Source organism: Girardinichthys multiradiatus, chromosome 5 (genome assembly GCF_021462225.1).
Source record: "Girardinichthys multiradiatus isolate DD_20200921_A chromosome 5, DD_fGirMul_XY1, whole genome shotgun sequence".
NCBI classification, from domain to species: Eukaryota; Metazoa; Chordata; class Actinopteri; order Cyprinodontiformes; family Goodeidae; genus Girardinichthys; species Girardinichthys multiradiatus.
This window is the reverse complement of record NC_061798.1, coordinates 39,636,512-39,887,477: the sequence shown is the minus strand read 5'-3', so window position 1 is coordinate 39,887,477 and position 250,966 is coordinate 39,636,512. Positions and strand designations below refer to the sequence as shown.

Genomic DNA, 250,966 nt, shown 5'->3' with positions numbered 1-250,966 from the left:
TTCTGTTTATACAGCTAAAATATATATTAACATCCCTTAAACTTTTTCACATTTTGTGTCAATGCAACCTCAAAGTGAAAGAAATGTATACATAGATTTGTTGCAAATACCAAAAAATAAAAAGAGTGCATATGCATACAGTATTACAGGTGCAAATCTTTTCTAAATATTTTACCAGCTTTGCACATCAAGACACTGACATTTTTAATCATTCCTGTCTGCAAAATGGCTCCAGCAGTCAGATTGGATCCCCTTTATTTAGACAATCTCCCCACTGAGGAAAAGCATTCCCACAGCACCATGCTGCCACCACCATACTAGTTATTGAAATACGTTTTACTGTGTGTAATTTTATTTTTTGTAGAAATAAAGATGGTTTGGTAAAGAACATTAGTGAGCAAACAGCATCATGAAGCTTGAGGAACACATCAGACAGGTTGGGAATGAAGTTTATTTTAAACTTGGATAAATTAGAAAACAATATTGCAAGATTTGAACATTTCACAAAGCAATGTGTCATCCATTATCTAAGAGAGTATCGCACTTTTCACCATTTCACAAAATTGTATGTTCTTTATATTAGGTTACAGTACATTCAAAGGGTCAAGTAAATACAATAAAGGGAAAAAAACTATGGCGAGGGAGATAATGAGCCATTTGTTTGAACACATTCAAAGGAAAATGCATCAAAATATGAAGAAAAACTATCACAAAGGAATCAAAATAATAAATATTAATTATAAATATTATTTACAAACACTTTGATATTTATTGTTACCAAAAGTATTTATCTGTCTACTTTTATATGTACATGAACTTTGATGAGATCCTATTTGTAATCTATAAGGTCAAATTTGTTGATGGACCCACCGTTGCCAGCAATAGCAACTTTTTTAATATTCTATAAACTTCTTCGGATTACGAGTGTGTTCATTGCTACCAGAATTGCAGCCTCAGCTCCCAATTTGTCCCAAAGGTGCTCATGAAGGTTGAGGTCAGGACCCTGTGCAGGCCAGTCAAGTTTGTCCACATCAAACTTTACACACCTGCAGCCATGGAAGTGACTAACACTGGACATTTTTGATTTGGTGGAGTGACCCAATACCTTTGGCCATATGATGTATTCAGGTAATTTTCTCTTCAAGTTTTTACAACAAGTGTCCTTCAACTTATAATCGTTCACCAAAGTTACAATAGATAATTTATTTCTGGTATATCTTGTAAAAACTTGTATTTTCCTGATTTCCATAGCGTATGTGACACAATTAACCAAAGCCTACCAGTGATATTTGTAACTCGCCAACTTCTCTCACAGTCCATAAACGTCTTCACACCATAATTGACAGATTATTCAACCAAAGCGATCATAATCCCCACACTTGTTGGGCAAAAGGCCATCTCTCTGTAAAAGGGTATGGCACAACTGCAAACCTACTCAGACATGGCTGTCCATCTAAACTGACAGACCAGGAAAGAGCAATAATCACAGAAGCAGCCAAGAGGCTCATGGTAACAGGAGGAACTGCAGAGATCCACAGCTAAGGTCAGACAATTTGTTGACAGGTAACCATTAATTAAGATCTCTACAAAGGAAAAGGTGGTTGCGCAAAAATGTAATTCTTTAGCCTATATATGAAAAACACTGTGCTGGAAAACACTTTGCCTTGCCTTGAACACACCATCTCTACAGTCATACATGGTGGTGGCAGCATTATGCTGAGGCAACACTTTTTAATTTTCCAGTCAAAGTCCAGACCTAAATCCAATTGAGAATTTGTGGTTTCATATTGTTCATTTAATAAACTGAAGGAACTGAAAGTTTGAGTTACGGCTTGCTTCCAATAAAAACCCTTAAGATTCAATTTAAAAGTCTTATAAGTTGTTCAGACACAACTCTGGTTCATCCCTTGAGTTTAGGTGACTTTATGCCTAAACAGCTAACACGTCACAGTTAGTTGGTTTAAGAAAGGATTAAACATATCTCACTAAGATACTGGACTGAAACTTATTGAGGAAAAGTCCAAAGAAAAACTTTTAAAGACCTTCAGAAAGCCTGGAAGACTTGATTAAGACCACATTAAAGCCAGCAATCTTGGAATAAAAATATAAGAAATGAGTCATGAATGAAGATTTCCTTTTTTAATGTCTAGGGGATGTGGTGTGGTGTAGGTTATGCAGTTTTTTTTTATTGATAGGATATTGATAGATCTTTGACTCTGTGGATTTGATTCAAGATGTTGGTTTGATGAAATTGAGGAGGTCAGACCAATGGGCTGCTGTGGCCAATAAATCACATTGTGAGAAGTGTTTTCCACAGGGCACCTATCTGCCGTGTTTTCATCTCTCCTCCAAGGACGGTGGCTGATCTCTTTTAGCACTATTGTTGGTTGACAGATAAAACAGTTTGAACTCCTGAATCCCTCCATCATTCAGTACATAGAAAAAAGCATTTTTTTCAGTGCAACCATTCTGCTGGAGTGTTACTGTTTATACACAAAAGCCCTTGCTACAGGCAAAGAGAGATTTAAACGGCTTTAAATGATTCCAACAGGTTTTTTAAAGGCTCCTGTTTCCCGTTCAGTTAATAATTAAATAGTTCTACTTAAAAAAACATTTAATTTATAAGCATGTAATAAAGAAAAATAAAATATCAAAGCTGCAGCTCGAGTTTTAATGCAGGTAATTTCCATTTCTTTCCTTCACCTCCTCTTTAACTGCAATCTTTTCTCTTCCTGCTTCTTTTCCCTCTCTTATGCCTTCCTTTATTTTTATTTCATCAGCCCATCATCTCCGAGGCAAAAAACAATTAGTGCACCCCTGATACCTCATTAACTATAAATGAGCTGTTGGAGAGAGCCAGCAATTGCGCATGTCTTAGCTCCAGAGCTCAGCAGCATACACTGGATGCTCTAAAAACATACATGCCAGTTGTTAAAAAGCCGTAAAAAATCGGCATGTTTTAAACCAAATATATGCAAAGTCAATTCAAGGCATCGCTGAATCTTTAATGGAAATCCGTGTTGTAAAGGGCAGTCATTTCTTCTATCGTTCACCCTTCTGTTCAAGCAAAGAAAATCATGATAAATGGGACTGACTGAGAGGAGACGTCTCCACTACAGAAACTAGTCTCAGCAGGAATCCAGAAGAGCTTATAGGGCAGTAAAGGAGAAACACAACCTGTCACTGGTTTCTTTCATCTCTTATCCCTCTTCCTCATTTTAACTTCCTCACTGTACTCTCTACCTGCCAGCTCACACAGGAAACCATGTTTTATTTTTCTCTTAAGTGAGTTTTTCTTCCACTGCCTCCGTCAGTCTTCTCCTTCTCAAAAGGCCCAACAGAGAAGATGCAGCTGTTACGCTTTAGTTCAGATCTGAGCTTCTTTTGCTGGGGTTCCCCCTCAGAGTAAAAGCTGTAGTATACGGTATTCTCTAAGGAGTGTTGATGAAATCATTGATATGTTGTTACAGTTTGATCCAGTGCCAGAGCACTGCATAGTAAAAAAAAACAATGTTTTGTAGCATTTATCACAGCTTAACAGAGCTCAATAATCAGCATCCACACATTTTAAAAGACTCCTCTAATAGGATTTGAGATTTTTTAACGTAGTTTCCAAAGAATTATACCGGCATCATATCTGCAGTGGAAAGACCTGAAAATCATCAGTCACAGTGAGATTGGATCCAACACAGATTTCCATCATTTTAAGCAATTCAGATCTTGATCAATTTTAAACAGTTCATGCATGGGTGCTTTATAAATCTCTGAACACTTTTGTTATCAGACCTTTTAAACCTTATCACATTAAAACAACAAGCGTCTTTAATTTTTTTTTTTTTTTTTTTTGTGATAAACCAACTCAAGGCAGCACATACAGGGGTTGGACAATGAAACTGAAACACCTGTCATTTTAGTGTGGGAGGTTTCATGGCTAGATTGGACCAGTCTGGTAGCCAGTCTTCATTGATTGCACATTGCACCAGTAAGAGCAGAGTGTGAAGGTTCAATTAGCAGGGTAAGAGCACAGTTTTGCTCAAAATATTAAAATGCACACAACATTATGGGTGACATACCAGAGTTCAAAAGAGGACCAATTGTTGGTGCACGTCTTGCTGGCGCATCTGTGACCAAGACAGCAAGTCTTTGTGATGTATCAAGAGCCATGGTATCCAGGGTAATGTCAGCAAACCACCAAGAAGGACGAACCACATCCAACAGGATTAACTGTGGACGCAAGAGGAAGCTGTCTGAAAGGGATGTTCGGGTGCTAACCTGGATTGTATCCAAAAAACATAAAACCACGGCTGCCCAAATCACAGCAGAATTAAATGTGCACCTCAACTCTCCTGTTTCCACCAGAACTGTCAGTCGGGAGCTCCACAGGGTCAATATACACGGCCGGGCTGCTATAGCCAAACTTTTGGTCACTCATGCCAATGCCAAACGTCGGTTTCAATGGTGCAAGGAGCGCACATCTTGGGCTGTGGACAATGTGAAACATGTATTGTTCTCTGATGAGTCCACCTTTACTGTTTTCCCCACATCCGGGAGAGTTACGGTGTGGAGAAGCCCCAAAGAAGCGTACCACCCAGACTGTTGCATGCCTAGAGTGAAGCATGGGGGTGGATCAGTGATGGTTTGGGCTGCCATATCATGACATTCCCTTGGCCCAATACTTGTGCTAGATGGGCGCATCACTGCCAAGGACTACCGAACCATTCTTGAGGACCATGTGCATCCAATGGTTCAAACATTGTATCCTGAAGGCGGTGCTGTGTATCAGGATGACAATGCACCAATACACACAGCAAGACTGGTGAAAGATTGTTTTGATGAACATGAAAGTGAAGTTGAACATCTCCCATGGCCTGCACAGTCACCAGATCTAAATATTATTGAGCCACTTTGGGGTGTTTTGGAGGAGCGACGTAGTGACCTGGCCACTATCCTGCAAGAAGAATGGCTTAAAATCCCTCTGACCACTGTGCAGGACTTGTATATGTCATTCCCAAGACGAATTGATGCTGTATTGGCCGCAAAAGGAGGCCCTACACCATACTAATAAATTATTGTGGTCTAAAACCAGGTGTTTCAGTTTCATTGTCCAACCCCGGTACAAGTGAAGTGGAAAGAAAAGGATACTTGTTTTTTTGTTTTTTTACAAATTAAAATTTTAAAAGTGGATTCCAAAAGCGGAGAGGACACTTGTTGACTTATGTTTCTAACTGAGCTGTTGGTCTCTACAGCTCCTCCAGAGTTATCATGGGCCTCTAATTAATGCTGTCTTTGTAGTTTTTCTTGTTTATCTAACCTTTTTTGACTTGTATCTTTCGTAACCACACTTTATTTAATACGGTAATCCTATTTTTTCTCTTTTACCTCAGCCAATCATGAGCAACAACAGAAACTTAAAGCTTTAAGCTGCTAAGAAAAGTTGAGTTGGTTACCATCACCATATCAAGCCGGCATCTAGGACATCTTTCTTTCAACTTTTAATGATCAAACCTAATCAATTCAATTCAATTCAGTTTTATTTATATAGCGCCAATTCACAACACGTCTCAAGGCACTTCACAACAGTCAGCTACTTACATTCAAATTAATCCTAACCATTGAACAGTGTAGTCAGAGTTAGTTATTTATTCAAATTGGATAAAACGTTTTTCTGTCTAAGGAAACCCAGCAGATTGCATCCAGTCAGTGACTTGCAGCATTCACTCCTCCCGGATGAGCATGTAGAGACAGTGGACAGTCATTGGCGTTGACTCTGCAGCAATCCCTCATACTGAGCATACATTTAGCGACAGTGGAGAGGAAAAACTCCCTTTTAACAGGAAGAAACCTCCAACAGAACCAGGTTCAGTGTGAGCGGCCATCTGTCACGACCGACTGGGGGTTTGAGAGAACAGAGCAGAGCCACAAAGAGAACAAAGAAGCACTGATCCAGGAGTACTTTCTATGGGAAGGAAAAGTAAATGTTAATGGATGTAGCTCCTTTAGTCGTTTCATCTAGAAAGAAAGAACAGATAAATTCTGAGCCAGTTTTCTGGGTTAGAGTCTGAAAGAGAGCACATAGAGTTATCATGTATCAGAGATCTGATTGTGCCATACGTTGCCAACAGATCACTTTGCTCTCAGACCTCAAGCTTACTTGTGGTTTATAGAGTTTCTAGATGTAGAATGGGAGGCAGATCTTTTAGTTATCAGGCTTTTCTCCTGTGGAGCCAGCTCCCAGTTTTAGTCAGATAGGTAGACAACAGCTCTGATTAACCTGAGCTATCGCTGTAGCACTCTTCAGGAGTACATGCTGACCACCTTTCCTCACTTTGCGGCTTTCTCCTACTATTCTCCAATTATGCATTATCCGCAGTTATTGCTGCAATTAAAGTTAAGTCTTTTTTCTATAGAACCTCGGCTTCAGGAGGAGCAGTGTGGTTTTCGTCCCGGCCGTGGAACACTGGACCAGCTCTATACCCTCTACAGGGTACTCGAGGGTTCATGGGAGTTTGCCCAACCGGTTCACATGTGTTTTGTGGACCTGGAGAAAGCATTCAACTGTGTCCCTCGTGATGCCCTGTGGGGTTGCTCCAGGAGTATGGAATCGGGGGCCCTTTACTAGGGGCCATCCGGTCCCTGTACGAGCGGAGCAGGAGTTTGGTCCGCATAGCCGCCACTAAGCCGAACCTGTTCCCGGTGCATGTTGGACTCCGGCAGGGCTGCCCTTTTGTCACCGGCCCTGTTCATAACTTTTATGGACAGAATTTCTAGATGCAGCCAAGGGCCAGAGGGGGTCTGGTTTGGGGACCAGGGGATTTCGTCTCTTCTTTTTGCGGATGACATGGTCCTGCTGGCCCCCTCTAGCCAAGACCTACAGCATGCGCTGGGGAAGTTTGCCGCCGAGTGTGAAGCGGCTGGGATGAGGATCAGCTCCTCCAAGTCCAAGGCCATGATACTCGACCGGAATAGGGTGGCTTGTCCTCTTCAGGTTGGAGGGGAGTTCCTGCCTTAAGTGGAGGACTTCAAGTATCCCGGGGTCTTGTTCATGAGTGAGGGAATAATGGAGTGGGAAATCGACAGACGGATCGGTGCGGCTGCCGCAGTAATGGGGGCGCTGTGCCGGTCCGTTGTGGTGAAGAGAGAGCTGAGCCACTTATGGCCATGAACTTTGGGTCATGACCGAAAGAACGAGATCCCGGATACAAGCGGCTGAAATGAGCTTCCTCCGTAGGGTGGTCGGGCACTCCCTTAGAGATAGGGTGAGGAGCTCGGCCATCGGGAGGGGCTCGAAGTAGAGCCGCTGCTCCACCACATCGAGAGGAGCCAGTTGAGGTGGCTCAGGCATCCATACCGGATGCCTCCTGGACGCCTTCCTCGGGAGGTGTTCCAGGCATGTCCCACCTGGAGGAGCCCCAGGGGACGGCCCAGGACACGCTGGAGGGACTATGTCTCTCGGCTGGCCTGGGAACGCCTTAGGCTCCCCCCGGAGGAGCTGGAGGAGGTGTCTGGGGAGAGGGACGTTTTGGTGTCTCTGCTGAGTCTGCTGCCCCCGAGACCCGGTCCCGGATAAGCGGAAGACGACAAGTACGAGTACGAGTATGAGTACGAGTCTTTTTTCTATAGATAATAAAAAACATTCTGTCTTTTGTGTTTAGCCCTGTCTCTCTTAGACAAAGCAATTAAAGGAGCTTTTGCTTCAACTAATAACTATATGTATATTGTTTTCAGCCAATATTATATATATATAACTCTTTACTTTCTCTAACATAGAAAGTACACCTGGATCAGTGCTTCTTTGGTTTTTGTGTGTCTGCTCTCCCTTTTCAGACTACAGCAGAGGGCCGCTCAGACTGAGGCAGGATCTCCTGGAGCTTTTATACCTTGTAAAATAATTTTCCTTTGCAGGGTTGCCACATGCATGCTCAGTATTAGGGGTTGTTGCAAAGTTAAGGACTTGATGCAGTCCTTTGGCCACTGTAACCTCATGTTCAAGGTGAGGGATTGTTACAGTCAGTGACTCTGCAATTGGCTGGGCTTTCTTAAATAGCAAACTTTTTTTACTACTTGGTAAATTAAAGGTAAAGTTTATATATTACCAGAAAGTAAACATTCTAGAGCTATAGGATTAGAGTTGGTTTACATTTCTGAACCTTTATTGACCCAGTTTTACAGAGGAGTAATGTAGATTTCACACTTTTATTCACATTTCAGCTGTAATAGCTGTGTAGAAATGCAAGAAATGCAACAAGACCTATGAGGAATAAAAAGCTGTCAGATCATTTTAACAAACCATCAGTGTAGCTAAACTGATATGGCAGCAAAATGAAAAACAGTCAGCTATGCTGAGGCTGTTTGTCAGTGGAAAAATGGTGATCTTTAATCTCCGTCTTTATTGGATGTCGAAGCATATTTGGGGCAAAAAATTGAAGTCTGTTTGGTCTTATATGTTTAATTTTAGCTCAAAAGAGCTGCATATGCAGAGTATTGAAATATAAGAAGCACAACAGGGTTGTTAGAATCAAAAACGTGGTTTGTAGTACCTAGATAATACACTGTATAATTACTGATCTTTTTCCGTGTATTCATCTACACCAACATTCCTGTCTATCCTCTTGTTCTTGCTCAGTTTTCATCCACACAGAGATTGTTACTGAAGTTCTAACATATAGCATTTGAAGCGAGCACAATTTATATGACATCCAAAGTTCTTCACATTAAGCTTTGCGAGACAAATAAAACAAAGAAGAGGTAAAACAAATATACACAGCATAGTCATAGTGGCAAAGAAGAAGATGAGAAATATGTTTTTGTATAGAGAGAGAGAAGAGGAAAGGCAAAGCTAGAACTGATAGGACTAGATATAGACATTTTATTTCTGCCGCGTCTGACTTTTGAACAGGCGCGACGGGTAGCTATGTCGGCAAGATTCTGGGCCATGCCCCAAATTAGCTGGTGGCACTAATGCACCACATTGTTGTATGCCAACTTCCAGAAACCGTCAAAAAAAGAAGCTATGTGGGGTCCTTGAATGCGGGTAGCTAATGTCCCTTTTCCACTGGCTCGTTTTAGGTGGTGCGGCTCCACTCTACTTGGTTTCTGTCTACTCAGAATGGTACCACTTGTGTTTTCACTGACCCAATGACGGCTAGAGCTATGGCGGCGGACGTTCCATTGTAGTGTGCTGTGGCGCTATTAATGTTACTGCTAACAGCAGCTAAATTACTAGTTTGGGACCTCACAGTACAAGGGCTTGGTGGGTAAAAGAAGATGGCTTTGTCAAAAATACATGAAAATTGCACATTTGAAGGTGAATGAACAGAAGCATATGCTTTCCTTTTAACTCAGGGTGTGAGGACAGTCTGCCTTATATTTTCTGAATCAGTTGAACTTATAAAAAGGGGAAATTTAAAGAGACATTATGTAACCAAACATAGGAACTTCAACCAAGGCTTTCCGTCTGGGTTTGACAATAGGACAAGGAGAATAAATAAACTGACAGGACAATATGAGCGAGCTACACGGCTGATAACACAGTCTCTTGCAGCACAACAGCGAGCATACAAGTGTTCCCTGCGAGTACCGTGGATTTTAGGAAAACACAAAAAGCCTTTTACTGACTTGGAAATGATCAAAGAGTGCATGGAAGCTGTGGTAGAAACACTTTAAGAAGGACAACAACTAAAGGAAAATGTTGAGCAAATTGCCCTGCCTGCCACAGGCACAACAAGAAGAGCAGAACTGTTATACCAAGATGTACCGACCCAGCCTGACTGCCATTCAAAGTGCGTTTAATATTGGTACTTCAGTTGGATTGCACTTTTCTGCTCAGCAGATGATCTCATGGGCATATGAATAATTGATCAGTAGACAAAAAACAAAACTAGTGTTAATTAAATGACAAATAAAAAGAAAAAAAAATGTCAGTTGATTTAAAATGTTTGGACTCCAAAGTGTTTTTATAATGGATTTATTTATTTGATGATGGACGCTATTTTAGTTCGGGACCACTGGAGTAGAGGTAGTTAAAACCAAACAAAGGGCATACAGTGACTTGCATGATGGGTTGGTTAGTGTGGAAGGAGAAAAGGAAGTATATAGGTTGGTAATGCAGAGAGACAAAGATGGGAAGGATGTTCAGCAGGTTAGGGTGATTAAGGATTGAGATGGAAATGTACTGACAGGTGCAACAAGTGTGATAGGACGATGGAAGGAGTACTTTGAAGAGTTGATAAATTATTAACATTAGAGAGAACAAAGGGGAAGAAGAAGCAACCATTGTGGATCAGAAAGGGCAAAGAGTAGAAGAGCAATTGGTCCTGATATACATGTAAAGGTATGGAAGTGTCCAGGAGAGACAGCAGTAGAGTTTTTGACTAGGCTGTTCAGTGAGACCTTAGACAGTGAGACGATGCCATAGGAATGAAGGAGAAGTGTGCTGCTACCAATTTTTAAGAACAAGAGATGGGGAGAGTTGTGGCAACTACAGAGGAATACGGTTAATGAGTCATACAATAAGGAAATGGGGAAGATTAGTGGAAGCTAGACTGAGGTCAGAAGTGAGCATCTGTGAGCAACAGTATGGTGGAAAACGTACTACAGATGTAATATTTGCTTTAATGTAGTACAGAGAAAGTGAGAAGGAGCTGCAGTGTTTTTGTAGATCTAGAAAAAGCAGGGTGCAGAGAAAGGAGCTATGGTATTTTTTGAGGAAGTCTGGAGTAGTAGAAGAGTGGTGCAGGACATGTATGAGAGCTGCAAGACAGGGGTGAGGTGTGCTGTAGATGTGACAGAGAAGTTGAAGGGGGAAGTGGGACTGCATCAAGGATCTGCTCTGAGCCGAAAGTGATGCGACGTGGATCCAACCACATCTGTGCTGTTGTCTGCAGGGCCCCAGGCAGCACAGAGCGGGATAGGAAGAGACTGAACAAGCTGGCTAGGAGGACTAGCTCTGTCCTGGGCTGCTCACTTGACTGTGTGGATGTGGTGGATTTGAGGAGGATTCAATTCAATTCAGTTTATTTATTTATATAGCGCCAATTCACAACACATGTTGTCTCAAGGCACTTCACAAAGTCAGGTACATACATTCCAATTAATCCTAATCATTGAACAGTGCAGTCAGAGTTAGTTGTTTATTCAAATTGGATAAAAAGTTTTTCTATCGAAGGAAACCAAGCAGATTGCATCCAGTCAGTGACTTGCAGCATTCCCTCCTCCTGGATGAGCATGTAGAGACAGTGGACAGTCATTGGCGTTGACTTTGCAGCAATCCCTCATACTGAGCATGCATGTAGCGACAGTGGAGAGGAAGAACTCCCTTTTAACAGGAAGAAACCTCCAGCAAAACCAGGCTCAGTGTGAGCGGCACTCTGCCACGACCGACTGGGGGTTTGAGAGAACAGAGCAGAGACACAAAGAGAACAAAGAAGCACTGATCCAGGAGTCCTTTCTATGGGAAGGAAAAGTAAATGTTAATGGATGTAGCTCCTTTAGTCGTTTCATCTAGAAAGAAAGAACAGATAAACTCTGAGCCAGTTTTCAAGGTTAGAGTCTGAAAGAGAGCACATAGGATGTTATCTAAGCTCACATCCATCATGGATAAACCACGGCACCGTACTGTAGAGGAGTTGAGCAGCTCTTTCAGTGGCCGAGTGAGACACCCACAGTACAGGAAATAGTGCTACCGCAGGTCCTTCATCCCCACCACTGTCCGACTGTTCAAGTCTACCATATAATAACTAGCGCAACAATCTTTATATTGTATTTGTAAATACCTGCAATCCTTGTCACTTTAGCACAAATGACCTCTACTTTTTACTGTAATTTAGTCATTTATTTTATTTCATTTTATTAATTTATTACTACTTGTTTTTGCACATTTCCCTTGTTCTTCTTTGATTGCGCTTTTATCATAACTATCTGCACCCTACTTTACTAAGAGCTGGTGTAACAAGTTAATTTCTCCATTGTTAGATCAATAAAGTCTGTCTTATCTTCAATACTCCACAAAAGGCTGAGAAGTTTGTGGATTCTATTAAGGAATATGTTCTTTTGTTATTAAGAGCTCTTACTTATTAGTAAGAGCTGATTGTTATGTGGACTGTGGTTATTTTAAGGATGTTCTGCTTATTTTTTGCTTTTTTTTTTTTGGAGGCCATGGCGACAGGGTTATGTGGGTGGGTATGGATCGCTCTTGTTGACGTTACTTCTGAGATGTTGCATACTTATATGTTTGCTGCACCATATATCACTAATGACTTTATTTTTGTTTCTGTATCACACAAACTAAATGCTCATGGTATTATGGCAAAGCTTCATGTCATAATGTTAATGGCCTGAATGGCCACATTAAGCATACTGCTTGCTTAGAATTCTTACGAAGGCATTCAGTGAATATTGCTTTTATACAGGAATTCCATTTAGGAACTATAGATATTTAGCATTTTGCAAATAAATTTTACTACACGGCTACTTCTGCATCCATGAGCTCAAAAACCAGAGGCTCGCTATCAGTAATCTCCATTGAATATACTTGGATAGTATGGAAGTGAGGATTGTGGGGTTTTATACATTAAAACCTTTATCTCAGGTCACAAATTAGCTTTTATTTCTGTCTATACTCCATCTCAATTCGAACCTGATGTCCTCCCTTAAATAACGTCTATTATGGCACAACCACCTTACTTTTCATTTATTATAGGTACAGACATTAACGCTTGTGCCAGTTTGACATTGGACAAATCTGTGCAACATTTTACCCTTACAAAAGAATGTGCATCAAACGCAAGACCTTCTGTCGGCCTTCAGTTTGAGTGTGGTAGACCTATACCGCGTCTTTAACCCCACCTACAAACAGTACATTTTCTTTTTTTAATGCTTTTTACTTGTTAACATCTCCTACTTCATTTTATGAAATTCATATTGTAGTAACTTTATCTTGTCCGTTATCAGATCACAATATTGTTTCAGCTTATCTTATGCTTAGGGACACCTTACGAAAGCATCACGGTGGCAATTCAATTCATCACTTCTCAGAAATGAAGAGTTTTGTACTTTCCTTCGTAATTCTTTAAAAACTTTTATAGAAATGAACACAGGGTTGGTAGGGGATCCCAGGTTTTTGTGGGATGCGATTAAAGGAGAAGTCATAACTATTTCCTTTTTATCCCACCTTTGGACAGATAGACTCTGGAAAATAGGTGAATTGGAGGAAGCTTTTGCCCAACTTAAATCAGAATGACAGGATGCACAGACTCCCACACTGCTGGGCAAAATATCAGCAACTAGGACTGAGCAGAAGTCAATATTAAGACAGAGGGCTGGATTTTTCATGCACAGAACTAGAAGAAATTATTATTTCAATGGATATAGACCGAGTCATTTATTAGCGTTAAGACTGAAACAAAGTGAGAAATATTGTCGCATCATGGCCATCCAACCACTGCAGGGGCGTCTACAGGATTTTATCGGAGGGTACGTGTGGGTCAGGTGCAGTGGGTCACTGCACCTGACCCACACAAATACAACCTAAACCCTGATCCGAATCATGAGCGTGGCGTACTAAACCAGCAACAATGCACAACGCACCTGATGGGCAGGTCCTTATCCAAACAGCGCATCTGACCCACACTATGGCCAACGCACATGATGCACCACAGGCACACACAAATAAACATACATATATGCTTACATAGCCTATTTGTTACTAATTACATTAAATAATAAAAAAATGAAAACAAAGCCAGCCACATCAAACTGCCTTAGCAGCTCGTTGCTGTCGATGTTGATTTTGGGCTGAAGCTTCATCAGGGCCACACCAGTAAGCCAGGTGTCTGACATCATGTTATATAGATAGCTACGTTTTAAGCCGCCTCAGTGTGCTGAAGGTCCGCTCTGCTGATTCAGTGGGCACTGGCATAGTTATGAGAACCTTTACTATTTGGGAAGACGTTTCCACAAATAGGCTGTCTCTCTCCTGAGGAGAAATGAACGTCTGAAGCACGTAACTGGGCACTCTGGTGGGCTTATGTGGAAACGTGCTTAGTGACAATTTTTTTGGTATTACTCTAGTCACTCACTGGCTTTGTTCGGAGAATCATTTCACCAGATGAAAAAAGCATACAGGAAGCACAAAACAACCAATCCTGTGATATGCTATGCTTTACTGTAAGACATAAACTGATGTTCTTTGTTTTCATATCATCTGTGACGGGGCTTCCCAGTTTCTGGGAGTTATGAATTACTTTTGCAGGACAATACGTTTCACTGAATCCATGGCTGTTTTAAGTGATTATAGTATGGCAATAACCAGGTGATTAGTGGTTACCTGTGGCTGTGTGCTGCTGGTTGTGGCTGGGCTGGACTCCTATGGGGGGATTGTAGCTGCGGGGGTAAAAGCTGAGAAGCTAGCTTTATACGGGGTGGAGGAGGACTGAGATTCCCTAACTCAGGTGCTCTGTCTGTGACAGAGAAGTAGGTGAAGCGACAACATTGGCTTCGTTCTTCTCTTTTTTGCCAACGTTTTGACCAGATTTAACGCTTTACAATTCCACTTAGCTTCAGCACACAGTCACATTTAGCTTTTGGAAAAAGCATCACCCGCCAGATAAATAAAAGTAAACTCACCAATTGAATTGTAGTTATGACGCACGTGTGCCCACCCCCACAGACGCACACTGTTATACATACAGGACGTTTTGACACAAGACCATTTCTTATTTTATTTTGTTCACAATTTTGGTAATAATGAAGGAAAAAAAATCAATAAAAAGTATAATAATTATAATACTAGATTTTTTTAATCAAAGCAAAATCTCAAGGTACGCACAGTGCCTACAGCCAATACAGCTGCAGGTGCCACTGGTTAACTGAACCCTGTGAAATTAATGCGGCATTCAAAACTTTCTATTCTCTCTTTTATTCATCTGAAATAAGGCTAAATACAGACATTGGCAAACCTTTTTTTTCATGGTGTTAAGTTTCCTACTCGGACTACTCAAGACTGAGAAGAGCTTAGTGTTTCTATTACACTGAAAGAGTTGAAAAAAGCCTGTTGCCATGAAAAAAGGCAAAACCCCAGGTTGGGATGGTATTTCACCAAAGTTGTATCTATTCTTCTGGCACATACTAGGCCCACCACTATTGGATATGATGATGCTGCTGTTAGCATGGGCAATTTTAATCCAAGTACTAATGCTGCAATAATTACATTACTTCTTAAACTAAATAATTACCTGTCCCAATGCACTAATTACAAAGCCTTGTCTATTTTAAATGGGGATGTGAAACTCTATGCTAAAGTGCTTGCCACATGACTCTAAAGATATCTTTCTTGACTGATAAATAATGGTGGCAATTTGGCATCCTTAAATGTATTCTGTCTTCTTAGCTTATAACAATGTTTAATTTCCCTTTGGGATTAATGAAGTATTTTTGAATTTGAATTCTGGACATTATCCATGCAGCAAATGTGATTGATTTCCCCTGCTTAGTCTTATCTCTCGATGCTGAAAAAGGGTTTGATGGACTGGAGTGGGATGACCTTGGTCTACTCTAGAGAATTTAAGATTTGGCTCACAATTTGTCCGAATTATAAAAGTTCTGTATGCTAACATATCTGCAATGATGTATACTGGTAATATTTGCTCCTGTCTGTTTCCCATCCTAAGGGGTACTTGCCAGGGTTGTCCCCCTTTCCCATTACTATTTGCTATCTCTTTCTCGCCATTTGCCCAGAAACTTAGACAGCATCCTTCGATCCATATCTTATATCGTTATATACGGATTACATTTTACTTTATATTGGCAACGTAGGGTACTCTTTACCGCATTTACTATCCACTTTTGATCTGTTTGGCGCCATGTCCAGATATGAAATTAACTGGACTAAATCGTCATTGTTACTTTTACATTTAGCCATATCAGCCTCAAATAAATTTATATTCCTCAATGATTCCTCTTGCTCCGCCAAAGGGTTACTGAGAAAAACTATACTCTTTTATTTACATTCATATGGAATGGGAAGACGCCTCGTTTCAAACTAAGATCTCTTCAGCTAGATAAGACATTGGGTGGGTTAACTTTACCAAACATCAAGATGTACATTTGGTCTTTTGTACATTGACCTCTGTCTGTATGTTTTAGTTCTGAGGCCGCCGTTTCCTGGAAACCATTCGAAGGAAATCTCTCTTGACCATACAGGCCTCAGGACCTTGTGTACTCTAACATACCACCCAAATAGGCTAAATTACACCTAGGACCCATAATTTCTGATTTGCTCAGAACTTGCCATACAGTGTTGAATCACACAAAGGCTCACCTAAAATGACAGGAAACAATCTCCTATATTTAATATTTTTTATTTTCTTTTTAGGAAAAAAACCTTGTCTTTCCACAGTGGAGGGATAAGGATATCAGTGCTTAGAAAGACCTTTTTAATGATGATGGCTTGTGCGCTTTAAGTGACCTACAAGCAGAATACAACCTAGCAGGTTTTTCTTTTTCTTTTATCTGCAATTGAGATCGGCCAGAAGACATACGGTGTTCCTCTTCTAACCCATCCCCTGCATGATCTATTCGCCCCACTGGGCCAACCTTGAGGTACTACTTCTATTTTATATACATTTATTTCAGACCTACACAGGATGTATCTAACTGTGAGGACACGTCATGCTATGAACATCATCAGAAAAGCTAATTGTGACTTTTGCACACTTAATACTATTGGATAATTTGTACACATTTATTGGGATTGTCCTAAAGCGACTGCTTTCTGGAGACAAATCTAAACCACTCTGAGTGATATGCCTTAGGTCAATATCCCATTACCACCATCTTTACTCCTGCTAAATACAACTGCACCATAGGACTCTCCTCTCATCAAAGGTTTATGCTGTGGGCGAGTCTCACTACAGTTAGGAAAGTGTTGGCACTAAGATGGCAGCCACCACATATTTTGCCATGGCAACTATGGGCCAACTCTCTCCGGGCATGCATCCTAGCCCGGATGTATGCAGCCATGATTCATCATGCAACGATGAGAGCATGGGATACAACTTATTCTCTGGTAAAAGAAAAAGTGCAGCACAATGTTCTGTAAAAATATTATATTTTTACAAATATTGAAAATATTTAAAAATATTATATATATGATGGTAGCACTGAGGAACTGAGCAACTGAGCACTGAGGAAGAGAAAGGAAGCAGAGCTGCAGGTAGCAGAGATGAAGATGTTGAGGTCTTTTTTACTGATGAGGTTCTCCCACATTTGATGTATAATTTTATGAGCTGCAGCTTGCTGTTTTTCTTCCTCTCCTCCTCTTCACTAAACATGATGCCAGGCCTTCTCTTTATAAGCATGACAGATGGATTTTGCTCTTAAACTGCAACCTGAAAAAACCAAACTTTCTTTTGGCCTCTCAGCACCGCTTGGGGATGTGCGCATGCTTCTCCACGGCTTGGACACCTATTCCATCACGGGCCCATTAGCGATTGACAATTATAGTTTTGTTTATCATTACTGGTTAAAAGAAAAATAACTGACCAAAACTGTAATTTATTGTGACAACGATAAAAACAAATTTGTCCGATTGGGATTTTTTCCACTGCTGATTTCATTAGAGCGTCAGTAGGTGTCAATGTATGAAATAGGATTAAAAGAGATTATTGTGATGTTTATTGGTACAGTTGCACTACCTAATTTAACTGCTGTACCTAAGCAACCTATTTCTTCATCTGTGATGAAAATGCTTCCCTGGGCAGTTACCCAGGGTGTCATTGAGGGGTTGGAGTGTCAGAAGCATCAGCACCAGATATTTTTATCTTTCAGTTGACTTTTGTATTGCGTATTTCCATGTGCAGTCAATGGGGAATCAGTGAGCTCCTTTGTTAAAAAGGTACACCCTGTTTGCTGCTAACATTAAATGCAGCAGGTTATCTGACTGTGGATTTCCTGGATTTTGACTGGTTTTCAGGAGGCATGGTTATTTGGTGTCAATCAAACAAAAGAGAGTACTCCCCTAGCGACAGATGTATTGCCAAATATTTTTTGATGATTTATTTCCACTTTTATTGTTATTGCAATAAATTAAAAATAATGTAATTAAAATAAAATGATTATTTTGTTGTTGCTGCACCTGAGAACACCTCTAAAAGGCTTGCAAATACCATCTCCATTCTGGCATGCATTGTGGTTCAGTCTTGGTCTGGTGTGTCACTTTATTTGCTTTTGTGTGGAAAAAAATCTCAACATGTGTTTCTTTTGTTGTTTACTATCTGCTGAAAAAAGCCAAATCTGAAGAAAAAGAAATAATTCTCTAAAACAGATTATAGGTGTTCTTTGGTTTAAATGCTAATTTGACAGTGACTTTGTTGTTAAAAATTTTAACAATTGTTGCATTCAACCAACAAGTTTAATAAAAAAAAAATCATCCCAAACAATTCTTAAATTCTTAAATTCTAACATTTCTTATTTTTTGGAATATTTTAATGTTTTCTTCCAACCTATATTGTATTAGTAGACAAAGGTCTTTTTAAAAATGCAGTTGACATAACCGTAACAAGTTGCAATCTGATTTCTGTAGATCACAAACAAAAGAAGAATAACAAAGAAGAAAGTAAATTATAATGTGATTTGTTTTTCTTAATGTGTTCAACTAGTCTCATCTTAAAATGTCAAAACATCAGCGAGGAACAAAAGACCCTGTGATTACTTTGCTGTAAAAGCAAACCAATAGCCACTCTGGTTTTTTTCATAAAAAAATACACATTAGTTGCACAACTAAACAGTTTGATACTATAATGATGGATAAAGCTATGCACAGTCTCTTTTACTGCCCTTTTCAAGCTCTAAAGGATTTAAAATTAAAACTTAATGCAGTTTGAAAAAAAATAGATAGATAGATAGATAGATAGATAGATAGATAGATAGATAGATAGATAGATAGATAGATAGATAGATAGATAGATAGATAGATAGATAGATAGATAGATAGATAGATAGATAGATAGATAGATAGATAGATAGATAGATAGATAGATAGATAGATAGATAGATAGATAGATAGATAGATAGATAGATAGATAGATAGATAGATAGATAGATAGATAGATATAGAACAAAACTTCAGGTTTGTCCATGTTTTAGTACGACAGCCATGCATGGCAAGCAACACAATATTGCATTCACAATTATATCAAGCTGCAACATTTTGGAAGGGCCTTCTAATGAGGCAAACATTATTCTGGACCTCTAATGATGGATCTCTACGGAGCAGTTTCAGTAACAGATTTCTTTCTTTTCATTTCATTTTGGAGCCGTTTCGCTGCTTAATGTCTGGCAAGTGTAATTCTCAACAGCTGCTGCCTCTAATCCCCCTTTCTTCATACAAGAAGATGGTATAATATTGCTGTTTAGTGGACAGGCAGAAATGCACAGGCAAGCAGGTCTCTGGGTAGATTCCAATTTGGCTTCCAAAGCAGCAGAGTGACAGTTCATTTAATTACATCACTTTAACCTGCACTGCCTTGATATTTCCTCTAAGCTGCCTTTAATCTGGAGGTGAGCAGGCACATGTAAAAAAAGACAGATTTGTATTTATAAAGTGACCGTGACACCATTTTTAAAACCTTACTTAGTTTGAAGAAGGTGAAACGACATGTCTTTTCAGCTTGTTTGTGATTTGTTGGCATTTTATAACTATAGTGACTTGTTAAGTCATCACAGAAAGACCACTTATTTAATGGTGCCTGTGGGCAAATTCCAAATCTATGTTCCTGACAGTATTACACCCGTTATTCTAATGTTCTTTCTATGTAAATATCTCAAGCAAAGTGCTGTTGTTTCAACTTTTCCCAGCCCTTTTCATACTGAAAAAATCAAATCCCACCACTTTGGAAGAAAAAGCTGGTGGTATTGTTTTTCTCAGTAAGGTGCTGTGCCTTTCACGGAGTCATAAATGTTCTATTTTGGTCTCTTACAACCAGACCACCTTTTCCCACATGTTTGCTTTGTCCTCTGCATGGCATGAGGCAAACTGCAAACAAGTCTTCTTTTCAACACTTTCTACTTCCCACTTTTCCATAAAGGCCAGATTGGTGGAGTGCACAAATAATAGATGTTCTTTCAGCAGTCTTGGTAGGAACGTCACCAGTTTGGGGTACAAGATCAGTCATGTAATGCTTGGTTCAAACGGCAAGAATTTAAGATTGTTGGCTGGTTTTTAAAACCTGAAAGACCCCACACATGTCGATAAAAAATCGTAGATATAACAGGTTTGGTCCTATAGTGCGTAGTGTATAGCATCACATACCACACGCGAACAGATTTCACTCACAAACATTCAGATGTCAGACGGGAAATCCCGCAAACCCTCTCGAGATCAAACATGAGTTCAGTGTAATAACCTTCAGTGTTTCTCTCACCTCGCTTTTTGATTGGCTGCATGTCACATTCAGCAGACTGTGTGCTCGTTTGTCCCTGGGGAACACCCCATGCGGTAGGATATCGGGCCAACACAATCCAACAAGGGGTCCTGACGTCCTTCTGAGCAGACTAGATCACTCTTAACACACCACACACAGCAAGAATATCTCATAAAATTATCTTAAGAGCCATCACAATAACGGGTCGGAAGGTGATGATCTTGTCAAAAAACGGCATAAGAATCCTGCCATGTGAACCAGGCATTAGGTTCACAGGTCAAGGTGTTGAAGAACATATTTTGAAGCATGCTTGAATCAGAAAATGGCTGAAAATGCATCTTGCTCTCCTTGCATTTCAAGGTTCCTGTAGCAGTTAGCTTTACTGCAATGCTGACACTGACTGGTGCTTAAAACAATACCACTGAGTGGGGATCCATTATCAACGTTCTGTTTTTTTCTGTCCTCTTTTCTGTGCTCCTGTACAGGGGTGCTAAAGCTAAGCATAGTTAGCATCTCCAATAGAAATATTAATATTCTTTGGAGCTTGTGCAAAGTCGCTACGTCTCTCAGCTGTGATAAGGGGCTGCAGCCACAACATCCCACCACTTGGTGTGGAGGAGGCACTAAGTTTCACGTTCCTGAAGTAGAACAACGTTTTATGTATACAGGTTTTTGCTTGTAACCTGAGTTGCAGTATGAGCCAAAAAATCTGCATGAAAACATTGTCATCAGTAGGAGCAAGATGTGAGTGTTTTGATGGTTAGCGGTGTATGTGTTGAACTACTGCTTATTACCATTTTATTTATTTTCGCTTAAATATATACTTTGCTGCTGCTTGTGTAAAGTTGCAATATCTAGCACCCACCACAACGGGCACTACAACCAACATATCCCACGTTTGAATGATTAATGGTCCTTTTGTGAAACTGCAACCCTGGCCTCGCTTGCTGTGTTTTAGACTGATATTTAGACTGGAAATGTTGCTGCTCAGACTGGATGATTGGCCTCGCCAGATATTTAAAAAGAAGCAGTTTAATTCCCATTGTCAAAGATGAGGTAACCAGTGTAACAGCGAACATAATAACTCATAATTTATGTTGTGTGCCTCTCAGCCAGCCTCGACCTTTCCACAGGGTTCTCTCACTTAGTCGGTACATTATTAATGCTGCTTTGACTGTGTGTGAAGCTGTGTGCTTCTTTTTTTGCAGTAAAATAAAAAAAGTGAGGCCCTCCTATTAGCCAGTTGATTTTCATGTACATTATCACAGTGGTTGAGAATGTTCCTACTTATTATTCTTATCATCGTGCTTTATTGAGTTGCCTTTTTCTACATTAATTTGTGATCTTTGAGAGGGAGAGAGAAAGACAGTGAGTCTAATTCCCATTTTTTAAAAGAAGGTTATTTCACAAAGACAAACCCCTCAGGGCCCCGAGAGAAATCAAAACTCTGAAAATGAGCAAAGACTGGTCTCTCCATCCTCTTTTATCTTCCCTAGGCCTGTTGTCTTAATATGCTGTTTCCTTTTCCTTTCTGTTTTTTTATTCTTCTTCTCTTTCTGTCTTCATATATCTGCTACCCTCCAACCCTTCTGGAGGATACACTGTAAATGCCATGTGTGAATGAAGGATGGGTTTATTATATGTGCCTGGGGAGTCCTCTCTTTGCTTGGCAATAAGGCATTAGAGGCAATACGTGCACACACACACACATATATATATATATATATAGTTTTTTTTTACATCTGTAAATATTTTGGTCACTGCAGCTTGTTCTGAGCTCAGAGATCTCGGCACACTGTGTCAGAATGCTTTGATAAGACCACATCTGGTAAGGGTAACCTTCAACTACATTGCCTGAGAAAGTAGAGTACTAGTTCTTCTTCTACTGCGAGTGGATGTAATACCAGTAGTTGTTTGGCTGCCCTTTTTTAATTGCCCCACAGGACTACAATCTTTCATTCTGCCACTTTGAAGTGGTTTTTAATAAGCTGCCGCTATGTCCATGACAGCATTTTGTGTCTCTCTGTAAATATCAAATGAGTTTAAGAGTTTGCAAAAAAAATCTTTTAGAAAAAAGTTTTAAATAGAAATATTTTTAAAATCTTTTTCTCTCCCCAGCGGTTTGTTAACATCTGCCAAAAAACATTGATGCTTGCAAACCGAGCACTTCTGTCTGTGTGAATTTGAGTCTGAGAATGAGATCTGAGATGCCTCAAAGGAAGGAAAATGAGGATGGGGGAGACAGATGATGTAACAATGAAGACATAGCTACCTTAGATCCCTTAGGTTAAAATCACACAGGACAGATGAAAGATGGGAGTTAAGCGAAAACACACTGACAGGACACATTCTCTTCACACATTCAGACCCTAGCCAGCAGCAGCAGAACAGAGTTAGGATAAAGACAACTAAACATTACTCAATTTGTGACTTTCAGTCACTTAGTGAATTGTAAATGTTTCCCCAAATCTGATCAGGTTTAATGCAGAAAAACCATTGCTAGCCACTTTGTTACACACTTTCTCACACCTACTTTTAGCACAACACAAATGAACAGAAACAAATTAAATGTGCACATTTAAAATGTGTTTAGTCAAACATATGTATGTTAAAAACACTTTTTTCACATTTATATCAGGATTGTGAAAATATTTATTCCTGCGATATGACAAATGAGTGAGTGTGAGATGTAAAAACCTACAGGGTTTACACTACATGTAATTGATCGTGGCGCACTGCCACGGCAAAATAAAAGCCACGACACCTTCAGAATAAAGTTTCTTTTTAAATACACACACACATATATATATATATATATATATATATATATATATATATATATATATAGATATATATAGATATATATATATAGATATAGATATATATATATCTATATATATATGTTATGTTATTTTTTTCTAATATATATTATGTTAATTTTTATTTACGCACTTATACTAACCATAATCAGAGAGTTTGAAATTTAAATATCATGAAACCTTAAAATTTACTTTATTTTGAAAAACCATTGGGATTTTTTTTATTAGCATCCACCAAAATTGTGTTTTTTGTTTTCTTGCTTCTTTGTTTATTTTTTAGAAATAATTCAAGACGTGATGACATTTTATCGGAACACTAAAGGATGATGTGGGCATAGACAAACCAAGTAGTCTGTCATGTTTCCTGATGCCAAATGAGCACCTCTCCATTTTCAGTGCCACTCCCAGTTTTACCCCATAGATGCACCCCAAATCCATCTTGCATTGATAAACACACTGTGAGGATACCTGGAGATACAGCTAGTTACATCTAGTTATCCTCAACAGGAACTTTAGGTAGGGAGTGATGAAAGGGTGAGTTAACACAGAACCATATTGGCAGGAAAAAGCGGTGATGTGGTTCTGTGCTCTAGGCTTCCATGGCTACTGGCTGTGTTATCTAGTAGTGTTAACAAATGCTTCATTCAGTCAGCTGTTTCTGGTCTGTCTCCTTCTGACTATCTTAATCTATCTAAGTGAGTCTTCTGTTATTTTAATATCCATATCAAATTTTTGTTATTTTCTTAAAACCAGTGCACTAGCTCTTTAACTAGTTTTAAAATCTTTTTTTAAGGCCAAAAACACACAACATTGGAAATAGGTGCATAGTGGTCAAATAAAGCCATTAACTTCACATGATTAGATCAGGGATTTTAATGTTATTTTATAATGGAACAATACTCCCACTAATGGTTATGCATTACCAACGTGACTAATGTCAAAACTTGCATTGCATTGCCTTTGATGGAGTACTCATCATTCAAGCTGGTTATGCACCTTCTGGTTAATCAAAAATCATGCTTACACAATGGTCACTGCATGAGAGATTTACGTCAGCATAGAAAACTAGTTGTTCATAATGACACTTTGAAATTAGCTAAAGTCACTGTAGTCTCTCCTAAACACTGGCTGTCACTTCTAAAACTACTACACTGCTGTGCGTTCTTCAGTGCTGTGTTCGATTTGCTTAGAAGTCTTAATCCGGATTTTGGGATTAATGAAACTTTATACTTGAATTCCAGATTTTATATATTCTCAATTGGAATATCAAAAACACACACTGAATTTAAAATCCTGACTGGAAACGTTGGAGCTCATCAAGCATTACCGAGTTTAATATCCAAAATAGCTGCTGCTTGCATATAAAATGTAGAGAAGGTGGCCAATATAAACTATTTATTAGCACTTTTGACAGTTTGTATGTCTGTAAGCCAGTGGGGCACATAGTGGTGTAAAATACATATTTGTGAACAGTCAATAAACAGGTACAAAGCAACAAAATTTTAACTGGGCACTGCTGATTTTTACATGGTGAACTTGAAGTGAGAGCACCTTACTCTGGCATCATTTAACTGTGCTCTTAATATTTCATGGAAGCACAAGAACATTTTACCTCAGCGCTCAGTGCCTGTTTGTGTGTGTAGGCATGAGTTCATCTACATGAGAGCACAGCAGAGAGAGAAAGTTTAGCTGTTGCACACATACATTTTTACATCTTTGTGAGCACTCATTATATTGCCTATGTCTCTACCCTTACTTTAAACTTTACTGTAATGCCTTTGTAATGCCATTAAAACTAATAGCTTCAACTGGTTTACTATATTCATTAGTGACTTTCAACAATGCTGTTTTAGTGCTATAATGAGCTCAGAAACCTGACAAAAACTCTTCAAACAGATCATCACTGTGTAAATGCTCACACACTTGCTTAGCAACTATTTACTTAAGAATTTTAGGTAAGAAAGGAAGATCAGACATAAACTACCAGTTAAAAGTTTTTTTCTCACTTAACTCTAAACATTTTTATATTTTAAAGCCTTCAAATTCCCACCCTTTACTCTGATTACTGCTTTGCTCTCTTACCATTCTCTCCATGAGTTTCATTAAGGTGGTCACCTAAAATGGTTTTTCAAAGAGTCTTGAAATAACTTTCCAGTTCATTGAGAAACATCCAAAGGTTAATCTTTCAGTCATCACAGCAAAGGACGGCTACTTTAAGAAATCTAAAATATAAAACAAGTTCCTTGTCAATATTTAATTTACTACATAATTCCATACTATATATTTATTTGCAGTTTTGATGCCTTCAGTAAGAATCTACATACAATGTAAATAGTCATAAACATAAAGAAACCCATTAAATGAGAAAGTGTGTCTAAAACCTTTGACTGCGAGTGTAGGTCTGTAATTTTTTTAAAGTAATCTTGATCAAGAGAAGGTTCTGTAAGTAAAGGTTTAATTACAGCTACCTTAAAAGGCTGTGGTACAGATCTGTTTACTAAGGATAGATTAATCATATCTAAAATGGGGATGGTAATCAAAAGAAACAATTCCTTCAATAAATTTTGTTGGAATTGGGTCTAACATACAAGGTATATATGATACTAATATTTTTGATAACCTAGAAAGCTCAACTACATCAAAGCAGTTAATACGTAGATTAGGTTCTACAGATACCTCGAATGCTGTCTCATTTACTGAGAATAAAGTAATCATGTTCAGGAGGATGCCAATGATTCATTTGTAATAGAATAAATTGTATTTGTAAAGAATCCCATAAAGTCATTACTGCTGACAACAGCTGGAATGAATGGCCAAGCAGAGGTATGACTGCATAAGTTTGGCAACTGTACTAAAAAGAAACTTAGGATTATTCTAATTTTCCTCTACTGATGATGAAAAATATGCTGTTCTAGCATATCTAGACTATTTTTCCAGATTAAGTGGGACTCCTTTTGATGTCTAGAGTGCCATTTTCTCTACAATTTCCTAGCATTGTGCTTTCAAGTTTCCAGCTTTGAATTAAATCAAGGACCCAGCTCTTATAAATGATAACCTTTTTGTTCAGGGTGGCTACATTGTCTAATACCACATGCAATGAGGAAATGACACTATGACCAAAAACATAAATTTTTGAAAGAGTAGAAATTAAATTGTTGGCAAATGAGCATCTCATTTGTTGTTGTTAAAATTTGTTACAACATTATCTGATAAAGATCTACCATAATTCAATTTCTCTTAGGGTCACAGTACTCGGTTAGATTACACTCATAGGTTATTAAAAAATGGCCAGACAGGACGGGGTAATGAAAAAATACTGTTATTTGTTCACACAGCACAAGGTCCAGAGTATGAAGACAAAAGTCAGTAGGTCTGTGGATGTTTTGAGCAATTCCAGTTGAGTTGAATTGAAAGTAGCATTAAAGGCAACATTTAGGCTAACACTTTCAGTGTAAACATGAATGTTAAAACCCCCCACTATAATAACCTTATCAGTATTTAACACTAAATCAGATTATAAATCTGAGAATTGATCTAAAAAGTGTAATGCGTGGTTGAAGATACAAAACAACAGACAGAAGTGGTTATAGTGGTTTGTAAGTTGGATGAGAAAAATGAAGGCTTAGATATTCAAAACAATTGTAGCTATCAGTTAGCCCGGGATTAATCAATAAATCTAACTGAAAGATGGTTGCTACTTCTCCTTGCCAAATATTTTGAGAAATTCAAAAGTTTAAATAATTAGAAGTAGGTGACTCATCTATACTTAACATAGTCCTCTTTCTGCTGCCAGGTTTCTGTGAGACAAGATACATCAATCTGAAATCAAGTCATTAACTAACAATGTCTTTAAAATGAGATATCATATGTTCAATGAACCACATTCAAACCAGATTTTCAGGATTTGCTTCCTTTTAGATTAGTTTTTAATCACTTTGATTTTGGCCATGGGCAGGACACTGTCTCAATGGGGTAATAGGTTATCAGAAATAATAAATTTAGTCAGACTCATTGAAAGAAGAGCTGCTCTGTCCAAAGTGTAATGGATCCCCTTTGTCCGGATCAGACCAGGTTTTCCCAAAATGTTCACCAATTATCAATCTAGCCCACATCGTTTTCAGGACACCACCTAGACAGCCAGTGGTTGAATCATTTAACGTCATCACTGGTCTGAACAGGCAGAAAATTGCAAAGTCTGACATTGTTTTGAAAAACGTATACACCAAAGCAATACTAATATTGGTGGCCTCCGATTGCCGTAAGCGGGTGTCATTACTGGCAACATAAATAACAGTCTTACTGTATTCACACTTATCCTTAGTCAGCAATTTCAAATAGGATTTGATGTCAAACATTTACTATGGTCACTGGTGTCTCTAATGCCATGTTTCTGACTATGAAACTCCCATTTATCAGGGTTGGCTACTCAGTGGGTGTGTCGCTGAGCAGGAAAAATTGGTTAGCAATGTGGACAAGTTGGTGGTGACCCATGGACTAGGACCTAGGACTATCCTTCCTACCGTCACCCAGTAAACCTGATGTTGCAGGAATTGCCTGAACTATATGTGATTAGAAGCTCAGTGTGTGGGGTGTATGTTTCGTGTGTGTGTATGTAAGATGTTGACATCATTCCTCCGGACAGAGGTGGTGCTGTGCGCTGCCGTAGCTTAGAATTAAGAGTGAAGGAGTGAGGTCGGTGTTCTTGTATGTGTGGGTGGTAGAGACGGCGACCGGAGCAGCGGTATATGAGTCTGTAAGCCCTGTGTTTCACGTGCAGCAAAGTCATAAAAAATAAAAAAAAACCTGAATCTCGTCAACAACTCAGTGTTTTGATGTTGTTCCTTCATGTTCCACTCTGCAACGTATGAGTGAAGGAGTTAACCCTGAGGAAACTCTGAACTTTGGCCCTGGAGGAAGCGTCTCCCAGTGTCACCAGACTACGATCAGGGGATGGAAACAGGAATCGTTTCATGAATCTACCCTTGTTTGCTCCACGGAGGCTAATAGGCTTCAGGTTTCTGCTTGTTTTTTCAACAGCTCAGAGCTGAACCTCCAATTTTAACACCCTCACCTCCACAGCTACAAGAAAACTACATTTATTACATGTACCTTTAACACTTAAGAAGGCAGAGGAGTAACTAAACATTTGAAACACAGACCAAGAGAGAGGAGGAGACAGAGATGGAGAAACAATAGGAGAGACAAAATGGGTAGCCATAGTAGTGCTGAAGCTAATGCTAATTTAGCGACCCCTTTACTAGGCAAGAAAAAACCCTATGAAACACAAAGCGTTCCCAAACAAATGTGCAGCAACAAAAAATATGTTTTAATGTGCTTAAGTGTTAAAATAACTCACGAATGTCACAGTAGAGAGAATTTCGAACCAGTTCTAGGTAGCAATGAACTAGTGTAATACAGATTTAGAACATGTTTCTCTTGTTTTAACAAGGGGAGAGACACATGTTAAACACATTAATTTCAAAGAATTACAGTAAAAAAAATTATGCAATAAAATAATGAATGCACTAATTGAACTGGGAAATGTTAGCACATGTGCGATCTGAACAAATGTTTAAATAAGTAATTATCGAATATGTATATAAAATGCAGAATGACCTGCGAGCCACATCGTGCTCCCCCTTTCTTGTGTGTTTGATCGGTGGCAGAGAGCAAGCAAAGAGAGCAGAGGAAAGCACCAATTAAAGATGCGTTAGGTTCAACAATGGTAGATAACACAAATATAAATAATGTGGAAAAATGTTTTTGGGAGTAAACCTTAAAGATTATTATTATTATTATTATTATTATTATTATTATTATAGAAGACCAACAATTAATATCTTAAGCCAGAGAATATATTTGGTAAAATGAGACAGCCTGATGAGAGGAAAGGAAAAAAGAGCAAAAACATGTGATCACAGCCTGTCAGTGTTTCTTTGCCAGCAAGCTATGAAATTATTTTCTTTTTTTAACTGTATTTCAGCCTTTTGATTATTCTATGCAGCAGCATTCAAACTTGGGGATGAAGCATGTTAAGAAATCAATATTACATGTAGAGGATGTTAAGTCACATTTCCACCAAACTGCAGTGACCTATGAATGTGCTAAGTTACATGGCTTACATGCAGAACAGTAACACTAATTTTACTCTTTGTAATTTCTTTAACCACTTGAGGCTTTTTTAAATGTGCCAGCCTGTAGACATAAGGAGGAGAACAAAAAATCCAGAAATGAAACGGTTTTTAAATATTTAGCAGTCTTTCCTTGAAATGAAGATTAAAATATAACCAGAATCAAGCACTGTCGGATGTAGGAGGGCAGAGCAGAATCACCATTGTCCCAACACAGTTGTGCAGTGGAAGCTACATAAAAATTGTAAGCGTTTTCCATTGATAGGTTAAACACTTTTGAATAAAGAACCAAATTTAAGTAAAATACAGAAATATAAAATGTTTTTTCCAACATAGTTGATGGATTTAGAAGAATAACTGTAAAGCAGTTAATTTTACTTGTATTAAGACATTTTCAATGTAACTGCATCCGGATCTCTATGGTGGGATGAAGCACAGCATTAAAGCAAAGCCACAATAGTCCACTTTCCACTAAATTAAGACAGAATGATGACATCACAGTAGGAATCACAAAACCTAATCAAAAATGGCAAAGTATTGTGTAAAAAAATCTATATAAGTAAACCACTCCAGGTAGTATTCATTAGTTTGTTTTACTGTTTGGCTGATTAGGTTCTAATGTGTAAACTATAGCAGTAAAATATATTTACAGTACAGTGTATGTAAGTTCTTTATTCTGAAAGTTTAAAATGTTACAGCGAAGACAAGTCATTGCTTCCTGCTCATAGTCTTTATGTTGAAATATAGCTCTGGTATTCAACCTCAGTGTTTATACTAAACTTAAAAATGTGAAAGGCGTTGTCCTCATAATGTGTAGTCCCCAGATGATCCAGGGTTGTCCCTTCAGGTTATGTCCTCAGTCCTCACCTGCATTACACCTGACTGAAAATAGATCTTCATACCCAGTAGAAACATCATGCTGTGTAAAATCTGAAGAATATGAGTTAAGAACTGACCTTCATCTCTTTAACATTGGATGTAACGTGGGAATCGACCAGCTATTGGTTAAAAAATACCTGGTAGGTTCATATGATTGTTTCAAAACGTTTCATTAGTTTTATCATTTCTGGCTGGTGTCGTATTACTGATGTTGCTCAGAGCAATGCACTTACCTGCTTTGTGCAGAGTAAAAGGTTTTTATGAATTAACTGGTTGGTGTAACAATGTTGAAATGGTTCTGTGTGCATAGACTCCACTGATGTTTAAACTGCTGACAGTTTATCCTGCAAACACTTCAAGCCTTTTTTCAGGCACCAAACATCTTGGAATTGCCAAACAAGTTGATTACATCAGCAACACCGTTTGCAATTCCAAGACAGTTTACTGGAACTTAAAAAGAAAATGTGTCTAATTTTCTTAAATCTGTCAAAATCGTTTTTAATGATGCATTTTCTTGGCATATTTAAAGGTCAGGTTTAGACAACATTTGACACATATTGAGCAGATGTGCTTACTGCTTCATTAGGCGGAATCGCTTGAGCTGTTCAACTGCTTGTGTCAAATTAAAATTCAGCAAAGTAAGCATCCTTTGGACTCACTGATCTCTACTGCAAGGATTCAATAGACGTAATGTTATTAATGTTTTTTTCTGTCTTTGGAGAACAAATGTGTCTTGGGTTTCTCTGCAATCATGTCATATCATAAGTTTTTAAAAAACAAAAACAAATGTTGGCCCGAACATATTCTTCCTCTGATAAACGTTTGGTTTGATTTTAAGAATACAGTTGTGCTCTTAGGTTTGAATACCCTAGCAGAACTTGAGATTCTTTTATCATTTTTAGAGAATATGAATCATAATAAATTTTTTTAGTCATGGTTGGTAAAGCATAATACCATTATGATCTAAACAGAGCTTATACATAGTGTAATAAGAGATGGCTACACTAAACTACTAACCATGTCTGGATTACATAAACAAACCAGACTTAAGAAACCCAAACCAATGTACAAGACAAAAAAAAGTCACTATGCCATTGTAGTTACGGATAATACATTAGGACTTGAGGACTCAGTTTGGGCTTAAAGAAAATTTTTTAAGCCAAATCCATGTGCTCAGAGAAAAAAGGCAAGATATGAATACCTCACTGTGCTTATAGTTGGAGCTGTATGCTTAGAGCCAAATATGGGAAACTGAGTGTGCTGTCTGACACGTTTTTGAAAAAGGGTTGTTTTCATGGTTCTTTGGGGATTCTTCTACATTTAGCTTAAGATTCCTCCAAATTGATGTAAAGATCTGTAATTTCTATGGGCCTAGTTGAAGTAAAATCCTCCTTTGTTCACCTAAGTCTGTGTCAACAGAGTGTCTTTGCTAGAGCATTCTCACATGGGCAGTTTGAAGGTGACCAAACCCCAATACCCAACACCATGGTTATATATATATATCTATATATATATATATGCATATATCTATATATATATATATATATATATCCATCTATCTATCTATCTATCTATCTATCTATCTATCTATCTATCTATCTATCTATCTATCTATCTATCTATCTATCTATCTATCTATCTATCTATCTATCTATCTATCTATCTATCTATCTATCTATCTATCTATCTATCTATCTATCTATCTATCTATCTATCTATCTATCTATCTATCTATCTATCTATCTATCTATCTATCTATCTATCTATCTATCTATCTATCTATCTATCTATCTATCTATCTATCTATCTATCTATCTATCTATCTATCTATCTATCTATCTATCTATCTATCTATCTATCTATCTATCTATCTATCTATCTATCTATCTATCTATCTATCTATCTATCTATCTATCTATCTATCTATCTATCTATCTATCTATCTATCTATCTATATATATATATATATATACAGGGGTTGGACACTGAAACTGAAACACCTGTCATTTCAGTGTTGGAGGTTTCATGGCTAGATTGGACCAGCCTGGTAGCCAGTCTTCATTGATTGCACATTGCACCAGTAAGAGCAGAGTGTGAAGGTTCAATTAGCAGGGTAAGAGCACAGTTTTGCTCAAAATATTGAAATGCACACAACATTATGGGTGACATACCAGAGTTCAAAAGAGGACAAATTGTTGGTGCACGTCTTGCTGGCGCATCTGTGAACAAGACAGCAAGTCTTTGTGATGTATCAAGAGCCATGGTATCCAGGGTAATGTCAGCATACCACCAAGAAGGATGAACCACATCCAACAGGATTAACTGAGGACGCAAGAGGAAGCTGTCTGAAAGGGATGTTCAGGTGCTAACCCGGATTGCATCCAAAAAACATAAAACCACGGCTGCCCAAATCATGGCAGAATTAAATGTGCACCTCAACTCTCCTGTTTCCACCAGAACTGTCCGTCGGGAGCTCCACAGGGTCAATATACATGGCCGGGCTACTATAGCCAAACCTTTGGTCACTCATGCCAATGCCAAACGTCGGTTTCAATGGTGCAAGGAGCGCAAATCTTGGGCTGTGGACAATGTGAAACATGTATTGCTCTCTGATGAGTCCACCTTTACTGTTTTCCCCATATCCGGGAGAGTTACGGTGTGGAGAAGCCCCAAAGAAGCGTACCACCCAGACTGTTGCATGCCCAGAGTGAAGCATGGGAGTGGATCAGTAATGGTTTGGGGTTCCATATCATGGCATTCACTTGGCCCAATACTTGTGCTAGATGGGCGCGTCACTGCCAAGGACTACTGAACCATTCTTGAGGACCATGTGCATCCAATGGTTCAAACATTGTATCCTGAAGGCGGTGCCGTGTATCAGGATGACATTCACCAATACACACAGCAAGACTGGTGAAAGATTGGTTTTAGATACACTTTCTCACTTAATGGGTCTCTTTATTTTCATTACAATTTACATTGTAGATTCTCACCAAAGGCAACAAAAGGATGAATGAACACACATGGAATTATGTAGTAAACAAAAACATTTTTATATTTTAGATTATTACAAAATAGCCACCCTTTGCTTTGATTACTGCTTTGCTGTCATGAGCTTCATGAGGTGGTCACCTGAAATAGCTCTCCAAAGAGTCTTGAAAGAACAGACGTTCATTGAGGGACGGCCAAACGTTAATATTTCAGTCATCACAGCAAAGGGCGGCTGCTTTAAGGAATCTAAAATATAAAACATATTCAAAGTTCTTTTTAAAATTTTTTGTTTGCTACATAACTGCATATGTGTTCATTCATTGTTTTGAGGCCTTTTCGTTGTCCGATGAGCTAACCCCTCCCTCCTACTTCCCTATGTCTAAAGGGATTGCTCAATCCAGCTCTCCATCCAACGGGTTCGGACTTCCCTAAACCTGAAAGATCTTACCAAGCAGGTTTACTGAAAGTTCTGTTTAAGCTGGTGTCGGGAAATGACTCGCCTAGCCTGTGACAGCCTTCATACAAGAGTCTCGCCCTTCTTCAACTGGAGGTCTGGATGACTGAGTAGCCTATCGTAGTCATCCACACTTTCAACAGTCACTTTTGTTCACGGCTGCTCATTCCCAAATTTTACAACTGGCTCTTGGTATATGGGCTAGGTTAATTTTAGTGGCTCGGCACGAGCTCCAAGGGCGCTGTTTTAACAAACGTGGCTAAGGCAACTTATAAAAACCTCCTAAAATATCTTAGAACCAAGCAACAAGACTTTTTTACCACCAATGAAAAACCAAAAATACGGTGACTCAAATAATTGAATGTCCACGATTTAACTAGACTTTTATATGCTTTCTTTAATTAGTAACGCTTTTGCAGGGGTCAGTAACAGCTTAAATTCGGCAACACAAAATAATTTCAATAATAGAATGAATCAATCAACTCAACCTGTCTTTCCCTGATGCTGAAACTGGTGAGTTTAGAGAGGCTTTGAAGACGGAGGCTCATCCATGCACCTGATGGAGAAGATTCTTCTGGTAACAATGAGTGGTTTCTTGAAGGGAATACGACTCAATCTTCAGGTTTCTTCCTTTAAGTGGCAGGCACTGATGCTCCAGGCTTCGATGGTTAAACAGGATCTTTGTTGTTATATGTCTCCAAAGACAGTAGTTTCCAGAGGCTGAAGAGTTGAAGGAAACCCAGAGACATAAACGAGGTTGATTCAGGACTTCCAGAAGCCTGAAACCAACTAGTTCCTCTATTCTTGCCCATTTTATAGAGCATTTCCACCAAACTCTGTGTGCCCATTGGCCAGTGGTTGTTGCCATGGCAGTCCCATTGGTCACCCATGACATAAGGTGATTTTCTGGAATTTCCCGAGTCATGTCCATATCAGACATGCCATCATCACCTCAGTCCTGAGCTGTCTGCTTGTTATGATTCCGGCACGTCTGCTCTACCCTGTCTCCCTGGCTGCAATCAGCAGATTAGATGCACCTGGTGGCTGCTGCAGTGTAGTGCAATCTGTGGAATGCCAAGCACCTGTGTCTTCCCTGATATATACTGACTCTGACAAGCAGACTGTGCCAGATTTTTGAAAGCCATTGTGTGACTAGATATCTAGCGTTCCTTCCTGTCTGATCATTGTTCTTGACCTTGCCTTGCCTTTTGAATTTATGCCTCTGCCTGCTCCCTGTCGGACAATTTGGATTTTGGTTGTCGACCTTGTTTCCTGCATCTGGTTTATGCCTCTGCCTGCCCCTTGCTTGACACCTCTTGTTCCGACCGTTGACCCTGTTTCTGTCCTTGGATTATTGAGCAAGCCTAGCCCTCGGATTATTCAGCCTGGACTCACTTCTTACCTGTGCTGTGGAGATCACCGCCTGCAGCCCACTGAGGTTTCCTCTCTGGGTTTCAAGTTCCACTCAAGACAAAAGCAGTGATTCCTGGAAGCTGTGAGGAGTGTTACCTGTGTGACGTTTTCCTGTGGCTGAATAAACCTTTTAAACTTTCAGTACTGTGTCTGGCTGAATCTTGGGTCCGCCTTTTTGTGATTCATAGCAGAAAAATCTGGCCAAAAATGGACCCATCGCCAGCACAACAGTGGCGCACCCACGTTGATGAGGCCCTTTCCTGGTTGCGTTCCGGCTTGGAGGAAATAATTTCCACATTACGTTCTGGCAATCTTGTCTCCGAGCCGCCACCATCACAAAAGGAGCAACACCTATCTCCGCCTGAGATGTTCTGGGGAGACCCAGACCAATGTCGAGCTTTCCTAACTCAGTGTGAAATTCATTTTGAGCTTCAGCCCTCATCCTTTCCCACTGAACGTTCTAAGGTGGCTTTTGTTATATCTCTGCTGGCAGGAAGGGCGAAGCAGTGGGGGACTGCTGAATGGCAGAACAGGTCTGCATCTTGTACCTTCTATGAAACTTTTTCCAAGGAACTCATTTGAGTTTTTAACCCTGTTTTTCCTAGTTGTGAGGCCGCAAGAGGATTATTGTCCCTCAAACAGGGTGATCAGTCTGTCTCGTCTTATATAATTGACTTTCATTTGTTGGCCGCAGATAGCCGTTGGAATGAGGCAGCACAGATGGATGCATTTACGCAAGGACTAAACGCAGACATCAAGGATGAGTTAGCGACCCGTGATTACCCCTCTTCCCTGAAACAACTCGAGGACCTGGCTGCTCGCATTGCCATTCGGCTAGCAGAAAGTGGGAGGGGGAAGTGACATGAGGAGGGTCGTTCCTCATTAACTCAGGGTCCTGGACTCTGGCATGAGAGAAGGAGTCGGTCACCTCTCACTGAGGAAAATGAGGATTGTGCAGAACCAAGATTACCCCTGAAGAGAAGGATCGTCGGAGAAGATTCAAGCTCTGTTTTTATTGTGGAGAGAAGGGACATTTAGCACTCAGTTGTCCATTAAAAAGGACAGGCTCAGCAGAGGAAGGGAGTTTTCTACTGAGCCGAAGTCAGCTAACAGCCTCCTCCTTCTTGTTTCCTGCTCATTTTCTAACCTCTTCCATGTCTCTCCAGGGGGCCGTGTTTATTGATTCAGGAGCAGACACTGAATTCATGGATGAAGCATTCACCATGAAGAACGACATAAAGCTCATTCCGTCAGGTGACACACGTAAAGTGCTAGCATTGGATGGTCACAGCATGAACAATTCACACCTCAGGACGGAGGAGATTACCTTAACAGTTGGAGGTAATCATCAAGAGAATGTAACCTTCATGATCATAAATTCACCTGAACTTCCTGTTGTCCTAGGGGCCTCCTGGTTGCAGAAACACAACCCTCACATTGACTGGAAAAGAAAAGAAGTTCTGGGTTGGTCTGAGTCATGTTCCGCTGACTGCCTTTTGTCTGCTGCTACAGAGGTCATTGTGGAGAATGAGGTTGAGGAGACCTATCCGGATTTATCCAAGGTACCTCAAGAATACCATGATCTAAAGGAAGTATTTAATAAGATTAAGGCCAAGAACGCTCTGGCTCATGCTGTTCATTCGGCTCGTCATGACTGTGATCTGCTCAGAGAGTAGTATGAGGAAGAGCAGGAGGCCAAAGCTGAGCTGCAGTGTGCTATGTCCAAGGCTAACAGCGAGGTGGCTCAGTGGAGAACCATGTATGAAACTGATGCCATTCAGCGCACGGAGGAGCTCGAGGAGGCCAAGAAAAAGCTTGCCCAGCGTATTCAGGATGCGGAAGAGTCCATCGAGGCCGTGAATGTGAAATGTGCCTCTCTGGAGAAGACCAAACAGAGGCTACAGGGTGAAGTGGAGGTCTTGATGATTGATGTGGAGAGAGCTAATGCTCTGGCTGCAAACCTGGACAAGAAGCAGAGGAACTTTGACAAGGTTCTTGCAGAGTGGAAGCAGAAGTATGAAGAGAGTCAGGTCAAGCTGGAAGGAGCTCTGAAGGAGGTGCGTGCTTTGAACACAGAGATGTTCAAAATGAAAAACTCCTATGAAGAAGCTCTGGGCTACCTGGAGACCCTGAAGAGGGAGAACAAGAACCTGCAACAGGAAATAAGTGATTTGACTGAGCATATTAGTGAAACAGGAAAGACAATTCATGAACTGGAGAAGGGTAAGAAAACTGCAGAGAATGAGGTCAGGAGCAGGAATGATGCCCTAAGGTGCCAAAGAATATGGAGAAAGGCCAGGAGGTCGATGATCAGAATGTCACTGATTCAGTCAAGAACGGCCAACCGGAGATGGACCCCTGCCCCTAAGTACCAGGTGGGGCAGAAAGTTTGGCTCTTCGCCAAGGACCTACCATTAAGAGTAGAATCCCGGAAGTTGGCACCCCGATTTGTTAGACCTTTCCCAATTTCCAAGATCTTCAACCCTGTCGCTGTACGGCTGGGATTACCCAACTCTATGAGGATTCACCCCACGTTCCATGTTTCTCAAGTCAAGCCCTTTGTGGAGCCCCGACTTTAGTGAGAATCTATGTACAATGTAAATAGTCATAAACATAAAGAAAACCATTAATGAGAAAGGCGTTCTAAAACCTTTGACTGGTAGTGTATACATAGGTTAATATATTTATATATATACACAGGTATATTAAAGGATCACCTGGAACATCAGTGACCACAAGTGATTTGATAATCATTAAATAAATTATTTAGCATTGTTGGGACCACAGCCATGGGTACAACATGAAGGGCCAGTAAGACCTTTTCTGGAACTTTCAAAATAAATCGCATTAACCTACATCCAGCACAGCCAGAAACGGCGTAACGGCAGACTTCCCGTGACGTCCCTGTCCGAATAAAAACCCCGCTTTTGCAACAAACTGACCTCTTCCACGCAGGACCCCAGAGGAACTGGATGGAGGGACGCAGCACGCTAATGTCTCTTTGCTGGCATACAGACATAACTCTTCAAACTGGATCCAAGAGTGTCATACAATCATGCGATCATATGCACTAAGTTAAGTAGGAATTAATTGCTGTTTGTGTATCAGGTATTCATTCATGAACGGGGGTAATTAAGGTACAAGCGTTGCTTGACTTTTCTCTCTGAAGTCTACAGAAGCAAACTGTGTTCCAGAGAGTTCCCAGCAGAGAACCTGTCTCTACAACGCCGAGTGGAGCAGTTTTCCCGGTCTGAAGGATGGACAACGGGACTGCATCACCGTGGCTACAGCAGTAACGTGCAGTTTGGCCAGCTGACAGAACGAGCCGCCCCACCCCACAGCTACGGAGGTTAGCTGCAGCTAACCCTTTGTTCACTGTGGAAGCTTTCTTCAACTTCGTCGCCCGGGACAAATTTTCCTCAGCACGGTTCACATAAGAGATTGTGTTTTGGGCAGAGAGAAGTAGTTTAGAATGAAATAATCTAAACTATTTTAGTTTTATGGCATCTGGTTTTGTTTATGTTGAAAACTCACCCATCTTAGTGGTAGCAGATTATCTGCTCAGCACATGTGCTCAGTTTATGTGTTCTGTGTTTGTGTTTTTTTAAAGTTGAGACAAACTTTATTTAAAGGGTGATTTTAAACACAGATCGGCCATAACATGCCGACCACGCTTATGCATTTTAACCCTTTTATTAATGGTATTTTAAAGGTATGTGTTTGATGTGGATGGTAAGCTATAAGCTTCTTTTGTTAGCTCACTAGTAACTGCTCACTAGTAACCGTTAACAGCTAAGAACACGTGCTTGCCTACTAAAGATCATTTACCCAAAAAGGTTGTTAGTTTTCAATCTAGTAAAATAATATTTCCCTAAATATTATTTACTAAACTTGATAAATAAGTAACACAATTAGGCCCATTTCTCAAAGATTTGGTTCTTATTCAAAATAATATTTCTTTAAATATTATTTTAATAAAGAAAGGCAGCTAATTAAACACCATTGAGAATTAGTCATCCACAAGGTTGGTTTTGTTCAGCAAATCATTCTTTAAAATATTATTTTATTAAAATTATTTTTTATCTGATCTTGCATTGTGAATGGTTGTCCAAAGGTATGCTGGTTATTGCCTAAGTTGGTTCCAAGATTAACTTAACTTCAATTCCTGATTCTTCAAGATAATCCTTGGTTCTCAAACATAAATAACATTGCATGGTGATGTTGCATCACTCTTTCGGTCATGGTTTTCAACCATGTTTGATCAACTTGTTTATATTGTACATAGCCCATTAGTCTTTGTTATTCTTTAATTCTGCTTGGTAGTTTTGTTGGATTGTTTTTGCATAGCAAAGAGTTTGTTGATTGAAATATTTTTGACTTTGAGTTGACTTATTTTTGTTAATAAATTCTTGTATTTTAAGAAATTGTGTGAATTCATTCCATGTGTGTGCAGAGTTGTGCTGTTCAATAATGTCAGAGCTTGGCTCATCCCTTTCAATTTTGTCCTCATACCACCGCCTTATTGGGCTGGTATTCACAGGACAACCCTTAACAGACCTAAATATTATTTAATAAAATATTTAAATATTAATATTAAATATTAAATAATATATTCATATTAATAATCACAACAGCATTTCTGAGGTTTAGTGTCCACCCTTAAAGGGGTGAATGAACTGTCTGATTTGATAAAGGACCTGTTATCACAAAACGTTTTCTAGTGAAAACAGAAACGTTTAGTTGCACTTCTACTGTTTGTCTACACGACAACAGCGCATTTCTCTGAAATGGCAAAATTTGAGAACGGGTTCCAGAATGTGGGGGGTTGAAAATACCCTGGTCTCCTTTGTCTTTCTTACGGGAAGCTCTGGCTCATGCGCAGCATGACTGACATCAGTAGAAATTAACGTGCATGCACACAACATAACAGCTTCTGACCAGTTTTAAACCCACAGAAGGCGACAATTTGACCAATAACAATGGCAGATTCCAAAATACTTACTTGTGCTCCTGGCTCTTTTGAATCTAATGACGATTCTCCAAGAAAGTGGAGGACGTGTTTGTGTATTTTGTTGAGTTTCAAAGAACATACCGCCAACTAGTGGCATGGCAGGGGGATTGCACCATTTTCACATCTCTAATGGTGCGGTGTGAAAGGACATTGCAATTAAAATGTTGTCCTATAGATGTGTTAACAGAAATGTAAAAAATGCCAATTTTCAATGGATCGTTCAATGGATCATAGTGTAAACAGGGCCTAAGTAAAGTTGTTATCGAGTCACTGCTGCAACATTTCACTCAAATTTCCCCTGATTCTGAGCGGAGGTAGAATTTTTCAACAGCAAAAATGTCTAGCTGGTTGTTGTGGTGATCAAATTGAGTTTGTTGAAGTGTTACATGAAGCGTACATCGAATTACTGAAAGGAAAGGCTAATACATAACAGTGTGACAGAGGTATTATTTAGGAGTTAGCAACAATGGCACCAATGCATTATAGTCAGTTTTGGCAATGCAGCACTCACCCTTTGGTACTATCAATGTACAATATGATACATTTTCTTTGGCCCTAACATATAATATGGCTGCCTTCCTCCTACACAGTTCAGAAAAATGCTGTAATGAACTGTTTATTTGCATTTCTGTCAGGTTGCATCGATTTAATTTCCCAACAGAAACAGAAGTGTGCAACACCAGTTGAAGGGTTATCCACTAAACCAGTTTCAGTCCTTAACAAGTGCTTGTGCTTATCACCAATGTTTACACTGTCGAAGCACTGAAATTTGTAACATAGTTCTATCTCTGCACCAAGTCTTAGCTGGGCCAGAGGAAATAACTGCTCTCATCTCGAGCTTGAGATGAGCAGAAAAACTAAAACCACAGCTTCAGCATTAATAAAAAAACAGATTAGCTCTGGGATAACATGAGCTCACTGTTTCTCATCTTTTCACCATTTGATTTATTATTGCCTAGAATTACACAAAGCTGTTGCTGTAGTCACAAATTTCCATTGAATTTTTAACACCATGTTTGGATCTCAGTGGGTAAATATTGTTAGGTCTTTTAATATCACCAACTGGTGTTTATAAATCCTTCTTGAAACAGTGTGTATGTCTCCTATTTGCAATACTGTGTATAAAAATGGATAAGAGATGCTGGTCAGGAACCTTCTCTATGCATTGTGATCCTCCACAGAAATTCAGAATACAACAAGAGGGTGATCACACCTATATTAAAGACAAACGTTATAACTCTAAGGTGGCTATCTATCTGGGGAAAAAAACAAACCAGCTCTTCAATATTTTTTAATACAACAAGTTAGGAAGTGTCCATAGCAGCAGCCCTAAACAGCTGAACCTGTTTTGGGGAGCATTCCTATAAGTAAGCATGTTGCTACATTATTTGAAACCAAACAATTTTGAAAAATAAATCGGTAGAAAGTACTTGCAACGTAGTACTCTAACCATACTTCGTCTTGGTCTCTAGACTGTTTTTGAGACTATAATATTATGTTCTTGTTCTAGGACATGCTGGATTGACCACTGCTGTGACATCTGTTTCTATTACTGCAATTTAGACAAAATCTCTTGCCTGCAGTTAAATGCAATCAAGCAGGATTTTTATTTTTTTTTAAATATGCTTCAATTTCTAATCCTTGAAGCCATGAGGATAATAAGATGAGACGGATGCGAAAAAAAAGTATCCATCATTTTCCAGTCCAACTATACAAATGGTTTTCTGTCTGTACAACGTGAAGAAAGAAAGAATGTCTAGTGAGTTAGGTACTCTGCAATCCTTTCCTAGTGAGCCGCCACAGGCACAATTTCTTTAAATGTTTGCAGAAACAAAATCAGTTTTCAAGACTGTTATTATAACTGCGATAGTGTGGATATAGTAATGAAAAAGTCTCGAAAACTGATGCTGTCTTCGTCTTGGACTTGTTCTCGCCTCCCTCAAAGTCTTGGTCTTGTGTGGTCTTGGTCTCGACTTGGTCTCAGATTAACAAATTTTACTGGTTTTACGACTTACAGGTGGGACATGGATAAGTTGAATGCAAGTAGTTAAGATTCATGCCCAACTATGAGGAGACATTTCCAGAAAAGAGTTCCCTCCTCTGAGGTATTTCAGTAAAGCTGTGGTTCCAAAAGTTGGGAAACAGGACCAAACCTGAGGCCACAAATCTAAAAGGTCTTAAGATTGCAATCAGAGATCAAACTAGATATAAAACATGTTAATACCTAAACCATATTTATGCGATAAATGTTACAACAGTACTTGTATATTGGCTGTTGATGCAGACTGGACTGTCCTTGTAGCCCTCTTTATTAGTAATCCTGGTATTATCTATCAATAGTTGGGGTCACGAGTCACTTCCCCATTTATATGGTGGGTTGGAAGCTATAATTCTGGGGATTCAAAGCTGTGAAGCAAGCAACTTAAGAGTATTTGTTTAAAGATGAAATTCATGCAAAATTTTGAACTGATGCCATCTTTGTTTGAGTTGCGATTAATTATTTTGTTTATTCATTTGTGTATTTTCTGTAATTTTTCTGATTTAATTCCACCAAATATTGTTCCACCAAATATTGTTCCTAACAAAATCACCAACTATTGGCCCAATGACAACCCCAATGACTAAGTTTCTAGGAACACTGTTTGACACAGAGACGAGTATTTCTTAGGCCTTCTTGGGAACCGGAAAGTTGTGAGAGCATGTTATTCAAGAAAGGCAAAACAAGGCAAAAGCAAGGCTGCACAATGACCCAAGTTTATCTTCACCCAACACAGAAAGCAGGATAGTACAGGAGCTCACTCTTGGAGAACTGCTGCAAAGAGGGGCCTCTTGGGATCACCATTTATTTCTAAGTTTATTGTGAACAACCTTACCAGCGGTACTAACAATTGTTAAGGGCACTGTACATATAAATCTGGGAAGCATCCTGTTGTTTAGCAAACTGTTGTTCCAAAAGCTGGAACTAGGGTTGAAAGATTACTAGTGAAAGTTTTAAGCTAAGCACAACAATATGTTTCTATTGTGTTGTATTTCACAAAAAACAAAATGATACAACTTTATTAAATGAAACAAAAGCTATCCATGCTTAGAGTACTTCCTGTGATGTGGAAAGGCAACCATGGAAACATTCACTTTAAGTAAGTAATGTGCAATGAATGTTCTGGACGTGGGTGAAACATGAGATTTCTCTAGAAAAGGAGTTGGTTTAAGGAAGGCTATTTTATTTGTGCTCTTTTTCATTTTTGAACAAGAAAATAAAGAAAGCTTCTGAGAGATCTTATGGCAGGACGTGTTCTTCCCCTTCACGTTCTCTCTTGCTTTCTCACTCCTGAGTTATACACTAGAAGAATATAACACAAGCTTCGGCAGAGGTTCACCGCTGTCGTGTCTGTCACTTGTTGATAATACCTCAGTTCATATCCATTTCCCAGGCATTGTTTGTTTTAAATAAACAGTTTGTGTTCCTTGATGTTCAAAGAATAGCAGCACTGGTTGTGGTCGCTGTTGTCTGGTCACTTTAGCCACCTCCTCCTCATTGGTGTCTTCGTCCAAGCTCGGCTAGTCTCTGACGCATGACATATCCAGGCTATTACTGTTCATAAACAGAATAAAAGAAAAACTTAAAACAAAAACAACAGATAAGTACTTCGCTACATTTATATAACTGGTGCGCAAAGAATGCTCAAGTAAGGCTGAAGACTCAAGCGACTAAAAAAGTCCAGTTTATTTATTTATTTTTTTACTATTTTAAAAGCAGTATTAAAGTTAAAAACATTAAAACAAAACCAAATGTTTTAAGGCTGCTTGTAATTACTTAGTTAAAGCCACAATCTTGGGCATGTAAGATCCAACTGCAGCTTAACAGTTTTCTCATGAGTAAGGGTCAGACTGAAACACAGAGGAACCATGTCATTGCTGCTCCGGTTTAAAAACAAAAAAAATCTTCTTTTTACACACATGTATCATGTGCTTGTCCAGTGCTACAAACAGTGGGGATTTAACTAACCCATGATTATGGCTTTAACCAGTAAGTATTACTTGAGCATTCTGGACTCGTTACAGCAGAGAACATTTTTTTTACACTGTTTCTAAACAATAAACATTGTCGTTATTCAAGGCTACAGTCAATTTGCACCTTAAACCAGAAAGCATTATAAAAAAGGTCCACTGTTTTTTTTCTACGAATTATAATTAGTCATGTGAATACAGGCTTGTTTATTTTTAAATCTGTTCAACTGAAATGATCTTGACTCCATTCCTGGTTTAATGTGTTCCACACTGGACTTTGCTCTACCATCATAAAAGATTATTTCTCTACATCTCATAAATTTGTAATGTTTGCCTTTAAAATTTAAAAGCATAATTGGGGTATTTTTTTTAATGTGAACTTTGCTGGGTTGTACTCAGCAGTAAGCATCGTATCCACAGTTAATAAGCTCTTCTGCCAAAGTATTAAGTCATTCCTTCAAATCATTGATTTGAAGTCCTCCAATCACTTTTGTGGTGCATAACACCAAGAATGGGTCCCTCTCAGAAGCTCAGTGATACTGTGATACGATGCCACCTATGCAATAACTGTATTTGTGAAGTTTTCTCACTACCTAACAGTCCAAGTTCAAGAGAAAGTGGTATTATAGCAAAAATGCAGCTGGGAACAACAGGAAGTCACAGAGAGGTAGGGAACGCGAGACAGAGTGCCAGCACACACAGAAATTTGCAACTGTTAGAGCAAAGAGAGAGAACTTGATGGAATGGAGTAGCCGCAGTCAAACCTTACGTTATCAAGTGTTATGCAGAGCATTGGCTACAGTGGAGTAAAAAAAACTGCACATCTGAAGTCTAGAGCAGTGGAAACCAGTTCTAGGGAAAGGTAAATTCATGTCAGGCAATCTGATAGTCTTTGGAGGTTGCCACAAAAGCAGGAGCTTTTTTCAGGAGAGAAAGGAATGTTTGTTCTGAGACTTTGATGCTTCCAGCCATGTGGGAACATTTTGGGGATTGCCTTTTTCAGTTCAAACATGAGCAACTTGACTGGCATTCAGAGCCCTGACCTCAACCTCATTGAACTCCGTTTGGGTTAAAAAGAACGGAGACCTTGTCCAACATCAGTGCCTGACCTCACAAATGTTCTTCTGAAAGAATGGTCAAATATTCCTAAATGGAATCCATAACATTGTGGGGGAACTCTATTTAAGTGGCAACAGAAGAAGACTCTAGGGGAAATACATTCTTAATTTTAAACTAACTACACAACTAGGTTTTCTAACTGTTGCTTTAGGTTGTTTTTAAAGTTTATGTATCATTTTAAAATATATTCCTTTTGTAGTTATATTCAGACGTTCATATGTCTGAGATAAGAATCTACCTTGCTACCTTTTCTATTTGGCAAGACAAATTTACCTCAGTAGGAAGTTAACAAAAGAAGATGCCCACTCCCAACAGGGATTGCCCCATTGTTTCACCTTTAGAAGATTCCGAGTGCTTTCTATTGCAAGGTAAGATACTAGCTGCTGATTACAACTCCACACATCCCCACTTCCAAAAACTCTGAACTATCTCTTTTAATCCTTTAGATATTTTAGATACAGTAATCATCACCTCTTCTTACCACATCTCATCAAATTTTAACATAACGCTTTCACAAAAAAACATGGCTGTTACTTTAATAAAAATTGCTCGAGAGATCATTTTGTGGCACGAATTACATGCAATTAATTTTGTACAATGGCAATAATTCCCTATTTGTTTCCAATTCTGAACCACCAGTAGCAATCTGAGGGACGTTTGAAAACGGAAACCATAAAATTTTTGCTTGTAGGCTTTAATCCAGCTCTGAACAGAAATAGCGTCTCAAAGAATACATTCATCCGGTTGTTTCTATGAGCATGAACGTGTGTGCTGATGTAGAAACTGTAAGCGTGAGGCTGGGTCTATAACTGTGTACTGGTTAGGGGAGTGTAAGAGTCAATTATCTACCACAGTACTTTGGTCATACAAAGGATTTGAGGATAGAGGGGATTCAGCGAGCCAATGGAGATGGATCATTTTGTGCAAATTGTTGTTCAGTCTAGCAATGTTGTGATGCAGAAGAGGTCTGTATTTAGCAGTATTTGAAAAAAGTTCAACTACCTGTTATTTCTCAAGTTTGGCACAATGGCACCACAGTGGAACCAGAAGAGTCCGAAATAAAAAAGAAAGAGCTAAAAACTTTGGATTATTAAAATGAAAGGTTCATAAAACACAGTGGAGCTACAGTGTATCAGGAAGGAAGCTAAGGGTTTTAGGTCTTTTAATAATGGTCGTTTTATGATTTCGAACAGTGCAGTTTTGCTTCCCCTGTGGGGATTGAAGACATTCATTAGAAGATTAAAAATCTTTGTTCGATTTCAAAATCAAAAACGTACCAGTGTAGGTGAACAGACAGGTAATTAAGTCGGGACTCTGATTTCTGAAAGGTCTGAAGGATTTCAAAGCCATTTTGTAGAAACAAAACAGTCACATTTGTTGCAAATATAGAACTTTTCATTCTTCTGTGCAGCGTTCTCTCTTTAGGATGATGAAGAGCACATGTAGTAGAAGTTCACCAACAGAAAAGGCTAGCTTGTTTTTTGTTGTTTTTTTTGGCTCAGAGGACAGAGCACATTCCTCTTGGTAGAAAAGGAGGACACAAATTTCTCTTCTGTTGTGTTTGTTTCTGTTCTTGAGCACTTCTCGGCTTAGAGGTTCAAAACAGTCAAAAAACACAGTCACACAACATAGCCATGCCATATCCAAATCATAAAATATTGATGCTGAGGATCGTAAGAATAATAAGAATACCAATAATGATACCAATAAGAATAATGAATAATAATAACAACATATTATATATATATTTTTTCTTTTTTTTAAAATCCTCTATATAAAAACAGTGGTGAGAAGAAGTTAATACACAGTAGGGCTCTACTACCCCATCGGTTGATTTGGCACATTATACGCACTCTCACGTAAGAGCTACCTACTCAATCTCAGCACAGGTAAATATTACTGCTGATTGGTCACCCATCCAGAACCATTTGATTTGATGTTTTAAATCTCCCAAATTGTGGCTGAAATACAATTGTGGTGACGGGTTCGCTAATAATTTGGGGGCTTTAATGGTTTATTTGAAACATACATTTTTCCAGGGTGGATTAATAATAAAACTTATCTGTGCAATGATTTTTTAGAACAAGAGTTGGGTCTACATGTCAGAAGTTATGGTGAATTTTCTGTCTTCCACCAGTCTCATATTGTACATACAGTCATATTCAATCAGTTAGAATAAGCATTCCAGTAAAGCTTGTTTATCAAATTAAAAGTACGATTGAAAATAACAACCTTTTAGCAGGTATTAAACATACTTTTTATTAGGCCCACATTTCTGTATTACAAATGTTTTACTGGCCTGATGTAATATTCTAATCTTAAATGATGTGTTTTCTTTAGCTGTAAGTGGAAAATTATTATAACTAACAGAAATAAAGGCTTGAATATTTCTTTTTGGTTTTTGGAAAATCAGTGTGTGCAATAATAATATCTCAAGGGAAGATTAGAAAAGCAGTAATCATTTGGTAATGTCTTCCGAGAATCATACATTCACATTTAGCATGTCAATAAGATATCAAGCCTGTTTGATGGAGTCTGAAACACATCGCAGGATGCTAAAGGTTACAGAGAGTCCTGGACACAGTTAAAAAATAGACAAGTGAGGTCACTGGATTTATCGCAAGTGATATTGTCATTGCAATTTTCACAGCTAACATTACTAATGCATGATTTCTTATATTGCATGACCCTAAGCCCTACCAGATCTTCAAAGAAGTGTGGTCAAACATCCAATCAGAATAATGCCTGAAGCTGGTTGCTTAAAACAGTTAGGTAATTGACGCTTTATGGTTAAGTTTGACTCTGAATGTCTTAGAGAAAATCCACAATAAATGTCAAGTTACTTGCTGTATATTTATTCCACCCTGAAAAAGAACAGACCAAATAAATATTGAATAGCCTAAGATTAATGTGACATGTATGCCCTTGATGAGTGTATGAAAACCTCTAAATGGAACTGTACATTCATCATAAATGCCTGCTTTTCTGGTTGTATCGCCGGGCATGATGCAGCTTTAACTTCCCCATGAGATTAATAAGTATGGCTCTGCTAGTGAAGTTTGAGTCTTCTGTGAGAGAGTTTGGGAGGATCCAAAGCATCACTAGGCTGTTCAAGATGGGTTTTCCAACAACTTTTAAGGTTTTTCTATTCTTAACGTTAATCCTACTTTTCTTCATTCAAAAGTTACAAATAGCTACATAAGTCTGAGCTATTATTTCCATTACATTACAAAAAGTATCTCAGTGTCAATAATTTATTCATATTTCTGTTCATGATTATATGTATTTTAGTTTGGTCCTCATCAGTTTTAGGAGGAAAAGGCTTAGTTTGTGTAAAATATGTTTGTGTTGTGTCTGCGTGTGTAAAGTATGTGCTAAGTAAATTTGTGTAGATGCCATAAGTTGTTTGTGTATATTTACAGGTCTTTGATGAAAACGTCCACATATTTGTATCAGTATATTATGGATGCAGGGTGTTTTTCTAAGTTTAAGGTGTTTGGCAACTTCACATATGGGATCAAGCTTTCTGCTGGGCAGACACGCCCTTCCAGTAGTCCAGTATGTCATGAAGATCTTCATCCTTGGCAAACTGAACCTTCCGCCTCAGAGCGTGCCCGGCCGCCACGTATCCTTCGTCCTCTAAGGACGCCTGCCGATGCCTCTTACGGTGCATTTTGAACCTCTCCCACAGCCCTAGGGTCGGGGTGCATAGGAGCCCTTCCTCCTCCTCATCTTCCTCAGGACTTGAGCAGTAGCTGAGGTTGTGATATTGGGGTGAGAGCGGGTAATGCTGCGACAGCTGGGAGTAGGTTAACTCACGCTGCTTAGCCTGCCTGCTGAGAGTGATGGGATCCAACACAGAAGGCTTGCGACCTCCTGGGTGGTGGTGGAGCTCCTGCAAAATCTGCGGATGGTGCTGAAGGTCCTGGAGATGCTGTTGGGATCCCGGGTAGGAGTGGCGGTGTTCATTGTACTGACGAATTCTCTGCGCCTCAGCCCGTAAGATAGCCGCAGCTGGGTTGATGGTGCGGGTGGCTTCTCCTCCTCCTCCTCCTCCTCCTCCTCTTTCTCCAGGTGAGGCTCTTTCAATGTAGCGGGACTCTGATGAGTGGTACCCTCCCTCTGAGAGGAAGGAGCGAGGGCTCCTGGCAGACCCAGGAGAGGAGGAGGTGCTTGGCCGTTTGGTGGTCGGAGGAGCTTCCATGCTGTGGTGTCGTTGCAAAGAGGGGTGGTAACTCCTTGACCGCTCTTCTCTTCCTCCTCTTCCTCCCTTGTAGATGGGGGAAAGGAACTCGCCTCCTCTCTCTCCTTGCTCAGACAAAAGCACCAACTGTGGCTCTTCTGTAGAAACAGCTCCTCCACCTGCAGTTGGAGACTTTATTCCCTGCTGAAAGGATGTAGACTCAGATTTGAGAGCATCTATGCAGTTGTTAATTATCTGGTTAACTTTGTCAACTTCTTTAGCAATGGTAGAGATCTCAGCTACTGAGCCCTGAGGATTTGCTTGTGGTGACATCTCTCTTTCTCTTTCTCGTTCTCTTTCTCTTTCTCTTTCTCTTTCTCGCTCCCTTTCCTTTTCAATGCCAGAGCCTCTGACCTCCATGTAGTTCAGCTTAGCAGACTTGTGTCCTGGAGTTTCTATCACCTCCTGAAGCTTGTACGGATCAATCTCACCTCCCTGGGGCAGGTAGGGCATTCTGGACAAGCTTTCCCCCGCGGCGAGCTTTTGTGAGACAGATCCTCCGCTCCCCCCCTCTATATCCCCTTCCCCACTATACTTCAGCTCTATCAAAGTCCTCTGGATTCTACTCATCTTTCTCTCCTTCTCCTCCATGATCCTCTTTTTCCTCAGGCAGTGCACAACAAGGCCGAGGAAGAGCAGCATACCAAACAGACAACCCAAAATAGTCATGATGTAATGTGTGGCGGATGACTGATTGCGTATTGTCTCAACTCTGGCACTTCGACCGGTAGAGATGGTCAAACAGGTGTGGTTGAACCGCAAGGAGTTTCTTATAGAAGCCACACAGTATGTGTAGTCTGTGTTAGGTTTCAAGTTCTTTAGCTCAATGTCCTCACTGTGTTTGTTCAGATTTTGGATGTCAGTAAAGAAGCTGTTGTTATACAGCATCAGGATGTACATTTTCTTAAACGGATGGGGAATCTGAACCGTTATCACCGCACTTGAATGTTGCACTTGTTTCATTGTTATGATCGGGTTGGAATCTGTGAAAATGGGGCCGATGCTTATCACATCATCGGGAGGTGTCCCAGAGGCACAATCATCTAGTCCGCAGGGGGAGGCGAAGTCTGGTAGCTGGGTGGTGGCGTCAAAGATGTAAAAGGGTGTCACGCTGCTGCCGTCGTCTGTGCATACAAGATTGAGCACGTGCAGGGCATTGCGCTGGGCTGGCATGCGGGGGTTCTGGCTCAGTAGGTTGTAGCCGGAGAATCCTTGAGGGGAGTCGCACACCATTCGTTCGCTGGTTCTGTTAGGGAACACGGCAAGCCAACGCAGGAAAGCTAGAAGCTCACACGAGCAGTTGAAGGGGTTTGTGTAGAGTTCACAGGTCGTCAGCTTAGAAAGTCCAGAGAACAAACTGCCATCCAGAACTTGTATCCTATAGTCGGACACAGAGACAGATAGAGATTTAATTTAAAATGACCCACACAGATGGACTTCTGCAGTTAAACTACGTATTTCTCCTCAATATTTTGCTAAAATCTTGTCTCATTATGTTCTACCGAACTAGATTTTGTGTATGGTCTTATCTTGTGAGCTGTATGTATTGTTACACCTCTAGTAGAAAGTTGGATTTGATTTCAAAGTTTAGCAAAGAACATCAATAAACTGGCATTCACTCAAGCAGCTATAACAAAAAAATATTTTACATGGCATTACTTTCGCATTGTATTGTTTCCCTGACAGTTCTGGTTTCTGTCGTTTTACAGCTTGTGTTTAACATCCAACCCATATTGCAACAAACTTCAGACCATCCTGGGATTCAGTGTAAATTAAATTGTGGCTGATTTCCACTTTCCAACTTTTGTAAAGATATGATCTGCCAATACCTATTTTAGTCATCTTCAAGTAATCTTCAAGAACTACACAAGAACATATTAACAACATTGAAAGTATTTTTTACTTAGCTTTCCTTTCATTTGCAATTATTAAATTGTTATGATAGGAACAGAGACAATGTGTAATGTTATATTTGTTAAATTTATCAATTTAAGTTTAAAACTAATGCAAAATGATTACTGAGTTGACATTTTAAACTGCTATTAACTAATGTTAGCGATTAAATCTATTAATTTAAGTCAACAGCCGATTTTCTTGGCGCACCCTCAGTGAATAACCAAAGACTAAAAAGTAAGGGCCCTTCTTTTATTGTTCAATTTTATAAAGCAGTGTTTGCCTTAAATGCCATTACATTATTTACATTAAAATGTATGTTTTGTGAGCTGCACCATGGCGCAGTTGGTAGCACTGTTGCCCTGCAGCAGGAAGGTCCTGGGTTTGACTCCCAGCCAGGGGTCTTTCTGCATAGAGTTTACATGTTCTCCCTGTGCATGCGTGGGTTTTCTCCTGGTACTCCGGCTGCCTCCCACGGTCCAAAAACATGACTGTTAGGTTAATTGGTCTCTCTCTATTCCCCGAAGGTACGAATGGGTATATGCATGGTTGTTTTCCCTGTGTGTCTCTGGGTTGCCCTGCGATGGACTGGCGACCTGTCCAGTGTGTACCCCACCTCTCTCCCATAGACTGCTGGAGATAAGCACCAGCTTCCCCGTGAAGAAGTAGGTATAGAAAATCAATGGATGGATGGATGTTTTTGTAAAGAGAAAAACGTTCTCTTAGACTTAGAGACTCTGGGTGTCCCCAATCTATGAATGACCCTTTTTTTGTTGAAGCTCTAAATAAACAAATGATTTCTGCATGTGTCATTTTTTCAGTATTATTTAGAATCATATGCTAAAAGTGATCACGATTTATTTTTCTACACCTTTTCCACAGAAATCATGGTAATATCGCTAATGAGTTCAAGGTTGTTCTGATTCCATGAAATGATATGAATGATTGAAATAAAAAATAAACGTCATTTTAAGACAGCTTTTCTATCCAGAGCTCGTCTTTATGTGACCGCTATAATGTATTTTTTAGCACAGCCACAGCATTCTTCCTTTCACCAATTAGTCATTGACATACAAAGCTGTGTGTAGTACCTGTTCATGGAGAGGTCTATGTTCTCCAAATTGGGACACTCCCAGAAAGTGTTGGGGGTAACAGTCTCGATGAGATTGGCTTGCAGGTAGAGATACTGCAGCTTGCCCAGGCCCCGCAGCATCCCCTCTGTCAGGTTTCTCAATTTGTTAAAGCCCATCTGGAGAACCTGGGGAGACAAAGACAAGTGGGATTATCCTAATCTCTGAAGAGCCCAACGGTGCCAGCCATTGCTCACAACAAGCTGGAAACATACAGAACAAATAGCTGACAGTTCAGAACAGCTACTTTTTCACATAGTGATCTAAGCTTCTGTGTTGCACTGAATTTTACCAGGATCTGTCTTTTTTGTACTTTAGCTCCTGGCAGCCCTCCAGCAGCTTGGGTAGATGTGTAAGCATGGAGACTTGTTATGACTCCATGTGGTGAAAAACAGTCCAGATATATTGGCATAAATGAGTGCATGTTTTTATCCTCATATCAGTTTTTCCATTTTTATATGTAAGAGAGGAAGCATTTTCATCCTTTATTTAAATAAAAGCAAGGCCAACACACACACAAGATTTACTATGAAAACTAATTATTAAATGCTTTACTCTGTCAAAATATAAGTTAAAGAAAAAACTTTTATTTACATATTATTTATGTTCTGGATTTGGAAGCAATTGAATATTTTTTATTTTGTCTTTTGCTAAGGTTATAATTGATTTTATAAAAAAATGAAAAGGGAGAATTTTTACAGCTGTGTTGCATCACCTTATTATTCGGGAACGGCCTGTAAGCGTGTTGGTAAGATAGCAACATTTCATTTTAAATGTTTCCAGGTCATTTTTGTACCTACAGGTAAATCATATTAAATTAGAATTTCATTGAAGTTAAATTATGTCAACAATTCAGTTCAAAATACTAAACTTACTAAACATTGTTATCTTGAGTGTTCATTACTGTGCATTTTGAAGATTATGGCTAACAAGTAATAGGAAACCTAAACGTCAATCTTTTTTATAAAGTTTGACCAATTAAAAAAAGGATTTTTATATAAATATATGTCTTTGTTGGGGCTCCCTTTGGATGAATTACTGCATCAATGCAGTGTGGCATGGAGGAGATACATCTGTGGCAGTGCTACGGGTGTTAGGAAGCCCAGGTTACTTTAATAGCAGCTGCTTGTGTCTCTCATCCTTCTCTTGACAATGCTCCCTAGATCCTCTATGGAGTTTAGGTCAGGCCAGCTTGCCAGTCAATCAAGCACAGTGATACCATGGTCTCTGACGCTGGTACTGATATGTTCAGCACTGTAGGCAGGAGCCACGTTCACCTGCAAAAAGAATTCAGCATCTCAATAAAGCTTGTCAGCAGAACAAAGCTTGAAGTGCTCTAAGGTTTTCTGTTAGACAGCTGCTGTGAGTTTGGAGTTGATGAAACCTGGTGGACCAACACCAGCAGATGACATGGTTCCCTAAATTATCACTGATTATGGGAACTTTAAACTGGATCCCTAGCAACTTGGATTGTATGCATATTTACTCTTCCTTCAGACACTACAACCTTGATTTTCAATTATATTCCAAAATTTACTTTCATCTGAAAAGAGGACTCCTCAAACTCTGAACCCAGTGGCAATCCATACCTTGTGAACCTTCAATGGGTTTGGGATCACCATCCTCTCAAGGGAGCGGTTATCGATGTTCCTTGTCCACCTTTTTCTAACACACTTTCTCCTTCCACTCAACTTTCTATTAATATGCTTGTTTACACTTTTCAGTGAACACCAGGCTGCTTTAACAACTGCCAAGATGATGTGTCAAGAACAAGCTTTGAGAACTTCCAAAGAGAAAAGAAGGGCGTCTTTACTCGCAACCTTGGAAAGAGAACAAATGTCTCTGTTCTGAGACCTGTATGGACAGGTCCTCCTTGAGGATGGAAACTGTCAAGTCAGCAGTCTTCCCTGTGATTGTGTCAGCTATTCCACTGTCATAACATTACTCTAATAAAAATGTATTATGTTGGTCTTTTTAAATGTTCAAATTCTCAGAGAAACTGAATTTTGGGATTTGATTTGCTGTAATTTATGAGTTTTACTTGTTGAATTGTTTTTTTGACATAAATGAACTTTGCCAAGATGTTCTAATTTATTGAGACATATGCACCCTTTGTGTTTGTTGGCTACTTATACAGGTCCTTCTCAAAATATTAGCATATTGTGATAAAGTTCATTATTTTCCATAATGTCATGATGAAAATTTAACATTCATATATTTTAGATTCATTGCACACTAACTGAAATATTTCAGGTCTTTTATTGTCTTAATACGGATGATTGTGGCATACAGCTCATGAAAACCCAAAATTCCTATCTCACAAAATTAGCATATTTCATCCGACCAATAAAAGAAAATTGTTTTTAATACAAAAAACATCAACCTTCAAATAATCATGTACAGTTATGCACTCAATACTTGGTCGGGAATCCTTTTGCAGAAAGGACTGCTTCAATGCGGCGTGGCATGGAGGCAATCAGCCTGTGGCACTGCTGAGGTCTTATGGAGGCCCAGGATGCTTCGATAGCGGCCTTTAGCTCATCCAGAGTGTTGGGTCTTGAGTCTCTCAACGTTCTCTTCACAATATCCCACAGATTCTCTATGGGGTTCAGGTCAGGAGAGTTGGCAGGCCAATTGAGCACAGTGATACCATGGTCAGTAAACCATTTACCAGTGGTTTTGGCACTGTGAGCAGGTGCCAGGTCGTGCTGAAAAATGAAATCTTCATCTCCATAAAGCTTTTCAGCAGATGGAAGCATGAAGTGCTCCAAAATCTCCTGATAGCTAGCTGCATTTACCCTGCCCTTGATAAAACACAGTGGACCAACACCAGCAGCTGACACGGCACCCCAGACCATCACTGACTGTGGGTACTTGACACTGGACTTCTGGCATTTTGGCATTTCCTTCTCCCCAGTCTTCCTCCAGACTCTGGCACCTTGATTTCCGAATGACATGCAGAATTTGCTTTCATCCAAAAAAAGTACTTTGGACCACTGAGCAACAGTCCAGTGCTGCTTCTCTGTAGCCCAGGTCAGGCGCTTCTGCCGCTGTTTCTGGTTCAAAAGTGGCTTGACCTGGGGAATGCGGCACCTGTAGCCCATTTCCTGCACACGCCTGTGCACGGTGGCTCTGGATGTTTCTACTCCAGACTCAGTCCACTGCTTCCGCAGGTCCCCCAAGGTCTGGAATCGGCCCTTCTCCACAATCTTCCTCAGGGTCCGGTCACCTCTTCTCATTGTGCAGCGTTTTCTGCCACACTTTTTCCTTCCCACAGACTTTCCATTGAGGTGCCTTGATACAGCACTCTGGGAACAGCCTATTCGTTCAGAAATTTCTTTCTGTGTCTTACCCTCTTGCTTGAGGGTGTCAATAGTGGCCTTCTGGACAGCAGTCAGGTCGGCAGTCTTACCCATGATTGGGGTTTTGAGTGATGAACCAGGCTGGGAGTTTTAAAGGCCTCAGGAATCTTTTGCTGGTGTTCGAGTTAACTCGTTGATTCAGATGATTAGGTTCATAGCTCGTTTAGAAACCCTTTTAATGATATGCTAATTTTGTGAGATAGGAATTTTGGGTTTTCATGAGCTGTATGCCAAAATCATCCGTATTAAGACAATAAAAGACCTGAAATATTTCAGTGAGTGTGCAATGAATCTAAAATATATGAATGTTAAATTTTTATCATGACATTATGGAAAATAATTAACTTTATCTCAATATGCTAATATTTTGAGAAGGACCTGTATGTGTGCAGAAGGTGGCTCAGTTTCATCCCACTTAAAAAAGCAATATGTTCTTCAAATACGTTTTCTCGGTGGAATAACGACATGATTTAGAGCATTTTAGATCCTAACCTTTGAAGTTTACGAAAAGGAATCCATGCATTTGCACAAGCAGATGCAGGATTCATGATTTTTACACAAAAGTCTTAGTTTAGAATAGACAGTGGTTATTGGTAAAAAGGTTGTTTTAGTGTATAAGAGTTTTAGAGCCCAGCCAGCACATTGTATGGCTGTTTTAAACACAGTGTCACCAGAATTTTTTATGTCCCAGCCACGTTACCAATCAGCTGCCAATCAAATAAATTGGTTGCACTGGATGGGAGGAATGGCTCCGTGGTTGGTAAAGTTTCCTTGCTGCATGGAAAATCAGTAGCTGGTGGTTTTTCTGAGTGGAATTTGAATGTTCTTCCCTAGCCTGCTTGGGTTTTTTCCCAGTGATTGAGCTTCCTCCAACACTCTAAAAACATGTACATATATCAGGCAAACAGGTGATTCTGAGTGTGTGCTTGGTTGTTTGTGTGTTGCCCTGCGATGGACTGGCAACCTGTCCAGGGTGTACCCCGCCTGTCGCCCATAGACTGCTGGAGATAGGCACCAGCTTCCCCACGACCCACTATGGAATAAGCGGTAGAAAATGACTGACTGACTGACTGACAGGTGATCCTAATATTTGATCATGCATGGTTAGTTTTGGCTGTTGTGTTGTTTTTTTTGTTAAATTAGATGATGTATTTATAGATTTTCAATGGTATAAACACTGGGAATTTTAACAATAATTGATTACATTTGATAGATATCACAGTTCTCAAATCAGTGGTGGCCATAAGTGTAAAGTCAAAATGCATCGCCCTCAAGGTTAATTGGCAACCCTGGTAAGGAATTCATCCATTGTCTAGGCCTGCTTATCCTTGAAGGGGTAGGGGGCAGGCTGGTGCCCATCTCTAGTGGTCTTTGGGCATGTGGGGGTGAGAACCCACAGAGAACACTGCATGCACATGGAGAACGTGCATACTCAATGCAGAAACACCCTAAGCTAGGATTTGAACCCAGGACATTGTTGTTGCAAGGCAACACTGCTACAAACTGCACCACCATGCAGCCAAGCTTTAAATATATACGACTTTTAATCTACACATTTGTGATCTATGTTTACTGAGTTCATCAGACTGGAGGAGTTTTCTGGCTGCTCCCTTACTCAGGGCTTCAAGTCAATACAACTTGCACTCAGACTTGGCAGAGTTTTTGCACAAGATGCCCTTTCATGATGGGACATGCTGAGTTGGTCAGACAGACAATAACTTTTTTTTTAACCTGCGATTTTCTGTTTGCCTGATATGTAAATATGATGTAACACAGATGCCTATTCCTCTGAACCACAAGACAAGAAAACATTCAAGTTTAGTAAATGCGTCTTGGTCTTCATACTTCAGAAAATTGTTAAAACAACATAGCTGCTCACCTAAGCTTGAAATAATTACAAAAACTTTAAAATTAAAGTTGTGACAAACAAGGCTTTGAAAAAGACTATGTTGATCTTGTCACTTTGCAAAGAGGATGGTGAGGGAGCTAAAAAAATGGATCTCCAGAGATCAAGTTGGTGGAGAACTGCACCATATTTTTTCATTTGCATGTTATTCTGCTGCAATAAAAGATGAATTTAGGGCTTTTTAACCAAATCTGTGCCAGCAGAGCCAAACATGTGGATTGTGCCTTGGGTTTAAAACACTAAAACACTTTGTGTTATTTTGAGGAAGTAGGGCTTTATAAATAAAGTTTGATTTTATTAGTTAAGTCAGCATTTAACCAATCTAATAACATTATCATTGCCTTATTTAGAAACTAATGATCATCGCCATTAGTCAAACATCAGGTTTAATGAGATTACCAGTCTATGGATGATTACTGTGTAGGTAGATGAACTACAGTGCAATGTTACAAATGTGTCATTATTTCCTCTGAAAGCTTCATTTTCATTAAGATTAGGCACCAAGAGTGCTCCACCGGGTGTGAAATGGTGAAGCGATGTAATGACCAATACAACCTCCGATTAAACTTCTGCTCTCTAGCAAAGAGATTAACTGCTAATGTGGCTAATAAAAATAGATAAATGTTAGATAAGGGTAGAAACTTGTCAGGACCAGTTGCAACCTACCTTTCTGACTGTAGTTGCTCATATAAGAAAATATGATGGACAATTACCATAAATGCAGAAACTGAACATAGCTGCAGCTGAATACATTACATGGTCCAGATTCTTGTTTACACGGTAAACAAGAATCGGACAAAATGTATGTTTACTCTGTAAAAAAAATCACATTTCCAATTAACTGCAAAATTGAATCTGACATACACACTTCAATCAAATATATTATCACTTCTAAGTGTTATCTCATTATAGTTTTTCTATATGGATGCTGAAATGCCATCTACTTTTTGTTTTGCCCTATATAAGACAATGAGTAGTTATATCTTCCACTGAGGAAGTGGAGCCTGGGGACCTTGGGGCGGGTTCTCCAATCACTGGTGCTGAGGTCACCAAGGTGATTAAAAAGCTCCTCGGTGGTAAGGCCCCGGGGCTGGATGAGATTTGCCCAGAGTTCCTTAAGGCTCTGGATGTTGTAGGGTTGTGTTGGCTAACGTGAATCTGAAGCATCGCGTGGACATCGGGGGCAGTTCTGCTGGATTGGTAGACCGGTGGTGATCCCCCTATTCAAAAAGGGGGACCATAGAGTGTGTTCCAACTATAGGGGAGTCACACTCTTAAGCCTCCCTGGTAAGTTCTATTCGAGGGTTCTGGAGAGGAGAGTCCGTCAGATAGTTGAACCTCAGATTCAGGAAGAGCAATGTGGTCCTGGCCGTGGGACACTGGACCAGCTCTACACCCTCAGCAGGCTCCTGGAGGGTGCATGGGAGTTCGCCCAACCAGTCTACATGTGCTTTTTGGACTTGGAGAAGGCGTTCGACCGTGTCCCCAGTTAAGCAGAAGACAGTGGATGGATGAATGGAGTAGTTATATTTTTCTGATCGTTATGAGGAAGAGACATATTTTTAACAAAGTATCAAGTTAAAATTTTTTGTATTATGCTTTAAATAAGAGATCAAGTCAAATTCCAGTCCTCAAGAGCTGGTGGCCTGCGACGTTTGGATGATTTCTTATATTGCATGACCCTAAGCCCTACCAGATCTTCAAAGAAGTGTGGTCAAACATCCAATCAGAATAATGCCTGAAGCTGGTTGCTTAAAACAGTTAGGTAATTGACGCTTTATGGTTAAGTTTGACTCTGAATGTCTTAGAGAAAATCCACAATAAATGTCAAGTTACTTGCTGTATATTTATTCCACCCTGAAAAAGAACAGACCAAATAAATATTGAATAGCCTAAGATTAATGTGACATGTATGCCCTTGATGAGTGTATGAAAACCTCTAAATGGAACTGTACATTCATCATAAATGCCTGCTTTTCTGGTTGTATCGCCGGGCATGATGCAGCTTTAACTTCCCCATGAGATTAATAAGTATGGCTCTGCTAGTGAAGTTTGAGTCTTCTGTGAGAGAGTTTGGGAGGATCCAAAGCATCACTAGGCTGTTCAAGATGGGTTTTCCAACAACTTTTAAGGTTTTTCTATTCTTAACGTTAATCCTACTTTTCTTCATTCAAAAGTTACAAATAGCTACATAAGTCTGAGCTATTATTTCCATTACATTACAAAAAGTATCTCAGTGTCAATAATTTATTCATATTTTTGTTCATGATTATATGTATTTTAGTTTGGCCCTGCTTAGATCAAAGGTTAATACTGTGTTAGAGTGGCCCAGTCAGAGTCCAGACCCAAATCCAGATAAGAATATGTGGCTAAGCTGCTCTCCATCCAATCTAACTGAACTTGAGCTATTTTACAAAAGAAATAGGTAAACATTTGGATATCTATGTGGGGTCATACATTCAAGCACAATACACATAAAACACTTTGAAGTTTGTGGTTATAATCTGACAAAATGCAGGAAAGTTCAATGCGTGTGAATACTTATGCATGGTGCTGTGCTGTGCTGTAAAGAGACATGTGACCATTTCTTTTAATATCCCTGCTCACCTGCAGGTTAAACTGCGCTGAGAATGCTCCATCTTCCACGTAGCTGATATCATTCTTGGTGAGGTTCAGATAGGTGAGGTTTCCAAAACGACTTAGTGAGGAATAATGCACCGACCGTATCTTGTTCTCATTCAGCCTCAGATCCACAATTGTGCTGTGGAACGAATTTTAGATATTTAGCAACAAAAAAAAAAGAGAAAGAAGCTCTCTTTCATTAGTGTTTTTTACCTGTTAATGTGGGAGGGAATGGCTTCATAGGGAGGCTGGTTCATACTGCAGATGGCCAGCCACACAAAGCCTTTCTCCCCTTCGATAAGCCAGCAGTCAGCTGTTACAACCGGCAGTCGAAGCAGTGACAGCAGAGCAAGCCAACAGAGGAAGGAGCTGGCTGTGGATAAGATCCCTGATGAAGAACCTCCAGCCTTGTTATGTCTCAGCTGTCCTGTTCTCTGGGCCATTTGGGATGTCATTACAATATCCGATGGAGAAATCTGACCAGAGATCCCTGCCATTTAACATTTATTCATGTAGGCTAGAGCCATTTGAAAACGTTATAACCTAACACTTCTGCTTGTGTTCTTTGCTTTTTCTCGTCCTCTTTGTTGTTTTGAAGGAATTATTACCAGAGTACCAGAGTAGAAATGAGTGCATCAATAAGATATGGCACTTTACTGGCAGTTTGTGTGTCTAAATAAACAATATCAAAGGCCTAAATAAAGTTCAAATTTGTTATTTTAGGTATAAATAGGCAAGCTGAGTTTGTCGTGATGCCAGACTGATTTTCATGTCTTCTGTGGCCATCTCTGATTCTACAGGCGCCTCTTCTCATTCTTCCTCAGGGCTTGTTGGTCTTCCCTTGGTGTGAGAAGTCGTCCCTGGTGGGAAAACACAAAAGCAAGAGAAATGAGGGTGTTAGTTGAGGATCTCTAATTAAACAGAGTTTGTGAGACGCAACAATCTCAACCCTGTTACCGTGATGATAAGACTAAAGGGAGGTATTCCCTTTTGCATGAATTGTCGGATGCAGTGTATACACATAATGGTGAATTTCTATACTCAAAAGACATTACAAGTACAAATCACACCTATGTGTTTGTAAAGCTTATTTCTGTTGTACATTCACACATTTTGTGCTGCTGCTCTTCCATTAGCCTCGGGGCTTTGATCGGCCGCCGCTAAGAATTGCCCAGCTCTAGATACTGCTTCTAATTAATTTATATGCTCCAAATAAAACACTTCCTGGGAGAGAAAAAGAAAAAAAAAGCTGATGTATGATGGATCAAGAGGCTGAAGGGGGCTCACAGCAGACCTCTCTTGCTGAAATGGTGTGTGGAGGAAAGAGATGAATGCAGCAAACAGTGAAGAGAGGAAAAAGACAGCGAGAAAGAAAAGAAGCAAAATCCCTGTTAGACGAAGCAAATTCTGGAAAGAGATTGGATTGAAGTGCTCTTTGAGTGTTTGAGGAATTTGTTTGAAAAGATGCAAAACCCAAGCAGGAAGTGACATCACACATATGAAGGAGGGTGTGGGAAGGTTTAGCCTCCCTGACATGGATTTATTTTGGCTTTTTTCCTTCTCTTGAATGCAGATGAATAGAAAAACAAAGAGGTTCTGATGTGCCACCTCGAATCTGAGAATGCAGATCAGAAGTAGAAAAAGCGTGTTTTCTACATTTGTTACCTCCAGGTAAAGATAGTCAGTAAGTGCTAAACAAACTTACAAAAACATTTGTACTGTGATCAATCATGGATTTCTTAGTTCCAGCAATGATGTTTTACCATATTTAAATACATATATTTATCTTAAAATGTTGTATTAAAGTATAGTTTTTGTGGATCCTACAGAGGATTCACACTATTGACACCCTGTTACATTGTGCTATTTCAGTAACTCCATAGTTGGAACATTCAAAGGAAAGTTGTGCTACAACTTTCACACATTTTTAAGTGGTCTTCTTTTTAAAAGAAAGCATATTTTACATTTAAAAATGAATGGGAGACGCTTTAAACTCGAATATAAACAGCACAATTGAACACATTGTTCTGTTTGACAGTTAACTTTCTATCATGAGAGATCAGGTCACGAGACACTGGGCTAATACCAAACGATATTACTGTTTTCACATCTTTTACCATTTTTTTAAAATAAATCATACTTTTCATGATTGTTTTTGTCAAATAGTACCTTTTTTGTATTTTGATGAGAGACAAATTAAGTTTCTTTCAGCTCCTTTGAAACTCTGTAGATATTTCAGCTTTTGATATAAAGATCTGCTTACAACTAATTTGCAGAGATACCTTCTTTTCAGCCATGATACCCTCATTCCTCTTAGGTTAAATTTGTCTTGAAACCTGCTTGAACCTATGGGAAAAGGTAAGTTAAAATAATATAAAACTAAATAAAAATAATATACATATAGAAATCAATAAATCTGAATAGCTCAACAAAGAAAATATATCCTCTTTACCCTTACTGTCTCCAACTGTGGAAAATCTATGCAGATATAGCATAACAGATGAAAAACTGATAAAACAAGAAGCATTTACATTTAATCGCATAGTATATTTGTATATTTTATTTGGTCAAACTTTCTTAAGAACCACTGTAGCATAGCTAAAGAACAACCGGTTGCAAACCACCTTACTAGGCTTCTAAAATGATTCACTGAAATTTCTAATTTAAATTATTTTTAATGCAACACTGAATGTCTTTAAGTTTTGACTCAAAACCTTTGCTGCTCAGATTTCACTTCAATAACTACATCTAAGACTTCAACTTCTGTATAAGTTACATTTTCAAAGGTTTTGTTTTGTATTTCCTAATTAGATCCCTGAATTTTGATGAAAACTGTTAATTAAAATGGAATTAAATTGCCTGTTAGGTAATTTGCTTGATATGGATTTGTGCATTGTTCCATGGTGATGGAAAAAAGGACTACAATTTAAAAAAAGATCTAATTTAAAGAAAAAAATAGTTTAGTCAGTTATTATACAACCATTAAATTCACATTTATCTCATATAGGGAGGATTAGAACCATCCACATGTTTCTCTTTTAAAGATGATTTGGTTTTGTATTTATACCCTGTTATTCATAAATCTATAATTGTTTTGTCTAAAAGCCAGTGAATGCATCACATCTGCAGTGTTCTCTGGCTTTGGAAAAGCATTGAGAACAAGCAGTTCCTGGTTTTCAACACACATGTATTGAAGTGCACAGTATGCTGCTGTGAAAAATGACATTTTCAAACTTGATTTATAGTAAATGTCAAAGTCACATTCGTCTCTCACTCCTGACCAAATAAAATAAAGCTTGCAAAGTTTACTTTCAGTTACGTGAACACAACAGATGAACAATGACATATGCGAGTGTTTGTGGGTGTGTGTGAGCATGAAGAGCTTTCCCACCCGGTCATCACAATCTATAATTGATGGTGAGACTTCCTCTCATAAAGCATCAGACAAACTCCGTGCTCGGGCAACCAGGCGAAGTATAGGAACTGCTGGCAGCTTCATACACACAACCGGCAGATTCACAGTGGCACAGGAAACTGCCTTTCTGCTGACAAAGGGTTAAGTTTAGGTAAACAAACTGTTGAGAATACAAATCACGGGGTGCAGGAAAGATGCAGAGCTAGAGGGGACACCCAGCAGTCATAGTAAAGTGAGATGCAGAGATGGCTAATTCCTGCCTGACCCCTCTTTGCACCGCGGTAAGTGATGTCAGCTGCAGGACCAGATGAAGGAGCAGGAGTGCAGGCCAGCCAAGGGAGATACACTAGCACTTGCCCTCCTTTTGTTGTAAATACACATGTAACAGCTAACATGATACACACAGAAGGAATTGTTGGGAAGCTGTCGGCCTCTTTTCCATTTTGCATCATTCATCGGGTTCCCTGCCACGCTCCCGCTCACAATGCATACTCATACAGGGAGCCATCTCGGCTGTGGAGAGCAGCCCTGTGGAATATTCCAGCACTCGGCATCATGCCCGGCTTACTTCCCTGTCATGTCATGCTCAAAAATTTATAAGGTACAAACCATCATAGGTTGAGAGACTCAATGTAACTCTAACCTAGCTATTCAGAAAGGAGGATTGCTATGATGTCATGCTGTACAATTGGCTGTATAGTTTGTATTTTTGGATAAATAAACAAAATATAAATAAATTGTTTTATAAAAGCAGTGTGCAACATTTCGTGCAGGGTTCTTAGCCTTTGTCCTGGAGTGTGATTTGCTTTACCAAATTCCAATGTTGTTATGCATTTTTACCTATTCCTCCTAATACTCTTTTTACTACTTTTTATAATAAAATTATAAGCTTTTTCAACAACAAAAGAATAAATTCAAAATTCAGCTCCCCTACCTGGTGTTTATGTCACTGGATTATCAAGTAATAAAAGAAAAAGATTTGCTGTACAGTGGTACTTAGAGACCTCTGAGAAGGGAATTATAAGGCACAACAAAGACTTTTAAAAGTACAACAAAGATGCTGCATCTTGTTTTGGGTGATAAACATGTTCCTTCTGCTTCTGTCAAACAGCTGTAAATTTTTTCACTTTGTTTTAAACTTCATACATTTAAGAAGACATCTGGTTAACATTAATACCCAAGAGGAATGTTTATGTTTTTATTTTGAAGGCCTAATTTCTAAGAAAATATCCCAGCATACCTATTTCACTTCAGTGGTGCATGAAGACATGACGAGACTGGAAAATAACACTCCAACATTGGCTTACAACGCATTTTACACTGTAGCCTATACAGCTTGATTGCCAGATAAGTAGGCGTACTCCACATTTTTTGTCAAAAAAACTGAATTACTTAATCCTACACTAAGCTATGCTCTCTGTAATGATGACAGTTTGCTCATCTTGGCAAATGCTTGAAATTGAAAGCAGAACTGATGACTTACAATGCTATTAAAATAATTTGGCGAATGGTGACTTCATTACCCAAGTAAGGTACCCCATCCTTATGCAACTGAACACTGTAAATTCCACACCCTTGGTCGCAATATATATGCATTATTTAAAACAGGAGCACATCAGAGGCACATATGCTTGGAACACATGACAGGGCTTGATGTTTCACAAAATCTTTCTCATTCCCTTACGTTTAGACCCACACATATTTTGCAGTACGCCAGCAACAGCGGCCACACAACTTCCTTGGGATTGGGCTGACAAAAATTCACAGACTGCAACACAAATATCAGGAGTTGAGCTAAATCAGGGGCCCTGATACTAATCACGTGATCAGACGCCTGGGAAGTAATTGGGGCATCCTAAGTTAAGTGTGTTTAATGAATGGACATTAAACAATCGAATAGGAAACAGGAATGATAGAGACAGGAGAAAATATCAATTTAAGACACTTTGTTTTTATTGTAAGTGTCCATGTCTGAATACTGAAAAACAGCTAGGATGTGATGCCGCTAAATCTGATGAGTTCCAATAAATATAATGTTAACAGGTCAGCATGACTCAAGGATGGACGGAAATTTCAATTTATTTTAATAACTTCCCTATTATGTTACCAAATTAGATGGTCATGGTCATGAAATGTTGTTGGTATCTTGCTGCTGAGATATTTATTGCAAATGCTAAATGCCGTAGAGCGAAATCCAAACAGATACAATAAAATTAACATATTAAACAGAAAAAATTATATTTTCTTTTTAATGTACTGTAATAAATACAAATACAAACACACAAACACATCATACAACACATTGCCCCTTTCCTTTCTTCTGTATGACTGATGAGGAGCATTTGAAGATGGGTTTCCTCCTGGGCAGGTTGTGACTGAGGCAGAAATATGAACACATTAATAACAGACACACACTCATACATATACACACAGCCACACAGCTATGCACATAAACACAAGCAAAGAGGCACAGCATGCAGCTCTTCATTTCAGTGTGTAGAGGGGCGTCACACACTCAAGCAAGTGCTCTCATTACTATTCAGAACCAATGTGCAAAGCAGCAGCACCAACGTAGCTAAAAGACATCAAGAGAAAAATGATGACGGAGGTGAAGGGAGATGACAGATGGCTAAGTATAGTGCCTGTGTGGGTTTGCATTTACATTATATCCATAGTGTTTTAGCACTTAGGAAGTTCCTGTGCAGAATGCATTTTTAAGATGATGAAGTTATTTGTCTGACTCTATTTGATGCAGTGACACCAGAATACAGTGTGCTTTTTTTGGTTCTGCAAAGGCTTTTATTCAAAGGTGGCCTGAGGTTTTCCACAGGCCCACATAATGAGAGGCCAGAAATTTGAACTGCTGGCCTTCAGATTATTGGACAACCGCTCTAAAACTTTAGCCTTAGGCAGCCTTACTTGCTCTCCACACAAATGTTCAATACTGCATAAAAACACCACCGTTTAAGATCAACAGAAGCCAAAATCAAACCTGCCCGGGTTTCCTTTGGTACCACATATCATAAAAACAAACAGAGCAATTCTTGCAAAACTCTACCATTTCTGAGTAATTTCTATTTTGTGGAAGGGCACCGTATCCTTCTGAAAGAGGCCACAGCTATCAGGCATAACTGATTCCATAAAGGCATGTAAATGGTCTGCAACTATTCTTAAAGATGTATTGCTGCACACTGCCACCCAGCTGTCTAAAAGAAGGCTGTTACTCTTTTCCCTGGTTTATAATAAAGACAAATTTGAACACTTTTGGTCAAAAATAACATAGCAGATAGCAAAAAGTAGATATTAAAATGTTAATTTTTTATTAAATTAATGAATGACTAGACACATTTTTGAACAGACACAAATAAAAGTAGCCCTTGTTCAAGGGTTTCCGCATCTTAAAACCTTCTCCCTTTTCTCTGTTCCAGATTCTGTCTTTAAAACTAGACTATGTGCTCTTGAGGACTGGTTCATATTCTTTCTTCACAGCATGAAAAAGCCTCAGTGTTTATATCCCAGATATCAAAAACCACCTAGCACTTCTAAGTGAACGGTGATGGACTGTTTGTGACAAGCAGAGACAGTATAAAGTGCGCAACAAACAATAAAGGAAATGACACAGGAACAAGGAGACTGTGTGTTGTGACAGTTATTTCCCTGTCTCAAACGGTAAGCAAAGCGTCATCAAAACTGTATTACTGCCTTTACCAGCTTAACCTTTCAGCCAGATATTTTATTCAAGCAGAGGTCAAGTGAGAAAGCACTGGGTTGTGCTTAATACTCAGGCTTACACTGTCCCAGACGGCTTTTACAGTCTTCCTGGTTAAATGGCATACATTTAAATTGAGCCATTTCTGCAATTTTAAAAGAAAATGAAAGATGTTCTGCTTTGGTGGTCTGTGTGTTTTTGTACAGAAGTCTAAAAAGTTACAAACCCCAAGTCTACAGTTAGAGGAGTCATTTTCCTTCACAAAACCCACTTTTCTAAGCTGCTTGAAACACCTTGTTTGAAGTCCAAGCTTTTTCTCCTTCAGCATGAAACACATTTGCATAATGTCTGCTTAGTGGCTGGTTTGACACATCTCAAACAAAGAATGCAATGCGTTCTGCCTTTCTTTCTGCTCATCAAACAGCAAACCAATCTGAGCAACAGGGGCCTCTTAGGAGGGCATCTTACAGATGAACTAGAATTAATCATTTCAACCAGAAATGACTACAGTTTCATTGGTTTTGACAAAAAACTAGGGTTGGCTTAATCAGAAACAACAACACATGTACAATTCCCTGTAGACCTGTAAACAAGCACAAAATTACCTCTGCATTTGTTGGATTACAGTGGTAGCAAAACTGGAATTTTTCTTATTTCTGCTCGTACTCGGCGTCTTCCGCTTTATCCAGCTTCCTTTTAGTACCTGTGAGGTGTGGGCGTATCCACTTATCCGGAACCGTGTTCTAACCTGGATTTCATGCCTACTGTTTGACCTTGGATCTCCTTCGTTTTTGGCTGTCTGGTTTGGCTCCCTAAGACCCCTGGACTCCCAGATTCTCAACCTCCACTGTAACCTCCGTGAACTGTCTACCTGCCTGGAACCCAGTAAGCAAGAGGCTTTTTACACAGTTTCTAAAAAGACCTTCCCGGAGTAACTTCTCTCTCTCTCCCCAGAGAAGCCAAGAAGCCTTTGTGCCCTCCCATGGTTGACTGACCTGAGAAAGACCTGAACTTAGCTTGTGCTGTGAAAATAAACCTTTTTTCTAAAGAACTATTTTGCTCCTGAGTGAGGTTTTGCATGTGGGTCAGACATTTACCTAAAGCTATGACACACAAATAAAATCCATTGCAACCAATAGATTTTAAAAGTCACTGACCTAGTGAATAGAATCCAACTCCTGGTCCAAATGATTTCGCAGTATGAATGTTAGTTTGTGGCAAGAAGAAGCAAATTGTTGAAAGAAGTTCCATCTGGAGTTTGCCACAATCCATGTAGGACAAAGCAAAAGCTTTGATCAGATGAGACCAAAGTAAAACTGTTTGGACTACATTTAAAAAGTGAGGTGTGGCAGAAAACTCACACATCACCCTGAATGCACAATCCCCACAGTGAAACATGGTGGCAGCAGCATCATGCTGTAGAGAAGTAATTCTTTTTAGCAGGGACTATAAAACTGGTCCATTTTCATTGGAATAGGGAGCAATCCTAAAAGAAAACCTCTTAGTGGTTGCAAAAGACTTGAGACTGTGGTGGACGTTCATCTTCCAGCGGGAAAATTACCCTAAGCAGACAACCCAGGCTTAAATATAACAATCAAAACATACTGATGTGTTCGAATGGCTCAGTCAAAGTCCAAATCTAAATCCAGCGGAGAATCTGTGGCACGATTGGAGAATTACTTTACAGAAGCTGTCCAGCCACTATGACTGAGATTGAACTATTCAGTAAAGAAGAGTGGGGACAAATACCAGTTTCTAGATGGGTAAAGCTGGTAGAGACATACCCCAAAATAGTATTAAGCTAGTGGGGATGAAGACAAATATATGCCGCATTTTCTGATTTCTATAAGAAATATATTCTGTATTCTCTGTGAAGAAATACTAGCCTGAATAAATGTAATTTTGAAGATATTTACCACAAACTTTGCATAAAAGAAAAATAATTTGATTCTTCCCTTTAACTGCAAATCTCTTTTATACAATATAGCCACCCTAAAAAAGCCACCAAGGCCGCTACTTAATGCTGAACGAATATGAAAGCATTTAAATAACTAATGTAAATACGTAACACAAAATCGTGGATGCTTGTATACATATACATATTTTTTTGGGAGATGTGCTAAGGTTTATCTTCTGAATTTCCTTTTTGGTGAAAGTGTTGAAAATAGATAAGGCTGTTTTCTTCGCACTGTTCAAAACTATCAGACAAAACAACAAGAGTTGCAAGTGCTTTGAATAAATTTAAGTTTTGGAGCTTCCTGGGATTGCAAAAAAAAGGAAAGGGATATTCTCTCTTATGTCTAAAATAGTATGTACTGGAGCAAACAGGTTTTTAAACTCCCTGAGAGCCCTCAGAACAGTTTGGGCCTAAAATCCCAATTGATGCAGCTTTTTCATGTTCCTTTGAAGGGATAAGACATAATTTCCTTTCCTGTTTTTTTAGGCAAATTCTTGATTCTTCAGGACATTAAAATCTCCCACAGTGGGAAAATGTAATTGTTTTTGGGCTCGCATCAAACCTTCTTAAGCACTCTGCAATAGGTAGCACAATAGTGTCACCCCATTGTGTATTTATACTCACACACACAGACACACCTTACAAGACACAAATGACACATGAGATGGGTCCAATCAATAGAGGTGAGTCATCTGGATTAGATTAGTTAACAAGGTGGGACCAAGTAAAGAGCTCAATGAGAAAGAGTGAGGAAAAGGGGAAGTAAATGATAAGAAAACAGCTGACATTAAAGCCTTCATGTTCCTTTAGTGAGTTCACACTTTGTCACATTGCAACTAAAAACTTGTTGTGACTCTCAATGTCACCCATTTCTTACCGTCCATCCAGACTGATTGACCCTGCAGAAATAAGCCTTCAACATCACATAACATCACAGATCTTGAAGGGGAAACGAAAGCCTACATCTTTCTGTTCCCCTTTAATTTTTTTTTCCTTGAACGCTGGCGGCTGTTTAATGACCAGGTTGGGAGGGGAAGTTGAAGATAGCAATAAAAAGGCGGGCTGGGGGAGTGTGAGTACATCTGTACTTGCTGTGATGGACGTTTCTATAAGAGACACGGAAGCAGAGACTGTGACCGACATTTCTATCATAAAAATATATTCTACTGCCTCCTCTCCAGGCTGTGCTTTAAAGGGACAGAATAGGGCAGGAAATGCCACTCTTCAACCTCCTGTACTTTTCTCATCCTGGAATAATGTATTTATCTTATTTGTCTCAGTATTCTGTCCTCTGTCCTGGTGTAGGAGTTATGCCAAAACAAAAGGCAGCCCTGATAAAAATCTCCTCAAATCAACCCTGCGGTGCTACATTTGTCACTTCCCTGCAGACAGAAGAGGACATATGAGATGCCATGGATAAACCTCTGAGCTAGCCATTGTATACTTACGTAACATGTTTTGTATTTAAGGAGGTGAAGAAAAATAGATGGAAAGATCGAGCTACATGAAAAGGCGGTTAAGAAAATAAGAGCACAAACCCGAGCAGAAATATGCAGTATATCACTGACTATAATGATATCACTGACAAACAGGCTGAGAAAAAAAAACTGCAATAACCCTGAAATGTCACAGTAAGTATGGAATGCTGAGTATGCCACTACACAAATAAAACGTGTATAAAATGGTATTTGCTCACAACATAAAAGTGACCAAATACCATTTTTAAAAGCACTAGAAACCGATTGCAGTCGAGTCCAATGTAATGTTTGATGAGAAAAAGTAATAATGCTCCTATAAATGAATAGTTTTGCTCAATTCATTTTAATGTAGCCACTAGTATACTCCCTTTAAAAATAGGTTTTTAATCTCAGTGGGACTTTATCCTGGTTAAATAAAATAAAAAATAACTAGCATCTGTCAGTATAAGGAAAAACCTTCGCCTACACTGTATAAAACGACACATAACCTTTGTTTTTCACTATCTTGCATTAAATCAAAGTAAAATCAGAGATTAGTTCCTCTTTCGGTATAAAAATGGGCGTCTTATTCACAGAACAAAAGCGAATGACTGTGAGGATGCTGGCTTAAAGCTGGTAAGAGAGTGTGATTGTCCACAGTAAAACCAGTACTGTACTGACATAGGCTAAAAGGCCACTCAGAGAGGAAGAGGACATGACTCTCAAAGCAGTTAAAAGAGCCAAATCACAGTTTGCAAATGCACTCAGGGACAGCGACCTTCATTTTTTGAGACACGTCTTGTGGTTTGGTGAAAACAAAAAATTATAATGACATTTGTAGCCTTTGTAGGACAAAAAGGAGAAGCTTGCAAGCCTGAAAACAGAGTGGCTTAAGGACAAAAAAGTCAACGTTTTGGAGTGGCCATCACAAAGCCCTGGTCCCAATCCCATAGAAAATGGAACCATTTCTCTTGACCATCCAATCTTTTCTTGTGTTCTTTTGAAAATATATCTTTGATACCAAATCAGTTTGAAGGCAGAGAACTTAATAGATATTTTAAGCTTGAATAGTTCTTGTCAACCACCTCATGACAGCTTTTTAGACCGAGCGTTGTTAAAACGAGACTCAATTTCCTGTGAGATAGTTGAAAATCTGTGCATAAAAATTCTCAGAGCCTCTGGACTTTACCACCTGTGGGTGCATTGTTACAGGTCATCATTTGACTTGTTCTGAGTCTCGTTTCTACTCAGGTTTCTTCCTGACAATTTGGGATAAATTATCTGCTCAATGCTATAACAGTAAAAACTGGTTGTGTGTACAGGTGTTGATATTTCAAGAATGCAAAATGTATTTCTCATTAAATGACTTTAAAACGCAGGGTTTGTGTGACAAAGTTTTTCACAGTTTTGAAATTCTAGTTTTTTTAAACCGTTAAACCTTAAAAAACTGTTCCTAGTAATGCAGAAACTACTGAGCAAAACAAAAGCTTTACAAAGTTGTTTGTACTTTAATAACCTGAAATGCCTGCACTAAACCTTGAACCCATTCAACAAAAAGGAACAATGTTATCCCTGAGGATAATAAGGACATCTTATTAATGCTTTTCTGGCCAAGTGCCTATAGCTTCCTTTCGATCCATAAACTGGCATTATTGTTTGTATCATTTTGTGTTTTCAGGCTTATGGAGAGTCTGTCAACCATATTGTAGCACAGAAGTTAAAAACAGGGTTTCAATATTTCTTTATTATTTTCTCTAAATCTAATTGAATTATGCAATAGAAACATTTGCAAATATGTTGTTCAAACCACCTTTAGGATTTTGATAAGATCCCATGCAAAGTGTGACACAGACTCCAGAACTTGGTGTGAAATGTACATTAGAAAATTAATGTCACCTAACATTACTCCCATCCAAAAGCTGCTGCACGTCTAAACAGAGTCACAAACATGCATACAAATGCCCACACTGGAAAAACTAATACATACACAGGTGTAATAACTATGTTTGTGTGTGCATGTGCGTGTGTGCATGCGTGTGCATGCATGTGTGTGTGTGCGTGCATGCATGCAGGCAGTAGGCCAAAGAGGGTTTTAGCACTCATGATAGGATTTCACACTCCGAAATACACACACTCGGATACACACTAATGTTAAAGATAAACATTTCTGAAAGCTATGTGTGATCCCAGACAAATGAGCACACACACACACACACACACACATGCAGTGTCCCTGATGTAAAAGGATTTGTCAGGCTCCCACATTGTACACATGCAAAGCTAATGGACTCTGATATCCACCCAGTAACACCGTCTGTTTTAAATAGGTGTAGCTTCACCTACCTCACCGAGCGAGACACAGAAACACAAGCACCACAGAACGTTGCTATTATGTGTCTGTCCAGCATGAGCGTAACATTTGTGCTGCAGTGGTCATTGTGACCCGTTTCTCTGGGGGTACTATTAAACGGTGGACTCCACTGAAAATCAGTTTTTCAGATTTGAATGCTGGCTTTGAGACGCTTGGAATTACCTGTTTTGCTGAAAATTGTGTTAAAGTTAGACTAGCAACAGCTGCAACATTCACTGACTGATTCGGGGGAGGGGGGTTCATGTTTGTACAAAAAAAAAAAAAAAACTGGCATTTGTCAGACCCTATCCCTAAAGACAATATGTCCTGGGAGGCCCTAAAAGGAGCCAGTGCCTTGGACAACATACCCCCCAGGTTCAGAGGTGGGCCCAAAGCCCTCCACCGCATTGGGTTGGTGATTCTCAGGAAGGAGAGTCTGCTCTGGAGCCGTGGTTCTCAACCAGAAAATGGTTTACTGCTCTTTCCAGGTCTGGCGCCAGTCTCTGCCTCATAAAGATGAGTTCAGCTTTCTGGGTGCCTTGTTTACCAGTGAGTTTACCAGTGAGATAGATTGATGGGTTGAGATTCTCATCAGCAGTAATGTGGAGCTGAGCCAAAAAGCAAAGCTCTTCATTTGCCATTCTGCCGACTCTCATCTGTACTCCTGAGATGCGGATCATGAAGGAAAGAACGAGATCCCAGATAAAAGCAGCTAAAAAGAGCTTCCTGTGTCTGGTGGCTGCACACAGCCTTAAGCCCCGAAATACTTTTGCAATAAATTCACAACTATCAACCCCCCATTATTGATCACTTTGGCCTTTCACATGATACATTTTGATCTGCCAAGATCACAGGTCCTGTATGCTTTAACAGCACGATCTGAGATTGCAGACCCAGAAAGGCATGGTTTATAACTCGCTGCTTTCACCTGAGTAATGAGTGAGACATGGCACTGAACTTTACTTCGCAATCTTCATTCAGGCTTTTCAAATCCATTCAGTGATTTCAATTGAAGCAAAGTTGTTGTGCACAATACTCAATATGTCATCACCTTCAAAAGATCGTGCTGAGCAACATGTTTCTCAGATCAGATGGACTCTGGAGGTTCTGCTCTGGGAGGACGGTTTAGACACAAGACTGGCTGCAGGCAATACCTATCCCTTTTGGCGTGGTAACACCTTTTGATTCCCAGAATGAACTGGAGAGGGATGTTTTGGTGTATCTCTCCTGTCTTTTCCCTCTCCAGCCTTGTTTAAGACATTTTATTCAAAACATTATTGATACAAATATACAATTCAAAAGATGTCACCCTGTATGTTGTACAGTCAGTGAACCTGTAGAAGTTGTGAGTTCTGCTTCTGTAATGTGCAAAAATGCTAATCAACTTATGTTTGCATTGCAAATATTTTTTAAAGTTTTCAAAAAAATAACTATCAAACTCAAAAAGTTGACTTTTTTACCAATATTAACATTGTAGGAGATTATTTAATAAAAAACAAAAAAGTGATTTTCAACTAGAAAGAAACAAACTACCAAATTAGGTTGTGGTCATTTTAACATTCAAGGAAGGTTTTCTATAATCTAAGTAGATTACTAGATAATAGTTTTTTTTTTTTTATAGCATGTTTTTTACAGACAGATTTCACAAAGTGCTTCACAAGAAGAGCAACTGAAAAACAACACACAGCAATGTACAATACAGAAAACATTTTGTGACCCCAAGTAATAATATCCACCAGCAGGAAGTCCCTCAGAGCATTTTTTGATCAGATATCATAATATTTTTTGAGTCAACTGCCCCAGGTTATCAGAACCAAAGTAAAAGGAAATTTGAGAGTAATAAAAACTAAAGTAAAAGGATTTTACGGCATTTTATCTGCATAATTCATGAAAACACTTCACTAAAAAGAGAAATAAATGGATGTTTTACCATATAGATATAAAATGTTTTGTTTATTGGTAGAAAATGGAAGTAGGAAGACACAAAATGACATTGGGATTGCAAACTGACTCATAATCCACATCTCATGAAACCTTTTAGTCTTTATACCGTGTTTTATTATTGGACTCATTTAAACAGTTACATTAACTGTAAAATTAAATTTAAAAACCAACATAATGTAGTGTATCTCAGAGCGAACCAATAAACCATTTTGTATGTCGTTTTAATCTGACCAACGTTCCCTCATTGTGTTTCTTTCCACATCATTTCAGAAGCATCGCCAATTTTCTCATAAAACAGTCCCTGTAAAATCCAGCCAATTTGAGAAAAGGTCATATCAAACCAGCAGCTCTGTTGTAGGAATCTGTTGTCAGAGCTTCCAGTAAAATCTGTGACGTCTCCACTGACTGGGGAGAAAGCAGAGCCTATGTGCTCTGTTAGCTAGACCGTGTTATGGGTCTGTCTAAAAACTTTTTGTAGAGTTTGGCTGCAGAACTTTACCCGACAAATTGCAGAGGCTACGTACCATAACTCAGAGAAAAGCACCTTTCTCATCTCCCTCTCTCCATTTCTATGGCGAGAGAGACAAACACTTGGGCACTGGAACAATCACACATGGCTCACAGCAACTGAAGAAGCATCACTTAGACACCTCAAGCTGTTCATTTCCTTCCTGTCTTCCTGCATGCAGCCAACTGTAAAATATGACCAAAGCACGATCAGGAAGTCTGCTAAGCACCAACACAAATAAAAAAAAATCAGTTATGGCTGCAATATGTATTTGTTGTTTGTTGTCTGTGAAATGCATCAGGGACAGAAGCCACTATGCTTGCTTCTGTCTTGGAGTTAAATGAGATAAATGATGGCAACAAGGTGCAAACTTTGTTCTTTTTCTCCTATTATTTATATCTCCTATTGTGAAACACAATGCAGCAACCCCACAGGGATTACATTTGATCCACACTGTTCTCCAGGCTCCATCAGACGTTCGGTAAAAAGAGAAAATAAAAATCTTTACAGCTGGTTTCTGAGTGGCAGATCTTAACTGAGATTTGTGTCATCTATTGGAGCTAAAGCAGCAGAGCATTTTATCTGTCAGTCAATTCCTCATAGAAAGATCCAAATGGCTTGTTTTTGATGACACTTAAGCAGAAACAAATGGGCACCTTTGATGATTTATCACATGTTTAATCTGTTGATTGTGTCCTTCTAACCTAGGAGCTGGTAACCAGAAAAATGACTCGGCAATCTAACTGGCCTGGGTTAGTTCACTCCATCACTGATGTGTATCCCCATTTCATTGCCAGGCATTGCCCTTTCATCCTTTCCTATTTACGTTTTGCACCAATAAACACACAGTTTTATCAGGTATAAACCTTTTTATTACACCTATTTTCCATTTTATTTTTTCTGATCCCTTATTGGGCTAATTGACTTAATGAGACTAAACAAAACTCACTCTGTGGAGATATTATGCATTAAAGCAGACTATGAGTAGTTTGCAGATTACAGAGGTCTTTTGGTTGTCAGACTGGATGTGAAATCTTCCTCTAGCGATGGAGTCTACAACAGTATGAAATGATCAAAAGGCCGAATGTCCAGAACAAAGTCCTGAACTTGGGATAAATAAAGAGAAAAAATGGAAGACCTTAACATAAATCTAGTTGACCAAGAATATAGCCTTGTTACTAAATAATTTGAGATTGTGCATTGTGAGGAAAAGGCTTAAGATGAAACACTTCTAAGATGCTATGTATTGTTTATAGCAAAATTGACTTAAATCATAAGATCCTTCAAAATCCCAGTAAAAAGTGTGAGTGGTCAAGATGATGTTCTCTGATGCTTGTCCACCTTTCTCTGCCACGTTTTCTTTCCATTAAACTTTATGCTTGCGTATAGCTTTCTGAACAGCCAGGTTCTTTGAAACAACTTTTTTGAATTGTGATACTGAACTATACTGTATATCTTTTTGATGATGTTCTACTTCACTGTGATGAACGAGTATGTGTAGTTCTGCAGATAAAGTCACGTGATGAGAACCACTGGACAGTGCTTCACAAGACAGACTTCACTTTAATGAAAATTCCTGTGGTGTTTTATTATCATAAGATCTGGTGCCACTAGATCTAGATCTTTTTACACCTGTAGGTATAAAAGAAAGCATCAGGAGTCATCACAGTGCACCAAAACCAGAGTTTGTTATACCTACAGGTTTACTTACACCCCATTATATCTCTTGAATCTTTGTATATCCTCAGTATCAACAGTATAGACTTTGTGTATCAACAGTATGAGCTGCTTTTAGAGATCTTAATCATGCCAGCACTTTGAATATGAGAATCCGAGCCTTTAAATCTCAGCTATGTCGGAGAAATCTATTTGCAGCTCTGCACTGAACTGGATAAACGGTAATGCACAGATATGTATTACAGGTTTTCTGCTAATACCCAAACAAAACATTAAATATTGACAGATCCACAGATCCAGTCTTATTTGGCTTCGGTTCTTCTCTAATGCTTTTTTTTTTTCCTTCCAAATGTGATGAAACACTTTTTTTTGTCATTTAGTTTGACAAAATGTTTGTGGTTTTACTTTAAATCCTGCTGAGGGTCTCTTTTACAGTTTGGTCAAACATCCCTAAACTCTCAGATTAAATAAATTCTGGCAGCATTCTTCATAAGCAGCCTTTATTGATTTAAGTAGTGGTGCATATTCCTTGCAGATCTAATAGTGTTGTGTTTTTTTTTGTGAAAGTACAGCTGAAAATAATCCCCTTTACAGTAGCTGCAGGGCACCTATAGTCTCAATGACACAACAGGACGATGGATCACATGTTCTCTCTCTCTCACACACACACACACACACACACACACACAATTATTAGGCTTGGGTTAAAGCATTAGGATTCCTCTGTAGTTGTAGTGTGTCAGCAGAAAGTGTGCAAACAGTAAACATATGGTATGTACACAAAGACCTTCAGGAGCTTTTATTAATCTTAACCTGTCTCCGAGTGAAAAAGTGGTGCGCTCACTTAAGGTGTGAATGAGTGGGTGAATTTCTTTCAGTTGTTACATAACCTGAAATAAATATTACATAGTTTCACACAATTTCTACTTTAGTCATTAAAAAAGTATTATTGGGTTGGTGGATTTGAAAGCGCAGTTACCCACAGTGTGAAAACCAGAGAAAAGTGAAGTGACTGAGTAGGACCTTCAGGGAGTATTTCCAGTTTACGCTAAGAGAACAACCAGAGAGCCTGCTGAAGGGTGATGTTCACCCAAAGCTCAGTAATGCTTTACAGTAAGATTAGTCCTTGTGGTATGATCCCACAGCGGAGCTAGTGCAGCAAAAATAGCAGGAAACATTAATGCTGGCCGTGATAAAAAGCAAAGAAAACTGTAGTTTGCAGCACACGGGGCTGCAAGCTAGTCAGAGTGAGCATAAAGAGCCCTGTTTACCAAGAGTGAGCACGAGAACATCAGAGTTCAACCATGAAGAAAATGGAAGAAGGTGGTCTGCTCTCACAAATGACTTTAAAGTTATTGAAAACATTATTGTGTTTGTTATTAGCTGGAGGAGAGAAACTGGGCAGAAGGTTGATCGCAAAAGGCAACATATTTTCTTAGGCCTGTGTGATTTTTCCAACTTTTAGCCATCCTGGCATAATTTAAATACGACCTTCAGCCACAAACATGGCAGACATAGAGAGAGCACAGAGAAAGAGAAAACTCAGTTATAAGGAAAGCCAAAAATAACAGTGTGGTATACATGCCAAGTCAAATGCATTCAGTATTTATTATTTAGGCTTTTATTAAAAAATAGCATGCATAAACATGGCTATATTTTACATTTAGTACTTCCATGTTTTCATGTATAAACATGATATTAGCTTTTTCCAATACATCTTTGAAAAATAAAGAGAATGCATTGCATATTAAATAAATTCAAAATAGATGACACACCAAATCTATTCAAAGAAACCTACGTAATAAACAGGCAGTGTTTGGTTTGCCTCAGAAATCAGAGCTCTGATATGGGAATGACGTCACATCCGAGTCGAGTCTAGTCCAGTTGGAAGTCACAAAAACACTGGAATATGCTAAAAGTTATTAGCAATACAAGCCAATATTAACACTATGAACTGTAAATGAAATAAACATGTCACCCCTTTGTTATGAAGAGCAGAACACTGAAAGAAAAAAGTAGTTCGCTAGATAAAAAGAATCTTACAGTTATTTTATCTGTGATATAATGTAAGAATTACATTATATCATAGCCTTCATTGCCTCCTGCCATTGTTGGTTAATAAATGGCCCATAGGTTCTACACCAGACCAAAAATGTATGGTTCCCTTCTTCCTTTGTGTTTTTCTGTCCAAATGTGATGAAACACTTAACATCTGACTCTACCTGTGTTTTGCAAACAGCACTGAATTAGTAGAATTAACCCTTCCTTTCACTGCTAAATATTTTTGGTTTCCTCTTTTGGATGCATGCATAAACTTAATTTAAATGTGGGCAAGTTGTGCCAGCGCAGCAAAAAAATATTCGTTTGGCAGCAATGTGCAATTCTAAGATGAATAAGAGAAATTAATGAGATGACTGTGCCATCTCTGGCTTTCCTCCATTTACAAGATGCCAAAGCCGTGCAATTCTTTTGTGAATCTGGACCTGAGAGTCAGATCTAATTACTCTGTATCAATGTTGCAGGATCCCTTTTGTGAAAGATTGATACACAAGTTTTAAGAAAATCTCCTTACCTCTGGCATGAACCCTTCAAGGTAAAATCAAAATTTCTAATTTCATGTCTGCATTAATGTGCAGAGGCTCCTACTCGAGTGAGCCTGCTTCGGAGATGTGTGTCTGGATAATGGCGAGAGCAGTGATTGATGGAAAGGTTAATCATTCCAGACAGATGGTATGTGCTGCTAAATCACCACCAGGTGAAGTCAGACTCTGTGTGTGTGGAGACTCTGTGTTGATACATCATGGCATGCATGTCTGCTTAAGCTGTAATGAACGAGTGTTTGCCACCTGATTGGCCATGAGAGTAGTGAGAACTGTCCAGTCAGGCATTATGGGTACCAGCGTGTTGAAACACGAAAACATTGTCTCTTCCACGTAAAGTTAGCTGTGAGACTGTTTGCAGGAAGACTGCTGTGTGACTTGAAACCTAAAGCAAGCCAAAGTCAACACCTCATCTTGCCAGACTTTCAACTAAGTCCATACAAATCTGCTATAATCACACCGAGGTCACTTCACTGAAGCTGTGATTTCAGGGGTGTGATTGCACTTACTGAACATGGAGCGGGGAAAATACGTGTGTCTCGGTGTGGGTTTGTCTCGAATCTCATGAGATTTAATAAATCTTTTCTCTACACTTCAATTGATCTACCAAGATACATTTTACCCAACACACAAACACACAAACACACTTTTTTAATTCACAGCTTGTTGCTTTGTGTAACCTGCATTACAGCTCAAGCCCTTCCACATATTCTTACATTAAACATGATTCTGTGCAAACAAAAAGCTCCTGCATGAGCAAAATCAGCAAGAAAGGCAGCAGGCTAGAATTAAAATATTGTGACTTATGCATTATTACATCCTGTTAAGAAAACCCAAGAAACCAGCACAGAAAGTCACAGGCAAGAAATAAGGGGTGAGGAGGGGATGTGAGCGAGATAAGAGAAACAAAAGATTTTTATCATCACAGGCACAATATGTGCTGGATTTGTATTTAGGGCACACTTTTCTTTTATGCAGAAACTTTTTTGAGCATCAAAGATTCCTGTTGAATAAGCCGTGGCATAATTTTGAAGTCAATTTTTTGTAGATCATGTTGCACCGTGAACCAGTAGGGCGTCACAGAATTCTGAATCACAGGTTTACTCAGGTAAATTTGTATTTTTTCATCACAAAGGTGTCTCCTTTCACACTCAGCTACATGCGTGCCTGAGTATGTGATAGCTAGGCAGGAACCAGTTACCAGTCTCAGGGTACATCAAGGTTTTAAAACGTTACAGTGTTGACTTGACTAGAGATTTCTCCAGCATCTGTGTCTCCATCCTACCCCTGAGCACTGACATTCAGCTGGATGAAATGTATACAGGGGTTGGACAATGAAACTGAAACACCTGTCATTTTAGTGTGGGAGGTTTCATGGCTAAATTGGACCAGCCTGGTAGCCAGACTTCATTGATTGCACATTGCACCAGTAAGAGCAGAGTGTGAAGGTTCAATTAGCAGGGTAAGAGCACAGTTTTGCTCAAAATATTGAAATGTACACAACATTATGGGTGACATACCAGAGTTCAAAAGAGGACAAATTGTTGGTGCATGTCTTGCTGGCGCATCTGTGACGAAGACAGCAAGTCTTTGTGATGTATCAAGAGCCACGGTATCCAGGGTAATGTCAGCATACCACCAAGAAGGACGAACCACATCCAACAGGATTAACTGTGGACGCAAGAGGAAGCTGTCTGAAAGGGATGTTCGGGTGCTAACCCGGATTGTATCCAAAAAACATAAAACCAGGGCTGCCCAAATCACGGCAGAATTAAATGTGCACCTCAACTCTCCTGTTTCCACCAGAACTGTCCGTCAGGAGCTCCACAGGGTCAATATACACGGCCGGGCTGCTATAGCCAAACCTTTGGTCACTCATGCCAATGCCAAACGTCAGTTTCAATGGTGCAAGGAGCGCAAATCATGGGCTGTGGACAATGTGAAACATGTATTGTTCTCTGATGAGTCCACCTTTACTGTTTTCCCCACATCCGGGAGAGTTACGGTGTGGAGAAGCCCCAAAGAAGCGTACCACCCAGACTGTTGCATGCCTAGAGTGAAGCATGGGGGAGGATCAGTGATGGTTTGGGCTGCTATATCATGGCATTCCCTTGGCCCAATATTTGTGCTAGATGGGCGCGTCCAAGGACTACCAAAAAATTATTGAGGACCATGTGGATCCAATGGTTCAAACATTGTATCCTGAAGGCGTGTATCAGGATGACAATGCAACAATACACACAGCAAGACTGGTGAAACATTGGTTTGATGAACATGAAAGTGAAGTTGAACATCTCCCATGGCCTGCACAGTCACCAGATCTAAATATTATTGAGCCACTTTGGGGTGTTTTGGAGGAGCGAGTCAGGAAACGTTTTCCTCCACCAGTATCACGTAGTGACCTGGCCACTATCCTGCAAGAAGAATGGCTTAAAATCCCTCTGACCACTGTGCAGGACTTGTATATGTCATTCTCAAGACAAATTGACGCTGTATTGGCCGCAAAAGGAGGCCCTACACCATACTAATAAATTATTGTGGTCTAAAACCAGGTGTTTCAGTTTCATTGTCCAACCCCTGTATGTATCCCTTGATTAATAGAAAGTTAAATTTGGCTGTTTGGAAATATTTCTGGTCAACAAAAAACAGCTATGGTGCCATCCTCACTCGTCTGAAAGGACACGTTAGCATTTTTACAACATCTTCTTTTAATTCAGGCTCGTAGCTCACAAGATTTTTGTTTATTTCCATAACCAAATTTGAAAAAATACGTTAAGAATTGTAAAGACAACATAAAAAAAGACATTAAAATGGCAGATGAATGTTGATGATATACTTGGACCCTGAATTTGGGCATTAATTTGTGACACAATTGCAACACAAGACAATTGTAGTGACTTCCAATTATCTGGCTTAATCATGAAGAGGCCGTTTATATGTTGGTTTTTATCCAGTGATGAGGAGGACATCAGGAGAAATGTTGTCTGGGAGCAGTAGCTTGGAGACTCATTAAACAGGCACCCTCTGGAAAGAGCCCATTGTACTTGTAATTCACCACATTGACAGTGGGCTGCTGGTGCCAAAATGTGTCGATTGAAACTGATTGATTTCTGGACCTGTTCTGCTTGGCATTATACAAAAAACATTTGTAAATTGTAGTTAGTGTACAATATGGTACATATACAATATACATTTTTAGAGTTTATGTGAATGTTTGATATATAACCCCTTGATTTCCTGTTCTTTGGAACTGCTTTGCTTTACAAATATGACATGAAACAGAAGCCCAAAAAAGGGGAAAGACAAGAGACCATGCCAATTTAAATAAAGCAGATGTTCAGTTGGGTCATAAACAATTTATTACATTTAAAATGATTTTCATTTAACCAAGAAGTTTGTTTCTGACTGGAGATGAGACAGGTATCTAAAAAAATGTTAATAAAACACTGAAAAAGCAGTATCAAGTTTGAAAAATATAACTTATCTATTTTTGTTGACATTTTATTGAAATTCTCATGCAAAACCCCTTTCCAGAATCAGTGAAAAAATTCTTTATTGTCATTACAGCGATCAAACACTTGTTCTGATTGCTGACCAACTTTTTGGATGTTTCCACTGGTATTTGGATGATAAACCTTTAGCGCTGAGTTCCAAGTCTGTGGGACTGGAAGACCTCCTTGCAATCACCCTAATCTTTAGCTCCCTCTAAAGATTGTCTTTCAGGTTTAAGTCGGGGTTTTGGCTGGGCTGCTTTAAAACATTATTACTTACAGCCAGAAAAAACATGCTAGTAACATAATAATAAAAAACCTCTAAACCTAAATGTGCTAAGAGTATGGATAAATATGGCCTGTTGGTCCTCTTAAGCCAGACAATAGCTAAAAGATCACAATTTAATTCAAAAGTTTGTTTTGGGACAAATATGTACTGGTGTGCTCTTTTTTGTTGTTTTTTTCATTATTAGATATCAGTTAATAATCATTGACAATAGGTGCCAAAATGTAAAAAATGAATAAGTATAAAAGAGCAACATATTAATGTATTGGAACTCTTTATGCAAAAACTGTACCCAATTTTTTACTAAGCCAAAACAAAGCAGCTTGAGTGACATTGCTAAGTGTCATGATTACAGTTTCTATTAGTTTGACCAATGTCATTTTGCACTGTTGCTGTTATCTTTGCTAGGCCACGCTGCTCATATTCTCTGCATTATCTTTGTGCTGTTGAATACATGCCTAACTTGCTCATATAAAAGAGGGTCATTCAGCACCATTTGGATGCATTAAAATGCCTGCTGGTCTTTTAATATCTCCACAGAACATGAGATGCATCTATAAAATCAGAGGCTAATGAGTGGAGCAGCCTGTTCTGCCAAAGTAATCAGACCAGAAGATTTCTATTTTGTTGAAATGTCTTTCCTGGGTCATATTCACCATCAAATCACAACAAATTTTAATGAATTAGTATTGATATGGTTTTGGCAAGCATTAAGTTTGCATGAAGACATTTGTCTAGGTTAAAATTGTCATGTTTTGGTATTGCTGAGGACCCAAGTGCACAGACAAGGATGGGAGGAGTATAGTGAAAAACACAATTTAATGAACAGAATGGACAGGCAAAATATGGTGAGGACAACAGAAGATCTGACATGCAATAACTGAACGAAGGAGTATTTGTCCTGGGAACTAACATTACTGGCTGCTACACAGGTGAGTAAATGAACAGATGGAAAACAGCTGTGGCAGAAGGAGATCAGGAAAGGTGACAGAGAGACTTGTTAATTAATTCAAAACTGGAATGCCTACACTAGATAGATTCATTATATACAGATGGATATAGTTCTGCTAATTTAAGTGAATATAGCTTACAGTAAATGAAAACCCAGAATTCACTTTCTTTAAAGATTACAAATTTACAAATAACCAATCAAAATTGATTTTTATACAGAAATGTTCTATTGTGGCCTACAAAATCATGGGGAAGACTGCTGGCTTAAGGAGCTGTCCAGAAGAGACTCAATGATTCTATCCAGAAGAAGGGTAAGTGAAAAAAAGTCATTGCTAAAGATGGGTGTTCACAGGCTTCTGCAGTCAAGCATGTTTATAGAAAGTTGAGTGGAAGGAAAATGTCTGTTAGAACTAGGTGCACAGAACCAGCAATAACCTCAGGCTTGAGAAGATTGTGAATCAAACCCATTTGAAAGTTAGGGGGAGATTCATGAATGTCTTACCTGGCTGCGATAAACAGAATAGAGACTGGGCTATTCCACAGTGAAGGTATCTTTTCAGATGACAGTAAGTTTTGCATTTAATTTACAAATCAAGTTTCCAGACTTTGGAGGAAGAGTGGACAGAGTCAGACTCCAAGTAGCTAGAGGTTCTGTGTGAAGTTTACACAGTTAGTGATGATTTGGTGAGCCATGTCTGGTGTAGGCTCACGCTGTTTTATCAAGTCAAAACCTAAACCTCATTAAGAAGCTACAGAGTATTGTCTGAGGGAACATGGGAGACAGTAAAGCCAACAATGCAGACAAGCAGAAGTTATTAAAATTAGTTAGTTGTTAAAGGCTGTTAAAACAGCCGAGGGTTCCTTAGGCTGATTTCCTCCATGCCATGCTGCACTGATGCAATAATTTATGCAAAAGGAGACACAACTAAGTATTAAGTGCATGCATTGAACAGTAAATGGACATATGCAGGCCAACATTTCTGTAATAAAAATTCTTTTTAATCAGCTTTGTGTAATATTGTATTTTCTGAGAAGCAAAATGTTATCAAAATTAACCTCTTAAGCCCCACCCCCCGGAAACAGGGGAAGCTCCAGGTTCTGTTTTTTCTATGTTTACTGCTCAAACTTCCCTTACTTAAACATAGACATGTGTGGTATCCTCTGAAACATCAGACTCTTGGCTAAAAGCTGATATAAACCATTTATACGAACACCAAACACAAGCAGTTGAATCAGAAAAATGCAGAAAGGTTGGCGTGCATAATGTATGTTGTTTGTGTAAACAATGAGTACGCTGTAGCGCAAGGCGCAGTCGCTACAGCTGTTACGCACTGGACCTTCCTATCTCTGGCTGTTTATGTGCTGTGGTTATCATTTCACGTACAATGGACTGCGGTTCAAGTCTGTGCAGGGGATTCCTCATCTGAAGACGAAGAGCTTATTTATCCCGGCAAGATCAATGATGAGCTGGATTACGCAGTTCTGCTGCTTGAAAGGTATGGAATATTTGTTTTATTGCGAAATGCGTTTAAAGATTGATTTTCTTTTTACACTAGTGCTTCGTGATGTCCTGTAATAAATGGATTTGTAAGCCACCCAGTGGAAGATAGTACTGAAATGTTTGCATCTGTAATTAACTCCGACACACCCACCTGCCTGATAAACAAAGGTGTTGTGAACACAGACGTTCATTCCTAGTTGTCAATAAATTTATGTTATTTTATTTTTAGCGATGTTTTTACGTATTTTGCAAAGATTTATTTATTTTATTTTTTTTACACTGGTGCTTCCTGTTCAATAAAAGTGCTCCAGTATGATTCAACATAGCATTTTCTTGTTCTGTTGAAAATTAGAAAAAAATACATTTGGGTAATAAAAACAAAGAAATCAAACAAAGGCAGTTTTAGACATGTAAAAAGTAGCTTATTTCATTTTTCCAAGTAAAAACACAAGAAATGTCCACTTTTGCAGATGGTGCCGAATTGTGCCGAAATGTGCCATATGGTGCCAAAAGTAAAAACGCCTACGAATGTCTTTACTAAAACCTCTGTAACTTTGCTTTATTTTACCTCAGCTGCATGAACCTTTGCACAGGTAACGTCCACACATGGATCTAGGGTTTTCTAAAGTTTGTAGCCTTCCTCATGATATTTGTAAAAGGTTTATATACTGTACAATGCAGGAAACATTCTGGCGAGGGAAAAATTTTCTTTTTTTTTCTGTGTGCCATCCTCATTATCTCTGAAACATAGCTGCTACTGTGATATTTACACTTCTGATTGAATCTCCAGAGTGTTACCTTTAATTTGACACCAAGCTTATTTAAATAGATTTTGTAATTGCTGAGAAAAACTCAATTACATTTGACCATGTAATTTTGAGCACAACTTCACAAAAACGCCTTGGGTTACAAGAGGTTACCAGAAATGATTGCTAGAAATACATCACTCTGGGTAGTGAAGGTATATAATATATGAAGCTTCACTATTTTAATTAAATTATTCAAATAAGTCAAATTTTAATTCTATTCTAATTTATAGAGATCCACCTGTATGCATTTCTTCCAGATAAACTGACACACATTTTTTCCAGCCGTCACATGACTTTGTAGTTAAAAAAGAAAAACAAATAAACAAACAAAGAAGGTCTTATTTCTTTGAGATTGAACTGCCTTCACTACCATGTCTTCCCAGCTTTTTTTTTTTTGCTCCCATGCAGAGGCGTTGTGGATTTGTGGGCTTCCGCACAATAAGGTTTTAGTTGCGGTATAGAAAAAATGTGACGAGGGATCGGATTTATATCAAGCTTTCACCATTTTGCATAATTCTAGAAGACATCAGGAGACTGTTTCCATCTAACAAATTTCACATTTTGAGAACTCAGTTCAGATGCCTGGGAAAACAAGACTCTCAGTTTTTCAATCACAAAGACCTTATTATCTATGAACAGTTTTGCTAGAAAACATGTTTGCTCTTAAAATCTGACTAAACTGTGTGAAGCTTGTTAAATCTCAGCCAAAGCTGTTGTTTATCTGTTTATCATGTTGTCAATACTATTTGTTCATTTGTTTTCCTTGTTTGCTTTACTCAGTGGATGAGGAGCAATTCTGTCTCCATTGATCCCAATCCTGCTGTCCTTCTGTCTTTTTCTAAGTGGTTCTTTTGCATAGAAATTTCCCTGCCTCATACAGTACAAGTTTTTTTGTGCGTCATGTTACCAGAAATGCTTGTATGCCACATCTCGGAAGTGTCTGTGCATATGTGGGCCTCAGTTGAAGCAAGCACGGAGAAGTTTTTTGGCTGATTTTGATCTTCTTTTAGCTGTCAGTAGGCTCTGCATCAGCTTCTGTCTGTCTTTCACTCTGTCTTTTTGTCTTTCTACTCTTCTCCGTGCAGTGCTGCTGAGACAAATGAGCGACACAGATTGTGTCAGGAATGTTTCAAGGCCCTTTTTCTGTTTTTTGTTTTGCTAACATCAGTTCAACAAGTATGGTGACATACAATTTCGGGATTCCTAGTAGAGTAAAAGAATGATAAATAATTGATCTTTTGCAATGTGTAGAGTCTGCATCTGAAACTGCAACCTTTTAAAAGGTTACTGGCTTAAAACCATTAAAGGTTACATCATAAAGTTCCTGAGATTTAAGTCCTTTTGGTAGGAGACGAGGAGTCAGTGACAAAGAGTTTTCTCCAGCTGCGTGGAGCATAAAGTGGTGGAGTGCTCCCCCTCCCCCACTTGTTGCTCTGCAATGCCAGTCACATGGCTAAAATAAAACTCCTACATTATCCTTTGCTTACAAGACAGACAATTTATATTATTATTTCCAGTTGCAAAAAGCATGAACAGTCATTGTAGGTAAACTAAAGGACTACCTCCCATCACTCTAATTAAAATAAGGATGTGTTTAAATTAAAGTAGGCAATTACAAGTGAAAGGCTTTTGAAGTAGCGTATAGCCTGATATTTGTAAGTTTTGTGTTACTCTATAAAGGCAGAAAGGTATAATATTCTGTGTAATAAGCATGCTTATTTGGAAAACACTACAAAATCAGAGCTTTAGTCTCTTACTTAAGTGCTTGTATAAATGTCAAAATAGCAATAAATTAATACATTACAGACATAATTATTTATCTATTAATTGCTTTTATTTGAGATGCAAATAATAATCAGCTGGTGACCAGAATTAGCTGGTTTTCACAATGATTGGTGACTGGTTGGTTGGAAACTCAAAAATCAGATCCTTTTCCAATCAGTGAACACACCATACTAAATGCTTCCAGGTCACACTGAATGCAACACTGTTTGGCATGAGTGTTGTCACTGAGTGAAGGAATCTTGGAGGGAAAGGCATGCAGTAAATGGGTTGAACAGCTGTTCTGGGACTATAGCCTCTGTAAATGGTGTGCCCGGTTTACCAGCTAATGTATGTGGTGCCCCAGTATCAGTGAAGTGTTTAAGGACGTCTGCTAATTTTAAGGTTGCAAGAGAGCGAGAGAGAGAGCAAGACTGGTAGCAGATAAAATGAAGGCAGAGTGCTACTGCAACATTGTTATTTTATCCTTTTAAGCCCTTTAAACCTTTTTATTTCGTTTGTTGCAACATTGTCAGCTGGTATAACATTTTAAATGGTGAAAATGAACTACTCCAAATGAACTACTTTACCCACAGAAAACAGAATAACACAATTAATACCACAGAGCACAAATCAGAGGAGAGCCTGCTGGAGAAGAACTCAATTTAGTCAAATGTTAGAAGCTGTTAGAAACATGCACTCCTGGAATAAATTACTAGTACATGTCCAGGATTGTGACCACGACTTGACATTTAAGAAAATAACTAAAACAGAATTAAAATCATATCAGCTATATTCCCATATATAAATATCTGTTTTCTTTCTCCCTTGGACCACAGACTCACCTTGTATTTTAATAACTCCGTTGGACAGGGCCTGATTGTTTTGGTTTAGCTTTTTTATATAAAACTGTTTTAAGAATTTTAAGAGAACTTGTAGCATACATTACATTGTAGCAGGTGAATGTAAATGTCTGTTATTGTTTTTGGTTTCTGTCTCAGGACTACGGATGATATTTAGTTATGTTGCTATTTCAGACATTTTTCTTAACATGCAATATCCTAATTAAATAAAGTATGTTAAATCTCCAAGTCTCTTTAACCAGACTTAAAACATTTCCAGAAAAGTATGTATTATAAACTAAGTATAATCTAAAACCTCTATATATGCGTAGAATATGTTAAACATTGTAAATTAATTGGGGAGGACTTTCTATTTAAATGACTGTTTATAGTAATGTTTATGTGTTGTTTATTTTTCAGAGGAAGCATTTTTTTTTATAAAACATTACTGATATTTACTGTTGAGACCACAGCCATGGGGCCAACATGAAAGTCCGGTACGAACTTTTCTGGAACTTTCAAAGTAAATCGCATGAACCCATTTCCAGCACAGCCAGGAAGATGGGGTAACAGCGGACTTCCCGTGACGTCACTGTCCAAATAAAAGCGCTGCTCTTGCTACATTCTGTCTCTTCTACGTGGGTTCCTCCAAAAGGGGTCCTGGACAGAGAGACACAGCGCGCTATTGTCTCTTTGCAGGCAAACAGACATAACTCTTCAAACTGGATCCAAGAGTGTCATGCGATCATATGCACTAAGTTAAGTATGAATAAATTGCTGTTTGTGTATCCGGTATTCATTCATGAACGGGGGTAATTAAGGTACAAGCGTTGCTTGACTTTCTCTCTGAGATCTACAGAAGCAAACTGTTTCCAGAGAGTTCCCAGCAAGCCGAGTGAAGCAGTTTCCCAACGGAAGGACAACGGGACGCATCACCGTGGTTACGGCAGTAACTGTGCAGTTTGGACAGAGCGAGTCGCCCCACCCAACAGCTACGGAGATTAGCTGAAGATAATCTTTTGTTCACAGAGCCTTCTTCAAACTTCGTTGTCGCCCGTACAACTTTTCCTCAGCACGGTTCACATATGAGGTTAGGTTTGGGCAGAGTGGTGGAGGTAGTTTAGAATGAAATAATCTAAACGTTTTTCATTTTATGAAGTTTGGTTTTGTTTGTGTTGCACTCAGCTATCTTAGTGCTAACAGGCTATGTACTCAGCATATGCTCAGTTTTGTGCTCTGTGTTTGTGTGTTTTTAAAGTTAAGACAAACTATACTTGAAGGGTGATTTTAAACACAGAAGATTGATCATAACACACCATCCGCGCTTATGCATTTTAACCCTTTTATTAACGGTATTTTAAAGGTATGTGTTTGATTCTGATGATAAGCTATAAGCTTCTTTTGTTAGCTTTAACTGCTAACAGCTAAGAACACGTGCTTGCCTACTAAGATCATTTACCCAAAAAGGTTGCTACTTTTCAATCCAGTGAAATATTTCCCTAAACATTGTTTTGCTAAACTTGATAACTAAGTAAACACCATTAAGCCCCATTTCTCCAGAAAGATTTGGTTCTTTTTCAAAATATTTCCTTAAATATTTTACTATTTCCTTAATAACATTTCTTTAAATATTATTTTAATAAATAAAGGCAGCTAATGAGACACTGTTGAGAATTGGTCATCCAGAAGGTTGGTTTTATTCAGCAAATCATTCTTTAAATATTATTTTATTAAAATAATATTTTACTGATCTTGCATTGTGAACGGTTGTCTAAAGGTATGCCAACTATTGCTTAAGTTGGTTCCAAGACAAACTTCACTTCATTTCCAAATTCTTCAAGATAATCTTTGGTTCTCAAACATAAACATTGCATCACTCTTTCGGTCATGGTTTTCAACCATCTTTAATCAACTTGTTTATATTGTACATAGCACATTAATCTTCCATATTCTTTAATTCTGCTTGGTAGTTTAGTTGGATTGTTTTAGCATAGTAAAGAGTTTGTTGATTGAAATATGTTTGACTTTGAGTTGACTTACTTTTGTTAATAAATTCTTGTATTTTAAGAAATTGTGTGAATTCATTCCATGTGTGTGCATAGTTGCACTGTTCAATAATGTCAGAGCTTGGCTCATCCCTTTCAATTTTGTCCTAATACAACCGCCTCATTGGGCTGGTATTCACAGGACAACCCTTAACAGACCAAAATATTATTTGATAAAATTCATAATTACAACATACAGATGGTTTACAATCTGCACCTGTTGAGTCACAAAGTTATATGACTAATGAAATCTGGTTAATCATGTTTGACCGAGAGCTGCTCCACTGACCCTAGATGGACTGACCCCTGCTCCACTGACCCTAGATGGACCTTTTCTGCCTGATGAATTGTCTAATTTAAATGTTTACTGGAGCCTACGCACTATCTGACAATTTACACATGTATGATATGAAAAGAAATCCCCAAATCTTTATTGTAAAATTTTATGAAAACAAAAAAAGGCATTTATGTGTTTTAATGCATTAATCAAAGCACAAAAATTGTTGCAGGCACTCATTAAAATAGAACATCTTTCACAGATAAAAATTACAGTATATTGCAATGAAATAAAATGCAATGAAAGGTAGAAAAAAACAAAAATTCAGCAAACTGTGTAAAATGAATTCAGAGGAAGCAAAGAGATGTAAGAATCTATTTAAAAGGAAACTATTTTTTTGTATGACATGTCTGCAGTTTATTCAGACTGTGAGAGAATGAGACAGCAGGACCTTCTGCAGGTAACAGGAAGGCTGAATAAAATACGACAAATGTTGCTCTGTTCATCTGTGGTTTAAACCAATGTGGATTATTCAACATGCTGGATTTGGAAATATGGTTGCATCATCAAACTGCCATAAAATAAAATGCGCTAAAGATAATTAAAATTGTAAAACATTTGGGTAAGATGTCATAACAAAAATATTTTGTTTGAATAAAGATCTTTTAGTTTCAGAAATATAATCAAAACTTTAATAAAATTTCTTTACTTTCATTTTCACCCATGTTTAACTAATTTCCACCTGTTTAACCCTGACCCGGCCAAAGAACTGGTTAAAACATGCTTAAGTTTATATTTTTCCAAATATCTCGGAAGATGAGGCTTTAATGTTGATAAATAAAGTTGTCAAATTTGTTTCACACAAATTCGTTCGGTTTTACAGCACTTTAAAAACACAGGAAGTTGTTCTAAGGTCCTACCGGAAGTGGTGTTTCTTTTGGGAAAATGCTTCCGTACACGGACATGGTCCGCCCCCACCTGACCAGTATGTACAGGAAACTAGAGACCCTCACCTTTCGAACGAGGTATGTCACGTGTTTGCTCGACGTTTTCCTGTGCCGTAATTTCCGTGCGCAACGGAGGTTATAAAATCGGCAGTTTCAGCTGCTTTGCGCACAGGCATCATTACGCACAGCTGTAGTCCAAGTCAACTTGTTGTTCTGCTTCGGCTGTGTTTTTTTTGTTGTTGTTGGATTTCTTTTATAATAAGAGTGCAGAAGAGGCAGATGACCGCTCTGGAAGCGTTGGAGGAAATTACCAGGTTGAGCGATATTGACATAGTGGATTCTTCAGATACAACTGTGGATTTTGATGAGGAAGAAGATGAGCAACTTCCTCTCATTGACCCGATTCATAAGTAAGTAATACCTCGTACTCGTACTCGTCGTCTTCCGTTTATCCGGGACCGGGTCGCGGGGGCAGCAGACTCAACAGAGACGCCCAGACGTCCCTCTCTCCAGACACCTCCTCCAGTTCCTCCAGGGGGAGCCCAAGGCGTTCCCAGGCCAGCCGAGAGACATAGTCCCTCCAGCGTGTCCTGGGCCGTCCCCTGGGCCGACGTGCCTGGAACACCTCCCGAGGAAGGCGTCCAGGAGGCATCCGGTATAGATGCCCGAGCCACCTCAACTGGCTCCTCTCGATGTGGAGGAGCAGCGGCTCTACTCCGAGAGGATGGCCGAGCTCCGCACCCTATCTCTAAGGGAGTGCCCGGCCACCCTACGGAGGAAGCTCATTTCAGCCGCTTGTATCCGAGATCTCGTTCTTTCGGTCATGACCCAAAGTTCATGGCCATAGGTGAGGGTAGGAACGTAGACCGACCAGTAAATTGAGAGCTTTGCTTTTCGGCTCAGCTCTCTCTTCACCACAACGGACCGGCACAGCGCCACCATTACTGTGGCAGCCGCACCGATCCGTCTGTCGATCTCCCGCTCCATTCTTCCCTCACTCGTGAACAAGACCCCGAGATACTTAAACTCCTCCACTTGAGTCAGGAACTCTCCTCCAACCTGAAGAGGACAAGCCACCCTTTTCCGGTCGAGTACCATGGCCTCGGACTTGGAGGAGCTGATCCTCATCCCAGCCGCTTCACACTCGGCTGCGAACCGCCACAGCGCATGCTGTAGGTCTTGGCTAGAGGGGGCCAGCAGGACCACGTCATCTGCAAAAAGAAGAGACGAAATCCACTGGTCCCCAAACCCGACCCCCTCCGGCCCTTGGCTGCGTCTAGAAATCCTGTCCATAAAAGTTATGAACAGGACCGGTGACATAGGGCAGCCCTGTCGGAGTCCAACATGCACTGGGAACAGGTCCGACTTAGTGCCGGCAATGCGGACCAAACTTCTGCTCCGCTCGTACAGGGACCGGATGGCCCCTAATAAAGGGCCCCCGATTCCATACTCCTGGAGCACCCCCCACAGGGCATCACGTGGGACACAGTCGAATGCCTTCTCCAGGTCCACAAAGTCTCCCACCCCCACTATAAACAGTGTTGGCGAAGCACTGCTTCCCCCTCCCGAGGCGACGGACGGTTTGCCAGAATCGCTTCGAGGCCAACCGGTAGTCCTTCTCCATGGCCTCACCGAACTCCTCCCAGCCAGGCCTGAGTTTTTGCCTCTGCCACAGCCCGGGCCGCAGCACGCTTGGCCTCACGGTACCCGTCAGCCGCCTCAGGAGTCCCACAAGCCAACCACAGCCGATAGGACTCCTTCTTCAGCTTAACAGCATCCCTTACTGCCGGTGTCCACCACCGGGTTCTGGGATTGCCACCGCGACAGGCACCGCAGACCTTACGGCCACAGCTACGGGCAGCAGCATCGACAATAGATGCGGAGAACATGGTCCACTCGGACTCTATGTCTCCAACATCCCCCGGGATCTGGTCGAAGCTCTCCCGGAGGTGGGAGTTGAATACATCCCTGGCTGAGAGCTCTGCCAGGCGTTCCCAGCAGACCCTCACTATGCGCTTGGGCCTGCCAAGTCTGTCTGGCTTTCTCCTCCTCCAGCGGATCCAACTCACCACCAGGTGATGATCAGTGGACAGCTCAGCCCCTCTCTTCACCCGAGTGTCCAAAACATGCGGCCGAAGGTCTGATGATACGACAACAAAGTCGATCATCGACCTCCTGCCTAAGGAGGTTGATGATACCGTTACTTTTTATTTCAAGTGTCTTTATATTACATGGCTGTTATTTCAAAAAGAGATGATATGGCATATTTATTTTAGTTTTGTAACCAGAAAACTTATCAATGACCCTGCGTCCCTCCCCCCACTCCAGCACAACAAAGAAATACATACCTGTCCTGTAGGTGACTGGTTGAAAGCTTGTTATGAATCTGTTTTATTATTTACACTTTACCAATTACTCTATTTTATAACATTGCTGTTTTGTGTTGTCTTTCTTTGGAGTACAGTAGCAAATAATTTATCATCTTGTAAACAGAAAACTTAGCTATGATCTAATCTATTTCTATATTTTTGCAGCCTATATTTCTATTTCTATATATTTTTTTATACATAACTGCTTTTTGCACATTTGTTGACATTGTTTTCCATTGAAAATTATTGTTTTCAAAACTGACAAAACTATACAATTAAACTTGGTTTTTATTCATTATATTGATATTTTGCTGTGCACAATGATACATTTGATGATACACAGGGTAAATGTCATGCCCAAAGGCTATGTCGTATGCAGAATGACTCCTACAATAGTAATCAGTACTTTTATTTCACCAGATTCCCTTTTATGAGGTGAAAAACACATTCGGCACAGTTTTGGCACATTTGGCTAAATTGTGCCAAAATCCCAGCTCCGCCTGCCACATTGCCCACTAAAACCTTTGTGGAACATAAATGCTTCAACTGATTCAGTCCAAATGTGATGCAGTTATAGCCAAGATGTTGATGAATACAACCTGGGGGTTCTCCTAGGATTTCCAAAGGATTTTCATGGTGTTTTGCAATGTTTATTTAGAAAGAAAATTAAGGAGAGGGCCAAAAAACTGAAAATTTTCTGTGTTTAATCATGAATAAATCAGACATAGTGACAGTTGCAACAGTGGTTCCACTGGAAATATATTCATTTATGGCTTACCTTTACACAGGTACCAAAGGTTTGTATGTAGTCCTTGTAGTTGTGGAGGTATACTTGATTTATTTAAGGTATGTAATTTCAGGTGGAAATTGCTCTAAAACCCCTTAGGGCTTAACAGGTCAACAAACGTGTTTTTAAGAACAAACATTTATAAAATCACATTACATCACATTACAAAATACTATCAGCCCTTACAGACTTCGCCCTAAGTGCATATTGCTTCAACTCTGCTAAACCTGCTCTGAGCACAACTTGGATTATCTCAGTGTGCATAGTCAGCATTCGCCATCAGCCCTGCAGCAGCCATTGTATCATTACGCACCATTACAGACTGTGAGCCATAACAGCCTGGTGATTGATCACTCAGGAGCTGCTGTGATTTATGGCGTGATACTGCACATTTGGGCTGACAGTGTGCAAAGCAATTTACTGTGGCAGGAGTGAATATCTAGCATGTAGGTATTACTCTGTATGAAGCTATACTCTGACACCAACGACTCAATTTTGTCAAAAGAGGGAAGCCCACTAATGGCACTACATGGCATTGGAGTGAATGGTAAGTAAAATAATTATCACTGTAAAATATGTTAGTGGTTATTAATGTATTCTCTAAATTGGCTTTTTTTTCATTGATCTGGATGTTTTTACTCCCCTTTTTATTGTGTTAATCTAACAGTCTCCTCTTTTGGGTGTTTTGTGTATAGCTGTTGAATATCAGACCACAGGGCTGCTATGTGTAAACATTTGGTGGGGATCATAAGACCCTTCTAGTAAAGTTTAAATGGCTGGTTTAAACATTTTTGTCGGGTCAGGTGTGGACTTTTGCCAAACTGCAAGTTTTGAACACCCCATAAATTATACATTGCCTTGCCATGAGTCTCCCTGGACTGTGAGCTCAGGGTGATGTGGAGTGTTGCTCTTAACATATTCTCACATGAATTTTTACTGCAAACTAAAACAGAACCTACTGTAGGTTTCCTCCAACAATGGCTTTGCAACTTTTTCATAAGAGTCAGATTTGTATTGCATAACTAATATTTGACCTCTCAAAAGATCGTCTTTATAGGCTCTGCAGCTCCTCCAGAGTTACCATGGGACACGTGGCTGTTTCTCTGATCCTGTTCTTGCTAGAGCAGTCAGTGCTTCATGACAATATAACAACTTTGGGTGTGATTTTATAACCTAACCCTGCTATAAACTTCTCCACAGTTTCGTAATCAAAATATCTATATTAGATGTCATAGTTTTTATACACATTCACCAAGGAAAGCTCCTACACAGCAATTAGTTCAGTAGAATGTGGTATAATTCAGGAAGAAACCTGCGGTCATGTGACCTACATGTGTGTGCTCAGTGTTAACCAGTGAATAATGTTTCTTTAAACTATACATGAAATGTTATGTAATTGGCCCATAAACAATATTACGTTACATTTTTGCAGGTTTTTCTGGCCTCATTGGATTTAAAATAACTAAAATTATTGTTTTATTGGCGGGTATTACAATATTGGCTGCATGAAGGAAACTCTGCCCATGTTAGTTTCTAATTCTAAACTGACTTCAGGAGAAAAGTGTGAGGATGCATTTTTTCACTTCTCTTAAGCAGCAGTGTCTTTTTTTTTTATTATTCCAGAAATCATCAGCATGGTGTTGAGCTGCCCCGATTTGATGTGTTGATTACCTAAATGGATCACTGGATGCTTTGCAAGAGTGGCTTTTTTATACAACATAAACTGATGAGTGAAACAGGCTGCTAAAGAGTGGTGTTGGCACTTTGCATCAGTGAACGATCTAATATGCCACAATTCACTGGTGTAATAGTAATAATGTGATGATAAAATTAAATTTCCCATGAAAGTCTGCAGCAGGTATTGTGTATTGTGCATTATTTTAGTTTGTACATATTTCTGGGTGGCACAAGCTTTATTTTCTTTTCTCATGTGCGTTTGCTTTTTTCAATGAGGCAAATGGAGCAGAACCGTCTCCCCCTGTCTCCCCAAAATGAACTTGTTACTACACACACCCATCTGTTCACACCCAAAGGCAGCTCTTTCCCTGTTTTCCATCACCTTTTTCTATGTTCCACACACATTAAATAGTTGGTGCAAATGTTTTTTAAATTTAACACACTCTCTCTCTCTAGAGAGTTTGCATTTATCTGCACATTCAGCTCAGATTCTCTGTTTAGAGATGAGACCAGTTTGGCAGGAATCTCTCCTTGCACTCACACTCACACACAGCCCTCTCCTCTATCGTAACACACAAATTGAATCTTTGGTCTTGACAGGGCAAGAGGACAAGAAGGACGAATAAAAATCACCTCATTACACATACACACACACTGCAGAGAAACCGGTCGTACACAAGCAGAAGGGACGGTAATAGAAAAGCCTTGAATCCTGGTCAAACACCATTTGGTGTGTAAGTGCTGATAGACAAGGGCAGGACGCCCTGTGTGCCTGCAGGAACGGAGATGCCGTTTGTCAGGAAGAACAAAATAACAGAGGGACTGATGGAGACACAATGGTGTGTACATTTGTGCAGGATGAAATAATAATGATGATTAAGCTGATAAATGATGAAGGTCACAGAGACAATATCAACAATGAGTCTGATGATAATGACAGTGTTCTGTCAGCTTTTATCTTTCTTTGATCATTGATCATAGCAGACAGAGCAGATACAATCATACCAAGATCCCCGCTGTTAACTTTGTGTTGAAAATCTTTCAGTACGACCCAGTTGTGACAGACAGAGGCTGACTAGACATTATTAAGAATTTCTGGTGAATACATACTAGCAGAAATGATAAATCTCCTCATGATGAACATATTAATAAATAATAATTCTGCATTAACAATTTTTTGTTTGTTTGTTTGGTGGTAAGGCATATTCGTCACTTCCTGTTTTCGCTGTTGCACTCGATGGATTGTTTGGTGTGTGAAGGCTCTCTCGTTTGATCTGATTTTGCTCTACTGTGATGCCTCTTACTTGTTCTAATACATAAGCACGTTAAAACACATACTTTATGTTGCTGCTTTTAACGTTTGGGGACTCTTTGTGTTTTACACGGTTTTTTTCTAGTAGTGGTAAAGGGTTGCTAGCTTAGCATTAGCTTTAGCTCCACCATGGCTACCCGTTCTGCTGTTTCTCTCGCTGAGTATCCTCCTCTCTGTGTCAGATGTTCAGTTACTCCTCGGCCTCCTTTAGTGATAATGGTACATGTAATAAATGTAGCATTTTCCTAGCTTTGGAGGTGAGGGTGTTGGAATTGGAGGCCCGGCTCCGCGCTGTTGAAAAAACAGCATATAGCTGAGGCCCCTTAGCCAGCGCGGAGCCACCAAGGATGGCTCCCCGTAGCAGTCCTCCAGCAGAGCCCGCACAGCTGGGGCCTCAGGCCGGCTGGGTGACGGTACGTAGAAAGCATAGTCCTAGATCCCAGCCCACAGGTCACCACCAACCTGTCTGCGTTTCTAACAGATTTTCCTTGCTCAGCGACACACCCACTGAGAAGCCAATTCTGGTAATTGGCAGCTCCATAGTCAGAAACGTGGCACTAGAGACACCAGCGACCATAGTCAAATGTCTGCCAGGGGCCAGAACGGGCGACATCAAATCCTACCTGAAACTGCTGGCTAAGGATAAGTGTAAATACAGTAAGATTGTTATTCACGCTGGCGGTAATGACACCCGGTTACGTCAATCGGAGGTCACCAAAGTTAGTGTTGCTTCGGTGTATAAGTTTGCCAAAACAATGTTGGACTCCGTAATTTTCTCTGGTCCCCTCCCTGATCTGACCAGTGACGACATGTTTAGCTTCATGCTGTCATTCAACCGCTGGCTGTCTAGGTGGTGTCCAGAAAACAATGTGGGTTACATTGATAATTGGTGAACATTTTGGGAAAAACCTGGTCTGATCCGGATAGACGGCATCCATCCCACTCTGGATGGAGCAGCTCTTCTTTCTAGGAATCTGACCGAATTTATTAGTTCTCCAAACCTCTGACAACCCAGGGTTCAGACCAGGAAGCAGGGTCGTAGTTTAACACTCCTCTCTGCAGCTTCTGTACTGCTACCCACCCATTACCCTATTAAGACAGTGTCTCGCCCACAGCAAAATTGAATAGATTAAAAAATAATCTAAAATGAGGAAATCAGGAAAATCTAATAAAAATAAACACAACTCAGACTAAAAAGAAAAATAAAACAATTAAATGTGGCTTACTGAACATAATATTTCTCTCTTCAAAGACTTTGCTAGTTAGTGACCTGATTTGTGACAATCAGATTGATTTATTTTGCCTCACAAAAACCTGGCTCCAGCGAGAGGATTATGTTACTATAAATGAGTCAACTCCTACTAAGTATTTAAATTTTCACATTCCTCGAAATACTGGGTGAGGAGGAGGAGTAGCAACCATCTTTCAGATTTATTGACTAGTCCCAGACCAATCAATAGCTACAACTCTTTTGAATATCTAATCCTTAGTTTTCCTCATCCAAATTGCAAAGCACTAAAAACCACTTCTGTTTGTTGTTTTGTACCGTCCACTAGGCCCTCACTCTCAATGTTTAGATCAGTTTTCAGACCTTTTATCTGATTTAGTGTTAAATACCGATAAGGTTATTATAGTGGGGGATTTTAACATTCATGTTGACACTGAAAGTGATAGCTTAAATATAGCCTTTAATGCTATCTTAGACTCAATTGGCTGACCATTAAAGAATCTGTTCCACTTTTGATTTCCTCATTAACACAGAAAAAAACAGTGGTGGGCAATAATTCTGTTTCTGCCCATTCACAAATTGATTCTCTTATTCATAGTGTTACTTCATCGTTGCGTGGTGCATTAGACAATGCAGCCCCCTTGAAAAAGAAGGTAATTATTCATAGGAGGTTAGCTCCCTGGTTTAATTCAGAGCTGCGTACTTTAAAGCACAACGTTAGAAAATTGGAGAGAAAATGACACTCTACACACCTAGAGGATTCATACTTAATCTGGAAAAATAGCCTACTGTTGTATAAAAAGACACTTCACCAAGCTAGAACAGCTTATTTCTCATCATTAATAGAAGAGAACAAGAATAATCCAAGGTTTCTCTTTAGTACAGTTGCTAAACTTATACGGAGTCATAGCTCTGTTGAGCCATCCATTCCCTTAGCTCTCAGCAGTCATGACTTTATGGGATTCTTCCAAAATAACATTGATACTATTAAAAAGAAAATCTTTGATATACTCCCAAAGATGATTACTTCATCCTCAGCAAGTGAGACAACATTGGAAATAACTACAGAACCTGATTTGTGTTTGGACTGTTTTGATCTTGTGGAGCTTCCTGAGTTATCAGAAATATTAGCTTCATTTAAACCTTCAACTTGTATGTTAGACCCAATCCCAACCAAATTATTTAAGGAAGTGTTCCCTCTGATTACCAGCCCCATTTAGATATGATTAATTTATCCTTAGTAAATGGATATGTACCACAAGCTTTTAAGGTAGCTGTAATTAAACCTTTGCTAAAGAAACCTTCGCTTGATCGAGATGACTTAATAAATTATAGAACAATATCCAATCTTCCGTTCTTTTCTAAAATTCTTGAGAAAATTGTTGCTAATCAAATGTGTGAGCATTTAAACAGCAATGACCTGTTTGAAGAGTTTCAGTCAGGTTTCAGAGCTCATCATAGCACTGAAACAGCTCTGCTGAAAGTCACTAATGATATTCTTATGGCCTCAGATAATGGACTTCTGTCTGTACTTGTCCTGTTAGATCTCAGATCTGCTGCATTTGATACAGTCGATCACAATATTCTCTTAGAAAGGCTGGAATATGCTGTAGGGATCAGGGTGACAGCGCTAGGCTGGTTTAAATCTTATTTGTCTGACAGATTCCAGTTTGTTCATGTAAATGATAAATCATCTTTAAACTCTAAGGTTAATTGTGGAATACCACAGGTGTTCAGTACTTGGGCCAATTCTCTTTACTATATATATGCTTCCAATAGGTAAAATTATCAGGCAGCATAGAATACATTTTCACTGTTATGCTGATGATACTCAGCTTTACTTATCCATGAATCCTGATGAGCGCAACCAGTTAGATAGACTACAAGCATGTCTTGAAGACATAAAAACTTGGATAACTTTAAATTTTCTGCTTCTAAATTCAGACAAGACAGAAGTAGAAATAATTAATCTATTTTGAAAGGGGGATATAACACAACAAATTTAAGAAAAGTTGAAGCGCTGTGAATACTTTTCAGATGCACTGCATGCCCAGTAAATGTCAAGAAAGACATTGAAGTGATCTATTCGCCATATTGGTAATTATTTGACTTTGTGGGTTAATTCTCTTTTTAATGCATCTGTTAGAAAGCAGACAAATACTACTTTTGTTAAGGAGGTGGAGTATGGGCGTGGTATGCCACAAACAACAAGAACAAGGTGAATATGGCTAACTATAAATTATCACAACTAACCATATAATCGACTTAAGGCAGAGATATTTCAAGACTGTGCTCTTATCAGTTTCTAACAGCTCAGCTCATTCAAGGACAGGTGTTGCTGAGATCAAGGCTTTTAATTCTGTCTAAATGTGTTGGAGTATAAAATACTCAGCTGACATGACAGTCAACCTGTAATAGTGATATTCATGTTAGTTTACAGCAGCATTGAATGTTTGAGACCTTATGGAAGAAAAGTAAACCCTTGGAAAAGTAAATTCATGTTTTATTGTTCATAATATAGAAAATCCGTTACTGGTCAGTCCTCAGATACTGAATGAGTGTTAAACACAACCTGACACGTTTTATAATGTTGCACTCAGTTTCATCAATTTTGTCTATTGTAAGTCTGGTTTTATAAAAGTGTGCTAAAATTTTAGGTCATATTAGGAACAGACCGAAAATGTTCATGCTAGTACCAACATAATGGAAAATGAATCTCAACTATTAACATGTACCCCATTCCAGCTGAATCAGATACAAGTGGACAGTTTTAAGCACAAGTGTTAAGGCCGGGCAATAAGGTCCATCCTGAGGTGTAAGATCTCAGTTACCCACTCTACTTGTAAATTAACACAAAATCATGTAACACAGTGGGCTGATGTTTCAGTAAAATCACAACTAAATTCAGTAAGAAATATATAGATTTTTAAACATCCACCTAATACACAATTTGCAAGATTGTACATTTTATGTACAAAAAATGTCATTTAACCCACAGCCTCAATACCAGATCAGCATTGGATAATTTGTGACTAGCTGAGCCTTGTCTAAAGATTTTAACCCTTAAAACCCACCACTTAAAGCATCATGTTAGGGTTTGTAGGTTCTTCTTGATGAAAGACGTACCAATACTGAATCATTGGTTGCATTGAAAAACTGTTCTAACATGTAAATGATTTCACAAATGTATTTATCATCAAAAACAGCTGCCTGCTCAGTAAAACGTAAAAATAAAACAGAAAAAGTTTGACATCACTAATTTTTTGCCTTACTTCCATTTCGAGAAAGTATGCAATGTCTTACCTTCCTACTTTACATCTACCATAAAGTTACCATATATGTTTTTCCTTTTATTCATAGAACCATTTTAAATTGTTAGAAATCTTCCTAATTTTTGTTTGCTTTAATATTCTCTTTATCTGTTATCATTTTGAGCTGTATGAAGGTGTGAATGTGTGAAACTAGAAACTTTAACACTTTCAAAGAATTCACTTAATATCAGGAAGCCACAACATTAAAGCCCATTTCTGATGTAAATTATAAGGGTGACTACATGAAAAACTACAAATATCTGTATTGTTATAACAACATAAATATGATTTTATTCTTTATTTGTTGAGGTAAACCTGATATATGACATCCTGAAAAAAACAGCCTCTATTTGTTTTGCAAAAATCTTGTTCTTTGGTGGCTGTAACCCATAAACCTTTGACAGCTCAGATTTTTCTAAAAAAAAAAAGGAAATAGGATTTTTTTGTACCTTACACACACAAACACACACACATGCTGAAAAATACACTCCTGTGTCTGTGCTGTGGACATTTCCTCAAAGGAAATAAAGAGTAAGTCACAGGATGAATAACATACCACAGCATGTGTGCGTGTATATGTTTGACAGATGAAAATAATCTCCTATTTTCCTTCTGGACTTTTGAAGCCATGCTTTGTATTCTGCTACCGTGTTTCCATCCCACAGCAATGGTTGGTGTTCAGAAGCAGAGACAGAGAGATGCAGAGGAAGAAGGACGCAGGAAAACTTTTTACCTTTGCACATGGAGATCTTCTGTGAACCAGCTGAGCCTTCGGTTTCTGCACACTTTCACATCACTATCAAACCAGGAGCAAAACAGAATGGGGAACAGAGAGGGGTGGGTGGAGAAAAAGGGTTGTTAGAATAACTAAAAACCATTTGGCTGCATCACAGACCAAAGATCTGTCACATCAACAATAAAAATCTGGCAGGATCTAGAAAGAACGTGGATTCAGATCATTCCACAGAACAACCAAAGCTCATAAAACAGCAGAACAAAATTAAAATATGTAAAACACATAATTGAAATACCAAAAATCGGTGAATAGTGTCTGTAAAGGATGAGAGATTGACTGGGAAATGGGACGCTAAAGCGGAAAAGCGTGGGGGGCAGTTGAAATAAGAGCTGTCTAAAGAGAAAGCGGAGGGGGATTCCCATTAGAGAGACAGATGAAGGGACTGCCGAGGATGACAGCAACATCTGACAGTTGGCACGTCGCTGATGGACAGAGAGGGGGAGATGAAGAGAAGAAGATGCTATTTCTGAGTCTAATGTGTTTTCACCCTCACAGAGAAATCACAATCAGAGGGTTTACAACCAAGGTCCTCCTTGAAACAAGCCTGTTTATCTCTGTGTTAGAGGTGATGGAGATAGTTGCTGAGAATGATATTAAACAAATTTTGCTCCAAACCGTTTGAGCTTTTTAATAAACAGTGACAGCAGACTAGAGGCTCAGAAATGTATCACAACATTGACAAAATACCCCATGCACACACAAACTTTTATTTCACACCCTTATTACCTTTGCTGTCTGAGTTCAGTATAATCATCTAAATAACCCAATTATCAATGTTTAGATCACGGAAAACCATGTCTGTGAAGAACTTAGCTTATGTTTTGTATCATTACCTTACCAAAAGACCCAGTAGTAGCCCACTTACTGTTTTTGGTAGAGACCCCCAGATTTGTATCCAAAATGTTTTGGTATTTGAAAGATTTCATGATTAAATTCAGTCTTTGGAAGAGAAAGTGGCCCACAGCATCCGATACCACACATAACAGAGACCATGAGGTGCTTTTTCACACAACCATTCTTTATTCTATTGCCAGTTCTAGTTAAACTCCCAGTAGAGTTTAGCAAACTAAACATGTTTACTTTTGTGACTGTAGGACAGACAAATGATTATTCCTGGCATTCCTTTGAAACAACAGCTTGATATGTGTATGGCATCTACAAAGATAGCTTTGGAGATTTTATTTACCTCCTTTATCGCCCACCCGACGGTAAGGGGTGTGTGTGGTTGTCCTCTCCCTGCTGGTCTGTGGCGTCAATAACTGAGACTGTCAAATTCTTGGAAGGAACAGAAAATCATGAAATATTAATTTAAAGTCTGTAGACAACTCTTGTCAACCTAAAAAGGGAAAGCATAAATAAAAATGTGTTTTTAAATTTTGTGGTGTTAGATTAAGTAAATACAACAAAATATTTATTTTTTTAAGCCTTTTCCACATATATACAAGTGGTGTCAATAGGTGTTAGTTTATGGTTACAGAGAGTACAGTGTCAGACAAGGTAATCCATAATCTAATGGATCTAACAGCTTCAATTCAGCTTTCAACTTTCACTTGGATTAAAGTTACAGCTTCTTGTATACAGGAAAAACATGAAGCGTTGGAAATAAACAACAGTTCATAAAGCATTACTAACATCACTCACTTCTACACACAGCAGCTATATGTTTTTCCATTATCAAGGAAGCTGTTTGGGCCTGAGGATGCAGACCTGGACAGAGCAAGCAAGGAGAGAGAACAAAGCAGACTGAGTGAGTTAGAGAAGTATGCATTGACATGATGAAGCCTGAGATGACAGGCAGAATAACACACTGTTACCAATGAATTATTGTCCAGTGTTACTGACAGTTAAATTATCCTGCAAAACCATGTAACTGCTGTGTTTGTCTGTGTGCAGTTCAAAGGAGCGGTGGACAGAATAATGTACAGAAAACACTTAGATGTTCAGTGTGAGTGGCTGAGCTCCAGTGCTCTGATCTCTACCGAAGGGATCAGCCTTTCAACACAAACATCAGAAATATTGTGTGTTCCACGATCACTGAATGCAATGATGGTGAACTATACGTCAGCATCAAAAGTTCAGTTTTGTTTTTGAAGTCATTTCAGGCTTCAGTCCAGGTGTTTGTGTCATTTGACATTAAGGACAATGCAAATGAAAATCAGTCAGGTGAAGCAGTTTGACATGCAGGGGGGAAACAGAGGAGGTCCGGTGGAAACGAAAGACAAATGAGAGAAACAAAAAGAAAACACAAAGGGGAGAGACGGATGAGGGGCCTGCAGAAAAACACAGCTAAAGACTGAGGTTCTGATACAGCACTGTTGGCTGATTAGCTAAACATAGAAACTACTACTGAAAACTTGCAAACCCACACAAGTGCAAAGACAAACACAGCTCTCTTTAGGTATTCTTAATGCATCAGCAGTGTGTTTGCTTCTCCATAGCCCCTCCCTGACTTTGAATGGGGAGGATAGCAGAGAGGGAGATGTGTAGGGTGTTCACTGTTATCCTCGCGGAGTCACATTTGTAAAGGCTAAAACCACAGTGACCAGTGAGCCCAGGGGCACAGTGTGTGACTCAGAATCCGCTAGTCTGCATTAAAGGGAGGTCTGTACTGTCGGTAATCTGATTTGCAGAGGGAATACAAAAAAAAAAAAACAGGCTGGCCACGGCTAAGGGCACGCTGGTCATGGCAGCCACTGTTTGAGCTATCTGGTGGACGCTAAGCATTGCAACTGACCATGCAATATATATTCATTATGTTGGCCTTAAGGTACTTTACCCATCTTTTGTCCCTTGCATCAAACAAACAGAACCGTAATAGACCTTCCAATTCTGTGCTAAACCATTGGCAATCATTTACATTAGTGAAGAAAAAGAAAGAAATCTGGGGACATACAGAAGCTCACTGCAATTTTAAAATGCAGCTTTAATCAGCTTTAATCAGCTCCACAGCTGTGGAGAAAATCCTGTGGTGAAATCACCTGTGAAGTGATTAGATTTACTTCGTAGAGTGGCGCAGTTGGTAGCACTGTTGCCTTGCAGCAAGAAGGTCCTGGGTATGAATCCTGGCCGGGGGTCTTTCTGCATGGAGCTTGCATGATCTCCCTGTGCATGTGTGGGTTCTCGCCGGGTACTCCGGCTTCCTCCCACAGTCCAAAGACATGCCTGTTAGGTTAATTAGTCACTCTAAATTGCCCTTAGGTGTATGAATGCGATGGACTGGCAACCTGTTCAGGGTGTACCCCGCCTCTCGCCCATACAGGTCCTTCTCAAAATATTAGCATATTGTGATAAAGTTCATTATTTTCCATAATGTCATGATGAAAATTTAACATTCATATATTTTAGATTTATTGCACACTAACTGAAATATTTCAGGTCTTTTATTGTCTTAATACAGATGATTTTGGCATACAGCTCATGAAAACCCAAAATTTCTATCTCACAAAATTAGCATATCATTAAAAGGATCTCTAAACGAGCTATGAACCTAATAATCGGAATCAACGAGTTAACTCTAAACACCTGCAAAAGATTCCTGAGGCCTTTAAAACTCCCAGCCTGGTTCATCACTCAAAACCCCAATCATGGGTAAGACTGCCGACCTGACTGCTGTCCAGAAGGCCACTATTGACACCCTCAAGCAAGAGGGTAAGAAACAGAAAGAAATTTCTGAACGAATAGGCTGTTCCCAGAGTGCTGTATCAAGGCACCTCAGTGGGAAGTCTGTGGGAAGGAAAAAGTGTGGCAGAAAATGCTGCACAACGAGAAGAGGTGACCGGACCCTGAGGAAGATTGTGGAGAAGGGCCGATTCCAGACCTTGGGGGACCTGCAGAAGCAGTGGACTGAGTCTGGAGTAGAAACATCCAGAGCCACCGTGCACAGGCGTGTGCAGGAAATGGGCTACAGGTGCCGCATTCCCCAGGTCAAGCCACTTTTGAACCAGAAACAGCGGCAGAAGCGCCTGACCTGGGCTACAGAGAAGCAGCACTGGACTGTTGCTCAGTGGTCCAAAGTACTTTTTTCGGATGAAAGCAAATTCTGCATGTCATTTGGAAATCAAGGTGCCAGAGACTGGAGGAAGACTGGGGAGAAGGAAATGCCAAAATGCCAGAAGTCCAGTGTCAAGTACCCACAGTCAGTGATGGTCTGGGGTGCCGTGTCAGCTGCTGGTGTTGGTCCACTGTGTTTTATCAAGGGCAGGGTCAATGCAGCTAGCTATCAGGAGAGTTTGGAGCACTTCATGCTTCCATCCGCTGAAAAGCTTTATGGAGATGATTTCATTTTTCAGCACGACCTGGCACCTGCTCACAGTGCCAAAACCACTGGTAAATGGTTTACTGACCATGGTATCACTGTGCTCAATTGGCCTGCCAACTCTCCTGACCTGAACCCCATAGAGAATCTGTGGGATATTGTGAAGAGAACGTTGAGAGACTCAAGACCCAACACTCTGGATGAGCTAAAGGCCGCTATCGAAACATACTGGGCCTCCATAAGACCTCAGCAGTGCCACAGGCTGATTGCCTCCATGCCACGCCGCATTGAAGCAGTCATTTCTGCCAAAGGATTCCCGACCAAGTATTGAGTGCATAACTGTACATGATTATTTGAAGGTTGACGTTTTTTGTATTAAAAACACTTTTCTTTTATTGGTCGGATGAAATATGCTAATCTTGTGAGATAGAAATTTTGGGTTTTCATGAGCTGTATGCCAAAATCATCTGTATTAAGACAATAAAAGACCTGAAATATTTCAATTAGTGTGCAATGAATCTAAAATATATGAATGTTAAATTTTCATCATGACATTATGGAAAATAATGAACTTTATCACAATATGCTAATATTTTGAGAAGGACCTGTAGACTGCTGGAGATAGGTACCAGCTTCCCCACGACCCACTATGGAATAAGTGGTAGAAAATGACTGACTGACTTTGTAGAGTCTCGTCATATAGCTTGCACTGTGAAAGGAAACATTCAGGAGCACAAGAAATTGGGTGGGGGTGATTAAATGTGCCAATTAAATGTGAAATGAGCTCTTCCCCAGCAAAAACCTTACAGAAAATCTGTCAAGATAAAAAGTAATCACTAAATATAATACAACAGCTTTGACAATCCAAAATAATGCACTCTGTACTACTAATGGTTTCCACAGGCAAAAGAAAAGAATCAATAGAGTTCACATACATTCATCTTGAGCATAAATCTCATTTCAATTTTGGATTTTTCATAATACATTTCAGATATTGTTTCTCCATGGTGAATTGATAAAGTGCAGAACTAACAAATATTTGGACAAATGTGCCATAGTTATTTGCACATTACCTCACACTTTTTGTAGCTATCAATAAATTTGTGGCATAATTCAGGTTGGATCCTTAATCATTGTTCTCATCAGAAATGGTAGAGTTAATTTAAAACGGTTGGTCCCCTGCTACATACCGGGCTTCAAAGTTTTGTCCATAGTTCTTCCAATTGGATTTACATGAAAACCATTCTAGAAGCTTGTTTCCAAAACATTTGGATGTGTGTTTGGAATCATTACCCTGTATGATCTGTTGCTCAAGTTTCATGTTTTGTTTAAGTGGTTTAAATGTCTAATGTTAGCCAAAATGAGCAGTATATCATTTACTCAAATTTCTTGGTTTTAAATGTTTTAAAAATAAAATTTTGCAGTTGAGTCAAACATTTCTGACTAGTGGCACAAATACCTTGTGCCTCACCCCTGTTGTCAATATTCAGGATGTAATTCTTTTATGACATTATCCATATCTCATGATCACAGGTGAGGTCTGGTGAATCAAGTGTTGCTTTTTTTTTTCTTCACCAACCCCAACATTACTGTAGACCAGACCCTAATCAGCCTATCCATCTATGGCTTTTTTCTATATCAGTTGTGAACAAGACACAAAGATATTAGAACTCCTCCACCTGAGGCAGAGACAGACCCCCAAATTAGAGACCAGTTCATCATTTTCCATATACAGTAGGTGTCTTAAAGGTGTACCTGAACAAAATTATTGCCACGTAGTCCAAGAGTAATGGTCTGGCTCACATTTTGTTTTTTGTATGGATGCCTTTAATTTATCCTTTCATTTTGTGTTTTTGGTAAAGGGACATTGGGAAGGCAGGTTTGGTTTGTCCCTCTTATGTAGTGATGTCCATGGTTAGTTCTCCACGGCCAGTGTCCTACATATTTTAGATCTTGCCCTGCTTCAACACACCTGAATCAAATGAATGATTGCCTGGCATGTCCAAAGCTAGGTAACATGTTGAGGAGCTAATTCATCTGTTCAATCAGTTGTGTTGGAGCAAGGAGGCGTCTAAAACCTGTGGGACACTGGCCTTTGAAAACCTTTTGGACAATTTGTACATTTGACAGCAAGGCATGAGTAAATAATTTTGAGAATTTTTTCTAGTAAATATTCTACTTTTAACCATAACCACATGAGGTGACGAAGTAATGGCAAAAAATGTTTTGCCCTCTGTCTACGAAAGCAAAAATCAAGTCATTTTCTAACTGTACAAGTTGTACTGAATAGGTAGACACCCTGGTTCAAGCAAATATTTAGGTCAAAATGTTGATTTTAATATGAGTATAAACCACAAGTCTGTGTAAAAAGCTAAATAGAGTATAAGACCCAAACGAAGGGGTTCCCTACCTGCCAGCCACTAAATAGTAGGCAAACAGAACAATCCTGGTTCCTCTTTGATGTCCAGCATAGACCTGCTCCTATCAGGACCGTTAACACATCCCTGAGGGTGTTTGAAGGTGTTCAAGCCTAATGAATGCACAGACTTAGACTTGCGCTGTTGGAAATCCAACGTCTCTCAGGACAAGCTGTGGACAACAAAAGCCTTTCTAAATAGGAAGAAGAGAGCTCTTGTGGCTTTTCAACAAGAAGGCATTTAGCTTGTCCAGTGGGAGTTAAAGAGGAGAATAGAGGATTGGAAGAACACCTGGAGAAGACAATACGGAGCAAAAACACTCTGAAGGAGGCCTGAAGAGTGGTGGAAGCAATCAAGAATGCAGCTGGACAAGTAGGTGTTACAAGGGGAAAACGTTTCATGTGGAATAGGACAATTTGGCTTTAACGGACCACTCTTTTCTACTCAACAGCTAGAACAGAGTACATAAGAGCACTTCTGTGGTCATTCATAAGTCATACCTTAAAGTAATTTGTTTGTGAAAAGTTTTGCTTAAATGATCTGAGGAGAGTTTCTACTTTAAGTGGACAAAAAGCATTATGTTTTAGGCTGAAATTGACCTTTAAGCAGTAAGGACACAGCCATAAAATAAGAACAAGCTTGAGCTTGATACTTGTATCCTACAAGCAGAGTGAAGGCAGCATTTTCTTAGACATAGTAGGGACCCACAGAGTTGACAGAGCTATTTTAGGCTGCCAAGAATTTCTTAGTGTTGAAGGTTTTTATTAATTTTCTGCCTGTGACTGACAGCTACAGCATGTCTGAGGCTTAGATGTTTATTAAACTGTCCCAGCTGTAATTTTAGAGCAAAAATTGAGCAACTGCGCATTAAAATATAAGTTTTTCTGGTTTTACCAGCTTCCTAAGAGCTCACAATAAAATAACGCTGACAAAACAGTGATGCTTAAAATCAGGTTTGGTGAATGAGACTATTCAACCTGAACCACACTATTACAGAGTTGCTGTTTGTGATACAATCAGACAGAACAGTCCTGCAATCAACAAAATGGTATGGAAGAAACTATAACTATATACACTGCATTTACACAACAATTTTCTTTCTGACTCTGTTTTGTAAAGTCAGTGGAGCAGACTAAAGTTATTTATTTCTGTTTAGGCCTAATTCTTTGTTTAAATTATACCAAAGATATTGTATTTGCACTGGTGTGTGTCGACTGCAACAATAATGTGCCTTCCAATCTTTTAGTGTTGAGCTTGTTTGCAAGAATGATTGCAATAGCAAATAATTTTTGCCACAGCAAAGACAAGAATGAGATAAATTAGAGAATTAGTTGTGAAAAAATATGTTTATTGAAGTTTCATAGTTTTCTCTCATAAGTTTGTCTGCAAAGTTATCAACGTTATACGGCATAATAGATATAAGTAATACTATATGTAACAGTGCCCTCCACAATTATTGGCATCCTGTGGAAAAATGCCACAAAATAAATTATGGAGTCTCCACAAGTGAACCCAAGAAGTCACTTGTTGGCTGTAGGTCTCTAACAGTAAGCTTTAGAGACTTCTCATCCTCCCTTAACATTCTTGCTGCCCATGGTGGCAAGATAAACCTTGGTTCACACCCAGCCTTGTTTGTCATGGTGCCAGTTCTAAACTTTTTAACTACTTTCACTATAGATCAACAAAAATTTGCTTAACTTAAGGTACACTTCTTTTAAATGAGTCATAAGTCATGCCAGAATTGTGGCACCGGGGATCTTGTTAAATGGTTAGTGAACATAATGCTACTGCAATAAAGTATTAATTAATTATTTTTTTTAAACTCAGTTTCCCCAATCTTAAATTTCTGCAGCGTTTTTCCAGTTTGCACAACTTGAATAATGAGAATATGTGTATCCATGCTTTTCATCTAATTCTTATTTGTTTGGTGGCTCCAATACAAAAGGAAAATGTGGGAGGCTTCTATGTTACATTCTGTGCCTATGAAAATATATATATTTCAAATTGTTTGCTGTCAACAAAGTACAGCATTTTCACCAGGTGGAATGAATTTCATGTATACCCACATAACTGGGAAAAAATGACAAAGTTACAAGAAAATCTGCCTGATTCTTTCCTAGAAAGGCAGTTGGGGTTTTACAATAGCTCTGCTGGTTGAGCAGGCGTCCCATGTGCATAGGTTATAGGTTCTTTTCACAGCTAGTCTGAGTTCAAGTACAGATTTGTGAAGCTTTGCTGCACCTATGCCCCCTTCTTGCCTGACAACTGTCCAATAAATTACCAAAGAGCTAAGAAAATATGGGGTAAGAATTCTGTCAAAAACGCCAGCAGAAAAAGAAGAAGAAAAAGCAGCAGCACTAGTGCCAAGATGACGGACCAAGAAACTACGATACAAAGCTAGGTTATGTTAAAACGTTTATATATGTCTTAATGTCATTGATATTTGCTCTTGGTCCGTCATCTTGACGCTAGTGCTGCTGCTTCTTCTTCTTCTGCTTGCGGTACGCAATAAATTCATAGGTGCATACTGCCACCTACTATACATCATTGTATAACCCCACCCACTATATTCCATCTTTTAGTTTTGTATTTCATAAAAATAAGAACAATGCTTTATTTATAATACTCTTGATTTCCCCCCTATCTCCCCTCTGTTCCTAATATTCCTTTTAGACTGAATTATCTCTCATTACCTTTTTCCGTCATCCAATCCCGGCACTACGTTTACTGGCGGTGAGGAGTGTGACAACGCATGCGCAACGCGAATCGACTAACTCTATGCTCCACCAACCAGCCTGAGATCACGTGACGCCAAGTCGCTGTTGTAAATTTGTATTCTCATAGAAAAGAAATCGGATTCACAAACTGTTATAGCATATTGTATTCATAAAGAATAAACCACAACTGTAAACTTGAACTTTGTGTTTGTAATTTCTTGAAGCTGTAGCATTTTATTTTGTATTCTTATAGAGAAAATATACAATACCTCTTTTGGATTTTACTTATGCACAACTATTGACTAATATGCACACATTTCCGTCTTTACATACACATTGTTTTTGACAGCTTTCTTACCCCATAAGAAAACCTCTAAAATACTGCAGTTAAAGATGACTTTCACAAGATCCAGCCAGAGTTGCAGCAGCAGAGTTCATAATTGAACTCCCTCGGTTATGAAGCCAAACACCATTGTTTTTAGTCATTACTCCCAGCATGCTCTGCAGGGTCTTTTTCTTTCTGGCTGGGTGTCAAACCCACTTCTCTGTGTAGCCTGACGATGCTTTGCCAGGCATGCTGCTAATCTCTCCTCCAAACAAATGAAAATGGATTCGAAAGCCATCGCACATAAAAATAGGTCTCACAGTCTGTCTCTGTGCACAATCACAACAAAAAGAAAAAAAGATAACTGTTTTGCGCTAATAGCAACGCTCCCAGTCAAACACAGTCAGGTCAGCGATCATCTGTTGCCTACCGGGTGAAGTAGCACACACACATACATCTACATGTACATCCACACTCACACATGGCTGAAAACACTCTGCCTGTTAGCTGAATTCTGATTTGCTAATGAGCAGTCATGGTGACAGATACTGCCATTTAATTGGCTGGTGAAGGAGATGATTGGAATTCAGTGCAGATGCACATCAGAGAGCTGGGCTTGAGGGTTTTTGTACATTACATTTAAGAATGAAAGCTTCAAAGTGGAGCACACATTGGGAGACCACAGAAATGTCACTTTTATTTCTTAAACGATTTATTCTGATCGTACTCTTTGATTGCTTTGTGATCTTCAGACTGAACACCAGTGGGTGTGAGGTGGTGTTATGCTAGGTGTTTCATGCAGCCTCTCTTTGTTATCTTCCTCACATTCTTAGGTTTTCTTTTAAAACAGCTTTTACAAGGGTGCGCCGGTGACGCAGGGGTAAAGCGAGTGACCCATGTATGAAGGCTACAGTCCTTGACGCAGCCGTCACGGTTTCGAGTCCTGGCCCCTTGACCTTTGCTGCATGTCTTCCCCCCTCCTTCTCTGCCCATTTCTTGTTCCCATCCATCCATCCATAAAATATCCCACTCTTTAATTTTAAGGTTTTAGGTATTTTATCCATATCTGCAAGGTTAACAATAATTCTGAACATGAATGGTCTCGGAGAGATTGTCCTGGGCCAACCAAGAATTGATATTCCTTGTTAGATGTAAAGGAGCATGTACGCATTTCCCATGATGAGATCATAGTGGTTGATTATGATGGCAGAATCATTCTGGGATTCTAAACTCTGCGTGGAGGAACCCAGTAGCAGCAGTGGCTGCTACCGAGTTCCCCCTTGACAGCTGGTCCGATTATCAGAGAATTTAAAGGACTGTCCACACTGGTAGCCAAGGCTAAACCTAATCATGCACACTCTAGGCTGGGAGCACTCCGAGTAGTCCAATTTATTGTAACATTTGGCACCCTATCTTCTTTGTGCATCAGTTCCTGCCAATCCTCTGGCTGCAACAAAAATAATCCTGTTGAGCAGCTAAAACAAGCAATTCCTACATTGATATGTGCTGCACTTCTTGTGGATAGGGCCACAGGTTGTTGAGAACACACACATTTCCAAATTGCCTATATGGTACCTGTTATGGAGAGACCGAAGGACATCATGGAATTTTCATGTTGCAGTTTAAATGCAAAATATGTTTGTCACACTGTCAAAGAGAAGCTCTGTTGTCATACTGAGCAAAGGTTATGAGGAGGAGGATGATAAGTAAGGACTCATTAGGTCAGTAATTTAATGTTATAACCATTTTGTCTTATAAAAACTTCAGTCTGAAAAGGCTCAATGTGATCACCTTCCAACAATTAGAGGGAATATAAAAAGATTTCAGATGTTTTGTGCAGGAATTAATTCAACTGGATTTGGCAACATATACACACAAACTGCTACGGTGCATAGCACTCTGTATAGAAACCTCTCCAGCTGCATCGTCTAATGCTGCTAACAATTTGGTTAAAATACTAATGTTGTATCATTATTCTTGTTGTCTTGTAATCTCTTCATTCTTATTTCTCTCCTCCATTCTTCTTCTCTCCTTTTTCCATTTTGCCCCACCTCCCTCTCTTTCGTGCTTCTTTTTTTTTTTCCCTTTCATTTCCGTCTCTGTGTCCGCAAAAAATGAAATAATCCCAAAGCAGTTTCTAATAAAGTTTATTTTTTAAATATCAAGCAGAGCATTAAAGCGTTAGCCATAATGCTCCACTTGTGAAAGTAAATCTGTTGGGCTTTTTCTTGGCACTCAGACAACAATTTTAAGCGCTACTCTGCCAGACAGGACATGGTAAAAAATAAAAATAAAAAAATCTGACTAAATTCTCCTGTTTTAGGTCAGTTAGCATTGCCAAAATCATGCAAATATAAACATTTTTTAAATGTCTAGCTATCATGCCGTTCAGTAAGGACGGACCCTGTCTCCTAGAGATAGAGACACATCAACTCCAAAAGAAAAGCAAAACACCTTGAGAAGACGATTGCCAACGATGGTAAGACACTGACATTATCCACAGTGAAATGAGTCCTATAATGACATGACCTGAAATGCCACTCAGAAAAGAATAAGCTATTACTTTGTTTGGTCATGATGACTATATACATTTGGAAAAAAAAAAAAGGAGGAAGCTTGCTGTGAAGCATGAGAATGGTGGCATCATGCTGCGAAGGTGTTTTAAAGCAGGAGATATTGGTGCACTTTACAAAATATGTGACCTCATGAACACCTGAAGACAGCCAGACGGTTAAAGCATGATAAATGGGTTTTCCATATAAACAATGACCTTAAGCATACTGCCAACTTTGATGTTTTGGAATGGCCATTCAAATAATTGATATAAAACTGAAAAGGAGATGAAAAGGAGAGCTTACAAACCTGACCCAGTTAAACCAGTTTTGTTAGGAGGAATGGGCCAAACTTTCAAGAAACTACTGCGATAAGCTTTTTTGCAGGATACCCAAAGCGTTTGACCCAAGTCATACAGTTTAAAATGCCATTCTACCAAATACTTTGAAATAAAAGTAAACTTCTGAATTTGAACATTACAAGTTTTTTTAAATCTTCTTGTTGTGGCATTTAACAAATAGAAATAATATTGGTAATTACCAGACATAAACAAGAAAAGTTTCTTCTGATTTAATAAAGACAGTGAGAAAAAAAAAGTTGTAGATTGTGAAAAAACACTGGTGCAAATCTGGCGGTATCATGTGTGATGAGATGACCAAGAAAGGAGTACAAAAATCATATGTAGAAATTATTAAGCGTGCTGGAATGTAAAGCTTGCTTTTCTGTTTAACTTAAGTTTTTACAACTTGTAAAGGTTCTGAGGGTGGGCTTAATGTTCTGCTCATTTTTAATGTTAAAACCCTAGAATTGACAAAGGGTGTACCATACAAAATGTTTGACCTCATGCTGTCTAAAATATGTTTTTCATTATTTCTTCTCTGAATACATATTGACTATCTGTTACTGCCAGAGAATTTGTTTTATTCTTGTAATTTGTATAATAAATATTTGGGACATTAGCACTTTGCAGTGTGATAGAAAATAAAGCATTGTTTCATTTTTTTTTACCTAACCCTTGATCTCCTTGAGCTACTTCATTTGTCTCAATCTCTGCTTGTATTTTGTATTTTGCACAAGGCCACACTGAGACTTCCCTGTCTCATGTTTTATGTATATTATCCTTCTCATTTTAAAAATGTCCTGGTGTTTCTCCATGTTATTTACTTGTGTCACTGTGATTGCAGGCTGTCTTTCATAGACCAGAGAGAACCAAGCGTGGACCAGTGACCTTTGCACTGTTCCTTTTTTAAAACATGCTGTGAATAATTCATCGAGTTGGAATAAAACATTAAAGGATTAAATATAAATTAAAATAATCTGAAAGGTGGTAGATGAGGAGGGATAAAGGGAATAAAGGGAGAAAAGGGATCCAAAGATCTCAAAGAGTAAGTGGACCTAGATGAATGACTCTGCAGAGAAACATCTACTAAAAGTATAAGACTCGACTAATATATTAGGCTGCACACTCTCTATCACTCCTAATGCCCAAACTAAGAAATTATTGATTTTACTGCCCTTGTATTTACGCAAGAAGCAAAGGTGGAGCTTTTTTATAAAAATTTTACAGAGACATAAATTGCCAATGTGCTACAGTTTTTACAAAGACAATTCATTCATTCCCATAAAAATCAATGATCTGCACTCATGGGATAAAGCCGTTTTACCAAATAAAAAATAAAAAGCACACCTTGGAGTGGATAACCGAACCAAAGGTAATTATTTAAAGGTGAAAGCTGTTAACAAAAATGTGAGAACATTTTTGGTAGATGACGTTTTCAATTTGGGAATAAACCAGACAAGGATAAACAGAAAAAAGGGTATGTCACCAAATAATTACTTAATTTCGATGTCTGAAGATTGGAAGGAAGTTATCAGCAGGCAGATAAATGTGTAAAAGCAGAAGCTAATATTAGCATGCAGCTCTCATTTTCTCCAAATCATCTAACTTATCTACTGCATTCACACATGATCTCATTTGCTTATTTTCCAGACTTCTTTCTTGGTAGCTGTTTGGATAATGATCACATCACACTCATCTGGTCATTTATTTACTTTCTCACAAGAAGGTCCTCCAGGAAATTTTGGGGCTGCGGAGTGTAAAATAAATACAGCTTTACAGAGCATATGTGTGCTTGGTTTCAGTGATAATGTGGCATTTTGCATAGGACTAAACTGCACTAAAGTAGGAAATAGCTAAGGGCCAAAATGACCCCTGCCTAGATCAAACAACAAACTCTATTACCCCGGGTATTATAAACTGTTCAGGCAGCCGAACAGGAACCTAGACAGTGACAGGAGTCACTCATTATACTTTATTTTACTGATGTACATAATAGATTTATATTATGAGACCAGCAGGATAAATCTTTAAATGTTTTAAAAATTTGCCCGAAAAAGTTTAATTCATTCATTTTGTAAGGCTAAAACTTGTCTCAAAAGTCTGAGCACATTTTGAGCCACTTTTCCGCACTTTATGTTGATGTCCACCATTCACAATGAGCTCTTGGCCTTTCTAACTTCTGCCTTCCTTTGTGAGCACAGCTTTGATTTGACATTTCGGAAGAGTGTCCTCCTTGATCACGTCTGCTTGCTGTGAAGATCTACTGCGACTCCTTCTATAGAAAATCTATCGAGACTTCCAACTTTGAAGTCCTCCAGAAAATGAATGATTAAAACAAATGAGTTCTTGCTCATCAGAAAAACCATCGACTGCTGCGCTGCAGATGCTCATTAAATACAGAGATAGTAGAAATTAGCTCTGAGTGAGACAACCTTATGGCTCACCCGTGCCTGATGCTATGGAAGAGAAATGAGAGGGGAAGACTACTTGGAGAGGCTGAAAGATGGTCTGCTGACAAACCTCATCAAAGACAATGGATCATCAGGGGAGAGGCAACAGCTCTCTTCAGATAATTGACTTCATGTTGAATGCAGACTTTACTTTGTTTTCTTCAGTTAGCTTCACAAAGGCTGAAAGGCAGAAGAAGGTGGAACCCACGTCAGGCTCAACTCAATAAATCGGTCCATCAAATTCTCAGTCGGTGAATCAATTTAAGACAGAGAAGCTCAAATGAATGGGAACAAATAACAAGCCTGTTTGGTCCACTGCATGGTCCATCACAACAGAGTGCTGGTCATCAGATGATAAATTGATGTTACCTCCGAGTGTAGTGAGATGTTCTGCACCTCTTTGCCTCTGTGCTAATACTGATGACATTTTTCATAAATCATGTCATTTTTTATTTTATCTGGAAGTGAGAGAAATCTTCTAAAAACCTGGACATGCAGGGGTCCCAGCTGAGGAGATGATACAATTTAACGGACAGTGAGGATGACATGTATTTCAATTCCAGTCGCCTAAATGTGAAACTGCCACAGAAGGAAAATTCTATTTTTGTAGCACACATAAACCATTTTTCTTATTTTCCATTACACCTCAATTCAATTCAGTTTATTTATATAGCTAAAATTCAAAACAAATATCATCTCAAAGCAAAACAGGCAATTCAGTTCAGTCATACAGATGGATTAAAAGTCAGTTACATACATTCAAGTTGGACCCTAGTTATTAAACAATGCTGTCATTTCAGTTTGTTGTTCAAATTGGTAAAGATGTTTTATATCAAAGGAAACCAGCTGATTACATCGAGTCACTGACTTGCAACAATCCCTCCTCCTTGATGCACATGTAGCTAGAGTTGACAGTCGCTTGCATTGTGTCATTGACTTTGCAGCAATACCTTATACTTAGCATGTATGTAGTGACAGTGGAAAGGACAACTCCCCTTTAACAGAAAAAAACCTCCAGCAGAACCAGGCTCAGTGTGAGCAACCATCTGCTGTGACCAACTTCAGCAATGCAGAAGAGTGAAGGATCACTTTGCAGCAAGTTAGAGACAAAAATCATTATTGGGGGATATATATTATGCAGATGTTACACATTTCTGCAAGTTTTCTGTGTTAAGTATTTGTTATCAGCTATTGTCTGGTGTGGTTGTGGAGTCGGACCAAATCACAGACAGGAACGTGTGATGAACAAGGTAATGCTTTAATAATAAAATGGAGAAACTTACCAAGAACACAAGGAAACCGGGTCAAGAAACACAGGCTAAGTTAACGGTGGACAACCGAGGAGAGTACAGAAAATACTGGAAATTTAATGTGATGATCCAGTGGAGAACAATGAGGAGAAGAGAGCTTATATACTGAAGGAGGCGTAAAGAATAATATCGGACACCGGTGTGTTAATCAGAGGATAATGTGGAGCAGCTGAGGGAGAAGGTAAGGTGTGAAGCTGAGGGAGAGAGACTAATTAACATTAGAAACTGAACTAAGAATCCAAGGAAACCCAAATATCTAACAGAAGTCTAACAGGAAATAACTCAAAGAACAAGAACACAAAATACAAAAGAACGCAAAAGATAAACCTATAAGGCAACACCTTTCTAACAACAGGGGAATGAACTGAATAAGACAAGACCTTAAGAACATAATAAACAATAGGAATAGATGGCAACAAACACAAAAGAGAACCAAAACCTAACACCTATGGATCATATCAGGCTCGTAGTTAGACCTGGGCTTCTGGGGCGGAAGCCCCGGATGTTTTCTGAATAGCCCCGGACTTCTTTGTTACCTGTGCTTTACTTAATCTTAGGCTAGAAACAAGATTCTCAAAGGTTGGCTCTAGGAGCCGAGTAAGAGACTAACACCTGTCATTGATTTTTCTTAGTTGGTACCATATATTGTGCAGAAAAACAAACATAACAGAAACACACAAAAATATCAAGACAAATGGCCATTCAAATCTTAAATTACAGTTCATCAGTTCAGATTCTAGAAAGAATTATGCATATTCTTCCAAGTCCAAGCAGCAATATATGCCACATGCAACATCCTGTTCAATGGCCCAGTAGGCAAACGTCCAAGAGGTTCAACAACAGAGGGATAGATCTTCAAAGTTTAGGAAGGCCGTGAGCAATGATTTGCAAAGATACAATGCCTTAAAATGGTGGCTGTGGAGCCTCCTACCGGTCCAATCAGAACAGGTGATGTTGCAAAGGTAAATTCTGGGCTGAGTAGAGCTTCAGGCTTTCTTGCCTTAGCAGTAGGTTCCTAGCTCGCCATCAATACCTGGCCAACTCCGTGGTTTCTACAAAAATCCCCTGACTACCTTTTGCACAACCTGGTCCCGGTAGGTGGCTCCTCCAGCAAACCTTTCCCAGCACCTCCCTAGCATCTCCCGGCAATCCCTACTTCCTGCCTACATTGCCTATTCATTGGCCTTCCACTGTCACATGACAATGTGATGTCAGAGCAGGCCAGTATTATTTGCAAAGGTGTTTTTTCCTTAATATTAGGAAAGGTAAAGTTTTTCCTTTAATTTTACACCTGGATTACATCTTGATAGAAGAAATTTAGAAGTATTAAAAAGATACAGCCACAAAATGGTATTGGACTTCACATTTTTATTTAAAAACAATCAGATTTTTTCAATTGTGTTCCATATAATCACATCCCGCCCCTCCTAAGCTGATAATGAGTTAAAAGGAGAAGACAAAAAATAGCTATTTGCGCACTCACAGCACCACGAATGTGCAACTACACGCACAACCAGAGACGGACTCCATTCTGGAGAAGTCCAGAACAGCAGTTTACTCCAGGTCGACCTGCCTCCTTCATTACCTGAAAAGTTACACTGAGCGGCTCAAACAGGTCTCATTTCAGAGCAACTGCGGAGCCAACCGGAGAGAGGGAGCCTGGTGGACATGTGTTCAGGAACAGGTGGAAGCAGAGCGGTATAACCCAGACGAAGATAGCGGTAAAACCTGAATGCTGACTCAGGATGGGCTGATTGTAAGTTACAGCTAATCACTGATTCAACCAGCAAGACATGAGGTGGAGGTTCACTCTAATGAGCATCTTCAGGGTCATGATGAGGAACTTTCACCAGAGCTACAGGTGAAGTTAAATGATCTGTGACAGAAAACAGTAGCAACCTTCTCTGTGAGCGTCTAGTGGGATTTGCATCATAATGTGAAAATATCTGGTCCTTTACTTCAGTCAAAATAAAAGCATTTAATCCTAGCTAGCTAAACATATTTAAAGTCCTTCAGATCAACACATTGATCTCATGGCTGCAGCCAGTCTTATAGTCTAGTTCTACATGTAGACAGAAAAAAGTGTTGCTCAATAAACCAGGAAAATATTTCCTGGTTCCAGTAAGACGTAATAGAAAGTTCAAAAGTAAACTTCCCTCTTCTCTTTCATATCTTCTGTGCTGATTCTAAACATACAGCTCTGGCTTTAAAAATGCAGTATAATTAAGAAATAAATCATAGCAATTAATCACAGGTGGACCATTGATTAGTGAACTATTTTATTTTTCTGAATTACACATGTAATATTATATAAACTAAACTAATTAAACAAGGATGCAGTTTTACTGAAGGTGAGACATACATACTATATGTATACAGTTATTAATAACTGTAATATTAGTACTGATAAGGTCCAGGATGAGGCTCTATGCTATATTTTAAACATCACAACTTAACACCCTTTCCTCTCAAAGTGTTTAATAGTAAGAACTGCTATAATGTCTCACTTTCTTATTGCAGAACAAAAGACTGTTGTAAAATGTTTCATTTATTATTTTTGGCAGGCCAAATTTCTTGAGAAGTGGAATGAAGGGCTGAAACGATGGCGATAAAAGAGAACAGGTTCAGAAAAGAAGGAACAATTTTAATAAAATGTTTCGAAAGCTCTCGGCATAATAAAATAAATGTCTGGCTAAGATTTAGTAAAATCAACTTTATATCAGTTTCCTTTTTTGAAATATAAGAATAAAGACAATGGAGCCGTAGGAGTGGAACACTTTGATGAGAATGTAACGTTTAAAAAGGTAATTTATGTAGATGACAAAAGAAGCACATTTATTGGGCCCACAGTAAACATCACTGAGTTTAAGGAAATTTTGTCATCAAAAATTCAGATTAAGTTCTTTTCTAAATACCTCAACATGTGTCATTATTTACTTCAGCAAAATGGTTTTTCATCAGGCCTAAACTCTTTTTCTCCTTATCCTTCATTCAGCTTCTAACAAACATAAAAAGTAAAATTATTGCAAACCTTTTTTGTTTGATTCTCAATAATTTACATTCAGTCTAAAACCAGCCGAGACAGAGAACTGGTACAATATGTCCTATATTATTTAAATTTTAAATTACCTATAAATTGTCTTATTGAAATCTAAATATTTTGGATTTGGGCTAAAGCCCCCAATGTTTTGAGACCCTAAAAACGCCCCTGGATCATAACGTCACAATTCAACAGTTAGAAACAAAAAAGGGATAAATCTGTGGGAAGGCAGTTGAAGGGCAAAAAATAATGCTGACCAAAAAATCAACAACGGTCCTGATGATCCCCAAGACTTTTGGAAACATATTCTGCCGACTGGCGAGACAAAAGTGGAGGTTTTTGGGACGCATGCATCCCATCACATCTGGTGTTAATCTAGTCCAGCATTTTAGAACGAGAACATTATCCCAACAGTCACGTTGGTGGTGGCAGTTTACTGGTCTGGGGCTGCTTTGCTTCTTCAAGACCTCAACAGCTTGCCATTGCTGAAGGAACCATGAAGAACCATTTTGTTCTCCAACAGAAAATCCTGAAGTTGGTAATCTCATTCTCAAGCACTTTTGGGTTAGCAGGATAATGGTCCGAAGCACACCAACAAGTCCACCTCTGAATGACTTTGAATTATTCTTTTGATTTAATTTTATTCCAAACTTTTATTGAATGTAACAGCAGATAGTAATGATAGAAGTGATATTTACTAAAACACAATATTCACACACTCAGAGAACTGGGCAGAAGTATAACCCACCCCTTCTCCTGCAAGATTATTCCCATCACTTCTTATTCATGAGAAAAAGCTACTTAATTTAATACAAAATGTGTAATCCAAAACAACAAAAAAGTGGCAAGAAAATGAATAAAGTAAAGTGCATTCCATAAACCCCTCTTGACAATCATCTTAAGACAAACCTATGCATAAATATGGCACTGATATATATGACAATTGTTTCCCGCTGCCAGTTTTATCAGCACTTGAATCTCTGCCAGTTTTCTTAAAAATGAAGTCCAGTTTGTCAACACTGAAAAGCAATATACAGTATGTGGATATTTTTGGCATCAGGCAGGTTATCACATGCACAGTGTCTGAAGAGGTCGCCGATAAATGTGTAACCCGTCTTTTTGTTTTCATTGACAGCTTCTACTGTCTTTATGTCACGGGAGCACACACAGATGTACCTGACTTCACAACTTATCACCCTTATGACCCACATAAAACAGAAAGCAATTTCTTTGCTTCAGAAATAGACTGGGAGGAAGACACACAAGGTAACAAATGGAAGACCAAAGAAGGAAGTCAAAATGCAGGATTGGGATGTATCTGGAATGCTGAGGTCTGTAGGCAGGAGGAGGAATTGTAAAACACAGGTCAGAAAAGGTAAATTGAGTTGGACAATTTAGCTGGTAACTGATAGACTGAGTGGCAGTGCAGAGTGAGGTCAGATGTGGAAGGGTAGATGGAAGGAGAGGAAAGAAAGAATGGAGGGGAAATTTGGGTCGACAAAGTGCAGCTGCTTTTGGAGAGAGGGCGAGATGAGGAGAGAAAAAAAGGGGTAAAGACAGGAGGCAGGAAATCAGTTGAGCAGACAAAATGTAGAGTATGTGTAGGGAAAGGATTAATGGAGGAGATGAAGATGAGAGAGAGGTAGACAGAAAGCAGGATGAAGGGGCGAGATGCAGTAGCAGTCATCAGTATTCCAGCCCTGTGCTCAGTTTCTAGCCAAGACAAATGCGAGCCAACATCAGGGAGGAAGTGGATCAGCTGAAACGCACAAACCTTTCCCTCTGTCACTGTGCTCCTTTTCATTTTTCTCCCTTTCTCACCCCCTAACTGCCCTGAAGAGAGAGAACCTGCATCAGTTGAACAGCTGCAGGGGCTCAAATAGTGAACCTTCCCTAACATTGCAAAAACACTATGCAGCTCCGTAGATAACAATAACAACAGTGCGAGAACCATACTCTAAGGCTATGTGAAGACCTTCTTCTAATGTTTAAGGTGTAGCCTTGATAAACTACGATAAACTATAACATTGTAAATAAATACCTCTGTTTGAAGAAGGAATTTTTTATAATCTTAGTGAATCTCATGGCAAAAAAGCAAGGATCTTTAATTTTCTCTTTAATTTAATATTTATAAGCATTATATGAAAACCAACAGACAAGAAGCTGATGATGCCATAAATCAAAACGAGACAGACACGCGCTTTGGGCCTTGCCACAGCCCTCAATCAGTGTTGAGCTGTTTCCTCAGTGTATTTCACCCACCCACCCATTCCTACACTCTCTCTGAGCAGCTCGGCAGTAATGGTTCCACCCACTCCCTTCTGCCTGCTCCCCCAGTGGGCTCTCCTGCTCTGATTTCTGTTACTGTTCATACAAAACTAAACTAACTATGAAATGAATATACAATTCTGACAGATAATGAGAAGACACAAATGTATATTCTCACACACACAGTTCTGTTTTTAAAATGTTATCTAAACCTAATCCAAATCCTGAAACGTCACTATTTCACCACTTTCTTTCAGGTGGTTTTTTCTTTAAGTCCTTTAAATTTCCAGATCATGATATAATCAGTATCACCTGCATTTCTTGCAAACTGTGGTTATACTAACACAACACATTTGCATAAGTTAAAGTTACAAAGATGTTTGAGCCGAACTAACCTGCATTGGAGAAGTTTTTGAGTTAAATTTTGTTTTATTGCAATATTTTGTTAATCACTGCTTGTGTGACTTCTTTTGCACAACCAGATCAGAATAAAAATGAGCCTTGTTCTCTAAGTTTGTGCAAACAAGCAAGGAATTTGATTTCAGTTCCACTTTGCTCTCGATGAAGAAATTTCAAATATAAATATATAAAAAGGAAATAAAATAAAACATATTTTTCCACAAATATGTGTATATACAGTGTTTAATAAAGAGGGGAGATCATGTATGAATTGGTGGAAATATGCATGATATTGATCTGGACATTCTGACTGTTAGTGTGCATCAGAGAGAAAGCCAGGGGAAGGAACTGTCTTTCTGGCAGCTGGTTTTAGCAAATAGTGCTCTGTAGCTCTGACCTGAAGCTAAAAACATGTGTCAGGACCATCTCAGGACACAAGAGTAGGTGGTTCCTAGGAACTGGAAGTGATCCACAGCTGAGCCAGTCTTGTTGAGCATGGTGCGGGGCGGCAATGTGGGAGGTGTCCTAGTCTTGAACTGGTTTAGCTGTGGGAGGTTCTGACTACACCAGTGGATCAGCCGATCAACTTCCTATCTGCATGCACAATTGTCATTGTCCTGGATCAGACCAATAACAGTAGTGTCGCCTACAAAATTCTGAAGATTCACAGGCAGGTCCACTGAGGTGCAGTCATTTGTCTATAGAAGGAAAAGGAGTGGGCACCTTTGCTGATGGTTCGCGTATGGGAGAAGATGCTCTCTAGCCTCACCTGCAGGGCTGCAGCTCCAGGAGCAGGGCTGCAGCTCCAGGAGCCACCTACTTGCCCACCTTATGTCCTTTGGTTACTGTTATTACAGTAACTTTCTGATATGAGGTTGTTTTTAGGTCCTAAACTGAAAATATTGGACACAAGTGGATTGACTAATAGTTTATTTCTGATCAAGCAAGAAACCAAGGCCAATGAAGAGGCTCATGGATCTTACTAGTCACAACAGTATTCATGACTTGGCAATATTTGCAAGTTATTTTTACTGACTTCCATTATTAGTTTGAGAAAATAACAATAGTTACAGTGAAAATGTTTTCTTCTGCTTCACCTGGTATGATGCATGTGCTGGTGGTAAGCCACAGCGTTATAGTAAAAGTGTTATTTCCTCTGATTGGACGTCGTTGAGCACTGCGCCTAGGTTAAAAGCCTTGTAAGTTCAGCATAACAAGCACAAATGACACATTTTGAAATAGGGTATGAATAGGTTCGAGGCATCCTGTAGTGTGAAAGCCGCATTTGTGGTGAAAGTCTGAATAGCACCTTATTTTTATCCTTTGATGGACTTTGTTGGTATTGAGGAAAAAGGCAGATAATTGCATTTTTGTTGTATTCCTATGTATGTAAGTGTGAGGTTAGGTATGTCAGCAGGAAAGATTTAGTGTTGACTGAAAATATGAACATCTACTTCAAATTGCCATGAGAATTTGTTCAGAATCTTTTACCTTTTCTCACAGCACCAACATAATATGATTCATCACATCTTATATTTTCTATTAATCTTTTATGTGTGTATTGTAATTTAGAGCTGTTTTGAGCTGCTGTCACCCTGGCCAGGTCGCTCTTACAATGCACATTTTAAATCTCAAAGATTCTGTTAAATAATGTATAATTACTACGTTTTAAATAAAATTTTAAACTTCTTGCAAAATTTCTTCAGTTTCAAGATGTAGCTCCACAGTACAGTACTACATGGCTAAGCTGATATAGGCCATTGATGGATTCCATTAAGTCAAGGTGTGGGACGAAAGAAAAACAACAATGTGAACATCACTATCTGAACATCATTTGATCATCCGTAGTTCAAAATTGGACTGGTCAAACCTGGGCTGAATAGTCCTCCACTATGTACCAAAATGTTTAAAGTTTGAAGTAGATCGAAATGCAAGCAGGTGAGTGGCAGATGCATGGCAGAGATGGGAGGGGAGCACAGTAAAAACCAGCAAAGAATGACAGAAACTGAGAGACTTAAATACTGGGGAGCATTATTGCTAGAGTGAACACAGACGGGTCCAATTAGCAGACTGAATATCAGTTGTGAGGGAAACATGCAGAGGCAACTGGCTTAAATAAACAGAGAGTGAATACATTGTGAACCTAATCAGCACAAAAGGATCTTTAAAAAGAAAAGCTAAAGGTTACTATACAAATCAGAATCAAGAAATGGAACGTTATGCATGATAAAACCAAAAGTGAATACAAAATATGAAATACAAAACTAAAGTCCAATTATCAACAATAACAATTACAGATCTTCTTGACCCCTACTGAATGCATTATATGTGTTGTGGTATGTATACACCAATAAGGCATAACTTTATGACCACCTGCCTAATAATGTTTTGCTTCTCGTACTCGTGCCTCGTCGTCTTCCGCTTATCCGGGACCGGGTCGTGGGGGCAGCAGGCTCAGCAGAGACACCCAGACGTCCCTCTCCCCAGACACCTCCTCCAGCTCCTCAGGGGGGAGCCCAGGGCGTTCCTAGGCCAGCCGAGAGACATAGTCCCTCCAGCGTGTCCTGGGCCATCCCCTGGGCCTCCTCCTGGTGGGACGTGCCTGGAACACCTCCCAAGGAAGGCATCCAGGAGGCATCCGGTATAGATGCCCGAGCCACTTCAACTGGCTCCTCTCGATGTGGAGGAGCAGCGGCTCTACTCCGAGCCCCTCCCGGATGGCCAAGCTCCTCACCCTATCTCACTCTAAGGGAGTGCCCGGCAACCCTACGGAGGAAGCTCATTTCAGCCGCTTGTATCCAGGATCTCGTTCTTTCGGTCATGACCCAAAGTTCATGGCCATAGGTGAGGGTAGGAACGTAGACCGACCGGTAAATCAAGAGCTTCACTTTTCAGCTCAGCTCTCTCTTCACCACAATGGACCAGCACAGCGCCCGCATTACTGCGGCAACCGCACCAATCTGTCTGTTGATCTCCTGCTCCATTCTTCCCTCACTCGTGAACAAGACCCCAAGATAGTTAAACTCCTCCACTTGAGGCAGGAACTCCCCTCCAACCTGAAGAGGACAAGCCCCCCTTTTCCGGTCGAGAAACATGGCCTCGGACTTAGAGGAGCTGATACTCATCCTGTTTGGCTTCTCCTTTTGCCCAAACGGCCCCGGTCCATTAAGGTATGGACTCCACATGACTGGCAAAGGTGTGCTGTTGTATCTAGCACCAATATTTTAGCTGATCCTTTAGGACCTATAAGTTGTGATGTTCAGACTGGTGTGACAAGCAATTTCCAAAGATGCTTGATTAGATTGAGATCTGGGAAATATGTGGGGCAATTCAACACCTCACACTTGTTGTTATGTTCGCTAAACCATACCCAAACAATATTTGCAACAGTCCTTAAGTAGGTGATACCTGTCTAAACAACAACCACATGGCAGGACCCAAGATTTACCAGCAGAATATTGTCCAAAGCATAACAGACGTGCATTGACTAGGTTCGCCGGATGAGCCCCCTGTTCACATGCCATAAAATAAAACGTGGTTCATCTGACCAAGCCACCCTCTTTCATTGCTCTGTTATTGAATTATGATGCCTATGTGCCTATTGTTGGCCCTTTCAGCAGTGGACAGGGTTCCCTCATGAGCACTCTAACTGGCGTGCAACGTTGCAGCCCCGTACTCAACAAACTACCATGCACTGTGTATTCTCACACTTTTCTAACAGAGCTAACTCGAACGTCTACAATTTGAGTTGCAGTAACCTGCTTGTTGGATCAGACCAATCATTAATGAGCCTTGGTCCTCAATGACCCTTTTAATAGTCCACCAAAGTTCCTTCTTTGGACCTCTTTTGATATATACTGACCACTGAGGACTGGGAACATGCTATAGGAGCTGCAGTCTTGGAAGACGTTCTGACTCAGGCCATCACAACTTGTCCCTTGTCAAATATGCTCAAAAAGGATACAGAAATTGCTAATAAGGCAGCTAATATTATTGACCTTGTTTGTTTTTGGTTTTTGTGAAAAAATGTAACTTGAATGTGCAAAGTACAATAATTAAAACATCCAATATAAACCTGCAGTTCCTTAAAAAAAGCTACGTTAACAATACCGTATAACAGCACTAGGAAATACATTTAAAACAATTAGCAGAGGGCTGGTAATACTGTCCACAATCAAATACATTTTTGGAGACATAATTCACAAACATGGATATCAGTTTAATGAATATCGGTATTGATATTCCTGATGTCACTAGTTTAGAAAACTTTACATAGCTGACTGTCTTGACCTAATTTTAAATACAGTTTTCTGTTTCAGAATACATTTATTTTGAGTTGTCCTTTTCTGTGGTTCCATTTTTCTGACATAGTCTGAATTCCCCAAAATACATTTTAATTAAGCAATATGCCTACAGGAAAATCGGCATGTATTTCTTCAAATCAGCCTCCAAGCATTTATTTAAAGGTCTATATTTAGACATTAATTAAAGCATTGGAACAGTGCTCTGCAGAGAACAACAACTCCATAGTTATTAAAGCCTTTGTTTTGTCCTCATTGCCCCCCCCTCATTGCACACACAAACATATTCATACAGGCACATGTTCTGATGTAGTAATAAAAGGACTAAGATAGAGGAAGCCAATTGTTTCTACTGTATCTTATTTGTACCAGAAAAGATGAGCAATCACACAGAAAGTAAATGAAGGGGAGAAGAAAAAGAAACAGTGCAGCAGACAAAGTGAGAAATAAGTGTTGTTAAGATGAATTTAAAGTGCAAGAGGATAAGCAAGTAGCCCAGTTGAGAGAGGAGGAGAAACAGGAGGAGGAGAGAATAGGCTGAGGGAAAAGAAACAGGATGGGGAGTTGATAAATAGATTATTGTATGCATGGAGCCTCTCTGCCTGTTCTCTTCATCTTCCCCACGTCTCCAACCACCACCTCCACCCACACCCCACACCCACCGACACCACAGAATTTCTAACTCATCTGTTTATTGTAAATGAGTCTAAATAAGGCCAGAACACACAGGATTCACACAAACACAAAGGGTGGACACACACACCGAGCAGCTGTACTGTTGAACGTCTTTTCTGTGTCAGGCCTTGTTTGTCTTGTCTTTTTGCTGCTCTGAGTAGCTGTAAACGAACTTCTGTGTACGTAAGCTCAAGACTTTGACAAAACGTGTGGCCAAAGTCTTAACAACACGGAAGACACACACTTTCACCCATGAGGCCTACAATCTCCAGACATTCTTCTTTTTCTAAACCAGAAAGGAGGCTCATATACTGCTGTACAGTGACATACATTTTCATAATTTCTTACCTTCAAACTTCAATGTATTTACTTTAGATCTTGTGGGATAGATCCGCACAAACTAAATCCTAAGTGCATTCAGGCTAGTCAATACGTCATAGGTACCATCTCTCTCTATACCATCTCTAGGGTTTACAGAGAATGGTCTGAAAAAGAGAAAATATCCAGTAAGCAGCAGTTCTGTGGGCGCAAATGCCTTGTTGTTGCCAGAGGTCAGAGGAGAATGGCCAGATTGGTTCGAGCTGATAGAAGGCAACAGTAACTCAAATAACCACTCACTACAACCAAGGCATGCAGAAGAGCATCTCTGAAGGCACAACACGTCGAACCTTGAGGCGGATGGGCTACAGCAGCAGAAGACCACACCGGGTGGCACTCCTGTCAGCTAAGAACAGGAAACTGAGGCTACAATTCGCACAGGCTCACCAAAATTGGACAATAGAAGATTGGAAAAACGTTGCCTGGTCTGATGAGTCTTGATATTTGCTGTGATATTCACATGGTAGGGTCAGAATATGGCGTCAACAACATGAAAGCATGGATCCATCCTGCCTTGTATAAACGGTTCGGAGTGGTGGTGGTGGTAATGGTGCGGGGGATAGTTTTCTTGGCACACTTCGGGCCCCTTAGTACCAATTGAGCATCGTGTCAACGCCACAGCCTACTTCAGTATTGTTGCTGACCATGTCCATCCCTTTATGACCGCAGTCTATCCATTTCCTGATGGTTACTTCCAGCAGGATAACGCACCATGTCATAAAGCACGAATCATCTCAGACTGGTTTCTGGAACATGACAATGAGTTCACTGTATTCAAATGGCCTCCACAGTCACCAGATCTCAATCCAATAGAGCACCTTTAGGATGTGGTGGAACGGGATATTCGCATCGTGGATGTGCAGCCGACAAATCTGCATTTGGTCTAAATTTCTTCTGAGCACCTTTTTTCCATGTGTGTTTTATCTGCTACATGGCTTGAATCAAACTGTGAATTTGACCTCTTATGACTAAGCAGTGGCTTTCTACATGCTATTCTTCTTTGTGGAGTCCACGAACAAGAGGTGTCCTGTTAAGAACCTTTACCACCTGAGCTGTCGATCTCTGCTGCTCCTCTAGTGTCAGTTGGATGATCAACCATATCTTAATTGGTTTGCAGTGGTGCAAAAATGTTCCGTTTCAGGTGATGGATTGAACAGAGGTCAGTTTAAGGATTGGGATATTGTTATAAACCCTAAACCTGCTTTTAACTTCTCCAAAATGATATCCCTGACCTGTCTGCTGTGTTCCTTGGTCTTCATGATGTAGTTTATTCATAAATGTTCTTCAACAAACCTCAGAGGCCTTCACAGAACAGCTGGATTTAAACTTGAAATACATACAGTTGGACTGTTAACTAATTTGGTCACTTTTGAAGGCAATTTGTTGCACTGTATTTCATTTAGGGGTGTCAGAGTAAAGAGGGCTGAGTAAAAATACATAGCAATACTTTTCAGATTTTACTTGTATTATTATTTACCTTGTATAGTACTGCACCACTTTGAGTTGGTATATCAAAATTGCCAGTAAGTGCACTGATGTTTTTGACTAACTTTATAAAATGTGTAAAGATTGTATTTGTGGTTTTGCAAAACTGTAAATGAAAGAAGCAACAAAGGAAGCACAAATGTTTTAATGACTGTATGTGTTAATGACTGGTACCAAGAGTGGAAACACGAACGAGACAGGATGGCACACAGAGAGCCACAACAGTATGTTTTATTCCTCCACCTCAGCAGAAAAAGGAAAACAAAATCTATATATAACCTTTTTCACAACTGCAGGTATTCTTGAATACAGCAGAACCATAAATCTTCTTTGGGAATCCATTCAGCTGCAAGTTACTTTTCCACTGTGATTCTTGACAATACGAAACATCATAGGGTTTAAAAGCAAAAAGGAGTTACCCAAGATCGGGAGTAGGACAAACCAATAATATTTTTTTCCTCAAGAACATGTGTCAAACCTTCCCTTATAGTCTAAAATGTAGAAAAAGAAACACGCTTAACATATTTACACGGTATTCTTTCAGGTTGATTTCTCTACTCACAGTCTCTACAAACACAAGGTTTCCAGCAGAAACACAGCTGGCCTCACCTCTCTGTATCTTCTTGTAATCCTCATTTTGTAAATACAATTTGACTAAACCCCACCTGCAGTACAGTGCTCTGTTTCACCAAAAGCTCCAGTAATGAACTAAGAATTCAAGAAACCTAAGAAGGGAAGTTGGCTGCAATTGCAGAGCATGGGAAGACATTTTGGCTCATCACTGCTTCACAGACATGGCATTATATAAATTACTCAATTAGATACGTTGTAGAGCAGCTTCACAGATTAAAAAAAAAAAAAAAGCTTGCTTTGGTCCACCTTGGTAATCTGTGCTATAATTACTGGTTCTTTGTCATTTTTGCAATAGATCTGACCTACATGCAGAGAAACACTCCGAAGAACAAAGTCAGTAAAAGGTTGTTTATTTAAAGGAAGATTATCAGGAACGTAATGGTCGAAACTCCAACTGTATGGAAAAAGGGGAAGAAAACGAGTGAGAACAGGGAATCGGAAGGTTAATGAAACTAAGAACAATAAAATAATATGATTGAGAGTTCTGCTTACCAAGTAGCTGTGGTCAGGTCACCAGGGGTAGAGAGATTCAGGATCCAGGTTAGACGAAGGTGAGTCTGTAGGAGGTTCCTTAGGTGCTGTTCAGTGTGAGCTCGGAGCGGACAGGAATGAGTTTGGTGTGCAGGTGTTTACGTTGGAGGGTGGACAGGTTACGCTTACGGTTTGGTCCAGGAGACGACAGGAGCAGGAAACTGCCAGCTTGATGTGAATCCAAACGAAGACAGGAGATAGGATATGAAATCCACAAAGCATAGATAGGCATCACCCAGAGTAATTTCAGTACACAGCGACATAGATCCAAAACTTAGGTTTTCTAAATCACTGGTGGCACAACACTCTGGCATCGAAGTGCTGGCAGTCTCCTGCTTAAGTACTCCTCAGAGTAATCAGTGGAATAAGTCGCACCTGTCACCCCGCACACCTGAAAGCTCCAGCACCGTCTGCAAATGAACACATGTAGCAAGCACAAAAACACAAACACAACCCAGATCCTGATCCTTTTGAGAACTTGGAAATAATTTAAAATTCTCACTATCTGATAAACTTCAGTTTTTCAGTTTTTAGACAGACAGACAGACAGACAGACAGACAGACAGACAGACAGACAGACAGACAGACAGACAGACAGAAGGTCTATTGTTTATCTTTTAACATGATTTCTATTTCTTACTATCGTAAATTCATTTGTTTTCAAACTCATATTTGGGATGCACTTTGAACAGTACAAGAAAATAAATTTTATATTATAAAGTTGTTGTTATCGATTTTCTTATATCAGATTAAGTGGCTTCATCCTGTTTTGCTATTCCACTTTTTCATCCTCAGAGAATTTCCATCATGGTGTTAACAAAGGGGTTTAAATTATTAAGCTGTCCCTACTGGGAGGCGTGTAAGATGTGCTAAGCTAGTTTTCCTTTGTTATTTAACTGATTATTAAAAGGGTAATTTCAGCGTAAGTCTTCACCTGACATTCATTAATCGTTTTCAGCTGGAGTTACAAATATGAAAGAATCACATGTGTTCCCCTGTGAAGGAAGGTCATTTTTAGCTGGCTGCATCAGGGATCTCATTATTTTGGTCACAATCCATAATCTCAGGAACATAGGAGAGGGTCACTAACCTAGTGCTTGCTTCTTGGCTTAGCTCTTTCTTGACCACAATAAACTGGATCGAAAACCAACTTACTGCAGACACGCGTTCTGCCAAGAATGCTAGCAGGGATGGTTATACACGGACCTGATTGTGATCAGATGCATCCTGGCACATCCTTGTAGAACCCTTCTACAAAATGCCTAGAGGCACTCAGTTGTGAGCCTTCTTAAGATCTACAAATTACATGGGGTCTGAACAACCAAACTCCCATGACCCTCTTAGCAACTCTGCAAGGGTAGAGGTCTGGTCTATTGATCTACAGCCAAGAGGAAGGCCACACTGTTCCCCCTGAATCGGAGTGCAACAGCTTCAACTTCTACCTCTGCAGCTGATCCTTCCACCACTGCAACTGCTCCCACACTGTCCGGTCCCCTCTCTTAAAGATTTGGACCGCCACCCCAGTCTCCCACTCTTTAGGTTTTAAGCTAGCCCCACAATGTCAGGGGCCTCCAGCCTATCAATACAAATCTTGTGTACTCCACCACAGGGGAGCAGAAATACTTACTTACTTTTAAAGATATGTTTTAAAGCTAGAGATAAACACGTTTTCTTAGGCAATAAAAATCAAACAACCTGTTTAACTTCACATAAACATGAGCATTTCTTAGCCAGCAGCTGTTAATTCCAGATAGTAGGTCTGATGAAAGAAAATTAAGTCAAATGAAACATCTGAGCAGATACATTAAAGTACAGGCAAACACAAGTTAAATGGAAAATCAATTGAAACATCCACAATCATAAAACACAAGAAATAACCACCTGCTGAGGTTGACAGATGTATTATAGTTTATTCAAAGCAGCAAGGAAACTAAAAGTAGCAATTTCATACCAAGTTTGTATTTTAAACTGTTTCATCCTTCACTGCATGAAGCAGTAATGCTCAAGCCTTTCCTACTGAGTCCAAATGTCTTTTTGGAAAACATCTGCTGAACATGACTTAACCATTTTTAAAGGTGCTAGAAAGCTCATTATTGTGTCTTTATTTGTGCTCATGTACAAACAGCAGGTACTACCACATAAAAAATACAAAACCATTTATAAAACACTGCAGGTACATGGAATGCTATACAACAAGGCTCTATGGTCTGCCTGCAATGCATGCATGTAGACTAGATATCTGAAAATTATTTAAAAACAATAACATAGAGGCCCACTTTGCTTAGTCTAACACCTACGTCAGAATGTTCGTAATGTTGGTGGAGCATGGCCATTACTGTGTTTCTTATTGGAATCCCATTATAGACAGTTTTTTAAATAACAAAGGAATAACAAAGGACTATGCTTTCATTGTATTGAAGTTTAAACGTACAGGAGAAGCCCACTGCCCACTCATGCAGAGTGAAAAATCTACCTGCATAGCAAATTCTTCTTTGAAAATATTGGAGAAAATACAAGACAGCTATTATGTGCAAACATTTAGAGTGCTGACAGTTGATTTGAAGTTTTAGTTACCTCGGTGCTTCACAAAGGAGCAAAATAGGATTATAACAGCAACAAGAAAAACTATTTATAATACATTTTTATGCTTCTTTTGACCTTTCAACCACTATCATCTGCTGGCCTTATTATATTAAAAATTTTGGTCAACCAGCTAGATGACATTTGTCCAAGGTAGAAATATTCACATTATAGATAGACTACTAATACAGCTAACAGAAACTATCTAACAATGTCTTCATCATATGTTTTTGATGTTGGGTTTTATGATGCACATTTTCTCATTTCTAACACACACATTGGATAAGACGTCATGTTCAGAAACAATTAATGACAATTTAGGGCCGGAAGGCTAGATAACTCAAACTGCTACGAAGTCATTTTACTACGGGATGTAGCAAACAACTTTTCTCAACAGGGTTTTGTGTGTTTTGGATAGGGATTATACAGGTCCTTCTCAAAATATTAGCATATTGTGATAAAGTTCATTATTTTCCATAATGTCATGATGAAAATTTTACATTCATATATTTTAGATTCATTGCACACTAACTGAAATATTTCAGGTCTTTTATTGTCTTAATACGGATGAGTTTGGCATACAGCTCATGAAAACCCAAAATTCATATCTCACAAAATTAGCATATCATTAAAAGGGTCTCTAAACGAGCTATGAACCTAATCATCTGAATCAACGAGTTAACTCTAAACACCTGCAAAAGGTTCCTAAGGCCTTTAAAACTCCCAGCCTGGTTCATCACTCAAAACCCCAATCATGGGTAAGACTGCCGACCTGACTGCTGTCCAGAAGGCCACTATTGACACCCTCAAGCAAGAGGGTAAGACACAGAAAGAAATTTCTGAACAAATAGGCTGTTCCCAGAGTGCTGTATCAAGGCACCTCAGTGGGAAGTCTGTGGGAAGGAAAAAGTGTGGCAGAAAATGCTGCACAACGAGAAGAGGTGACCGGACCCTGGGGAAGATTGTGGAGAAGGGCCGATTCCAGACCTTGGGGGACCTGCGGAAGCAGTGGACTGAGTCTGGAGTAGAAACATCCAGAGCCACCGTGCACAGGCGTGTGCAGGAAATGGGCTACAGGTGCCGCATTCCCCAGGTCAAGCCACTTTTGAACCAGAAACAGCGGCAGAAGCGCCTGACCTGGGCTACAGAGAAGCAGCACTGGACTGTTGCTCAGTGGTCCAAAGTACTTTTTTCGGATTAAATCAAATTCTGCATGTCATTCGGAAATCAAGGTGCCGGAGTCTGGAGGAAGACTGGGGAGAAGGAAATGCCAAAATGCCAGAAGTCCAGTGTCAAGTACCCACAAACAGTGATGGTCTGGGGTGCCGTGTCAGCTGCTGGTGTTGGTCCACTGTGTTTTATCAAGGGCAGGGTCAATGCAGCTAGCTATCAGGAGATTTTGGAGCACTTCATGCTTCCATCTGCTGAAAAGCTTTATGGAGATGAAGATTTCATTTTTCAGCACGACCTGGCACCTGCTCACAGTGCCAAAACCACTGGTAAATGGTTTACTGACCATGGTATCACTGTGCTCAATTGGCCTGCCAACTCTCCTGACCTGAACCCCATAGAGAATCTGTGGGATATTGTGAAGAGAACGTTGAGAGACTCAAGACCCAACACTCTGGATGAGCTAAAGGCCGCTATCGAAGCATCCTGGGCCTCCATAAGACCTCAGCAGTGCCACAGGCTGATTGCCTCCATGCCACGCCGCATTGAAGCAGTCATTTCTGCAAAAGGATTCCCGACCAAGTATTGAGTGCATAACTATACATGATTATTTGAAGGTTGATGTTTTTTGTATTAAAAACATTTTTCTTTTATTGGTCGGATGAAATATGCTAATTTTGTGAGATAGGAATTTTGGGTTTTTATGAGCTGTATGCCACAATCATCCGTATTAAGACAATAAAAGACCTGAAATATTTCAGTTAGTGTGCAATGAATCTAAAATATATTAATGTTAAATTTTCATCATGACATTATGGAAAATAATGAACTTTATCACAATATGCTAATATTTTGAGAAGAACCTGTAATAGTTTTGGGACACAACTAAAAAAAAATCTTCTGCCCGCAAGATGTGCGAAGAAGCTGAAAGAGCTCCCGGACCTGGGGTGCAAGAACAGAATGATGATTTGGTTCCTGCCACCCTGAGAGAGGAAGAGTACAATTCTTTGTTACTGTGGGGTATCTATAGGGAACAATATAAACAGCAGAACAATAAAGAGTGCTAATGTAAGCATAGTACCTTCAACAATTATACATAATACAGTTGGTGATTAGTTCATATTTTGATTTGGTCTTTGACTAATGCATACATCTGTTTTTGAAAACAATTAAATGTTTCTCCTGAAAGCCTAAAAGCCTCAAATTCAATTCACTACTTGTGACTAAACCTATATACACTGACTGGCAAAAAAAAAGTCGCCGCCAAAACAAAAAGGTCACACTCTAATATTTCGTTGGACCACCTTTAACTTTGATTACGGCTCGCATTCGCTGTAGCATTGTTCCGATAAGCTTCTGCAATGTCACAAGATTTATTTCCACCCAGTGTTGCATTCATTTTTCACCAAGATCTTACATTGATGGTAGAGTCTGATCGCTGTGCAAAGCCTTCACCAGCACATCCCAAAGATTCTCAATGAGGTTAAGGTCTGGACTCTGTGGTGGCCAATCCATGTGTGAGAATGATGTCTCATGCTCCCTGAATCACTCTTTCATAATTGAAAGAGAATCAATGAATCCTGGCATTGTCACCTTGGAATATGCCCGTGCCATCAGGGAAGAAAAACTCCATTGGAATAACCTGGTCATTCAGTATATTTAGGTAGTCAGATGACCTCATTCTTTGAACACATACTGTTGCTGAACCCTGACCTGACCAACTGCAGCAACCCCAGATCATAGCACTGCCCCCACAGGATTGTACAGTAGGCACTAGGCATGATGGGTGCATCACTTCACCTGCCTTTCTTCTTACCGTGATGCGCCCATCACTCTGGAACAGGGTAAATCTGGACCCATCAGACCATATGACCTTCTTCCATTGCTCCAGAATCCAATCTTTATGCAAACTAACAAATTGAAGTCTTTTTTTCCAGTTAGCTTCACTGATTAGTAGTTTTCTTAAGGCTACACAGCTGTTCAGTCCCAATCCCTTGAGCTCCCTTCACATTGTGTGTATGGAAAAGCTCTTACTTTCACTATTAAACATAGCCTGGAGTTCTACTGTTGTTTTTCTTCAATTTGATTTCACCAAACATTTAAGTGATCACAGATCACAATCATTCAGGATTTTTTTCCAGCCACATTTCTTCCTCTAAGACGATGGGTCCCAACTATCCTTCCAGATTTTAATAATGCGTTGGACAGTTTTTACACCAATTTTGGTAGTTTCTGCAATCTCCTTAGATGTTTTCTCTGCTTGATGCATGCCAATGATTTGACCCTTCTGAAACAGACTGACATATTTTCTACGACCACGGATGTGTCTTCAGACATGGTTGTTTAAGAAATGAGAAGCAACTCATTGCACCAGTTGGGGTTAAATAACTTGTTGCCAGTTGAAACATAATCGCCCATGCAGTAATTATCCAATGGGAGGCTCCTACCTATTTGCTTAGTTAAATCCAGGTGGAGACTTTTACTGTATTTATGAATGCCTTCATTTGAAAAAAAAAAAACCACTGGCCGTGAGCAACATGATAGCTATAGTAAATATATTACATTAGCAGCAGCAATGTAATAACTGTTGCTTTTGTTTAAATAAAAGCAATTTAGTTTTACATTTTACTCAAGCTCATCATAACATAAGAAGTCATAGTTCTGACCCTCCCACTGGACATTAGTTTAGATTTAGATTTAGTCTGTGTTTCTGACAAGAAAGTAAATATGGGGGAAAACAAAAAAGAAATTACAATTGTAATGCTTATTATGCAGTTATCAAACTTGTACAGATAAATGCTTGTGGAAATATGGGTAATAACTGCAGCAATATCCATAATAGTACCTATTAATTTGAAATATTAGTTTTAATGATAGCATGACCCAAAAAAAAAAACATGTTCCACTAAAAGTGTTTTGGTTCAGTATCAGCAGGTGTTATCATTTAAATAATAGCACCCCTGAAAACTGGTTCAGAGAATCTTACAATATGCTTCTTTTTGCAGAAGGGGGCCATAGACTAACATCTGTAGAAACCCACTATTGACTTTTGCTCCTTATATGTCTTAAGTCACTGCAACAAAAGAGCTTCTTAAATCAAAATAACATCAGCAAAACTTCACCACCGAAGCCAGCTTCAGCATCCAATATTCATGTATATTGCTGGGCAATTTTTACAGTCTCAATTTAACTCTATAGTCAACAGAAATAACCCTTTGGGTTCCTGCTGGGGAGTGCAGCTGAGGGAAAGTAATATCCACATTGATACACTGAGGCCCTTTAAACTTAAGCAGGCAGCGTGGAGTATGACTCAACTGTCAGCGCACACAGAGAGACAAGAGGGAAAGAGAGAGATAGCCAAACAGAAAAAAAATTAACGCCGGTTTTTAAATCGGTCTGAGAATGAGCAGTCATAAAAACACACACTGAATGTTTGCACACAAACAGGGTCCAAAAAAAGGTCAATTAAAGTTGATAAACCATGTAAGCATAATTAAGAAAACAATTACAATTGCATTCTGGTTAATAGTCAATGACATCCTAAAATCTAAACCTCAGATCCTGAAGCGCATCGACACTTTCTTGTATAAAACAGAAACAATATTAGCGCTCATTAAGAGGTTAGATGCAACAAATGTGGTGACAATCCTTAACGACCAAATAGCATAATGTTTTATTCGTGTCACTGCTCCTGTTTAATGGTATTTAACTTCAAGCTATTCAAGCTTCTTCTGTACAGGCAATTTGATTAACAGTATAAAGAATGTTTTTTTTAACCCCCAGGCTGTAGAATGATGTAGTGCAAGGATACAGAAGTGCCTCACATACCCTTCCACTGAGTGTAAATAGACTTTCATCATAATGTACAAGAGTTGTTTTCTCATAATTCTGCAGCTTGCAGCCTTCAGAGGCTCAAATTTGCAAATGTCTGTCAACTGAAAATGTAACGTGGCTCGGTGTGGTTTATAGTCATGAGCTTTTACATGGGGAAACCACAATTTTTTGCTTTCCCAGTTTACAGTGTTCATCCCAAAGGGTTTGAGCATTTGATTATTTATAGAAATAAATTAAACTGGGTTGTGTTCACTAATATTTAGGATGGCTGTTGGGGTGCATGGTCAGTTCATGTTGCCATTTATAACTCAACTCAACTTTTTGTTCGTTCTATATAAACACACACATGAAAAGGGTTTATTATTGTGTCTTGCAACTGTATTTATAACCTTTGAACTTTTCTCATTTTGTTGCAGTACGTCCCAAAATGTATTTTATTAGGATTTGATGTGATAGACCAACACAGATTAGTGAAGTGAAAGAAAATAAGACATGGCTTTGCATTGAAAATAAATAAAAACATTAATGTTTTGCATGTATTTGTATATATCTAAATTATCCCATCAAGTTTGGCTGAGAGCATCATGAAAAGTATCCCCACATCATCATGTTGCCACGACCACGTTTGACTTTGCAGATGTGTTTAGGGAGATGTAGAGTGGTACTTCTGTAGCAGTCCAAAACATTTAGTTTTGGTCATAGTTGACCAGAACACCTTTTCTGTGTGTTTGCTGTATTCTCTACACTTCTTATAAGTTAATTCACAACATCTAAGTTAAATGAAGCCCCTGGATGTATTTTAATGCTACGTCGGAAACACTCAATGTGCTTCAATGTGTGACATCATGACAAATCAATAACAAATCAGGGAACATATCAGGTTACAAGTTTTGTTTCATCCTAAGGGTATAATTTCCAAATGCCTGAAGGTGTCACACATACAGTACATCTGTTCCAATGGTTAAATGCTAATATAAACAGCATGGGAATGTCCATTCACCATACCGCTCAGGAACTGTGAGCTGTGAACTGTGGTGGTTCATCTCTGTTTCCGAGAGATGAAAGTGTTTTGGTGCAAAATGTGTGAATCCAGCAAAAAAGAAATTTTGAAGACGATGGCTGATGTTTTAGAGTGTCATTGTTCACAGTAAAACCTCTTGTGCAAACATAGCCCCAAAAGGTCACTCAGCAAGAAAGAACCCATTTCTCCAAAAGCAACGTAAAACAGTCAGATTACTATTTAAAATGCCCTCATTTTTGGGACATGCCCTGTGGCCTGATGAAACTAAAACTGAAGTGGTTGGCCATGATGACCACCGCTGCAGACGAAGGAAAAAGGGTAAAGCTTACAATGCTAAGAACACCATCCCAACTTTAAAGCACAGGAGTGGTAGCATCATGATGTAAAGGTTTACTGCAGTGGGAACTACTGCACTTCAAAAAATAGACTCAGGACAATCTCAAGACATCACCCATGAAGTTAAAGTTTGGTACAAAGGCATTTTCCAAATAAACAATGATATACCACCAAATTTGGTACAAAGTGTTTTGGAGAGGCAAATACAAAGCCCTAATATCAGCCTTATAGAAAATGTGTCGGCAGAGGTGAAAAAGTAAGATGCAAACAAGCCGGCCCATAAACCTGATTCAGTTACACCAGTTCTGACAGGAGGAATGGGCAAATATTAGAGGAAAGTATTGTGAGAAGCTTGTGGAAGCATACACCAAATGTTTGAACTCATACAGCTTATAAGAAAATCTACCAAATACTATATGAAGTTCTTAATTTAAAGAGAGTAAAACAAATCCCTAAAAAATTTAACTATGCCGAAATTCAGCAAATATGAATGATTTGGATAATCCTAACTGACCTCAAACAGGAAAGGTTTAGTCTGTTTTGGTATCGAACATTGAGAAAAATTTGTCTTTTTATGTAAATATCTGGGTTCATCTCTACATAAAACAGCTGGGAGGAAAATCAAGGTAAAGCTGTAACTGCCCTAAAAAAAGAAATACATTTATTAATTTTAAAGAAAAATAATCTAGTTTTACCGATAGTTAATGAAGTGCATGGTTGGATCCACTTCAACAGTAAATTAATTTTCTCTTTGATGCATTTGTTGGTTCATCATAAATAGGTTTGTTGGCAATTTTTCCAGCTTTTCTTTGAAGTAAGGAAGTGTTATATCTATGTCAGTGCTTTCAAGTAAGTTTTTACACAGAGCCACGTTAGAATCAGTGAATCCCAGTTAATTTTCACAGAATGTAAAGCAGCAACAACATCAGCAAACCCCCTGTGTCGCTTTTTAATTGCTGTGCTATTTTCAGTCTGATTGCACATAACACATGCAAACATGTACACAAATATGCATTGTGCAATTATCAGTGACTTTTGTAGGCTCATCAAATTTACAATGAGCCAGATGAAATTAGAAATTAGGTAGTTAATTAGTATCACATTAATAACAAAAAAGTCCCAAAGCTTTGCCAAGTAGAAATTTTAATTTGAATCGTGCTATTTCCTTGACTCTCATTTGCTCTTTTGTTGAGTTAACCCTTGGAAGCTTTTAAAAACAGCAGTTTTTTTCTTTCCAATAGTGGAATGTGAGAAATAGGTGTGAAAACCAGGATACCGTAATTTCTTTCCTGGATATTCTAAAGTTATGTTCTGTTTATTTTCTGATCCTTATGCCTGGTTCACACTGCAGAATCTTTATGTCAATTTGTGCCCCGATCTCCCCCTTCCGACATAGCCCGGTTATCGTGGCGGCTCTTAAAATAATCTTTTGAGATATTCCTGCTGTGTGTGGTGTGTTAAGAGTGATCTAGTCTGCTCGGAAGGACGTAGGGATCGTTCCGGGGATATTCAATATGTTGGACTGCCTTGGCCCGATATACTACCGTGTGGGGTGTTCTCCAACGACAAACGAGCATGCAGCCTGTTGAATAAGACGTGCAGCTAATCAGAAAGCGAGGTGACAGAATCACAGAAGGGAATTACTTTGAACTCACGTTTGATCTCGAGAGGGTTTGTGAGATTTCTGTCTGATACTTGAATGTTTGTGAGTGAAATCTGTTCATGTGTGATGTGTTGTGCTTGCCATGTGGTTAGACACCACACACCATAGGACCAAACCTGTTATATCTATAATTTTATTGTCATGTGTGGGGTTTCTCAGGTTTTAAAAGTCACCCAACAGTTTAGAAACCCTGCTGTGTGAACCAGGCATTAGTTTGCTCAGTATGTATCCTCTATGCCTTTGTTTCATGCTCTTCCACAGCCTCTTCCTCACCTGTTCATGTAGTCACCTGTGTAGTTTTCAGAAATCAAACTTCTTGACTCACTTTAGTCCTGTTAGTACTGACTGACTAACACTTTATAACCCAGGTGCACCCATCTACAGATGACTACGATAAGCCACAACCCTCAAATTGTCTTAATTTGCTTTCTTAACTAGTGACAATGAGTTCACTGCACCCCAGGGGCCTCCACAGTCACCAGATCTAAATCCAACAGAACACCTTAGAAATTTGGAGGAACAAGAGCTGATTTTGATACCTTGTTGAAAATATGTCATTAAGAATAAATGCAGTTCTGATGGCAAAACGTACCAACCTGGTACTAGCAAAGTGTGACCTAGTAAAGTGGCTGGTCTGCGTGTAACTATGTAGTCACTATGCAGTTTGAGTTTATGGTCATCTATTATGCAAAGTCATAGAAACCTGCAGAGGTGAGGAGTCTGTGACAACGTTTGGCTAACTGACATTTTAAACACACCTTCTTTCGTACATAGGCACATGTTCAGTGCACAAATTGTTCAAACTTTGACACCGCTTCCAACTGTTCAGCTGAACAATTTAGGGACTCATCTTGTACAGTGTACATGAATACAGAACTTCCAAGGTCTGTGTGTGAGTGTATGAACAGGACATTCTTCTTCTTGTATAAACCTTCTTCTGCTGGATGAGCCAACAAAGCAGGGTGTGGCAGTCGCTCTCACATCCACTATGTGCATAACTCTAAAATGTGTGTGAGATTATGCGTGTGCATTAATGGCTGTGGTTAAAGTGCTGAGAAAGGCTTGTCCTCTGACCCTGCTAAGTATGACACAACCGTCGACCACAAGGCCGTGGAACGGTAGTTTAATGCGTCTGCATGTGCTGTTTGTGTGTAGGTAAGAGCATCACCAGGAACAGTCGTGATAGTTCAAACCGTCTACATATCCCATCTATCAGCCGGCAGACTATTCATTTCATTTTCTTCTGTTCAAAAAAGCTAGAGAACAGACGGGAACTATTTCTGTTCATCAAAACTTTTCTGCAGCTGTAAGCACACATCATCCTGAGCTGCACACTTTGATTTCCATCTGTGTAACAAAGTGGTTTGACATTTTCATGTTAAGAGAAGAAATAATAACAAAAAAAAGACATCATTTGTACAAGGGTATATTTTGCCTTTAAATTTGTATCCATTGTTCATAGTTTATAGTGTTTTCAAAATGGTGCAGATTCTGGCTTTTTACATTGAGTTGATGCTTGATTGTTCTTCACGTCTTTAGCCTCAAGGACACACTGTCCTTGATTATCAGAGAGAGTTTAATGTTTGGATTCCTCAGACCACAGAACAATTTTCCACTGTGCATAACAGCAGTATTTCAAAAAATTGGAAACATATTTTTTGCCTGCATGGAGGAGTTGCTTTTGCATTTTAAGTTGCATTTTCTGACACTTGTTTTCAAAGGGTTTTCATGTAAAAACACTGACTTGTTTTCAAAGCAGTTTAAAATTTTCCGCACAGAAAAAAAACCGTTTCCCATCTTTAGTTATGAAAGCGGCAGTATCTCTAGGCTCATTTATAAATCAAGATATTTATTTATATGATGTTTTACCATGTCTTCTTTGATAACTTTTGTTTCTGATAACATCTATTCCATTCTTTTCTTGCCCTTCTCAGGAGCATTTCCTAATAAGATTATATTTTTTCGCAAAGCAAAACATTCCTGAGTTTCATTTTGTAATAATGAACGTTATTCTACAAAGCAAACAAAGCTGTACCTATTACCAGTTTACAGTATTTAATCAATTGATCAAACATGATGGTGACAAATTAAATTTTAATTACCAGCTTTAATAATGTGCAGGTCCCATTTGAACCACAGGGAGTGCATTCTGGTTGGGTGTGTAACTGTGCAGACAATTGTTTATGGGCATGTGAGATTACCATCTCCTTTTATATTAAAATTAGGATACTAATGTTCCTTGCAGAACTTTACATTCTTACAAAATGATCAATGATTTACAGTCCCAAAAGTATCCACACCACTTTTTACATTTTATCATATTACAACCACAAACTTGTATTTGGTACTTTTATTTTACAAAGCTAATTGTAAAGTTGAAGGTTAATTCTACTAGGTTTTCATTTTTTCACAAATCAAAAATTAAAAAATTGAGTCTTGAATATATATTATGTCACTTTACTAAGATCCCCCTGAATAAAATGCGAAGCAACCAGCTGACTCCACAAGTCATCTAATTATTGTATGGTGTACAAAGGTGTGATTCAATCTCAGTATAAGTCCAGCTGTTTTGTTAGATGTTTGATAGAGGTTTGTTAGAGAACATTAGTGAACAAAAAGCATTATTATGAAGACCAAGGGCCACAGCAGATAGGTCATGGAGAAAGTTTTGGAGAGGTTTAAAGCAGAGTTCGATAATAAAACAATATCCCACGCTTTAAACATACCACTGTTGATTCCATCATCTGATAATGGAAGGAGAACACGACATAATACCCGAAGTTTCATGGTGAGTGGTGAGATGCTGCAGACATCCACAACTCAGGTGGGATAATCTGTTATCAACTATTAGTCATGGACTCCACAAATCCCTCCCTAACAGAAGAGTGGCAAAGCAAAGCCATTTTTGAAACCATAAGACGTCCTGTTTGCAGTTTTCTTTTACACCATTAAGGAGACACGGCAAACATGTGGAAGAATGGATGATGAGACTAAAAGTAAACTTATTAGCCTACGTACAAAACACTGTGTGGTAGAAAAGTAACATTCCACATCACCTTGAACACACCACCCCCTTGTGAAACATGGTTCTGGAAGCATCATGATGTGGGAATGCCTTTCTTCAGTCTCTAGTTGTGCAAAGCTGGCAGAGACACACCTCAAAAGACTTGGAGCTGCAATTACACTAATTAAAATCTTAACTTATACCATTTTCAGAGTTGTATTTGTAAGAAGATAAAAACCATGTATCCTTTTCTCAATCTTCAAAATTATGCACTACTTTGTGTTGTATCACACAAAATCCCAATAAAATGCATTGAGGTCTGTGGTTGCAAGGAAACAATGTGTGAAAAAGCTGATGGCATCTTTATACATATGCAAGTGTTGGGACCACAGCCATGGGTGAAAGGCCAGTACGAACCTTTCTGGAACTTTCAAAGTAAATCGCATTAGCCTACTTCCAGCACAGCCAGAAACGGGGAATAACAGCGGACTTCCCGTGACGTCACTGTCTGAATAAAAACCCCGCTTTTGCAACAAACAGACCTCTTCCACGCAGGTCCCCAAAGGAACTGGACGGAGGGACGCAGCGCGCTAATGTCTCTTTGCTGGCAAACAGACATAACTCTTCAAACTGCATGCAAGAGTGTCATACGATCACGCGATCTTATGCACTAAGTTAAGTAGGAATGAATTGCTGTTTGTGTATCAGGTATTCATTCATGAACGGGATAATTAAGGTACAAGTGTTGCTTGACTTTTCTCTCTGAGGTCGACAGAAGCAAACTGTGTTCCAGAGAGTTCCCAGCAGAGACCCTGTCTCTACAACGCCGAGTGGAGCAGTTTTCCCGGTCTGAAGGAAGGACAACAGGACCACATCACCGTGGTTACAGCAGTAACGTGCAGTTTGGTCGGCCGACAGAACGAGCCACCCCACTCCACAGCTACGGAGGTTAGCAAGTTAACCCTTTGTTCACTGTGGATGCTTTCTTCAACTTCGTCGCCCCGGACAACTTTTCCTCAGCACGGTTCATGTAAGAGGTTGTGTTTTGGGCATAGAGAAGTAGTTTAATATAAACATTTTTCGTTTTATGAAGTTTGGTTTCGTTTATGTTGAAAACTCAGCCATCTTAGTGGTAGCAGATTATCTGCTCAGCACATGTGCTCAGTTTGTATGCTCTGTGTTTGTGTTTTTTTTTTTAAGTTAAGACAAACTTTATTTAAAAGGTGATTTTAAACACAGAAGATTGGCCATAACGTGCCATCCATGCATATGCATTTTAACCCATTTATTAATGGTGTTTTAAAGGTATGTGTTTCAGTCTGATAATAAGCTATAAGCTTCTTTTGCTAGCTTCAACCGCTAACAGCTAAGAACACGTGCTTGCCTGCTAAAGATCATTTACCCAAAAGGTTGTTACTTTTCAATCTAGTAAAATAATATTTCCCTAAATATTATTTTACTAAACTTGATAACTAAGTAACACAATTAAGCCCATTTCTTAAAGATTTGGTTCTTATTCAAAATAATATTTAGGGAAATATTATTTTAATACATAAAGGCAGCTAATTAAACACCATTGAGAATTAGTCATCCAGAAGGTTGGTTTTATTCAGCAAATCATTCTTTAAAATATTATTTTATTAAAATAATGTTTTATCTGATCTTGCATTGTGAATGGTTGTCTAAAGGTATACCAATTATTGCCTAAGTTGGTTCCAAGACTAACTTAACTTTATTAAAACCTTTTAAAACCTTGTCCGCGATTTTAGATTTCCTTTTTGTGAGAAAAAATAACTGAAATCAAGGTCACAGAGATGAAGGAATTCAGGACTGATTATTTGAAGGGATTTACTAAAACTTACACACTAAAAAAACAATAAGAGAATTATTTATTGCGCTGAGAAAAAAAACAGAAATCCTAATCCAGATTCTTCAAGATAATACTTGGTTTTCAAACATAAACATTGCATGGTAATGTTGCATCACTCTTTTGGTTATGGTTTTCAACCACCTTTGATCAACTTGTTTATATTGTACATAGCCCATTAGTCTTTGTTATTCTTTAATTCTGCTTGGTAGTTTAGTTGGATTGTTTTAGCATAGTAAAGAGTTTGTTGATTGAAGTATATTTGACGAGTTGACTTATTTTTGTAAAGAAATTCTTGTATTTTAAGAAATTGTGTGCATCCCATGTGTGTGCAGAGTTTTGCTGTTCAATAATGTCAGATCTTTGCTCATCCTTTTCAATTTTGTCCTAATGCCACTGCCTTTTTGGGCTGGTATTCACAGGACAACCCTTAACAGACTGAAATATTATTTGATAAAATATTAAAGTTTTAATATTAAATATTATATTCATAATATTAAATATTATATTCATATTCATAATCCCAACACAAGCAACTGTAGGTTAATCTGTTAGTTGCTTTAATTTTAATGGATGATCTCTGCATGCAGAGTGGGATTTTAGAACCAATTGTGTGCGTGGCTGTGGATGCGTTGCTTACATCCCAGCCTCCCACAGCACTGGAGAGCATTTTCTGCCCTAATAATAATTCTCCATCATCTGGGTTTCCCTTAGTAATGACACAGACTGTAGCTGCCAAGGAGGCAACTCCCAAACCCTCCCAATGTTGTCTGTTTCATAAATTAGGTAGATTTCAGTGATTTATTTAGGAAAAACACACTGAAGACAGCTTACTTAACATGTGCCATCGCACATAAAATCTGTAGTTTGACAAAAGGAAAAATGCACAGATGGCTCTTTCAGTTACATTAAAATCAGGACTTGTATCATGCACTCTATTTAACTCTCACAAAATCCATACCCACTCTTGTAAACACAAGGACACACTAATGTCAGTCATTAGTGTCATCTTCCACATCCTGTCACTGCAGTTATCACATTTCACACACAATCACAAGTGTGAGTAACTGCTATTCCCAAACAGAGACACCCTGTGCACTCTGAGACATATTGTCACACAGCCTTGTGATTGACAGACCGTTTTCTGTCATCCAGAGAGGCTTAGACACGTGGGAGAAAAACTGTTCTCCCGCCTTCTCAGTTCCTAACCCCATCCCTCATCTCCTGCTAGTCTTTTTATCCGTCTCAGTCCTTTCCTCTCAGCAGTGTGTGTTTGTGTTTGAGTGTGTGAATGCTCGCCTTCTGCAGCTCCCAGCTTTTCATTGAAATGTTATTTAGCCAGCCAATTAGGTGCAGGGAACAGCAGGTGAGCCCTGAGCTCTATCCAATCAATGGACTTAATCCTCCCTAATCAACCGATTGAGATTCTATTATCGACAACTAAATCGCACATGTACACAAGCATATGCATCTTTACCGGATATGCAGGAATGAGGTGTTATTCTACAGTTTTTGGGAGGATTGAACATAAAATCACTTAAACCTAAAAATAAGTCATTCTGTGATTGATATTTTAAACGATACATGACAAAAAGTTTCATTATTTCTTAACAAGCTCAATTTGCCATAACAACACCCGCCTCCTCACTGCTCCCCTGTGGTGGCTGAAGGATACAGCACTTTAAGCTAACTGTAGCTTCAATCCCAAATGTAAAACAGACAAAATGTTGGCTATAAAAGTGGTTACATATACATATACACAGACAAAAGATAACACAACGAAAATTGAATTGTAACCGCCTATCTGCAAGTCAGAATTTCACTTCAGCACAGCTAGCTGATGCAAGAAGATAGAAAAGTAACTGTTCAAACTTCTAACGCCTTTTTGCACCAAATGTCAGGAAGTTCAAAATCTGTACTATCATATTATGCTTACTAAAGAAATTGCTTTAATATTGGCCTTTTACAACGTTGGTCTCTTCAGCAAAGAGTCAATGTCCAGAATGTCAAGAAATATCTGTGCCAGACTGGCTTAGCTGATGATCAATTTGTGCGTTTGCCAGGGCAAAGGAAGCCAATAGTGGATCTTTATTTAACTAAAGGAGGATGCAATAGTATGATAGGAATATAAAAACATATGAGTATGTTTTTCTCTATTTTGGTTGGAGAGTTGAAAGGGTAAATACAACCACCAGCCCTCCCCCACCGACCCACCTGCACCCAAATGAACACACACATTTTTTACTCTTTCACTTAAATCCACTCTAAAGCAAAAGGAAAACTTAACATAAATGATTTATAATTGCATACTCACCCTGACATTTCGTAAGAGTCTTTTTTGCATTGCAAATGTAGCTTTCTTTTTTAAAACCTTGTCCACGATTTTAGATTTCGTTTTTGTGAGAAAAAATTGCTGAAATCAAGGTCACAGAGATGAAGTAATTCAGGACTGATTATTTAAAGGGATTTACTAAAAATTACACACTAAAAAGCAATAACAGAATTATTTATTGCACTGAGAAAAAAAACCAGAAATCCTAATAATTAACATGGACATTTTCTTTCTATACCTTAAATTTCTTTCCCTCCCTTCCTCTGTTCCTCGTTCACACACATTGCATTCTGTAGCAACCGCAATGAATACATTTATTGAGATTTATTTTAATCCGGCATATCTCAAACAAAGAAAATGATTGTTTGCTCTGAGCAAAAAAATTTGGAAGGCAGCGGTAAAAGATATAAGCAGACAGAAAAGGAGAGAGAGAGTGAGAGGCAGGGAATTAAATAAGACCTAGAAAAACAAAAGCTGTACAGTAACAAGGACATTTCAGTATGCAGACACGCATGGAAAGTGTGAGTAATTGGAAAAAAAAGAGTTTGTATTTTAAGTATGTCACTTATTTATGCCCTGGGAAAAGAAGGAAACTGAAGGAAGATTGAGGATGTGATGTTTTTTTGCTTTCACTGGGAGGCTAAGAGAGAATAATTAACATCCTCTGACCTCCATTATTGACCGATATGGTGCTTTAGATTCACATTATTTTGGTCAAAGTAGTTCCTTGCTATGTAAGGGACAATACTGGTTTATTTTAAATACCTTGTTATACACAATTGTACAGCAGAATCTCATAAATGAAAAATCCTGAAATAAAACCAGTTTGGTGATATATTATACAGGAAAGCCTTTTAATGTATTACACTGTTCCAGGTAAGGCTTCCTTCTCTAATGAAAAGCTGACTCCATGCAGAGACCACAGGTGTGCACACTACTCAGATATTTATGTGAATAGTTAGACCAACATGTAATTGAGGCCAGACTGAGTTTACGTATACCTGTAAGGCTGCAGCTCAACTATACCTTAGACCTGGTGTGCGCAATGCTTGTGCAAAGAATTTGGCTCATTTTAAAGGATGTGTTATTAATGATAGCAGGCAAGGTAATGTAAATGCACTGTACATGACAAAACAATAAATCTCAGACTTACATGAATGGTTTAAACTGTCATGATGTTGCGACTCACTTATTTACCAAAAGCCACGACCATTTTTATTCACAAAGTGGCTCCCTTCGCAATTTTGTGACATTCATTTTATTTCCATTTGTTAAAATTTTTTTTGTCCCTGCATGGATACGTATTTCTCCAGACCAAGTCTCACACACATGTACTCACCTTAGCATATATTTATACTTAACTTCTTCAGACACTGCATTTAACTGGAATAGACACAATATAACCCCGCCTTGAACTGGTTTGAGTGCTCGAATTATCCTAGAGGCTACGTTGTCTGGTGCTTAAATGCCCCTGGTAGGGTCTCCCATGGCAAACAGGCACTGGGTGACAGGTCAGACAAAGAGCAGTTCAAGACACCTTCATGAGGACCACACAATCGAAGCACGTTACGTCGCCCGGTACAGCGGAGCCAGGGTCCCACTCTGGTGCCAGGCCTGGGGTAGGGACTCGTCGGAGAGTGCCTGGTGGCTGGGCTGCTTCTCACGGGACTCGGCCGGGCCAAGCCCGAACGAGAGATGCAAGACTATCCCCCAGTGGGCCCACCAGCTGCAGGGGGAACCATGAGAGACCGGTGCAAACAGGATCGGGCAGCGGACAAAGGTGAAGACGTCAGCCGCCCGATCTCCGGATGCTGAGGCTGGCTCTAGGGATGTGGAATGTCACGTCGCTGGGGGGGAAGGAGCCTGAGCTTGTGTAGGAGGTTGTGAGATGTCGACTAGAAATAGTCAGGCTCACCTCCACGCACGGCATGGGCTCTGGAACCCACCTCCTTGAGAGAGGCTGGACTCTCTTCTACTCTAGAGTGGCTGGCGGGGAGAGGCAGCGAGCTGGGGTGGGTTTGCTTGTTGACCCCCGGCTCAGCCTTCTCGTGTTGGGGTTTACCCCAGTGGATGAGAAGGTCGCATCCCTATGCCTTCAGGTTGGGGACAGGCCTCTTGACTATCTTTTCAGCCTATGGACCAAGCGGTAGTGCGGAGTACCCGGCCTTCTTGGCATCCCTGTCAGGGTGCTACATAGTGCCCCTCCTGGGGACTCCATTATTCTGCTGAGGGACTTCAACGCCCATGTGGGAAATGACAGTGACACCCGGAGAGGCGTGATCGGGAGGAATGGCCTCCCCGATCTGAATCCAAGTGGTGTTTTATTATTGGACTTATGTTCAAGCATAAGGGTGTTCATCAGTGCACTTGGCTCCAGGACACCTTAGGCAGGAGGTCGATGATCGACTTTGTTGTTGTGTCTTCACACCTTTGGCTGCATGTTTTGGAAACACGGGGGAAGAGAGGGGCTGAGCTGTCCACTGATCACCACCTGGTGGTGAGTTGGATACACTGGAAGAGGAGAAAGCCGGACAGACTTGGCAGGCCCAAGCGCATTGTGAGGGTATGCTGGGAACGTCTGGCAGAGCCCTCGGGTAGGGATGTATTCAACTCCCACCTCCGGAAGACCTTTGATCAGATTCCGGGGGAAGTTGAAGACATAGAGTCCGAATGGACCATGTTCTCCGCAACCATTGTTGATGCTGTGGCGGTAAGATCTGCGGTTCCTGTTGCCGCGGCAATCCCTGAACCTGTTGGTGGACACTGGCAGTAAGGGATGCTGTCAAGCTGAAGAGGGAGTCCTATCGGCTGTGGTTGGCTTGTGGGACTCCTTACGCGGCTGAGGGGTACCGTGAGGCTCTGCGTGCTGCGGCCCGGGCTGTGGCAGAGGCAGAGGAAAAAACTCGGGCCTGGGAGGAGTTCGTTGAGACCCTGGAGAAGGAATACCAGTTGGCCTCGAAGCGATTCTGACAAACCGTCTGCCGCCTCAGGAGGGGGAAGCAGTTATTTGCCAACACTGTTTACAGTGGGAGTGGGGAGCATTTGACCTCGACTAGGGACTTTATTGGGCAGTGGAAGGAGTAATTTGAGGATCTCCTCAATCCTGCCGTCACGCAGGCCGTGGAACAGTGAACCAGCTCTACACCCTCTGCAGGGTACTCGAGGGTTCATGGGAGTTTGCCCAACCGGTCCACATATGTTTTGTGGACCTGGAGAAGGCATTCGACTGTGTCCCTCGTGGTGCCCTGTGGGGATTGCTCCAGGAGTACGGAGTCGGGGGCCCTTTATTAGGGTCCATCCAGTCTCTGTACAAGCAGAGCAGGAGTTTGTTCCATATTGCCGGCACTAAGTCGGACCTAATCCTAGTGCATGTTGGACTCCCTTATAGGTTGGCTTTAGTTATTGTTTACTTTTGGTTTGCACATATTCTAGTTCTCACGTTCTCTGTTTCCTTTCTAGTTACTTCAGTCAGTGTTGGTTTAGGTTTTGTTTATTTTACAGGTCAAGGTTTTCTTTATGGGTTCTTTGTTAATTATTAGGTTGTAGTTTTTCTTCAATTCCCTCGGGTTTCTCAGTTTACTTTAGTTAATGATTTTTCCTAGGTTCTTATGTTTCTTTGGTTATTTATCTTTGTCCATAGCTTCATTTAGATCTGTTCCCTGATTCTTGTTTATTCAGTCCTTTACTTAGAGTTTTGTTTTGTAGTCATGTTCCCCCCTGGATTTCTGTTATAGTTTAACTCTCGTGTTCCCCTTTGTTTCATAGCCTGGTCATCTTAGCTATTATTCTTACTCACTCAGTTCCCTGCAGCCTGGTTCACACCTGTTGTCCATTCTCATCTGATTACTTGCCTCAGTGTCTCATTGGTTCATACCTCACTCCCCTCTGTTGGCTCTCTGGTTCTCATTGTGCTTCACTGGTTCCTTCCGTTCACAACCTCTGATTAAGTTCAGTTTTTGCTACGCTCATGAAGTGAGTACTCAAGTAAGTTTTGGATTTGTCTCATGCTTGTACCTGCAGTGATTTTGCTACGTTTTTGCTACGCTTGGAAAACCTTGAATAAAGATTAAGACTTTTACAGCATGCTGCTGCCAAGCTCTTGTCTGTGCTTTGGTCAACCTAAACCTCAGAACGCAACAGGTGAGTAAAAAGATCCATGAAGCAGGTACAAAATGACATGGTTTTATACAAAACCTCACAGGACAGAGTTCTGTACATTAAAGACCCTGAAACAATTCAAAATTTTAAATTAAATAGAGGATGAAATCACCAGCATCCATCAATGGCACCTAACAAGGAACTCTCCTTTTTTAACAATGTTACCACTGACATGACTGAAGAAATGAACCAGGGCTGTATCAACAGATTAAGATGTATTGGTAAAGTAACAAACCTTTTATAAATGAAAGATGAATCCTGGATAGTTCACAGAGCAAAGTGCTACTTTTACATTGTTTGAACTGCACAATCTATTGAATCATAATCTTCATCACAACATCAGTGTGCACAATATCGAAAAGACAGCCACTGCTTGAATGCAATATTTGAGGATATTAGTGTATATTTCATGTGTCATGCAGTCACGCTTTGCATATTTCTCATTTAACTGGCCAGTTGCCTGAACTTTCCTTAAACCCGTGTTTAAATAATGCATATGTTTAGTGGCTGAGACACCCAAACTCACAGAGTCTTGTGGACATTGTTAGTAAAGAAAGAAAATAATCAGAAGACTCTGGGCCAGTCGTACTCAAAATTGAGCAGACCTTGATCTAGCCAAAATATTAAGAAATTAAGGGTGGCTTAAGACTCTGGGTAGATGGTATGTCTAGGTTGCTGGATCTTTAAATTAAGAAATAAATATTTATATTCTACACCTTTAGATAGAAAGAAAAACAGATGGTTATTTAGGTATGATTAATGGGCACTGGCCCTTAACGTATGCATATCATGACATCTGAACTGCTTCTTTTCCTGTTTTCTAATTGATCCCAAATGATCTTGCAAATAATTCATTGTGTCTTGCATAAAAACCTTTATGTCAAGCAAAATAAACAAAACTGCTCATCATTTTATTGCTTTATGAAGTCACCTACGGAAAAGGTTAAATGATCAAAAGCTAAAGACAGACAACACTAACTGTCTTGCTGCATCCGCTCATGTATCGGTCCTTAATCCTCAGTCTTTCCTCAACACATCACCATCAGTCACTTTTCATTCATTTCGGTCACGGAGCCCTCCAGCATTGCTAACATCCAGTTTTTTCTGTTACCACGGCAGTCTTGTATTTGTACACATCCTATGGTTCTGTGACTGCTTGTGGTTTCATTATGTAAGTCCTTGAAATGTGTCACTTTCTTTGAATTGTGTTTGAGTGGAGGTCGTGAGGTCTCCATTACAATTAAACAGAGCCGTACAAACTGAGACTGGGAAACACGTCTTTACATCTGTCTTAATTGATATACACTCAAGCATAAAGTAGCTTCACTGCCAGCTATGCACTTTGTACTGTGCTGCATGCTTGAGTGTGTGCACGACAATCCCCAAAGAAGGGTATATGTGTATAAAACAAGGTTGGATCAAGTTTTTTTATGGTTTTTATCTCAGTTTTGTTTCATTACATTACAGGGTTTAGTTTATTTTTGAGTAAATAAAAAAAAACTATCAAATTATAAAAAACAATATTTTTTCTATTTAAAACATATCTCTTTTTGGGGTCACAAGTACTTTCTAATTGATGATTGATGTCCACGTAGTAAAAAGTTCAGACAGCACTGTTGTAAACAAACATCTTCGCATGAACTTGACTATTGAAGATCATTTATTTCTTCAGTAGATTATTTTTTTGATGAATTATGTAGATACAAATTTATACAAATCCTCAAATCCTAAAAACATAGCTTCAATAAATTTGTTCTCAAATGTTTATATAACATCTTGTTACCACTTCTGGAGGTTCTGATCACATTTGGGGCCTGTCGGCTACTAAAAAATATGACTTTTTAATTTATACATGGGTGCTAAGGACTCCTTTTTGTATTCTCAGGCACAAAACCAAAGCTGTAAAAGTACGAAGCGGCAAAGAGGAGAATTGACCGGCACCTCCCTTTATGGCACAGCAGAGAAACTGCTCTTCAATCAGGTTTCCTAACTTTAGTTTACACCTTTGTCCAAGCTACAACATTTGGCAAATGTTTAGCACTCATGCTGAGAAACGTTGATGAATGTGGTTTAAAAGGTCTGAATAAGAAACCAAAACATCCATTAAAAAATTTACATCTACTTACTGTGTTTCTTGGTTTGTTCCACTGAAGAATTGACATCAACACGGACGTTGAATTAACAGGGTCAGGGATTGGTCCACTCTGGGATGTGTCTGAAAAAATAATACAAAACATTTACTTATTTAAATCTGTTATGCATAAATCTTAATCAAACCTCCCAATACCAGCACATGGTAGTTGGACTCCACTCTACATATGAAACAAATTAAATGTATTATTTGAAAGTGATTTTTCAAGGTGTGAAATAGTTTAAGAAAAAAACAAAAACCTTCAATAGCAAAAACATGGTGATCCTTAAACGGGAATATGCTGCTGCCACATATTCTGTTTTAAAAAGCAACATAACCAGTGAAAGTACCAAACAAACATTCAGTTGTTGCTTTCTTTTTCTTTTTGCTAGAACATTTCTGTGATGCAAGAACGTATTTACCTCTACTGCGCTGAAAAAGACCAAGTCTCTTTCAACTATTGGTCACAATTAATGCTTCTTTTGTCACCTGGCCACTCTATCACCCTTTTCACCTTCTCCTATTCATACCCAGCTGCCTCCTCATCACAATAGGGACCATAAGCTTAGAAGAATGGGGGCTCACTTCAATCAAACCACAAGGATTCATACAAAACGACCCTTACACCAGAAACCATTCTGTCCTCTCTCTTTCTCTTAGCTGCAGAACAAACCATAAAGGTTTTGGGCCTCCTTTAGCTCAGGATGGATGAGTTGTGTTAGCAGAGAAAGCAAAAAAGGGCCATGAGGTAGAGCAGAGAGAAAGGAGAGGTGAGAAGAGAAGAGAAGAGAAGAGAAAAGAAGAGAAGAGAAGAGAAGAGAAGAGAAGAGAAGAGAAGAGAAGAGAAGAGAAGAGAAGAGAAGAGAAGAGAAGAGAAGAGAAGAGAAGAGAAGAGAAGAGAAGAGAAGAGAAGAGAAGAGAAGAGAAGAGAAGAGAAGAGAATGAAGTAGTGGGATCTCTTACGGCCTAAAATAAGGATTTGATTGCAGTTAGTTTTGTGCTCCTTGTCACGCCATGGTGTTGGAGGTGTGTGTGGTGACACGCTCAGATGATGGATAAGACGCTGGTGATCAGAGATTATCAGAGCATCACATTAGGCATGAAACTGGGGCAATGAACTGTCTTCAATGAGAGAGTTAGAACATAAAATGCCTTTCAAAGGTATTCACACCATTTTAACCACATTTATTCATTCCACAACCACAACCTTTTATCTATTTTATTGGGATTTTATGTGATAAATAGCTCATATTTGTGAAGTGGAAGGAAAATTAAATGTGATTTTAAATTTTTGTTTGACAAATAAATATGTGAAAAGTGTGTCATGGATATGTATTCAGTGCCTTTACTCTGTTATCCCTAAAAAGAAATCCAGTACAACCAATTACCAAATGAAAAGGTTCAATACAATTAATACAATTTCTTTTTGTACAAACAGGTTAAACAGTGTGGCTTTCATAAAATTATCTCAGTTTCTTATATACAATCTATGTAAGATATAGGCTACGGTACTTGGCTACAGATGAAGATGGAAATCCTACAAAATATGCATATACTGTCAAACTGAACACCCTTGCTGACCAAGGGTCTTGTAGCGTGCCTCGTTTCCATGGGGACTTGAATATTTTGGGATGTAGATGAGCACAGGCAGTGCTTAGGACAGATGGGGTGTAGTTGAGATGCCTAATTTTCAGATTTTAAATTTGCATAATGTGTGCCTCAAGCCAATGAGAGCACCTGGTAAAATTATAAGGCAGACAAGTGAGATGGTACAGCACTTTTTACACTTACCTTATATTATCAGGGACAATTAGGTGAGAAAAAATGTTAGGTACTAGTTTTTACACTGTAATACTGATTGTTTTTTATATGTAAAAAACAGCTATCATCCAACAAAGTGCTTTCAGTAGTTATACTTTAATAAATAATTAAATACTTTGAGCAACCAATGTTAAATTAGAAAAAAAACAAAGAACACAGGAGGCACATGCTATGAAGGATTTTTAGTTTTATTTCGATATTGCATATGGGCATAGCCTTGGTTTGCATGACCTCTCTAGTGTGTCATTGTCCACAATTGTATTCTTCACACCATGAAACAAGACATGTGAACTTCCTAATTTTATTTGTAGCTCTTTAAGTTCAATTCAGAGCCTGTCTTGTTGTTTTAGAATACAGTTTACAGCCACAAAATCAAAAAATCCTTACTTTGTGGCAAATTACCATATCTATTTCAAAACTGGGGGAACAAAGAAGAGCCACAGACTATTAAAAAGATAAGAAAACTCAGAAAACTGAGTCCTACATTTCAACTCTACAGTCTCAACTCAAACAGCAAAAGGTGAGGTGTATATTATTATGGATGCTTGATCACATTAAGGTATGACATCTCTGCACTATGAACCAAATTCTGAGATCAGTCATTTTTACAGGTGGTGCCCAAGAAACAATAAAATATAATTAGACTAGATTTGTCTTTAATTTAAAACTATATCAGTTATGTTTTCTGTAGCTGCTGGAAATTCTTTCAAAATATTTAAAGGTAGATACAGTGGAAGTGGTTTGTGTTTTTGACTCCTTAGTCACACTTAAAGGCCAATCATTAAGGTTAGTTCTTTAGCTGAAGCTGCACAAATGAAGGCAATTAAGATTAGATCACCCCAGAACTCCACTTTGTCTGTGCTTTGTGACTGATTTTATGAAACACTGTCTGGGCATCAAATGTCTTCTCTCCAAACTGTTTGACAGAAACAAATAGCACTCAACAACCCTTCAAGAGACACTACAGTGGCCATCTTGACTGTTGAAAATGACACACATAGAAAACCAAACTCAGACCAGTGCACTAGCAATTGATAAAGTCACACTAACCATGAAGTTTTATAGATACAGTCGCATAAACAATTATTTTCCCCTTTACAAATTTATTTTGGCTTTGAATGTTTGTGATTTTAAATGTTTCAGATCATCAGGCAGGTTTCAATACCAGTTCAGGGAGTCCATGGAAGGACTACCTGTTGGCCTCGATGCGATTCTGGCAAACCGTCCGGCGCTTTAGGAGGGGGAAGCAGTCCTTTGCCAACACTGTTTACAGTGGGGGTGGGGAGCTGCTGACCTCTACTGGGGACATTATCGGGCAGTGGAAGGAGTACTTCGAGGATCTCCTCAATCTTGCCGTTCCCTGTTGGAAGCAGAGACTGGAGACATGCGGTTGGATTCTTTCATCATCCAGGCTGAAGTGGTTAAAAAGTTCCATGGTGGCAGGGTTTCGGGGGTGGATAAGATCCGCCCCGTACCTCAAGTCTCTGGATATAGGGTGTTGGAGAGGAGAGTCCGGCCGATAGTCGAACCTTGGCTTCAGGAGAACCCGTGTGGTTTTCATCCTGGCCGTGGAACACTGGACCAGCTCTACACCCTCTACAGGGTACTCGAGGGTTCATGGGAGTTCACATGTGTTTTGTAGACCTGGAGAAGGCATTCAACCGTGTCCCTCATGTTGCCCTGTGGAGGACGCTCCAGGAGTATGGAGTCGGGGGCCCTTTATTAGGGGCCATCCGGTCTCTGTACAAGCAGAGGAGGAGTTTGGTCCGCATCGCCGGCACTAAGTCAGACCTGTTCCCGGAGCATGTTGGACTCCGACAGGGTTGCCCTTTGTCACCGGTCCTGTTCATAACTTTTATGGACAGGATTTTTAGGAGCAACTAAGGACCGGAGGGGGTCTGGTTTGGGGACCAGTGGGTTTCGACTCTTCTTTTTGCAGATGACGTGGTCCTGCTGGCCCCCTCTAGCCAAGACCTACAGCATGGATTGGGGCGGTTCTCGGCCGACTGTGAAGCAGCTGGGATGAAGATCAGCTCCTCCAAGTCCGAGGCCATGGTTCTCAAACCGGAAAAGGGTGGCTTGTCCTCTTCAGGTTGGAGGGTAGTTCCTGCCTCAAGTGGAGGACTTTAAGTATCTTGGGTTCTTGTTAACAAGTGACAGGAGAATGGAGCGGGAGATCGACAGACGGATCGGTGTGGCTGCCGCAGTAATGGGGACGCTGTGCTGGTCCATTGTGGTGAAGAGACAGCTGAGCCGAAAAGCGAAGCTCACGATTTACCGGTCGGTCTATGTTCCTACCCTCACCTATGGCCATGAACTTTGGGTCATGACCGAAAGAACAAGATCCCGGATACAAACGGCTGAAATGAGCTTCCTCCGTAGGGTGGCCGGGCACTCCATTAGAGATAGGGTGAGCAGCTTGGCCATCCGGGAGGGGCGCGGAGTTGAGCCGCTGCTGCTCCACATCGAGAGGAGCCAGTTGAGGTGGCTCGGGCATCTATATCGAATGCCTCTTGGACACCTTCCTCGGGAGGTGTTCCAGGCACGTCCCACCGGGAGGAGGCCCAGGGGACACCCCAGGACACGTTGGAGGGACAACGTCTCTCGGCTGGCCTGGGGATGCCTTGGGCTTCCCCCGGAGGTGCTGGAGGAGGTGTCTGGGGAGAGGGACGTCTGTCTGGGTGTCTCTACTAAGTCTGCTGCCCCCACGACCCGGTGAAGCGGAAGAAAATGAGTACGATTACGAGTATGAGTACGATGACGTTGTATTTCTGAAACATTGTGTGTTTTATGCCATTTGTAAAAGGACGCACGCATTAGAAAAAGGTCTACTTTGTTTCATCAGTTCACAGAATATGAGGCGACTGAGGTCTCACAAATACAGATTCACTGCGGGTCCATTTCTCTGGGTTTTGAATGAGTTTATAGAAGACAGTGTTAAAATGGTTACTTACATGGGTCTTAATTTAAATTAAGATTTTTTTAATGCTTTTTTTCATTAATTTGTTGATTAATTGATTATTAAAATGTGCTTCCAATTTTGATTTCAAAACTTCTAGCATAAAATATTAATTTCTAAACTCAAATGAAAAACCTAGCAAAACTCACTTCTTCTCACGATTAAGTGTAACTACTACAGTGTAATTTAGTTTTAAGAGGCAAAAGTAAGAACGAAATAGTTTAACTTCTGACATGCAGTAAACACAGCCTGAGCTGCTAGAAGATAATAATAAGGGAGGTAGATAGCTTAGAAATGGTTGGTGGAACATTTCCCCAACAACACATATTTGTTTCATAACTGCAAGTTGCAAAACAAAGGGATAGGGACATGTTTTCTACATTTGAATAATAGTTGAGCTAATATCGGCATCCCAATTTTTTGTCATGATTTATTCAAGTAATTTAAAAATTTTAATTACCCAACAGCAGATGGGTAGACTGTGGTCATAAAGTGATTGATATGGTTAGCAAAAACAGTCAGGTAGGCTATGGCACTTAAGCAATGTCAAATAGGTCCTAAGGGGCCAAAAGTGGGCCAGGAAAATATCTCAGACACAATTACACTCCCACCACCAGCCTATACTGTTGATATTAAGCAGGACGGATCAAGGCTTTCATCTTGTTCACATTAAAATCTGACTCTATCATCTAAATGCTATCACTCAAATCAACACTTATTGGCCAGGGCAACATTTTTCCAATCTGTTATTGTCCAATTTTGTTAAGCCTCTGCAAACTGGAGCCTCAGTTTCCCGTTCTTAGGTGACAGGAGTTGCGTCTGATGTGATTTCTCTCAGGAGAACCATTTAGTTGTCAAGGCAAAGATATCAACTAGTAAAAGATTTCTCTTTTTTTAATAAAGGAGCATGTTTTGTTTTATACAGGCGAAAAGAGGTTCCTTCGGGGTTGGACTCATTTGATAACGAGCTTGTTGCAGCGTGTTATTTTAAAGTCAAAATGTGTTGCTATTATGCAAATTGAAACTTTCTGATGTTTTTAACAAAATTGGCTCGTTTGTGGACAATGCAGCAATTTAATGTTGCCATTAGGTTGAACCTTAAAGTTAAATGATGATGGTAAACCAAACAAATCCCCTTTAACCGAGGCTCAATTTCTGCATTTGCTATAGGTTCCTACAATACGTGTGGCTATGGGTGAGTTTTGTTTTTACTCTCACTGAACTGCAGCCATAATGCTCTGCTCAAGGCTGTTAGTGATGCTCAGCTGCTCCTCAAATTCCAGGAAAAGGCTGGAAATCCAATCAGACTCTAGGCAAAACAATAAAGTTAGGGAGGATAGTACATTAGTGAAGAAGTGATATACTAGGAAGGTTTTAACACAAAATGTGTTTCAAGGCAGTTCTGTCCCTTGGAAAATTGCTTTCTGAGTTGTATTGCAGGGGAAATCTAATTGGTGGTTGGTTTGTGTTCAGCCTATTTTTCGTTTCTGACACAACAGATGGTTAATATTAGGAAATGTTTGAGGCTGTGGTTAGATAATTAAGGTTTGGGCAGGTTTTGGATATTAAATTGTCTTTGCCAAAAAACGTAGGTGTAAAGGACGCCCACTGTTAACTAAGATAATCCATTTTGGAATAAAAATTCAAAACATTATTGCAATTGTTTTTAAGCAACGTAGTTATTTTCTTAATATGTACATCAGCAGGATTTATTTATTGTATAAAAATTAAGGATGTCCTGAGCTGAAGTATTATATCAGGGTCCAGATAAGTATTTTCAAATTATCTGTATAGGTGTCCCTCCAGTCCTTGTTGTTTGAGCACTTTCAGTGATTTTAAGATTTATAACAAGATCTCGCAACATTAAATATACATTAAAAATTATTTTCTTGTGAAAAGAAAGCCTGCCTCACAGAGTATTAACCAGCTGCTGTTAGCTTGTTACTCTTTAGGATTTTATTTTGGGCCCTGGGAATGAAGGGGATTGCTTTAATCTTGACACCCAGTGTATATGTTTAGGGTTTCTTTTAGAGGTATATAAGGAAGTGGTTCTTCTGGTGCCTTGCTCTGTTGATGGATTTGGCTTTATCAAGACTGACAATCCTTGGTTACAAAAGCACTGAAGAAGCCTTCAACACTTTTGACAAGGTGCTAACAGATTGCTAGCAGTATGAGAATCCTACGACTACCTAACCGTTATCTGCTATTGATGCTAAAGTTAGCATCTGCTTCAGAGCTTCCCATCAGCACTACACTCAGGGATTAATTCACTAACGGGCAATTTCACTGTTTTCTGTTTATCTCTGTTGAGTAAAATACAGCAGAGACAAAATATTTGTTACCTTCATGAAACATGGTTAGAGACTGAAGAGTTGGATTAGAAACTGGAATTGCTTAACTTAAATCACCCAAAAAAAATCTTAACAGGGCATTCCGTTGGTGACCTGTGCAACTAAAACATTTTCATGCTTTAGTCGAATACGTCATACCAATTTTTAAAATGTGTTAATTCGAAATAAAATTTCAAATCACCCATACCATTTTTGACTAGAGGTGAACATTCCAGAAAATTCTGTACTTAAAGGTTCTATGTATTTTAAAAGCTGAAAAAGGCTCTGCTTCTTCTGAAAGAGCCAATAAACCAGGAGCCACATGTTTTAACTGGCGAACTGTTAGGCTCTCATGTTTTCTAGCCCAGAAAAACTCTCTCTGGGGACTCATAACTCACAGCTTCGTACACTGTTTGCTGGCTTAGGAAGAAAGTTAACTACAGTATATTCAGGGCAGGGTAAATTGCAGCACTTTACTGCAATATAATTCTGGGAATGTACATAAATACAGATGTTAATGGCTGAAAATAATGCATCTGTCTCTGAGGGTCATCTCTTTAATGTCACGTATCCTTTAGTTACTTTGCACATAGCTCTCACTACAGTAGCTTTCATCCAAATATGTGTCTTTCTTGTTTGTATGTGTAAAGTAAAAAAAAAAACTATTTTTGTCCAATCAGCACAAGTCCAGAAAGTCTTGGTTAGTTAATTTCTAATTTAAAGGCTTATGAAAAAAAAGTAGCTGTGTAATTAAATAAACATTTCACAAGAAACCAAAGGAGATACCTCAAAGCCAAATTAAAGTGATCCACCTATTTTTAGTAAATATTTTAGTAAGCAAATGAACAGAAGTGATATATGATCAATCTTTTAGGAGAGCCACTAAATGCACAAATGTATTGATTATAAATGTTTGCACCACAATGCATACATTTACATTTTAAGGGGTTCTAAGCTGACAAATATTATATAGTTGTTACAATGTAAATCTGATTCCACATTGACACACACATTTTCTTGCCTAGATTGTCTGACGCAAAGATTTTATTTTACCCTGCATTTATTAATGTAACTTGTGCAATATCTAGTTGTGCATTTCTTTAGGTACTTGGGTTTAAAAGACTGCAAACCCTGGATGATATGTCTATGTAATTTTTCCTTACAAGTGTGATGTCTTGTTTTGCTGCTTTAGCAGAATCTGAGCAACTAAGAGCAAGCAGGTGACAGTAGAAGAGACTGCAGAAATAGGACCCTGCTGAAATGCTCACCATATAATTTTTTTCTGCAAATATTCTGTCCTCACAAAAATGTCCCTTCTGTCTCAAATAGGACCAGAAGGCAAACTAGAGTTGTAGTAGAAACTCTTCTATACATAGAGAAAAACACATCATGGTGAATTTTAACAGAAGTGGCACTAACATTTAGCAAAAACTAAAAGAGAGAAAATCCCACCACCTGTGTCGAAAATTGTATTTCTTACTTTAAAAAAGACTTTCTGCATTGTGTTGGGGTTAAAAATGTAAGTTAAACGTTAAAACCGCCCAATCATGTCAAAAACAAACTTACATCTAAAAGCATACTGGTATGATAACCTATTTCTCTAGAGTTAAAGTTGTGTTACATACCTTGACCTATTTAAACATCCAGACTCTCCAGATTTGATTTAATTATTTATCTGGAAAAATAGAGTATCTTGACCTTGAAAGTAAAACACGATGGGCTGTAATGATTTTACCCCTAACATTTTTAAAATTAGGGTTTTTGGGATGGTTATAGATGCCAAATGCCTGTTGTTGCATGTTACCAACACTTGGTGGAAGTCTCTTAAATCTCAGATGTAGGTGACTTTTTTTCTTGATTTGTTGCGATAGAATAATTTAAATGTTATGTAAATCTCTTTTTGTTTCAGGTCTCTTCTTTATCTTATTTTAGTTTCTTTGTTTTTTGTGATTAAATCTTCTTTGTCTCTTTCCAACTTAAGAAAAGATTAAAGTTTACATTGACACATATGTAGTGTTACCAAAGGGTCATCCACAAAAGGGTTTATTTCGTGGACAGCCCATCCACACCAAAATACTTTTCTCTGGGTGAGTCTAAGGTAATCAAACAGAAAGCTACAGACCATCTTGAATTATAGTGTGTAGGCCAAATACCATTCCCTAATGTGATCTCCACACTTACCCCACAACCAAATCTTCTGAAATTGTATATAACAACATAATCTAAGGAGTAATAGTGCAAAATGAAAAAACACTTCAAGAAGCCACCGCATAATATGGCCTCAACTCAGCTAGACCCTTGAAGGTTGACTCAGGTTGTCCATAATCAAGATTTAATCCACCGTCACCTTGTTTGCTTTAGTCAGAAACCTTTTTACTGAATTTAAAAGCTAACTCAGAACTGTCCTCTGGTGGCTACACTATCTACCGTCCATGCCAATTTAACAAATGCAATGAAAGCATGAGGGCAGTGACTCTTCACGATGTCTGAAACAGGCGGCCCCATTTACGTGAGTAAAGGGAGCATGAATTAGCTTTTAGCCCATGACCCTGTCACTGGTTTTCCTTGGGTAATTTTTGATAAATACTGGGCACTGGAGACCAGGAACAGCCCACAAGAGCAGCAGTTTTGGATATGCTCTTGGAAATCATCTCGCCATCATAATTCTCAAACTCGCTAAAATCCTAACCCTTGTCCATTTTTTCCTGCTTCTAACACATGAACTTTAAGGATGAAATGTTAAAGTGCTGCCTAATGTTTTCCACCCACTAAAAGGTGTTACCTACTTCCTCTGTCAGTAGTCATAATGTTATGCCTGGTAGGTGTATACACGCACTGCTCTGCGATCTAAGAGTGTACATTTTTTTTTCTAAATGGAGGCAGGAAAAGCAACAATGAACCACCCCTGCATACCCCTGCTGTGATACTCTTTCCATACAAACTTTGCATGTATTCAGGTTGAATGATGTATACCAAAATCTGACTTGTGCTTAGAGACAAAAGGAATCAAACACTCTCTGATTGGACAAGGTTGTGGAGAGAAATTCTGATAGGCAGATTTTATTTCTGTGGATGCTCACAAAGCAAAATGAGCAGAGCATGCCTTAGAGCTAAGTCGTGACAGTCTTTAAGATGAATAAAGAAGTTGGCTGTCCTCAGTCAGACAACATGCACATCTACTGCACATCACATGTTCTTTTCAAATTCAAACCTTAAGCCACAGCACGCTTTTAAAAATGGCATACGGACAAGCCCGCAGCCTCGCTAAGAATTTCCCAGCAGTATCATTTAGGTCTGCTGATAGAAGGCATAAGGGACAAGTGGTGCACAACATGAGGAGTGAATGCCTGTTGCCTTTCAGCCTCTGGGAATACATTAAATATGTAAAGTCATTTGGCCCAACATCACTCCAGAGTGCCAATACTGGAACATTCAGGTAGAAGGTTGTAATACAATTCTTCTCCTCCATAGTAGTAAAGCTGCAGTTACCCTGGCTGCAAGATAATTTGGACCTTACTGTGGCTGGCCAAACTTTCCTAAGTGAGTTAGAAATAAAGATAATACAAAGACACAAGACCTGCTTCGAGAGCAAAAAAACGCATTATTTTATTTTTACATCTGAGAACAAAATAAAATGGTTCCTCTATATGAATAATGCATATATGTGCTTCTCATCCTTGTTATTCTCTGTGCACAAATTATTGCTACGGCTTTTCCTGGTTAATTAATGCATTCATGTTGCCAGAAAAACACAAAAAACAATTGCATTTATTGTGCTTGATGTTACAAAAGCAAAATAGTGCCCCTAGTCCTATAACAGTACATACTGAACTTAAAGTCCTTTGAATTTCCTTCCACAATTTGTTTTTTCCAGTCCCTCCCATTCCCACCTCAGTTCTGTGAAATATATTGCTCTTAGCACTTGAATATGTAGCCGCCCTGAGTTGGTAGGGTGAAAAATGGCTTTCATCTAGGATTAAAGCTAAAACAAATTACCCCTCCAGTGGTATAGATCACTTTTAAGGAGGTAGGGACTGATACTACCAGTGGGAGGAAGAAGGAAAGGTTTAGGAGAAAGCAAATATATTAGAATTAAGCCACAGCAAATTTAATTGTATAGCACCATTTGAACGCTAGGCTATTTAAAGGGTTTTCCGGCAATATAAAGATACAGAGTTAAAGAAAGCTACATCATATAAATACAAATTTAAAACAAATAAAAAGCTAAGACACGACAGATATCACCTTTATGGGAATGCTGCAGTGACCAGCAATGTTTTTTGGTTCTGACTTAAAGGAGTCAACATTTTCTGCACATCTCAGGTTTTTAGGAGTTTTTCCCAGATCCAAGAAGCAAAGGATCTAAACGTCGTACTTGGGAACACTGAGTAAACAGGTCTTAGATGACCTGAGGCTCTCCATGGTTCTTACCTCATAAGCAACTCTGAAATGTATTTATGGTCAAAACCATGCAGTGCCATATAGTCCAATAACAAGATTTTAACTTCCATTCATTTGACAAACAAGGAGTCAATGCAGGGATACCAGGACTGGGGGATATGATCCATTTTCCTGGTGTGGGACAGGACTCTGACAGCAGCATGCCTGATGATTTTTTTGAGATCTGTAGAGACACCATTACAATAATCTAACCTACAAAAAATAAAAGCATGCACCAGTTTCAATGTGTCTTAGTCTCACAAGAAACCATTTATTCTAGCAATGTTTTAAGATAGTAGTACACTGATTTAGTAATAGATTTTATGCGGATGTTGAAACTTTGGTTTGAGTCTATAACAACACCTATGTTTCTTGAATGTTCAGTGGTATTTAGCCTTATAGAGTCTAGTTGAGTCTGGATTGCTATCATTGCATCCATGGATCCAAAACAATAACTTCTATCTTTTCAGTTTTAAGCTGGAGGAAATTCTGACTGATTCACTTACTGATATTGTGGAAAAAGCGATTCAGTGACTATGCACAAAAGGGGACATATGATGCAAAATCCACTTTTTTAGCCCTTAAATACATTTTTTGTATACTTGGAGTCTGTAGGAGTGCAGAAAAGTTGAATTTAGTCTCTCCAGGAGATATCTTTATATTCTGTTTAGGTCATATTTTTCAGTCCGTTCAGTTTTCTCTATCATCTGTTACGTTTTTTTAACTGTTACGTCACAGTATTTGCTGCAGAACAGGTAAACAAGGTCATGGATTTTCAGCTGATCAATTTTCTGTATCTGCCATATTTATTTCTCGCTGTGATTTTGTAGTCCAAGCTCAAGCATGCTGAAGCTGAAAAAGGATAAGTTTGGTTAGGTTGTTGGGTGTCTTAACCCACACAATTCATTACATCATCCTCCAGCATCAGAACCTCTTTGAAGTGCCTGGTGAAATTTTAGTTTTCATGGAAATCTACCCACATTAGTAGGGGAATTCCTATTTCCCCACTTTAAGGAAGAGTTCCTCAGCAACCTCCACCAGTATCAAGAACGATTTGCTGAAAGACTTCCTCTGATAAGGGTTCAGCTCCTTCTGTCTATGGAAACGACGGATGCAGCAAAGCGGTAAGCTGCAAATAACGCTCAAATGACAACAAACTTTATTTTAGACATGAATTTATTGTGTGTTGATATGACGTCCTGAACATTGTTTTGAAAGCAGTAGCATCGTGCCTTCTGCTTATGCTAGTGCTGTGTGCTGCTTTTACCTCCTTTAGGACATAACCGTACTGCTTGTTTTGAATGTTATTATTACATTAACAGTTTTGCATTGTTTTTGCCATTTTTATCTTGTTTCTGTGGCACTAGATAATTGTTATCAAACTACAAAAATGCCTGAATGGCTGAAAGTGCAGCGCTCTTTGACCTCGAGGGGTGTGTGAAGTGCCTCAGTAGCATTTAAAGAGACGGCACCAAAGCAAGTTGCTCTCAAACGTGCCTCAGAACAGGGGTAAAAGAAGAGCCTGTGGAGCTATAATAACAAGGAGTTCAGACCAAAGCATTACGCTGAAGTAATGACACAAAAAGGTGTACTGGATGTTTATGAGAAGGAACAATTTGATCATTTGTTATTTCATTAGAATTCAGAAGAACCACACTAGCAATTGTACTCAGTGAATCTGCTGCTAACATCATCAGAGAAGAAAATCCCCATCAGTAGCATCTGAGAAAATGAGTTGGCTCACCTAGTAACACTTGGGATGATTTTTTAAACAAACACAATATGAAAACTGTTGGTGGCAGCTGAGTGAATTTTTTTCCTACAATTTTATCTCTTATTTTCTCAGCCTTAAAGGAGATTTAAAAAGCCACTCTATGATTCAGCTAAACCTGGGAGGTTTGTGGGTAGACCTTCATCTTTGAAAATGGTTGACATCCATTTTTGATACATTTCAAGCATGAAGGAGACAGAAGAAATAGAAAAAAAATAATAATAAAAAAAAAAAAGATATGGTTTAAGCAAAGAAAAATAAGTGAATAAAAGGAAAATGACTCTTTACAATTTGGTACAGAGTAACAACTAAAGGCCAGGAGCATTTTGGTCAATGTTGCCCCAAAGCTTGTGTGTGCTGTGTTTCACCAACAACAGATCTCACGACAAACCCCACTGGAAGCACTTTGCCCCCTGTCTCACCCAGCTTATCACACAGTCACTCTGGTGTTGACTCACTCTTGACACATATAGACACAACACAAGGACATCCATCAGGCTGTGGCGATGACTGAGTGAGGTGGCTGCGAGCTGGCTGGGTGATAGGTGGGGGTGACAGATGGTCCCATCAGAACGGGCGACAGAATGATATCAAACTTCCTCTCTATCAAATCCACTGACCTCTTGTATCCTTTTAATCAGACTCCAGTTTTTTTCCCACACTTCTGACCTTCCCCATGTTACATGAAAATGTTCTATCTCATAACTATTTTGATGATGAGGATTTTGATGAGGATTTTTAGAGTTAAAGTCTCTATTCCTTAGTTGCTTGGATAAGAGCCAGAAAATACAATAATACTACAGGTATAAAACATGAATGAATCACAATCCCACTAAATGCAGACAGAAATAATTTTAAATAGCACTTTCTGAACCAAAAAGAGACTTATAAGTCACAAATACTGAAGCAGAAAGGCACAGCCATATCTGGATATTGACATTCTGACCATCTTAAAGTCTGTCTTAAAGCCTGTCACAGTACACAGAAAATTAATTATTATCTTTACATAAAAAAAAAGAAAAAAACATAAATGTGCTTAATGAATGTGTTACCACTTTTTGGAAATGGATCTAGCAAGCACTTTTGCTGCAGAGATCATCTATGCAGGCAACTTGGATGAGGTCTGTGGAAGGAAACACATGTAGGAAATTTCTTTTTGCTGGGCACTTTTTACCCCTGGATTAGGAAACAATGGGAATCTTGAATTTCAGGGAACAGCTCAAAGGTGAGGGATGAGGACACCATAAAGACCATGAAGCGATCGCAGATAATATTTGAGAGCATAATGTTGATAAAGGAAGAACATGTTTTTTTTTTGGTCTGTATGCCAAATGAAAGAATACCAAAACTGGTATGGGAGGGCCAAGACCACATCATTTTTGTTTCAAACAGCTGGTGAAACCTCGGCCAGTCTGACATCTTATTAAATGGACTTTAAACCACAATAACAGGATGACAGGAAAATTCAGTGGTTTGGACAACCTAATTTTGAAACCTTAGTATACCTTAATATTGGTAACAGGCCCAACTCTGACTGTCATGCAAAGCAGAGAAATAATTGAATTTGAACAGGACAAATGGATTAAGTTTAAATAGTGATGACAGGTAAATTAAAAAATACAAAAAAGAAAAGATAGTAAAACATGAAAGATGACAGATTCATCAGCTATACTAATTTAACACAACAGAGGAATAAAATGTAATTATTCAGATGAAAGTACTTTAGATAATTGATGTCCTTTACTTCACTTTTTGATATATTGTCAGGAGCTGAGTGCTTTGCATGTTTTACAGTGCTGCTTACTGTGTTTAGCCCCTAGATGGCCTGGAGACAGTGGGTGAGAGGCGACAGGTGTTTTTCATCTCCTTGATCATCCCTGGGGTATTTAAGAAGGAAGCTGCCAGCAACTCACCGCTCGAGTGATGCCCATCATGGTACAACCCAAGCCCACGTCTAAGTTTTTAACTTTGAAATTCTAGTTAACTAACCTTTGTGTTCTCCGCCTCAGGTTGAGTTACGTCCTGAGTGTCCTCTGGAACACTTTTGGCCTCCTGATGTCTAAAGATTTTCGACTTCAGAGTGAACCATCGACCACACCAAGAATCTTCGTTTCTACTAACCTTTTTGGATCAAGTACCGGCTGGCAGCTTCCTGACTCGACCATTCCTCAGACCACCTCAAGCGAACCCTGTCCACCCTCCACCAATGGCAGTACCACTAACCAAGCCACGGTGACTAACTCCTTGTGTCAAGTGCTTACCTGCTCTGGCCTCACCTGTGTGCAGCTCCGTGTCTCTCCCCCCTCCTGGCAGATCATTCACCATTTGTAGTAAGACAGATTTATTATTTAGAAAGTCAGTCAGTCAGTCAGTCATTTTCTACCGCTTATTCCATAGTGGGTCGCGGGGGAGCTGGTGCCTATCTCCAGCAGTCTATGGGCGAGAGGCAGGGTACACCCTGGACAGATCGCCAGTCCATCGCAGGGCAACACACAAACAACCATGCACACACTCATTCATACACCTAAGGTCTAACTCATTCTCTTACTTACCAGCTTTACTTCCCTTACAGTTGACGCCCCTTCCTGTTTTCCCTGCTTGTTTCCTGTGAATAAACCTTTTGCCTTTACTTCTCTGTCTCCTGAGTGCTTACTGCATGTGGGTCAAATCAGTTCCTAAAATGATGTGCTCGCAAGGCTGCCTTTTTTCAGTCTTTAGATGAACCACTAAAGGATGAGTTAGCCTTAAAAGATGAACCCAATACCTTGAATGAGTTGATTACCTTAGCAACCAGGCTGGATAGTCGAATAAGAGAGAAAGAGATCCCGATTAGATCGTAGCTTTGTTAGAACCCAACCCTCCAGCGAGGTTTCTTAAGCTGTTCGACCCTCCTCCCTAGTACCGACCTCCGAGTCTGAGCCCCTACAGGTTGGGCGTACTTGTCTCTCCCTCGAAGAGAGACAGAGACGCCGCCAAACCAATCAGTGCTTTTACTGTGGCTCCCCCGAGCACTTCATAGCCGACTGCCCTACATGTCCCACATGACCAAAAGATCGGGTCCGTCAGTATGAGAGGGGGGACTGGCGGACCATTTCAATGACTCTTTTGCCCCCAGACTTAGTTTGCCAGCTTCCTTAATATTCAACCGTCATACACAGAACCTCTCCACTCTGATCGATTCGGGGAGTGAACAGAATCTCATTGATTAGAGACTAGTAAAGGAGGCGCAGATTGAGACTGAGCTTCTCCCCTCACTACAGTTACTTTGGATGGGCAGACATTACAAAGAATAACCCAACGAACCAAGCCGTTGACCTTAGTATTATCTGGAAATCATAGTGAGGAGATTTTTTTTTTGTGTTTCCCATTTCCTTGAACTCAATAGTCTTAGGCTTTCCATGGCTTCAGAAGCACAACCCCCACATACATTGGCCACTAGTCATGGTCCACTAGCTGCCTTTCCTCATGCCTTCAGTCAGCTGTTGCCCAACTGAAATTATCTCAGCTGAGAGTGAAGATCCTGATCTTTCGCCAGGTCCCCACTGATTGTCATGATCTAAAGCAAGTTTTCAGTAAGGTTAAGGCTCTTACACTGGCCCCACATGAACCATACGACTGCGCCATAGATTTACTTCCTGGCACTCCCCAACCGTTGCCGGCATAATTCATCCTTCATCTTCTCCACTCGTAGCCGGGTTTTTCTTTGTAGGTAAAAAGGATGGGTCCCTTCACCCATGCATAGACTACAGGGTGCTAAATCAAATTACAGTTAAAAATAAGTACCCACTCCCACTCCTTACTTCAGCTTTTGAGCCTGTTCATGGCGCAACTATCTTTTCTAAATTATATCTTAGGAATGCTTATCATCTAGTCAGGATCCGCCAGGGGGACGAGTGGAAGACTGCATTTAGGACCTCCACAAAGACTGTGTTCTCCTGGACACCAGAGGCAGACAAGGCATTCCTTGCTCTGAAGGGAAAATCCTCACAAACCCCCATCTTGATTCACCCAGATTCCTCCCGGCAGTTCATTTTAGAAGTTGACGCCTCAGAAACAGGCGTAGGCGCAGTACTTTCACAGCAATCCCCTGTGGATGGGAAACTTCATCCATGTGCCTTTTTTCTCGACGACTCAGTTGCATTGAACAGAACTATGATGTGGTGGACAAAGAGTCGTTAGCCATTAAACTGGCCTTAGAAGAATGGCGACATTGGCTTGAGGGTGCAAAACACCCCGTTCTAGTGTGGACCGACCACAAGAATTTGGCCTATTTACAGTCAGCCAAGAGGCTGAACTCGCGCCAATCATGCTGATCACTTTTCTTTTCCCGTTTTGATCCCTCTATTTCCTATAGGCCCGGTTCTAAGAATACTAAGCCTGATGCTCTGTCCCGACTGTGTTCCCCAGACAACTCTGAAAAGAAAGCTGTGCCAATCATACCCCCTCACTGGACTTTTGGGGCTCTGACTTGGGAGATTGAGGACCTAATTAATCAGGGCCAGCAGCTCAAACCTGGTCCAGGCACAGGTCCCCCCAACAGGACTTTTGTTCCTACGACTGTTAAGTTTCGACTAATCCGTTGGGTTCACACCGCCAAGTTTTCTGCCCACCCAGGGGTTAGCCGTACCATTTCTCTTATTTTGAGAAGGTTCTGGTGGCCATCTCTTCATAAAGATGTCAGGGAGTATGTACAAGCATGCTGAGTCTGTGCTAGGAACAAACCTGGCAACCAACCTCCTTCTGGTCTTCTCCAACCCCTGAGCATTCCCAAGTGCCCCTGGTCACATATTGTCCTCGATTTTCTAACTGGTTTGCCCATTAAGGGTTGACAACCATCCTCACTATCGTATACCATTTTTGTAAGGCCTGTCACCTCATTCCCCTGAAAAGACTCCTGTCAGCTTTTCAAACAGCTCAGCTGCTAGTACAGTATGTTTTCCGCCTTCATGGCATTCCTCAGGACATTTTGCCAGATAGTGGGCCCCAGTTTATATCTCGAGTTTGGAAACAGTTTTGTTTGGCTCTTGGGGCCAAGACCTCCCTGACCTCTGGCTACCATCCCCAATCTAAAGGACAGACTGAACGCATGAACCAACAACTGGAATCCACTCTCAGGTGTTTGACTGCTACTGATCCTCTGGACTGGAGAGTTTATCTTCCTTGGGTTGAATATGCCATGAATTCACGTTTCTTCGGCTACGGACCTCTCACCATTTGAGGCCTCTATTGGCTACCAACCGCCTTTGTTCCCTGCAGACGAGAAGGACATAGCAGTCACCTCCATTCGCCACCAAATTCGCCGTTGTAAACAGGTCTGGTGTGCTACTTCCCATACCCTCCTCCGCACCAGTGAACCGAACAAAAAACATGCCGACCACAGGAGGCGGCCAGCTCCTGTGTACTGTCCTGGCCAGAAGGTTTGGTTGTCTTCCTGGGACATACCCCTAAAAGCTAGGACTAAGAAACCGTCTCCTTGTTTCATTGGGCCCTATGTCATTGAGTCTGTCATGAGTTCTCTGTCTCCTGAGTGCTTACTGCATGTGGGTCAAATCAGTTCCTAAAACGATGACATATATGGAGTTGTATCTATGCTATAACGTAACAATGTCCATCAAATGTTCATCTCCAAAAATCCATGTTTTTTTTAAACTCAAGTTTTTCTTCAAATGCTTGAAATGTTGCCTTAAAACATCCCATTGAAGCTAAAATGTGACTGTTGTGTCAGCTGTGCGGACACGAGCCGATAAAACCAACAGAAAAAATAACGTTCTGCCTGAAGCCTGCTTTAGTAATTGATTAAAGCTCGAATTTGATAAAAGGAATTTTTAATGGCCTTGCTGTGAGCGAAGAAGGAGAGAGAGAGAGTTAGAGATCAATGTTAAGCCATAATGAAATGACGTCACAATGTTTCCGAGCGACTTCTGTGCCTGGCAAACACATGGCATCACACAGCAGACTACAGATCGCTGTCGAGATATTCGGGCCAGCCTGATAAGATGTGACACATGGGCCCCCAAATGTCCAACGCGTAGGAAATCCAGCTGGATTCTCTAGGTTTCTTTAAGCTAAAAACATCCTGCAGATATTATCACTTCCCCTTCCACTCAGTAGTGCACAGAGGTGAACTGACTGCCATCAGTTGTTGTTTGAAACCTTCCCTCTTTGCTCTATATTTCCGACAAAGGTACAATCTCCACATTGCCGAAGGACCTGTGTCACAGATGAAAAGAGCATGTAAATTTGGGGAGGTTTTAATCAGAGCCTTAATCTCATTTCATCCCATCACATAGGCAAAAAAATATTTAGAAGCCAGAGATTAGAGACCTGCAGGCTGATAGTCACATCAAAGGCTGATCACTCTTACATCTTTCCCCTCTCTTTTTCTTTTTCGCTCTCCCTTGTTCTTCCTGACTAACTGTGACTCTCCCTGCCTTCCCCTCCATGAATGCGTGGGTGCAGCTGGTTCCTATGGCAATGCCAGTCTTTCTAAGCTCGACCCCAATGTCACCTCTTTCACAATTTTTGCACTTCATTAATTATGGGCGCATATGGACACAGAACGGCATTATTGTCTTTATTTATTAGAGTCACTTGTTTTCTGATTTGTTCTGCACACATTAGTGTGGGTGGACAATTCAAGGGAGTTTTTAAAGATGGCGATTTCAGATTACCATTCCAAACTTGTAAATACTTTCAGAAACCCTTTTCTGCACTCAAACATCTTGGCAGAGCAGCAAGACTGATAAGAAAAATACTCTTCAGTGATAATGAAAGCAGGTATTCATCATCTGCACATCAGGACTGCAGATAATTAGCAATGATGTGACAAACTGTTTATCCCTCTGGGGGTCTCTTCTCTTTGCCCTCCAGTGACAGAGCAGTGGCCTCATTTAAAAACTGGAAAAGAGCCTGATTCTAACTCAAGGACATTTTGGATGGCTGATTATTGCTTTGTACCTTCAACCCATTATGAAGCAACACTGTCAACTGGTGACAGTGGACATGTGGTTTAAAGTGGCCTACTCATGAGAAATTTAGGAACATTAGATAATTTAATAAGTGTTAATCACAACATTTTAAACATGTACACATTTTTTCAAGCAAGTGTGGACACTAACAGAGTCACAGACTGGTGATAAAATCTTTCGTAGTGAGGCATGGGTCAGTATGAGATTCTCACCTTGAATAAAAACACCACAGTTATGTTAGGATATTTAATATATAATTTTAAACAAAAATGTATAACATGACCTGATTGCTTTTATTTAAAACAACAAGTAAAAACTATTACTACTACTACTAAAAACATACTTGTTATTATAAGTTACAATAATGGTGTTTTAATATTTTATGCATAGTAAAGATATACATTCAAGACCTGCATAATAACTTTTTGGCCTCCTGCTCATGATTAAAAACCTGACAAGCTCATATAAGTGAGTAAATTATATTATATAATTTGCTCAGGTAGCCATCCTGCACCCAGCTGTTTAACAGACATGCTACTTATAGACTGTTAGTTGTAGTTTTAAAACAGTGTTACCGTGTGGGGCTCCTTTAGTCTCCATGTTGCAACTATAAATGTTTTTTTTTATCATTGACAACCATGAGCACTTCCTCCAATGTCTCATTTTCATAATTTCTTCACTGTCTTTTTGGAATCTGAATCTAATAATAAGAGCTTTACCCAAAACATTTGTTTTCCATTTACTGTTGTAATATTTACAAATATTACTGCCAGGTCTCCCCTGCAACATCTTTTCTGTTAGTGTGATGCAAACTATCCATCATCTATTGTATGCCAAGTTTTCAGTTAATAGTTCTTTGGAAATAGGTGGTAAAAATGTCATTATATGTTTGACGTTTGCAATTTTTCATAGACTTTCCTACAGAAATGGGAATAACCTGTGTATTCATCACATACTGTAACACATAGTATCTAAGGATCCAATTCAAACTTGTTTCTTTGCAAATGTGTAATGTGCAGACACAATACTGATTCATCCTTTGAGGTTAGTTTAGCCTGAATGACACAGGTCGGGATCAAGTAGCTTAACAAGCAAATAATAACATACAGGCAAGAAAATGTTCAATTATTGGACAGAAAATGAGTAACAAAAAGACAGAGTTCAAGGAAGTACTAAAAGACATTTGTCACATCTTCTGATGTGATATATGAACAAATGAGAGAGGTCTTTTGGCATTTGAACAGTACTGTTGGTTATTATAAGTATTTATCTTCTTAATTTAAGTTGTTGAACTTATTTATATGTAGACAGAATAAACGGAATGAATTCAAAACCTAAACAACTTCCCATTGGTTAACAAAATTACTTTATCTGAATGAAGTATTCTGTTCTAGTAAAGCAGTGTTTTCTTTTATAAAAAGTCTGAGTCTGTGTTTATTTATAGATTGAGTCTCAAGTCCCTTAAGTAATCAGAATGCCTCAGTGATTTATTGGATCCAGTTAACATCATTATTCACCAGACTGCCCATGATTCAAAAATACACTCGGCTATTAATGCAAATGTTATTTCCGGGGTTTTCCAGGCATACAGTCTTTGGTTCAAGCAGAAAACATGTCAAAACAAACAGCAGCTGTTTCTGGTAGACATCTGTGTGGCACAAGATAATGCGCTGTAATGTGAATACAAAGCACTTGAGTATAGGCTGATACATTTATTATGAAAAAGCAAATTTCCTACTACTAGCCATTAATACACTGCCTGGCAATGCCAGCTCATGCTTTTCTTGGTTAGGTTAAAAAGCCACACGTCTAAAGCATGCTTCGAATTGAGTAAAAGGGACAGACAGTTCCTGTTATGCAGAAGGAAATAGAACTGTACAAAAAAGCAAAACTGCTTGAACACCAAGACAAAAAAGACGTTCACGGGAAAGGTCAAAATTCAGGCAACGTATTTCACAGAGCATCTTCTTTTGTGCTTTTTGCAATTATATTGAAGTTCAGCCACCAGATCAGAAGAGAAAAGGCACATTCACAATAGTTTTTAGGAAATTTGAAGCAAAAATATGCCTGATGTTAAAGAGCTAACTGGATGTATTTGTATGCTTTATATCTTATCAACATGCATACCATCTGTATTCTATCTATCTATCTATCTGTATCTGTTTTCTAACAAATTAGTCCTTGGTCATTAACGTCACCTCTTATGTTGAAGTGAAAAAGGTATTCAAAAATCCAAGCTCCTTCTTAATTAACTGAATGGGTACGTCTTTGTTTGAATTAAACAAAGACACACAGCTCGCCACACAGGGACTCCAGTTTTAACCGATTTTATTATATTAGAATAGCCTGCTGTATCAATATGCCTGATCAACACCCACTGAGCTGATTGTCAGTCGGCAGGAATCATTTCCAAACACCTTTGAGAACTTGAAAACCAGGGGAGCGTATTGTTTTCAACACAACTGCCAGCCTGTTGCAGAATCCAAAGGTTTACGCCACTTTCGTGGACATAGAGCAGACTGAGGGGTCACAGCTGATGAGGCGGACTGATACCACAATGTCAACCAATATATGTAAATTTTGGGTAGTAAAAGTATTATTTTGTTGAGAAAATTAAACTCGCGTTTCTTCTGAAAGCAGATAATGTATATCCATAGTGTACAAAAGACCTGAAATTGTTTTGTTTGGCGGTTTTAAATTGGTAAAGTCAGCTTAAATGGGGGGATCAGTCTGATTAGCTGTTAGCCTTACATCTTCATAGGATTTATTGAATGCTTTACAAACTCAGTGCAATATGACATCTGTCTACTACAGGTAAGGAAAATATTACTGATAATACATTTACAAAACCCAGGCTCAAAACTCCTGACTACCCCTTTAGGGCTTGTTAATTTGCCTGATTAAGGATCCAAGTAGTATTATTCTCAAAGTAAATATGCTGTAAAAAGAGTTAGTTTAATGTATTCTATAAACCAGAAATGCATAAATTCAAAAACAGACATTCTGACCAGTGTTTCTAAGGAGTCCGTTTTTTGTTTGGCTTCTCAGCTCAGTTTTCCACTGGTTCTCCTCGCATCACAAATTATGTTCATTATTTTGCCTAATCTTTGTCCTTTCTAGGTCTCCTTGCTGCCAAGCAGCCTCTTACTTATACGGTTGTGGTTGGTCATTTTTGGTTTTACAATTTTTATGTCTTAATAGTAAAAACCCACACTTCCTGTAGAAAGAACGTCTCTAATGTCTGTAATTTTAGTGGGCAATTTTCGGGTTTGCAGCAATCTACGGCAGCAGTTTAGAATGAGTTGATGGGAATACGGAAAAGGGTCACAATTTTGGGCGCTTTCCAGTGTGTGGTAGCAAATTACTAATGCTGTAAAATACACCACCAGGTGCCTAATTAGTGCATAAACACAAGGCTCTCAATTAAGAGCCACCTGGGATTCAAATCGTTACTGTAGCAGGTAAGTAGTGAGTGTTCATTTTGAGTTTGTATTTTTATATTATTCAGTCCTATTTTTGCATCATGATATGAAGGCCAAATTAATTAAACAAACTCATGTTGAGGTATTTCATGTCAAGTGAAATACCTCAATCACATTTTTTGCTTGATATATTTTCTGAACGGCATTTCATAGTGCAAAATTAAGGATATGTTTCTGTACCTGTTTTTTTTTTTTCTTGTCAAAGTATCTAGTTGACAAATTCTGCCTGAACACAGCCTGCTACCCTGCTACCTTAGATGCTGGTAAGGTCGTTTGTAAAACTGTAAAACTTGTAAAACAATATACATCATCTCTTTTCTCATCACTGCTGAGCTCTGTGTTTAGGCTTTTCTTGTGATAAAAACTCTTTACACTTTTCTCTGATGAGAAATGTTTAATATTTGGCTTTTGGTCCCGCAAGATCTCATTACACCCCTACTTGTGAATCCACAAGATCTCATTTTCTGTACCATTTCATCATCTTCTACTTGATCCTGTCATTCAAACCAAATAGGTTCACTGTTTTTCACTGTTCAATCGAAAGGGCACAGGCTAGCTTCCTGCTGGCATTTCATCCACTGATTCACAGCTGCTAACTACAGATCTCAAGGAGGTTTGAAAAAGCTGAAGAAAATGAAAAATCATGGATGCAGTCAGAGTGAAAAACTATTCACATGTACAGGAAGCACATAAGCATGCACATACATTCAAATACACATTCACACTTCCGTTCATGTAGGCATCCCAAAGGACCTCATTACTAAGATTGGCTTCAGGACCTTCTGCTGATCCGGACACTCCTCCATGTATGAATTTGCATCTTAAGTAAATAAAGTCCCATAAACGTGTGCAGTGCAGGCAGCTGTGGATGCCTGTGTTTTTCGGGCTGAGACGTTTTGTTCAGAGTTGTGAAGCAGAGGAGGCTAATGGGGGGAGAAAAGAATAGAACAGCGTGGAGAGCAGGAAGAAAGAAAGGAGAAGTGGGGGCACGCATGGTCAGAAAGGGCAGACGTGAGCTAAATAGCTGACTTGGCAACTGTATGCCAGAGAGAGGGAGGCGAAGGGTGGGTGAGTCCCACTGCTCCGTGATGAGGTACACAGTAAGGACAGTGGATTTTTCCTGTTTCTTCCTGAGGGGACATGTTCTCTGTGGCTGGAAGTTGACTGAGCTGTGCTTGGTCGTAAGATTTGGCCTGTGCAGCATTTTAACTGCATTTCGTTTTAAGACTGAAAAATCCACTTTTTGGCACAGTTTTAGCCAGATGCATAACAGTAATCTCATTACATGGGCCGAGCAGTGTAGAATCTATTGGGTTTTCCATGAAATCTTGCATCATTTTGAGGGGATTTGCTTCCATTAAGGGTTAGTGGCAAAAGTCCCTTCTCAGATCAATTTTAATCTGCTGAAATACTTACAATTGTGCCATTTGGTACAATATTGGTACAATATTATTTTCATATAATATATTACCTATCTAACAACAACAGTTTTATGAAGGTAAAATACACTCTTAGACTAACACAAAAACAATCATGTTGGAGTTTGCAAGCTGATCATAGGCTCAACAGAAATGACCTGCAGCTTAGAGTTACATTTTCTTTCATAAGTCCTGGTAAGACTTTCCTGGAGGCCAGAAGGCTGTCACAATACATCCACCTGAGTTGAGTGAAACTTGGAAACAGGCATTGTCTGGATAGAGCTCTGAGAAACACTGAGGGAATACAGTCAACAGCCACTTTATTAGGTACACATGTTAAACTGATTGTTAACTGAAATGGTGAGTCAGCCAATCACAATGCATTTAACACATTTTGCATAAATGCATTTCTGCCTCTAGATGACTTGCTGAAGCTCAAACTGAGAATCAAAAGAAATTTAAAGGACAATTAACTTGTCATATTTGTTGGTGCCACATGGGATGGTCTGAGCAGAAACTGGTGATCTACAGGGATTTTCACACACAACCCTTGCTCTGGTTTGTAGAGAATTTTCTAAAAAGAAAATCAAATTAGCTGAAGTGGTTTGGACAAGTGTCTTGTCAATGTTGGAGCACACTGGTTTGAGACAATAGAAAAACAACAGTTGCTTAAAAAAACACTTGTTACAACCAAGTTGTGTGGAATAGCATCTCTCAATAAAAAACAAGTTGATATTTGAACCAGATGAGCTACAGCAGCAGAAGACCACATCATTGTCAGCTAAGAACTGTAATGCCAGGCTACTATTGTCACCAATATTGGACAGGACCAGACTGGAAAATGTGTCTGTTGTGTCTCAAATTTAGCTTAAGCGTTCACATAATAGGGTCAGAATTTGTTGTAAACATGAAAGCATAGATCCATCCCTTCCTTGTATCAATGCTTCAAGCCAGCGGTGGTCTGGGGGATATTTTATTGCCATACTTTGGGCTCTTTAGTGCCAGCTAAGTATCACTGAAACACCACTCAGTACCTGAGTATTTTTGCTGGCCACATTCATTCGTTTATGGCAACAATGTGTACATCTTCAGATGGCTAATTACAATAGGATAAAGCACCATGTCCCAAAACTCAAATCATGACAATCTTTTTTTCCTCAAATATAACAATGGCCTCCAGTGGCCCCAACAGTCACTAGATCTCAATTTGAGAATCTGCCCCTGTTGGGACCCAGCCATGGAAACAACATTAAAACTCCGGTACACACTTTTCTGGAACTTTCAAAATAATTTGCATTTAACTGACTTCCAACTGAGGAAAGGAGGGTAGCAGCAGACTTCCCATGATGCCACTGTCTGAATAAGAGCACCCCCTCTCCAACAAGCCGACCTCTTCCACTGTTCCTCTTTGCGGGACCGGGATCGGAGAGGCAGCGCACTAATGTCTCTTTGATGGCAAACAGACATAAACTCTTCAAACTGGATCCAAGGATGTCATACGATCATCGATCATATGCAAAGTTAAGTACGAATGAAATACTGTATGTGTATCCGGTATTTTCATTCATGAACGGGGAAATTAAGGTGCAAGCATTGCTTACTTTCTCTCTGAGGCCAGCAGAAGCAAACTGTCCCAGAGAAGTTCCCTACAGAGACGCGGCCCCAAGAAGCCGAGCCGAGCGGTTTTCCCTGTGTGAGAGAAGGACAACATGAGCCGAATCACCGTGTTAACGTGCAGTGTGGTTGGTGGACACAACGAGCTGTCTTTCATCCACAGCTACGGAGGTTAGCTTCCAGCTAACCATTGTTCACTGTGGATGTGTTTTTCAAACTTCACCGCCTTGGACAACGTTCCTCACCACAGTTCATGAGGTTAAGTGTTTGGGCAGAACAATAATGGAAAGATTTAGATTGAAATGATCTAAACGTTTTTCATTGTAGGAAGTTTTGTTTTGTTTGTGTTGAACTCAGCTATCTTGGTGCTAGCAGAATATCTGCAGTACACATGTTCAGTTTTCTCTTCTTTGTCTGTGTGTTTTAAGGTTAAGACAAACTTTATTTAAAGGGTGATTTTAAACACAGAAGATCGGCCATAACGCGCGCTTATGCATTTTAACCCTTTTATTAAACCTGGTATTTTAAAGGTATGTGTTTAATTCTGGTGCTAAGCTATCAGCTTCTTTTGTTAGCACAACGGCTAACCGGTAAGAACACCTGCTTGCTACTAAAGAGTATTTAACAGAAAGGTTGTTAGTTTTCAAGCTAGTGAATAATAGTCCCTAAACATAATTTTACTAAATTTGATAACACCATTAAGCCCCATTTCTCCAGCAAGATTTGGCTCTTTTCCAAAATACTCCCTTAATAATATTTCTTTAAATATTATTTGAATAAATAAAGGCAGCTAATTAGACACCGTTGAGAAATGGTCATCCAGAAGTTTGGTTTTATTCAGCAGATCATTATTTAAAACATTATTTTATTTAAATATTTTATCTGATCTTGCATTGTGAATGGTTGTCTAAACGTTTGCTGATTATTGCCTAAGTTGGTTCCAAGACTAACTTATCTTCATTTCCAGATCCTTCAAGATAATCCTTGGTTCTCAAACATAAACATTGTATGGTAATGTTGCATCACTCTTTTGTTCATGGTTTTCAATCATCTCTCATCAACTTGTTTATATTGTACATAGCCCATTAGTCTTCGATATTCTTTAATCCTGCTTGGTAGTTTGTTGGATTGTTTTAGCATAGTAAAGGGTTTGTTGATTGAAATATGTTTGACTTTTAGTTGACTTATTTTTGTTAATATATTCTTGTATTTTAAGAAATTGTGTGAATTCATTCCATATGTGTGCAGAGTTTATGCTGTTCAATAACGTCAGAGCTCGTCTCACACCTTTCTATTTTGTCCTAATACCATCGCCTTACTGGTCTGGTATTCACAGGACAACCCTTAACAGACTGAAATATTATTTGATAAAATATTAAAATTAAATAATATTCTCAGATTCATAATCCCATTCACATTGTGGATGTGTGGCCAACAACCCTGCAGCAACTACAAGTTGCTATCAGGTCAATATGGACCAAAATGTCTTGAGGAATGTTCTACCTTGTTGAATCTCTGCCACAAAGAATTAAGGTAGTTCTGAAAGCTAAAGGTCTTACCCTGTACTAGCAAGGTATACCTAAAAAGGAGGCTGGTAAGTGTTTATTGTTTTCACATATTTTTAGCTGCTGCTCATGTCTTCCCTTCACCTGATCAGTAAAAACAATGGCAGGAATTTCACTGAAAGCCCTAAAGACACCCCCTGCATTCAAATATTCACCTGAATAAACAACTTCTTTAACATCCATTCGGTTTTTGAGCAACCACCAAATATGGGTGCGATTTGTGCACAGCTCTTTCCTACTGTGAAACAGCCTTACCCCTGCAGCAAGAAAATCGCAGAGTCCTCTGGGAAATGTTTTCTTTCAGAAGCTTTGGTAACAATGCATGCCTCTGAGAATGTCTTTTGTAGGCACCTAGAAGTTCCTTGTACCTGTCTGCAAGTTGCTCATGCCACTGATCAGAAACCCTATGTGTTCCAGCTCTCTTAAGTGTAATTTAGGTTCTAACTTTTTTATTAAATAGCTAATGCATTTGTATTTCCACATGTTTTTTAGTGTTTGGTATTGTAGCACTATTTAATGTACTAAGGGACTAGATAGCATATGATATCAGAAGACTAAATTCATCTACTGGAGCTGTTGTCAGTAATCAATCAAAACAATGCAAAAGAATAACTGCTTTCAATACCATGTATTTTATAGAAGGGAAAATTAAAGTGAACGCCACAAGACACAAAACATACATAGAACCAAACAATAAATACAATATGTATATACACAGTACTGCAGTAGATCTTCCATATGAATGTGCACAAAAATCCTAAATTTCCCCTCCGGTCAGCACATTGTCTGACTGACACACATTTAAATGGTTCATGGTCTGATTATCCAGATATTTAAGATGAAAATGTCCAAGTGCAATTTGTTCCCAATGAAGAAGAGATGAATAATGGATTGTGTGTCGGTATAGTGAGAAGGAGGGGGGAAATACTACGGACCATCAGCCTCCTACCAGATCAGTATGGAGTGAATTTCAGGTTCTCCTGGCCCAACCAGTTGTCAGAAGCTCACCATCCTTTAACCCTAAAAAGGGTCACCTGACCAATTCCATATATAGTTCAGCGCATGACAGCTTCATGGCTCCAAGCTCACTGGGTATTCAGATTTGTAGCTCCTTTGTCTCCAGCTCTCCCCCTCATACCTGATTGGGAAAGCTGGGACAGGCCTGAATAACCACTTCAGGTGCAGTGATTGGCTGAATGCACTGTTCGGCTCAGTTATGGTTGAGGTGCAAACACACCCTCCATTTCTGCTACCTGTATGACCCCTTCTCTTTTCCAATGGTTATAATCAGTCTGACAGAGAGAGGTATCCCAATCATTGTGGTTTTTAGTATAACAATGACCATCAGTGGGACCCTTTGTCAGGTGCCTTGAGACGACATTGTTGTAAATAAGCACCGCTTAACTAAATAATCTGAACTGAAACTATCTGTGTAGTTATGCTGCTATAGGCTTAGGCTGCTGGAGGGCATAATGACCACTTTCACCCTCTTCGCTACATTCTCACACTACTCTCCAATTTTGCATTGTTTGCTGTTATTTCAGCTTTTAACCTTGTTCTCTCTTTTCTCTTCCTAGAAGCTACACCTGGCCTGGGTCTGTGTCTGCCTGTGACACCTTTCTGGAGAGGGGAATCGTCCGAGCTTCTGCTGGCAACAACTTAATGCTCACCCTCTACCGATGATCCACATAGCCCTGTCTTTTAGTGTTTAACCCTTTCTCTCTCCTAGACATGGAAATTGACTGAGCTTTTACTGTGACTAACTCTATGTGTTCTCTTTCAGACTCTAACCTTGAAAACTGGCTCAGAGTTTATCTGTTCTTTCTTTCTAGGTGAAACGACTAAAGGAGCTACATCCATTAAAATTTACTTTTCCTTCCCATAGAAAGTACTTCTGGATCAGTGCTTCTGTGTTCTTTTTGTGTCTCTGCTCTGTTCTCTCAAACCCCCAGTCGGTCGTGGCAGATGGCCGCTCACACTGAGCCTGGTTCTGCTGGAGGTTTCTTCCTGTTAAAAGGGAGTTTTTCCTCTCCATGTCGCTACATGCATGCTCAGTATGAGGGATTGCTGCAAAGTCAACGCCAGTGACTGTCCACTGTCTCTACATGCTCATCCGGGAGGAGGGAATGCTGCAAGTCACTGACTGGATGCAATCTGCTGGGTTTCCTTAGATAGAAAAACTTTTTATCCAATTTGAATAAAAAGCTAACTCCGTCTGCACTGTTCAATTGTTAGGATTAATTGGAATGTATGTACCTGACTGTTGTGAAGTGCCTTGAGACAACATGTGTTGTGAATTGGTGCTATATAAATAAAACTGAATTGAATAAAACTGAATTGAACTGTGTGACTAACTGTCACTCCAACCAATGGAGCAGCAAAGGCGGGATTAAGGGCAGTTTCTTTGTGGGTTACAGTATATACCTCAGATCTTTGTCTTGACAAAATCCCCAAGATCTCTTTTAATCCTGTTTTCTGACACTTTCACTCTTAAACGAAAATTAAAATCTTCTTTTACATCTGTTCTTTGATGCATTTGAAGCCTCCAGTTGCAAAAGCAATAAAGCAACCTCACAGCTTAGGGAACCACAATCCTGTTTTTCATATAGTTTTCATTATGTCACATTGAAACAAATTAGTTTCCAAACACCTCTCGTTTTCTTTTGTTTATCCTCTGAATTTTATTCTAAAAAGACTTGTTTTGCATCTTCGGTGTGATTTTGAATAAATAGTAGTGAGCTGTTTTGGTCTTATTCCGTGTGTTCTTTCTTGTTTAGGTTTTCAGACTGAGACACAGCCTCTGATTGCTCCAGGTCAGCTTGGAGCTGTTTTGAAGTGTTGCGTAATGATTTTCCACAATCCGCATTAGCTGTCACAAATATATCACGCTGGGTTTTCACAAAACCAGATGACCCTCTCCTCAATCTTGAGATCATATCTTAATCCTGCTGATGACAATTTTAACAACTAGTCACACTTGAGGCTAAAACAGCCAGAATCAAAAACGAAATCTAATCTTAAAAGTTAAAACATGTTCTTGCCTTGAATTATTGTTTCTTTCCTTTAGATATTGCAGATTTGGCACATACTGACAGAAAAATTTGTTTTTGTTTAGGCACGTGAAGAATAATCAATTTATATCCATTCAAGGTTAAATATCTAATTTTAGATGCAGTTTTTGGACAACATTTTGATGCATCTGTTTTTAAATGTTAATTTTCGCTAAAAATTACTTCTTCTGCTCCCACTCCTGGTCTAATGTGGTTTTCATTTTCTCAGTAGTGACACCTACTGTTTGGAACGAGAACCACAGCGACTGTATCAAATAATCACTGATGGTTTTTAGGACCACATCAGTCCAGCTGATATTATTAAATCCTGATAATGTGGGCTATTTAATATTCCTAAAGAAACACCCAATTGAAAGTAATGTGGTTTTAATACAGCTCTCTAGTCACATCCAAGCTATTTATTTCTCATAAATGTAATTATTCTACCAGTGAGATTGGTTTCATTTTTGAAGCTAGTCAACAATGCCTGAACAATGTCAATCAGTTCCAACACCTGCTGGTTTGGGTCGCAATCATGAGAAGGAGTCCAGTATGAGCAGCAAGTGAGTATGGCAATCTAATATAACATTTGACAAAAAAGAAATAAAACAAAAAACGTCATGCTCTGCCTTCCAAGTAACAAGCTGTCAGCGCTTGCTTTTAATCATGTCAGTAGATATACATAAATGAGGTTCTCTTTTGTTTGGTGTTTAGGTAAGGTAAGGTAAAGGTAAGGTAAGTTTATTTATATAGCGCTTTTCAGCAATGAGACACTCAAAGCGCTGTACATACAATTACAATACAATCACAAAGCAAATAAACACATATACAGACACAGAAAAACAAATCAAATGATAAAATCGAACAACAGAGGTAATTTAAAAAAGTAAAATAAAATAAAGAGAATAGAATGATGGACAAGAAAATGAAAGGAAAATTGGACTGAAAACGCAACTAATCGTGCCTAGATGGCACAGTCAAAGGCCACTCTAAACAAATAAGTTTTTAATCTTGATTTAAAGCAACTTAGGGTTTCGGCGCTTTTACAGTTTTCTGGCAGTTTATTCCAGGTTAGTGGAGCATAAGAACTAAAAGCTGCTTCTCCATGTTTGGTTCTGGTTTTGGGTACGCAGAGTAGATTTGAGCGAGATGACCTGAGAGGTCTGGCTGGTTGATACACTGACAACAAGTTTGTAATGTATTTTGGTGCTAAGCCATTCAGTGATTTATAGACTAACAGAAGTATTTTAAAGTATATTCTTTGAGCTACAGGGAGCCAGTGTAGGGACTGTAGAACCGGGGTGATGTGCTCCACTTTCTTAGTTTTAGTGAGGATGCGGGCAGCAGCATTCTGGATCAACTGCAGCTGTCTGATCGACTTTTTAGGCAGACCTGTGATGACACCGTTGCAGTAATAAATTCTACTAAAGATGAACGCATAAATTAGTTTTTCAAGGTCCTGCTGAGACATTAGTCCTTTAATCCTGGAGATGTTCTTTAGGTGATAGAAGGCCGACCTAGTTACTACCTTTATGTGCCTCTGAAGGTTCAGGTCTGAGTCCATCACTACACCCAGGTTTCGAGCCTGACTGGTGGTTTCTAGCTGTATTAACTGAAGCTGTGTGCTAACTTTTAAACGCTCTTCCTTTGGTCCAAAAAATTATTACTTCAGTTTTGTTTTGATTCAGCTGAAGAAAATTTAGGCCCATCCATGCATTGATTTCTTCTAAACATTTACCCAGCGCTTCAATGGGTTCATGGTCACCTGGTGACATCGTAACGTATAGCTGTGTGTTGTCTGCATAGTTATGATAACTTACGTTGTTGTTTATTAAAATCTGAGTTAGGGGGCGCATGTAGATATTGAATAGGAGGGGCCCTAAGATGGACCCTTGGGGAACGCCACGTGATTTTTGTGCTCTCTGATGTAAAGTTACCTACTGACACAAAAACGTCCTTGTCCTTCAAGTAGGATTTAAACCAGTTGAGTGCTGTACCAGAAAGGCCGACCCAGTTTTCCAGGCGCTCTAATAAAATGGAGTGATCAACAGTGTCGAATGCTGCACTAAGGTCCAGTAAAACCAGCACTGTGGTTCTTCCACAATCTGCATTTATACGGATGTCATTGAACACCTTGATAAGAGCAGTCTCTGTACTGTGGTGAACACGGAAGCCTGACTGGAAGACATCGAAGTGGTTGGTCGTTGTTAGGAAGTTGTTTAACTGTTGAAACACAGCTTTTTCAATAATCTTACTGATGAAGGGGAGGTTTGATATAGGCCTGTAGTTCTGTAGTAGCAGCTTGTCCAAGTTGCTCTTTTTCAATAGAGGTTTGATAATTGCTGTTTTTAGGGTCTGGGGGAAAACACCAGACAAAAGGGACGTGTTTATTATTTGTGTTAAATCAGATGTTATTACAGGCAAAGCTTTCTTAAGGAAGGCTGTGGGTAAAAGATTGAGACAGCAGGAAGAAGAGCTTAGTTGCTGTATGATTTCTTCTAAGTTTTTGTAGTTTATTTGGTGAAATTGGGAACTTTTGTCAAAATCAGTTCTAGTTGGAGACAACATTGCTACTGGAGTTGATGTGGATGTGCTGACTGCCCCTCTGATCTTTTGGGTTTTTTCAGTAAAGAATGTAGCAAATTCATTGCAGGCCCTGGTAGAGTGGAGTTCAGATGCTACAGTTACAGGAGGGTTTGTTAACCTGTCAACCGTGGCAAATAATACACGAGCATTGTTAATGTTTTTGCTGATGATCTCAGAAAAGAAAGATTCCCTTACATTTTTCAGTTGTATCTTATATCTGTATAGTGTCTCTTTATAGATAATATAGTGAACCTGGAGTCCAGTCTTTCGCCACCTGCATTCAGCTTTTCGACACTCCTTCTTTTCACTTCTGACTGTTGGAGCACTTCTCCATGGAGACATTTTCTTCCCAGAAACGACTTTCACTTTAATTGGAGCAATTGAATCAATGATGTCCGAGATTTTAGAATAAAAGTTATCTACCAGCTCACCTACAGTGTTACAGGGCAAAGTGGAGGTAGAAGAGTAAATCTGGTTAAAGGTTTCAGAAGCACCGTCCTTAAAGATGTGTTTTCTTATCATGTCTCTTTGGCAAACTGAGTCATAGCAGATGACGCTTTCAAAAATAACAGAAAAGTGGTCAGATAGAGCAACATCAGTTACAGACACCTTGGAAATGTTTAGACCCTTAGTGATGATCAAGTCCAAAATATGTCCCTGTTTGTGTGTTTGCTGTTTAACATGTTGAGTCAAACCAAAATTTCTAAGAGTGTCACATAGATCTATTACACTTCTGTCTTCAGGATTGTCCATGTGAATGTTGAAGTCTCCCACAATAATTAAACAGTCATAGTCAACACATATCACAGATAAAAGCTCATTAAAATCACTGATAAAGTTTGTTTTGGACTTAGGAGGCCTGTAAATATTCAAGAACATTGTTCGGACAGGGCTCTTTACCTGGAGAGCCAAATATTCAAAAGAGTCAAATTTGCTCAGAAATACTTTTTTACACTCTAATAAATCTCTAAACAAAGTGGCCACCCCTCCACCTTTTCTTTGCTGTCTGCTCTCACAAAACAAAATTGTAGTTCGGAGGCGTCGCCTCTATCAGAATGGGAGCTTCATTAAATTCATGTAACCATGTTTCTGTTAAAGACATAACATCAAGATCGTGGTCAGTCATGAAGTCATTGATTAAAAATGATTTTCCTGACAAGAGATCTAATGTTCAGTAAAGACAGTTTATATGACTTAGTTGTTTAGTCTGTTTGCTATCCTATTGTAAGCAAACCACACCTGAATTTACTTTCAACTGGACCAAGACCCACATTCAGGTGGACCAGAGTTTGCTTGTTTGGTCCACAGTTTGGACAAGCGTTCACGATCTCTGATCCATTAAAGCAGACAGACCAGTTTTGGTGTGAAAGCCCACATAGTCTATAGCAATACAAGGTCACCCTGTGGGGAGAAGACAAATGTTCAAAGGCCAGGGATGAAACCCTAGACGGTTTTCTCGAGGAATACTGCCACACAGAACGATTTTGACACACTCAAAAGATGATCCACATTTTGTCACAAATTTAATCAAATTATGTTAAATAAAAACATGAAATCATATAATGGTATTGGTTCAGCCTTGCAGCAACATATTTATCATGTTGGCCAAAAAGCAGAAATACCCAACCTTAGTTTGTATGGGTTAGGGTTAGTGTAAATACACAAAACCCTTAGGTGTATTGCATGATATTTACTATCATGTGATGTACGAGTGTTATTAGCTACATTTAAAATCTTATGTATTTAGAATAAAATGATTACAAATATACTACTTGAAATTTACCCTGTATGTTTAACTTCTGGAGAGATCCACAGCTTGGTTAGGGAAAATCGTTCAATAGCACAACTGTTCGAGATTTACTTCACAAATCTGAGCTTTATTAAAAAGTAGCGAGAAGAAAGAGAAGGCAGTGGCACAAAATATGCCACTTTTGATCTGCTGAACAAAGTTTTAATCTACCACCCTACAAGCCCAGTAGGAGACAAAGCAAACGTGGAAGAAGGTGCTCTGGTCAGAGGAGAGCAAAACTGGATCTTCTGGCCCCTATGCAAAATGTTATGTTTGGCAAAAACCTAACACTGAACATCACCTTGTACACACTTTAATGACAGCAGAAACTGTAAGGATAAGTTTTTTTCAAAAGGACAGGGAAGCTGGACAAAAAAATTGAAAGATGGTAGGGGGAAATTATGGGAGGTAAACCTGTTAGAGTCTGCCAAACACTTGAGACTGGGGTAGAGGCTCACCTTTCAGCAGGACAATGACCTCAAACATACAGCATGAGCTAAAATGGATGGAAGGTTTAGATCAAAGCATATTCATGAGTTGGAATCGTACTCGTACTCGTCGTCTTCCGCTTTATCCGGGACCGGGTCGCGGGGGCAGCAGACTCAGCAGAGATGCCCAGACGTCCCTCTCCCCAGACACCTCCTCCAGCTTTTCCGGGGGGAGCCCAAGGCGTTCCCAGGCCAGCCGAGAGACATAGAGGCGTCCAGGAGGCATCCGGTATAGATGCCCGAGCCACCTCAACTGGCTCCTCTCGATGTGGAGGCGCAGCGGCTCTACTCCGAGCCCCTCCCGGATGGCTGAGCTCATCACCCTATCTCTAAGGGTGTGCTGGGCCACCCTACAGAGGAAGCTCATTTCAGCCGCTTGTATCCGGGATCTCGTTCTTTCGGTCATGACCCAAAGTTCATGGCCATAGGTGAGGGTAGGAACGTAGACCGACCGGTAAATCGAGAGTTGGACCACCACGGACCGGCACAGTGCCCCCATTTCTGCAGCAGCAGCACCGATCCGTCTGTCGATCTCCCGCTCCATTCTTCCCTCACTTGTGAACAAGACTCCAAGATACTTAAACTCCTCCACTTGAGGCAGGAACTCCCCTCCAACCTAAAGAGGACAAGCCACTCTTTTCCGGTCGAGAACCATGGCCTCGGACTTGGAGGTGCGGATCTTCATCCCAGCCACTTCACACTCGGCTGCGAACCGCCCCAGTGCATGCTGTAGGTCTTGGCTAGAGGGGGCCAGCAGGACCACGTCATCTGCAAAAAGAAGAGACGAAATCCTCTGGTCCCCAAACCAGACCCCCTCCGGCCCTTGGCTGCGCCTAGAAATCCTGTCCATAAAAGTTATGAACAGGACCGGTGACAAACGTCAGCCCTTCCGGAGTCCAACATGCACCGGGAACAGGTCCGACTTAGTGCCGGCAATGCGGACCAAACTCCTGCTCCACTTGTACAGAGACCGGATGGCCCCTAGTAAAGGGCCCCCGATTCCGTACTCCTGGAGCACCCCCCACAGGGCATCACGAGGGACACAGTCGAATGCTTTCTCCAGGTCCACAAAACACATGTGGACCGGTTGGGCAAACTCCCATGAACCCTTGAGTACCCTGTAGAGGGTATAGAGCTGGTCCAGTTGGAATGACCCTGTCAAATCCCAGACCAGAACCTAATTGAAAATCTGTGGAAAGACTTGAAAATTGATGTTCTGTATTTCAGCTGACCAAGCTTGAGCTGTTTTCAGTCTTTCGGTGTGCATAGCTAATACAGAAAAACCTATAGACTGGCAGTTGTACTTTCAAGAGGTGGTCCTACAAAATACTGATTCAGGGGGGCTAAATAAAAATGCACGCCAGTCTTTTCATATTCCTTTTCTAAAAAAAAAACACAATGAAAACCATGAATAGTTTTTCTTCACAATTATGTGTTGGTTTATGTTGGGCTGTCACATAAAAACCTAATACACTAAATACATTGTTGGTGTAGAAATCGTGATTTCTTTAAGCAGTAAAAATACTTTTGCAAAGCATTGTTTGCACATTATTTTTCTTATGCAGGAGTTAATGGAGAGATCTGGGAACAGCTCATACCAAACATTTTAGTGTGTGAGTTTGTGTGGCCAAGTGGCACATTTTATGTTTGGCACACCCATCTATGTGTGGTATGTCTACAGATGTAGACACCCAACAGCCACAGCTCAAAACTCGTGTCTGTGATATTTTGAGTTTGCACGTTTGAATGTGTCCTTGACTGAGTGTGCTCTCAGTGAGGCACCAAGAAGCTTAGCGTACTGTAACGTTCCTAGCACTCATATCTCACTGCTCTCTTTCTTTTTCTCTGACTCCAACTAGCCAGTGATTCAGTCTTGATTCTAGCAGACATATCAGGGATTTAATACAGTTTGTATGGGAAGAAGCCATAGAGAGATGAATGATATATTGACTTCCGTATAAGAGCAAGGCGGGGGTGGTAATCTCATTTCAGGATGCTGTGATGAGATTCTGGGCTGTTTTCTTTCTGAGATGATGTGCCTTTGGTCTTGACAACATCATGATGCTACTGCTGCTAGTGGTGTGTATATGTGTGCATGTGTGAGTATATGTGTGTGTGAGCACCGCATGCTTTATAATACAGTACTTTGATTTTATCTGGAATCTTGGCTAAAGACACCATCCCACTTTGTATGTACACATAGTGATAAAATCTGCTACCTTCTGTAGTCACTCTGTATTTTCTGAAGTTCTTCTAGAAACAATCTGCAGATTACGGCTGTTTATTTTTAGATGATGACATACTCTATGTTTGGAATTGGCATGCTGTGTTCAAGGAGGCAGTCAGCCTTGTCATATAAGATACAGTTGAACCCAGATATTTACATATTGTATAAAAAGACATAACCTCTTTTTCATAGTCTTACGTTAAATTAGACAAAACGTCTTCAGTTTAATTTACTTAGTATTACCAAAACTATTTTTACTTTCTATATATCAAAAACTAGTAAAATATATTTTTTGAGGTGTTTCTAACTTGAAAATCAGAACAATTGTGTACACATTTCCTTGGAGTTGCCTTTTGAACTGAATTACTTGGGTCAAACTTTTTGGTTATTCTTCCTCAATCGTTCCGCAACCACTTTTCTCTGGAATTTTAGCCTATTCTTCCTAACAGAACTTTTGTAACTGAGTCAGGTTTGTAACTTTTCAGCTCAAATGACACATTTTCTAAAGGACTGAGATCATGGCTTTGAGATGGCCCCTAAAAAACATTGACTTTCTGGTCCTTAAGATACTTTACAGTATCGTTAGGGCCACTGTCCATTTAGAAAAGACCTCTTTGAGGCCAAGCTTTAACATCCAAGCCTTTCATGTCATTTTGAGAGCATACAGGTCCTTCTCAAAATATTAGCATATTGTGATAAAGTTCATTATTTTCCATAATGTCATGATGAAAATTTAACATTCATATATTTTAGATTCGTTGCACACTAACTGAAATATTTCAGGTCTTTTATTGTCTTAATACAGATGATTTTGGCATACAGCTCATGAAAACCCAAAATTCCCATCTCACAAAATTAGCATATCAATAAAAGGGTCTCTAAACGAGCTATGAACCTAATCATCTGAATCAACGAGTTAACTCTAAACACCTGCAAAAGATTCCTGAGGCCTTTAAAACTCCCAGCCTGGTTCATCACTCAAAACCCCAATCATGGGTAAGACTGCCGACCTGACTGCTGTCCAGAAGGCCACTATTGACACCCTCAAGCAAGAGGGTAAGACACAGAAAGAAATTTCTGAACGAATAGGCTGTTCCCAGAGTGCTGTATCAAGGCACCTCAGTGGGAAGTCTGTGGGAAGGAAAAAGTGTGGCAGAAAACACTGCACAACGAGAAGAGGTGACCGGACCCTGAGGAAGATTGTGGAGAAGGGCCGATTCCAGACCTTGGGGGACCTGCGGAAGCAGTGTACTTAGTCTGGAGTAGAAACATCCAGAGCCACCGTGCACAGGCGTGTGCAGGAAATGGGCTACAGGTGCCGCATTCCCCAGACCTGGGCTACAGAGAAGCAGCACTGGACTGTTGCTCACTGGTCCAAAGTACTTTTTTCGGATGAAAGCAAATTCTGCATGTCATTTGGAAATCAAGGTGCCAGAGTCTGGAGGAAGACTGGGGAGAAGGAAATGCCAAAATGCCAGAAGTCCAGTGTCAAGTACCCACAGTCAGTGATGGTCTGGGTTGCCGTGTCAGCTGCTGGTGTTGGTCCACCGTGTTTTATCAAGGGCAGGGTCAATGCAGCTAGCTATCAGGAGATTTTGGAGCACTTCATGCTTCCATCCGCTGAAAAGCTTTATGGAGATGATTTCATTTTTCAGCACGACCTGGCACCTGCTCACAGTGCCAAAACCACTGGTAAATGGTTTACTGACCATGGTATCACTGTGCTCAATTGGCCTGCCAACTCTATATATCTGTTGGATATTGTGAAGAGAACGTTGAGAGACTCAAGACCCAACACTCTGGATGAGCTAAAGGCCGCTATCGAAGCATCCTGGGCCTCCATAAGACCTCAGCAGTGCCACAGGCTGATTGCCTCCATGCCACGCCGCATTGAAGCAGTCATTTCTGCAAAAGGATTCCCGACCAAGTATTGAGTGCATAACTGTACATGATTATTTGAAGGGTGATGTTTTTTGTATAAAAAAACACTTTTATTTTATTGGTCGGATGAAATATGCTAATTTTGTGAGATAGGAATTTTGGGTTTCATGAGCTGTATGCCAAAATCATCCGTATTAAGACAATAAAAGACCTGAAATATTTCAGTTAGTGTGCAATGAATCTAAAATATATGAATGTTAAATTTACATCATTACATTATGAAAAATAATGAACTTTATCACAATATGCTAATTTTTTGAGAAGGACCTGTATAGTTTGTGAAAGGTATCAATCCCTCTTGGAGAAAACACACAACATGATTTTGCTGCCCTGGTACTTTATAGTTAGCTTCCTCCTTTCGCCTTCAAATGTAATGATGGTCATTATGGCCAAACACTACTGTTTTAAGTTTCATCTGATCATAGGTTATTTCTCGTTAGGTGTCTGCTCCTCACTGAGTGGCCTTTTCAGTCCATGTTTGTACAGGACCCATTTTACCATTAATGACACAGCTGTAGTGAGAATCTTAAAAAGTTTTTTTTGCTTTTGTTCCGGTTGTGGTTGATACCCACATTTCACACCAGAACATTTTCACCTCTGGGACACAGATTCCATCTCTTTTCTGAATGACTGGCTGAACATTCCCATAGTGTTCATACATGCTTATAGGTTTTTTTAAACAGATAAATGTGGCGCCTTCAATCATCTGGAAATTGGACCCAAGGATAAACCAAACTTCTGGAGGCCCCAAGTTCTCTTCCCAATATATTAGATGATTGCGTTTGATTTTCCAATGATGTCACCAAAGGAAGAAGTGTGTTTAAAGTTTTGCCCTGAAAATACCCAGCCCCAGGTGTGCTTCCATTCACCTCAAATGCTGTGATTAAGCTATCAGAACCTTACAAAACCATAACATAATTATCTTCATCTAAATTGCACAAGAATATAACCATAGAAGAAGAACTGTCAAAGCGCACAGAGCACCTCAACTTGGAGCAGACCAGATGATGCCAATGTGGATCTTTTTATCAAAAATATTAGGGGCATCTTTTATGAAATTTGTCAGATGCCACCTGTGTTTGCAAACTTCTAAATTTAAATGAAGTGAAAATGTCTCTCTCATTACTCTGGCATTTAGCAATAAATGTAGTAATTATAAATTACCTAAAGCAGAAACGTTTAGTCCAATTTCAAATAAGAGGTTGAGAAAAAAAGATTATGTCTTTTATGCAGTGTATGTAAATATCTGGTTTCAAATGTATAAAGACAGAATGAAGGTAAAACGTGTGAATGATTACACAGTCTGGTGAATAATAATAAAAATGTGTTTTTCAACTCAACTAATAAAAAAAAACATTTTTATTTAGTCAAGCTGTAAGAGAACATCTTCATCATGCTGTTTCATTTTCTTTTTTTCTACCATACAATATATACTGAATCTGAATTGATTTTGTTCTGCTTTTATTTTTTTTCTGGCCTGTCAGTTTTACATTCAAGCTTCCATTTCATCAAGCCTACTGTGAATATAGCAGCCTTTATCATGTAAACCAGTCATGTCTCGAAGCAACTAGTAATTGAACACAAAAATATTATTTTTATATGTGTATATATATATATATGTGACAAAGTTGTTCGAATTATGTTTTTGGTTTCCTTTCAGTGCCTGGTGTTATTTTCAGTTCACTCTAAGGGCTTTATGTTGTATTTGATTGATCTATCTTGACACTTTACTTTTATATATTTGGTCATTTGTTTCTAGTGTGGTGGAGAGTTGGATATTATCCCAAATGATGCTGGCTTAAGGCAGGGTACACCCTGGGCATGTCCCTAGTCCATCCCAGGACTAACACAGGGAGCCGGATACACCATATCCACTCACACTCACAGATACAGCCACTTTAGAAAACCAATTACCACCCATCAGGACATAAAAACGCCCCAGTCGGCAGCAGACTCTTGCTGTGAGGCGATATTGCTAATAGCTGCACCACCATACAGCTCAACGCTTTCAGTGTGTTTTCATGTATTAAAGTGTTTTACACAATACATGGGATTACAGATTTAAATTTCACTTGACAAAACTAAATTTGAAAATGCTACATTATATTATTTTAAATGGATTTTAGGTGACCTAACTGAATACTAACTGACTACTTTTCATTGATTTGTTTTATCTATAAGAAGCACATTATATTACAGGGATGCTTTTATTAGGAAGTTACTTGAGTAAGTACTGGACATAGGGCAGACAGAAACAGGAGATACAGATGTTTACAATGAATTCTGGTTTCTACATTGTAGCTCAGGTGTTTATCTCACTGTAGTCTGTTCAAATCTCAGCTGGAGTGTTTCTTTGTGGAGTTTGCATGTCACCAAAAATTGGTACTTTTTGGAAGGTGTGCGTCCTGGTGTAAAACTAACAGAGCATTTCAGCAACAGAACATCAAATATGGTGGTGCTAGTGTGATATTCTGTGGCTGTTTTGTTGCTTCAAAACCAGCACAACTTGCCATGACTGACAGAACCAGAAATTTTGTTTTTCAGCAGACAACACTGAAGGAGTAAACCGACCATCAGTTGATGGACTTAAGGTCAAGCACAAGTTTTTAGAAGGGTCTAGTCAAGATTTCAACTATGATACTGTGGCATGATCTTAAATATAAAACAGCAAATCATTATTTAAAACCATTTTTTGACATTGTTTTCTGGCTACGATTGTCTGATAGTAAGATCGGTTGAAGCACGTAAAATATACAAAAATGCAAAGCCAGAAGAAATCTGTAAGAGGACAAACACTTTATTTTTTTCCAGTTGTGTTTTTTACAAAACCATGTATATCGACTGGCAATTCTAAAATACCCTTAGGTCTTCATATGGAGGTGAATGATTGTTAGCTTACTCAAATTGAGGGATTGCTGCAAAGTCACTGACTTGATGCTGTGCACTAGGCTTCCTTAGAGAAATAGATAACCTTTTTTCCAACTGGCATTATAAGATTGACTGACTTTGATTGTATAATTAGGGACGAATTGGACTGTTGTTATCGTATGTGAATGTGACTGTGATTAGATGGTATTGGAATAAATTAGATAATTCTGAGTACAATTTGGACCCGTTTGGATTCCATCTAACTAGACAGGGCTTGGGCAATTTCTCATAAATTGCTTTGAGATTGAGATCTGTTGTAAGTTTGGACCATATAAATAAACTGAACTGAACTAAATTACATTTGTTGGCCTTTGGAGGGATCAGCAACTTGAATTGTTTATTGTAAAAGCATTTTCAGATGTTTCATGTTAAGCATAAATATTTAATGTCATATCACAAAACCATTTACTGGTAAGCTAGTTGAGCCGGTATTTTAGAAAGACAATAGAAGTCATGCAAGACAAATTTTTGCTTCTGAGTGCCTTATCACTATTGTTTATCTGAACTTTCTATTTGTAGTTTGCATGTTCTATCAGTCTAAGCACTGATTTTCACTGTTTTCACACCAAAAGCATTGATGTTAGGGTCACTTGGCGGCTCTAAATTGCCTTTGGCTTTCAGTATTTTTGTAAATAGTTCCTCACTTGCTCAGCATGAGGGATTGTTGGAAAGTCAATAAATCTGCAGGACTTTCTTAACTGACATTGATTTTACTGTATTGTTATTAGCAACAAATTGGACAATGTATTTAATTGATCTAAATGTGACTATATGATTGGATTGTATTAGAATTAACTGGATTGATTTGACTTGCCGTTTGGGCCAATAACTCGATATGATTTGGACCAGTTTGCCTCATAAAGAGCTCATCCCAAACTGTAAAAATTAACTGAAATAAAATGTGTTGGCCCTGTGATGGATTGCCATTATGTCCAGGTTTTCCCCACCTCTTGTCTAGTAACTGCCAGGATAGCCTACATCCCCAGCCACTCACCCATCAACAGGTTTAAGCAAGAATGGAAACTGATTGAGTGAGAAAGGAGTTCTGCTGATGAATATTTAGTGATGTGAATGAAATCCCAGTAACTGGAGCTGAGATTGATTCGTCAACTTCTGTTTAAGGTCAGGAAAGACCTTTCACTCCCAGTATAATTTCAGATTTCGTCCCTAGTTGATTTAATGACTCATGGCTTGACATTTTTAGCTTGTCACCTCATTTATGGTGCAATCCTGTAATGCTGATTTGGACTTAAAGCAGAAAAAACTTATAGCAGATTAACATGTGCCCACAATTCCATCTAACACATGTAACGAAAACGCGTTTCTGCAGTTCTGTCTTAGTTAAAGCTCTCCTTTAGAATTTTCCATTACAGAAAAGCCATTCTGAAATGTAATATTGGTAACATTTTCCTGTTTCCCTGCTTCACAGAGTGCAGCCTTGCCTGATGAAGCTCCACAACACCAGAAACAGTTCAGAGCAGTTGACAGCGCCTCTTGTTTGTCATTATCCATGATTCTGTGGGTTGTCATGGTAATACAAGTCTGTGGGTGACCTAGGGGGGATAGAGAAATAAGGATGGGAGCTCATCTAACACGGTGCAACTGTAATACGTTTAGAGACTGTTCTTCTCATCTTTGCCTTTTTTTGGAGTTTTTCATCTGGCCTCACTTTTGGAGGATACAATTCAACATGTGAAACGTGCATAAACAGGTTTGAGTGATTTAATGATCAATAAATTCATTTCCAATCTGATGCTTGTAATATTGTGTCAGTGCCAAAATTAAAACTATTGCGCACCAAGTGGTTGCTACTTCTTTGTTGCAAGAGACTATATGTTATACACTAATATCTATAATAAAATACTCATAGAAATAATAGTTTTTATTCCAATTAGCAAACGTTTCTGGGGCACAAAGTTAAAGTTTTGGTTTTAAAAGCCATGTTTGATTTGCCTGAGAACTGGTAGATATTTGTAAGTCAACCAAACAATCTGTAAGACTATGTTAATATTGCAGGCAATAAGAGACCATAAACCAAACCTTTTTGCCAATATGCAACCTATATCAGATGTTTTATGATGGATGGTCTGAAATACACAAATCTGAATTTTTTTAATGTATATCAGACTCAGGCGGTGTTTATATGTGGCCCTAAATCGAAAACATATCTGATGTTTTTCAAAGCGACTTTTAGGTCTAAGCATGTGACAGACTTACAATATAGTGCCAGATGAGGCAGGAAACAGCAAGATCAAATGTAGGCAGCAGATAGAACAAGCATAACACGTTATGACTGCTGCTCTATTTAATCTTTGCAACGCTCACATTGTTGTTCGGAGATGCCAGTTTCAGCTGCCTACTTAGGAAGGCTAATAACATCAACTTGCTACTTCTAGGTACTAGAGCTGGTCCCCTTTAAAATAAAAGTCCTACAACAATTGGACTTACAACTATTACAGCGGACACAGTTAAGAGAGCTAGTCCTAAGCTGTGATTGCTCAACTTCTGACATCATCAACTTTTAGCATCTACATTTACTACCCTAAAAACAACAAACCGCATGCATGTCTTAAATTATAACCACTCAAAGTGTGAATGTATCTTTAGTTCCTGTTGTCAACTTTATAACTGGTGCATACACACACACACACACACATGCACATACAAAATCAAATCAACTGATTTGATGTGCGATTACATCTTTTAACCTGAGCAAAGTCCAGCGTTCATCAAAAATGTTAAATTATGATTTTTGCTTACTTTTACAGCGTAAGTATAATGTTTACTTTGAAAACAAATGTAAACAGAATGCCTTTCTGGTACTTAGAAACATATTCTCTGGAGCAGTTTTTAATGGTGAAACAATTATATTCTACAGTAATGGACTGAACCTTTTGGCTGAATAATAAAAAAAAAAACAATCAATTAATTAACATTCCCCTCTGAAAAAGGTGGCCAATGTTATCCATGATTGCTTGCTGGTTTCACACCAATATTTAGAGGAATTGTTTCACAGGTTATGATGTAAATTGCTGGACTGTCAGTTTTAAAGCACTCTGTATCTGTCTTAATTTATAACAAAACTACATGATCTAAGTTCTAAAAGTTATTTTAAAGCTCTTGTAGGTGAAAACCTTTGTTTTGGCATACACCTCTTAAAACATTTGTTAACATACAGAGTAATTTATTCCCAAAGAGGGAACTCTGTGCAGCTACACCATGGCTTCAGCAGCGACAGGAAGGCTCATTGGGTCACAGAAAGTTGTTTTATTTGATTCTTTGGAGCTTCAGCCTCTACCTGCTATAGGATATGTAGGTTGTGAAAATGCTGGCAGCCTGTTAGAAGACTTTGACACAAGGTCAGAAAATACAGTTAGCATTGCTAACTATGCTAACAGCACTGCTGGCTAAAATAAGTTGAAAGGATTTTTAAAAAATGCCATCATTGTTCTGACTTTGACTGAAATGATAAAATCCTTATGACCTACTTGCTGTACTTTTATGTAAAACATAATGCAACATCACCTCTATTAATGGCAAATCTTCACTTTTCACATTAGAAAGGATAGATTAATGGCACTCTTACCTCACTATTTTGTCACTTAATTTCTGGACTTTTCAGACCATTGTACAAATGTCATACTCCTCACAAAAGCCACAGGGTCAACAGCAGCGACATTCTTTATTCAACCGAGAGACGTCGCACACCCCGGGCAGGTCGCCGGTCCATAGGGCAACACAGAGACACACACCATGCACGCAAGCACTCACACCTAAGGACAATTTAGAGAGACCAATTACTTAGTCATGTTTTCGGACTGTGGGAGGAAGCTGGAGTACCCGGAGGGAACATGTAAACTCCATGCAGAAAGACCCCTAGGATCTTGTTGTTGCGAGAAGTGCTAACAACAGCTCCATCATGCATCCCCTATGTGATTACCCATCTTCTGAATATAAATACTGCCTGTGATGTGGGCACAACTTGCCTGACAAAATGCTCTCTTTGCAGCGCATGTTTTGTTGTTGAGGTTTCACAGATTAGGAAAAAGGTTGCAGGTTGAACCAAGTTGGCTGTTTTCATTGGCTTCTTTTAACATTTATCTCTTGATAAGACATTTAAAAGAACTACAAGTAAGAATAAATGTAGATTTGTAAAATAAATTAACAAATTATTTTACGACATTAATCTGGAAATCTTTTCTTAAGGGGTTTGGGTAAAAGAGTCGATTAATCAGCTATAAAATTTTAATTGCAAGCTGTTTCTCTACTTATTCAGTAAATCAAACTAATTCAACATGAGAGCTTGCTACTGTCTTTTCTTTTACCACTATGAATTGCATCTTTATGTCATTGTTATATTGTTCTCAAATTGATGGTGAGATTAACATTTTCTCTATAGTTGTAATTCTCTAGTATTTTAGAAATATAACAATTTATCCATCAATCAGACATAAAGGTTAAATTCTCTGTTGAAAAATGCTCATTAGTTTAAGCCTTAAACTCGGACACACCAAAGTTAAACACCTAACTTCTTCTGTTGCCAAATCTCCATCAAGCTAGTGTGAAAAGTCATGAAGACAACATGCCACATCACAGGATGATGCTGGAGAAACCAAAGGGACAGTGACAAAGGAAGAAAATGATAGCCTGAATAAAAACAACCATTATAAAATCACATACATCTTATATTGCTTTCACCCACAGATTTAACACCCAGCATATGCCTAAATGACACACTTCCAACGCCGTAGGCTGCCAGCAGCTGTCACATATGAACATTGTAGTCATGTTTCTGTTTGAGCTTTCAGATACAAGTAAACACTGCAAGCACACAGTCGATTCTTCACACGGCTCACTTCAATGTGTCTGGAAGTCCTCTACCTAAACATTGGGAAATTAAAGGATTGCACACTAGAAAAGGATGTTTAGCTTACCTTGACGGAGATGCTAAAAAACAGACATACTTCCCTACTTTATTGCTGGACCACAAAACTGACCAGTACTCGCCCCCTCCGTTGGTTCTTTCTGTATCGTTAGCAGAAGAAAAGCATGTTTTTAGGTCTGTTTTTAATCATGAGACATTTTTGTAATACAATATTTGATAAAAATTGACAATTTGTAAAATAAAATGTATTATGCATCCTCTTTTATTTTAGTAAATTTAATGATTTTTCTTTATTTTAAAACCTAGAAATAGAAACACACTAGTTATGTAGCTATGTACCACAAGCTTTTAAGTTAGCTGTAATTAAACCTTTACTTAAGAAACCTTCGCTTGATCGAGATGACTTGAAAAATTACAGACCTATATCCAATCTCCCGTTCTTATCTAAAAATCTTGAGAAAATAGTTGCTAATCAAATGTGTGAGCATTTACACAGCGATGACCTGTTTGAAGAGTTTCAGTCAGGTTTCAGAGCTCATCATAGCACTGAAACAGCTCTGCTGAAAGTCACTATATTCTTATGGCCTCAGATAATGGACTTGTGTCTGTACTGGTTCTGTTAGATCTCAGTGCTGCATTTGATACAGTTGACTATAATATTCTCCTAGAAAGGCTGGAATATGCTGTAGGGATCAGGGGAAAAGCGCTAGGCTGGTTTAAATCTTATTTTTCTGACAAATTCCAGTTTGTTCATGTAAAGGATAAATCATCTTCAAACTCCAGGGTTAATTGTGGAGTACCACAGGGTTCAGTACTTAGGCCAATTCTCTTTACTATATATATGATTCCAATAGGTAAAATTATTAGGCAGCATAGGATAAATTTTCACTGTTATGCTGATGACACTCAGCTTTACTTATCCATAAATCTTGATGAGCCCAACCAGTTAGATAGACTAAAAGCATGTCTTGAAGACATAAAAACTTGGATGACTTTAAATTTTCTGCTTCTAAATTCAGACAAGACAGAAGTTGTCGTCTTTGGACCGGAGTTTTTAAAAAAGAAACTGCTTAGTAAATCGCTTAACCTGGATGTCATTAAATTGATTTCTGGTAATAAAGTAAAAAACCTTGGTGTTATTTTTGACCAAGAGATGTTATTTAAATACCATATTAAACAGGTTTCTAGGATTTCCTTCTTTCACCTCCAGAACATTGCCAAAATTAGAAATATCCTGTCCAGGAGTGACGCTGAAAAACTAGTCCATGCATTTGTTACTTCAAGGCTGGACTATTGTAATTCGTTACTATCAGGATGTCCACAAAATGCAGTTAAAAGCCTTCAGCTGATTCAAAATGCTGCAGCAAGAGTTCTGATAAAAATTAAAAAGAGAGATCATATTTCTTCTATTTTAGCTTCCCTTCATTGGCTCCCTGTTAAATCCAGAATAGAATTTTAAATTCTCCTCCTCACATATAAAGCCCTTAATGATCTAGCTCCATCATACATCAGAGATCTGATTATTCCATATGTTCCTAACAGAGCACTTCATTCTCAGACTGCAGGTTTACTGGTGGTTCCTAGAGTCTCTAGAAGTAGAATGGGAGGCAGATCCTTTTTTTTCCTCTCCATGTCGCTACATGCAGGCTCAGTGTGAGGGATTGCTTCAAAGTCAACGCCAGTGACTGTCCAATGTCACTACATGCTCATCCAGGAGGAGTGACTGCTACAAGTCTCTGACTTGATGCAATCTGCTGGGTTTCCTTAGATAGAAAAACGTTTTATCCAATTTGAATAAATAACTGAATCTGACTGCACTGTTCAATGATTAGGATTAATTGGAATGTATGTACCTGACTTTGTGAAGTGCCTTGAGACAACATGTGTTGTGAATTGGTGCTATATAAATAATCTGAATTGAATTGAAATTCTTTAAAAATTAAAACAAATTTCCCATAGTGGATATTTTTAGAAATTAATTATGTGTTTTTTAAAGGGAAATGTACCTTTCGCTGCTCTAAAGCTGGACTGAGGGAAAAAGGTCTCTTTGGGTTATAAAGGTTGCCAACCCCCAGAGTATCACATAGAAATTCCATTGAAATACCTAAAGTTTGTGGTTTCAACATGATAAAATGTGGAAAAGTTCTACGGGTATTTAGTATTTTTTGCAAGGCTCTGTACTTGTAGAGTGCCACTTTAATCCATGCCTTACAGTTTGACTATGTCATGTTTTATATATTAAAAAAACAGCATATTGTAAAAAATGTTTTTACTGGCGCCAAAAGTTCTGCCCCTGCAGATGTGATTAAAATGTAATTAAACCCCAGTTGTTGGGGCAAGAGAACCGCCCTCATAAAGATTATGAGTTTCTGGAAAATAAAATGTCACTGCTCTCTTTTTAATAAAGGTGCCGAGAGGAGAGCAGACATCATATGATTGTGATTGGTCTCTGCATGCTTTAAGATTTAAAGAAGCTCCCAGACATAGTACATCCCAATGCATCTCATCTGTGTGTGCATGCAGAGAATCCCTCAGCCATTAAAGCACGATCCTGTAATAGAGCACAAGGGTTAGGTGTGTCAGCTGTATAATAAATTATTTTATCAATGGTTTTCAAAGGTGATTGGCTGCGATTCTTTTTGGCCTTTAACTATGAACTTCCTCTCTCAGACATCAGAGAGAATCATCTACGTCTTTCCTTCGCATCTCTCCCGCTGTCAGATCTGCTCTCAAGACATTTCAAGCACCAGGAGTAGGATATAAATGATACCCACATCTTATAGAAATATGTCACCAGAGAATGGAGAAAAACAATGAAGGTGCCTGGAGGATGAGAGAAAGGAGAGACTACTCAAAAATACAATCTGCCAGTTCTCTCTTGTGCTGCCGGGGCTTGAACCGCAGATCTTTGTCGGAATATGGAGAAACAGCTGATGTGCCGCTCGCTCAGGAGAGGTAATAGGATTTCAATAGTCCAGTTTCTAGTAGGTAATGGGACAGCCAGAGAAATGTCTCTTCTCAGCCCTGAAGAGCACCTCAGAACAGAGAATAGGAGAGGTTGTTAGGTTGGTCCAAGGCCTCAGGTCTGCCACCAAGGCAGTGATGTCTGCAGAACAGAGGGTAGAGGTAACAAAACAGCTTAGAGAGGAGAATGAGGGAAGAAAAGCACATGTAATGAAGGATTTATCCACCTATAATACCCTTTGTTATTTTTCCTGTAACCTTCCTATTCATATCACAGTGTGGCATCTCCATCTCGGTCTCTGTCTCTCTTCCAGTGTCTGCTTCTCACCTTCCCCCTCTGCTCATTCTTCTACTCCTATTTTCAGCGTGTTGAATTTTCACCTTGATTTCCAGAGAGGGGTAGAGTAGCAGTAACTGGAATACAAACTAGCTGACTCAAAACACACACTCTCGCTCATCCACCCCAGCCTGCACAAATTGGGTGTGTACAGCTAAGCCATATGAAAGAGATGGCGCCGAAGATGGCAACAAACGGGAATAACAAGAAGGAGGAGAGGAGAAGTGTTCAGGGAGGGGAAACAGCGAAAAAGGAAATGCTGTAAGACTTCTTCCAGAGAGTTTAGGTTGGGATTAGCCCTCTACCTCTGGCACGCTGGCAGCAGCAAGATATGCGTCAGCAAACATTAAGCAGCTCATTCATCATTCACGCTATGAACATGAGGTATGGGGTCATAGTCGGGTTGTCTTATCATTTGGAAATGCAATGTCCCAGTTAATAGAGCCACCTCTCAAAATTGTTGGTGCTAAGACCCAAAATGATTCCAGTTTTTGGGATAAGAGGCAGCTTGCAGCACAGTGAAAGGGATGTGCACACAAATTGAATTGAGTGTATTCCGTCATGTACTATTTAATACATTATTTAATCACCTTTAACTACATCTAAATGGAATTTTTCCATTTCTTAAAAAAACCTTCTAAATGTAAGTCCATAAAGGGATGTTTTATATGTTGATTTATCCAGTAAGGAGGAGGAAGATAGGATCAATGTTGTCTGAGAGCAGTAGCTTGATAATCCAACAAACCGGTCCCCACCCCAGGAATTATAAAGCCCTACTTCATGAGCACAGTCTGCCTGTAATTTATCACAGTCGCAAATGACCTCTTGTAACAAGAATTTAAAAAAACTTGCAGACCACGCCTAATGGAAAAAGTGAAATAGAAAAGGACAAGGGGGAGTTCAAGTTGGCTTTTCAAGGAGGCCGGACAATCCTGTACCCTGCTAGGTGTAGTTGAAAACAAGGATAATTGGAAGTGAGGGGGAGTAGAAAGGGGAAAGGGTTGCATGTATAGAAGTTACAGAATGAGAAACGGTTATACTAAGGGGTAAGGTTAAACTGAGATTGGTTTAGGCAAAAAATCCCTGTTCTTTAAGTTAGACTCATATCAGCCAAGTGCTGTACCAGAAAGACCGATGCAGTTCTCCAGTCTCCCTAGCAATATACCATGATCAACAGTGTTGAATGCTGAGGTTCAATAATATTAGCACTGTGGTTCTTCCACAGTCTGAATTTATGTGGATGTCATTGAACACCTCCACAAGAGCAGACTCAGTACTGTGGTGAACATGGAAACCTGACTGGAAGATCTTAAAGTGTCATTGTTAAAAAGGTATTTAACTGTTAAAACACAGCTTTTTCAATAACCTTACTATTAAATGGGATATTTGAGATGGGCCTGTAATTTTGCTATAAAAACATGTCCAGATTATTCTTTTTGAACAGTGGTTTAATAATTGCTGTTTTTAGGGCCTGGGGAAAACACCTGACTTGCATTTATTATTTGAATCAAATCAGAGGCTTTGACAGGCAAATTTGAAAGCTGTGGGTAAAATATCAAGATAGGAGGAGGAGGAACTTAGTTGATGTACAATTTCTAGTTTTTGTAGTTGATTTAGTAGAATTGTGTCATTTTGTCAAAATTTGTTTTGGTTGGACACGGCAGTGGTGAATTTTCTCAGTAAAGAAGTTAGTAAATTCATTGCAGGCCTTGTTAGAGTGGAGTTCAGATGCTACACACACAGGGGGGTTTGTTAACCTGTCGACTAGCAAAGAAGTCATGAGCATTATTAATGTTTTTGTTGATGATTTAAGAAAATAAAAATCCCCTTGCATTGTCAGTTGATCTGTAAAGTTTCTCTTCATAGATGTCATACTGAACCTTGAGTCCAGTCCATCGCCATCTTTGTTCAGTTTTTTGGCTCTCCCTATTTTTCCCTTCTTACTGGTAGAGCATTTTTCCAAGGAGATTTCGTCTTACCAGAGACAACCTTCACCTTGATGGGAGTAATAGAATCAATGATGTCTGACATTTCAGAATGAAAGTTATCAACCAGCTCATTTAGTGAGTTAAACTGGGTTTAAGGTTCTAGTTGCACTGTCCCTAAAAAAGTGTTTTCTTAAAATATCTCTTTGGCTAATTGAGTCCATGAACATGATGCTTTCAAAGATAACAGAAAAGTGGTCAGTAAAGGTAACATCAGTTACAAAGACCTTGGAAATTTTTCAAAGCCTTACTGATTAATAAGTCGAAATATGTCCTTATTTGTGTGTCCACTGCATAACATGTTGAGTCAAACCAAAGTTTTTAAGTGTATCACATAGTTATTTTGGCCTTTTGTCTTGAGGGTGGTCAACATGGATGTTAAGGTCTCGCAAATTGAATAAACAGTCCTAATCAACACATATCACAGATAGAAGGTCATTGAAATCATTGAAAAAGTTTGCCTTGGATTTCGGAGGCCCTCTAAACATTTATAAACATAACTTGAGCAGGGCCTTTTACCTGGACAGCCAGATATTCATGGGTCAAATTTCCCCACCAACACCTTTTTCACTTTAGTAAATCATGAAACAGAGTAGCCAGCCCTCCACCTCTCCTATGCTCCCTGGTCTCACGTAGAAAATTGTAATAGGGAGGCGCTGACTCTATCAGTGTAGGTGTCTCACTATTTTAATCTAAATATGTTTCTGTTAAAAACATAACATTGAGATTGTGCTCAGTAATTAAGTCATTGATTAAAAATGATTTTCCTGACAAAGACCTAAAGTTTAAGTGACTTACTGGCTGGTAGGATTTCTTTCTTTTTTTTCTGTTACATATAAGCACAGAGATATTACATCATTCTCCATTAGGGGACCCAAGCTTTCCCTGTAGATAATCCCTGCTGGTTGTCTTATCACATGGCACTGTACATCTCACAAACATGTTTCTGCAACATCCTGACTGCATAAAGGCTTGTCATATGCTGGATGATGATTTGTAGAGAAAAGTGGAAATTTGTGCACAGAGTAGGTTGTATTTCAATCTTGATAAAGTTTTTCATGTTGTCAGTAAAATCCAGGAAAGGGGCGTTTGGGTTTAATGGTGATAAGGGAGAGGTGGGTGGGGTCTGGGTGAAAAGAGGTTTGTGGTCCTCTGTTGGGGCTAAGGAGGACCCAGTTGTCCTGTTTGTGTCTGGGGAGATTCCTTTGTTGTAGTGATGAAGTAGTCAGTAAATGTGTCATTTTTTCTCCGTGGTTCATCCTTATCTCGGTAGGCTGCAGTTCTATCAGTTGTTTTATATTCTCTTGTCTCCTGTTTGTGGTCGAGGCAGCTGGTGTCTGATTCACAAAATAGAAAACATTGGAAGTAAAGAGTTGTACTCCAGACCTATTAAGACAAAAGCCTTCTTTCTTGAAAACATGCATTCTTTCAGTGAAAATGCTGAAGTGGTCGATAAGGTTCACAGATTTTGCAACACATGCTTTCTTAAGCCATTTGTTGAACATTAGCATTCTAATGAATCTTTCATCTCCACCCCCAGCTGCCGGTCCACTGGAACACCTTGTTTTTGAGACCTTGAACTTTGTTCAGCAACTGAATAAAATCCTTTCAAGATTTCAGATTTTTGTGTCACAACATCAAGTGTTAGGTTGAGGTTTTTCACTGTTGGATGGTCTTCCATGTTCATAATTGTTTCTGAGATACAGGCCCATGCAATTGACAAAAGTAAGTATGTAGGTGGTTTTCTTGCTGCAAAAGCGTTTATTCTTATTCACGGCTCTATTGCCCACTTTTAGGGTTTGTGGCCTGGTGGCTGACACTTTCTGAAGCTGTTTAGGGGAAACAGTTTATAGGGCAAACTGTTCTCATACCTCTTGCTGGTGAAAGATGAGCTTTCCTTCTGGGGTTCAGAGTCTTATAGAAGTGGAGCAAACCTGTTTTCTAGAGGAAATCCTGTGTTTTTAAATGATTTGCTCCTATCATTTGTTGTGAGAAGTATCCAATGTTGTTTTCTCCTTTTTGCTGGAGTTGAAGAGATGTTTCTCTGAATTGGCGGTTGAGCTGTTTCATCTAGGTGCAGGGTTCTTCCTGTTAGCCGTCTTCAAAATCTGAAGGAAGGGATTTATCCTTTGGCTTTGTGCTGAGAGAGTTCCAGGGAGGACTGTTGGTTGGCTTACTCTCATTTAACATTCTGCTTCTTGCTGGTGCTAGTTAGTTGTCCATCTTATAACTGTTTTGAATCATTGGTAGGGTCGTTTCATTTCCATACCCAGCATTACCATCCACATTTACTTCAAGCCGAAGAATTTTCATTTTCATCACCCTTATTTTCTAGAGAAGTTTGTTCCAGTCATCTGTTGAAAAGGGAGCCATCTTGTACTGTCCTTCTCTCAAAAGTGATTAAAACAAAGAAAATATTTGAAGAAATCGTTTAAAAAAAATAAATAAATAAAATCATTGAGTATCACTGATTTAAAGTAAAGTAAAGTTAAGTTAAATAGTAATAGTAGTAAGATCACTGATTTAGTCCAGTTTTTTCTGTAGGTTTTTGCTGTTTGATAAGAAGCTAAAAGTAAAAGTGTGAGAGTCTGTTCTTCATCCTGCCAGCTGTTAACCTTCTTCCACCACTAAGGGCGCATGAGCCGAGTCCCGAGTTTCTGACAGGTGCACATCGTTGCCTCATCAGCTGGAGGACTATATGAGGGCGGCTCGCCAGCACCTCTACGCCTGAGTGTTTTGACCACTGCGGTAGTGATCACCTGGCCGTTACTTTGTAATTCTGAACAGTGTTTCTCTGACTAATTGCCTGTTCTGTTTCCATGATTCCTAGGCCTGTAAACTGAGCTCCACGCTGGAGATCTTCTTGGAACCACCTGCAACAAGATCAGGATTTTTTCCTGGATCACTTTTTGCCTGGCAGCCGCTCTTGTGTACCCTCCAGTCTGATCGCGTTCAACCTGCCCACTCTCCCACGAGACCCTCTGGACCATCAGACCCCGTTGCCTACCTGCGCAGCAGTACAGCCCCCAGACTGGCATCTCTCTCCCCCCGGCGGATCCACCCCTGGCTGAACTGTGAGCTAAGTCCGTTGTAGTGTTTTTCTTACCTTGGCCACCACTCACCTTCTGCCGTTTCCTTTTCAGCCTGACTACCGGCCACTCCACTCTCAGACCGATTTCTCTGAAAATCGTGTAAATAAATCATTGAATCCACGCTTCTCTGTTTTGAGTGTTCTCTCTGCATGTGGGTCAAGTCGGCCTTAAAGAAAACAATGACAAAAAGAATGCAGGCAAACAGAGAACAAGGGGAGAACGTGTCAGAGCAAGCGAGAGACTGAAGTTAAAATTACTTTTCTGCAATGAAGAGTGTGATTGCAATTTAATACTTAACTGCTTCACTTTAGTATGCTTTCTGGTGGTTGTGTGATTCAGTTTTTATCTTTTTTTCCGATGTATCCTGGGAAATTATATGTCAACTGGTAACATGTCATTGCTGCCCTTTCAGCCATGACAAAACTTTTTAACAAGAAGCCTGTGGCACATGATGGATAGATAAGTACAGATAATAACCAGCACCCTCTTTTCTTGATTTGCATTTTCTGCATGGCTATGTGTATGTGCCTACAACGGTGTATGTGTGGGTGAGTTGCAACTTGTAACAATAACTTCCTAATTACAGTTCCCCAGTGTTTGTGCAATCTTCCTGAAATGCTAACTAGCCCCCTACAGGGACGGTGGTGCATTATTAATCTGTGTGCTCGCTTGAGCGTGTGCGTTCTGGGCTGGAAGGCGTGCGTCTGCAGCATGCATGTGTGCATCTTTAGTGCAGGTAAATGTCTGTTTGCTTGTCTCAACATTTTAGGGGTTTAAGTGCATTATTCACAAAAATGCAAATGATGTGAATCAGTATTTTAAGTGAAGGAATTTACATTTTCACTGCTTTTAATAGTGGGTCAATTGTCGAAACTCTCAAACATCTTCAAGATGAACAAGATTGTTTTCAAAGTTGCACACAGCTTAAAAAAAGAATGAACTGGACAATGACCAAGTAATCTCATGTCAGGAGAAATGTTTTAATGCAAAAAGAATTGTGATTTGTCATGATGGTAACAACATGCTGGGAATAGTTAATTTTACAAATGTATTCACAGTTGGTTTGATGAGGACATCACTACATTTCTATGCATTTTCAAATATAATTAAATACAGTTATTGTGTGCCATTTTGCATTAAAGTTGTACTATTTAATGTCAGAGATTCAATCATTGATAGGATTTGTTTTCTTACAGCAGTACATGTGAAACTCGTAGAGGTGTTTGCACTTGTGAAACCAATGGGAGAACATGATGTCCATGTAAATTATGTATAAAAACCCCTGGGGTTATATGTGATGGCCATATGAAACCCAAAAACTGCTTGTAAATTCGTCTAAACTCGTAGAGAGCTTTTGTAATCATACCGATCACTCAAAGTGACTAAACAAAAATGCGAAATAATATTCTTAACAAAAAATGTTGTGTAGAAACATGTAAAACTTGTGCTTCATATAACATATGAAACACATGTGGGAAGCCTTACATATATAAAAAAATTCCTTTTACATAAAACACATTTTTCACATGATATACATGCTTTTTACTGTAATGACATGTGTAAGATGTGACCACATATTTTTCCAAGGTGAAAAAAATTTGTGAACTTCATGTGTTTTTTTTGTGGGTTTTTTTATTATTATTTGGGGATTCGTGTCTTATGACCATAGGTGGGGGTCAGCATGCAGAATGCCTATTAAATCTTGAACAAGCCCAGCTCTTTCCCAAGCCCAGACAGATTGGAGCAACACCCAAAATACTGCAGAGTAGGCCCAAACTTGTTTATCCACCTTGCAGTTCAGCTTCCCATCACTTGTGAAGAACACACCAAGATACTTAAACTCCTCTGCTTGAAGCAGGGACTTACCCTGAACCTGGAATGAACAGTCCACCTTTTTCCAGTTGGAAAGGAGGTGACTCTCATTCTGTATTCTCCCCTCTGTGCTCCACTTTAGTGCACACTGAAGATCATGGCCTGGAAGTTGCCAACAGAACCACATAATCCGCAAAAAGCAAAGATGAGACCCTGGGGTTACCAAGCAAGACATTTTTCTCCTATCTGCCAAGATGTGTTTCTTTTCAATTGCAGACAGTTTGTTTGTCTGTAGAAAATATTACACAAGCTTATCTTGTGTTTGCTGTTTGTTTGTTTGTTTGTTTTTCTTTATCCTAACAAGAACCAAATCTGAGGTTTCTATTTTTGAGATTATAGGAGATTTATTTTATGCCATGTTATTTCTAAAAAACAAACCAGAATTAAACAACTTGGACAGTTTCTCAGCAGAAGCACTGAATATTTAAAGTATTTCTCCAGATCCAGCCAGTGGAGAGGTGTCACGTTATCTTTGCATGCAGGTTTGATTTTACACTTTGGGGCATTCGCTCTCAACAAAGATCAACATTATGACATGAGATACTGCGAACACTCGGTACTCCAACATGCTTAATATGGAGAGCAAATTTCTGTTGAATTAGGGATGACTTTGGCAAATAACAACTGATGTGATCTGATTGTGAATTTTAGCCTCCATGAGCTTTCTTATTTATAAGAGGAAAATGTAGTAAATAGATAGGAACCTGAGGGGGATCTCCTGTTACACAGATGCATTTCTTGAGTATTCCCGAAGAACTTGCCCCACAGTGAAGCCTCCAGGCACAAAGATTGTACTATGATGGAGAGCTTACTCTTGGGGCTAAGGTAAATAATGGATGAAAAAAGGAAAAAAAAGTCCTTCAAAACTTCAGGTGAAGGTTAGAACAAAACTGGAGCACAATGACGTGACAGCACCGATGTTAAATCCCATCACTGTTCATCCGTTTTGTACTTCCAGACATGCCAGCAATTGCTCTCCGCTAAAGATGTCACTTTTCATTACAGCTGATTTCTAATGTTTCCACCTGCCTTATTACTGATGTAACCATCACAGTCACATCACCGTTGACACTTCTGCTGCTGCAGCAGAAGTAAAATAGCTTTTACTGTGTAACTGCATGCTGAGATGTGTTGCATGGCTTTATTGAGCCAGATTCTTTTAAGATTTAAGAGTCTCTTTTTTTCCTGCCCTATCTGAACGGCCTCTACAATTTGAGCGCCTGCTGCAGCAAGCACTGCAGTACTAATGCAGGATGAGAGCAAGATGAGCAACCTCAAAAATGGTTATCAAACAATTCCCGGAATAAGTGACTGCCTCACTGTGACAGAGGTGTCTGGCTCTGAAACAAGCCAGTCAATCATTTCTCAATCCCAAAAGAAAAATGTCCTTAAAATGTGAATGAAGCTGTTATACTGGGACCACATCATGCCTATTTATGATGATAAGAGTCCCCTCGCCCTTTCTTCATTCAATCTTTTTGCCTTCCTTTTCTTTTTCCTTCTCTTCATCGGTGGCACTCAGCCAACAATTGGAGTCAGTCAGTGGGAAAACTCTGTTAGTAGTCCATGCCCTGTGGGACGAAGTGGCAACAACATCCGTTACAACAGATAGCGGGGCAGCCAAAATTTAACTGGTTGAGTGACTTTGTGTCTCACGGATGAATCCAGTGAGCTTCTGTGTTTGAACTGCTCAAACACATGCATGGAGGTAGGTGCTTCTACATCTATGTCTGAGTTGCGGTATACATGCTTCATTGAAGTCTCTGAACATCAAAAGCACTCATGAGAGCTTTGCTGCTGTTTGTCATGTTCAGTGTGAATTATTACTAGATGGACGAATGCTACTCTACCATTAAATGTTTGGCTCTTTTATGCTGTCGTGATGACAGTAAAGAAAATGCAAACATGCCTTGGTGTAACCCTACAACTACAGTTCAAAGTTAGAATATGCATTCCTATGAGACTCGTTTGTCAGATTAAATGTATCTTTTAAAAATAACAGCCTTCAAACAGGTATTAAACAATAATATATATTGAGCCCACAGTTCTGTAATAAAAGATTTTTTTATTGGTCTGATTTAATATTCTAATCCTAAATTATGTGTTTTCTTTAGCTATATGTGGAAAATCATCATAATTAACAGGAATAAAGGCTTGAAAAAAATCAATTAATGTGTGTAAAGTACTATAAAAAAGGAACCTTTGAATAATATTCACTAAAGCAAATATTATTCAATAAAGCACCTTGTGTTTTCTAACATATTTAGACATGTCCCATTTCCCACATACACGTATCACATCGGGTGCACTTGATGAGAACATTATTACTCGTCATTCTGAATGACATCTGCGCTGTATAAACCTCAGACACTTGGTTTGGTGTGCTCCTGATTGCTGAAATGAAAAGGAACACCGTGGTGAGATGCAAAGAGCTGCCTGATGTCTTCAAAATGAAGATTGTATTAGTCTATGAGTCTGGTAATGAATTTAAAAAGGTCTTGCAAGAATTTGAAAAACAGTCTAAAAGATGAGGACTTTCAAAACAACTGCCAACATGCCCAGGTTTGGTCATCCAAGCAGATTTACCCTGCAAGCAGACTCCAAGATGCTAAAATAAGTCTCTAAAGACCTAACATCAACATAGGACCTACAGCAGACTTTTGCTACTATTGATATGAAAGTTCTCATGCAATCAGAAAGTAACTGCACAATAATTTTAAATCCAGGTGTGCAAAGATGAAACCATTGCTCTCCAAAAATAAAAATATGAAGGCCTGACTAAGGTTTGTCAGGGAGAGAACATAGACAAAGACTAGGACCTCTGGAATAATGTTTTTTGGACAGATTAGTCTAAATTTGACAGGTCTGGCATAAACCAAATACAGCATTCCAGAAAAACAATTTTGCTGTAAAGCATGGAGGTGGAAGTGTCAAGGTTTGTGAATGCTTAGCTGTAGTACGACCAGCTCACGAGACCAAGCAGCAGGACCTCCATTGTTGTTGTGTATATATCACATACAAATCACATTACATTACTTTATTTGAAATGGGGGGCCACCTTTCTGTTAACAATCTCGCCCACATTGAGATGCTACTCAACTGTAATGAAAAACAAACCAAATCATTTAGAGCTAATCTGATCTGAGAGGAACCACACCAAATAGGAACTAATGGAAAATGGGCATAAGCTGAGAATGAAGAAATGGAAAGTCCTGGACCATGATGATCTGGGTCAGATCTCACATCTGGGTCTATTTAGGAGGTTGTGGGGTGACTTGACATTGGCTGTATAAGAAAGAAACTCCTGGAAGAAGTGTCTTACTGTATAAATTTCAATGAAAGGGGTTAAGAATAGCCTGTAGAGGGAAGGGAGTTCTAACCTTTTCCCCTGTTAGAAAAAACACTTTTTTGCCTATATCTTTTGTTTATTGTGTTAAACAAGGTTAGTTTTATGTGTTTATCTGTAATTAAATTACTTTCTTTCCCCCAGATAAATAAAATAAAGTTAACCATCAGGATGTAAATATTTCTGTTGAAAGATCTGCATTAATGAAGAGGGTGTCCTAATTTTTTCGTATGACTTTAAGTTCCAGCCAGATTTAAAACAGACGAAGTCGTTGGCTTGGTTAGCCCTAGTGATTAATCTCACAAAAGTTGACATCTAAAGACGTCGTTTCACCTTTCAATTCAAGTCTTTTCTATGTCTAAATCTGCCACCTCTAAAGACAAAGACAATGATTTATCACTTTAAAAGAAGACATTATGTTAATCTTTTTTTTTTACCCATACTTCACTCTCAAATTTCATCTAAACAAAGATGTTAAACGTTAGGCCTGGTCAACCCATTTGATCCACCCCGACCACTTTTCATCAACAGATGTCTTTATGTGGAGATCTTTTCACCATTTACTTTTCAACCACAAATTCATGAAGTTTAGATGGAAAACATTGTTGTGTTTTGTCTATTTAACAAATATTTGTCCAGTTACTACCTTTCATTTACAGCTGTTGACTCTAAAGGCCAAAGCCAATGATTTACCTCTTGTGCCTTTAAAAGGGAAGGAATTTTATTTGTCTTTTCTTTTTCCATTTGTTTATTTGTGTTTTCCTGAGCGCTTCGCAGATTTTAATTTTGCTTTGACATTTCATGGAGGTATCTATCTATAGCTTCCAGAAAAAAGAAATTGCATATTCTTTCTATTCTTCCTGAGGTAGCTTTATAACTATTAAGAAAATAACGAATGCTAGCGACTAATAACGAGCTGCATCCAGAGGTTTTGTCTCGTACAGGCACTGATTGAGATCTAATGCATTTACGTTTATCATTTCGAAGACTTTAAACATATTAATCAACACCTAGACATTTTACTTTATGACTATTTGAGATTTCATTTTCACTTTCAACCACATTTAGACATTAGTTTATGTCTTTATGTGTAGCCAGAGTTTTATATTGTTTAGACAGAAGCAAATGTTGTCTCTTCTATGTCTATACAATGAAACATTTCTCTGTTTGATACACAGATTTGATCAAAAGTCTTGAATTAAAATGTAGGATTATTCTCTAAAGTTGGGCTATCTGCTCAGGTAGCCAGCCTGCAGTCTGCTGCTTAACAGTTTTACTTTCCCAGTGACCCATATATCTAATGTCAAAGCTAAAGTTATCCATAGACCTCACTTAGAGGAGTCGACATTAACCCTTTCCATGATCATGATTTAGACGTAGATGTTTAATCTATGTTCAGATTGAGAACAACTGGACATTTATGTGGGATATATAAATAACTCATATCCATCCACACATCCATTTTCTACACCCGCTTCTTCCATTCTGGGTCGTGGGATAGGTGGTGCCTATTTCCAGCAGTCTACGGGCGAGAGGTGGGGTACACCCTGGACCATTGCAGGGCAACACAGACACAAAGGACAAACAACCACACACTAGAGGCTGACATTTTTTCGGGAGTCCCACGAGTCACGGGATTCCCATGGGAATCCTGCGGGACGGGAGACAGCATCAGTAAAGATCACGTGATTGGGACGGTACAGGATAAAAAATTAACGGGAGCAGACGGGAGCGGGAGCGGGAGCGGGAGCTAACCAATAGGAGGGAAAATAAACTAGGATCAATTGTCTTTGGAAATGTAAAACTGAGACTTTGTCATAAACTTTAAGAAAAAAAAACTTGAATCGACGCCGCCATTGTGTAGTTTTTTTCCAAGAAGCCTATGCTATAATGCGAGTCAAACGAACTACACGACCCACAAGCCAACAGTGCTTCTGATCGATGTTTTCCACGTGCGTTCAGAATGGAGGGAACAAACGCAGGTGGAGAACTGGACGTGGTAAAATTGGATTTGTAACGTAAAGTCAGAAATAAGGACTTATCTATTAAACTCATAGAGCTGACAGGGAAGTCGCAAATATTACCGAACTTCAGGAGAGTTGAATGTAGCGGTTTTAACACGCAGTCTGCTGCTTGTAAAACGTGTTTAGTCGTAATCAAGTTCACCAGTGATTAAGGGAAACTTGTAAGGCAGATTCTGGATTAAATCAGCCCTGCATCTCTTCATTCATCAAACCAAAAGTACCAACATGTGTCAAGTCTCATCTGACCAACAAAATTGCTGCATGTGCACTAAAGATTTAAGAGGTAAGGTACAGAAGCCCATGAGGGGACATGGGGAAATTTATTTATTTTGCGTCCCCACGCAATACTTTTGCGTTCGGCATTTTGGAACAGCAGCACAGATGACAAACTGCTCATAAAACAAACACTGATATGTGATTGATATGGTTTATTTGTCATATGCAGGTTAACACGCAGTAAACAATGCGATTAAATGCTTAGGATAAGAAGAACCGTTCAAATCACGATAAAAACAAAAACACGGCGTACAAAAAAAAGTACACATCATGCAGCAGTAATAAGCAAACAAAGTGTCACAGATGTGGTTTTGTGCAGCATTACTGTTCAGTAGTTCGTTTGACAGCTTGTGGATAAAAACTGTCTTTTAGTCTGATTTGAAGATAATTTTATTTAAGGCTGATTTCAAAATAAAACTCAATAAATCTCAAAACGGGTGTAGTGTTTGTTTCATTTTTGCAGTTATCTGGTTTGGAAACTATCCCACAAAGTATTGCGAAATAACGCAAAGACTATTGCGTGGGGACACAAAAAAGAAAAAATCCCCCCTTGTCCCCTCGCGGACCTCGTTGAAAGGCTTCATTAAGGGAAGATATTAAATAAATATGTTGTGAAATAGAAAAAAATTGAATGTACCATTAAATGTACAATTTGTTTAATACATCATTAAATATTAAGTGTACCACTAATTACGTCATGTCGTCTTTAAAATTATACTTAATTATTCAGTGGCACATTTAATTGCATAATAGTCCATTTCATGATATAATGGTACATTTATTGTTTCTAATGATGTATTAAATAAATAAATGGTACTTTTAATTTAATGGCACATTTAATGTTACATTTCTTTCATGTTACATTTACTTCACTGATGGGACATTCACAACATTTATTTATTTAATGATGATTTTATTGTATTAATTTTGTCCAGTTTGACCCTCCATTCTTGATGCCTGTATAGGAGATCATGTCAGAATTTGAATCAGGTGTTCTGGAGCAGACACACATCTAAAACTTGTAGGGAAGGGGTCCCTGAGGACCAGGGCTGTGAACCATTGAGGTACAGTTTCTAAATTATGAAGGTAATGCCTTTTTGTCCTTTTGTTCAACAAGTACAGTTCTCTTACTAGGTGCATTTTTCTTTCGTTCCAGCAACTTGAAACATAAAAGTGATGTTATTCTTCAAAGGAAACGATCACTTAATAAATAAGTAAAATACAACTATGTACATTTTGTTTATTCAGCTAAGATAGGCATGGTCTGTTTCCTTGTTGGATGTTTTATTATTTCTTCATTATTATTCTTTTTACTTTAACTGGCCTTTACTACAGCTAAAAACAGGGACCTAACTGGTCCTTCAAAGAAAGAAATTGCCAAAAGACTAAATGAAGAAAACAAAAATGGGAGTGGCACAGGAGAGTGGGAGTCGTTCTGAATGGGAGTGGGAGTCAATTTACCAGGAGTGGGACGGGACAGGATTTTTTTCGTTATGCTGGCCTGGGATTGGGATGGGACAAGACATTTTTCTGTGGGAGCGGGATGGGACAGGAGGGAAAATCCACTCCCGTGTCACCCTCTACCACACACACACACACACACACACACACACCCATTAACACCTTCTTGCTGCAAAGCAACAGTCCTTAAATACCCCATATATACTACAAGGACTACAAAAATGCCTGTAAATCATGCAAAAATTATGAAAGCCCCAATAGAAACTCAAAGACACACACTCTATTGCCAAAAGTATTTGTTTACTTTTATATGTACATGAACTTTGATGACATCCTATTCTTAACATATGAGGTCATTTTGTTGATGAACCCCCTGTTACCAACAAAGCAACTTTAACTATTCTGTAAACATCTTAAACAAGGTTTAGCAGTGTGTTCATAGTTAGATGAGAAAACCAGAATTGCACACTCCACTCTAATTCACCCCACAGGTGAAGGATGAGATCAGGACGTTTTTCCACACCAAACTTTATACACCTGCAGCCATGGAAGTGATTTTAACACTGGCATTCATTGATTTGGTGGTGTGACCCAATACGATATAGTGTATGTATGAAATAACTAATCTCATCCTTTTTTTCAGTTGTGAGATGTCTGTAATAATATCAATGTATGTGAATATGGCACCACATTTCCACTTATAATCTAAATTGTTGTTAAACATTAACCTCTAGACACTATGAATTGATAACAACTTTCTTGACATCAGAGATGAATTGTTTTCATGAAAGATAAATTTGATCCGCATAATTTATAATTTAACCAGAATTACCACACTCTCCTACAGCAGCAGCACCTATGTGACCGAGCAAATGGGAATACAGAGAAACTGGAAAAGGAAAAAGTTTCCTAGCCTTTGTTCAGACAATATTCTGAAGGTGCACATCAACAAGTAGGGGAGGGGCAGGGGACTATTACTTTATGCTTTCTACAGCTGGAAGAAACTCTGGTCACTCTGGCAGTTTCTCTGGCATATCGATAAAAGGAATTTAAACCTATGGAACAGCATAACAGAAAATTTTACTGGGTTTTAAAATGGTAAGTGTACAAAACCTCGGTTTAAGCTAAACCAAAACCGGTTCATGCCTACTGGGGTGATTTGCTGCTTCAAGAGATTTTGTATCTTGTGAGCACTAAGTTGAAATGTAAGCACTGAAATTTATGATGCCAAAAACTTCAAATCCATAAACTCAGAACTACATTTAAGTATGCATTGTATTGGGAAGGGGCTGTCTCTGTTGCCATCCCGGACTGCAGCACGGTTTCCAGGGCCCCGGCACTGCAGCCTGTCCCGGGACAAAGACTTGATTAATTCCAAGTGACCGGCTCATTTGTGCACAAAGCCTGGCACGTGTTAAACTCATTAATAAATACCGAAGTAGACTCAGGTCAAATTAGCAGAGTAGGTGGTTGCATACGCACAAACTGAATCCACCGCACACATTCAGAGAGAGCTCAACATTAAATGTGGATCTGCACCCCGCATTATCAGTGCGCACAAAGGCTCGGAGATAAGATGATGGAGCCGATCATTAAATTCCCTCCATTCATCACCAATGTGCACACACACGCACACAGAAAGCAATGGGTTTTCAGAACCGCAGCAATGCCACATATGTTGACATATTTTAAAGTTGTCATGTGGTTTCATTCCTCCCAAAGCAGAAACATGAAAATGTATCAAAATAGGATTTTTGCGTAATCTTTATGGTGATGATGAGATCGCTTAAGGATGTGAATCTACCTGATCCGGATCCAGATGCCAGCAAGCAGGGAGACGGCGCTTCTCAGGTCCGCTCGCTGCCTCCGGCGGTGTACGTGCGTCTCAGTGATGTATCTCTATGTTGTTTTTTGTTGTTTATTTGAATTTTTGCCCCAGCTTGTCTCCTGTCTCTTCTGTGGTCTCTGAGAGCAGCTGTGACCGGGATGGGGCTCCGTCGGTCGCAGCGGCTACTGATGTGGTGATTGAGATTTTTTGGGATGCAAAGCAGCGTCTGATGTGATGCGCTCTGCTTCCCTCCTTCTCCGTCTCTCTCCTCTCAGTTTCTGCCTCTCACACTGCGTCAGGCACCGCTTCCCCTCCTCCTCCTCCTCCTTTCCATCTCTCTCTCCTCTCTTCTCTGACTGCTTTGACTCTACCTCCCTCTCGTCAGGAACAGACGGTGATTAATTCGCTGGAATTCAGTTTCTCTCTCCACCTCTTTCTTCCTATAGCTCTGCGCTTCAATCACCTCCAATCCGCCGCTTCTCCTCTGAACTGAAGCGAACAACAACCAGCTGTTCCGGCGGAGGAAACGAGGATTGCACTGCACTTGAAGTAGTGAGATTGTGCTTGTTCTCCACGTGGAGAGCGAGATAGTGTCCCATCAAACTCAATCTGGGAAACTTTTTGATGAAATTGTATGAAATCCAGGCGAGTGGGAGTTCTTTGGGAGAATGAAACAGACAAGCAGCTGGCAAAAAGTCAGCTGTAATTTTTCTGGATTGATTGGTGTGTTTTATATATTTTTTTCTCCATCAGGTCAAAAACCTGCCAGACTGGGCATTTCAGTGATATTTGTGGCTGGCTGCTTGCCTGAATGCACTGTACAGCAATGTTGTCCTGCCAGCATGGTGCGGTTAGATTAACTGCCTCTTTTGCACAAACACACACACACACACACACACACACACACTCACACACATCAATACAGATACTGCTGGAACCAATGTGTAAATGTCTTTAAATTGTTTATTTCAGGGCCGCAATCTAACGCTGAAAACAGTTAGAAATAAAACAACTTTAATTTGATTACATGTATTTGGTAGCTGTTGTTGGAACCCTGCTGTTAATGTTTTGTACATCTCTTTGCCAATAGCACAGTACTTTAACATTTCGCAAAGCGGGAGCAACCAGACAGTGGGATCTTTCACCATTTCTTTTTGCACAATCTTTCTAGATCATCCAGATTCTTGGGTCTTCTCCTATGCTGTCCTCTTTTCAGATCACCCGACAAGCTTTCTATAGGATTTAGGTCTGGAAACTGAGATGGCCATGGAAGACGATTCATCTACTGTCTGAAAAACCATTTCTGTGTTAATTTGGCCGCATGTTTTGGACCATTATTAGGCATTTGGCCTTTTCAGGAGGATAATACAATAATTTTGACACTGCTCTGGTCTCTGAGGTAATGAATGAGCTGACCTAAAAAGTGAAGATCTCCATTGGTAGGTAAGTCTACATTCCCACCCACACCAATGGTCATGGAGTATGGATTGTGACTGAAAGAACAAGATACTGGATACAAGCAGCTGAAATGAGCTTTATCTTTTGTGTGGTCTGACTCAGCTCTAGCATTACAGTGAGAAGCTCCGTCATGCAGGGGTAGCTTTATATTGAAATTATCAGATGAGGTGGTTTAGAAATATGATCAGGGTGCCTCCTGGGCACCTCATTTTGGAAATGTTCTGGGGATGTACCACTGGGAGGAAACCCAAACAGGAAACTCAGGGGCAGAAGAATCCTTCAGAATGATTTGAAGTGTTGCTGGGGAGAGAGATGACATATGAGCACATGTGCCTTCCACAGACAGGGTGGTGCCCTGAGTGGGGAGCCATATTGCCATTAAAAAAAAACACCACTATATCTCTGTTTCATCACACCTGTTTTAGGTTAATTATTGTCTGACAGGGCTTAGTAAGAACTTGAGGAAGAGTTGTTGAATAGGTCTGGAGATACATGAAAGCATCTACAACATACAGAACAGTGTGCCCAAAGGACCTCATGCACATTGAAAGAGGGGTCCCAGCAACTGTTGGAGAGTTTGCTGCCCTACTTTCCAATGTCAGTCATGCGGAAGCTCTGAGCAACATTTAAGCCCATAAATAGATTTTATGCCTTATGGCATATGTACATGATGCAGTAGCCAGCATTAGGGGGAACTATATGTATATACTGTATAAATATTGTAGTCTGACACTAGATTAGTGTTGCTCTACTGTGGGATAAACCACCTTTATAATTCATGACAGTTTAGTTAGAAATTAGAAGCATAAGAAACTGATAAGGTCAGATTAAATATAAAAGAAGTCAGGAAAAAGAGACAATCAGTTCATATTAAACATTGTTTCTGTTTCTGTGGTGAACATATAATTATAGTAAAATCATAACTCACTGACCTAAGTAACGGGGCTAGCTAATCTGGGTGTGAATCATATATAAAACACTTTCACCTGATCTGACCTTTGATGTAAAACATGACCTATTTCTCCAAAAGGCATGATGATATTTTGAATCATTGTAATCTTAGTGTACTGGTAATATGTGTAGTAAATGACAAATATAATAACTATAGTAATTTTAAATGTTAAAACTCATCCATATTAACCATTCTGTGTTTAAGTCACTCATTAGTGACGAGTGCAGGATACATACGTTTCTAAAAAAAACATTTAAATAAACCTGTAGTACTGACATTTGCTCAACATATTTGTGTGTGGGTAAGAGAAATAAATAAATGCAGTGTGGTCTTACCTCTTTTAATGTTAATCAGTAAGGGAGTTACCATCTCTTCATACAGAAAAACAGTGAATCAGCTTTGTTAGTTTATATTTCTGACAGTCATGTGTTATTCTGTACCATACAGAATAAAGCTTTTAATGAGTTTATATCTATAAATATTTAGATTTTTTATGTAAAATTAAACTTTTTGTATGGTCAACTGTACATCTAAGATTTTTAAAGTATTATTAATCATACATAACACATACCAAATATGCAGTTTTTATGGTGTGTTATAAGAAGTACAATGAAATATTTTTTGAAATTAGTTACAATTTTTAGCGTGAAAATATTTTGAGAAATGCAATGTTCTTTGTATGTGTTTATTTTAAATAATTAAAAAAATTGTTGATTTGATTTATATTTTTATATATAATATTATAAAATCTGCGCCTACCTTCCTCTGATGCCTCTTCCTCCAACATTCAGCCTAGCACCACACTGCAGTCAGAATTGAGTAAGTAAAACCATAAAATACATCCTTTACCAACACTGAGGCTTCTAACAAGTTATACTCGATCTAAACCAGTGGGTCAACACAAATGCAAATACCCAACTAATGTTAGCCCACGTATTTTCATAGACAAACGACCAGAAATTGCTAATGTTAGCCACTCCTTTATACCATTTATATTCAAGTTCATAAGTTTGATATTTATATACTGATTGAAAATAGGCCTGTGAGAAATTCATAGTAAAGTTCATAAAAAGTTAAAAGTTTATAGAATTAAAATTCACAGAGAAGACTATTTCATCCAGAAAGAACTCTGGTTAGAGAGCTCATTTAAACCATGTAAACCTTTTTGAACCTGCCTTTCAAAAGAATCGGAATCAAGAATTGCTAGGTACTGGAATCGAAAAGGAGGAATCAAAACCAGAATCGGTCAAATTTAAACGATGCCCATCTATACTTAGTACCCACTGTTTTTGGTAGTAATCAGAATATCCTCTACTGTCATTACAACGAGTGCATTTACATTGAGAAAAAAGTGCTATGTGCAATCATACTGATTGCACATTCTCATAATTTCATGCCCCTCACATTCTGGCTGTGTTGAGTTTAGCATTTGCTGTTGGATAAAAACTAATATGCTCCACAGTGATGCTCAATTATTCAATTAAAGTTCCTCTTTATAAGGTGCTTTGTCTTTGTGCAGCATTGCAGAATTTATAATAAAAAACACTTATTCTCAAACTCAGAACTAAAGGAATAAAAAAATATGCATTTTCAGTGGGCCTTTACAAAATAAAAGGAGACTGGGGAGCAGGTGAGACTGGGGAGCATCTTCTCCCAATCCAGATCAATAAGTACTGGTGCCCCCCAGGGGTGTGTTCTATCCCCACTCCTCTTCTCTCTGTACACAAATGACTGCACCTCATTGGACTAGTCCATGAAACTCCTTAAGTTTGCAGATGACACCACTGTCATTGGACTGATCCAGGATGGTGATGAGTCTGCATACAGACAGCAGGTGGATCGGCTGGTACACTGGTGCGGTCAGAACTACCTTGAACTGAACCCACTCAAGACTGTGGAAATGGTGGTGGACTTTCGGAGAACACCACCCCCATACACCCCCCTCACCATCCTCAACAACACTGTATCGGCCGTGGACCACTTCAGGTTCTTAGGAACCACCATCTCTGAGGACCTGAGATGGTCTTCACACATAGACACTGTTCGAAAGAAGGCCCAGCAGAGACTGTACTTCCTGAGGCAACTCAAGAAGTTCAACCTTCCACAGGAGCTGCTGGTCATCTTCTACACTGCCATCATTCAGTCTGTCCTGTCTTCATCCATCTCAGTGTGGTTTGGCTCATCCACAAAACAGGACAGGTGCAGACTGCAACGAATAATCAGGACTGCAGAGAGAATAATCAGGGCTGACCTTCCCTCCATCCAGGACTTATACAGGTCTAGGGTCAGGAAAAGAGCTGCTAAAATCTCTGCCGACCCCACACACCCTGCACATAAACTGTTCAGAGCTTTACCTTCAGGCCGCCGCTACAGAGCACTGTTCACTAAAACCAGCCGCCACAGAGACAGTTTCTTCCCCCAGGCTGTTTCTCTGATGAACATTCAATAGAGTACAGAACAACAGCACACAGATGTTGCAAATGCACCTTTTTTATTAGATATGTGTATATTGTACATTGTAAATTGTAAATTGTAAATTTGCATATTCTGTAATGCAAAAACAGAACAAAAGAGCAAAGTGTACCGGAGGCAAATTCCTTGTTTGTATGTACGAACTTGGCAATAAAGCTGATTCTGATTCTGATTCTGATTTCAGGTCAGAAAGCTGTGAGTTTGGTAGCATGCTTTGTAAAATAGTTTCAGATGATAACTTGTGTCTTGAAATAAATGCCCAGCCGTTATAGATTTAATGATCTGGCAATGGAAGAAAACCAATTCAAACCGGCCTTGCGGTGAAACAAGCCACAACAAAAGGTAAAAGTGGCCTGTTTAGGAAACTCTTTAGGGAAAAAAAACGTTTGCCAATTGGACAGCAAGAACTGAAGGTGAGAGAATGACTGTCAGTTTGAATATTTGTCAACAGGAGTTGATGTCTGCCTTAAACCAGGGACTGTATTTTTAAAGTGGTCTATTAGTTGCTTCACTCGTCTTATCCTTCGTCACACAAGTGAAAACATTGACTATTAAATGTGACAGAGAGGTTGTTTTTCGTGGGCAGTTCTGGAGGTTAAAGACTAGATTACTTGGAGCACCTTTGTTCTTTGAATGCCATTTCCTTGTATGATTTAGGGGATAACATGAGAAAATATTCTGTTATATAAACTCATATTTAACAGATGAAGTTGAACATCTTCTTTCCCTAACAAAATGTCAGTAAATAGTGCAAATAAGGTACAAATATGGCAGGAATGCATTACCCTGACACAGCAGATGATCTTTCACACAAATCACCTGGGATGATTTCCAGAAGAAACAGCTGGACACATAGTGTGAAATGGATAGAGCACCTTTTTTCCATATCCATCACAAGCACATTAGTTAAATTAGCAGAGCTACACAACAGAAGATGGTCAGAATTAGCCATCTGTTTAAGAAGATAAACTAAATGAACTTGAAAAACTTGATGAGATATCTGTTTTCCCACTATTGTTATCTTCCAATTTGCTTCCCCCCTAAACAAAGAAGGGGTTTTGCAAAACAATGACAACCAGCTTACAAAATTACAAAAATTTAGGAAACAAACATTTTAACTTAACAATTTGGTGCGTTTTGGAAAACACACTAATTCAACAAGTGTTTTGTCTTTGGAAACCCGTGCCTGATCTAAAGCCAAAATGTTACAAAGTACAATATTTAGACAGACAGACAGATAGATAGATAGATAGATAGATAGATAGATAGATAGATAGATAGATAGATAGATAGATAGATAGATAGATAGATAGATAGATAGATAGATAGATAGATAGATAGATAGATAGATAGATAGATAGATAGATAGATAGATAGATAGATAGATAGATAGATAGATAGATAGATAGATAGATAGATAGATAGATAGATAGATAGATAGATAGATAGATAGATAGATAGATAGATAGATAGATAGATAGATAGATAGATAGATAGATAGATAGATAGATAGATAGATAGATAGATAGATAGATAGATAGATAGATAGATAGATAGATAGATAGATAGATAGATAGATAGATAGATAGATAGATAGATAGATAGATAGATAGATAGATAGATAGATAGATAGATAGAGAGCACAGGCCTTAAAAAAAGTAATCAGATTTATGATAAAAGTCATGAAAAAAATCTTCCATCAAAAACATTAATTATAAAATAGCTTTGTGTTTTATGGGAGGACAGTAAGTTATATATGATACACTGGTGTGGTCAGAACTACCTTGAACTCAACCCACTCAAGACTGTGGAAATGGTGGTGGACTTTCGGAGAACACCACCCATATACATATACACCCACCTCACCATCCTCAACAACACTGTATCGGCCGTGGACCACTTCAGGTTCTTAGGAACCACCATCTCTGAGGACCTGAGATGGTCTTCACACATAGACACTGTTCGAAAGAAGGCCCAGCAGACACTGTTCTTCCTGAGGCAACTCAAGTTCAACCTTCCACAGGAGCTGTTGGTCATCTTCTACACTGCCATCATTCAGTCTGTCCTGTCTTCATCCATCTCAGTGTGGTTTGGCTCATCCACAAAACAGGACAGGTGCAGACTGCAACGAGTAATCAGGACTGCAGAGAGAATAATCAGGGCTGACCTTCCCTCCATCCAGGACTTATACAGGTCAAGGGTCAGGAAAAGAGCTGCTAAAATCTCTGCAGACCCCACACACCCTGCACAAAAACTGATTGGAGTTTTACCTTCAGGCCACCGCTACAGAGACAGTTTCTTCCCCCAGGCTGTTTCCCTGATGAACATTTAATAAAGTACCAAACAACAGCATACAGATGTTGCTAATGCACCTTTTTATTTATATATGTGTATATTTGTATATTGTATATAAGTATATTCTTTAATGCAAAAACAATAACCAGAGAGCAAAGCGTACTGGCGTCAAATTCCTTGTTTGTAAGTACGAACTTGGCAATAAAACTGATTCTGATTCTGATTCTTATCTGGTTATTCAAAATAGAGGTAAAGAAAGTTTGTTTTACATTTATTATATATTGAGACCCCTAATACCGAATGTAATACGCATGTTTTGAGCTTTTAAAAATTTAGGAAAAAGAATAAATGAACATAGTTCATTTCTTAAATATAAGATAAGGTACAAGGTAATGAGAGTTTATTCAAAAGTGTCATTGGTTATGTCCTAGATGGATAGCAATTCAGTCAAAAAGACTGAACGTATGTCGTTTAGCAACATGAAAATAATTGAATCTATCAGAAGAGTCAACATTTGGTATCCCATTTTTCCAGGCTACTGAGATGAGGAGCTTTATTACTGTGAGACAATGATATAAAGTTAGGGCAGACTGAGATGATATCATACTGTTGGTTATAAGCTGTTTCCATATTTTGCCTGTCTGAGTGCAACATACAGGCAAATGTGCCAAAATTCACAATCCTGCAGTCAAAACTGTCAAGCCAGCAGAGACCAGTAGAAACAGACTGATATGTTGACAAAGCTGGCAGACAGACCAACAGACAGCCAGGCAGAGGGGAACAGCGACAGATGGAGAGTTACAGATGACTGATACCAGGAGAGCAGACAAGGATGGAGCAGAAACGGAAGTCAGTCATGAATTGTGGGTTTCTTTTTCACCCATGTCACCGTGCAGCTGTTGAGAATGTCAAACTCATGTCTGTAGAGAATCTGTGGAGCTTTTTTGTATTGCAAAAATAATTAGGGTTAAAAGAAATAGCTATAAACATGAACACTGACACTGTTAGAGTTCAACAGATTTCAGCTCCGGAAGTTTTTTTTTTATAGCTTTGACAACAGTTGTTCTATTTTAGACATCAGTAGCCACATAAGTCACTTGCATCTACACAGCTACATACTCCTATGCTTTACTATTTTCTCAAACAGTAACAGTTGCACCTGACTCAAGTATTGACATATTTTTCTCTTGTCTTTTATGAGTGGTCATGTTTTGTCATTGCTAGTGGCATCTTTTTTTAAAGGCAACATGGCTGTGGCCAGGATGCTATTGCCTGAGGGGGCACAACCAAGCAAGGAAATATGTGTGCGTGTGTGTATTACACACATACATATATATACAGTACAGACCAAAGGTTGGGACACACCTTCTCATTCAAAGAGTTTTCTTTATTTTCATGACTATGAATATTGTAGCTTCACACTGAAGGCATCAAAACTATGAATTAACACATGTGGAATTATTTACTGAACATAAAAGTGTGAAACAACTGAAAATATGTCTTATATTCTAGGTTCTTCAAAGTAGCCACCTTTTGCTTTAATTACTGATCCGCACACGCTTGGTATTCTGTTGATGAGCTTCAAGAGGTAGTCACCTGAAATGGTTTTCCAACAGTCTTGAAGGAGTTCCCAGAGATGCTTAGCACTTGTTGGCCCTTTGACCTTCACTCTGCGGTCCAGTTCACCCCAAACCATCTCAATTGGGTACAGGTCCGGTGACTGTGGAGGCCAGGTCATCTGGCGCAGCACCCCATCATTCTCCTTCTTGGTCAAATAGCCCTTACACAGCCTGGAGGTGTGTTTGGGATTATTGTCCTGTTGAAAAATAAATGATGGTCCAACTAAACGCAAACCGGATGGAATAGCATGCTGCTGCAAGATGCTGTGGTAGCCATGCTGGTTCAGTATGCCTTCAATTTTGAATAAATCCCCAACAGTCTCACCAGCAAAGCACCCCCACACCATCACACCTCCTCCTCCATGCTTCATGGTGGGAACCAGGCACGTAGAGTCCATCCGTTCACCTCTTCTGCGCCGCACAAAGACACGGTGGTTGGAACCAAAGATCTCAAACTTGGACTCATCAGACCAAAGCACAGATTTCCACTGGTCTAATGTCCATTCCTTGTGTTCTTTAGCCCAAACAAGTCTCTTCTGCGTGTTGCCTGTCCTCAGCAGTGGTTTCCTAGCAGCTATTTTACCACGAAGTCCTGATTCACACAGTCTCCTCTTAACAGTTGTTCTAGAGATGTGTCTGCTGCTAGAACTCTGTGTGGCATTGACCTGTTCTCTAATCTGAGCTGCTGTTAACTTGCAATTTCTGAGGGTGGTGACGCGGATGAACTTATCATCCGCAGCAGAGGTGACTCTTGGTCTTCCTTTCCTGGGGTGGTCCTCATGTGAGCCAGTTTCATTGTAGCGCTTGATGGTTTTTACGACTGCACTTGGGGACACTTTCAAAGTTTTCCCAATGGTTCGGGCTGACTGACCTTCATTTCTTAAAGTAATGATGGCCACTCGTTTTTCTTTACTTAGTTGCTTTTTTTCTTGCCATAATACAAATTCTAACAGTCTATTCAGTAGGACTATCAGCTGCGTACTATATCCACCTCCTGCACAACACAACTGATGGTCCAAATCCCATTTATAAGGCTTGAAATCCCACTTATTAAACCTGAAAGGGCGCACCTGTGAAGTGAAAACCATTTAAGATGACTACCTCTTGAAGCTCATCAACAGAATGCCAAGTGTGTGCGTAGCAGTAATCAAAGCAAAAGGTGGCTACTTTGAAGAACCTAGAATATAAGACATATTTTCAGTTGTTTCACACTTTTTTGTTCAGTATATAATTCCACATGTGTTAATTCATAGTTTTGATGCCTTCAGTGTGAAGCTACAATATTCATAGTCATGAAAATAAAGAAAACTCTTTGAATGAGAAGGTGTGTCCAAACGTTTTGGTCTGTACTGATATATATGTATATATATATATATATATATATATATATATATATATATATATATATATATATATATATATATATATATATATATATATATATATATATATATATATATATATATATGTACACTGACTTGCAAAAGTATTCACCCTCTTGGCATTTTTATGTTTTGCTGCCTTACAACCTGGAATTAAAATGGGTTGCTTGAGAGTTTGCACCATTTTCAGAGTTTGCACCCCACCCCCAAAAGTTAAACATTTGCAAAGCCACCTTTTATGGCAATTACAGCAGAGTCTCTTTGGAGAAGTCTCTATAAGCTTGCCTCATCTTGCCACTGGGATTTTTACTAATTCCTTAACGCAAAACGGCTCCAGCTCCCTCATGTTGGATTTTCGCTTGTGAACAGCAATCTTCAAGTCTAAGAACAGATTCTGAATTGGATTGAGGTCTGAACTTTGACTAGGACATTCCAACATATTTAAATGTTTCGCCTTAAACCACTTCAGTGTTTCACAGGCAGACTGACACAGGCTTTGTTCAGGAATATTCTTGTATTTAGCACCATCCATCTTCCCTTTTGACTCAGACCAGTTTTCCAGGCCCTGCTGCTGAATAACATCCCCACAGCATGATGCTGCCACCACCATGTTTCACTGTGAGGAAGGTGTTTTTGAGGAGATGGAATGTGTTGGGTTTGCGCCACAGATGGTGTTTTGCTTGGGGACTGAAAATTTGAAGTTTAGCCTCATCTAACCAGATTACCTTCCTCCATACATTTGGGGAGTCACCCAAAGCCTTTTGGCAAACTCAAAATGTGCATTCTTTTTTTTTACCGTTAAGTAATGGTTCTGTTCTTGCCACTCTTCCATAAAGCCCAGCTCGATGGAGTGTTCGACTTGCTGTGGTCCAATAGACAGATACTCCGATCTCTGCTGTGTAAGTTTGGGTATCAAGTTTCAAGAATCAATCGTAACCAGCACTGACATTCTGATTCTAGTATTAGTAGTTTTGATACTCAGTCTGCCGACCAGATAAAGAAGCCAGCAAACACCAACAAAGAAGAATCCGCAAAACCATGAGGCAGGACAACAGACATGAAGCAGGTAAGCAAACAGGATAAATCACAAAAGAACAATGAAAAGCAAAGAGTTTAACTACAGAGGTAGGGTGGAGACATGATAATGAACCAGAAGAGCTAATCAGAAGAAATGTGGAACAGCTAACACAGATGAGTGGGAACACAGATAAGTGCAGTACTGCTCTATATTTACTCTCACTCACTTAAAACTGTGCACATATATTTATATTTTATTGTAGATATGTTTATACTTTTTAATTTGTATTGTATTGCACTGACTACACCAAAACAAATTCCTTGTATGTCCAAAAACGTACTTGGCAATAAAGCTTTTCTGATTCTGATTCTGATTCTGAAAACAAAGAACTAGGAAGGCCAAAATTGTTCAAATTCAAGCAATGCCTAATCCTACTGCTGAGGAACTCTACAACCCCTTTAGGGTTACCTTCGGTCTCTTCAGTCTCTGTGCTGCCTCTCTGACAGGTGATGCGGATGACTGTGATTATCTTTTCATCATGGCACCTGTTGCTCGGTATCAGGGAGCAAGTGAACATTTTGTCCTCAAAGTGTCCATATTGTGATGTCTAGGCAAATGGATTAGAGAACCTTTAAAACTGCAGCTCTAGTGGACAGCTCCTGTTAGTAGTCATTTATCAAAGTTGTACAAGGAAGGGACAGTGGGAAACCGACAACAAGTTCAGGCTCACTCACTGATAGGCATGAAGAGCAAAGGCTGGACCATGTGATTTTACTCAACATAGGAGCTACTGTAACTGAAAGTACTGAAACATTAATAATAGTTTTGATAGAAAGGTGTTAGAAGCCATATGGGAACAAAATTCACCACTACATACGGCCTGATGCACTGTGTTGTGTATCGGGCCGTATTGCCACAGACAAGTCAGGGTGAACATATTGACCACTGTTCACTGCAGAAAGTCCCAGTAGTGAGAGCATAGTCATTAGAGCTGGACTACCGAACATTGGTAGAAGGTGACCGAGTCTGATGAATTACAGGGGTTAGACAATGAAACTGAAACACCTGGTTTTAGACCACAATAATTTATTAGTATGGTGTAGGGCCTCCTTTTGCGGCCAATACAGCACCAATTCGTCTTGGGAATGACATATATAAGTCCTGCACAGTGGTCAGAGGGATTTTAAGCCATTCTTCTTGCAGGATAGTGGCCAGGTCACTACGTGATACTGGTGGAGGAAAACGTTTCCTGACTTGCTCCTTCAAAACACCCCAAAGTGGCTCAATAATATTTAGATCTGGTGACTGTGCAGGCCATGGGAGATGTTCAACTTCACTTTCATGTTCATCAAACCAATCTTTCACCAGTCTTGCTGTGTGTATTGGTGCATTGTCATCCTGATACACGGCACCGCTTTCTGGATACAATGTTTGAACCATTGGATGCACATGGTCCTCAAGAATGGTTCGGTAGTCCTTGGCAGTGACGCGCCCATCTAGCACAAGTATTGGGCCAAGGGAATGCCATGATATGGCAGCCCAAACCATCACTGATCCACTCCCATGCTTCACTCTGGGCATGCAACAGTCTGGGTGGTACGCTTCTTTGGGGCTTCTCCACACCGTAACTCTCCTGGATGTGGGGAAAACAGTAAAGGTGGACTCATCAGAGAACAATACATGTTTCACATTGTCCACAGCCCAAGATTTGCGCTCCTTGCACCATTGAAACCGACGTTTGGCATTGGCATGAGTGACCAAAGGTTTGGCTATAGCAACCGTGTATATTGACCCTATGGAGCTCCCGATGGACAGTTCTGGTGGAAACACGAGAGTTGAGGTGCACATTTAATTCTGCCGTGATTTGGGCAGCCGTGGTTTTATGTTTTTTGGATACAATCCGGTTAGCACCTGAACATCCCTTTCAGACAGCTTCCTCTTGCGTCCACAGTTAATCCTGTTGGGTGTGGTTCGTCCTTCTTGGTGGTATGCTGACATTACCCTGGATACCGTGGCTCTTGATACATCACAAAGACTTGCTGTCTTGGTCACAGATGCGCCAGCAAGACGTGCACCAACAATTTGTCCTCTTTTGAACTCTGGTATGTCACCCATAATGTTGTGTACATTTCAATATTTTGAACAAAACTGTGCTCTTACCCTGCTAATTGAACCTTCACACTCTGCTCTTACTGGTGCAATGTGCAATCAATGAAGACTGGCTACCAGGCTGGTCCAATTTAGCCATGAAACCTCCCACAGTAAAATGACAGGTGTTTCAGTTTCATTGTCCAACCCCTGTATGTTGCACATGTCGCTTACCTGGGAAACACATGGCACCAAGATGAACTATATGCTAGCCAGTGGGATGCTTTGGGCAATACTGTACAGCCCCAAATAGTTTATAGCACTGGCAGATTTCAATTTAAAGTTTCGGACTGAGCATGTCTGAATGAGAGACATTGGCCAAAAGATAATGAGACAAAACAGAGGGGGTATCAATTTTGAAAATAAATATTTTCTCTGGTTTTATTCAATTTTCAACAAATTATTTATACCCTTCTAAGAAACGGACTAGCCTTTATTGGAAAGCAATCAAAAGCTTTTTATAATTGCTGCTGTTGCCAGCTGTTTGCATGTTTCCACTGGTATCTCAGCTCATTTTTCTTGTACATGAGCTCCAAGTCTTTGAGGTTGGAAGCCCTCCTTGCCATCACGTTAATCTGCCTCCACAGATATAGTCAGATTCAAATCAAATGACATATATTACAATTAGACCCTGGTCTTGCCTTTTACAAAAGAGAGCAAGTACTTAAATTCACCTTGTTATCTTTTCCAGGAAAACAAAGATGCAAATAAATGCATTATATCCATAAATACATGTATGTGCACATCTGATAGAGGACAAAAGCAAGTAGCTTTCTTGAAAAAAAAAGTTTTACTTGAAATGTTCTGAAGGCAGCATTTATAATTACTCTGTAATTATATCCCATCCTTAAGGGTGGGTTTGGACATCCAGCATCTCACCTCCTCCGTATCTCTATTCACACACGTACACACACACACACACACACACACACACACACACACACACACACACACACACACACATACACACACGCACAGACAGGCGTGCACTTATTTATCTCTGTGGAGTAATGGCACTAATGATATCCCATGGGTACCTCAAAATATAAAGTGGGTCTGAGGAAGGACAGTGGGAAAATGAAAGAGTGGGATAGTTAGCCTCTTTGTAGGTTGCGTGGTCTCATCTCTATTGGCAGGAACACCATTTCCAAGTCTGTATGATGTTTCAATAGATGCCAGCAACACACGCTCGGAAACGTTCATGCATAGACACAAAGATAAGCATGTGTGCTAACTAGAAGACAGAGACGAGGGGGAATGGAGAAGAAAAGAGGATTTAAGCAACACTGGCAGCTTTCACACTGTTTTTAGGTCAATGACAAGAAGCCTATTCAACAGTCACATGCAGACTCACAAGTGAAAAGCATGCTGACGCTTGTAGTGCTCAGCACACGAAAGCAACTCATCCATAGATACAAGTTGTGTAAAATGTGTACTTAGCTCTATTTACCATCACCCTTCAACAAAGGCTCTCAGTAGGAGCGCATAAAAGCTCCGACAAGTGAAACGTACTCCTTATTGTGCTAATTTCTGTCTTTATGTTCTCTGTCCTTGTAAAATCTCATCAGGAGGAAGTTGATGCAGTGGCCTGACTTCATCTTGTGTCCAGTTTAGATGCTGTGTGCACTCCAAAGCCATGATCTTGGCCATGGTTCAAAGGTACAGTGTGTGTGTGTGTGTGTGTGTGTGTGTGTGTGTGTGTGTGTGTGTGTGTGTGTGCATACGTGCGTGCATGCGTGCGTGCGTGCGGGCGTGCGTGCGGGCGTGCGTGCGTGCGTGCGTGCGTGCGTGCGTGCGTGCGTGCGTGCGTGTGTGTGTGTGTGTGTGTGTGTGTGCATATCTGTGATGATTTGGAATTCAGGGAGCAGCAATAAGATCAAAGACCGTTAAGAACGGTCTGTCATCCCCCTAGGAAGCATCATTCCTCATACATATTAGCTGGTGTATGTGTGCGTGGTAATGGTCATGTGTCTAAGATGTAAGAGACTATGTATGCAAAGGGGGAAGCTATCCAAATAAAAGCTATCCAAACCAACCAAGCTCTAAGTAGAACTAAATTTGCCCCCTTGTTAAAATCTAGCACTTAAGACAGTTGAGTTTACTAGCCAAACTAATGCCTATTTACAGGGTTAGTTGTAGGACCAGATATGTAGAATCAAGAAATCAATTAAAGTGAATCTGTCTGACAACATGGAGTAGATTAAAAACATCTCAAAAACAGCACATTTTTCCTCAAGAAGAGAAGCAAGGGCATTGACATCTGGCCTTCTGACCAATAAGAAGTGGTCAGAGGGCCTGGTGGAGCCAATTGTATGGCAGCCCCACTTCTGTCAGTCTGCCCCAGGGCAGGGCCCCGGGTGGCTACAATGTAGATTACTACTGTCAGTGTGTTAATGTGTGTATGAATGGATGGATGACTGATTTTAGTGTAACATGCTTTGCAGTACTCGGACTTGATACAGCATTATACAAGTACAGGCCATTTGCCGTTTACCACCAATATCCTCATTTACAAAACATTTCTGTCAGAAACCCACAAATACAAGACACCTCTAAGCTACATGTGACCAATCATAAAGTGGAGTAGGCGATATCCAGCCCAGCTGTGAATTTAAATTAATAAAGCTGGAAGTGTGGGACAGCAGGAGGTGTGGTTCGGCTTTGAGGACAGCACTTAACATTACATAAAATCTCTGTTGGAAGTCCACCACCATTTTGTTCAAAACAAAAATGGCAGACAAACTCACTGTAGCTATCCTGTTTTTGTACAAGCAAATGCTTCACTTTTAAATTGTATATCTTGCCTTCTTACTGTTCTCATTAGAAATAATTTCTGACTCTTAAACCTTAAACCCACCTCGAGGTGGTTTGTGAAAGGGGTTACATTGGAAAAGGTTACATTGTCTTCTCCCTGTCTGACGTTAAATCAGAATAAATTTAAAAAGCTTTACGTCAGTTAGGATTACCAAAGCTATTTCTATCTGCTAAACGTCAGAATAATGAGAGAAAGACTCAAATAATTGTGAAAGAACTGTTGTAGCTGTCAGTTTTTGCACATCACCTAAGTGCACTGTGCTCTAGCTTTTTATTTTGCTTTTTTTTGTTCAATGAGTGTTCAGTGAGTGCAAGTTTGTCACCGGGAGGTGCACAGGTGGCTTCTTCCTTGCTGAGTGGACTTTAAGTATATGTTGGTACAAGACTTGTTTCCCTGTGGATAATAACACTCTCCTACCAGCATCTTCACAGGTTTTTTTTTTGTTTGTTCTGAGGTTTACACACAAAATGTCAGTCAGCCAGTCATTTTCTACCACTTTTTCCATACTGGGTTGCGGGGAAGCATGTGCCTATCTCCAGCAGTCTATGGGCTTGTGGGCGGGGTCCACCCTGGACAGGTCGCCATGGACCCAAAGACTTGTGGTTGTCCGCTATTCTCATCCTGATGTCTTGCCTTATTTCCTTTAACTTTCCCATGATGTCACACAGTAACCATAGTGATTTAGCTCTTGCCATAAATCAAAATAATAGGTGTATCTCAATTTGACTCAGATGTTAAATAACCTAGCCTGATATTTACAAAGTTCTGACATCATCATCTGGGCGTTCCTACATTGTTTAGAGGCAACATGTAAACTTCTACATTTCAAGAAAGCTATAAAAAAATTGCCTCAGTTACTCTTTATTCTCACATTTAGCAAATATAAGCAATTTAGGAAACCCTAACTGACCTAAAACTGAAAAGGTTAAGTCTGATTTAAGATTTTAAAATTACAAAAAAAAGGCTGTTTTTTATACAGTGTATGTAAATAACTGTTTTCAACTTTATATTAACATAATGAAGAGCTCTTTCTTTGTTATAGTGTTTATTTTTCCTTGATTAATACAGTTTTAAGATTCTGATTATTTAGTTCCTAATGATTTCTAATATTCTGTTTAAAATCTTTATGGTCAGACGTTCATTCACAACCAGCAGAAAAAGAAAGTGCTTTATCATCTTAAAAGTACTTCATAGTTGAGATATGTGACCCTCTCAAAATTTGGTGTCTGTCAGTATAAGTCAGGGAAGGAACCTTCACATGCCTTTGTGCAAGAAAGTTTGCAGGACACAACTTGAAACCAACAGGTACAATATAGAGTGAAAAATGGTAATGTAGCAAGGTACAGGGGTTGGACAATGAAACTGAAACACCTGGTTTTAGACCACAATAATTTATTAGTATGGTGTAGGGCCTCATTTTGCGGCCAATACAGCGTCAATTCATCTTGGGAATGACATATACAAGTCCTGCACAGTGGTCAGAGGGATTTTAAGCCATTCTTCTTGCAGGATAGTGGCCAGGTCACTACGTGATACTGGTGGAGGAAAACGTTTCCTGACTCGCTCCTCCAAAACACCCCAAAGTGGCTCAATAATATTTAGATCTGGTGACATGGGAGATGTTCAACTTCACTTTCATGTTCATCAAACCAATCTTTCACCAGTCTTGCTGTGTGTATTGGTGCATTGTCATCCTGATACACGGCACCGCCTTCAGGATACAATGTTTGAACCATTGGATGCACATGGTCCTCAAGAATGGTTCGGTAGTCCTTGGCAGTGACGTGCCCATCTAGCACAAGTATTGGGCCAAGGGAACAAGGGAATGCCATGATATGGCAGCCCAAACCATCACTGATCCACCCCCATGTTTCACTCTGGGCATGCAACAATCTGGGTGGTACACTTCTTTGGGGCTTCTCCACACCGTAACTCTCCCAGATGTGGGGAAAACAGTAAAGGTGGACTCATCAGAGAACAATATATGTTTCACATTGTCCACAACTCAAGATTTGTGCTCCTTGCACCATTGAAACCGACGTTTGGCATTGGCATGAGTGACCAAAGGTTTGGCTATAGCAGCCCGGCCGTGTATATTGACCTTGTGGAGCTCCCGATGGACAGTTCTGGTGGAAACAGGAGAGTTGAGGTGCACATTTAATTCCGCCATGATTTGGGCAGCCGTGGTTTTATGTTTTTTGGACACAATCCGGGTTAGCACCCGAACATCCCTTTCAGACAGCTTCCTCTTGCGTCCACAGTTAATCCTGTTGGATGTGGTTCGTCCTTCTTGGTGGTATGCTGACATTACCCTGGATACCGTGGCTCTTGATACATCACAAAGACTTGCTGTCTGGTCACAGATGCGCCAGCAAGACGTGCACCAACAATTTGTCCTCTTTTGAACTCTGGTATGTCACCCATAATGTTGTGTACATTTCAATATTTTGAGCAAAACTGTGCTCTTACCCTGCTAATTGAACCTTCACACTCTGCTCTTACTGGTGCAATGTGCAATCAATGAAGACTGGCTACCAGGCTGGTCCAATTTAGCCATGAAACCTCCCACACTAAAATGACAGGTGTTTCAGTTTCATTTTCCAATCCCTGTAGTTCCTCTGGGAATCTCCATGGCAGATGTATTTCTCTGAGGCATATAGCTCTTGTGTGGCAAGGTCCAGAGCAGAACCATCCTGAAACCGTACCTTCTATAGGTAGATTATTATCTAAATGGCTTCATCTTGGAAAGATCTACAGTAGAGTGGGGTAGTTGGCTTCTAAATGTGAAAATGCTGTGTTCTGCAATTTTAAATGCCAAAGACCTAGACTTTTTATGAATGGGTGCAGCGTTTTGGAAGATGTCAATATACCACTCAGTCTATGTTATGAGCCTCACCCTTTGTAATGAGGTATTGCTGTTAACATAAAGAACAAGACTGCAAACAGAAGGGATCGAAATTCGCTGCCCTAAAGATGTGTGGGAGAATGAAGGGAAGAATCTGAGGCGCTCAACATAGCGTTACGACATTTCCACATAAACAACCCAGATGAGGTGGTTCTGACGTTTGATTGTGATGGACAGTGCCTTATAAATTATTCACACCCCTGAAACCTTTCCATGGTTTGACTTATTAAAAAAATCAGAATCAGTTTATGTGCTGGGTGTGTGGGGTCTGCAGAGATTTTAGCAGCTTTTTCTGACCCTAGACCTGTATAAGTCCTGGATGGAGGGAAGGTCAGCCCAGATTATTCTCTCCGCAGTCCTGATTATTTGTTGCAGTCTGCACCTGTCCTGTTTTGTGGATGAGCCAAACCACACTGAGATGGATGAAGACAGGACAGATTGAATGATGGCAGTGTAGAAGATGACTAGCAGCTCCTGTGGAAGGTTGAACTTCTTGAGTTGCCTCAGGAAGTACAGTCTCTGCTGGGCCTTCTTTCGAACAGTGTCTATGTGTAAGGACCATCTCAGGTCCTCAGAGATGGTGGTTCCTAAGAACCTGAAGTGGTCCACAGCCGACACGGTGTTGTTGAGGATGGTGAGGAGGTGTATATGGGTGGTGTTCTCCAAAAGTCCACCACCATTTCCACAGTCTTGAGTGGGTTGAGTTCCAGGTAGTTCTGACAACACCGGTGTATCAGCCGATCCACCTGTTGTCTGTATGCAGACTCATCACCATCCTGGATCGGATCAATGACAGTGGTGTCATCTGCAAACTTCAGGAATTTCACAGACGAGTCCGCTGAGGTGCAGTCATTTGTGTACAGGGAGGAGTCCGGATAGAACACACCCCAGGGGGGCACCAGTACTTATTGATCTGGATCGGGAGAAGATGCTCCCCAGTCTCACCTGCTGCTGTCGGTCTGTCAGGAAGCTGTTGATCCACTGACAAGTGGAGGCTGGGATGTTGAGCTGGGTGAGCTTCTGGTGGAGGATGTCTGGTATGATGGTGTTGGAGGCCGAGCTGAAGTCTACAAACAACAAACTCTTGATGTGGTTTACTGGATAAAGAAAAATGCAAAGCAGTGCATAAATGTGAAGTGTAAGGAAAATAATACATGGTTTTAAATATTTTACAAAAAATGTTGCCTTCATTATTATTCAACCACCATGACTCAGTTTGTTTTAGAACCATCTTTACTTTTATCACAGCCGCAGGTCTTTTGGTATATTATCCTGCTAGTTTTGCATTTGCTCAAGATAGAAATGTTTTTTATTCTTCTTTGCAATATATGTCAAGCTCAGTTAGATTGGACTAATCTGAACTGAACAGCAGTTTTCATGTTTTTTCAAAGATTTTGATTTAGGTATCGGCCTTGACTTTGTCTTGACCATTTTAGCCATTCAATTGTAGCTCTGGCTGTAGGTTTAAGATTGTTGTCCTACTGGAATGTGAACCTCTGTACCAGGTTCAAGTCTTTTGCAGCCTTGAACACTTCTTCTTCTATATTTGCCCTGTGATTCATCTAACACGCTTCCCTGTCCCTTCTGAAGAAAAGCATCCCTGCAGCCTGATGCTACCGTTACCATGTTTCATCATCAGGACGGGTGAAATGCTTTAATCAGCTACTCACATGTGCTGAGTCCCCAAAATGGCTTGTTGAATACCACATTGATTCAACAACGGCTTTCTCCAATTCTTCAGTAAAGTCCAGATGCATTGAGTACATGACTAACAGTTGTCCTATCAATAGATCCTACCACTTAAGCTGATGATCTCTGCAGCTCCTCTAGAGAGACCATGGGCCTCCTTGCTGCTTCTATGTTTATTGCTCTCCTTGCAGGCATGTCAATTTTTGTGTACGACCAACGTCGACCATGTCTCAGTATGTTTGCAGTTGTGCTGTTCTCCTCATTGATGAGTTCTGGTGTATTTCTTGGTCTTCCAATTGTTTGCTCACAAATCTTCTCTAAAGAAAACTTCATGGACTTCACTGGGCTTCACTGAAATTGGACTCTGTCTTTTTTTAGCTTGACTGCTTCTGAAATAAATTAGTAGAACGCTTTTGAAAATTACTGTACTTGTAGTGTTTTGCAACAGAGTTCTTTTTGGAGTATCTATCCTTAAAAGATTTTATCTCTGTAAACACTGCAACCTCTGATAGGCGGAATAAAAATAGATATTAATAATGAAACAAGTAATACACAGACAGATTGTGAACAGTTTGTAACAGAATCTTTGCAAACTTACAGGAGAAACAGAGAAGTAAATTAAAAGTCACACTGTCGATACTTAATGACAAGGCAGGAGAAAATACAGTAAAGCCTCAGAGTTATTTTATGTGGTTTGTGTTCCTTGGGGCAAATAAAATATCCAGTAGAGCGGAGAGGAAAAGTTGAGGGTGAAATTCAAGCAGAAAAAGGTGAAGATTAAAAAAAATCAATCATGGCCTCTCTAGGGATCACCCTGGGTCGAGCAGCACATGGTCGCCCGAGTAGAAAATCCAGCTGGTACTGCATACAAAACTGGGACTCACTTTCTTCCAATTGTATCTTTTCCTTAATTGTACTTGTGTATTTCTGAATGTTTGGCTGAGGACCATTACAGAAAGTATTTGATATTTAAAGTTCTCTGATTTTGCTGTCATTATTTCAGTACATCACACTATAACAGGTGTCAGGAGTACCCCTTCAACTCAGATCCTGGTTGATCATTTCTCCTTTCCTTTCGTTCTTATCATTTTACAAGAAAGCACTTTGTAATCTGTCATCTCTTTCTGTGCATTCAGTTTGAATGTTCTTCATATTTGCATTAGATTTATTTTTTGGTTTCTTCAGGAATTTAACATGTCAACGCACTACTAATCAGTTGGCCTTAGTTAAGAGGCAGTGAAAATTGTTAAAACCACAATCCATCACTGGAAAATGGTAAAAGCGTTGAGGTATCTCAGTTTTGCCGCAGAGTCAAAAAGCATGCTGTTGCTGGAGTCCAAAGATGGAGAGACATCTGGAGTGACCTCAACCCGATAGAACACCTTTTGGCTGAATTATAGTGGAGACAAAGAGTCAGGTTGAACACCAGTGTCTGACCTCAGAAACGCGTTTCTGGAAGGATGGTCTGAAAGTCCTTTAAATACCCTCCTAAACCTTGTGGAAAGCCTTCCCAGAACAACTGAACCTCAATGCAAAGGATAGACAGACATCATATTTAACCCTACGGTTTAAGGGTATCGCTTCATTTTACATCAGTGTGAGGCTGGAGAAGAATATTATTTCAGCAGTATAGAGTATATCAATGAAGTAGAGTTCTCCTTTGGATTGTAGGAGCTCAAGGAGCTTAGTATCTAGGAAGGGGACCAGCACCTGCCGCATACTCAGATGCTCAAGCAGCACTAAAGCCACCTTAAAAAATATGCGCAACTCCCTGGTCAGACGTGTCTGTCTGCCTGCATAAATTCAGTCTTCACAATAACCTCCTGCTGCAGTGGGTGGTGTCACTTTCATTACTGCTGCAGGTTTTAGCTTAGATGTGCAGGAGAGCATTGGGATATTAGTTTCACAGCAGACGCATTGCCTTGCATCTTAGCTGCAAGCACTGCTAGGATGTCCAGCTGGATTCAGAGATAATATTACTAATATTGTATACTTATACACAAGGCATGGCAGTCATTTATTTGCAGGTGTACCCGCTCTAAGAGGATAGCTCTAATTCTATCTGGCCAACGATTCTGCTGCCAAGTCTCCAGCTTAGAGCAAACCACATTCCACGCATCCTCACTCAGTCAGCTCGGTCAGCTGGATGCCTCCTCAACAATTGGTCATGCTGCTTCTCTAATACATGCTGTCTATAATCTTCTATTATCACCCAAGATTATCCATATCTCAAATGAAAAGACAGCATCTGCAGTGATGAGGAAGCTTTGCTTTTTTAGCATGATGCAGAGAGAAGTAAGGTAAAAGATGAAGATCATGTAGCAGGTAATCTACTTGTTACTTTTGTCACATTAATTAATCCTTACTGATGGTTTTCAAAACAGTTTTAAAACAATGGGTTGACTTAAGCCCCAAAACTACTTTGAAGAAATATGTTACGTCTTGGAAACAATAGTTAGTATGACTGGAAAGAAAAAAGACAACTTTAACAGACCTTCAAAAATCATTGAAATCTGTTGTTTTCGACCAGGCTCTTTGGAAGCAAAATTAAACATCGTAAAAAATATGCTTTAAGATGCTGACTTCTATGTCGAGGATTAAAGACCAGAGTACCACATTTACTTTTCTTCTCATTGAATGCAGCACAGTAATAAGAAATGACCTTTAAGGGCCCTAAAATAGGATTTGAAAATAATTGCAAGGATTTACCTACATCCCCTCAAAGATAAATCCTACATGCAGAATAGACGTGTTAAAAGTAACTAATGTTCAGACATACAGTATAAACATTAGACTGAGGAGCCTATAGTGCTAACCTAACCAATAACCCATAAAATGTATGGCAAACAGGCTCAAATTTACCTCTGAATTGATTTAAATATAGACCATTATAACTGAGGGCTGCTAGAGATTGCAAGGGGAAACTTATTGCATTTAGCAGTGATTATCCTCTGTAGTGATTTTAGAACAAGCAGAAGATGAAAATTTAGTTTATGGCTAGAATCAAGGGTAAAAATTAATAGAAAATCTGTTGTAATCTTTATTGGTTAACTCAGTTGCCTGGAAAAACTTTAGGTTTTAGAGCATGGCTGTAGGTGAGAGGACGAGTGGTAATTTTCCAGTTGGAAGGTCTGGGATTAGATTTAGTTAAATTGTCCTTGGGCAAACGTTGCATATGCAGAGTGTAGCTATAAATGAATCTTTGTGAAACAAAAGCATGTTGTGAAGTTCTTAGACAAAGTTAACGCAGCACTATGCAGCCTTGCAATAGTATTGACATCCCTTGAATTTTTCCATATTTCATCATGTTAAAACCACAAACTTAAATTGGTTTGATTGGGGTTTTATTTGCTAGACCAACACCAAATAGTAATTGTGAGCTAGAAGGATACTAAAAATGGTTTTCAAACTTTTTAAATTAAAAACTAAAAAGTGTGCCATGATTTTGCATCCAGCCCAGTGAAACAATGCTTTGCAGAATCACCATTCGTTGCAATTAAACCAGCAGTTTTTTGAGTACCAGCATTGCACATTTAGAGACAGACGTTTTGCTCATTGTTCTCTGCAAAATAGTTTAAGCTTAGTCATATTATTTAAATTATTGCTCTACCTCCTCAGCATGCCATCTAATGCTGGAGAAAACTGTTTCTCATCCATTCATTTGAGTTAGCTGTATGGCAGAAACACCTAAAAATGTATGACAGAGAGCCGTGAGGACCAAATGTGAGGATCACTGATGTAAACCTTTCCATTATAACTCTAGCTATATTCTTAAAGGGGACATGTCATGCAAAATCCACTTTTTAGCCCTTAAGTACATTTTTTGTGTATTAGGAGTCTAAAAGTCTAGAAATTTTTAATTTAGTCACTACCGATCCTGTGATGATATATTTAGATACTTTTTGGGTCAAATTTTTCCTCAGTCTGTTCAGCTGTTTCCATTTTCTATTATGTTTCTATTACGTTTTGTTCTCTATTACGTCACAGAATTTTCTGTGGAACTTCTAAAGGTGGTCATGGTCTTCTGGCTAACCAATCCAGCAAATCCGCAATTTTTTTCTTGCAGGATTCTTGTAGTTCAAGTTGAAGGATGCCGAAGCAGCAAGCAGAAAAATCTAATTGTTCTGTTTTCAGGTAAATTAACCCACACCTGTCATTACACCGTCCCGCAGGATCAGAACCTCTTCA

General features: G+C 39.5%; 2 protein-coding genes across 6 annotated transcripts; one reads left to right on the top strand and one right to left on the bottom strand.

The window, feature by feature from the left end:
* Nucleotides 1–36,822: 36,822 nt before the first annotated feature.
* Nucleotides 36,823–37,683, top strand: LOC124867729 (myosin heavy chain, fast skeletal muscle-like). The gene has a single exon (XM_047364309.1). It carries the CDS (start codon nucleotides 36,823–36,825, stop codon nucleotides 37,681–37,683), a length of 861 nt encoding a protein of 286 aa, XP_047220265.1.
* Nucleotides 37,684–43,315: 5,632 nt separating this feature from the next.
* On the bottom strand, nucleotides 43,316–226,413 carry elfn1b (extracellular leucine-rich repeat and fibronectin type III domain containing 1b). 5 transcript variants are annotated; one of them, XR_007038177.1, is made up of 10 exons: nucleotides 226,002–226,413; nucleotides 158,574–158,662; nucleotides 106,047–106,112; nucleotides 105,592–105,680; nucleotides 104,343–104,405; nucleotides 60,612–61,258; nucleotides 60,384–60,537; nucleotides 52,470–52,636; nucleotides 46,520–50,863; nucleotides 43,316–43,707 (listed from the first exon to the last, which is right to left on the bottom strand). XR_007038177.1 is itself a non-coding variant. In XM_047364620.1 (10 exons), the coding sequence occupies exons 6-10, from the start codon at nucleotides 60,893–60,895 to the stop codon at nucleotides 43,628–43,630; spliced, it is 2,487 nt and encodes an 828-aa protein (XP_047220576.1). In that variant the 5' UTR covers nucleotides 60,896–61,258; nucleotides 104,343–104,405; nucleotides 105,592–105,680; nucleotides 106,047–106,112; nucleotides 158,574–158,662; nucleotides 226,002–226,413; the 3' UTR covers nucleotides 43,316–43,627. The 5 variants fall into 5 exon arrangements, 4 of the variants coding, with proteins under 4 accessions (XP_047220576.1, XP_047220573.1, XP_047220574.1 ...); XM_047364620.1 differs by having other exon boundaries at nucleotides 49,062–50,863; XM_047364617.1 differs by having other exon boundaries at nucleotides 43,316–50,863.
* Between the last annotated feature and the right edge of the window lie 24,553 nt (nucleotides 226,414–250,966).

Bases quoted from the DNA above. Each gene is read 5' to 3' on its own strand.
- LOC124867729 (XM_047364309.1), top strand. From the start codon at position 36,823: ATGTCCAAGGCTAACAGCGAGGTGGCTCAGTGGAGAACCATGTATGAA.
- elfn1b (XM_047364617.1), bottom strand. From the start codon at position 60,895: ATGGCAGGGATCTCTGGTCAGATTTCTCCATCGGATATTGTAATGACA. The intron at 60,538-60,611 runs GTAAAAAACACT...TTCGTTCCACAG, and splicing joins ATTCCCTCCCACATTAACAG to CACAATTGTGGATCTGAGGC. The intron at 52,637-60,383 runs GTGAGCAGGGAT...TTGTCTCCCCAG, and splicing joins CAGCGCAGTTTAACCTGCAG to GTTCTCCAGATGGGCTTTAA.